The sequence below is a fragment of the Cervus elaphus genome, chromosome 12 (assembly GCF_910594005.1).
Source record: "Cervus elaphus chromosome 12, mCerEla1.1, whole genome shotgun sequence".
Lineage (NCBI taxonomy): Eukaryota > Metazoa > Chordata > Mammalia > Artiodactyla > Cervidae > Cervus > Cervus elaphus.
In genome coordinates this window covers 89,127,815-89,416,172 of record NC_057826.1, presented here as the reverse complement: position 1 = coordinate 89,416,172, position 288,358 = coordinate 89,127,815, and the positions used below count along the sequence as shown (strand labels likewise).

General features: G+C 40.2%; 2 protein-coding genes, 1 long non-coding RNA gene, 1 other non-coding gene and 1 pseudogene across 11 annotated transcripts; 3 read left to right on the top strand and 2 right to left on the bottom strand.

The window, feature by feature from the left end:
- Positions 1–52,390: 52,390 nt before the first annotated feature.
- Positions 52,391–114,520, top strand: TENT2 (terminal nucleotidyltransferase 2). 2 transcript variants are annotated; one of them, XM_043919947.1, is made up of 16 exons: positions 52,391–52,744; positions 52,984–53,052; positions 59,635–59,808; positions 59,936–60,025; positions 63,489–63,726; positions 79,431–79,545; positions 79,636–79,727; positions 81,824–81,902; positions 83,525–83,594; positions 86,442–86,518; positions 86,906–87,034; positions 92,462–92,505; positions 97,628–97,764; positions 110,491–110,582; positions 112,538–112,617; positions 114,404–114,520. In XM_043919947.1, the coding sequence occupies exons 3-16, from the start codon at positions 59,672–59,674 to the stop codon at positions 114,476–114,478; spliced, it is 1,455 nt and encodes a 484-aa protein (XP_043775882.1). In that variant the 5' UTR covers positions 52,391–52,744; positions 52,984–53,052; positions 59,635–59,671; the 3' UTR covers positions 114,479–114,520. The 2 variants fall into 2 exon arrangements, with proteins under 2 accessions (XP_043775882.1, XP_043775883.1); XM_043919948.1 differs by having other exon boundaries at positions 52,400–53,052; positions 81,836–81,902.
- A 4,092-nt stretch (positions 114,521–118,612) lies between these two features.
- CMYA5 (cardiomyopathy associated 5) lies at positions 118,613–225,342 on the top strand. The gene is made up of 13 exons (XM_043919945.1): positions 118,613–118,875; positions 164,559–174,798; positions 177,725–177,820; positions 179,204–179,437; positions 180,987–181,009; positions 185,690–185,808; positions 197,972–198,121; positions 200,686–200,832; positions 202,315–202,462; positions 214,449–214,582; positions 215,865–215,964; positions 219,252–219,425; positions 224,451–225,342. Exons 1-13 carry the CDS (start codon positions 118,727–118,729, stop codon positions 224,695–224,697), a joined length of 11,961 nt encoding a protein of 3,986 aa, XP_043775880.1. The 5' UTR covers positions 118,613–118,726; the 3' UTR covers positions 224,698–225,342.
- LOC122704870 lies at positions 147,346–149,033 on the bottom strand (annotated as a pseudogene). The gene has a single exon (XR_006343963.1). The product of XR_006343963.1 is annotated as a mortality factor 4-like protein 1 (transcript).
- On the bottom strand, positions 154,206–154,338 carry LOC122706027. The gene has a single exon (XR_006344284.1). It is a non-coding gene; the product is annotated as a small nucleolar RNA SNORA72 (small nucleolar RNA).
- A 36,992-nt stretch (positions 225,343–262,334) lies between the features above and the next one.
- Positions 262,335–273,424, top strand: LOC122704871. Of its 6 annotated transcripts, none has more exons than XR_006343966.1 (7): positions 262,335–262,759; positions 265,895–266,070; positions 269,509–269,594; positions 270,854–271,035; positions 271,625–271,785; positions 272,075–272,159; positions 272,761–273,424. It is a non-coding gene; the product is annotated as an uncharacterized LOC122704871 (long non-coding RNA). The 6 variants fall into 6 exon arrangements; XR_006343965.1 differs by having other exon boundaries at positions 262,335–262,809; XR_006343968.1 differs by lacking the exon at positions 265,895–266,070 and having other exon boundaries at positions 262,337–262,759.
- The last annotated feature ends 14,934 nt before the right edge of the window (positions 273,425–288,358 follow it).

Below are 288,358 nucleotides of genomic sequence, written 5' to 3'. Positions count from 1 at the left end.
GAGAAGGGAATGGCAACCCACTCCAGTGTTCTTGCCTGACAGAGGAGCCCGGAGGGTTACAGTCCACGAGGTCGCAAAGAGTCGGACACAACTGAGTGAGCACACGCACATGGGGTACCTATTACAGTTTTTAGCTGAACTTCCACAAAACATTTTTCCTTAAGGGGAAAGTCTCTCTTCCTTGTTCTTCTGCACTTCTCATTCAAGACTTCTCTGGAATGACAGAGCATCCCACAGTTTGGAGCCAGAGAGAAAGTGGTCCACCTCTACCCTTCACCCAGTATCTACTTTAGGGTGAACTCTGGGACTCTAGCTCCATGGAGCATTCCTCTAGTCCATGACATTCCCTTAACTGTCAGCGTCTCCGTGAGACCTGCCCCTCTAAAAAGGGGGTCAACACTCCTGGGTGTGAAGTGTATGGAATGAGAGTTTCTTCCTTTCTGCCTACTTAGGCAAACTCTTAGGTTTTTCCTATCATTTCTCCCATAGTTATTATATTTTCTACTTGAAGGAATTTAGTATCATCTATGAACCTGATACTCTGTCTTCCAGATTGTTTATACAAATTTCAAACAGGTTTTCCTCAGCACAGAGGCATCTCTACAACTCTGCAGTTTATGCTTTTCCACCTTAAGACATGCTTACTGATTCATATACTGTTAACTCATTTTAAACCTGGTCCCTATCCTTATTTTATTTTTAAAGTAGTGCCAATGCAATGTTGACCTCATCAAAATTTCTTCTTAGATAGTAGAAAATGTCTTTGCATTTAAGGATTTGGGGGAAACCTTATAATTATAAATCGTACCCACTAGTTTTCCCTTTGGCACAATAGTCTTTACTTCACTCAAGACCTCATAATATTTCTTTGTGAATTTCCCTTACAAGTTATGCTGCCTTTTCCACAGTAGATTGTTTATACATTTTTCATTGGTCCTATCATTTAATTACAGTTTCAACTGGTTTATCCAGAATGGTGTGATAGCATCTATAAGTTTCCACAGCTATGCCTGCAATTCTTCATTTAGATAGAATTCAGATAGGCAATCCATCAGTCCTTGGAAAAATTTGCCATAGCAGGGTACACAATTCTGCCAGCAGTTACACCATTTAACCCTTGATGTTCTTTAAGAGCTAAGTAGATCAAGCTCTGTTGATTCATCTCTTTTTGGTGTGTTAACTAGGTCTCAGGCACCTCAATATTTATTCATAAGAATAATACCACCTTGTATCTGTGCAGGGCTTTCTTCTTTTTCAATTATTTTCAACTTTTCAGTCGATCTAGTAGTACTAATCTCTGTGAATTCAAAATAAACAACTCTAAAAAATAAAGCCTCTTAATAAAAAAAAATTTTAAGTGGGGGTCTTGGGCATGTTTCCTCACTAAAGATGAAGGAGAAAAAAGAAAACCAATTCATTTATTCTTAGGACTGTCTGTTGCATTCATTACCACCCCGATTAAGAAATTTCCCTTATTTTCTACTTTACTTCTTCTGATTGACTTAAAGTTTCTTTTCTTGGTTTTGAGTTCCCTGATCAGTGCTTCTCCAATTCTTATTGATCATCATCTATAAATAATTATCAACTGATTTTCAAAGAAAGCTACTGTATAATAGCTTTTATTTATTGGACATGTACTAATGCCAGGCATTGTACTGCACATTTTATATTTTTTTAGTCCACCCACAACAACTCTAATGGGGTGGATATTCACCCCAGCTTTATAGAACAGAAGTTAAGTAGGAATTTATTTGTTATTTGCCTACAGTCCAACTGGATTTAAACACAAATCCACCTAATTCCAAACCTTTGCCCTTAACCACTATTCTCTTTTGCCATTTAATTAGAGCTAAATCAAGCGTTTCTAGAACTATTGCCAGATTAGATTGTTGACAATCTGCATTCCAGATTGGTTCTGCTGCAACCAACTATTTGGTCAAGGGCAGGTGACTTGTGGGAGCCTGTTTCTTTATTGGTTAAACGTTTTCGCGGATTACAAGACCTTTAATGTTCTATTATTCTATTTATGCAAATATTCATTAACCCTATGTGGTCATGGGTAGGCACCAAACAAAAGGAAAAAATGGTAAAATGTGACTCATAAATTTAAAGAGAACAGTTTGATATTATTCACAATAACTTGTCCACACAGGAGGATCATGGGTGTTCTATTATTTTACTTCACAGCTACCTCCCTAAAAAACCCAGAGGCACTTGTTAAGTGGTACATCCCCCACTTTTGAGTGTGATGGCAGTTGTATAGGCAAATGAATTTTATTCATTGCTATGAGTGATGGATATACACATTCATTGCTTGACTTGAAACTGCTATAATTGAAAGTTTGAATGTAACAGAGTGTTTATTCTCTTATTTAGATTGTATTCAGAGTGATCCAGTGAAGAAAATTAACATCAGGACTTAGTTTTTCCCCACATAATTTTTAGATTTCTCAGCTTCCCTTATTCTTTACATATAACTCAAACTTTTTCTTATTTCCACGTATAATGAGAACTTTCTATGGGGATTATTTAGCATGACTGCCCTCCTAACCACGCCCTCCCAATTCTGCAGAGTCTTTGCCACACAAATCTTTCTCCACTCCACAGAGTCTTTGCCACACAAATCTGCCCCGCCCTGCCCTGTCCAGCAAATTGAAATTTGCTGCCTATATTTCCATGACTCCTTGTGAGCTGGAACACAGGAGGTTTGAGGGTGGAAAGTGGGATATTTTCCCTTGCCTCCTACTGTATTTTTCCCGCCTCTCACTCATCACTCCTCAATCACATTTTCTGCCAGACTGGTCTTTTTTTCCCAGCTCCACTTCTCACTAGGTTCTGCAAACTCTACTTCCTGTCTTTGCTTCTTCATCCCCAGGGAGAAAATGGCTCATTCTCTGTGGCTGACTGCAGGTGCCTCACCATACTTTTTTCTTATCCTTGCCTATCTATCTTTGTTTTTTCGTTGTTGGTTTGTTTTTAATTTTCAAGTCTTTATTTTTAGGCCATGCCATGTGGGATCTTAGTTCCCTGACCAGGGGTCAAACCTGCACCCCTTGCATTGGGAGCATAGATTCTTAACCACCAGAAAATTCCATCCTTGCCTGTATATCTTTGAGTAGTCTTTTCGTTAAAGTCTCTTCATTTCAACTACCTAGTGTGATTTTATTTTATCCCTAGGACCCAAACTGATTCACCATCTCTCACCCAATACCCATTGATTTGGAATTTAAGCACTCCAATCTAAGGATGACATTGACTTCAGTGCATATGTATTGAACATCTCGATATGCTCAGGATTATATTTGCTATGAGGGGTACCAGAGTCATTGGTGATATGATTCTTGTCCTTGAGAAGTCTATAATCTAGTTAGAATGTCTGTGGTCAATATATTAAACAATTAACTTGTAATGCGGGACTTTAAATTTTAAATTAGGTAGGTCATAAGACTAGTCTGGAGACACAAGATAAAATTATCACAGGAAATGCTTACCCTCCCGATATGCCATACTTCTTGTACTTTTTAATTTTCTGCTTTGGAAACATTAACAATTTTTTTATTGGAGGGTAGTTGATTTACAATACTGTGCTGGTTTCTGCTATCACCAAGCTATGGCGTCGCCATGAATCAGTCGTAAGTATACACGTGTCCCCTCCCTCTTGCTCCTCCCTCTGAAGTCCCACCGTACCCCACCACTCTAGACTGTCACAGAGCCCTGGGTTGAGCTCAGAGTCAAATGCCCACTGGCTATCTATTTCACACGTGGTAATGTACGTGTTTTCTTGCTACTCTCAGCTCGTCTCACCCTCTCCTTCCCCTACGGTGTCCATAAGTCTGTTCTCTCTGTCTGCGTCTCCATTGCTGCCTTGAAAACAGGTTCATCAGTACTGTCTTTCTAGATTCCACACATGCATTAATGCACAATATCTGTCTTTCTCTTTCTGGCTTATTTCACTTTGCACAGTAGGCTCTAGGTTCATCCACCTCATTAGGGCATTTTATTAGACTGATAAAGGATATTATTCTGAATGAGAAAGTATTAGTAGAATTTTAACTAGCCATGGAATATTCATGCATGAAATATCCTGAGTAAGTGAAATGTGTTCAAAGGTACCTGCTGTATGAACACCGTGAGGGCCCAAGGTCCTTCTTGTGTACACAGGAGGAATTTGTTAGTCAGGTAAGAAAATGGTAGGGTATTTGCCACTGATCAGTTTGAAACCGTCCACTATTCCCATACACTAATTGAGTAAGAAATTGATCGACTGCAGCTGACTCTGAATTTCAGTGGGACTCCTCTGATAGGTCCAGAGGTCTACACTAAAACCCAGCTTTACTCATTAGTGTTATCTCCTGAGTTGGTTCAGAGAGAAGCCCCCAGAGGTGGGAGAATGGGAAAGGTATACACTGTACTTTGGTGTCTAATATGATTATTGCAATCCAATAAACAGGTTACTATTTTAAGAGCTTGAATGTCAAGAGTACAAACTTGATATTTCAACCACAGGTTGGGAAGGAAAAGAGTATGTGCAGAAAGGTGTTGAGTTTCTCTGTGTACAGACATCAGTGGGTTCTCTTATAATAGCAGGAAAGGATTTATCAGAATGTGGGCGCTTGTTTTCAAATTCAGTTAGAATTTGGTTAGGCAAGAGAGGAGAAAGGCTTGTAGGAGAGAGGAAAAAAACATAAGGTTGGGCAGAACAGTGGAAATGAACTAGGTATTACACATGGGACAATGAAAAAAAACCGTCCTGACTTGGCAGTCAGGTATACTTTGAGAAGCACAAAGTAATGTTGGACAAATGACATAGAGGCAGATCAGCTTCCTACGATCATGTTGATGAGAAGAGAACGGTGGAATTTCAAAGCATTATCAGCAGTGTGATTTTTTTTAAAAACCTTTATTGAAATATAGTTGATTTGCAATGTTGTATTAGATTCTGCTGTACAGTAAAATGATTCAGTTATACATTTATCTTCTTTTTCAGATTCTTTTCTCATAGAGGTTATTACAGAATATTGGGTAGAGTTCCCTGTGCTATACCCAGATATGCGATACTCTGTTCTCCAAATAGTAGTATGTACGTGCCCATCCCAGCAGCCATTCTAAAGAATCATGCTTGGTTAGAAACGCTATCATTTTCAACAATCAGGGCTTGCAGTGGATATGATCTCATAAGATTGCAGACCTGGAAGCCGCTTTTGACGTCCTGTGCGTGGGACAGGAGATGTAGGAAGCGAGGAGGTTCAGAAGTGCATTCTCAACTACCTTAAGGGTGGGGATAGATCCACTAATGAAGCCACGTACATGTGTAGCTACTGCAACAGGAGCCATTCAAGAGTGCTTCCCTTCCCAAAGCTGGAGGCAACATAGCAATGATTTCCTTTCCCTGCAGAGGAGCCTGCGCCCGCAAGGAGTGTGGGAAACCAGAAAAGTGCCTCCATTTACTGCCAGCCCATCCTGATAGATACTGGATAAAGGAAGGGTCGTAAACATACAGAAGTGATAATCAGTGGAGAAGAGAATTTCCACGTTTCAGCAACACTGTCTGATTGCTGCTGCCTTCTCCAGACTTTCCTTTGCTCTCTTTACTCTCAGTTCTCCCAATTTCAAACGAGGTACAGTAGCACTGAGGCTCATCCATCTTTAACAACGGCGGCATAAATGTCTTTTAAATTCTTGGTTCTGGAGTAGCAATCATCGGAGCACTTTGCTAATCAATGCCTGGTGAGTCTAATCTCTGGATATCAGACAATTAAATAAAAATGCCTGAAAACTGGGTGGTAAACTAGCAACACCAGTTACTGAAGTGACACGTAAATGTTTTTTCCTGTTAAGGTAACAGTATTCCCTGGTGGCTCAGACAGTAAAGAATCTGCCTGCAATGCAGGACATCTGTGTTCCATCCTTGGGTCAGGAAGATCCCCTGGAGAAGGGCGTGGCAACCCTCTCCAGTATTCATGCCTGGAGAATCTCATGGACAGAGGAGCCTGGTGGGCTACAGTCCATGGGATTGCAAACAGACATGACTGAGTGACTAACACTATGAGGTAACACTTATTATGACAGTGGCCTTGATTCCTTGAGTTAGCAGAACAAAGGACTGACACTCTATATGACAATTTCAGGCAGTGAAAAATTCCAGGTTTGCGCCGTTTCCTCCTATAAACCTGCGCTGCACACATCACATTGATGTGAAATCAGATGAGATAATTATGTGAAGGTGGTTTGTAAACTGAAGTTATAAAATGCTCAAGAAAACATTATTACTATCATTCAATGAATCATAGAAGAATGTATTGGAAGGTCACTCATAGGTCAATATTTTCAAATTTTAGAAAAACGTGCTTATTCGTTGGAACTAAATATATTTAGTTCAAAAATGAATTACATTTTTGAAATGTTATTTATTACAAGTTTGGTATACAGGTAACAATAATCTGAAGTGCCCACCAGAATGAAATACACGCATGAAAATAAAATTATTTATCTCTTTGTAACGCCTTAAAATACTGTGTTCTGAATATATACAGATGTGTTTAAAAGGATATTCACTGCGACACTAGTGTGGCAAAACAACCAACCAAACAAAACCAAGCTGGAAACAACCTGTGTCCATCATTATGGATTTGTTTGAATGAGTTAACGGACATTTGTATCGTGGAATGCCGAAGAAAAGAATGAAGTAGACTTTGTAAGTACTGACATGGAAAGATATCCAGGAGCTATTAATAAGAAACATAATGTGCAAAACAGTGTGTATTGTATGATTAGTATGTTTCAAGAGCTATATAACTGTCAAGGTATTACTGGGGAAAAAGTCTCTGTACAATAATACATGCTAGGAAACAGGAAACCATTCTGGCGGAATACCTGCTACTCCTCTGTTAATAATCGCTCTCCATATTCCAAGAGCTTGACTTTCTACAACAATTTCATAACGTTTGGACTTCTTTGATAATGAGCTTATTCTCTTTTCAAGAGCATAAACAGTCAAGGCTTTTAGAAATGAATAAAACACCTGTGCTTCAAACAAAACCTAAATATGTTGATGAGCAGGTATGATTGACTTTCAATCATATATTGAAAGAAATATTGAAGGTTTGAACTGCTAACACCAAATAGAGTTTAATTCCACTTGTTGAGACCAATTCACAATTATGGGGCTTTGAAAAAAAAAAAAGTCTCAAAATATTGATCTCACTGCTGGAAGGCACCAGGCAATAAGTTCAAAATAAGCTCCAAAGTCTCCATGAGTCTAAAACATCTTTTCCTGCTAACATAAGCTGAAACAAAGATGAGTTTTATCCTCTTGGAAGAGTTTTAGGTTTTGTTTGTGACCAATAAATCAAAGGCCCACATGTCTGTTGAATGCACTGTAAGCCCCAGAGAGAAACCAGCACAAACGGCTTGAACATAAGTTGAACAGGGTCAGCACAAAAGGATGCCCTGATAGTGACCAAAGTCAGCTTTGCAGTTTGCCATCAGGAGCAAAGCACCAAGAGTGTGAACTGCTTGCTAGGGGAGACATTTAAAAGATTCAGTCACTTCACATTACATTTCCTTCGTTTGTCCATTCCCACACCTGTTAAAATGCCTGGTTGATGGCTGAATATAGAGAAAACCATGATTGCTATTAAAATTTTTCTGGATATTTAGCAGTATGCAAAACAAATCTCATGCAGACACACAAAATAATAAAATCTCAGTCTGTGAAGCCTGTGTGGTTGCATGCCATTAAATAATTTTCCCATTATGGTTTTTAAACTGGGCAAGCCACCCACTTAAACACAAACATACTTTTGAAAAGCAAAATGATTTCACAGAAGTTATGGTTTCCTTTTACACATCAAAGCATGCACATGAGGGAAAAATTTCCTCAAGACTATTTGCAAAAATAGTTTGGTTCTAGATTGACCCTTCAAAATCTTCAAAACTAGTTATAAATGTAGTATAAGAGAGGAAATTGTTCTTTTGGTATCCTGTGAATGCTTCAGCTGGTTCAACAGACTTTCATTATAGGCAAAGATTCACAATATAAAATGTCTTTTGGAATTTGGAAGTTAGGTTCCATAAATTCACTGTCTCCTCTGCATTATCATATGAAAATGTAAATATAGGGGCATTAAATAATATCTCTTTCTAAAAGAATAAAGATTAAAATAGAAAATGAAAGCTCATATCCTCTAATAAGTATTTACCGCAAGTTCCTGGAAGCCTCCTAGGAAATCTGAGATCCAGGATCCATACTGCTTATAATAAAAAATATTGTAAACACCAAAATGTTTATAATTTAAACATATGAAATCACATCTAATCATCTTAGAATGGCATACATAAACTTCAAACTTTAATTTAAAATACAGTTACTTAAGAAACTAGTCAATAGATAGTATAAGCTTAAGTTTTGCTTTAATTCAAGCTAAATAAGTAACATTTTTAACAGCTAAAATTACATAAATTGGTGGATTTGAAAAGCTGAAGAAATCGACTGCTAGGTGAGTTACAACATAATATGGTAGAGCTATACTGGTTTTCAACTTATTTTAATTAAAGACTATTCAACATAATTACTTTGCTTTTATTCTTGCAAAAAACAGTTAACTGCTTACATTATGTTGCATAAATGTATTTGCTTCTACATGTATAATTGAGCTACAACACGGTACTCCTAGGTTCTGGTGTTTATATGTAAGCAAAACACTTTATACACTGTGTACAGTGACATTCACTTTATAGATTTACGATGAGGAATGACAGTGTGTAGAAAACAAAATAAAAAAGCAAGGATACATTTCTTGATTTTGAGTTGATTTCATGTAATTCTTAAAAACTTTGAGTCAAAAAGATTTTCGAATGAACAGTAAATGAACATGAATAGCCACATGGTTATTAGTGTTAGAAGAATGGGTTACAAATATGCCGTGATCCAAAGACTACAGTTCTTTAAAATAAACGCAGGTAAGTTACTCTATATTTTTTTACACTCAGTGTTTCAAATAAGAGAAATTTTATAAGAAAATTAGTGTTCATGTAACTCCAGAAATTTCTCTCATAATAAATTTTCCTGATCTGCCAAAAAAGGCATTTCACATAAAAGAAATCTATCTAAATGTTTTCCTCAAATACAGTTCAATGAACATTTGTTCTTTGTTGACTTGATTACACAAGTACACACATGAAGAAAAATATAGATCCTGTCCTGCTGAGCAGGGGTCATAAATGAGATACTCAAATAATCACAATGCAGAGTGATGAGTGCCGTTATAAATATATGTATTGTTGTAGGAGTAGCAGAGGAAGTAGTGAACTCCTGGGTTTTTAGGGATGAATAGGAGTACAACATGAAGATAAGGGGAGGAAAAGTGTACCTCCTACCATCTCTCACTGTTTAGTCACAAAAGAAAATATAATTATATAATAACTTTGGAAGGAACTAATAATAAATTTTAAAAAAATTTTAAGTACAAATGACCTTAGCATTAAAATCAATTATTGTAAGTCCTTTTGGTTCAACAAAAGAGACTTTTAAATCTGCATATTTGAAAGTTCTATCGAAAAAGTTGGTCAAAATAAAAAGGCACCTCTAACTTGTAGACAAGTGGAAGAGGGAAATAAAGACACAGACTCTGGTGTGAGAGTGCCAAGGGCTGATCCCAGGCTCTGCCTTTTACTTGCTGTGTTAGTAACGTGTGTGGCAAGTGACTTAACCGCACGGCCCTTCAGTTTGCTAAAACAGAGATGGTAATTACTGTAGCTGATGATTGGTTCAAAACCAACCTGCTATTCTATCTAAGGGGCTGAATTTTCCTTGATAAAAGTCCCAGGCAAGAACACCCAAGGCTTTCACCTTGGTCTCTGACCAATGATTCCAGATTTGTTAAGTTGAATCCTTTCAGCAGAAAACATGATCAATGAGTCAGCTGGGAAGGGAATCCACCTCTTCTCTGCTGGCTGCACAAATGCTGAAGGACTGTTTTATAAACTCTCTTGGTACTGAAGGGCAAGTTTCCCAATACGGGAAGTAAGCCTGAAGACACTTAAACTCTCACACACACACACCATATATATATATATATATTTTTTTTTTTTTCCTCCCCCAAGAGAGAAGGAAGATTAACTAAACCATTCTAAAGTCAGCTAATAAAGCATATCAAAATGAAACACTGCCATAAAGAAGCAAAGCTCAGCATTAGAATTCTGACAAACTTACCTAGCAGATAACAAAAGCAAAACGCCCAGTGAGATTTCCGGGCACTGGGTCCTGCTGCCCAGTCACTGACCTTGACGCATTAATAACACAGGGCTCAGTGGGACTACCATGCTACATCACTTTCTCTGCACACAATTTAATATGGACCACCAAGGGACCTCCCCGGTGATCCAATAGTTAAGAATCTGCCTTCTGATGCAGGGGACGAAGTTTGATCCCTGGTTGCGGATCTAACATCCCACAAGCCACAGGCAACTAAGCCCGCTTGAAGCAACTGGAGAAGCCGGTGTCCTGCAGCTACGGAGCCCGCATCCTCTAGGGTCCGTACTCCACAGCAAGAGGAAGAGTAGCCCCTTCTCACTGCAGCTAGAGGAAGCCTGCACGTAGCAATGGATACCCAGCACAGCCTATATACGTGTGTGTGTGTGTGTGTGTGTGTGTGTGTGCGCGTGTGTGTGTGTGTGAAGTGTGGTGGAGTAGCCAGGAGGCACCAGCAGACACTTGCAGGTGTAGCACAGAACACTGGGAGCCCCTTTCTGCTTCTTGAATCCTACTGTCAGAGTGAGAATGGGAGCTAAGAGTAACTGAGCACTTAAAATATGACACTCTTTCTGCTAAAACCTTTTTCCACATTGCCTCATTTAATCTCAGTCCCACATAGTAAGCACTATTATTATACCTATTTTACAGAGGAGGAAATTAAGGCACAAGCTTGTGCCAAGGCCATATAACTTTTAAGGTCCCATCATTTTTGAAAGGAGGATCTGGGGCTCATACCACGGTCGGTCTAACCCCAAAGGACACGCATACATTTTGCCCTCTACTACAGTTTTCTCCACTGTCTAACTCCAAAGGACACACACACATTTTGCCCTCTACTACAATATTCTCCAATCTCTGGAAGGAAAGAAAGAGTTTTCTGTTGTGAGGGAAGGACAAGATGTGAATAAGTTAAAAGCAAACACCACTGGTTTTAAGCAAACATATAAAAAAGATATATTTCTCTTTGGTTCCTGTCTGCTTCCATTTCTAAAACTTTCTCCTACATTGTTTTGTTTCTTTTCTGATTTGGAGTGCAAATTTAATACTATTGATTCTGTTATAAAATTTGGTATTGCAAAATAATATTTGATTTTCTAATCATGGTCACAGGTCTCTAATTTCCCATGTGTTTTATACCAGATTCCTTACTGCCCTACCCTCCTGTCGTCGGTGACAGACTCTGGTGCTGGTGAGCAGAGAAAGGAAATCTTTCTGCCGCCCCAAATGGGCCCTAACACCAGTCCCTTCTTTGCTTTTTCACTGCTCAGCCGCAGCCTTCTTGGCTCATCTCTAGAATTTCTTGAGAACATAACATTGATGTTGTGAGGGACTCTGTGCCAAGTGTATCAGGCTTTAGGCTTGTTTCTGATTACTGACAGGTAAATTTGAATGGATGAATTATCTAAAATACTGGCCTCTAAAGACTTTAAGTTACGGTGACAACCTACATGGTCTTGAGTTCATATCTGCATACAGCTTCTTGGAAACAGAATTCTTGGGTAAAAATAACTGCAGTGTATTCTGATTTTCAAACCAACATGTTTGATGATCAGGTAAAATTAGAACTTAAAGATCACTCAGTCCAAGGCTTGTAGAGATGAGGAAATGAAAACCCTGGGAAGTTAAGAACTATCCCAAAGTCACACAACTTATTAAAGTGTGTACCAAATTAGAAACCAGATCATCTTATCATAGCTCTTCTAGTAAACAAGCAACAAGACTGAAAGCAGTATGATGCGGAAGGACCACCTGCCTAGGAACAAGGAGAGCTGGGGTTAACTGATTCTTCCACTTCGTGACTTTAAACTAGTAAATTTTCTGGACCAATTTCTTCAACTATAAACCGATGGCTTTGGCCTAGAATTGTCCTACAAGATAGTCATTAGCTACAGGTGTGGTTACTGAGCACAAGTTCAAATTAAAATGATCTGTAAGTATAAATTATCTGTATAACTTCAAAGACTTAGTACTATAAAAATGTAAAATATCTCATCACATCACTTTTATATTAATTACATGTTGAAATAATATTTTTAATATTTGGGACTAAATGAGATGTATTACTAAAATTATTTTTGTCTGTTTCTTTTCCTTTTTAAAATGTAGTTACTAGGAAATTTAAAATTACCTATATGGTTTGCCTTATCTTTCTACTGGGCACACTACAATAGGAGATCTCTCAGATGGTTTTTAGATCAGGAGTCAGCACGCTTTTTTTTGTTTGCGAAAGGCCAAATAGTAAACACTTTAGGCTCTGGGGACTATATGGTTTCTTTCACAACTGTTCAAGTCCACCCCAGCAGATCTAAAGCAACCACAAGACAATACATGTTAGCTTGGCTATGTTTCAATAAAACTTTATACATACATACAAATGGGTGATTTATACAATCCAGACACCAAAAAACTTGGCTGTGTTTCAGTAAAATTGCTGTTAGAAAAACAAACAATGGGCCAGATGTGGTCCACGGATTTGCTGCCGTCTGCCATCCATAGTCTGTGAGTAGATCCTGTCTTTCTTCCACCCAACACTTCCTGAGAAGCTATTCTCTATGGAAGATAAAGATCCAGCCTCTGCCTCAGTCTAGAGGAGAGCCAGGAGCAGAAACACATAAGCCGTCGGATTCAGTGAGAACAATACTGTAATCAAGGGGGTTAGAGAAGGCTTCTTAGGAGCAACAATTGAGTGAGGGGCCTGAAGAATGAGAAAGGAGCTTCCTGATTTAAAGAAACAAACGGGCATCTCTAGGGAGAAGTGAAAATGTAAGGGGAAGAGTGTCTGTGTGTGTGTGTGTGTGTGTGTGTGTGTGTGTGAATGGGGGGTAAGGAGAGGTATTGTGGTGGACGAGGGAAGTGAGGTGGGAAAGAGGCCAGGGGCCAGATGGTGAACACTTCTGAGAGCATCCTAAGACGCTACGACAGTACGTATTCCACGGGAATTCTGAGGGCCGACGCTTTCCACCTTGGGGGCCAGCCCTGAGAGGAGCACCAGCCGTGGAGGGCAGCCAGGCTGGCGGGGGGGGCACGGAACCACAGAAGCAGCTGCAGAAGTGATGAGTGGACAATCTGAAGGTAATCAGATCAGTGTGTTTTGCATCAGAGAGCTGAAAACCTAGCTCAGTGCTGGCCATCCGTAGGGCCAAACAACCTTACCAGGTACTGTTGGCTGGCCTGAGGCTGAAGCAGAAATGAAAGGGAAAAGAAGGAAAGGAAAGGAAGGAAAGTAGTTGAAAGGAAGAGCGAGTGAGGTGAGAGCTGGGTCTCTGTGGAGATAATAAATAGCTAAAGACCTTAGAAGACCCGCCGAGGTGCTGAGGAGGAGGCTGCTAGGGGCTGCTAGGTTAGTGCGGAGCTTCTTGACCCAGACTGCATTAGAACCTCTTGTGTAATTGGAATTTATATATATATATGTATACACACACATACATAGCTATGTAAATACACATATCTATCTATATATATACTGATGCCTGGGCCCCACACCCAGAAATTCTGATTTAATTGGAATCAGGGGCCCAAGCATTAGGAATTTTAAAAAATGATTCCAGTCACAGCCAGGGTTAAAAGCCACTGGTTTGGCTGACTGGAAGCTAAACTGAGGCCCTGTGACTATTTGGTTGGTAAGAATGATGCTCAAGAGAATCCAGGCAAAGCAATACTGAGATTGAAACCTATTTTCATTTGTGGGAAAGCAATGTCAATTACTTGCTATCTGTGTATATGCTCAGTTATGCAGTCACGTCCGACTCTTTGTGACCCCTATGGACTGTAGCCTGCCAAGTTCCTCTGTTCATGGGACTTTCCAGGCAAGAATACTGAAGTGGTTTGCCATTTCCTTCTCCAGGAGATCTTCCCCACACAGGGATCGAAACTGCATATCTCATGTCTCTTGCATTGCAGGCAGATTCTTTACCACTGAGTCACCAGGGAAGCCCATTACATGCCATACTAATACCCAAATATTTATAGATAATTAGTACCGTTGTTTGACGTATATGCATGTAAGTTTTTTCTACATTTCCTGAAATAGCTGGAATCAGGTGGCTTCACCAGGCTGCTTTCGGGCCCAGATATTCTAGAGTACGTGCTCTCTTTTTTGTGGGATCACCGACTCTGAGAGACAGGTCTTCTGATGACCGTGATTGCTGTTTACTTCAGAAAGTGGAATGTTGCTATAAAGTGATCAATTAATGTAGCTGCAATCAGCAAATCATGAACTCTGGTTTAGGATTTTTTTTCTAGCAGAAGATAGAACAGCACAAAAATACTTAATCAGTGGTGTATAAATTCAACAGAAGTTAAAAATAGTATTTCACCTTTTTATAGAGGGAGAAATATAAACAGATATTTGCTTTTAAAGAATCAAAAACATGAAAGAGTTTCAAAGAACTCCATCTACCTGGTCACTTTACTTAAGATTCCCACTCTCTATCAGCCTGCCTTTATTTTTTCCACAGCACTTCACCTTTTAACATAGTATATAATTGTGACGCACTTTGTTTATTGTCCCCTCAATCCTCAGGAGGATTTACTCTCCATGAGGGCAAGGATTGTTGTCTGTTTTATTCAGCTATGTTCCTAGTAACCGGCCCCATCAGAGCTTCCCTGATGGCTCAGCTGGTAAAGAATCTGCCTGCAATGTGGGAGACCTGGGTTCAATCCCTGGTTTGGGAAGATCCCCTGGAGAAGGGAAAGGCTACTCACTCCAGTATTCTGGCCTGGAGAATTCCATGGACTGTATGGTCCCTGGGGTCGCAGAGTCGGACACAACTGAGCAACTTTCACTTTCACTTCCAGCCCTAGCAGGGGCTCAATAAATGCCTGTTAAAAAAAATCAAATGAGTGGCTTTCCAGGTAGCTCAGTGGTAGCGTCTGCCTGCCAATGCAGGAGACAGGAGCTCAATTCCTGCTCCGGAAAGATCCCACATGCCGCAGAGCAACCAAGTCCATAGGCCACACCTTCTGCAGCCCAAGCGCCCTAAAGCCCGTGCTCCACAAGAGAAGACACAATCAGAAGGTCTCGAAACGCAACTAGAGAGAGAGAAGCTCCCACTCGAGGCAGCCAGAGAAAGCCTGCCTGAGCAATGAGACCCAGCACAGCCACCAGTGAATAAAAACTAAAAATCAAACTAATTGCTTAAAAAGTCAGTTACTTTAACATATTGAAAATGTTTTTAGAACAAGAGAGGGAAGTGTCTGATATTGCTTTAAGAATGAGTTTCTTTAAGAAGCAAGTTAAAAAGAGATTTTGGAATTCCACTAAAGCCATTTGAAATGAGTTAATAATACGTACATGGCAGGTGAAGGTATGAAATCAATTATGAGGCTGGGAGAAATTGGATGGTATTAGCCAATAGTTATAGAATGACCTGTTGACTGAGAAAGGATCATACTAGGATTTTCTTTCAGGTGTGTGTGTGTGTAGGCTAGACCTCACTTGGTGGGGGACTCTTTGCAACCCCATGGTTACGTCCCCTGCATTTCCGGTTCTTTACCACTAGCGCCCCCTGGAGTATGTTAAACGTTGTCTGTCTCTCTCTCTCTCACTCTTGAGGCCCAAAAGATGAGGTCAGAAACAGGGCACGGAAGAGAAATTAACTGATTGTTTTCTTTCTGTAAGTTGTAAGCAAAACTTATAGATCTGGGAAGCGCGGTGGTTCAGTGGTAAAGAACCCACCTGCCAATGCAGGAGATGTGGGAGATGTGAGTTGGCAGGGAAAAAAAAGTCCATATGACATAGTATCCTTATTTCCCCTTGATAGCGCTGTCCCCATCTGTTTGCTGGGCATCTCTCTGTTCCCAACCCAGGTATCAAACCTGCATCTCTTAGGTCTCCTGCATTGGCAGGTGGGTCCTTTACCACTCGTGTCTCCTGGGAAGCCGGAAGAACAGGGTGCTTAGTTCTATTTATGTTAAGTGTTAATGAGAAAGTTTCTTACCTGTAGAAAGGTGTTAGAATCCCTTGACATTGTTACACATTGGCCTCTCTTTCTAAAAAAAACAATGATTGTCCATCATCATCATGGATTTTACATAATGCATTTCAGTAACTAAGTTTGGAGTAAAAAGGCAAAACTTGGTGGCAGTTACTCTTTCCTGTGAAAAATCCTCCAGTCTGGACCTTTGGCGGGTCTTTACGTCTCACCTGTTGATGGATGACTGAGATGTAGGTCCACTTCCACGCGGGAATCCAGTCTGGAGGTGTTCGTCGCCATACCCACTCAAGAAGCGGCGGCACCAGCATAGAGCATTGAGTTTAGTTCCATGTCCCACTTAAACGAGAGAGAGGACAGACTCAGGGGCTGTGGGAAGAGGAGGGAGAACAAGATAAAGAGGCAGGGGAGAGAGAGGACCAGCAGACGGGAGGAGTCAGCGCTATGAAGGGGAAACAGGAACACTATGTCACACAGACTTTTTTTTTTGCCATATCCCGAGACGTGCAGAATTTCTACAACCAGAAATCACGCTTGGGCCCCTGCATTGGAAGCCCAGTCTTAACCACTGGGCCACTGAAGAAGTCCCAACGCCACATAGACTTTTGTGTACACACATACACATCTGTGCATGTACATATATTGATCTCAGAGAGAAAGGGAGACTCTCAAAGGACGATGGATTTAGGGCTTCTAAAGTCATTTCTTTTCCCCCCAACTATAGATATAAATGGAAGTAACAACATCTAGTAATTGCAGAGTGAGCTGGTACACATTAAATCAAGGATAGAAATTTATCCATCCTCCCTTGCGTTACACTACTCAGGCATTAAAAAACATTACAGACCCTAGACCCTTTCAAGATTACACATACTTAGGAGATTTAAGAATGCATTCAGATATCATGGTGGCCTTGAATGGATCAAAGAAGATCAGATCAAAAGAATAAGATTAAAACCACATCTGAGATATTTAAGATGTGAAGGAAATAAGGGAATATGAGTAGGAAAAAGGAGATTCAAATTAAAATCGCACTAAAGTCTCCATGCCTGTGCATCCCTCCTTTTAGGGACTCTGCGATGCTCAATTTTTGGTGACCAGGTGGCCACATTTTGTACATTACCCTGCCTCCCACAGCCAGCCACAGAGGATGGTGCTGAAATGAGGCATCTGGTCTAAGGACAGCCGGCTCAGGGACTTGTCTGTCACCAAGAGCAAGTGAGCTCTGTGGCAGCAGATGTTTCTTATCTGTCTCTTCCACTGCTTTTACCCCAGCACCTAGAAGAGTGCCTAGCATATAGTAGGTGTTCCATAAATATTTAACGACTGAATGGATGTGGCTTGGTCCAAGGAGATGAGCTGTTTCAATTAAGAGTCCTTTCTTGTGGATCTGAAATTTGAGAAAAGACAGGAAGTAGTCAGGGCAAAGGGCGAAAGGATGCCGGGGATTTGAATTGTAGCCAGAATTCAGAGACAAGTTATCAGGAAACTGAAAACAGATGGAGCTGGGAAAAAAAGGACTACAGAAAATGTATAGGATGATGTGAAGACGGGACGAGAGACTGAGAATCTGCTCACTGTCCTGCACGTCTCCCTTGAGGCTTCCTCTGGGATCCCCACGCTAGCCCTGCAGAGTCTGAAAAACAACCCCAACCCCACCTATTCCCTTGAGTTAGCTTGAGTAATCTCTGTTCCTTCTAATTATAAAAACCATAGCTTAAACAGCAATGTTGTCTTTGATAGAGTAATGCTGTCCTGAGGCAAGCTTGTTGTAATTAGTAAGATGTATAAAGTGAAGTCAGTCCAGAGCTAAGTGTACTAGAAAGTAGTCATTCAAGCAACAACAATAAAATGTTAAATATTATTTAACAGGTTCAGGCATTGGGTAACATGAAAAGAGGTGATCCACCCTCTTTAGGGATCCACATTCTGGAAGAGGAAGAGAAGTACAGTAAAAACTCTGAAAACCTCAACATGGGGCAAAGGGGGCATGTGAAAGGGAGAGTGTTTGAAATAAGATGTGAAGAATAAGTAGAATGTTGCCAGCAGTTGGTGAGAAGATTCTGCAGAAACATAATTGTACTAGAGTCACTAGGAGGAGGAGGTGGGGGGCGGGGAGCCTGTTTGGCAGGAGAAATACATGTGCAAATGCATGGAGGCAGGGGAAAAAAGAAACAATTATGGAATTATGAACCTGCAAAGTGCCAGAAAGGACCAGCAGAAGATACAGGGCAGCAGGTAGGCAGGGCTGGGTGCAGAGGAATTGAGATTTTACTCCCCAGGGATGGAGCTTCCCAGGTGGCTCAAGTGGTGAAGAATCCGCCTGCCAATGCAGGAGGTGACGGTTTGAACTCTGGATAGGGACGATCCCCTGGAGAAGGAAATGACAACCCACTCCAGTATTCTTGCCTGAGAAGCACTGGAAAGGCGTGACCACATTTTCCCCAGAGAAATTTTGCCCTGTTGGTGGAGTGATTTCACTGGAGCTGGGGGAGAGGGCTGGTCTTTAGGGACGTGTGGGGCCGTGAGTAGAATGTTCCTGGTGGAATCCAAGGCAGAAGTGGTGGGAGTATAGGGGAAGAGTGGAGTGAGGGTAAAATCATCAAGACTTGATAAAGACAAGATGGATAAGTTGTGTAGACAGATAATAACAAATAAAGCTATGAAAAAAATCATTAACATTGGAAATAACTTAGCAGTCACTAAAGAGAATTTATGCACTCTTAATTACTTATCAGAACAGCACTGTGGGGGAGGTACTGCTGTTATCAAAGCTCTACTTTATAGAAAATAGAAAAAGAGTGAGTCTCAGAGAGCTCAAGGGGCTTGCCCAAGGTCACTTCTGTTTTAAGAGGTGGAGCCAGAGCTACAGCGTATTTTCTCTAATTTGAAGCTCATTCTTTCCCCTCAATGGGGCTGTCTCTGTGAGAGTCAGGTGAACAGATCAGAGAGCACAGAAAAAGATTTCTTTAGGTGGCTCCACTGTTGAAAAGACAACAACAGAAAAACAAACAAAAAAAATTACACTTCTAAGTATCTTTATGTAATTAAACTTATTTTCCATTTATTCATTACAATGCTGAAAGGACAAAAACATTCAGGCTTCAGAACCTGATTCTTTTCTTTTTTATATTGATTTGATGTTTAAATTCAAAGGTAAGAGTCTTCGTTTTTCTAATTCTCCTCTCTTTGAAGAAAAATTACATTTTCTAGTTTTGTGAGCAGGGCTATTTTTCTTGTTGGGATTTTATACTCTATCTCAAAAATGACAGGTAATGCATTTGATGATACTGACCTGAGTCTTTATATAACACTGCTCTATAAGGAATATGATATTCTTTAATAACATTATATTTACTAATTTTTATGATATCCCTGTCATTTCAACAAGCATCAGGAATTTTATTCCCTCCTTGCAAATAAATTTAGTGTTAAAAGTGGTTAAGTCTGTCCCCAAGAGTTTTACAAAATCAGTTCAGTTGAGTTCAGTCACTCAGTTGTGTCCGACTCTTTGCAACCCCATGGACTGCAGCACACCAGGCTTCCCTGTCCTTCACCATCTCCCGAGGCTTGCTCAAACTCATGTCCATTGAGTCGGTGATGCCATCCACCCATCTCAACCTCTGTCATCCCCTTCTCCTCCCACCTTCATTCTTTCCCAGCATCAGGGTCTTTTCTAATAAGTCGGCTCTTCGAATCAGGTGGCTAAAGTATTGTAGCTTCAGCTTCAGCGTCAGTCCTTCCAATGAATATTCAGGACTGATTTCCTTTAGGATTGACTGGTTGGATCTCGTTGCAGTCCAAGGGACTCTCTAGGGTCTTCTCCAACACCGCAGTTCAAAAGCATCAATTCTTTGGCACTCAGCCTTCTTTATGGTCCAACTCTCACATTCATACATGACTACTGGAAAAACCATAGCTTTGACAAGAGGGATCTTTGGTGTCAAAATAATGTCTCTGCTTTTTAACATGCTGTCTAGGAGAAAGCAATGGCAACCCACTCTAGTACCCTTGCCTGGAAAATCCCATGGACAGAGGAGCCTGGTTAGGATGCAGTCCATGGGGTCTCGAAGTGTCGAACACGACTGAGCGACTTCACTTTCACTTTTCACTTTCATGCATTGGAGAAGGAAATGGCAACCTACTCCAGTGTTCTTGCCTGGAGAATCCCAGGGACGGAGGAGCCTGGTGGGCTGCCGTTTATGGGGTTGCACAGAGTTGGACACGACTGAAGTGACTTAGCAGCAGCAGCTAGGTTGGTCTTAGCTTTTCTTCCAAGGAGCAAGCCTCTTTTAATTTCATGGCTGCAAGTCACCATCTGCAGTGATTTTGGAGCCCAAGAAAATAAAGTTTGTCACTGTTTCCATTGTTTCCCCATCTATTTGCCATGAAGTGATGGGACCAGATACCATGATCTTCACTTTTTGAACGTAGGGTTTTAAGCCAGCTTTTTCACTCTTCTCTTTTACCTTCATCAAGAGGCTCTTTAGTTCTTCTTCGCTTTCTGCCATAAGGGTGGTGTCATCTGCATAGCTGAGGTTTTTGATATTTCTCCCAGCAATCTTGATTCCAGCTTGTGCTTCATACAGCCTGGCATTTTGCATGATATACTCTTCATATAAGTTAAATAAGCAAGGTGACAAAATACAACTTTGACTACTCCTTTTTCTGTTTGGAACCAGTCCATTGTTCCATGTCCAATTCTAAGTTGCTTCCAGAAGCAGTTCTATTGCTTCTTGACCTGCATATAAATTTCCCAGGAGGCAGGTAAGGTGGTCTGATACTCCCATCTTTTGAAGAATTTTCCACAGCTGGTTGTGATCCACACAGTCAAAGGCTTTGGCGTAATCAATAAAGCAGAAGTAGATGTTTTTCTGGAACTCTCAATGCCATTCTCTTTTACTTTTAATCCACTGAACAACTCAGGTTCCAGCTGGGGAAAAAAAAATGTGTTATTGTTGCTTTTTCTCAGTTGAAGATTCACACCCATTTAGCCTGTATTGAATGTCTGCTATGGGTGGGGTACTATGTAAGTTATTTTCTTTAATCCTCAGTAAGTTTCTGGTCTTTTATCTACTTAAATAAAAATTAATGGCATTAATTTAGTACAAGAGAGATGCAGTAATTGATTTCTTTTTACATCTTGCGGGATGAAAGCAGAACTTTTTTCTCATTTTGTATTTAAAGTTATTAAAATAAATGCAAAAATTTTAAATTTATAACTAAAAATATTATTAATAAAACAAAATATTAATTATTGTCAATGGAAAAAACCTTTCTTATTTGTGTGTTTCAAAAAATTTGATAACTTCACAAAAAACTTCCTTTCATTTTCATGCCTTAATTATAACGCCTAAAATATACTCTACAGGGATGTTTTTGAGAGGCAATCACCCATTTTAAGTCGGTTTCTTCAGTTGCAAGGCCAGAAGAAACCACTAGGGGGCGAGCAAAGCTGTCGTTTCCCAAAGAACGTAAACTCACCGAACCAGGATAAGAGCAGGAGGTGACCCAAAGGTCACTGAATCCAAACTTCGTATTTTATGGACATGAAAATGGAGAATCGGTGATAAAACCTAATTTTCTCAAAACCACACAGCCATCTATAGATGGAAGCAGCTTAGAAGTCAAGCTTTCTTATTCCTATCCAGCCCATATTTCTTCCCCATAGCAGTCAGTTCTTCTATCAATATTTGGCAAACATTTACCATCAACTGATAAATCCCTTCATTAAGCCTTCCATCCTCTTAGCTCTTGTCTCCTACCCGGAAAAACCTGAGGACTTGGGCTAAGTTTCCTGAAACTTCTTTCTGTGAGAAGTGACACTAAGGACTGAAGTTGGAACTAGTAAGCAAAGTATGGACTCTCCTATTTTGTCATTATTCAGCAAGTAAATCGTTGTCATCGAACATACGTTCTGTGAATACTTTGGTTTGACATTGCTTTGATTTCTTAATCTATTTTGAATTTTGATGAATACTAAAACTCTTCACTTCTAAGTTTATACTCTAGAGAAGCTTATGCACATGTACACAGGAGATGTGAATCTTAAAATCCCAGAGCAGCATTGCTCATAAAAAGACAAAAAGACAAAAACGGAAAACAGTCCAAATACCCATCAGTAGTAGAATGGATAACTAGATTGTGGTCTACTCATACAAAGGAATACCACAGAGTAGCAAAACCGAATAAATTGCAGCTTTGTGTATCAACGGATGGTAAATTTCAAACAGAAAAGCAAATCATACACAACTATATATGTTAGGGTTTTTTTTTTTTTACATCAATTGGAAAAGAAGGCAAAGTTAGATGGTATATTGCTTAGGGATACACATATATGATAAAGCAAATAATAGAAACATGGAATAATTAGCCAAGTTTCAACATATGGTTACTCAGTGAACCAGGGAGAGGCAGAAAGGAAACTTCTAGGTATTGGTTATGTTCTATTCCTTAAGGTGGATAGTAGATACATAGCTCTTCATTTATTCTTCTTCTCTGAATAGCACATATACATATACACACTATTGTGGAGGTATGGTATATTTTACACTAAGATAGTTTAAACTGTAACAAGCTAAATTAAAAAAAATAATTTGGATATTCTATATTGCAGTTACAAAGATATATCTTAAAAACTGTTTTCTTTTTTATTTAGAATTAAGGCTTTCTTTTAACTTAAATCTCAGAACATATTGAGAATTAGTACATAGTACTAACATAGTACAAAATATTGCAATAAAGACCATGTTTTAAGAAATACACTTTTACTAAGGGTGGGAAGACTGAAAAATAGCTAGGTCTGATGTTGTTGGAAATAGCTGTATTTATATTGGGCCAACCCATTTGAAAAACCAAACTTTCTCTTTTCATTGATGGTTTTGGGAAATATGACATCGTATCAAGTGAGTGTTACACTGAAAAACCAAATCAGCTTCATGCTGTTTTCCTCTTGCTTTACATTTGATATTATAAAAGCTGAAGTTATCAAAGAGAGCAGCAGATACAATCTATTATCCAAGTTAATACTTCTTCAGCCATTTGGATAACTGAAATTTGTTCTTCTGAAATTGACATGGCCTTAAAATAAGCAACAACTATATATGTGTGTATCTTAGCAACTTAAAAAGGAAATTATTTTCTATTACCCTGTGTGTATCTACTGTTGTAGATTATTATATTATATGGATATCTAGTTATATCACTAAGCTCTGCAAAAGTCAAGTCAAGACCTCTTGGCTGAAGGGTGAATCAATTCTCTATGTTAGTTGCTAGACAGGAGATGGGAACTGAAGGAGTAGGCTCTAGGTTTGGGGTAATAGGCCAGGGAGACAGAACTCTCTTTCTCTTTCTAGACTTTAAATATTCTAGATGCCCATAAGCAAACTCTGGGAGATGGTGGAATGGCAGTTAAGTGTCTTATTACATAGTATTTTGTGACACTTTTATACTCATTGAAAGTAGACTATCTTGAAGAAGACCTGGGGACAGGGTACTTTTTTCCACTTTGTACACATGTGTGATGTGAGTGTGGAGTCCCAGAATTTGGACCAGTCTGTTGTTCCATGTCCGGTTCTAACTGTTGCTTCTTGACCTGCATATAGGTTTCACAGGAGGCAGGTGAGATGGTCTGGTCCTCCCATCTCTTTAAGAATTTCCCACAGTTTGTTGTGATCCACACAGTCAAAGGCTTTGGCATAGTCAATGAAGCAGAAATAGATATTTTTCTGGAATCATCCCACTTTTTTTATGATCCAATGGATGTTGGCAATTTGATTTCTGGTTCCTCTGCCTTTTCTAAACCCAGCTTGAATATTTCAAAGTTCTCAGTTCACGTACTGTTGAAGCCTAGTTTGGAGAATTTTGAGCATTGCTTTGCTATCATAGGTTTCCCCTGGGGCTCAGCTGGCAATGCAGGAGACCTGGGTTCCATCCCTGGGTTGGGAAGATCCCCTGGAGAAGGGAATGTCTACTCACTTCAATATTCTGGCCTGGAGAATTCCATGGACTGTATAGTCCGTGGGGTAGCAAAGAGTCAGACATGACTGAGTGACTTTCACTTCACTTGCTAACATGTGAAATGAGTGCAACTGTGCAGTAGTTTGAAAATTTTGGGCACTGCCTTTCTATGGGATTGGCATTGAAACTGACCTTTTCCAGTCCTGTGGCCACTGCTGAGTTTTCCAAATTTTCTGGACCATCTGTGAATGGCTGCAAAAAAAAAAAAAAGAGAGAGAGAAAGAGAGAGATTAATGCATCCCTTCCGAAGGCTGGCCCTTCCTGGAGATGTTTTGTAAGACCAATGGCTCTTTTTCCTTTACTTCCTCACTGCCTCTCCCTCCCTAGTCTGCCTTTTTTTTTTTTACTTTAGTTTCTCCTTGCTTCTCCCTCTGGTTCTTCTCCTCTCTGTGTGGTACCCATACCCCCACAAGATAGTTACTTTAAGACATTATTTTGCCATCTTCTGGGTCAGCTGGCTTTCCAGATAGTCATATTCCTTGCCTCATCTCTTGGAGGATTCATTGGCATGTCATGCAATGAGCAGAGTGAGCTTAGACTCGGTAGCAAGAAGGTTCCAGAGAGCCACTTGGAGAGCCTAGCATGTGATTGGGAAGAATCAGAAATTAGTACCTGTCCCACCAGTGAAAACTTTTGAGTGGAAAGAGACTTGGTAAAGGGGGCTGTGGTGGGAGGGTGAATTTTATGTGTTAGCTTGACTGGGCTGTGGGATGCCCAGACTTTTGGCCAAACATTGTTCTGGTTGTGTCTGTCTGGGAGGGTGTTTCTGGATAAGATGAACATTGGAACTGAAGACTCAGTAAACTGGATTACCCTCCTTAATGTGGGTGTGTCCCATCCAATCAGTTGAAGAAGAAATTCTGACAAGATCGAAAATCTGACCCTCCCACAAGTAAGGGAGGATTTCTTCTGGCTGACTGCCTTAGAGCTGATACATTTATTCCTGCCTTCAAACTGAGTTGAAACCTCAGTTCTTCCTGGGTCTCATCCTCCTAGTCTTCAGACTAGAATTACACCATCAGCTTTTCTGGGTCTCCAACTTGTTGCATGTAAGTCTGGGATTCATCACCCTTCATAATTGTGTAAGTCAATTCCTTATAATAAATGTCTTGTGTTAAATAGCTCCATGGGAGTTAAAAAAAAACAACAACAAAAAACAGTGGAGGTGAAACAGGAGGGAAGGGGGTAGGACACAATTTTTAAAATAATGACAAAACTTTTTAGAATTAACTAGATCCAAGATGGTGAAAGATTTGACTTCTAGAAGACCTTGAGCTTTGGTATACACTCATTGTAACACATAAGCAAAACACACACCCATGGGTGCTCTGACAGTTCCAAGTGAAAGTGTAGTCGCTCAGCCATATCCGACTCTTTAGGACCCCGTGGCCCGTAGCCTGCCAGGTTCCTCTGTCCACGGAATTCTCCAGGCAAGAATATTAGAGTGCGTAGACATTCGCTTCTCTAGGGGATCTTCCTGACCCAGGGGTCAAACCTGAGTCTCTTATGTCTTCTGCATTGACAGGCGGGTTCTTTACCGCTAGCGCCACCTGGGAAAACCTATGGATTGTGGTGGTTTAGTCTCCAGGTTGTGTCCAACTCTTGCGACCCCACGGTCTATAGCCCGTCAGGCTCCTCTGTCCATGGAATTCTCCAGGCAAGAATGCCAGACTGGGTTGCCATTTCCTTCTCCAGGGAATCTTCCCAACCCAGGAATCAAACCCGGGTCTCCTGCATTGCAGGCAGATGATTTACTAACTGAGCTATGAGGGAAGCCCCCTCATATTTAGAGAGAGTGTGTTTCTCTCGAAATAAGCCCAATTCTTACCTATCACCTTGAATCTCACTGAGTTCTTTCTGTGATGAGACATCAAGAACTTCATTAAATCCTGAGACCAGGCATGATCTCAGTTAAAAGACCACAGGTTCAAATTGTAGTCTGGGTTTTGGCTAGGTTTGAGTCCTGGCATGTGGGTTCAAGTCCCAGTTTGAGTTACATGTTTTCAAAGGGAACATTATATTTGAAAAGACTTAAGAAATGTCAAGTAATCACAATGTATGAACTTTTGTGGCTCCCCATTCAAATAAACCTTAAAAAAATATAGGAAAATTAGGAAAAGGTAAATACTGACTGGGCACTGCATGGTATTAAGAATTATTTTGTTGATTTTTAGTTGTAGTAATTTTGATTGTGTTTTTTATTTAAAAAATCTGTATCTCTTCGAGCTATATTATCAAAAAAGTGATTTACAGAAAAGTGATATGATACCTGGGATTTGCTCAAAAGAGTTCTAGGGTAGAAGGACAGGGATGCTGGTGGCTATGGGCATAGATAAGATAGAAATGACAGTGTGTTGATGATTGTGGAAATTGTATACATCAGTTCATTTTAAATCATTTCCTCATCTTTCATATGTGTTTTTAAATGTCTGTAATAAAGTTTTTAAAAATGTGAAAACAATTTTCTGTATATAGCTACATTTATCTTTCTCTCTCTCTCATACTGTTTCTGTTTCTTTGGAGAACATTGATTAATGCAATTAGAAATAAGGGTCTGAGGACTTCCCTGGCAGTCTAGTTGTTAAGACTGTGATTCCACCGGTTCGGGAATGAAGATTCTGCTTGCAGTGCAGTGTGGCCAAAATATAATAATAATCATCCTTTTAAAATGTACCAGCAGATCTTGTGTCTGGTGAGGTGCTTTAAAAAAAATTCACTTTGAAAGAAAAAGAAAGAAGAGTTTGAGGGGAGTAATAAAGAGGTTGCATGTGGTGTGGTTGTGGTTTAGTTGCTCAGTCGTGTCTGACTCTTGTAACCCCGTGGACCACCAGGTTCCTCTGTCCGTGGAATCTCCCACTCAAGAATACTGGAGTGGGTTGCCATTTCCTTCTCCAGGGGATCTTCCTGACCCAGGTATCGAACCAGCTGAGCCACCAGGGAAGCAGTGTATAGGTTACATCAAAAAGAACTGGATCTGGGTCATCTTAAAAGAGACTCCACCAGTCTTCCTAAGGCGGGGGTTGTGAGCCATCTAAAGCCTCAAGCTGAGATGCGGTGGTTGGAGTGGGAGGTGGTGATAAACCTGGTCATCAATCTGAAATAATTTTCTGTGAAAGCAAGCTGGAGATTTTAGGCCCTCCGTAGTAAGAACTCACAAAGTCAACTGCACCAGGCAGAGAACACTGCCTTTGTCCTGGAATCCACCTCCTCCATTAATTAGACCATAGAAGAGCCACAAAGAGCAGGCAGAAAGTGTAAAAGTCAGTGGATCTAGGAAGAACCCCCTCCCTCACCCAACCCTGCCCACTTTCACACAAATCCACCAAGCCCTTTCCCATTCAGGGCTTGTAAGCTTGGTTCAGGATGGAGGCGGCAAGGGTGGATAGGGAATAAAGTGAAACTTTGAATCCAATGGGACCATAATATTTTAATATTAGATGGTACTGAGCTGTTAAATACATGAACATGACCAGAAAAAAAAAAACAGAATCTCTGCCTCAGATTTCATCCAAGGTTGGAGAAGAATAATTTGACAGAGGAGGTTTGAAAGAGCAGGGGAAAAAATGAACAAAGTGACTTTCCTTTGCCCCTGACTGAGTCCAGCTCTTCACTTACCTAGTAACATGCAGTTATGCCAAAAAAAAAAAGACAGAAATTTTGGGCATGCCATTTTATAAGACTCCCTTATGACTACCATCACTATTTTATTCCTGAAAGTACAGTGGAAAACTAAGAGTTCCCTTCAGATTCAAGCCCCAGGGGATTCACTCTCCCTTTCATTCTTCCGATGACTGTGTAACAGGCCAGTGAACTCATTTCCTGAATCAATTGGATGATTCCGTTTCTCATCTCCAAAGTATAGCCTTAACATCCTTTAAGCAGATTGAATATTGTAGCTTTGTATGTATTGTTGTAATAATATATGCATCAAAATGACACTGAGACTTAATGAGCCAACAAGGTGTGTGATTAATTCAGGGTGGTGAGAGTCTGTTGAAAAGGAAGGGGTGGTTCCTGGCTGGAATCTAATTTTTTTTTTTTTTTAGTCAAGGAAAGATACTTGCTCATGAGATGCCGATCCTGAAAGTTTTAGGGCTAGAGCCTTCAAACACTGCCCCCTTTTCCAGGAAATAATACCTTCCCCCTTAAGTGTTCATAACAATTTCTCAATGTTTAGCAACTCACTGCTTTTTGCCAGTCAGCAAAGTTCTCTGCTAAATGTTGTCAGATCATCAACCCACAAGCTATAAACCACCTACCCACTAGCTCTGTTCTTGAACACTAATTTTCTTTTAATGCCTGTTTGTTTGCCCGGGAGGTGGGGGAATAGGGAGCTATTTTGATGATTTATAGCATCAGCTGGACCTCTAAGATTTGGTTTGTTTAAATATGGAGTCTGGTATTCAGAAATAACTTGAAAAGTTTTGCAAATAAATGAATACCTTTTTCTTGAAATTAAGCCAAAGGTATGATTTATCCTTTTGGTTTCTCCTTGTTTGCCTAAAAGTGGAAAATTAGAAAGCATCAAAATGGAGGACGACCTTGATTTAAATACTCAGAGTATAAAACCTGCTGCATTATCAGTAATCTGGTTTTCCAAAGCATCCGCTGCACTCTCAGGACCTAAAGAACGGGCAGAATTTTAGGACCACCAATCTCATCTTGCATTTTCCACATTATGGTCCTTTCAGATTTCCACATCCTATTTCTGTTCTTTCAAGAAAATCTTTCTTCTGCTCCTACTCTGCATTTTCAAGTCTCAGGGAAACATCCCTCTACACTTCTGCACATTGATAAAAAGCTAACATCTCCTGGTTACAGGTCCTTTTTTTTTCTTTCTCAAAATGGGAACAAGAGAACATTAGTGTTACCAGTAGTGACTAGAACCTCATCAAGTGCTCAGTGGCCGCTATCTCCAACATACTGGAAGCTCAAAGCCTGGATAGAGTATATAACTTTATCTCTTTGGGTCATATTATACTTTGTTGTGGCTCAGTTAGTAAAGAATCTGCCTGCAATGCAGGAGACCTGGGTTCAGTCCCTGGGTTGGGAAGATGCCCTAGAGAAGGGAATGGCTACCCACTCCTGTATTCTTGCCTGGAGAATTCCACGGACAGAGGAGCCTGGAGTGCTGCAGTTCATGGGGTCGCAAAAAGTCAGACACAACTGAACAACTAAGTACACACACACACACACACACACACACACACTCTTTGTCGTAATTCTAGCTCAGGAACTAAAGGAAGTCTTTCGGCTCACTTTCACTTCAGTTTAGACAAGTCATCTGTAACTTTTTTGGCCTAGCAGGTGACAATGAAGCTATTGATGAGCTTAAGAGGCAGGCAGATTTATGTGTGTTCTCCATCCTGAACCCCCCTCCCACCTCCAAAAACCACTACAATATTGTAAAGTAATTAGCCTCCAACTAATAAAAATATTGGGGGAAAAAAATTCTTGTAGTTTAATGCAAAGTGGAACATATGTTGAGTAAAATGGTTCCTATTTTCTAGGAGAAAATAAATACGTATCTTGGAGAAAAAAAAGAGGCAGGCAGAGAGAAAAATGAAAACACATCAAGAAATGAGATTAAGAGAGAGCAAGGTAAAGAGAGGCAAGTCCAGAGAAAGAGAAGAGCAAGAGAGGGAATGAAGAGAGAGATGGGAAAGGAGTTTAGGAGGAAGACTGGCACATTAAAAGTATCAGATATGAGATGTGTGACTAGAGATGACCCACGACCTCAGGTTAACTAATAAGAGGCATGCGTATTGTACCAACCTTTTGTACTTCCTTGTAACATAGAAATCACCAGAACATTTTATTTTCCTTGGTATATTTGATATTTTTGACCTCAATCATTTTGTTTTTGAAAGAGCAGGTGGTACCTACTCTAGGTTTTGAAGAAAATTATATTAAAATGGATAAAGTAGAGGTAGCATTTAGCTGAATGCCTGGTGTATTGTAAATGCTTGATGAAATGTTGGTGTCCCTTCCCTTTAAACAATAGGCAAAAGTTTTCTTGTGAAAGAAGAAGAGCATAAAGAAAAAGTAAAACTAAGGATGAACTCTATAAATAATTACATAACCTCTTTTATGTATGACTTCTAAACCCTTCCTCCATGACTTCTAACTCAGGCTGGCGGCGAACAGTTAGTATCAACTGATTTGTGTTTTTCTTCTTCTACTTCCTCTATTAGACGTGGTGTTTGTTTTGCTTTAAGAGTAGGGGAGAGTTATTTTCGGAGAACCTTTTAATGCTCTGCTGAGAAGAGTGGACTTTATTTCATGGGCAGAGGAGCCAATGGCATTTTTCAAGCTGGAGAGGAGGGTGACAGGCTTTTCACTTAGAAATACTCATCAGGTGTACGCATGGAGAGGAGTGAGGCTCTGGCTAGAAATCATTGATTCAGTCAACAAATATGTCCCAAGTGCCTGTTTTATGTCAGGTCCTAGGTCCCTGATCTCTGACTGTATAGTAGGGGAGGCTGACCCACAAATAACTAAGAAATATGTACTTAGGTAAATGTTATGAAGGAAAAGAATAGGTGCTACGGATGAAAGGAAATGCTTCTCTGAGGAAGTGATGTTTGTGCCTGGGGATAAATAAGATTAAGTCAGATGGAGGAGCAAGGACTCAAAGGAAGGCCATATTTGGGAAGGGAGGACTTCAGCCTGCCATGTGCTGAGAAGAACAATGAGGTGGGTGTAGGGGGAGCAATTAAAAGGTGGGCAAAATAGGGGGCCATTTATGAAGCAAGAGCCCTCAGAGGACTGGAGGGGCTAGATCTCAGGGCTGGAGCAGGACTAGCCTGGGCAGGAAGAGGTTGCCAATTGCTCTGGGGTAGGATGCAAGGGGAGGGCCTGGAAGCAGATGCTGAGTCCATGGAGGAAGGAAAGGATGGAGCAGAGCTTCCCTGTGATGCTCTTGGGTTCTCTGCGAGGTAGGAGAGGTGGTGGCCGAATGTCAGAGAAAGCTTGCAGAGAAGAGGGCTTGGGGAATGAGGGAGACAGGTGGGAGTAACTTCCTTGGAAAAGGAGAGGGGGGCCACAGTAGATGGGTCAAGTTCTGTTCTAGAAGCTCCTGTAATTCCTCTGAGGGAGGCCCCCTTTCCTCCTTTAATCATCACACGTGCCAAGGGACTTGGGAATGGCACATGGCAACCGTGAGGACCAGCATAGGAGAATTCTCCCATTACGCCTGTGCCTCCCACACAGAAGAAATAATGCATATGCAGGGCCACTTTCATCCAACCCTTAAATGAGACTCAATAATGAGACTGGCAAAGATAAAAAATCTGACAGCATTGAATGTGGGTGTCATGTGGGCAAAAAGGCACTCTCTTACTCTGCTGGGAGGAGAGTAAACTGGCTGAACTACTATGAAGAGTAAGTTTGCAATGTCTTGAAAAGTTTAAACAGCCATCAACTGTGTATATCCTAACAGCTAAATACAGTCCTAGAAGACTGTTTTTCAAGCTGAAGATGGAAAGCCAATAGTGGGTCCCGAAAGCAACTTAGTGACTCTCAGCAAGCAATGTAACAGAACATAGATTTTAAATGGGTATTTTTAGAGGTCATTATTCATAACAAGATTGAGTATGCTGTCTCATGAAACTTTGGTTTTCATTATACATAACTGGCCACAATGACACATAGTCTGGTCACAATAAGAAATTTCTCAAGACTTCTCTTGTGGTCCAGTGGTTAAGAATCTGCCTTGCAGTGGAGGGGATTTGGCTTCGATCCCTACTTTGGGGAACAAAGATCCCACACTCGGAGGAGAATGTAAGTCCATGCACATAACTGCTGAGCACATGTGCTCAGAGCCACGTGATGCAACGAAATAAAAAGATATTTTATAAAAAAGAAATTTCTCATTGTAAAATGGAGTCAAAATATGTGGCAACCCTGCTCTAGAGAGACTCTTGGTCTATTCATACAATGCAATATTGAGCTACATCTAAATATATCAATATACATAATTTTCAAAACAACACATTTCTGAGTATGGAAGTAGGATACCATTAATGAAAAACTGAAAATTACACCAAATAGGGTTGGTGGCTCCATGGACTATAACCTGCCAGGCTCCTATGCCCATGGAATTTTCCAGGCAAGAATACTGAACTAGGCTGCCATTTCCTACTCCAAGGGATCTTCCAGACCCAGGGATCGAACCTACACCTCTTGCGTCTCCTGCATTGGCAGGCGGATTCTTTACCACTAGTGCCACCTGGGAAGCCTCAAATATATGTGTGTATATAAAAGGATAAAAAGACTGAAAAGATATGCCATACAATCTCAAAATTATTGGAGATTAGAATCTGCTGCTGCTGCTTCTAAGTCGCTTCAGTCATGTCCAACTCTGTGCAACCCCATAGACGGCAGCCCACTAGGCTCCCCTGTCCCTGGGATTCTCCAGGCAAGAACATCTGGAGTGGGTTGCCATTTCCTTCTCCAATGCATGAAAGTGAAAAGTGAAAGTGAAGTCGCTCAGTCGTGTCCGACTCTTCAGGACCCCATGGACTGCAGCCTACCAGGCTCCTCCATCCACGGGATTTTCCAGGCAAGGGTACTGGAGTGGGGTACCATTGCCTTCAAGAGAATAGTAAAAGGATTGGGACTGGCATGGGAACAAAGAAGATTTGACTTCTATTATTTTTTGTTTGAAAATGTTTTTGAGGAAAATATGATAAGGTAATAATTGCCAATTTGGGGCAGTGAGTATACAGCTGTTTGTGTATTTTTGTTGTACTCATGATTTTAAAGATATATTTATACATTTATACTCTCCTAGTCAACAGATGAAGCTTACTTCCCCTCCCCTGGAGTTTGGTTTGGACTTGGTGACTAGCTTCCAACAAATAGATATGGTAGAAGTGATGGAATGTCACCTCCAAGATTAGGAGAGTGGTTGAGACAGAAAACTTCAGCTTCCATCTTGGGTTCTCTGTCTCTCTCAGATTTCCCATTCTAAGCAACCAGCTACCAAGTTTTATGAACAGTCTGATGTTCAGTTTCTCTCCATGTGGGAGAAACGGAAATCTCTTACCAACTGCCACGAGTGAACGTGGAAGCCGACTGTCAGCCCCTTCTCATGACTGCAGCCCTTTCCCACGACCTGACTCTGAGCTCATGAGAGACCCTGACCCAGAACCACACAGCTAAGCAGAAATAACATGAGATAATAAATGTTTATTGTTTAAGCTGAAAATTTTGGGGGTAATTTGTTATGTAGCAGTAGAAAAACTAATAAAAGTTTCCATTTTAAAATTTTTTCTCAAAAAAGGAAAAACACCTCCAAACAAATTTATGTCAATAAAGCTTTAAAATAAAAATAAAACAACAATAGTAGTGCCAGCCTCATAGGTTTACTGTGAAGATGAAATGAATCAACATACCTAAAACAATTAGAACAGTGCCTGTTCTAACACAGTGAACACATTATACATGTAGCTATTATAATTTTGACTATTGTGTGAGTAAAAGGGAACTTAAAGATGATCTAATTCAGTCCCTTTATTTTGCAAGTGAGGAAAATGTAAGTTTCTACTCACAGACCAATAAGTGGTAAAGCCAGAATTGAAACTCGGGTCTTTTGATAACAGAATGAGGGGCACAAATACTTTTTTAATTGTTAAAGATATTTTATAATGGACTCTTTTGATTACAAAGATCTTGTGGACTTCTTTGCCTATGACCTTATAGGATTCTAGAGCAGATATTTTCTTTGTATTTCTGTTTTTGAAGTTTATTATGGGTCAGTTTCATGCTTTTCTAGCGGTAATCAAAACTGGGATCTGAATTCATCTTTTCAAAGAGCAAGTCTTATTTCCACAGGATGCAATGATTTGTCTATTTGATTTCAGTAATACTCTTCTACTTGGTTCCCTATACTATGTTCAAAAGAGGAACATTTCAGTCAACTACTGAAAATTGGAAGTCATCTAATGAGATTCAGCAAATTCCAAAAAGGCTGAAGAAATACTCCTATTCTGATAAAACTAAACTGAAACCTAATATTGAGCAATTGTGATGCTTTAGTTTTGCCATTTGATTTTCATAATAATCCTATGAAACACACTGAGATTTTTCCTTCTCTTACAGGTGAAATAAAATAATCTCATGGAGTCAAAGTGACTTGCTCAGAGTGTTATAGATTAGAAGTGGCAGAGTCAAGCCTAGTATTTTGACTTTCCTAACTGAATGTCGTTTTCAAAACATCACTATAATTTCCACAGTAATTCTACGCCTCGGTCCATAGCCGTTAAAAATATCACCAAGGTGTGCAAGAATACATGTACCAGGGTTTTCATTGTAGCATTATTTATAACAGTGAAGACTTGAAGACAATCTAAATATTCAATATGCTATAGATGGTTATTTAAAAAAATTAACATATTCATCCTGTGGACGGGACAGTACGGAAGCAGCCGTCTAAAACAATGAGGTACATGCCACATACAATGACATGAAAAACAGACCAAAAAATTGTTTGAAAAAAGCAAGTTGCAGAACAAGATATGATTCATTTTTAAAATTATTTAATTTTTAAATTTTCTTTTAATTGGAGGATAATTACTGTACAGTATTGTGGTACTGTGCCATACAACAACATGAATTAGCTGTATATGATTCACTTTTATATAAGGAAAAAAACCTTACAGGTGAATATGTCTGTCCAAGTAAGAGGTCTGAGAACACACAAAAAAACTGTTAACAATTATAATCCTTCAGCAGAGGTTGTTAAGAATGTGGGAGGAAAAAAAGCACATGAATTCCAACTTACATTGCTTACATTTTTATGATGGTTATGTGTTCCTTTATACTTAAATGTTTTAGGTTGAATTACTAACAATTTTTAAGAAGTTATTCAACCTCTCAAATATTTACTGAATCCTTGCTATGTGTGTGTTCAGCACTCTGCCAGGGGTTAAAGAACTCACAAGGAAGTGATCTTGAGGAAGTTAGCATCTGGTTAGAGAGAAAAAGCAGAACTTAGAAAATGATACGAGACAGTTTATACTTAAAAGGAGAGGAAATGACCGATTAGTATAAGGAAGAGGCACACAGATTTCATTCTCCACTGGACGTTGTATACAAGGGAAGTTGCCTCAGGCCCCACATTTCCCTACTTGGGACCAAGTGCAACTCTGAGTATCACTAAAAATTAAAAATTTCTCACTACTATTGGGCTCATTAAACTGGAGTGATTTGCCCTTTACTCATCTATCATGTGTAGGTCTCAAAGAGACAATTTGATTGGCTTCTCTTTTGTCACTTGGCATCCACAGAAGTTGGGCCAGTAGACAACAGTTGGGTGAAGCCACATCAGAGGTACCTGGTATGTTTTATTGCTACCCCACAGAGGTCATTTCTGGCTCATATACCAGTTCTACTTCCAAGCCAAGTCAAATCATTATGGCTTGGGTGTCTGGGTTGGCTTTACTGACAAGGCATGAATTTGAGCCACAGAACTTAAAAGAATTGACTGTTGCCACTTTTCTTCGTGGCAAATACTATGGACTTCTCCTATAGTCTGTTTAGTGCGACAGGTAAAAGAGAGAATAACAGAGGTGTAGGAAGAGCATCTTTGAGTATAACCAGGTTCAGAGAGAGTTCAAGAGAAATTTGCATCTATTAGCTAGCTTTCTGGGGCAGGGCTGCTCTGAACAGTTGAACAGGTTGTCCCTGCAAAGGAGTGTCTGCTGGGGCAGTGAGAGAGCTGAAATACAGGCTGAACTCTGCTCACCAAGTACCATGCAGTGCTGGCTGTGTACAACCCTGTCATGTGATTGGATAAGTTTTTCCAACTAGCATAAAAGCACACTGTGGGCTGGCAGGGGCCTTATTCTTGGGATAATACTGTCTTGTAAACTATTAATAATAAACTGAAGGATCAGAACTAAGGGCCATTATGTAGGATAGGCAGGGAAGAAATTTCAGAGGAAATCTCAAGTAAATGTTTCCAACTTGACCCTGGTACATAGTAGGTACTCAATAAATATTTGTTAGATGAATAAATGGTGCTGGGATGAGTAGTGAGAAATATGGAAGAAATCTTTGAGCTTTTGTAATATATTAAAGATGCAGAACAATATATACTATATGGTATGATTTATGTAAAGGGCATAATAAAATAAAATTGATATATAAAAATTCTATTACTCAGCAGATCTACTTCTAGATATTACCTAGATAAATTTGTGTGCTTTGTACACCAGAAGGCTTGTTTAAGACTATGTTTGTAATAACAAAAACAGAAAATGCAAACAAAACAAAATCTCCCAAATTGGAAATAACCCGTGTCCATTAACAGAATAATGGATACACTGTATATTTGTAGAACAGAATTCCACACAATGGTGAAAATTAACAGTCAGTTGCCACACACTGATTTGTGAATGACAGATACCATGCTTGGAGCTATGGCAGCCATCCTGACATCACTAAACCAAAGCTAACAGCCGCCTTGTTGTTGTTGTTGTTCATTCATTAAGTTGTATCTGACTCTTTGCAGCCTCGTGGACTGCAGCACTGCTTCCCAATCCTTCACTGTCCCTTGGAGTTTGCTCAAACTCACGTCCACTGAGTCAGTGATGCTATCTAACTATCTCATCTGCTGTCCTCTTCTCCTTTTGCCCTCAATCTTTCCCAGCATCAGGGTCTTTTCCATGAATCAGCTCTTCCCATCACAAGGCCAAAGTATTGGAGTTTCAGCTTCAACATCAGTCCTTCCAATGAATATTCAGGGTTGATTTCCTTTAGGATTGACTGGTTTGATCCTGCTGTCCAAGGGACTCTCAAGAATCTTCTCCAGCACCACAATTTGAAAACATCAATTCTTTGGCATTCAGCCCTCTTTACGGTCCAACTTTCATATCTGTACATGACTACTGGAGAAACCATAGCTCTGATTATGTGGACCTTTTTTAACAAAGTGATGTCTCTGCTTTTGAATACACTGATTAGGTTTGTCATAGCTGTCCTTCCAAGGAGCAAGCATCTTTTGATTTCATGGCTGAAGTCGCCATCCACAAAGAAAATCTGTCACTGCTTCTACTTTTTCCCCTTCTGCTTGCCATGAAGTGATGGGACCAGATGCCTTGATCTTAGTTTTTTGAATGTTGAGGTTTAAGCCAGCTTTTTCACTCTCCTCTTTCACCTTCATCAAGAGGCTCTTTAGTCCCTTTTCACTTTCTGCCACTAGACTGGTATCATCTGCATATCTGAGGTTGTTGATATTTCTCCCAAAAATCTTGATTCCAGGTTGTGATTCATCCAGCCTGGCATTTAGCATGATGTACTCTGCATAGAAGTTAAATAAGCAAGGTGACAATACATAGCTTTGTCATACTCCTTTCCCAATTTTGAACCAGTCCATTGTTCCATGTCTGGCTCTAACTGTTGCTTCTTGTCCTGCGTACAGGTTTCTCAGGAGACATGTAAGGTGGTCTGGTATTCCCATTTCTTTAAGAATTTTCCACAGTTTATTGTGACCCACACAGTCAAAGGAGTTAGTGTTGCCAATGAAGCAAAAGTAGATGATTTTCTGGAATTCCTTTGCTTTCTCTATGATCCAACAAATGTTGGCAATTTGATTTCTGGTTCCTCTGCCTTTTCTAAACTCAGCTTGTACATCTGGGACTTCTTAATTCACATACTGCTGAAACCTAGTTTGAAGGATTTTGAGCATAACCTTACTAGCATGCAAAATGAGCACAATTGTATGGTAGTTTGAACATTCTTTGGCATTGCCTTTCTTTGGAATTGGAATGAAAACTGACCTTTTCCAGTCCTATGGCCACTGCTGTTTTCCAAATTTGCTGGCATATTGAGTGCAGCACTTTAACAGCATCATCTTTGAGGACTTGAAATAGCTCAGTTGGACTTTCATCACCTCCACTAGCTTTGTTTATAGTAATGCTTCCTATGGCCCACTTGACTTCACACTCCAGGATATCTGGCTCTAGGTGAATGACCATGCCATCGTGGTTATCCTAGTCATTAAGACCTTTTCTGTATAGTTCTTCTGTGTATTCTTGCCACCTTTTAAAAATCTCTTCTGCTTCTGTTAAGTCCTTGCCATTTCTGTCCTTTATTGTGCCCATCCTTGCATAAAATGTTCTTTTGATCTCTCCAATTTTCTTGAAGGGTTCTCTAGTCTTTCCCACTCTATTGTTTTCCTCTACTTCTTTGCATTGTTCATTTAAGAAGGCCTTCTTATCTCTCCTTGCTACTTCTGGAACTCAGCATTCAGTTGAGTGTATTTTTTCCTTTCTCCTTTGAATAGCTGCCTATCAAACTTGAATTAGCTTAGGTCATTGATTGTCAGGTTTTCTTATTATTTGTTGATGTAAACATTCTGAATACATGATAACTGGAGGATGTTTCAAGAATTATTAAGGGTGATTAATCAGGGAAACTTGCCAGTTTGCATTGTTGAAAATTTTTATTTTAAGAACATATTCATATATTGTTTGAATAAATTAAATTTTTAAAAAGTTTAAGTGCAAGTCTATTTACAGTAGCCAAGATATGAAAGGAATGTAAATGTCCATTGACAGATGAACAAATAAAGAAGATGTATATATACATAATATAATATCACTCAACCATTAAAAAGAATAAAATAATGCCATTTGCAGCAACATGGATAGACGTAGATAATCTTACTAAGTGAAGTAAGCCAGAGAAAGACAAATATCATGTAATAGCACTTAATATGTGGAATCTAAAAAAAAGATACAAATGAACTTAAATACAAAACAGAAATAGATCTACAGACATATGGTTATAAAAGGGGAAGGGAAGGAGGGATAAATTAGGAATTTGGGATTAATATATACACACTTCAATATATAAAATAGATAACAAACAAGGACCTACTGAATAACATAGCAAACTATATCCAATATTTTGTAATAATCCATAAAGGAAAAGAATCTGAAAAAGAATATGCAACTAAATTACTCTGTGGTACATCTAAAATAACACAATACTGTAAATCAGCTATACTTCAATTAAAAAAAAATTCAATGCAAGAAAGCCAAGAAATAGAGTGATATATAATAAATCACATGGGCCAGCTTCTCAACCTTTCTCAACCAAGTTTTTGTAATATTTACTTAACTTGGCTTCCAACCATCCACTCTCTCTTTACTTAGGATAAAGACTGAGCTCCTGAATGTGACTGATGATGCTCTTGCTTTCTCTGATTCACAGCTCTGTCTCACAAACCGTTCTCTCTTTTGCTAACAGAACTCTGGTTACACCAGCTTTATTTCAGTTTCACAAATGTTCCAGCTTCCCACCTTTTGGGCCTTTGACGTGTTTCTATTTCTTGAAATGCTCTTTCTTTTTCTCTTCCTCTCCGGACATGACTTGCACCTGCAGCTACCACTCCATTCTTTACTCATCTTGTCTGCCTTCTCTTCCCATTCTTTCTCCTTCTCACACAGGGTGAGAAGAAGGTCTTTTAGTAAAATAATACACCCAAGTTATACAATACTGTAATAAGATAGCAATATTTTCAGGGGAAAAAAAGTCATTTTAAAAACGTGTTTTGTGTGTTTCTTTTGTAGGTCCTTCACCCTAAAGACCCTGAAAGGCCTCAGTCAATTAAAATGAACGTTTCATAGGTCTCACAATTGCCCTCCTAGGACTGTACTAAGCGCTGGAATGTCCATTGACTTGACCTCTGATTAGATAGAGAGGATACTGGGATATGGCAGAAAGGAAGGTAAGGGAAGATGAGATGAGAGGAAAAAGGGACCCTGCCACACATCTGCTGCTGTGCCTATATGGAGATAATTTCATGGAAAAAAAATAATGTTCCCACCATCCTTTGGACACTGTGCTTCTGATTGGCTAGCTGGAGGACTTCTTTCTGGGGATAGACTACTCTTTCAGACAGTCTCAGAGCAAAAGCAGGGTCACGGGTCAGAATTCCATGCCATGCAGCATGTGGGATCTTAGTCTCTGACCAGGGATCGAACTCACATCCCCTGCATTGGAAGCACAGAGTCCCAACCTCTGGACTGCCAGGAAAGTCCTACAAGGTCAGATTCTTTGACAGCCTGAAGAAGTGAGGGAAAGAAGTGACTACTGGAACCCACAGATGGAGAAGGCTTGTGAAAAGAACTGCTCGAGACCTTCAGTTATGAACACAGTCAGCCTACAATGACACCACAGGAAGTCTGGGAGTAAACAACCCAACCTCTCTTTTCTCGCTTACTCTAATCTCCTAAGGCTCTGCATTGATCCAACTCAGTGGGAAGCCCAGTGGGCAAGGGAGCCAGGTAATAGAGTCCATATAGGTCAATGTCTCTGGTAGAAAGTGGGGTGAGATGAGTGGACTGGATATGCAGGTTCAATGGAAAATATCCAGCACAGTGCTGGCAGGTATGGTCATCCTCTCTTTGTAGGGAGGAAGCAAAGCAGGAAGTCGAATTATAATCACAGAGTTCTTAAGGAGTAAGAAATCACAGCAAGGAAAATTAGTTGGCTAATATAAAGTCTGATGGCCTCATACATACATTCCTGAGATTAGTGATCTTGCTGGCAGCTTAAATAGGTATATCAAGAGAATTGCTGCTCCGTAAGCACAGTCATGCAATAATCTTTCTATAATTTCTTTACTCTTCATTCCTAGGGTACATATCTTGATGCCTTTAGAAATCTTCAAGTCACAAATATTTCAATAGTATGTCCTCTTTTTGGATAAAACTTCGAGTTAGGAAACACTTCTTAGTTAGAATGATTCTCTTTTTCTATAAATCCAAACTAGCACAAAAAGTTGGCTTTCTGGTGGGATAATTTTCATAAAGAAACAATAATTTAAAAAATTAATTCACAAGTTTCCTCATTATCTACACATAAGAAGACAACAACAAAGTTAATTTTTTAGGTATATTCCAAGCCATCCTCAGTAGGCTCATTCAGTAGCCAGAAATTCTGTGAAACTAGAATTTCTGTGTATAGAATTCAAGTTCTTACCACAGAAGAATTACAAATCATTGCAAGACCAAGGATCTACTGAACTATTGATTATATTCATGATAAGAACTCCCTGAGGTTATGTTCATGTTACTTTGTCTGGATTTTGGATGTTTGTAAAGCTTTTAAATTTCACATTAATTTAGTATCTCTTACAATGGATAAGTTCTGACTTTTAAGAATTTTATTTTGTCATTATTTATAACATATATAGAAGTATTATCATTTATGATAATAAGTGAACACCCAGGTACCTGCCACTTAGTTTAAGAAATAGAATATTATCACTCTAAGTCCTCTTCTCGGCCCTTCCACTATTTCATCCTTGTCTTTCTTCCTTTTCCCCAAGGATATCTGCTACCCCTGAATTTTGTGTTTATCATGTCCTTGCTTTTCTTTATAGTTTTACTATATATGAATATATTACCAAATAACAAATTAGTTTCGCAGATTTTGAACTTTGTACAAATGGAATGTACTTTTTATTTTTCCTCAGCATACAGATTTCTGAAGTTCATCCATGTTGACATATATAGCTACAATTTATTTTCACTGCTGTATTCAGTTTATGGATAAACTGCAACTCACTTTCATGTCAACAGATATTTGAGTTAATTTTTTTTTCTGTTTGAAACAACATTGAGATTAAAATAATTGTATAGATTTCCTGGGTAAGAATTTCTTTAGGGTGTACACTCAGGAGAGGAATTGCTGGATTGCAAGATATATACCTCTTCAATTTTATTTGAAATGGCATAGTGTTGTCCAAAGTGTTTTTAAACAAAGTAGTTTTAAATACCAGAAGTATTTAAGATTTTTCATTGTTCTGCATCCTTGTCAATACTTGGCATTGGCATATTTTAAATTTTTTTGCCAAAGAAGTCATTTTACAGATGGCTGAACATAACTTCATATTTTTATCTTTATATAATTCATTTTTGAGTTAAATTTAACCTCAATTGAAAGGTATCTTTTCCTTCCTTGGATCACTTATATTTCTTATTTATCATTTAAAATAAATCTACTTTGTAGATGCTAAATAAACAGCTGGATGATATTCAGATTGATTTACTAAATAATATTGATTATTTATCAGAGTGGTACCATCTGGGTCATGCATTGGTACATTCTGATATATTCAGCATCCTTTCTATCCCTTTTCCCTCAGATCCACCCATCCAACCCCCAAGAACAACAAGTCGTGGTCTGGGGGAATCAAGCTTCTGTGATTTTGATGCTGAAATACCTAAAAGAGGTTGGCCTCTAAAGTTCATAACTGTAATTTTAATATCATAATACATAACTCTGTTACATGTTTGGAATTTGGAGCTACCTGTTGAATTCTGTGACTGCTAAAACTAAAATCTAAAAATTCAACAGATATTTCTTATAGACCTACTTTATTATTATTAATGCTGAAGTTCAACTTAGGGTTCTCTCCTTATGGTAGCAACCAAGTGTTTAGGTTGCAGGGTGAATCAGAAAGTACTTCTTATTCAGTGATCCTCAGTTTCACCTAAAGATATTCTGTTTCACCTAAAACAAAGGGTCTGGTAACTTTGTTTCAGGGCAGGTGGAGGTGGGAGGTAAGGAGTCCTGGCTATTAGTAGTAGTTAAGGCTAAATATGATGATACTCAGGAAAAGATGAAATGGACAAGAACCTGAGTTTAAACTGAACCATTTTTTAATAATTACCAAGAATCGAATCCTCATAACCAAAAGGCAGGCAGATAAAGAAACTAAGATGTGGAGATGTTTAAAATAACTTGGCCAAGAATCTCATGGGCCTGGAAAGATGCAGCTAATATGGAAGCAAAAGAAAGAAAGAAAGTGAAGTAGCTTAGTCGTGTCCAACTCTTTGCGACCCCATGGACTATAGCCCACCAGACTCCTCTGTCCATGGAATTTTCTCGGCAAGAATACTGGAGTGGGTTGCCATTTCCTTCTCCAGGGGATCTTCCGACCCAGGGATCGAACCCAGGTCTCCCACATTGTGGATAGAGGCTTTACCATCTGAGCCATCAGTGAATCCCATGGAAGCAAAACACATAGGCAAATAGGCATTTTGTTTTTGAAGAATACCAAGACTTTTGAGTTATTTTTCTTTTCTTATTTTAATTACATTTCTATTTTCTGTAAACCAGAAGCCCCACTCCAAAGCTTTATTCTTAGATTTCTGGCAGCTTGGACATCTACCCAGATGATTGGAATTTCAGTCATTTTTCTTTTCAAAGTACTTACTTGTAGGTGGCAGTGTTACTTTCAAATCCTACTTTGATTTTATTTTCCCCCAAGGAAGATTAGAAAAAGCCATCTGGTTAACATTTCCCTGAAAAATTCTCTGAGTGGAGCTTCCTAAGAAGAAACTGCAAGAGAAGAGAGTTGGTATAGAGCTAGCTGGAATGCAAGCAGAAAAATTTAGAAACTGAAGCATTACATTCTGATACCTATGAGAAATGATCAAACCAGTCAATCCTAAAGGAAATCAATCCTGAATACTCATTGGAAGGACTCATGCTGAAGCTGAAGCTCCAATACTTTGGCCAACTGATGCAAAGAGTTGACTCATTAGAAAAGACCCTGATGCTGGGAAAGATTGAAGGCAGGAGGAGAAGGGGATGACAGAGAACAGATGATTGGATGGCATCATGGACTCAATGGGCAAGAGTTTGAGCAAGCTCCAGGAGATGGTGAAGGACAGGGAAGCCTCGTGTGCTGCAGTCCATGGGGTCGCAAAGAGTCGGACATGACTGAGCAACTGAACAACAAAAACGAGAATTACCTTTTCGGACAATAAGTGCAGTTTAAAAATTAACTTATTTTTGGTTGCACTGGGTCTTTGTTGCTGCACGTGGGCTTTCTCTAGTTGTGGCGAGTGGGGGGCTACTCTTCATCGTGGTGCTTCTCGTTGCAGACTCTCCTCTTGTTGCAGAGGACAGGCTGTAGGCATGAGGGCTTTAGTCGTTGCAGCACACGGGCTCATCAGCTGTGGCTCACAGGCTCTGGAGCTTGGGCTCAGTAGTCGGGGTGCACAGGCTTAGTTGCCCCAAGGTGTGTGGTATCTTCCTGGAGCGGAGATCAAACCTGTGTCCCCAGCATTGGCAGGTGGATTCTTATCCACTGTACCACCAGAGAAGTCCAACAAACTCACTTCTCTTCTGGCCTGCATCTTTACTTTTCCTTTTGAGGAAAGACTCTTTCAAATGAAACCCTGTTTTTCAAGAACACTTTTTAAGCTTTTGTTTTGGCACTTAATCTTGTTCACATACTGCTTGTTTGGTCCCTTTTCTAATTAGCTGTCTATTTTATTCAGGTTTTCATTACTACCATCCTCTACCTCCCAAGTAGTGACATTCTTATTGTAACTATTTACCTAGAGGACAATGGGTGATCAACAAATATTTGTTGATTGAATGACTGATTAGACGAATAAACAAATGAGTTAGTGACTGAAACCCTCCCAGGAGGGAAAGAAACAAGATTAAGAGAGTAAATGTGAAACAAATCCTCAGTGATGAACTATGTAAAGAAGTGTTTGCAATATTGATTTTATTCTAGGGATTTTAACAAATCCCTAGAATTTGTTAACCTTTACATATCCTTGAAAAGTCTACATATCTACATAATTTCAGGGCTCAGGTTAGAAAAATCAGATGCTATTTTTAAAATTACTCTTGAGTCAATAAAAAAAATAGGACTTTTGTGGTTCTCATTGACTCATTTAACTATTATGCTATTGAATTATTTGGAAACTGAGATTTTTTTAGATCCTCATTGTCTAGTAAATTACTCTTCCATTCACAGAAATTCTTTTACTTTGAATCTCTTAGAATATTATTTTAGGTTGTTCAGTTCTTTTGTTTTCAAAATAGTGAAAGTTAAAGAGTGTGATATTAGTCTGGGCCATATTGAATCATATCTGCTAAACATTCATGATGATGAAAACAGACTTTGATTGGCATTTCATTCTTATTTTTGTCTTCATAAAATTAGCCTTTTAAAAGCCAACTTTCAGGTCATACACACTAGTTGTATTGTATCCCATCAATTTTAATTTTTTACTTCCTTCTTAATACATTTCTGTATTTTCTAAAATTTCTCCAATAAGCCTTCGTTATTTATATAATCTTTGAAAGCAGCAAATTCTGTTAACTCCTCTCCCCACTAAATTAACCTGTCCCCACTAAGTTTATTACTCTGAGCAAACTGCTACTCAAATTTATATTTTACTAGAGTAATTTCTGGAGGCATAAGAATGAATGGCAGTAATTTCAACTTGAAATTTCCAAGAGCTTGATCCAGGTGAATGAATGGCAAACTACATTCACCATGTAGAGTTTGCACTTGTCTTCTTTGGTTGTTCTGTCTATTCTCAGGCAATATCAAAGTTGAAATTACATGCTTATATATTCTAGATGATTTCGTGCACATGGATTTATTTCCTTTTTCTCCACTGTTTTCTTACATGTAAAATGAGGAGCATGGATAATTGCTAAGCTTCATTTTAGTTCTAGTTCTCTACAATCATCTGCAAAGGTTATTCTACAATGAATTTATTAGAGATAGAGTGATGGAGTAGTGTATTTTGAATTCCCAAGAATACTGTTCAGTAGTCAGTACATGTTCTCAAGTTGCACCCAAAAGAATGCACTTTGAACCTGTCCCCATGATCGCACTGGGTGGTGAGAAGTTGGTAAGTTTGAAGAGTTTTAATACTATACCAATCATCTAACTCTATCCTATATCTCTGGTTTCTGTCACTTCTTCCTAATCAGAAAGATATTTGTGTATCTCCATGTAGCATTACTTTAAGAAGAGGAACTTCCTAGGATTTCTTTCAACCTCTGCTTCTCCAACTATGGATCTCAGTTTACAACATGGACTCCATTAATGAAATCCTATCCAGTTACTTCATGACTTTCATGCACATCACCAGGGCAATTCAGGATGTCTCTGGCCCTGTTTTTAGAAGAGGCAGTGGCCTTTAGATGGATTATGAATTTTAAAATATTTATGCATTTTCTTTTCAAAGCCCTTTTCAACTCCTCTGAGGAGAGTCAACATAACTGGATAGCTAAGCAGTTAAAGATAACAGGCTTGGACACAAACAAACCTCAGTTTGTCTCCTAGATGTACTTTTCAACTACTGCCTGACCTTGGGCAAGGTACTTTACAATTTTGCCTCAGTTTTGTCATTTGTAATAGCAGGGATAATAATAGAACTCTCTTTGTAAACTTGTTTATGAGGAATAATTTCTTGCTCTACACAAAGCACTTGCACTCCATTTAGTTAAGCAATGTTTATTGAGCACTAACCATGTGCCAGGCATTGTGCCAAGTTTATGTCTAATTCAGGGCTATTCTCTTTCTTCCTTCAAATTTTCATCTAACTTCTACTGCTTTGTGTGCAAGCTCAGTTGCATCCAACTTTTTGTAACCCCATGGACCGTACCCCACCACACTCCTCTGCCCATGGGATTTTCCAGGCAAGAATTACTGGAGTGGGTTGCCATTTCTCCCTCCAGGGTCTACTCCTTTAGATCTTGACTTAAATGGCACTTTCTAGGGAAAGCTTCTGTGTTAGTTCAGGTCTTCTAAGAAGTGAATGTCAACACAGGATTAGACATGCAAGAGACTCACTAGAGGATCTCTGTGGAAGACAAAAGGGAGGAAGCAAGAGTAAGAAGAGGGAGCCTCAGGTTCCAGTGCACATTTGACATCTATTGAAGGAGAAGGAAGGAGAACTGGGTAGAAAAAGACTGCAGTACTCTTCTAAGAGAGTTCTGGCTAGGCAAACGAGGAGTTTTCAACTCAGAATTGCCCTTTAGAAGGGTCCTTTGTCCTACAGGAAGGCTGGCTCTAACACGACTGCAGTGTTCAGTCATTGGCTGGCCGCAGCTCAGGAGGGGCATAGACAGAAGATGCACTCAACTCCCAACTTTGGGGCAGAGCCAGGAAAGAAGGAAAGCAGAGAGGGACTTAGGGTGTTTTGGTGATGTGGTTTTTCGTGATTGTAAAGGCTTCCCAAGCAGCTCAGTGGTAAAGAACCTGCCTGCCAGTGTAAGAGACGCAGGAGACACAGGTTCCATCCCTGGGTCAAGAAGATATCTTGGAGGAGGAAATGGCAACCGACTCCAGTATTCTTGTCTGGGAGTTCTATATTATCCCTGTCATTACAAATGACAAAACTGAGGCAGAACTGTAAAGTCCCTTGCCCTGGTATTCTCACCAAATGTGATGGTAGATCCATAGAGTCAGCAGCTGCGGTTGTCAGTCAAGTATGCGTTCCCTACAGGAGATCTGAGTAATGCACATCCTTAACCATCATGCCCTCTGATTATTTGCTCTTATAGAAACATTTTCCTTTTCTTGGTTATTACTATTAAAGTTAAATTTTTGTTTTTTAAATTTGGAAAGGCTTTTCTTCTCTGAACTATACGCTACAGGAGAGTATGGACTGATGGACTGTGTTGTTTACGATGTTGTAGCCACGCGTTCCGGGAAACAAACTCACTCAGAAGGACAATGCAGATAGTGGAGTGCAGTTTATTACACCAGTGGGCCCGAGGCAAAGTCTCTTTAGTCAAGGACCCCGACCAGTTTTTGTGAAAACCTTATATACGTGTAGCCTGATGTTCGCAGCCTGGCCTAAGACAGAGTCCAACTCTGTCTGTTTCCTCCTTCACCTACTCCATCCCCAAGATGCCCCAGAGGAGATGGCATGTAATAGGTACAAAATACGACAGTCATCCCTATTTGTATCCGTTCTCTCTATTCTATTCCACATTACCATATCCACATGTAGAATGTAGGGAATACGCTACCCACAGGCCTGTACTATAATTAACAGGGCCTCTCTGAAAAATAAAAAATGACTTTCTCATCATCCCCAGGCGAAGGGCTGGGAGCAGTCAAAAGTACATCCTGGAAAGACATCTTGAAAACAAGATGTTGAAGTACTGATTGTGACTGATGGAAAACCATTAGTGACTGTTCCTGTAACCAGAGCCTTGAGGGAGTTGCTGAGAAAGGGCGTCACTAGCCAAAGGGCGTCACTAGCCGAAGGGCTAAACAAAGTCATGAAAGGCCTGAAGGTTTGACAGTGAGGACTGTGCATTGTATATCTTTATCCCCGATCTGAGATTGTAAAGAACAGATATCTCTAGAGCGAGAATAAGGAAGTAGAAGTTAACAATAAAGGGCACGCAAAGATTAACATTTGGGCTTTTGCCTGCGAATGGCATCAGCCCCCTGATCCCCACTTTATTTCCGAATCTTATTCTTCTTTATTCTTCTATGGCACTTCTCCCTCAGGTCGGTTCATTGTTGGGCTGGTCCCGACAGTAGAAGTTGTAGATGACCCCACATGACAGAATAGCTCATGATGCCAATCGCATGCCAAATATAAAATTGTGTTGTGTTGTGTTGTTGAGTTCAGTCGTGTCTGATTCTTTGTGACCCTATGGATTGTAGCTCTCCAGGCTCCTCTATCCATGGGATTTTGCAGGCAAGGATACTGGAGTGGGTTGCCATTTCCTCCTCCAGGGGATATTCCCAAACCAAGGATTGAACTCCTGTATTGGCAGGCGGATTCTTTCCTATTGAGGAACTTGGGAAGCAGTAACAATCACAAAACCCACATCATCAAAACACCCTAAATCCCTTTCTGCTGTCTTTCTTCCCTGACTCTGCCCCAAAGCTGGGGGATGGAGTGCATTTTCGTTTTTGCCTAGTCTTTTCATTTTCTTAAGTGTCTTGAAAAGAACTACTTAATTTTGATGAAGTTCATCATTTTTTTCTTTTAAGGATAGAGCTTTAGGCATCATACCGAAGAAATCTTTGTCTAGCCTAAGATCTCAAATATTTTTTCTTGCTTTCTTTCAAAAGTTTAAAGTTTATATCTATAATCCATTCGTGTTTTCACACACTATGAAATTTACTTATTTTTTATATGTATTTTTAAATTGAAAGATAATTGCTTCACAGGATTGTGTTGGTTTCTGCCAAACATTAACCTGAATCAGTCATAGGAAATTTACTTATTTATATTACATATGGATATCCAAATGTTCCAGCATCATTAGCTGAAAAGTCTTTCTTTTCACCACTGAATTTTCCTTGGACTTTGTTGAGAATCATTTGGCCATATAGATATATGTGACTTAAAAAACTTACTGTTTAGTTTCATTGACCTGTTTGTCTCCTTTACACCAATGCTATACTATCTGGGTTAATGTAGCTTTAAAACAAACATTGAAATCAGGTAGTGTAGTATAAATTTTACAATTTCGTTCTTTTCTTTTAAAGTTTTTTCAGTTATTCTAGCTCTTTTGAATTTTCATATACATTTTAGAATCATTTTGTCAATTACTTATGAGATCCTCTGGGGATTTTGATTTGGGTTGCATTGAAACTATAGATCAACTTGAGGAGAAACTGACACTTTTACTGTATTGAGTCTTCTAACCCATGAACGTGGTATCTTTATATGTGTCTTCTTAAATTTCTGTGTATTTTGTAGTTTTTAGTGTACAATTTGTATAAATAAACGTATATTTATCAAACTCATCCATAAGCATTGGTATCTTTCATTTCAATTTCAGATTGTTTGTTGCTAGTATAATAAAATCAGTTTACTTTTTGTACATTGATTTTTATATAATGCAATCTTGCTGATCTCATTTGTGTTCCAGTAGTTTCTTGTAGATTCTATAGAATTTTGACTGTGTATAATGTCAGTAGATAATGACTGTTTATAAAACCAGTTTTACTCCTTCCTTTAAGATTTGGATGCTTTTTATCTCTTCTCACCTTATTGCACAGGCTGGAAATTCCTCAGTACGGTATTGAAGAGGTAGTGAGTGCAGATATTCTTGCCTTTTTCTGATGTTAGGAAGAAAACAGTTCTTTCCCATGAAGAACTACTTTTTACAGATGCTTTCCATCAAGTTGTATGTATTCTCTTGTATTCCTAAGAATGGATATTGTTTTCCCAATGCTATTCTTGCATTTATTGAAATGATCATGTAGTTCTTCTTAGTCTTAGCTAATGCTGCATTATATTGTTTGATTTTCCATGTTAATTCAGCCTTGTATTCTTGTGATAAGTCTTCATCTGGACATAATGTATTGTCCTTTTTAAATATTGTGGGACAAAAATAGGTAGAATTCTGTTAAGAATTGTTGCATCTATGTTCATAAGGCTATTGGCCTGTGGTTTTCTTTTCTTGCAAAATCTTGAAACATCTTGAGTTTGGGTACCAGAATAATGCTATCCTTATAGAATAAGCTGGGAAGTATTTACCTCCTTCAGTATTTACCTCCTTTCCTGTAAGACTTTTGTAGAATTTGAATTATGTTTACTTTTAAAAGTAAATCATGTTAACGCTATAAAAAAGCTGTAGTGACTATATTACCATCAGATAGAGTACAACCAGAGCAAAGAATATTACCAAGAAAAAAGAGGGTGATTTATAAAGTGAAATCATTTAATAATGACAGGGTAATTTTCATATTAATTTCATTAAAGGTAAATTCACCTAAATAATAGAAAAATTCTAAATGTTTATGTAACTATTAGCAGAGCTTCACAACACATAAAGTAAAAACTAACAGAACAGCAAGGAGAACTAGAAAAATCCCTAATTACAGTCAAGGATTTCAGTGCCCCTCTCTTAATAAGTAATAAAATCAGTAGACAGAAAATCAGTATGTTCTAAAACCCCTGCTCCACCCCTACCCCAGGATTTAGATTTAAACATGTGGACTTACTAAGCAGCTTCAGTCATATCCGACTGTGCGACCCTATGGACTGTAGCCTGCCAGACTCCTTTGTCCACGGGTCTCTTCAAGCAAGAGTACTGGAGTGGGTTTCCATGCCCTCCTCCAGGGTACCTTCCTGACCCAGAAATCAAACCCTGATCTCTTAACGCTTCCTGCATTAGCAGGTAGGTTCTTTACAGCTAGTGCCACCTGGGAAGCCTAGTATCAGGCAAGTTGGTGTGATTGACATTTGTAGAACATTTCATCCAACAGCTACAGAATAAAGTTTTATTTTAAACGTACACAGAGCACTTACCAAGACAAACCAACCATACTGTGGGCCACAAGACAAGTTTCAATAAATTTAAAATGATTTAAATTATATGAAGTAAATTCTCTGATGATAATGGGATTAAATTAGAAATCAATAACATAGATACTCTAGAAAATCTGATACTTGGAGACTAAAGAACATACAAATAACCAAAGGATCAAAGAAAAAACTCATAGGGAAATTAGAAAGCATTCTGAAATGAAGTAAAATGAAAACACAATATATTAAAATGTGTGGGATGCAGCTAACAAAGTATTTTGAAGGAAACTTGTACTACTGAATTCCTGTATTACAAAGGAAGAAACATCTCAAATCAATCTCAAACTTCAGTTTCCAAGAAACTGGCAAATAATTTTAAAAACAACAACAAAAAAGAAAGGAAATAAACGTAACAGCAGAAATCAATGAAAAATAAAAACGGAGAAAACCTATGAAACCAAAAGCTGACTTTGAGATTTGAAATCAGTGAGGTTAATACGCCTCCTGCCAGGTCGATCAGGAAAAATAAAAAAGACACAAATCACTAATTTCAGGAACGAGGTCCTATGTATTTTAAAAGGACAATAAATACTGTTAACAGATTTATACGAATAAATCCGACAGCTTATATTTTCACAACTATTAAAGCTCACTCAAGAAGAAATACTACTTTTTGAATTAGTGAATGCTATATACTACGGACAGGGAGTAGAGTCTAGGCTTTATAAATTAAATAAGGGTCCCCAGGCAGCTCTCAACTCATTAACGGGAAAAAAAGAAATGAAGCTTGATCGGTGAAGAACGGAGAGGGAAAACTTGGTCAGGAGGCCAAGAAAAGCTTCTCTGGGGAAGAGTCACTCCGTGCAGACAGGAAGGACCGGTTAAAAAAAAAAAAAAATGCTTATCAGAATGTGAGCTTAGGGATGAAGTTCAGGACAACCCTCCGCCTTTCTCAGGGAAGTCCCAGCCCTTCTTAACGCGCTCGCAGCTACGCTCTTCCTCCCGCCCAACCGGGACGCCCGCAGCCGCGCGCCTGCACACTTGAGCGCCTGCGCATTCGAGCCAAAAGCGCGCAGGAGTGAGCGAGGCCGTTGCCGGAAGTATGACCTCCCGCTCCCGGATCGCTGTTTCCATCCGGGTCACGTCGGTCTTCCGGGTTTTTCCGATAGGGCTTTCTACGCCTCTTTTTTTCGGTTACTTTTTGGTCTTCCGTCTCTTGCCACCGCCCCCGATCTCCCACACCCTTGCCGGCCCTGCCTTTTCTTATGTCGCTCCTCCCTGCTGCCACGGCCGAGGCTTAGCGCTCAGCCCGGAGCCAGGCCTACCCATTCCGCGTGGGCACTACCTCCTTTGGCTCGGGAGGAAGCTAGGACCAAGCGCGTCAGGCCGTCACTCCTCCGGCCCTGGAGCTCCTGGGCTGGGGGTGCTGGCCGACCCTCCTGCGCAGTCCTTTCCCGAGGACACTTGTGAGTTAGCGGGTTTCAGAGAGGGAAGCCTCGGTGTAGGCCCGTTTGGGGGGCGCGGGGCGGGGCGCCGCGGCGCGCCGGAAACTTTTTAGAAAACTAGTGTTTCGTGTGGGAGGTTCCGGCGGTATCTCCTCAATTTCCCAGAGGTTTGGGCGGCCCCCGGACTGCTGACTTGCTGAAGAATCTTAGGAACTGTGACGTTCTTCACTCATTTGTCTTCCTCGCGTCCCGTCCTCAAGTCTAGGACCAGACGAGGAAGAGTGTCTCGGGACTCTGCATGGGGTTTCAAAGGGTGGTGAAGAGCTAAGGTAAATATCTGGATTAATACTTTGAAACTTAAGACTTTTCACTGAGTGGTTGTGAAATTGCCTCAGTTCTTCGAGTTACAAGAAAATGCACAGGTCAGGACTCTATCCGATTGTTGTTTACATCCTGTGTTTTGTTTTTGCCCCCTTCACCCTTTGTGGATAGGCTCTTCAACTCTGTAGGCCAGACCACGAAGGGGTTCATGTGTCTCCCAACTTCTGAATCGTCCACGTTCCCTGCCTTGTTTGATTCTCTCTCACCTCTTTGTCTAAAATAACAGTTGTTTATTTATATTGGTATACCAATAAGGGGAACAAAAAAGAAACTGAAACTGAAGCTTAATTGGCAACTTAACAGGTGTGTGGTTTTTTAACGGAAAGATCATAAGTGAATACTAAGTCTGTGTGTTTACACAGACTACAGACTTACAGTTAACATGCTGCTTTTGTAAATACGCTCGTATTGGATGCTTCATTACCACAAGGCTTTTAACATGGCATTGACAGCCTTGTACTAATACCCAATAATAGTAACATTACTTTAAATAGTAGAAAATGTCCTGTAACGGGCTCTGTGTGGAATAGGCACTGAAGAAATGTTCGTTTGCAATCTTGTGGCTCGATTATTTTTCAGCACTTGAATGCGATCTAATTCTTAATCAAATGGAACGTCTCTTTTCACAACCTATGGATGGTTTGACAGAGGGTGAGCAGGATTTAGGAGTTAGACTTTTTGCATTGTGAAGAAGAGTAATGAGTTTAGGGGATCAGAGGCATTTGAACAAAGTGGACAGGTAACTGCAGATTCCACTTTCTAGGAAATCTTGATGAAGGAGTTGATGTAATTTTGAGTGTTCTCTAATTCTTTGGAGGAGAGGTCAAGTTTAGGACAGAAATTCCAGTTTGTAAGTTGCAGGACCAAAGGTTATGTCACTAGTAGTTTGTAAACTACTCCATTACAGCTTTGTCTCATGTATGATTATTTACAAATAGACCTGTATAATTTCCCAGTAGGCTACCTTAGTCAAGAAGTAATCCTTAAGATTTTCTCTTTAATCTCTCCTTAAGGCAAGAACCAATGCAACAGTTTTAAAGCAGCTCAAAATTTATTCCATTTTATAGTCAAGTACAAATTGAGAAGTTGATAACTTTCAAACTAAGAAAAATAGGATACCAATAACATCTGGATTTTATTTATCATAAACTTTCTTATACCTGGTACTGTGGTTAATGTGGAGTAATTTTTTTTTCCTCTACTTGGTGAAAAAGCCTTTTATTCAGAATATAAGAATAAAATTTTGTGGAGGTCCCCTTAAATCCGGTGTGGTAGAAGTTTTGCTGGATTTTATTCTCAGAAACTCTGTTTTGTTTAAAAAATGATCCCTTATATTGTCTATTGTTTGTGTTGTTTTTTTTTGTGTGTGTGTGAAGTTGCCTGGTTGTGTCTGACTCTTTGTGATCCCGTGGACTGTAGCCTACCAGGCTCCTCCGTCCATGGAATTTTCTAGGCAAGAGTACTGGAGTGGGATGCCATTTCCTTCTCCAGGGGAATTTTCCTGACCCAGGGATCGAACCCAGGTCTCCTGCATTGCAGGCAGACGCTTTACCATCTAAGCCACCAGGGAAGCCCCATATTGTTTATAATAGGTTATTATTTTGGTATCATTTTTATCTTCATCAGAATTAGTGTTGGAATGTATTAAGGGAGTGGGGTTCCTTGTGGCTCAGGTGGGAAAGAATCTGCCTGCAATGCAGGAGACCCAGGTTCAATCCCTGGGCTGGGAAGATCCCCTAGAGAAAGGAATGGCAACCCACTCCAGTACTCTTGCCTGGAGAATCCCATGGACAGAGGAGCCTGGCTGGCTACAGTCCTTGGGGTGGGCTGCAAAGAGTCAGAGACGACTCTTTGTGTATCCCTTAATATTACTATCTGTGTGTGTCTGTTAATATTAAGAGAAATAGTAGAAAGGAATAGAAATCCGTGGGCTTTTGGTTTACTTCCTTATCTCTAGATGATTATGCAGGAGATTACAGGATGATTATTGGAGAGCATTGAATGTTGTTGGTTAAATTCCCTAGGAATGATTCTCCCTACTTGCAAGGTTGGCCTAAATAAGAGCTGGACTTGAAGGCCAAAATTCATCCTGAGGAGAACTGATAGATTCTTTGCTTTGGTGGTGCTCCAAAACCTTTAATGCTTATCTGGAATTTAGGATACACTGATTTAGGTAACTGCTCTAAAGTAAGTTTTTAAGTATGGAGTCATTCTCAGCTTTTAAGCTGTGGATAATTTGGTCATTAGCTTTGAAGAGTACTTCTGGGCCACAAGACATCTTTTGACTTATTCTGTAGTTTGAATCTGACCATATAATAGGATGTAAGCCCTTAAACTGGGCTGTTATGTCATTTTGGGTCTTAAGCATGAAGAAAAATACAAACATAGATATAAACAAAATGTCTGGAGTTGTACCTATGAACTGGTTTAAATAAACCTGAATATAGAGTGTTTTAATTCTAGTTTTTCTGAACACAAATTTCTTCTCTTGTTTGATCAGATCCATATTGTGTGTCTGTATTACAGTAAAATCAAGCACAGTTCTTTATAACGAATTGTATTTAATGTCATTTTCTCATGAATCCTATGAGATAGTAATTGTTTTCTGGGAAGCTGGATCAGAGAAGCAGAGTCAGGGAGGCCAAGAAAGAGTGTGAGCCCAAGTAAAGGGAGAAGGCGGCTTTAGTGGCAGCCTTAGATCTGGCATTCTGTTGTTATATTGAGAGTACTTTTAATAAAGAATGATGTGAAATCCTGCTTGGCTCAAGATATTGTCTCTGAGCAGCAAACATCAGGCTGGAGAAGGAAATGAAAACCCACTCCAGTACTCTTCCCTGGAAAATCCCATGGACAGAGGGGCCTGGGGGGCTGCAGTCCATGGGGTCACAGAGTTGGACATGACTGAGCGACTTCACTTTCACTTTTCACTTTGCTGCATTGGAGAAGGAAATGGCAACCCACTCCAGTGTTCTTGCCTGGAGAATCCCTGGGATGGAGGAGCCTGGTGGGCTGCTATCTATGGGGTTGCACAGAGTTAGACACGACTGAAGCGACTTAGCAGCAGCAGCAAACATCAGAGAGTATAGTTTAGCAAACATGAGAGGAATTTAAAAAAAAAAATCAATCTCCTGTAGCTAGAAAAAGGCCTTCTGAAGAAAGCTGACAAACTCTTGTTTTCTGGAGGTGGCACCTTGTCTCTGGTCCATGGTAGTCAGGCAGCTGGGATGGAATCTGATGGTGGCTCTTGTCCACAATCTCGTATGAACTTTGAACTGGTGAGTCTCACTCTGTGGCCAGCCTAGGAAATTTTAATCTTTCAGAACTGGAAAAGGAATAAAGTTTCTGTGAGTGGTTTATTTGTTTCTTCCAAGATCTTTCAACCCCCCCCCCCCCCCCCCCGCCGTTGTCTCCTATTCTAGTTTTTCAAGCCATCTGGTCTCAATCCCCAGAGGCAATTATTATTTCTTTTAGCAGTGTATATATTATTTTCCTCTGTTGTGCTAAAAAAAAAAAACACAACTTTTATAACTTGTTTTTTAGATTGACATCTATTGAAAATGAGAATTTAGCACTTTAATGTACCCTCTCTCATCATAAATTATGATGTATATAAACATGTAAATATGTAAAATATAGTATAATAATGTATGTAATTATAAATAAATACAGTGTAGTAAGTAATATATAAATATATTATAATTTTGGGCTTCTCAGGTGGTACTAGTGGTAAAGAACCTGCCTGCCAATGCAGGAGACATAAGAGATGTGGGTTCGATCCCTGGGTTTGGAAGATCCCTTGGAGGAGGGCATGGCAGCCCACTTCAGTATTCTTGCCCGGAGAATCGCATGGACAGAGGAGCCTGGCGGGCTGCAGTCCGTAGGGTCACAAAGAGTTGGACACAGACTGAAGCAACTTCACATGCATACATGTTACAGTTTCTGTTTAAATCAATATATGTTAAATGTTGATGTTATTGTAAGAACTAAGTAGGTAACTGACTGTATTTTCTTTTTTAGCTGACCTTTTGAGTGTGTTTTGTCTGTAGTTTTATTAATTTATTTTTAACTTCTTGCATTTCTTTTTAAGGCTTTATTTATTTATTGACTGTGGTAGGTCTTCAGTGCTGCACACAGGCTTTTTCTGGTCGCTGAGAGTGGGAGCTGCTCTTTATTGTTGTATTCGGGCTTCTCATTGCAGTGGCTTCCCATTGCAGAGCACGGCTCTAAGTGCACTGGCTTCAGAAGTTACCATGGGTAGGCTCAGTAATTGTGGCGCATGGGCTTAGTCGCTCCGAGACGCTGTGGGATCTTCCAGGGCCAGGGATTGAACTGACGTCCCTTGCATTGATTGCAAAGCGGGTTCTTAACCACTGAGCCACCAGGAAGCCCCAACTTGCTACTTTTCTGTTCCTACAATTAATCTTTCTGCTCTGTTGGCCAGACTCCTCTCTGGTCAAATATATAAGGTAATCGACCAGTTCATTTTTTTTCCACCTTGGATTCTTCTTGTAGCCCTCTATTTACATGTTCTATTTTAAGCTGTTTGGCTTCCCTTCACCACCATCCTGGGGAATTTACTGTCTCAGACCTGTGTGAAAACTCCCTTTTCCTAGATCCCAGATTTTCTTTTACTTTTTTCAATACCTTACATGTCCTGAAAGGGTTTTTATTCTCCTTTTGCACTGATAACGTAACTGGGTATAGAATTATAGCTTGAAAGCATTTCCTACAGAAGCCTTGAAGGCATTCACTTCTTTGTCTTGTTTCCGCTGTTGCTGTTGAGTGGTCCAAAGCCATTTTGATTCCCATCCCTTTGTGTGTTTCTTCTTTTTTTTTAATTGTATAGTTGACTTACACTGTTGTGTTAATCCCTGCTATACAGCAAAGTTACTGTTATATATATACATTCTCTTTTTTACATTCTTTTACATTATGATTTTTCTCAGAATATTGAATGTAGTTCCCTCCCTGTGCTTTACGGTAGGACCTTGTTACTTTTTCACCCCATCCCTTTGTTTATAACATTTTCTTTCTCTGTAATATTTATAAGCTTCTTTTACCTGGTATTCTGAAATTTCACTGTAATACGTGTTTATATATGTGTGTATATAGACGTGAGTGTGTGTGCATTTTGTGCTTTTTACTCATTGGATCCTTTCAGCCTAAGGCTTGGTGTTCTTCAGTTCTGAACATGTTCTTGTTTTATTTACTTGGTAATTCCCTTTTCTCTGTTTTCTGTTCTTTCTGGAACTTAAGTTGTATTGGATTTTGGACCACCTGGTTTGGTTCACTTATATTTTTTCTCTTACCGTCTTGCCTACTATCTGCCCTTACCAGTTTTTCTTTTTTGTTCATTCCTCAGTGTTCTTTTAGCTTTCTGTTGGATATTTCTGCTTTTAATTTTGTAATTTCTGAGAGCCCTTTCTGCTTTTAAACAACACATTCTTGTTTTACATATACAGTGGTGTTTTTCATTAATTATGAAATTAATGAGCTTTTTTTTCCTCATCTTTCATTTGTTCCAAGTGTTGTTTCTATTTATTACTAAGCCTTTAAAAAATTTTTAACTTCTGATGGTCCATGAATGTCATTTTTCTAGAAATCTAAATTGGAAGCTTCTGTGTGCATAGGTAGGCAGTTCCGTAGTAGACGTCACTGTAGGTTTCTAGCAAGCTTAACACTTTCTTGGTGAGCAACTGCTTCTGTGCTACATCTTCTTCTGTTACTATGTTATATGATTTCTCTTTCCATGATTTCATAGATGAATTTTTTAATTGCCTGAATTGGGAATAGAAGCTGGGAATGCTATTTTTACTTTGTAGACTTTACTTAATATTTGTTTTCAGTTTGTTTTTTTATCCCACTCTTCTCTGTGAATTTACAACCTTTTGGGGTCAGTCATTGCAAGGAATAACTATCTAGTCTCCTAGCTGGGGCAGTGAATGATTCTGATTGTTTTTTACATAGGTTTTCCCCATTCCTGCAGAACAAACTCTTTTATTGGTAGTTGTTTTTATAAGTTGTTTAGAATTTGAGGGGACTCTCAGAATTTTATAAATAGTTATTAGGTAATAAAATTCCATCCCTTGTTTGATCAGATCTGTAAGCTCTAAATCCTGGGACTTGGGTTGTCACATGAAGGCTTATACTTTTGGATAAATTAAAATGGGAATCAATGTAAGAAATTGTAGATTTCATTAAATACATCTCTTGGATGGTTTCTTTTTATTATCAAAGTATAATGGTGTTGACTTGATTTATAGGAGAGTTGTTGATAAATTTATTAGAGTAATTTGTCATAAAATTAGAAATTTGCATAGATTTTAGTGTCATTTGAATAATATGGTTAATCTAGATTTAAAATTTATCATTAGTAAGTATTTTGTTATGTATTTTGTGACTTAAGAGATCTATTTGAGAAAATAAATTTGCAAATGAAATTTGTAACTTGGTAACTTTATTAAATAGTAGATACTGGTTATCAAAAAGTTCAGTGTCTTACTAATAATTTGTCTTTAAAACTATTCTAGGTAGAAGAATACATGTTCTCTATTAGTGAACAAGAGCATGTTCCCAAACTCAATTTTGGGTCGCCCGCCTTTCACTCCAAACCATCAACAACATAATAACTTCTTCGCCCTGTCACCAAGTCTTTATTCACACCAGCAACTTATAGATGCACAATTCAGCTTTCACAATGCAGAGTAAGTGCAGTGTTATTTTAGCCCATATCATTTGTAAGTTTCAGTTTTTACTTGACACAGATCCTTTTTATATGAAACATTTGGAGTTAGAGGAAATGTCATCATGTTCTTTCTTTGTTTTTGGTAGCTTGTCTAGAGCTGTGTCATTACAGCAGTTGACATATGGAAATGTCAGTCCAATACAGACCTCAGCTTCCCCATTATTTCGAGGAAGGAAGTAAGTATTTCTTATTTTTTTTAAAAGAAAAATTTGCAATTTTGGGAACTGTTTAACAATGTATCTTGTATTAAGTTAAGTGGGCACTAACCTACATTTTGTTTCCTGGGGTCTGTCCTGTAACAGAATTTTAAAACTTCTAAGTATTTAAAAAAATTTTAAGGGTAACTATCTTCAGATAACTACTTTTAATTGAAATTTTTAACTAAAGCAGATAGGTTTCTGTATATTTGCTAGGGCTGCCATAACAGTACAACAGAGTGGGTGACTAAAATAACAGATTAATTTTCTTAAAGTTCTGGGGGCTAGAAGTCTGAGATCAGGGTGTTAGCAGGTTTGGTTTCCTCTGAGGCCTCCCTCTTTAGCTTATAGATGGCTGCCTTCTTTCCTAATATGGTCATCCTTCTCTGTTTTCTGTGTCCTAATTATTCTTCTGAGGATACTAGTTACATTGGATTAATAACTCCATTTTAATTTAATTACTTCTTTAAAGGCCCTGTGTCCAAATAGAGTCACATTTTGAAGTACTAGGGGTTAAGACTTAAGTGTGAATTTCGAGGACATAATTTAGCTTACAACTCTTTGTTTCTATTAAAGTTTAATGTTTAATTTATCTTACACAGGTCAGGTTCCACAATAAATATTATTATAGTGAAAGTTTCTATATGACATAAAGCTTTCTATAGAGAAGTCAGGAATCAATTCGCTTGAACCAATTTGATTAAAAGAAATTGATGTATCACAGGGTAATGATAGAATTTTAGGGGTGATTATTAAAATAAGACTTGGCAGTACTTGAAAGATACTGCTTTTTAAAGCCTGTATAAACATTCCATAACTTTTATGTACAATTAGAAATAACACTAGATAAGAATTACTGTTCACCCACTATGGCCTTCCCTCATAACTCAGTTGGTGAAGAATCCACCTGCAATGCAGGAGACCCCGGTTCCATTCCTGGTTCTGGAAGATCCTCTGGAGAAGGGATAGCCTACCCACTCCAGTTCTTGGGCTTTCTTTGTGATTCAGCGGGTAAAGAAGCCGCTTGCCATGCAGGAGACCTGGGTTTGATCCCTGGGTTGGGAAAATCCCCTGGAGAAGGGAAAGGCTACCCATTCCAGTATTCTGGCCTGGAGAATTCCATGGACTTTCCATGGGGTCGCAAAGAGTCGGACATGACTGAGCGACTTTCACTTCACTTTTGTGTTAGTTTCTGCCATACATCAACATGAGTTGGCAATCGGCATACAAATGGGTGAGCTCCCTATATCACAGAGCAAATTCCCACTGGCTGTCTATTTTATTCTTTACCCTGATAGCTAAATTGGTAAAGAATCTGCCTGCAATGTGAGAGACCTGGATTTGATCCCTGGGTTGGGAAGATTCCCTGGAGAAGGGAAAGGCTACCCACTCATATATTCTGGCCTAGAGAATTCCGTGGACTGTACAGTCGCAAAGAGTTGGACACAACTGAGCGACTTTCACTTTTTAGCTTCCCTGGCAGCTCAGTTGGTAATGAGGCTACCTGCAATGCAGGAGACTTGCGTTCTACTTCTGGGTCGGGAAGATCCCCTGGAGAAGGGAATGGCAACCCATTCCAGTATTCTTGCTTGGAGATTTCCATGAACAGAGGAGCCTGCCGAGCTACAGTCTTGAGGTTGCAAAGAGTCAAACACAACTGAGCAGCTAACACTTTCCCTTTCACTGTGTTCAGTTGAGTTCAGTCGCTCACTTGTGTCCAACTCTATGTGACCCCATGGACTGCAGCACGCCAGGCTTCCCTATCCATCACCAACTCCCGGAGACTATTCAGATTCATGTCCATCGCGTTGGTGATGCCATCCAACCATCTCATCCTCTGTCATCCCCTTGTCCTCCCGCCTTCAATCTTTCCCAGCATCAGGGTCTTTTCCAATGAGTCGGTTCTTCGCATCAGGTGGCCAGAGTATTGGAGTTTCAGCTTCAGCATCAGTTCTTCACTGTGTAGAGTAGGCATTGTTCTAAGGACTTTGCAAATAATGGTTTGACTAAGTTTCAGAACAATTTGTGAGGTAAATACTGTTTCCCCTCTTCTGTTGAGAAAGTTGAAGCACACAGAGGTAATGAATGGGTGGAAAACTGTATGATGATGCTTAAAATATTGACTTCATTTAAATTTTTGTGTTTTAGAAATTGTCTTGATAGCCCTATTTGTGAATCATGAATGAAAATAAATTCCATTAGTTCATAATTATATATATATATTTAAACTTAACATTGACATTCTCAATAGAAATATTCATTATGTAAAGCTCTGAATTTTGTTTAAAAATATTAAATGTATACTTATGTTTTTAGCACTTTATACCTTTACTGTGAGTAGGAATTCTAGTTATTTTGTTGGTCTTTCAAAGAGAGAGTAATTGATGTAATCCCGAAAGAATATTAAAATAAAAACCTTCAGGTGGCTATGACTCACAAAATTTTAGAGTTCAACAAAAGGATTGGATAATTTCCTGTGGTTTAAACAACTTAGTAATGTATCATTTAAGTAAATATCATTTTTCCCAACAAATAATTACTTTAAAATTATTTTCTCTTTTTTATTTTGAATATTTTTAAGGTTCCAGAAAAATTTGAAAAATAGTACAGGGAGCACCTGTATGTGGTTTTCCCAGATTCATCAGTTTTGATAAATTTGTTTTATTCTTCCTCTTTCCTTCCCTACCCCCAGTTTTTTCTGAACCATATGAAAGAAAGTTGGTGATATTGTTTCACTTTATCCCAAAGCACATCAGTGCATTTCTCCTAAGGACAAAGATATTCTTTTGTATAACTAAAAATACATCAATCATGACCAAGAATTTAACACGAATACAAGACTGTTATATTGTGTATAATACTGTTATATAGAAATATATATGTATATTTCATTTTCAGACTAGCTATCTAGTGTTTTTTTTGTCTTTTTTTTTCATTTATTTTTATTAGTTGGAGGTAGTTATCTAGTGTTTTTATAGTTTAAAAAAAAAAAACAAAACTCTCTTAATTTGGTCTTTCCTGCTGATAAACCAGAACATAGGTGGACTTCCAAGATCCCTTTTTTATGTACAGCACTCAGTTTACTTAATCTTATCCTCCTTATGTTAGAGTTTGGATCTTTTATTGTTAGTGATTCTATAAATAGAGATTTTTCCTACCAAGTTTTTGTTGCTGATATGAAATATTGTGGTGGTTCAAATGCAAGAGACTAACCTTGATGTATGTATTGGTTTGTTTTTTTAAAAATATGCATTATTATATACTTTTTCTAAAGGTGTCTCTTATACTGACAATGAATATTTTACAGTTCATTTAGAGCTAATAACATGGCCTTGCTGAAAAAGTCAGTATTTTCATCTGTTATTTCTATATTTTAAATCGTTTTCTATTTGTTATGAGAAAGTTGTATCTTTAATCACTAAGGTATGTTGCTTGTTTTCAGGAGATTAAGCGATGAAAAGAATCTTCCTCTTGATGGTAAACGGCAGCGTTTTCATTCACCCCACCAAGAGCCAACTATAGTTAACCACATAGTGCCTTTATCAGATGAAAGAAGATACTCAATGTCACCATTGTTTCACACACACTATGTACCAGATATAGTCAGATGTGTTCCACCTTTTCGAGAAATATCAATTTTAGAACCTAGAGAAATCACACTGCCTGAAGCCAAAGATAAGGTAATTTTAATATAGACTTTAGTTTTATCTTTTGAGAATTTAATATAAACAGTGTATTACAAGTATCAGAAGTATCTAATGTCTTGGATTAGGTAGAACATGCCCCTTTTCGGTACTATTTAAAGGATTATTCAACATAGTTTCCTATCTAAATTTGATTCTTTGATTTTTGTGAGCTGTTCTTCTATGGAAATGAAGCTTTCATATCAGGATATCAGATTTTCTCTGATTCATAAAAATCTGGGGTAAGAGCCTAAAAGAGTTGATTTCTTAGTTTAGAGAATTTTCTTGTTACCTATTCTCTTATAGTAAAACAAGCTTTCATATGGATACTGTAGTAAAGTATTAAAAAGCATCTTTTTCCTTGGTATATTTGTTTTTATCATGAGGTTTTTAATGTCAAGAATAGAGAACCCAGGAGTCAGTGAGAAAGTAATACTTTCTTATGTTACTGATATGATATGTGATATGATCAAGGAAGATTTATCAAAAACATTATTTGGAAAACAATGAAGCTATTTCAATAATACTTCTTGGAAAATGACATCAGCATTGGGGAATAATGAGTTAATACCAATATTAGAAGCATGTCTCTTCTGCCTCCCCATATTTAGTGAAACTCTTAAAACATTCTGGCTAATTTAGAAGAGTTTATAATGTAAGTATCTGCATTCTTGTGAACTGTCTGCAGCTTATCTTTGTTGTTTTTGCATTTTCAAAGCCGCTTTACCATCGAGAAATAACCACATTTGTAGGCTAAGGAGAATGGGCCTGGAGAGTGTAGAGACTTTGTTTTACTCATCTTTCGGTTCCTAGCAACCAGCATAGGTCTGAAACATAGTAAGCGTGCAGAAAATGTTGGGTTAAAAAGGGAATACTTGCTTCCTTCCTCGCTTGTGCCACTTTTTATTTGGCTATCATTCTTTTTTTTTCTTTAATTGAGATGCAATTTTATCATAAAATTCACACTCCTTCAAAGTGTATAATTCAGTGGCTTTTCTTATATTCAGAGGGCAGTGCATCCGTTACCAATATCTAATTCCAGTACATTTTCATCACCTATAAAAGACGCCTTGTACCCAGCAGCAGTTGCTTTCTCATCTCTGCCTGTCTCCCCCAGTCTCTGGCAACCAGTATGATTTATCTCTATGGATTTGCTTATTTTGAACATCTCATATAAATGGAATCATACAGTATGTGGTCTTGCTTCTTTTAGTTAGCATGTTTTCAAGATTCATCCTTGTCATAGCAGTTCTCAGTTCTTTATTCCTCTTTATAGCTGAATAAGAGGACACTTCCCTGGTAGCTCAGTTGATGAAGAATCTGCCTGCCAATGCAGGAGACCTGGTATTTGATCCCTGGGTAGGGAAGATCCCCTGGAGAAGGAAATGGCAACCCACTCCAGTATTCTTGTCTGGAAAATCCTGTGGACAGAGGAGCCTAGTGGACTACACAGCCCATGGGGTCACAAGAGTTGAACAGGACATAGCGACTTAAACCACCACCATAAAGGAATAATATTCCATTGTATAGATATACCATATTTTATTTATCAGTTGATGGGTTTGGAAGCTGTTTGCACTTTTTCACTATTCTGAATATTGTTGCTGTGAATATCTGTGTACAAGTTTTTGTACACAATGTTTTCATTTCTCTTGGGTCTATACCCAGGGGTGAAATGGCTGAGTTATGTGGTAGCGCTATGTATAACTTTCTGAGGACTTGCCAAAGTGTTTTCTAAAGTGGCTGAATCATTTTACATTTCTACCAGCAGTGTGTGAGTGATCCAATTTCTCTTCATCCTTGCCAAAACTTGTTATTGTTTGTCTTGATTATAACCATCCTAATGGGCATGAAATGGTATCTCATTGTGATTTTGGTTTGCATTTCCCTAATGACTAATGATGCTGATCATCTTTTCATTTGCGTGTTAGCCATTTTGTGTATCTTCTTTGGAGAATTGTCTATTCAGATCCTTTGTCTGTTTTAATTTTGTTTTTTTAATTGTTGAGTTGTAATAGTTCTTTATATGTTCTCAATACTGGACATGTATCAGATATATAATTTGCAAATATATTCTTGCATTCTGTGTTTTGTCTTTTTACTTTTTTGATGATGCACTTTGAAGCATAAAAGCTTTTCATGTTAATGAAATCCAATTTATTTGTTTTTCTTTGGTTTCTTGAGATTTTGGTCTTATATCTAAGAAACCATTGCCTGATCCAGGGTCACCAAAATTAATGCCTCTGTTATTCTAAGAGTTTTATAGTGTTAGCTCTTAGATTTAGGTCTTTGATCCATTGAATTAATTTTTATATATGATATTAAGGTAGGGAGGTCTAACTTCTTTTTTGCTCTTGGTCCAGTTGTCTCAAGACTATTTATAAGAATGGCTGTCATTCTTTATTCTTACTATGAAATGGGAAAAGCATTTAGGCGATACCAGTGGGAGGGAAGAGAAAGCAAACTGACTAATTGGAAGTTTTGGTACCCCATTTCTGCACCTCTCAGTCTTTGTCCTTCCTTTACCTTCTCATTTTAAAGAAACTTATGCAATATTATATTGTGAAAGCCTGCAGTAGAAATCAAATCAGGGCAATACTTTGAATGGAGATATAGCAATCTTTTACTCTATGTGGGTTTTTGATATATGTATATAGATAGGCCCATATTAAAATTTTTGTTTATTTTTAATTGAAGGATAATTACTTTACAGTGTTGTGTTGGTTTCTGCCATACATCAAAATTAATCAGCCATAGGCCCATTTTTTATGGACTATATTATGCATAAGTATTGAAGCTCTCAGTTTCCACTCCAGTATTCTTGCTTGGAGAATCCCGAGGACAGAGGAGCCTCGCGATCTACAGTCCATGGGGTCACAGAGAGTTTGAACACGACTAAGCAACTAACACACACATACACATTTGTAAATAATTAAATACTGGAACTGACTTCTAGTTCTGCATATGGATAAGGTTTATTAATATATTGAGTCTCAGTAAATTTAATAACATTAGTCAGGTTAAATCATCTAGTAAAATATGGTTCCATGTCAATAACCTTTTCTTTGCTTAGTAGCATAGAAAAAAATTCTCCTAAATCTTATGCTTTTGGCATAAGCACTTACCTCAAGGGATAGAGATTATTAATAGTATTCTATTGTTAAGCCAGTTTCTTTGAGTGCTACTCTTACTTGCCAGTTCTGGGAGAAAGAAGGCAAGTTCATTTCTGTGTTCATTCTTTTAAGTGAACACTTTTTAAGAAAACTAACATTTATTAATGTCTCTTCTCTTCCAGGCATTCTACATATGCTATGTCATTTAGTCTTTTCAACAACCCCATGACATGGATATTATCCTAATTTTACTGAGGCTCAGAAAGCTAAATAACTTGCTCAAGGTCACAGCTAGTAAGTGACACAACCAAGATTTGACCTTTGTCTCTAATAATATAAAGAGAAGGAACTTAAGATGCTTAAAATAAAGGGTAGGGAGATGACATTCTTAGAATTGACTATAAAAGTAGGTCATCTATGAGAGTAAAAGCTAATATTTACTGAGTGTCTTTCTTTGTCAACAGTTTGTATGGTTTATCTCTACTGGGTTTTAAAATGAGTGGGAGGTTCAATGAGAAGTAAAGTGGGGCAGCAGTTTGAGACCTTGGACGCACAGTGGAAGGCCGCTGAAGGTTTTTGAGTAGAGGACTAGCACAATTAGATTTGCATTTTGGGGAAGATAATTCTTGCAGTTTAGTGGAGTCTGGTTTGGAATAAGGAGGGCCTGGGAAGAGGTATAATTACCTTGAAGGCTGTTAATTGTTAAATTTTTTTCAGGTGAGAGATGCTGGAGCTTTCAGTTATGGTGGATGGTGGTGAAAAAGATGTGAGAGACCATGCATAAGGAAAATTGATACCTGTGTGGATTGATTGAATGTGGGGGGAGAGGGAGAGAGAGAGATCAGCAACTTTAATGATTCCATTCTGGACTGTTAACAGAGATGAGGAGCCCAGATTTTGAGTGTTCAAACTGATTGAGGAAGTAGTCAGGAGTTATGTTCCTCAGCGCTTGGAACTATGAGAAAATCTGCTGTAACATTTGTGTTCTTGAATGGCCTCATGTTCTGCAGATTGCATGCTAAGGCCATGGGGAAATAGGGCTTGGGAGTACACTATGCAAAGCCTAAACAGTTTTGGAACCAGAATGCTCTGAAGAACAATAATCAGTCCCTTAGAAGATGACCTGGATAGATCAGGTATGTGGCTTAGCGTGGTTGGGTGCTATTGCAAAGGATATTAAACAATATACGATACACAGTTGACATATGCTGCCCGTACAGGTCACTGAGACGAGGCAGTTAAGGTGGAGCTGTGCGTGAGTGAGTCAGCTGCTAGGGGAGACTCAAGGAATTACACCAGCGGAGAGCTCCGTGAGGGCGGGGGTATGTTTATACTTTGTGAGGGGGAGTCCGAGCTGCAGACACTTACTTTTAGTTGATTTAGATCTGTAAGGACTCCCTGCTTGTGAGCAGCCAAGCTAAGCGTTTTTGTTGTTTTTTGTATTTATTTTTTGGTAAAGGTTGCAATTCCACAATTTCCGCTCCACATACAAATCAGTCCAATTAATATATCAAATTGATACCATTGCCTTATTTATCAATCGTCTGTAAGCTAATTGGTATTGAAGAAAAACATGTTGTAGCTGAGCTGCCCATATATATTTCAGAAGCATGGTTGGGGCCCAAGATATAAAAGTGACAGTTGAACTCCTGAAGTAGATTAGATTCTGTATTTTTTTTTTTTAGTAATCAACAAAAATTTGTGAGTTCTGACTGTATGCTAAAATGTTGTGTTAGAGCATTTTTCTAAATATTCATGGTCTCTTTACCATGTACATAGTGAGAGGGACAACCATTAGAAATAATCATGCGAATTGCAGCTTTATATATAAGTGTTACAAAGGACAAGTGCAGAGTTATCTCCAGGATGGTGTGGAGGAGATAATATTTGAGCTGAGATCTGAAGGGTGAGTAGGAGTTAACTAGTGAAAGAATGTTGGGGGTGGAGAGAATGCTTTAGAGAGAAGGAACAGTGTGTTTGAAGGTTTACTGAGTGATAGAAAGGAGCATGCAGTCTGCAGAGAAATGCAAGAAGGCCAGATGGTGGCCAGAGTGATTGATTTAGGGGAAAATTGCTGAAGTGTGGTAGAAGTGGGGAAGCAGGCAGATCATGCAAGGACTTTTGTATATCATTTTAGTTTTCACCTAAGAACTTTGGTAAGCTATTCAGGGTCTTTTTTTCAGCAAGAAAGAGATGAGTTAAAAATTGTTTTGACTTCATTTTAAGCAGTTGCACAAGTGTGGAAGTAGGAAGTTATTATTGGATACTAGGTAAAAGGTAATTCCTTGAATTTGGAAGTGCTGATAGTTAAGATGAAGAAAAATTGATGGGTTTAAACTGTTGGGGAAAGTGAAGTTGATGGGATTTGATGATGCATTATTAGATTAGGTCATCTAAGCCTCTGTACCACTGAGGTTTTAGACCAACTTTCTTTGGTATGGAGGGACTATCCCCTGCATCTTAGGATGTTTTAGCCACATTTCTGACTTCACTCACTAGATGCCACTAATCCTTGGTTATGAGAACCAAAAATGTCTTCAGACATTAACAGATGTCTCCTGGGGGGCAAAAGTGCCTCTAGTTGAGAACCACTGGTTTAGATAGAGAAGATACTGAGGATTACTCCCAAGTTTCTGGCTTCTATAACTGGAGGCATGGTGGTACCATTCACTGAGACAGAAAAAAAGGCCAAGAGGAGCCAGATATAGGAGTATCTGTGTTTAATAGGAATTGGAGGGTGAGCAGGTATCTGATGAGTTCTGTGTGCATATTGTTTTAAACATACATTTGGAACATCAAATTAGGTATTTGGAGTTGATGGTTGAATGTATATAGATCTGGAACTCAAAGGAAAGGTATTGACCAGAAGTGTACATTTGGTGATCATTGGCATATAGATGATAACTGAAGCTAAGAGTATGGATATGATTGTCTAGGGAGAGAGGAGATCCAACACTCACTGAAATAGGTTGAGGAAAGAGTGGGACAACAAATGGAAACTAAGCATGTTTACAACTGTTTGGGGAAGTTTGGCTGTGAAGGGAGGAGCCAGAGATGGAAAGGTAGAACAAAGGAGTTTTTAAAAATTTTGTTTCTGAGGTGGAAGAAAGTTTAAGCACATGTAAATGTTTATTGGAAAAATTCAGTCAAGAGGGAAAAATTGACTACTGTGGGAAAAAAAGTACAATTATGAACAAGATTCCTTAGAAGGTGGAAAGGGCATGGGTCCTGCTTATATATGGAGACATTGACTTTAGGTAAGAGAATTTTTTGAAACTGGAGGATAGGAGGAGAGGATAGGTGCAGTTACAAGAAAGTTGGTAAATATGGTATGAAAGAGTTCCCATAGTTGAATGGCTCCTTCATATTTTCTCTTTGAATTACTGTGCAAGGTCATCTGAGAGTTGAGAGGATGCAGTGGGATGTATGCGGTTTAAGAACAGTGGAGATGGTTTGAGGTAGTGTTTACTACTTCAGGCTGACCAAAGAAGCAGAGTGGAGGTTTGACACAGTATTTGCTAGGTAGTTAGAGGGCTCATTTAACATTGGTGATAATGAATTTATTATTAACAATAATGAATCAGCTGCTTTAGTAAGTTCCAGGGGAATGTATTAAAAGTTTTGATTAGTTTGAAAATTAATTCTGTTTGAAACCTAAAAAATTAAGATTATGAAAATGAATAAGTTTTAAGTTTAAATTGTTTCTCCATTTTTAAGTCTTCTCTTTTTGAAGTCACTATATTAGCAGACAAAACTTTTAAGTAAAAAGTCTCAAATACTTTTCTGAATTGTAACTTTCATTTCATGGTATCTTTAGATGAAGATGTAGTTGCCTGGACAAAAAAAAAAATGGAAGTTTACAGTAATCAGAGTTGTCTGAGCTCCTGAATTCCATCTATTAAAAATGTTCTTCAGAAATTCTGGATAGTTTGAAGATACTATGTGAATTGAAGTAACTGATTCTGAATTTTGAGTTGAGACGAGGGTAGGCTGAGGTTTTCTTGGTACTGACTGTAAAGTAAAAACATAATTATGAATGAATTGTTCAAGATATTTTGTATAATGTTTAATTTTGGAAAGGAGGAAGTTTTATGGAGCCTCTTGGCACCCTAGGAGAAACATTTTGGGGACAGTTATCTTACAGATTTCTGAGGCTTTATCTTTAAAAATTTCAGTATTTAACCTTATTTAGAAACAACAAATTGAAAAGGGGGTAAAATATTTGTAAATTATTGGTTCACTGAATTGTAAGTAGTTGAAATATGTATTTGCCTGCATTGCTTATCAACTTTTTTCCAGCATTACTTAGATATGAGTGGCAAATGAAAATTGTAAATATTTAAAGTATACAACATGATGTTTTGATGTATGTATACACTGTGAAATGATTACCATAATCAAGATAATTAACATTCATTACCTCACACAATTTTTTTGTGTGTGATCAGAACACTTGAAATTTGCTTAGTGAATTCTCTAAGCAAATTTCAAGTGTTCTGTACATTGTTATTAACTATATTCACCATATTGTACTTTATGTCTCCATATCTAATTTATCTTATAACTAGAAGTTTATATCCTTTGATCAACATTTCCCCATTTTCCTTATCCTGCTCCCTTCCCTAATAAATACCATTCCACTCTCTGCTACCATGAATTTGACTTTTTTAGATTCCACATGTGAAATCATACAGTGTTTGTCTTTTTGTGTCTAGCTCATTTCATTTATCTTAATGTCTTCCAGATTCATCCATGTTGCAAATGGCAGAATTTCCATTTTTTTAAGGCCAAATATAATTTCATTGTGTATGTGTATACAGACGCCCCACATTTTCTTTGTCAGTGGACAGTTAAGTTTCCATGTCTTGGCTGCTGTGAATAATACTGCAGTGAACACGGGAGTGCAGATACCTTGTTGAGACAGATACTTTTTTCCTTTGGGTATGTACCAAGTCCTGGGATTGCTGGAACACATAGTAGTTCTATTTTTAATTTTTTGAGGAGGCACCATGCTGTTTTCTGATATGGTTGTTCTGATTTACATTCCTACCAATGGTGTATAAGGATTCCCTTTTCTCTGGATCCTTGCCAACACTTAACCTTTTGCATTTTGGTAATAGCCATCTTAACAAGTGTGAAGTGATATCTCATTGTGGTTTTGATTTGTATTTTCCTGATGCTTAGCAATGCTGCACATCTTTTCATGTACCTGTTGACCATTTGTATGTCTTCTTTAGAAAAATGTCTCTTTAGGTCTTTTGTCCATTTTTAAATTGGATCATTTGTATTTTTGTTAGAGTTGTGTGAGTTTCTTATGTATTTTGGATATTAACCCCTTTTCAGATACATAGTTTGGAAATATTTCCCCCCATTCTGTATGTCACTTTCTCTTTTCTTTCTCACTCTTTTAATTGTTATTTTACAGATATATTTTTGTTTTACATAGTTCCACTTACTGATTTTTGCTTTTGTTGCCTGTGTTTTTGGTATTAAAATCCAAAAAATCATTGTCAAGACCAAGATCATGGAGTTTTCCCCTTATCTTTTCTTACAGGAGTGTACTGTTTCAGGTTTTGAATTTAAGTCTTTAATTCATTTTAAATTGATTATTGTGTATGTTGTAAGATAAGGCTCCAGTTTCATCTTTTTGCATGTGGATATCCAGTTTTCTCAACACTGTTGAAGACTGTCCTTTTTCTGTTATGTAGTCTTGACACCCTTTAGTTAACCATATGTGTGTGGGTTTCTTTCTTGGACTCTCTATTATGTTCACTGGTCTGTGTTCATTTTTATGTCAGTACCATACTATTTAATGATTACTACAGCTTTGTAATAGAATTTGAAATCAGAAAGTGTCATGCCTCCAGCTTTGTTCTTTTTGCTCAAGATTGCTGTAGCTGTTCTGGGTCGTTGGCGGGTCCATATGCATTTTAGGATTGCTTTTTCTATTTCTGTGAGAAATGGCATTGGAATTTTGATAGAGATTGCATTGAATCTGTAGATTGCTATGGATACTATGGACATTTTAATAATTTTAAATCTTCTGATCCATGAATGGGTATCTGTCCGTTTATTTATAGTCTTTAATTTCTTTCATCAGCATTTTATAGTTTTCAGTGTACAGCTCTTTTACCTCAGTGGTTAAATTTATTCTTAGGGCTCTATCTTTATAATGTCTGTGTCAGTCACATTTTTAAAGCCACTGAGACGTAGATTCATGTAGAAAATTTAGACCAAGTCTCTATAATGTCTGTGTCAGTCACATTTTTAAAGCCACTGAGATGTAGATTCATGTAGAAAATTTAGACCAAGTCTCAGCCCAAGAGTTCTTCAAATGAAAGCTTGCTTTGTTTTCTCCATCCTCCTTTTATTAGGCAGTTTTCTCTTGACTAAGGTCAGGTAGTTGTATGTGCCTAAAAACAAGCAGGCTTCAGGGAGAAAAATCAGTTACTCAGACAGCCTAATCATTGTATTAGTTGATGGATTAGGAAGGCTCTAGTTTGTGGCCATACAAAAAGCATAGTGCTTTATTTAACATGCTAGTAAGGAGTGGGTTGTTTTCAGCGTGATGTTTTCCTGACTCTGTTTTATTTACTTTGAAGAGAAAAGGAATTCAGCATCAAGAATGAATTTAAACTTTTAATTCATATCTAGCTTTATTAATTAGTACCAGCTTTTCCTACAGTTTTAAGTGTAACAAAGAATGTGGCAATGAGAGAACCTGAGGAATTGTCAGTTTCTGTTGAAGTGTTTGTGACCTAATGGCCTGTTGTCTGTACAATATTTAACTTTATTTCTTCTGTCATTGCTATTTTGTGTTTGTTATTTGTAGGTGGCACTTAGGTTTAGCCAAAACCTGTTGCTCTTTTTCATGTATTATAAATGATCAAGTTTTGATACTCCCAGCTGAAAGGTTTATTCACTTTCTTTTACATGGGGACCCAGCTTCTAGGGACAGATGGAGAATCTACTGAGAATACCATGCAAAAGTTATACCTGAAGCTTTACCGGCTCATTTAAAAACTTCTCAGACTCTAAATCCATACCTAACTTGTCTTTAGTGGCTTGTGTTGGTCTCAGACAATGATAGCCTCGTTAGTAATTTGGTTTGAGTCTGAGTTTGAGGAGCTGCCCTGGCGGCCCAGATGGTAAAGCGTCTGCCTGCAACGTGGGAAACCTGGGTTCCATCCCTGGGTCAGGAAGATACTTGGAGAAGGAAATGGCAACCCACTCCAGTACTCTTGCCTGAAAAATTCCATGGATGGAAGGGCCTGGTAGGCTACAGTCCATGGGGTCGCAAAGAATCGGAGATGACTTGAGTGACTTCACTTTTTTTCTTTCTTTTTAGGATAGGTTATAATATTTTTTAGGAAAATTGAACTTTGATATTTGGAAGAAATATTTTAATATTTTAAATCTGTGTTAGGAAACTTAATTTCTTATGCAGTTTTGCAAAGATATAATTTTTATATACAGTGAGAAATATATCTTCTACAAGTAATTTTAAAGTAATAGATCTGGCAGGCAGCCTAAACTGTAGTATTACAGAGATTTAAGCAACTTTAAGAATAATTTGTTTTACAGATACTTTGTTGCAGTAGGTTTTTTTTAAACTAAGGAAAACAAGGACCATTTTACTTTTGAATGAAACAAAGGTTTTGAAATGCCATTATGCATAGTCAGCTTGTTATTACATATGTGATCTAAATGTTTTTCTGCTTGATTTTTAGCCAGGATTTCATATCAGACATTCTTATTTTTTTCCCAGTTATAAGGCCATTGAGCCATCTTTTGAAATGTTTCTATAAGTCTTATTTCAGCATATACGTTCATTTCTTTTTGTGTTTTTTTCTCATCTGGACTCTAAATATCTGTTCTAAGATACAGTAACATAATTTGACAGTGTGAATCCATAATGTGACTAGATAGGAAGGAAAATTTGTTCATATGAAAAATCTGTTAGATCTCCATTATAGGACTTGAGAGAGAAGTCTTCCCAGAACTGTAGAAAAGGGAGAGGAGCAAATATGTGGAATTTCCTATTTTCTACCTAATCATAAACTTTTCCATGTGTGAGTGTTTCCACATGAACATGGTCATTCCAATGAAAGAATTTTATTTTTTGGCTGTGCCCCGCAGCTTGGAGGAATCTTGGTTCCCTGACCAGGGATTGAGCCGAGCCCTGGGCCCAGCCATGCGGTGAAAGCACCAAGTTTTAACCACTTGATCTCCAGGGAATTCCCCCCAGATTTTTCTCTTTGTTATTCAACAGATGCAGAATATATATTCTGACCTATAGCAGTTTTGATCTGCCTAACTGATTCTCTAGATCAAGGAGTTGACACAATTTTTTTGATAAAAGGGCCAATTAATAAATTCTAGACATGTGAACTACGTGGGCCCTGTCTCCTTTTCTTTCATTTTTAAGCAGTTCTTTAAAAATGTAAGAATCAGTTTCAGTTGGTTAGTCCTGCAGAACAGACCAGAGGCAGTTTTTGGCCTCCAGGTCGTCAAGGTTTGCCAACCCTGCTCTAGGTAGATAAAATTTAATTATTCAAGTGCCATTTAAAATTTTAGATTAACCTATTTAACTGGAGACCTTTTGAAAATCTTTTTGTAAATATGAATGCCTTAAAAAAAAGCTTTTTATTATGGAGAGTATCAAATATATAAAAAAATAGAATGTAGTATTGTAAATCCTCATAAGACCAAGCTTTAATAGTTACCAACATTTGACCAATCTTATTTTGTCTATACCTCCCTCCCTTAGTAGCTTGAAGCAAATTCCAGGTATCATAGCATTTCATAGATATTTCAGTGTTCTCTTTTGCTATCTTTTTATCTGTCCTTTTCCCAGCGCTGTACTGTTTTGATTACTGTAGCTGTATGGTTAAGTTTAGAAGTGTCAGGTATGTTAAATCCTGTGACTTTTTTCTTTTATCTATTTATTTAGATGTTTTAATTTCTCTCAATATTTATAATTTTCAGGGTATATGTTTTATATATCTTTAATATATTCCTAGGTATTTCATGTTTTTACTGCTTTTGATAATTTTTAAAAATGTAAACTTCCAATTATTTTTTTCAGTTATGTATGCTTTATAGTCAGTTATCCTTTTAGGAAATTAATAATGAGAGAGAAAACCTTGGTTCTGCATATTATATTAAAATATTCATTAGTTTTGTGAACATGTCTTTCTGGTATGCTTCTTTATCTGTAGGAATGTTACTCTTTGCATTTTTCTTACAAAAACTTTGAGAATTGACTTGAATCCTTTTTAGGCATTATTTCTTCAAATATTTTTTCTGTCCTCCCATTATCACCTCTCTTTGAGATTCCAGTTCTTTTCTGTTACTTATGTTCAAGGAAGATGGCTTTAGGGAAGCACAGGTGGCTTGGTGGTAAAGAATCCACCTGCCAAACAGGTGATGCGGGTTTGATCCCTGGGTTAGGAAGATCCCCAGGAGAAGAAATGGCAGCCCACTCTAGTATTCTTGCCTGGGAAATCCCACGGACAGAAGAGCCTAGTGAGCTCTAGTCCATGGGGTCTCAAAGAGTCGGACACAACTCTCGTTGAGTATATAACTACAGTATACTACTTTTAGATGAGAGTTGGGTAAGCTAGCCTTTTGCCAGGTTTGTGGCTGGAGGAATCCTCTGCTGTTATGTAGTATTCAAAAATATGTCTTCTGAGACCTTTCCTCCTTTCCTTCTCTGCCTTTATCTAGATCAGGATTTTTTGCTTTTTGCAGCATTAGCACTTTTGGTCAGCTATCTTTGCTGCAGGGAGTTGTCCTGGGCATCGTAGCATATTCAGCGGCCTTCTGGGCCGCCCTGTGGTACCCACTCCCCCAGGTATGATGACTGATAACCAGAACTATTTCTCAGCATCGTCAGATGTCCTCTGGAGGGGCAGAATCTTTCTTGTTCTAGACTTTCCTTTACCCCAGTGCCTCTGTACTGCTTAGTTTAGATTTCTCTTCCTGGCAGTTTCTGCTTGGTATGTTGCTCTGTCTTAGAAGGGAATTTCAGTTAGTTTTCAGATTCCTGATGTTTGTGTGATTTTCTTGCATTTACTTATATGAGTTGTAGCCTGTGAAGCCCCTTCCGAGTTTCAGTTGCTATTTTACACTGAATTGAAACTGTCAATTTAAGGGAGGGAGTGGGAGGTAGTACTTCTAGGTAATTTGATTTCTGTTTGTTCTGGCTCCAGGGCTGTCCCAAATCCCTTTCCTCTTCTTGTTATGTTTCTGATACCATGTGGGTCTTGCTGCTGTTGGTGTTTGGCCCTAACCTGCAGTATTTTAGAATTCATGAGTAATATATGAGTATATGAGTAATATATAGTAATATATATTATATATATAGTAATATATATATAGTATATATAATATATATATAGTTATATATATAGTATATATATAATATATAGTAATATATGAGTAATATATATATATGAGTAATATATATTGCATAATAATATATGAGTAATATATAGTCAGTTGTGCTGTATTTTTTGGCCATTTTTATTTTGGATGGTTTGATCTGTTTGTTTCCTCATAGTTGCTTGGTCTATTTTTGTCAGTCTCTCAGTCGTGTCTGACTCTTTGCCATTCCCTTCTCCAGGGGATCTTAATGACCCAAGGATCAAACTGGGGTCTGTAGCGTTTTGGGGGGATGGTTATTCAGGGATATTAAAAAATTATGTCTCTTTCATTGCCAGGTTATCCTGACTGCCTCTGCTTTCTTAAAATGAGTGTTCTAAACATGATAACATATTTTAAGTGATGAGTGAGACTTGTGCCTGGTCATGGACTTGGAGAAAGGCCTAGAGAGGGAGAGGTTGAAAATGCAAAAGACAGGTCAAAAAACTGATGGCGTGTTTGTGCCCCAGAGGTGACCAAAAGGGGTGGATACAGAAGTATTTTTGATAGAGGGATTAGCTTTGGACTGAGAAACAGGACAGTTTGTCTGACAGGAGAGGTAGGGGGATGAGATTTCATTCACATAGTAGTTTGCAAGTTTGTAGTTGGAAGCTGAGGAATGTCACATTTGGTTTCTTCAATTTTCTTCGTAAACTTTAATGTGGCATTATCTGCTGAAGAAAGTGAGATAAGTATGGGGAACTTGAGGAAAGGTATAAACATTTTGGAATGCTGATGGTGAAAAATGGAAGCAATATCTAACCAGAGATATTGAAGTAATTGCTGAGAGATGCTATGGGTTAAATCTTATGTTAGTTTTTAAACTGTAAATTTGCAACATACCAATTTTGTGATTTTTTATTTTTTTTCCAGTTAGCAACTCACAAACAAGAGCAGAGAAGGTGGTTGTATATAGTGAACCTAAAATTAGGGTTTTGTTAGAGCATGACGGGGGTATAATGTTAAGGTATGATAAAAAAGAATGGTTCAAGGGATGCATTGTGGAGTATAGACTGGGTAGGGAAGGAAATCATGCTATTTCAGGTGCTGTTGGGTTGGGAGAAAGAGAGGATCCAAGAGAATCCAGGTCTGTGTGGTTCTCAAGAAGATGTGAGAATTGGACAGGAGATTGAAGCCTATCTTGTATACTGGAATTTAAAATGTCAAAGCTAGAGAAGTTCTGTTTTATTGTAATAATCATGTTATGTCTGTGTAACATTGATGAAAAATATTGGAGTAAAAGAAGTTGAAATGGTGGGAGTAAGTCATGATACTTACCCCACTGTAGGTAAGGAAGTCACCTGTGGTGATGGCAAGAGGTCAGTTGGAGGGGAAAGTATGAACTGGAAGGGGAGATAAACAGGGAGATCTGTCCGTAGGTGGCCACAAGAAAGCAGGGCTCAGGGCAGTGCTGTAAGAATAGCAAAGAGGGTGGTTTGCATGAGTGTAGACAACCAGGGACTTCTCTTCTGAAGTCTGTTTTACTTGGTATTCATGGTATGAATACCAGGGGCTGGATAACCTTTAAAGGGCCAGAAAGTAGATTATTGTAGACTTTGTTTCTGTTGCTTATTTTTGTTTTGTTTTGTTTTTATAACCCTTTAAAAATATAAAAACCATTCTTAGTTCATGTCCCATATAAAAACAGGCAGTAACTGAAGGTTATAGTATGATGACCTATGAATTATACTCATGAATTCTCTGATTTGTCAGTGATACTTTAATTTGTAAAAATTGTAAACTATTTCAGATACTAAGTAATTATTATTACTTGAATAGTGGTAGTTTTGTATGAGGAAGTGTTAAGGAGATAATATATATTTATTTTATCTGTGACTTGTCAGTGATACTTTGTAAAAATTGTTAATTATTTCAGATACTAAGTAATTATTATTACTTGAATAGTGGTAGTTTTATATTAGAAAGTGTTATGGAGATAATATGTATTTTATCTGACTTGTCAATGATAACTTTACTATGTAAAAATTGTTAACTATTTCAGATACTAAGTAATTATTACTTGAATAGTGGTGGTTTTGTATTAGTGAGTGTTAAGGAGATCATATACATTTTAAAATTACTGTCAGTAATTTTATACTTCTTAATATGGTGGTAACTTACATTTCTGAATGAAATTTTTACTTTTTTTGTGGTACATTTAAGTTGAGTCAGCAGATACTGGAGTTATTTGAAGCATGTCAGCAGCAAGTAAGTGATTTAAAGAAGAAAGAACTCTGTCGAACAGAACTTCAGAGAGAAATTCAACTGTTATTTCCACGTATGTTTCCCTGTTTTGCATGCTTTTTAATTATATGCATTCCTATTTTAATTTAAAATAACATCTTATAATTCTCTTCTGTTTCTCTAGAAAGCAGACTTTTTTTAGTTGGGTCGTCTTTAAATGGATTTGGTACTCGGAGCAGTGATGGTGACTTATGTCTAGTTGTTAAAGAGGAACCAGTAAGTAATGAAACATTTATTCTAAGTGTGTTTTTCATGTTAAGTCATTTAAGAAATTTCATATAAGAGTCATTGAGGGAGAAAACCCTGCTTTGTTTTAATTGCTGCTTTGAATTTTCTGTTTATAGTAATTCAAAGAAACTCAGGAAATGCTGCTGCTTCTATTTTTTTTTAAGGCATGTATACAATAAAAATAACAAATTATAACATTAATTTATTTCTAAATTGTTAAAGCGAGGCAGTTTCACTGTGTGTTTTTAAAGAGCTGTATCTTTATTTTGAAATGCCATTGGATTGTGTATGATACCAGGATGCAGCAAAGAGGAAGAGCTTGTCTTTTATCTGCTTGATTTATTTCCTTCCATTTGAATTCTCAGTGATTCTGTTTTTAATCTATATTATTTTTCCCTTGAAAGTACAATGGGATTTGGAGTTCTTATTTTGGGAATTAAAGAGAGATTTCTCTGAAATGTAAAATAAGACTATTGTGATTTAAAGTAATTATCTCTGATATTTTGACTTTGTTTCTTCATACTTAGCAACCAAATTTTATTTTTTATTATATTTATTTGAATTTCCTGTTAACTGATACTCTGAATTCTCAGTGATTCTGTTTTTAATCTGTATTATTTTTCCCTTGAAAGTACAATGGGATTTGGAGTTCTTATTTTGGGAATTAAAGAGAGATTTCTCTGAAATGTAAAATAAGACTATTGTGATTTAAAGTAATTATCTCTGATATTTTGACTTTGTTTCTTCATACTTAGCAACCAAATTTTATTTTTTATTATATTTATTTGAATTTCCTGTTAACTGATACTCTTGTATGGCCTTAGTTCCACAAAAATTCTTGTTTATTAAACTCACCTGAGCAGCCTCTTGAATATGCTTAAGTCTCTTCTGAATTACTGAAGATTAATTTCAGTGTAATTTTAATATGCCTTGTATTTCACCTCTTAAAAAATAAAAAAGCCTCTATTGAATGGTAATATTATTCCTGTTAGTCTAGTAACAAAAGTGACTTCTAGTTACTGCAAATCAGAGAGAGATTTATTCCAGGAAAGAAACTCCTGATACTTTCTAGGCTTTGATAGCATAAAAAGGAAAACTGAAAAAAAGAAAAGCTTCAGAAATAATAAACATAATGAAGAATACTAGAGTTTTAATTAAAACTTTTTCTCATGCAGTTAGATTATACTTTAGTTTAATTCAGTCACTCAGTCGTGTCCGACTCTTTGCGACCCCATGAACCGCAGCTCACCAGGCTTCCCTGTCCATCACCAACTCCCAGAATTTACCGAAACCCGTGTCCATTGAGTCAGTGATGCCATCCAACCATGTCATCCTCTGTCATCTGCTTCTCCTCCTGCCCTCAATCTTTCCCAGCATCATGGCCTTTTCAAATGAGTCAGCTCTCTTCATCAGGTGGCCAAAGTATCGAAGTTTCAGCTTCAGCATCAGTCCTTCCAATGAACACCCAGGACTGATATTTAGGATGGACTTGTTGGATCTCCTTGCAGTCCAAGGGACTGTCAAGAGTCTTCTCCAACACCACAGTCCAAAAGCATCAATTCTTCTGTGCCCAGCTTTCTTTATAGTCCAACTCTCACATCCATACATAACTACTGGAAAAACCATAGCTTTGACTAGACAGACCTTTAATCCTCCATTCTATTCACATGTCTGAATCATGCTTGTCACAACTTATAACGAAACACCATGGATTTGAACCTTATATTTAAGCAACTCACAATCTAGATAGGGAAATAAAACATGTTACAGAAAGTTAAAATTCTGTTTATTTTTCTTGCAGATTATTTTTTGTACATTTATGCTAAAGGAAAAAAATGACATATAGCTGTTAAAATATTTCTTTTAAAGTTGTGCTTTTAAGTTTAAAATCAGAAATTGATTTAGAAATATTAATGTTAAAGATAGCATAAAGGTTGACCTTTAAATAATTAATTTAATGTATATTGAAAAATAACTCCAATGAAAAGTATACTCTATATGTTTTCTTTTTGTTGAGATACATTAAGAAAATAAAACATTAAATTTAGAAAGATAATGAAAAAACTTTATTTTTAACTTTTCAGTGTTTTTTTCAGGTAAATCAGAAGACTGAAGCACGGCATATACTCACCTTAGTCCACAAACACTTCTGTACTAGACTTTGTAAGTGACATGACTCATGTTCATATGTCATTTGACATAACTATTTATTTAAAATGTCTCTCACTGTGTTTATTTTCTGATAAGAATTGTTTTATTTTCTGGTGAGATTAGGTATAATGCGGATTCTTTTTCCCAAGTGAATTTAACTTTTAATTAAAAGTAACCATTTATTTGCCAATTCTTTCTACTTGCAAGCTGTCCCACTGAAGGTAGTCAGGAATTCAGAGATATGTAAGTTTTAGTTTTTCCTCAAACAGCTGAACGCTGTTAGGAAAGTTAAAGCATGAATGTAAGTAACTGCAGTGCAGAGTATCTCAAAAGCCAAAAGATATACAAGTCTTACTTCTATGTGAGGAAGAGAGCATCTCATCTGTTTGCAATGACAGACAGCTTTACTTGTTTTAAAAATATGATCACTGAACCCAAAGCCCAAATATATCACTCCAACTGAAAGCAAAATTAGTGACTTAGGCCATTTTATTGTAAGATTTTACTCTTTGAATAAGCTGACAAAGCAGATTTTAATCCACAAGTTAAGCCATCTCAAATAATTTAAACTTCCACAGAATATTGTGGACATTTGAAGTCACACTAACTGTGTGATCTTGGATAGACTATTTGTCCATTTATTTAACAAATATTTCTTATGTGTTAGACTTTAAGGTGGAAAATACGAAGTCACTTAACAGGTTATTACCCTTGAACGACAACTGACAAAGAACAACAACTTTTATCAGTTGTAGGAAAGAAAGCAAGAGATTTATTTCAGTGGACTTGAATTTTGCATTTGTAAAATAAAGGAGAAATTCGTACCTTAAGTGGATTTTTAATAATTATTATTAAAATCATAAAATATAAAAAGTGAAAAGGACCTTAGAGGTCATGTAATTTCAAATGAAAGGTGGTTTTTTTTTGATGAGTGTTTTTAATAATGGAGTAGTCAGATTAAGGGGTAATCAGTGAGTTTGGTGACTTGCCTGAGGAGTATAGCTTGTTGGTGTCTGAGCCTTTACTACTTTTAACTCTTAATCTTATTTTTCATTATACCTCATTGAATTCCTGCACATAATTGTATTTGAAGCTTGATGTACTTTATAATTTTGGTGATAAAAGCATTATAATGAAAGTTTTAGTTTTAACATGTGGTATTTAAGTTTGGTGGAGTACAAAAATTTGATACATGTTTTTTTCATACTTACTTGAATTTTTCACTGTCCCATGTATTTTGTTGCCAGCATTTCTACATTTAACATTTTCTATAACTGTGATTCTGTGACTGCCATGGTATCTTCCACGTGCTGTAGCAGAATTTAGTTATCCCCCTGCTGCTGGCCTAGATATTTCTCCTATAATTCTCTGATGAAATTCTTTATAGGTGTTATTAGGTATTAGACCACATTTCTAAAAATAGCATATTAATATATAAAACCCTCTATATGGTATTGGAAGTTCTAGTCTTAGAAGAATTTAATAATGTTCTTTTGTCTTTGCTTTCTCTCTCAAAGAATGTATTTTCTTAAATTGTTTTAGCTAAGTAAAATACTACTTTTAAGAAATGTTCATTGGAATACTATTAATTTGAGAAACATTTACAGATACCCATTTTATCTTTTATCCTTCAGCTAGTTACATTGAGAGACCTCAGTTGATTCGAGCAAAAGTGCCAATTGTGAAGTTCAGGGATAAAGTCAGGTAAGTAGTTACTGAATTTTTTCAGTTGCTTTAGATAATTTTTAGCTATTCTCCTGAGGTAGATAATTAAGGAGGGTGTGCTGTTGCATAATAGCTTCATTAGTTTTTGGAAATGATTTGTTCTCTTAGACGATTTTTTTGAAATAATCTGAGCAGTTGTTCATGCTTAACTCTCTTAGCTATTCTGGTTGACATTTTGAATATTTGAGACTATACATAGCTGAAAGAATATAGTATTTTAGATTTTTAAATGATCTCTTCCTTTTGGAAATATAATATGCTCTGAGAACATATCTTAATTCATGAAATTTGATGCATGTTTATATCAAAAGAGGTTGTTACTAGTATAATTATATCTACATGTTCTACTATTAATAGTTTAGGTTCTGAATTTCTTATAGGCATTATTATTAGAATTTATATAGGTATATACACTTGATCCTCATTATTCATGGATCTCATATTTGTGAATTTGCCTACTTGATAAAATTTATTTTGTAACCCCCTGAATTAATACTTGTAACACTTGTATGGTTTTATAAACCTGCACAGAGTGGGCAAATTTTTAGTCACCTGATGTACATCTTCCCAAATGAGTTTAACAGTATGATACACTTGTCCTTTTGTTTCACCTCTCATATGCTGAACAGATTCCTTTTCACAGACTAATTAGTGTGTTTTTCACAGTTTTGTGCTTTTGTGCATAAATTTGCTGTTTAAAATGACCTCCTAGCATTGTGCTGAGGTGTTGTAGATGTTTTGTGCACAAAGCTGTGATGTGCCTTACTGGTGTGTTAGATGTGTTTTATTTAGGGATGAGTAGTGCTCTGCAATGACTTCACTTTTATTGAATGAACAGCATATTAAATGTCTTTAAATAGAAACTTACATAAAACAAAGTTACATATTGATCAGTTGATGAAAAGGTGACTGTAGGCATATTGATAAATAGGCTGATAAAGATGTGGCTGGGGGCTCCTGGAAACCTAACCTTTGTTTCCCATAGGAGCAGTGGCTCAGTAAATCACTCATTCAGTGTTTGTGATCACTGTGTAGAAAATAACTACTGCAGATAATCAAAATTGACTGAATATTTATATTTTTTCCTTTTTTTTTTTTTAAACAAATCTTTAGATAAGTGATGGCTCAAACTTTGCTCTTCCTTCATCCAAACATCCATCCAGTCTATAAAGATTTACTAAATTTCTCTCAAGTAACAGTGGAACATTTTTTTCCCCAATGGTGGAGTATTTTTAAAGCACAAAGATATAGGGAGATAAAACATATATGTAAACAAAACTGTTAGCTGATTATAATCATTTTTAAAAATGATTGCAGTTATAAACAATATAACAAACAGTAAATATAAATAAAACTATTAACTGATTATAATTGTTTTTAAAAATGGTTGTAGCTGTAATTCTATAAACAATTTTATTCTTTTTCAATTTAAGATTATCATACATGGTTTTTTCATTGTTAAATGTTCTTTATAAGCACCATTTTATCATCCTTCTATATATGCGTCATTAAGAAGAAGGAACAACTGCATTTTGATCATTCAGATATAACATGTTAATGTTTTGGTGTTAACCTTTCAGTCCCTTCTTTATGCATATGAATGCATAAGAGCTTTTAAAAGTAAAATTGAGCTCATACTTTATTACTTAGCAATATAGCATGAATGCTTGAATCATTGAATGTCTTCTGGTTTTATTTTCAATCAGTTTACAGTATTTCCCTGAGTGGATTTACTGTCATTAACTTAACCATTCCCTGTTTAAATAAGCATAAAATTATTTCCATGTTAAGGAGTACTTCAGTATTTCCAGAAGTAGAATTGAAGAAAGCACTGTGGATATTTTGTAAGCTCTGGATTCATATTTTTGGAAAGTTTTTAATTGCAGACTAGTTTCCATCTAAGTGTTTTTTTCCTCTTTAAGTTACACAGAGAGAGTGCAAACTAGTTTCAGTGTTAGATTTGTACAAGCACAATTAAAGAATGTAACTCTACTGTTACACCATAAGCTTCCCAAAGCCAAATACATCTGAAATTTTAATATCACTATCCACGTTTATTAACATGCATGAATAATCAAAAGATTATAGGATTTCTTTTCCCATAACAAAATCTGAAATGGTATATTTCAGATTTTACAGTTAAAAACTATAGAAAGAAATTTTATGCTTTTATTTAAGGCACTTTTCACAAAAAGACTCATTGTGCAAAAGTTTGACCTGATAGTATATGAGCCTGTTACTTACGCATTAAGTAGTCATTTTGAGTTTAGCCGTTCTTTACATATACCATTGTTATTGCTGTGTTTTCTAAATTGTGAATTGCATGATACCTTTGGTTTCAAAGAAGTGTCCCTTCTGTTAGGTGTTTGGCTCTTACTGTTTTTATTAGACATCAATAGCCAAATTTGTTATGATATTATAATTTAGTAACCCTTTTGGAGGGAAAATAAAGTGTAGACAGAGCTTTTATTTTTTGTCACCTGTACTTTATTTGGCTTTTCATTCCTATTGTTTTAAAGCAGATGTTGCTGTCATTCAAAATTGATTGAGAATTTATAACAGTGGGATAACTTGCCCAGAAGTATGTTTGGTTATACGGTTTTGTTTATCTGAAAAGTATTACAAAATGAAAACTTTTTTTGTTAAGAGTGATTGTAGCCTTACTGGTATAATACATATCTTTCAATATCAGATCATACTAAAAGTTGTCTTTGGGCCCATGACATTTTTGTATCATTGGATGAATGGATGCATATAAATTTAGTTACTAGGGAGTTAGTTTAATTTGTACTTGAGCTGAAATTTTTATTTTTTTTTTGAAAATAGTTGTGTGGAGTTCGACTTGAATGTAAACAATATTGTTGGAATAAGAAACACATTCCTTCTCAGAACTTATGCATACCGTAAGTTTTCTTGTGTTTATTTTCAGATAATTATTACCTTCTCTGTTTATCCTTTATTCCTTTATAAAGATGTGTGACACCTCTTTAATTATGTTTGTGTACAATATGTCTCACTTTCTTATATATGTAATGTGTTACTACACTGAAATCACATACCACCAGTTATATAACTCAGTAAAATGAATTTTGATAGTTTGTAATTTTAAAAAAGTAACTGAAGTATGTTTTATATAGAAATAAGACATATCTATGGTTAAGCAAAATGTTTAATAGCAGGAGGGATTGCCCTTTCTATCGGCATGGAGTTGGGAAATAATGTAAACTTTCAAAGAAACTTGAAAGAAGAAATGTCTTCTTACCATTTTTAAGTTTTAATTTTACTTTCAGTTGAAAATCGAGTTCGTCCGTTAGTACTGGTGATTAAGAAGTGGGCCAGTCACCATGATATAAATGACGCCAGTCGCGGTACTTTAAGCAGCTATAGTCTTGTACTGATGGTTTTGCACTATTTACAAAGTAAGTATTATGGGGTTTTTTTCTAATTTTTAAAATGGAAATGCAGTTAAACTTGATTTTGGTGTCTTTCCTGTTGATCTTATATTCAGATATCGTTTTAAAAAGTTTTTTTCTAAGGCACATTTCCTACTTTCCTGCTTTGAACAAGTGTTTTAGGTAATGTTACCCCTGGAAAACATTATAAAGAAGTTTCATTGTATTTTTAAATTTTGACAATTTCCTATATTTGCTTTAGCATGCAAAAAACTTTGACCACTGTATTGTGGACCCATTGTCTTAAGCCAGATGAATGTTTAGAGGCCTGTAAAAATAAACTCAAGCACCATTCATGATGTTCTTTTTATTTTTCACTTGAACCAGGAATTAAATTATTTTCCTTTTTCTCGAAATGATTTTCATGTTGGTTTAAAGGAGCTTTTATTTTCTATGGGCTGTCCTGGAGATTGGATGAAATACTTGATGTTAATTAATGTAAGACCATTTACCAGTATGTCTAGGCTGTGATGTGTTCTGGCTTAATGTTTCACAGTTTAGAAAGCAGTGTTGTAATATTTATGTTTATACCCTTTCACTCAGTGATTTCATATCTAGAAATTTATCCTCAGATAAATAATGAGGGATGTTTATATGAATTTATATAAGGCTATTTTCATGGTATTTGTTCAAATAATAAAAGATTAAAAATAATTTAAGATTATAAAAAACCCATTAATTTAATGGTTAAATTAATTATGATATATCCTAATGTTAAATTTATATGAACACTAAATTTATATGAACACTAAAATTTAATATGAATATTACATTTATATGAACACTAAAAATTTATATGAACACTAAAAATCATGTTTTAAAGTTATTGAAATAGAAGGAAACTCATGATATGCTGTCATGCACAATAAAATACCAATTTTATTCAAAAAATAGTTGCTATGAATGTGTATATATTCATATGTATACAAATATTGAAAAGGTATATGCCAGAAATTTGTCTGGCATATTTATAGACAGTAATATTTATTTTATTTTATTTTATTTTTTTATTATTTTATTTATAGACAGTAGTATTTATTTTCTTTATATATTACTGTAGTTATAGATATTTTTATTATATATAAAGTAAGTATATTTTTAGCTGAACAATGAAATCAAATGAATTTTTTTCAGATTCTGAGAGAGACTTAAAATAGTTTAAATGGGCCAAAATTTTGTGATTCAGTGATGATCAGAAAGGTTAGATATTCTTCCTCTGTTGTTAAAATATTTCAAGCTAATTATAATATTTTTGTTGCTGAACAGTCTTGGATATATACGAGTTTGATGATTGATTTGCCGCACCAAAGCGATGTTGGCTGTTTTAGATGCTACTTTACATATCACCAGTTATTTTTGTTCAATTTTATAGTTCAGTGTGAAACATTACCTTTGATGCTTTTGTAGTGAACTGTATTCTTTTGTGGATTGCAGTTTACTTTCATGACAAATAGAATTGGTTAGAAATAATTCTTTTATAAAATATGAAGAATAATATGGCTAACACTTACGTATTACCACCTAGTGTCTATTCATTTTTTAGTTTTAGTTGTGGTTTAAACATCAGATTTGACTAAAACATATAACATGCATGAACATTCACAATATGTGCCCTATCCCTCCATTCTTTTGGATTACATTAGAAATTTTAATTTGATTGCTTTTTTAGGAAATGTACTTTAATCACAGAGGCTCCATGGAGGTTTTGTAAGCAGTAATTCAGATATTAGTGGGACTTCCCTGGTGGTCCAGTGGTTAAGACGCCACACTTCTGCTGCGGAGGACCTGGGTTCCATAACTGATTGGGGAACTAAGATCCTTCATGCTGTACAACGTGACCAAAAAAGGACAAATTCAAATATTAGTGTTTTACCAGTGTAATAAAATCATGTTAAAACTTGGTTTAGATTTTGTTAAATGTATTTTGTTCTTGACAAAGTGGTCTTATTTACTAAGGTGATTAGTAATTTATGGCACTCGAATCAGCCATTTCTAGGTATTTGTTAAAAGACATCAGCTACCCAGACATACTGTGTAATTCTGTACTTTGGCAGATTTAACCCATTCCTCCCTAGAAGAAATTAGAGAGATTGAAATAAGTAATTGCTTTTCTTGTCATGCAAGACTCTTCAGGTGTATTGAGCAGTTTTAGCTCTGCCACAGTTAACTAATTTTTGTGATTTTGGCCAAGTAATTCTACCTTGCTGGCCTTAATATTCGTCTGTAACACTAACAGTTAGATTAGATGACCTTTAAGTTTCATTTAACTTTAAATGCTTTAATGTCTTTTCTGCCATGAACAGAGAAAGGAAACAGGTCCTCTCTATGTAGAAAGGTTGAAAAGGTTAATTAATGCATTTCCTAGCACAAATTTCAACAATTAGGACTGTAGCATGCCAGGCTCCTCTGTCCGTGGAATTTTCCAGGCAAGAATGCTGGAGTAGGTAGCCATTCCCTACTCTAGGGGATCTTCCCAGACCAGGGATAGAATCTGGATCTCCTGCATTGCAGGCAGATTCTTTATTGTCTGAGCCACCTGGGAAGCCCCAGTTACAAACTGCATATGCTTGAAAATGTGACTCCTGAAAGCATGAGGGGAAAACTCATTGAGAAGAGAGTTTACTAGCAATCTAATATTAAGAGTGTTTTGAGAGAACAGCATCGAAACATGTATATTATCAAGGGTGAAACAGATCACCAGCCCAGGTTGGATGCATGAGACAAGTGCTCGGGGCTGGTGCACTGGGAAGACCCAGAGGGATGATTTCATGTCAATGTATGGCAAAAACCACTACAATATTGTAAAGTTAATTAGCCTCCAACTAATTAGCCTCCAACTAATAAAAATAAATGGAAAAAAAAAAAGAAATAGGTGAGTCAACATTAAAAAAAAAAGTTAATAGTAAAGGCAAAAGTGTCAATTGGTTAGAAACAATAATATGAGTGAATGAATAGTCGTGGACTGTTTACCACGTTACCAGGTATAGATCTATCTTTAGGCATTTTTAAATTGTTCTTGCATTTTCAGAATTAGTGGTTGTTTAGTGTCGTTGAGGATCTGCTTTTTTTTTTTTTATTAGTGTAATCTTTGATGAATTAGCATGGAACGTGTGTGTGTATAAATTAGTGAAGGCCTGACAAGAAAGGTCTCATTCGAAATACAGGCAAAGTAAAATTGTATAGATTAAGTCTGTTCAAGGTATAATCTATTGGTCTTTTATTTTAATAATAAACTTGTCTTATTTTGCTTTTTAGAGAGCAAAATATTATGACTTCAAAATAGATGTCATAATAGATGTTACAGAGATTGTTCCAGAATCTGTATTGCTTTGGAATAAAATATTTGGAAAAACTACTAAATGTTTCAAGGTTACTATCAGGATAGCATTGATAAATAATTGCCAGAGTATATTAATTGCTTCTCTAATGACTAGTATTTTTAAATCTTTAAGGCAAGGGATTTATTGAATAATAACCCTGCCCTCAAAAATTTCCACATTGCTTAGTTCTAAAGACTCTTTATCTATTGAAAGACCCTATTCCAGTGTTTTGTGTTTATTTTTCTCTCCTGGCATTCTAGTTGTGATTCTGTCACAAGAATGCGATAATATTTTTTAAAAAGTTTCTACAGTCTTTTATTTACTGGGAGTGTTCAATGGGTATAGAGTTTAGATTTCTAGACTTAAAACTTAAACTAATTTCTAGTCAGAGTTTTCAATTTGTCATCTATGTTATAATGAAAATTATTAAAATTCTATTAAAATGTTAGACAAATACAGAGACTTTTAAGATTAAGTGACTGGGGCTTGAGTTTATTTGTAGGGTGTTCTAGAATTTGAGCATTTGAATGCCTTTAGGGAAAGAAGATATGTCCCTTAATTCCTGAGGGTGATTCTGGTAAGTAATGAGTGAGTTTTTTTCCCCTAATATTCTTAGTCATATATTGTGAACATTCCATACTATCATGGAAATTTATTCTAATTTTATTTTATTTATTATTTTGTTCTAATTTTCAACTTGGGAGTAAAGTGTGATACAGAAAAGATATTTAAATAAAGCATCCTACTTTGTACTATGTGGTAAAAATTTATACATTTATAATCATAGTTGGAGACCATATAAATTGATCATAATGGTTGATTTTGTGTTCATTAATGTATTCCAGTACTCATTTAAAAATTTTTGCTAAATAGATTAAAAGTGAATTAATGACTCTTTGTTGCTGAACTTATTTAACTACAGTTGATCCTTGAACAGCATAGGTTTGAATTGTGTGGGTCTACTTACAGATTTTTATATATATATATATATCAGTATTACATGATCTATAGTTGGTTGAATCTGTAGATTTAAAACCTCAGATATGGAGAGCCAACTATAAAGTTGCATGCAGATTTTCAGCTGTACAGGGGTTGGCACCCCTGACCCCTGAGTTATTCAAGGGTCAGCTGTCTATATAATGTATTTATAATTCTTAAGCACATAGTTTACTATGGAGTATTGTATTGGTCTTTAATCTTAAAGAAATCTTATAAATGTGTTATTTGTATCTTACCATATTCAAGACACTGTATTTTATAGTTGTTTCTTATATTGTAAGTATTAAGCACTTTGCCTTTCTTGTTGTTCCATCTACATTATAATGATGTGAAATTACAGTTAATGCATTTAATGAAGTTGGATTCGGGGAAAGCTGTTGAAGGGTGAAGAATGGCAGTTAAAAATACAGTGACATATGAAGATATTGATTCTTTTGTATAAAATTTTATTTTATAGCAGATTGGTACAGATCTCCTGATTTAGATTTCTAAACTTTGCTGAGGTTTTCTTTTTTAAAATATATAAATGAAGTTGAAGATTTTTTTTTCAATTGTTTTTTCCTCAGTATAGATCAGTTTTCTAAAACTATCTCAATTTTGATATTATTGTTAGAAGAAATTAAATAATAAAGGAACAATTACGATAGAGCTTTTATTCTTACGATGTAGTGCCATTGGACTGTACTTTCAAAGTTTTTTTTGATAGTTAGAACCATCTTAACAATGTCTGTTTAATATCTGTAGCACAATCCTTGTCTTGCTTATTTTGTGTGTGTGTCTAGTGTTGGACCAAATGTGTGTCCATTTATTGATGATCTATTTTTCTAAAATCATGTAAGGAACATTGGTTTACATAGAAGTATACATAACCTATTAATAGACCTTAAAATGTCAACTTTGATATATTTTGAATTTTAATTTTTAGGGATCAGAATTAATTTCACAAAATATGTGAAAACTGTTGAATTTTAGCATAAACCCATATAGTCTTATACCTGTGGGTAGCTGACAAATTAATTGCTTTGTAAAATGAATTACATGAATCACAGCAGCTTTAAACTTTTTCTTTTTATAGCCTTACCTGAACCCATCCTTCCATCCATCCAAAAAATTTACCCAGTAAGTGTTTCTTATAAATTATTATAATACCTGTTATGACAAGTGTATGTGGAACTATTATGTGCAATATTATTGTGAATAAAAATAGAAATAGTTACCTTCTAAGTTATGATAATATTTCTACATAGGCTGAGGTAAACATTGACCACTAGAATGTTAAAAATATTTCATATAATTTTTTGGAAGTCTCTGCTATTTTTTTTGATTATTGGCAGACAGTCTTGTCCTTTATGTTAATGATGGAACTTTTTGTATGACACTGATGATTATCGTTAATGGGAATGAAATATACTTAGTTGGTGAAGGCACATTTGGACTCAGACCAGTTTTTTTCATGTTACTTTAAAATGTAGTTTTAGAACATTTCTTTAGTAGCTCAGAAGTTTTACAGCCTAACATACGTGTAATTTGAAATCAGAGGAAAAAATTTCACCTAGAGCCAGACATCCTGGAATGTGAAGTTAGGTGAACCTTAGGAAGCATTGGTACAAATGAAGCAAGTTGAGATGTTGGAATTCCATCTGCACTAAGAAGTTGAACAATTGGATAACCTTTTAATGTTTCATTTGATCTTACCAAGTAACATTCTAAGAGGTAACATGTACACTGTCTTTGTATGTACATTATTAAGAATCCTGGTGAAGTTAATTAGAAACCCTCAAGAAATGAAGTGTGCCTACTAGAAAAAGTTTAATATATACTCAGTTTGAGTTTAGAGAAACCTTGGTAATGTACATATTAATAATCTATATGAATATTTTTGTTTCTTTTCTAGTTTTTATGTTCTTTTTTTTCCAGATTTCACTGTTCTTTCTTTATATAAGTCTTACCATTTCTGTTTTCCTCCATAGTCATTCTTGTTCCTGGTTTTTTTGGAAATATTTAAGCTGCTTGCATAGAATGTTTGACAAGCCTTTTAAAACCACATTTTTTACCTGTTAATTCATAAACTTTTAAGAAGAGTTTTCTGAACTTACTAGTCATGCTATATAGGAAACATAACATCCCTGTTGAGTGATCAAAGTTTTTCAAAGAACTTATTTTATATGTATGAGAAAATATAATAAATATATTGACATAGAACCTAAATTAAATGTAATATAATCTTTGTTGATTGAGAAGTGATGTTCTTGTTTTTGAACATCAGTTATTCTTGTAATGCTCACATGTGAGGTGCTGGATAATATAGGTTCACTGTAAATAGTCTTGCTGCAGTGGGGGCCTCTCAGTTCATGGTGGGTCGTCTATGAGAAGAGACCATTTAACAAGAAGAACCTTCTGGAATCTGTCTCATCTTCCGCCTTTTAAAAATAAATTTCTGCTATGAAGAGCTATTATAATGAATGTATAGTACAGCTGGGTATCAGTATTTATGCTTTTAAGTAGTATGACAAAGAAGACTTCAGAAAGTGTAGAAATGTAAACAATGTGAACTTTTGGACCTATTCTTGAATGTTTTCTTCCCTCTATAAAGTATTTTTTTTGTCATTTTCATGTTTCTTCAAAATTTAGAAAATATTAATTAAAAAGTTAGTGTAATATTTCAATTCAGTTGTGATATTGAATTAATGAAAGAAAAGGATAAAACAGACATCTTTATCTTTGAAAACTATATCACGATATATAGCATTATTGATTATTACTTCTTAATTATTGACCTAAAGCAACATCAGTGATAGAGGACAGAGTGTTTACTATTGAGTTAAAGAAATGAAGTTGAGAAGTTTAAATATATAAACTCAGATTAAGTGTGTGAAGGGATTTTTATTTTAATGTAAGCATTTTATGAGATTTACCTGCTACACTTATGCTAGGTAGATTTATCAAGACAACTTATATTTGTTTCCTTCCCTAGTGATATCTTCCTATTTTCAGAAACCAAAGTTAATTCCAAAGTAATACATTGAAAGTTGCCAGAGGTAACCATAGTGTGTTATTGTAGATGTGCAGTTAAAATAATGATGATGCCTGGCATATACTGAATAATTAATAAGTAGGTAATACTGTTGTTACTTTTCTTTCCATATGCATTGTATCATATAATTTGTATAACGCCCTGTGAATGCTAATATTTTCCTTGTATTATGGATGAAGGAGCTTGATGTTTGGAAAGCTAGTTAACGTTAAGTTCATGTAGGTAATGGAAGAACAGGTTTTATACCTAGGCCTGACTCCAGAACTCAGGCTCTTCACCACTTCATAATAGTACTTCTATTTTGTGTTAAATACTTTAACTCCTTTCAAAAGTTGGAAGATCTCATATCAGATGAAGTTTAAAGGCAATTTATTTATCAATCTTTAATATACATCACTAGATTAGTGATGATCTGCTTATAGTTAAATCTTGGTAGAACTTCAGTGTATCATTTAGTTCTCTCTATTCACTTATAACTCCACTTAAATGCTCTGTATCGGTTATCCTTTTCTTTGAGATCTTCCTTAACATTTCTTTCTAGGCTTTAATAATTCATATTCTTAGAAAATTGTGCAGCTTATATTTCTTTGCCTAGAGATGGAAAACAGTCATCTTTCATTTAAGCTATACCTTTAGAACAGTTACCAAGTAAACAAGTTAACCCAGTTTAATGTAGTCCAGAAAGTGCTTAATTGCCCACATTTTGGACTTCAAAGATTATGACACAGCCTCAAAAAGTGATGGGAGTCTGGCAAAAGGTGTTTTTGTTAGGCAGTTGTATGGACAGAAACAGTGAGACTTTTCAGATGTTTTTTGAGATTACTTATTTAAATTTTTCTTAACTTGGTATTGTGAAGAGAAATGGAAGATATGTGTCTTCAGCATTTAAATATCATTTGGAAAATGGTTTTAGGAATTAAGTCATTGCATATTTGGATATCAGAAGCCCAAAATAAGACAGAACCTTAGAAAATAGTATATTTTCTGTGTTAAAAAATTAAACCAATAAATATCAATAATCCAAAGGAGAAAAATGCTGTAAGAAACAGGTTTTGTATTGGTTAAATTGTTTTTCTGTGGATTTAGATTGTAGTTTTAAAGGCTGCTTTTATTTCTGTGGCTTTTGGATTACTCTTTCTGTGCTTTCTAATCTGTTAGCTTAAACTCTGCCCACCTTCATCCTGTCTGAAGTAACATACTCTATTTCAATACATAAATGCAATTGGGGAGCTCCTTTTAAAGAAATAACTTGGATGAAATTTTTCTTAAAGCAGAAAATCTTTCTGTACTATGAAGGATTACCAAAAATGGGGGTTACTTAAGGTTAAATAGAATTCCTTTTTACTCGTAGCTTCTTTTATTGGATCCTGATTTTTGTTTGTTTGTTTGTATTTCTCCTTTAGTTCTCCCTCAGTAGGTATGATATGACCCTTTTTACATATGATCTTGAAAAAGAACAGTGGCGCTAAGACAACACAGACCAGGGTCTTTCAGCATTTTAATACAATAGGCCTTATAACGCTACAGTTTTAATCTCACAGTTACTGATATATTTCTTTAAATTACTGAAAAACACAAATTTTAAAGGAGTTTTGGACAGTTTTAAACTTCAAGTAAGAAAATGGCTGCGTTGTTTCAGCATCATTTTGTAAATTGAATGTTTATTGTGCTGAGTGCTAGAAATCAAAATTAACAAGCTTTCAGAGCAGAAATTGTTAAACAGTGACCCACTTCTTTTTCCTGTCATTTGAACTTATACCTTTTTGTTTAATTTGCTGGAGAATATTATTTCAATTTTACGCTTTAAAGTCCTAAGCCCAGTTTTATGCTTAACAAGAGAGAATGTAAGAGTGAGACAAGTGAGAGACCTGTTCTCCCTTCTGCTGTTACAAATCAGTGCTTGTCTCCGACCCCCTAGTCTTTGGAATAAAGAAGATTTCTACTTGGGTCATGACGTGTAATATTACATCTGTTAGATGTGTAAGGCAAGTCCCACATTTAGGAATGCCATCTTTGTGAATTGTGGTTGGAGTAGGATATTTTCTTCTGGCAAAAAGATAATCACTTCTTGGTAGTTAAAATTATTGATAAAATTATAGATAATGGGGCAGGAGGAGAAGATGTTTCTATTTTCTTGCCCCTTGTTTTTACTGATGTATTTTGAGAATACCATTAAATAGGTGCACTACCCTATTTCTCCGTATTACTGGGGTTATTCCGATTTTACTAATTGAATTAATATCCATAAACCCAAGTTTGATCTGTTGGGTAGTTGAGAACCTTAAGTATAGTTGTCATTCCGATGTCTGGTTAACCAATTCATCTTTTTGTTTAATCGTTTTGTTTTTAAAACTTTCTACTTAGTGGCAAAGGAGAATATAGAAAACCTTTTTTGAGGGCACTGTGAAAATTATACCTGAAAAAGTATTTTCTAAGATAATGGATATGTATTACTTGAGAATTTCTATAGTTCAGTTTATTTTAGAGCCATAACTTTCTACTAATAAGGGAAAGATGAGATGTGAAAATGAATGGCATTCCATAGGCAGAAAGAATAAGTACTCACTGGTATTCTTTCTAATAGGTGACTTCTTTGGGCCTAGAATGCAAGCACATGATATCCTCCTTTATGAATATTGTACTAAAAATGAATAGCTCAATATTGCTTGCTGATTTGATTTTTCAAGTTCAGTTTGTGTTGAACATTATTTCTATTCCCTCTAAAATGCAACATACAAAAATGAAATACAAAAATGAAATAGAATTGTAAAAATTCTTAAAATCAGTGTCAGTACTATTTATATATTAAACTTCTATGACCTTTGCGAGATTTTAAGTGGCAGTTAGAAAAAGCTCTTACCTTGAGATATATTTGTAAAGAAATCTATATTTATTGGATGGAATCTTGATATGTACTGTAAGGTTTTATATATGAATTAAAAAACTTTTGCTCCCATGGAATTCATTTGGTTAACTGAGTGATATACCTCAGTTGAGGATTAGAATGTCTTAGTTTTTCAGGTTCTTTCTGGCTTAATCCATACATTGTTGAAATCTTTACTGGGAGAAAATCTTCAGATTTCCACATTGCCAATGTAAAGAAAATTCTCTCTTCTCCAGACAGCCTTATATTAAGATTTATAAGGTTTTTTTGGGGGGGTGTGTTTTTAAATGGCCTCACACATTTTTCCTTTTTCTTTTTGATAGGAATCTTTTAGTCCTTCTGTACAGTTGCACCTTGTACATCAAGCGCCATGTAATGTTCCTCCTTACCTCTCAAAGAATGAATCAAACCTTGGGGACCTCTTACTGGGCTTTCTGAAATATTATGCTACAGAATTTGAGTAAGTGAAACTTCAAATTGTGTATATTTGTTTGTGTATAAATGAATGCAACAAATTGGGTCAGAAAATGTATTTATCAATTTCATTGTTATAAACTAGTTCAGAAATGTGTAGTTTATAAAATGTAATACCTAGTGATATCCTGTTTCAAGCTAATAAAAAAAATAGTAAGCCTACTATTTGGAGAAGGCAATGGCACCCCACTCCAGTACTCTTGCCTGGAAAATCCCATGGACGGAGGAACCTGGTGGGCTGCAGTCCGTGGGGTCGCTAAGAGTTGAACATGACTGAGTGACTTCACTTTCACTTCTCACTTTCATGCATTGGAGAAGGAAATGGCAACCCACTCCAGTGTTGTTTTTTTTTTTCCATTTATTTTTATTAGTTGGAGGCTAATTACTTTACAATATTGTAGTGGTTTTTGCCATACATTGACATCAATCAGCCATGGATTTACCTGTGTTCCCCATCCCCATCACTCCAGTGTTCTTGCCTGGAGAATCCCAGGAACGGGGGAGTCTGGTGGGCTGCCGTCTGGGGGGTCGCACAGAGTCGAACACAACTGAAGTGACTTGGCGGCAGCAGCAGCAAGCCTACTGTTAGTTGATTTCAGTAGCGATCCCCTTTTATATTTAGCTGTCTCTTTACATAGTAAGACCGGAATAAATATGTCTGTCCTGTGTCAGGTCAGTCGCTCAGTCGTGTCCGACTCTTTGCGACCCTATGAACTGCAGCACGCCAGGCCTCCCTGTCCATCACCAACTCCTGGAGTCCATGCAAACCCATGTCCATTGTGTCGGTGATGCCATCCAACCATCTCATCCTCTGTCGTCCCCTTCTCCTCCTGCCCTCAATCTTTCCCAGCATCAGGGTCTTTTCCAATGAGTCAACTCTTTGCATCAGGTGGCCAAAGTATTGGAGTTTCAGCTTCAACATCAGTCCCTCCAGTGAACACCCAGGACTGATCTCCTTTAGGATGGACTGGTTGGATCTCCTTGCAAATGCTATATAATTTGGAATATATATTTTGTAGGAACTTAAAATTTGTAATAAAAAAAAAACAAGCTAAAACAAACTTGGAAAAAGATGTAGTTAATACTGGATATTTGGATAAATAGTTGTGTTTGTATGATATATACGTCAAAGAATACTTCTCATTTTTTTCTTTTTTGGTGAGAGTGATATGTAGACATGAAATAGTAAAGTGTGTAATCGGGCTGGCCATAACTGGAACTTCTTATGGGAGTTCTTAGTCCAGATAGAGTAGAATTAGGAGTTGTATGCACCTCTTCTGATCAGTTTGGGAAAGCTTGAAGGAGGGAATGAGAGAATTTAGGAGTGGTAAAACATGAGAGGAGGAGAGTACGATAACCGTAGGATACTGTTTTGGAAAGGTTTGGAGGGGGGAACAATAATGTAAGAGTAATAATTGCTATTACTTGGTGGGAAAAACTGTTCTAAGGAGATCATATGCATTATCTCATTGAGTTTACATGAGTTGGTGTTATTTTATGCCTGTTTTACCAATGGGACATATGGAGAGGTAAGGAAACGGGCCAAAAATCTCATAGGTAGTAAGGGGAATATTTCAGATAATTTTGAATGCAAAATTCACTCTCTTAACTATGATACTTTACTGAAATGGTGATACTATCTGCTGTCATACAGAAGTTTTGAAGAAACCTGACTCATATAAGATGAAACAGGGCCTGAAGAAGTATTATTTAAATTCCTTCAAATAAACTTCCATCTGTTTTGTTTACGTTTGTATCTCCATTACCTTGCCCAATGCCAGATGGTTGGTACTTGGAAAATACTTGTTATAGAATCATTTTGAAGGATAAAGATTATGGATGTAAGTCAAAGATCCTTAAGGTGACTTAAAAATTACTGAATTAGGTTAACAAAAGGAGTAAGAAAAGTGCTAAAGGAAAGTAGTTCAATAAGAATGAAGTTTTAATAATCCAGGTTAAAAATGATTAGGACCTGAATGTAAGTCTAGGCAGCAAAAATATAAAGGAAAGAGGAGCCTTTGTTTATATAGAGGTGAGGAAAGATTTAAGTCTACATGGGACATAAGAGACTATAAAGATCATTCTGGAGTTAAGATTTTTTTAAGATGTTGCAATGATAATAGCTAATGGTTCATGAATGTTTACCTAGTGCCCTGCATTATGCTGAATGATTCCCATGTATTATCTCATGTAATCCTCACAATAACCCCCTTTCAAGCTTTGGCAATTTGTGAACTTTGTCCTCTGATGATACAGTTAGATAATTGTATTCAGTTAGAGAACCAGGACTCAGATTCCAGTGACTCCAAAGCCACATACTTAATTGTTAGACTGCATCAGCATATCTGTGGTGTTATGTCAATTAGATATTGGGGGAGGTTTGTAGAGAGGGAAAGGATTCATAGAAGAAAGGTACTTTTCTGCCATGTTGAGTTTAGCATTAGAGCATCTAGGGAAATGCCTTGAAAATCAGCTGCTTTTCAAGTCAAATGACTGAAACAAAAGGATAGACGTTCAGGTTGGTGTGTTAGTTCACTTTGATCTTGCTGTGTGGCGTGACACGGCACTAGAATGCTGGTGCTTGGAGAGAGGTTTTGAACTTTTAGATACACTTGTTATGACGGTGCATGATTAGGTGACATATTTATCTCCTGTTTGATCATGTAGTGCATTGTTGTTTCATACCAGATGTTTTCAGAAATTTGACTATAGGGAGCATAGCCAAGAGTGTAGTCATGGTAATGAACTAGGTGCCTGTTTAGGAATTCTCACAGCCATTAGAAGGGTTTGTAAGGATTTCTTCTGAAGTTTGAGATACTCAGTTAAAAAATTCCCTTTACTGAAAGACAAAGAATTAAGTGCCTGTGACAGGATGCTAGAGTACATGGTATAAATGTTGCTGAGATTTTTATACAGCCATTTAAAAATTGCTAAGATTTTCTTACCTACTTCACTCATAGCTTTCTCCTTAAACTTTGCTGCTGAAAATTACAAAAATGAAGCCAAGTTTCTAGAAATGTACCCAGGAACGGGGAACTGACAGTATAGGAGAAAGGGGGTCAGGTGGCTCAGGGAATCTGGAAAAATACAGTCAGTTTAATCATTTTGTATGTTAGGGAAAAGAAAAGTGTAAGTTTTAAATATCTTATAGACTGATAGATACTGTAGATTCTAGGAACCTTAAAAAGCATCTGTTTTATAATTGCCTTTATTTTCTTGATGCCTAATCACGCATCATTACTGCTAGTCTGTCTATTGAATTAAAAATACATACTTATATACTTAAATACATACTTTTTTTAAAAAAAGGAAATAACAAAGGTCCAGTTTTTCTATCTCCTTTCTTATTCTTACTTATTCCTTATTTTATTTAATCAGTAAATCAATGAGTGCCTACTGTATACCAGGCTATTTTCTCTGCACTGGGGATATGGCAGTTAAAACTGTCTTCATGGAGTTTATGTAGAGAGAGTCATGGAGAGATAGACTATATATAAATAAAATGTATACTATGTTAGATGGCGGTAAGTGGAGAAAATTTTTTTTTAAAAGATTCTGATGTATTTAGTTGTTGCAGTTTTAATACGTGTATTGCCATTTAATACCTAGCATAGAGAGAGAATATTCTCACCAAAAAGGTGACCTTTGAAAAAAAGACCCAGTGGAGAGGAAGTTGTGAGTTACGTGTCTACATGGGAGAAGAACTTTCTAAACAGAAGGAAGAGCAACTGCAAAGACCCTGAGGTGGAGGTTTGCCCATGTTCAAGGAACAGCAAAGAGACCAGTGTGACTGGAAAAGACTGTAGAAGTTAAGGATGTCAGAGAGTTGAGGAAGTCCGTGTCATGTAGGGTCTTGTAGTGAATTTTGATAACTTTGAATTTTTCTCGCGAAGTGGGAAATCACTGGAGGGGTTTCACTAGAAAAATTAATGTGATCTGATTTAGTTTGCAACATGTTGCTGGATGAAAGCAGACTGAAGGGGGAGCTAGAGGCAGAAGCAAGGAGACGATTTAGGAAGGTATTGTGGTAATCTAAGAGAAACCATGTGACTTAGTTAAATAAAAGTGGCTGCAGTGGAAGTGGATGAGAAGTGGTCAGATTTTGCTTATGTTTTAATTTGCACCAGATTAATGTGACATAAGAGAAAGGGAAGAGCCAAGAATGACTTAAAAGTTTGAGACCTAAGCAACTGAAAGTATGGAGATGCCCCTAGGTGTGAAGCGAAAAGCAAGGGAGAAACATTGGTGATTTTTAATGTTTTAAGGTTGAGATACCCACAAAACATTCAAGTAGAGATTTTAAGTGAAAGTGAAGTTGCTCAGTTCCTCCATCCATAGGATTTTTCAGGCAGGAATACTGGAGTGGGCTGCCATTTTCTTCTCCAGGAGATCTTCCCAACCCAGCGATTGAACCCGGGTCTCCCACATTGTAGGCAGACGCTTTACCATCTGAGCCACCAGGGAAGTTTGAGATTTTAAGTAGAGAGTTGGATATGTAAGTCTAGAGTGCCAGAGACAAGTCACAGTTTTAGGGGTTTTTCATCTGGTAGATGGGATTTAAAAGCTAGAAAACTTTTTGAGAAGAGAGAAAAGGTCCAAAGACTAATAAACCCTTAGATACTCTGATGTCTTAGGTATACAAGGTTAAGAAGATACATGAATGTTTTAAGTGATGCAATGAAGAGAGAGAGATAATTTAGAAGGTATATATTCTGTGAAACAACTGGCCTAATTTCTCAAAAAGTCAAAGTCAGTTTAAAAAAAGTGGAGGGAACGTTTCCAGATTAAAGAGATGGAATAATCAAATACAATGGATGAAGCTTGATTGCAGTCTGATTGGGGTGGCAAAATTATAAAAGGCATTTGAGTTATATTAATGTCTTTTTTTTAATTTTTAAATTTTTTCATTTATTTTTATTAGTTGGAGGCTAATTACTTTACAGTATTGTAGTGGTTTTTGTCATACATTGACATGAATCAGCCATGGATTTACATGTATTCCCCATCCCGATCCCCCCTCCCACCTCCCTCTCTATCCGATCCCTCTGGGTCTTCCCAGTACACCAGGCCCGAGCACTTGTCTCATGCATCCCACCTGGGCTGGTGATCTGTTTCACCCTAGATAATATACATGTTTCGATGCTGTTCTCTTGAAACATCCCACCCTCACCTTCTCCCACAGAGTCCAAAAGTCTGTTCTGTACATCTGTGTCTCTTTTTCTGTTTTGCATATAGGGTTATCGTTACCATCTTTCTAAATTCCATATATATGTGTTAGTATACTGTATTGGTCTTTATCTTTCTGGCTTACTTCACTCTGTTTAATGGGCTCCAGTTTCATCCATCTCATTAGAACTGATGCAAATTAATTCTTTTTAATGGCTGAGTAATATTCCATGGTGTATATGTACCACAGCTTCCTTATCCATTCATCTGCGGATGGGCATCTAGGTTGCTTCCATGTCCTGGCTATTATAAACAGTGCTGTGATGAACATTGGGGTGCATGTGTCTCTTTCAGATCTGGTTTCCTCGGTGTGTATGCCCAGAAGTGGGATTGCTGGGTCATATAGCAGTTCTATTTCCAGTTTTTTAAGAAATCTCCACACTGTTCTCCATAGTGGCTGTGCTAGTTTGCATTCCCACCAACAGTGTAAGAGGGTTCCCTTTTCTCCACACCCTCTCCAGCATTTATTGCTTGTAGACTTTTGGATAGCAGCCATCCTGACTGGCGTGTAATGGTACCTCACTGTGGTTTTGATTTGCATTTCTCTGATGATGAGTGATGTTGAGCATCTTTTCATGTGTTTGTTAGCCATCTGTATGTCTTCTTTGGAGAAATGTCTGTTTAGTTCTTTGGCCCATTTTTTGATTGGGTTATATTAATGTCTTAATGCTGCTAATGTTACAAAGGAGAATGGCCTTATTCTTAGGTATATGCCAAAGGATTAAGAAATGAAGTTTCTCTCTGCTCGCACTTAATAAACGCTTTAGTTCAAAATATACACGTATAGGTACACACACAAGCAAATGTGGCAGAGTATTAACAACTGTTGAATTGCTTTTGAGTTTTATGTTTTTTTCATTTTTTTAAAATTTATTTATTTTTTATTGAAGGATAATTGCTTTACAGAATTTTGCCGTTTTCTGTTTTTTATTTTTTTTAATGTTTTATTTTGTATTCGGGTATAGCCAATTAACAAACAGTACTGTAATGGATTCAGGTGGATATGAAGTGTCTCAACGATAGATATACATGTATCGATTCTCCCCCAAACTTCCCTCCCATCCAGGCTGCCATGTAACATTGAGCTGAGTTCCATCTGCTATACAGTAGGTCCTTGTTGGTTATCCATTTTCTATATAGCAGTATGTACATGTTAACTCCCTAACTATCCCTTCCCCCATACTTTACCCCATGTACTTTTCATTTTTCCATTTGAAAAGTATCATAATACCGAGATGAACTAAAAATGAGATTAGGCATGAGAAGGAACTAACATGTAGTTCAGTTCAGTTGCTCAGTCATGTCCGACTCTGCGACCCCATGAACCACAGCATGCCAGGCCTCCCTGTCCATCACCAGCTCCTGGAGTCCGCCCAAACCCATGTCCATCGAGTTGGTGATGCCATCCAACCATCTCATCCTCTGTCGTCCCTTTCCCCTCCTGCCCTCAATCTTTCCCAGCATCAGGGTCTTTTCAAATGAGTCAGCTCTTCACATCATGTGGCCAAAGTATTGGAATTTCAGCTTCAACATCAGTTCCTCCAATGAACACCCAGGACTGATCTCCTTTAGGATGGACTGGTTGAATCTCCTTGCAGTCCAAGGGACTCTCAAGAGTCTTCTCCAACACCACAGTTCAAAAGCATCAATTTTTCGACACTCAGCTTTCTTTATAGTCCAACTCTCACATCCATACATGATCACTGGAAAAACTGTAGCCTTGACTAGATGGACCTGTTGGCAAAGTAATGTCTCTGTTTTTTAATATGCTGTCTAGGTTGGTCATCACTTTCCTTCCAAGGAGTAAGCGTCTTTTAATTTCATGGCTGCAGTCACCATCTGCAGTGATTTTGGAGCCCAGAAAAATAAAATCAGCCACTGTTTCCACTGTTTCCCCATCTATTTCCCATGAAGTGATGGGACCAGATGCCATGATGTTAGTTTTCTGAATGTTGAGCTTTAAGCCAACTTTTTCACTCTTCTCTTTCACCTTCATTAAGAGGCTCTTTAGTTCTTTTTCACTTTCTGTCATAAGGGTAGTGTCATCTACATATCTGAGGTTATTGATATTTCTCCCAGAAATCTTGATTCCAGCTTGTGCTTCTTCCATCCCAGCATTTCTCATGATGTACTCTGCATATAAGTTAAATAAGCAGGGTGACAATATACAGCCTTGACATACTCCTTTTCCTATTTGGAACCAGTCTGTTGTTCCATGTCCAATTCTAACTGTTGCTTTCTGACCTGCATACAGATTTCTCAAGAGGCAGGTCAGGTGGTCTGGTATTCCCATCTCTTGAAGAATTTTCCACAGTTTATTGTGATCCACACAGTCAAAGGCTTTGCCATAGTCAATAAAGCAGAAATAGATGTTTTTCTGGAACTCTCTTGCTTTTTCTATGATCCAGCGGATGTTGGCAGTTTGATCTCTGGTTCCTCTGCCTTTTCTAAATCCATCTTGAACATCTGGAATTTCACGGTTCATGTATTGCTGAAGCCTGGCTTAGAGAATTTTAAGCATTACTTTACTAGCGTGTGAGATAAGTCCAATTGTGTGGTAGTTTGAGCATTCTTTGGCATTGCCTTTCTTTGGGATTGGAATGAAAACTGACCTTTTCCAGTCCTGTGGCCACTGCTGAGTTTTCCAAATTTGCTGGCATTTTGAGTGCAGCATTTTCACAGCATCATCTTTCAGGATTTGAAATATCTCAACTGGAGATCTGTCACCTCCACTAGCTTTGTTCGTAGCGATGCTTTCTAAGGCCCACTTGACTTCACATTCCAGGATGTCTGGCTCTAGGTGAGTGATCACACCATTGTGATTAACTGGGTCGTGAAGATCTTTTCTGTACTGTTCTTCTGTGTATTCTTGCCACCTCTTCTTAATATCTTCTGCTTCTGTTAGGTCCCTAACATTTCTGTCCTCTATTGTGCCTGTCTTTTTCATGAAATGTTCCCTTGGTATCTCTAATTTTCTTGAAGAGATCTCTAGTCTTTTCCATTCTATTGTTTTCCTCTATTTCTTTGCATTGATCACTGAGGAAGGCTTTCTTATCTCTTCTTGCCATTCTTTGGAACTCTGCATTCAAATGGGTATATCTTTCCTTTTCTTCTTTGCTTTTCGTTTCCCTTCTCACAGCTATTTGTAAGGCCTCCTCAGACAACCATTTTGGTTTTTTTGCATTTCTTTTTCTTGGGGATGGTCTTGATTCCTGTCTGCTGTGCAGTGTCATGAACCTCCATCCATAGTTCATCAGGCACTCTGTCTATCAGATCTAGTCCCTTAAATCTATTTCTCACTTCCACTGTATAGTCATAAGGGATTTGATTTAGGTCATACCTGAATGGTCTAGTGGTTTTCTCCAATTTCTTCAATTTCAGTCTGAATTTGGCAATAAGGAGTTCATAATATGTAGTGTAGTAGTCTAAAAAGGAAGACTCATTAAGAAAGGAGGGAAGCCAATAGAATGTTATGTTTCGGAATCGAAGGAGGAAAAACTATTTTAAGGAGAAGGGAGTGATTATTTGTGTCGCATTTTTGATTGATCAAGTACAAAATGAGAACTAAAAGCTGACCATTGAAGCATTGGTCAGTATGGAGGCTACTGGACCCTTGACAGGAGCAGTCTTAGTGGAACAGTATGGACAAAAAGCCTTATTGGTGTGAGCTAAAGAGAGAAAGGGAGGGGAGGATCTAGATACAGGTAGTGTAGCTAATTCTGTAGGGGGATTTACATACTTGTAAAGGGGGCAGAAACTGTAGGGTAGAAATTAAAGGACTAAGTGGAGTTGAGTATTTGTGTTTAGAAAGGAGAAATAACCCATGTTGATGGTAAAGTTGGTGATACCAGAAAAGTTGTAAATTTTTTTAAATGGTTTTGTTTGTTTGTTTATGAATGCGCTGGGTCTTGGTTGCTCTGTGTGGGCTTTCTCTTGTGAGTGGGGGCTACTCTGGGCTGTGGTGCTCAGACTTCAGGTGCAGGCTGCAGGCGTTGCAGCACCTGGCCTCCGTAGTCGTGGTACGAGGGCTTAGTTGCTCCACAGCGTGTGGGGTCTTCCTAGGCCAGGGCTCACCCTCGTGTCCCCTGCATTGGCAGGTGGGTTCTTACCCGCTGTGCCACCAGGGAAGTCTAAGTTGAAGTAAATTGTTGAACAGTCTTCTTGTTTGAATAGAGAAGAATTGGAATCTACACCACAAATGGAATAGAAGGACTGACAATTCATTATAATAATGGAAAAAATATATACAGACAAGTGTGGATTGATGTGGTGGGAACTAGTGGATACTGTCTTTTGACTGTTTTGCTGTTTTAGTGAAATGAAGAATGGACGTCAGCTGGGAATGAGTGTGAGGGAGGAGATTTGAGAAGTGAGGACAAGGTATGGATTGCTATGTAGAAGACTAAGGGAGTGAGTTAGCTATGGAAATATAGTATGGCTGCTGGGTAGCAGCGTTTAAGATTCCTTTGAGCTAAGTCATCATGAATTTAAAGTGATCATAAACTGAAAGGTCAACATGGTTGCATATTTTTTTTCTCCAGTCGTGATGTGCTCCTCAGGAAAGGATTGGAATAAACAAAGATTTAATTATGGTTGTTCAGTGCTGCAAAAGCAGGTAGGAGAGTTGAGGGAGGTGCAAGGAAGGGACTTTAATAGTTGACCATGGTCAGGGTATATTCAGTCTTAAAAATGTGGGCACAGTGTTGTCTGCAGGACGTCTTGGTGGTAGTTTACAATAGTTAGTCTTTTGGTCTGGGGCTTAATAGTGCTGGAGAAAAAGACAGGAAAAGAAACAGTACTGAAGCCCGGCCCGGGAGGGTGCTCTAGCATTTGAAGAAGATTGAAAAAGACAAAGTCTTGATACCAGCATTTAAAGGGTCAGGCAGAAGAAAAGCCAGTCAAAACAGAACTCTAGGATTCAAGTTTTTTCTGTGTACAGGATTTGAAATCCCTAACAAAGTGTTTGTTTGCTTCTCAGCCCTTAGTAATTACTAAGACCAAAAAAAAATACCATTTTTTCACTTAATTTGACTAGTTTTAGCATATATGCAGCCATGTGGTATCAGACCCATCATTTTATCTTTGCTGTACTTGAATTTTTCTTTGTAATGTTGTTGAATACTACATTTCCAATTTAATCAGTTGTGTCAAAATACTTTGTCACAAAAAAATGAGTACCAGTCCATTACCATTACTGATGAAAAAAGCCAGTATCTTTCCAACAAAAAGTCAGAAATCTGTTTTATATTCAAAAGATTATTATTATCAAGTCTGTTTTAGATTAAATTAAGTCCCATATCTGTTGTTTTTTTTCTGAAACATAACTCTTTTATAGATTGTGTTATTTTATACTTTAATTATTGAGTGACAATAACAGATTTTCATATGACAAGGAAGTTACAGTAGAGAAATATGGTATGACAAAAGGCTTAGTTTAGAGCCTGTTTTAAAGAAGGAAATGTGTAGGAAAAATATTTCTAAATTACTGTTTGAATTCTACATTGAGATTCATCTATAACATTAAAAATTGTATAAAAGTTATGTATCATGTTTTATGATTTGAAATATTTAATAATTTAGACATATTTAAAAGTTCTTTTAAAATGCAGTAGTTTGAATCAAGTCTAAATAGTAGTGATTCATATATTATATTTTTTCCCCTCTGTGAAGTACTTCAGATGATACAGTCATTTAAATAATAATTTGGGCTGATTATAGGTTAAAGATTAAACAATATCTGGTTAGGGATGAAAAAGTGAATAAGAATTTGTCACATTTGTTTCTGTGATCCAGTTTAGAAATTCAGGGTTGAGTTTAATAGAAATAAGGCGAGTCCTTTGATTTACGGAAGTAAAAGTTTTAGTTTAAGAGCAGGATGCAGTGTTTCAATGTTTTAAACTTGTCTGAGAGGAAAAAATCAGTCCACCTCTTTTTTTTTTTTCACCTCTTTTTCTTTAACATAATGTTTCCAATGTTAATTCTACTGCAGATTCACCTGTCCTGTAAGTTGACATTTGAAACAAGGAGTCTCAGAAAAAAGTTCATTTTTAGTAGTGAAAGTTGTCTTACATGGTATAAAGTGAAGTAGCACAGAGTGTAATTCTGCTGTAGTCTTGTTTAGTTTGGCAGTGTGGTTATAGAACTCTCCCCTTTACGTTGTTGTCTTTAAGAAGATTTTGGAAACACACTTGGACCGGTAGAGCAGTACTTCTTTTCTGTCTGAAGTCCACACTAATGGAGCTGCTGTACATTTAAGGACCTAAAACATCTTACTGTAACCAATACTAAGTATTTCTTTTTGACAGCCCACTTACTTTTAAAAAGCATAAATTCTGACATATATTTTTAAAGAACTTAAAGCTGTCTTTGCAAGCTACTCCTAAACTGTACTCTTAATAAGAAAAAATAGTCATACTTTGAGGATCATTTTCAATTATGAAACTTCACAAGATGGAGTGTTTTCTTGCATGTTTAACATAGAAATTGGTCAGTTTTCCAGAAACAGGCCATGTTGGATCCACGGTTATATCCTTATGGATTCTCTAATAAATAGAGGAAGAGTAGGATGAGTGTTGCATTTGGAACATCCCAAACTATCGTCTTCCTCCTACTGGAATGATGGAAAAAGCTGAACACAACCGAAAAAAAACAGTTTCCCCCAGACTCATTTTCTCTTGAATACAAGCCTGAGTAGTTATATGTTTTTAAAATGTTTTTTTAAAAAAGGAAAGTTATACAAAATTATTATAAATTTAAAAAACAACAACAGTGTAAGGTTAGGCCTTACTAAAGACTGGACAGTCGACCTTCAGGCATGCTGATAAAATTGTTTTGCTTGACTAAAACTTCACTATAAACAGCTACATCTGATAATCAGCAATAACAGTATGTTTTCATAGAGTATTTTTTTTCTAAAATTTTTACCATAAATCATATCAGTAGAGGTACACCTGAGCAGAAACGACTTAATGACACTAAAAAACAACACAAGAAGATTACTTCTCTTAACAAATAAAAAATTCATACTGGGGTTTAACAAGAAACAGTTTTTTGCTTACTTTTCAGATTATTTTTCATATTACTTCATTTATTCAAAAAATATTTATTGAATACCTAGTTGATACTAAGCAACTAAGTGAACAGTAAAAAAAACAAAACAAAAATAGCTCAGCATCTTGGAGCTTTCATCTAGTTAGAGGAGACACGATAAATAATATAAATAAGCAAATGATTAGAAATCTAAGTGTCATGGAGACAAAAGAAGTAGAGAAGGGGAAATGAGACTTAAGGTGCAGAGAGCAGAAGCAAATTCCAGTTCTCTGAGAAAATCATAGTACACGCCTCACTATTGATGCAATAAAAATAGTAAAAGGGAAGGTAACATAGTTAGTATGGTTAATGTTTTTCTTTTCTTTAAAGTTGTAGTATAATTGCTTTACGATGTGTTAGTTTCTGCTGTACAACATGAATGTTTTTCTTTTTACAGCTGGAATAGTCAGATGATTTCAGTTCGTGAAGCCAAAGCCATTCCCAGGCCTGATGGTATTGAATGGAGAAGTAAATACATCTGTGTAGAAGGTAGTTTTCCCATAACTACTTTCTATTCACCATCCAGCTCATCTAGTACTGACCGAACCACTTGAATAATTTCAGCTTATATTTCATGTAAAAGTAATACATTTATGTCCTAAAGTGGTTTATACATTTTTTAATCATAAGATTTTAATTTTTAAAACATGATTTAATAAATTTAGGTGTTAAATGTTTCTAGTCGGTAAGATTTGAGCAGTCTACATGCATCCCTCATGCTGTAGTTGGCTGAAATTTAGTTTCATGAGTTATAAGTGGAAGGAAATACTTTCTTCATGTGATGATTCTTTGAAATGAAATTAGTTTTTTTATGCTTAAATATTGACAGTTGATACAAGCTTGAGCTTGATTTTATGACTATAAATTGATTTTCCATTTAAAATTAAATGCTGTGAGATATTCTATTCTCTAAAATTAATTTACATGTAGTTGAATATTTGTTCAGGTTGGTGCAAACTGACTTCAAGAGGCAATATTGTTTTCACAGATGCCAGGTTGATGACATTTGTAAATATTGAGATAAAAAGGAATTAAAGGGTTGAAATTTGGCATTTGTAGGAAAACATCAAATTTAAAATATTTTAATCTTGAATTATAATGCAACATTTTAAGAGTATAAATGTGAACTTGAATCCCCTGCTTTGGTGTTTGGTTTGCTAAATTGCAGTGTGTTTATATTATTTTAGTTACTTGGTTCTTGTGAATATTATATGTGGTTTTAAAGTGCTATACACTGTGTGATTTGATAGTTTGGCATCTGGCATTATCTGTTCTAAGAAGTACAGTGATAATAAACTCTTTTTTGAAATAGCCTTTCCGAGCAATTAAAAAAAGGAATTTTAAAAATTATGGACCTGATTAGATTATATGACATACCTAAAGTTAACCTCTCCATCAGATTCACACTTTTCTGAGGTCTTCCCCTCATTCTAACAACTTTATTCTCTTTCTGTTTAGTCCCTCCTTTCAACTTTATAGCATACATAGATCTTCTCTTTGAAAAATACTCTTGACTTGATCCTACTGATTCAAAGTAGATCCTGCTGAATCTTTCTGTACTTTTTTTCCTCTTTTTAGTGCTAAAATTCTTAAACTCTAGTTTTAACCTACTGCTAGCTTTATTTCAGCCCCCATTTCACTCCTAATGCCTTTAGTTATCCTCCCTTTCTCACTTTTATCTTCAGTTTCCTTGTTTGCTTAAATAGAATCAGCTTGTATCTGTATAGGAACCCCTCTCTCATTTTGTGGGTGAAGGATGAGTAGAGTAAGGATGGAGACACAGAAGGTACTGTTGGAAACACACACAGAATTTCTGCTTCTGTTCTCTCGTCTTGGCCACTTGCTGTCCTGGTTTTCTCTCTTTCACTACCGGCAAGTCACCGTTCTCACTGCGTCTTTTTCAAGCCATTTAGTCACACCATAATTCTCTGCACTGTCTGCCGTCCTCCCTGGTACTAAACCTCTACTTTCAAAGGCATTGACCTTTTTCGTACTAGACAAATCAGTGCTCTTTTAAGTTAAATTTAAAATTACCTCTCTGTGATATTTGACACTGACTGTATCTCTTGGTATAGTGCTTTTATTCTTTTTGATAACTCTTTATTCTTTACTTATATTTATTCTTTTCACGGTAGGTTCCTGACTTGCTAATTCTTCAGAAATCTTACCTACTTTTGTGATTTAGATTTAATATTTTTGTGGTTTAGACTGAATACCTGTGCTGGTTACTTCATTTTAGACATCTCACTTCAATTGTATCTACTTTGATAGTTCATAGCTATTATAAAACTGTTTTCTGTAAGCATAAATCTAAGAAGATACAGTTGCTATTATGTAGGTCAGAAACAGTAAAAATATTGGCAGTTTCATGGAATTCAATCAAATAAAAAACTGAAGTTCTCATTTTAATAATATCTTGTTTATATGTGCATTTAACATTGTAGAACCTTTTGATGGAACAAATACAGCAAGAGCTGTGCATGAAAAACAGAAGTTTGATATGATCAAGGATCAGTTTTTAAAGGTAAATAATGCATCAGATTAACTCTAGAAACATTAGTGCACTAGTGTGCTTTGAAAATTAAAAAAAACAAGTATGTAATAGGAAAGAATAGCTCTGGTTCCTGTGATATGGAGCAATCAATGGGAGCACAGTAGGGACTTTATTACTTGAATTTAGAAATACTTTGCCTCCACAGAGATCAGACTCTGCTTTTACTCACATGGCCTTCACTTTGTGGAAATAAGCATTTACACAGTGAGCTTATTATTAAGTTCCCAAAATGAATGAATAAAATTTAAAGGACTCCTTTCTCTCCTTAAAATGTCAGAGAACCTGTAGCTTTAGAAGACAGCCATGTCTGTTCCATGTTTTTCTTCTGTATACCCAATTGTAACAAGGAACTAGAGCTCCATTTTATCTTTCTTTATATTCTAAGAAGTTAAACAAAATGTGTGTGTGTTTGTGTGCACACACATTTTATATATATAAACTTCAGTCATATATATGTAGACTGTAGTTTATTCCTTAGCTCCCTAGTCCGCAGTATGAATTTATTCATCAATGATTTTGCTAAAATTCACTCCTAGCTTCAAGTAATTCAACAGTACAGAGTAGAAACACATTGATAGAAATATGTACTTTGAGACATATAAGAGAGAGTGCTTCACAGAAGAAAGACATCAAGGAATTTTAAAGGTTTAGTTTTTTTTTTTATCAACACATCCAAGTAGATTTTATTTTGATGATTAAAAATGCAGGTGTATCATATTACAAGCTGTCCTTCAAATAGGCCCTCTCAGTTTGTCAACCAGAGTAGAAAATTTTAAATGAAATGTAATTCTGCAGGGGAAACCAAGTATCCAAAAGGGAATATTTTGTCTATCAGATTAAATTGAGAACTCAAAAATAACATCTCTACATTGTCATTCATTAATGAGTGTGCCTGCATGCATGCTAAGTTGCTTCAGTCGTTTCTGACTCTGCAGCCCTGTAGACCATGGTCTGCCAGGCTGCTCTGTCCATGGATTCTCTGGGCAAGAATACTATGGTAGATTGCCATGCCCTCCTCCAGGGGATCTTCCTGATCCAGGGTTGAGCCTGCATCTCTTAAGTCTCTTGTTTTGGCGGGCGGGTTCTTTACCACTAGCGCCACGTGTCTTTACTTGGTGACTGTTTAGGTATAAAACCAATATTTTTAGTCAGTTGAACAACTGAAGTAAGAGCAGACTCAAAGATTGCAGCCACAGCTTTTGGTAGTGGGCCTGATTGTTAGCTTATAAACAAGAATTTCATTTTCCTTCTTTTTTTTCTTCTTAAAAATTCTATTCACTCTTCTAGATCCATTGTATAAAATGCTTTATTTATTCTCTTTTATAAATACAATTTTTAATTGACAGAGCTTTCTAGATACAAAATAAGTCAATCAAATAATTGAAGTAGTCTTTCCCTGCTCTCTCAAACCCAAAGGTTTTATATTACTTTCATATTTTACATGACATCTAAATCTGTGAATAAATGTTAATATTGTCAGTTGCTTGTTTTTTGTACTACCTGTGTGTGCATTTCTTTATAAATGAATTTGAACTATACAGATGTAAAGTTTTTAAATAACATTTTGTTTCAGATGACAGAAGCAATAGTTTTACTCTTGTTAAAAACTTGGGAGATTAAAAGCAAACACAAAAAAAGTCACCGCAAATTTTACTGCCCAGGGAAATCACTGTTAACATTCTAATAACTCCCCTTTTCAGTCCTTTGTTTCACATATATTTTAGGTTTTAAGAATGATTTTTTCTTTCTCTTCCAGTCATGGCACAGATTGAAAAACAGAAAAGATTTGAACAGTATACTACCTTTAAGAGCTGCTATCCTGAAAAGATAACTGGCCTCTATTTCTTAATAAAGAACAGTAGTTACATCATAATACGTTTTGTCTACCTTCATCGTGGTTTCTTTTTAATTGTTCTTGTTTTCATGTTTTATTCTTAAGAAGACATACTTATATAAAGAGTGCGTATTTTATTATGACATTTCCTAATAAAACCCTTTGATTTAAAGATGTATTTTTGAAAATGTTTACATTGTTGATTAGTAACATTATGGCATAAATTTTCAGGAGATCAGATAAAATATTTTTGGGGGAATTATCTGAACAAATAAAAGGTTTTTGCTATAACTTTAATTAATTGTACCACATGTTAACACTGAAGAGACATGTGGGCTTCTGGAAAGGGTCTGATTCCTACATCCTTAAAGTAGAACCTTCAATAGATGGTTTGTTGCCTAAGTCTGTTCTAGTGAAGTGAAGGTTTGAGTCAGTTATTCAGTTACTTGAAGCAAAATGACATCTTTGATCTCATTGAAAGAGCTATAGAAGCAGGCAATACTGGACAGTTGCCCTAAGCCCTCACTTGACTGATGAGGAAAGATGGAGACTCTGGTTGTGTACGTAATAGCATTTCATTAGTACCTCACATGCCTTTGGTGGACTCAAGATTGCTTTAAATTTTGTGTTGAGCAGCAGTACATTTTGCACTAGTAATATGAGCACTAACTCTGTTGTACAACAGTTAGGGAATTGTTTTGAAGAATCGGTTCAGTGTAGACATTTCGAAAAGATTAAGTTCTCTGCTTTATGATAGCTTAGTGCAATATGCCCTTTTGCTTTACTTCCCATTTTCTTGCTTTTATTTTTCCTGTGATATGAAGCAACAGAAACTGAAAGATCAAAATTGAGATTATATCCTATTGATAGATTCAGAGTTTTATCTGTGTGTAATTATAGGATTGTAATCTAAACTGGAAGTTGTCAATAGTAAGCCACTATAAAATGTTCTAGATAAGACATAAAATTATAATAAATAAAAGCATAGCATTTGTAAAGGTTTCTTTTTTAGTGTTTCTTTTCCACAAGAAGAAATAGTGGTGGCTGCTAAAAAAGCTACAGTGTTCATTAAGGTTGTTTTTGGTGTAAATATTTGTAAATTGGTCAGTGCCTGTAAATTTAAATACAAATAATCTTAAAAAACAGTTCTAACTTTTTCAAAAGGACTGTGTACAACTTTTTTTAGACCTGCTGTGGCACAGTTTGTTACCTCTAATGTATTTGGATTTTTTGCAGACCAATTCAAATGCTAAGACTTGCTTTTTGACTTGTAAAAGGTGCATATTTTCATTTTTTTCTTTAAGTTTAAAGTTTTGTATTATCAAATGGAATAAAGTTTATATATGAAAATTGTTGACATGGTTTTTTGGGGGGGGTTGTTTGTTTTTTTTCTGTGGAGGTCTTTACTTCTGAGATGAGATTGAGGGTGTAGTTCTCACGTGAACTGAGCTGAATCTGGTTATTGTGTGTAATTATTTAGATTATGCAGAGAATCTTGGAATCAAGTTCATTCTTGGTTAAGCCAACTAGCCACATCAGCACCTACTTCTCTGGCATCTTTAGGAACGAAGCTTCCCACACAGATGAACTTTTCAGTTTACTAGTGATTAATGCTTTTGAAGTAATTAAGCTTTATATACTATTTTTTTTTCTGGAAATTTCTCTTAAATGTATCTTATACTGTGCAACTCTTCTTTATGAGAATGTGTTGAATTTAATTAATATTCTCGTAGTGACTCCAGGTAATAATTATGAACGATAAATAATAGCCGTAGTACTCCATAATCCTGTGCGGCTCTCAGGGGTCTAGGGCATTCTCCCGCTACAGAGTTACGTTTCCTGTAAGACCCCAGAATTTATCACGGACATCTTTACTGCCACTGTTTTCTCAGCTTTCAGTGACCACTGGGGGTTCAGCTGTATTGCTATAACAAATAGATCAAAATGTTAATAAATTTATATGCAATTGTACATCAATACAAACTGGGTATTGTAAATCAATACCCAGTTGTAAGTCAAAGCTAAGATTATGCACTTGTGACAGCTAAATATGTCAGATAAGTGGTATGTCAATATAAGAAGTTTTTAGGCTTTTAAATTGTTTTCAATATGAATTACTTATTTGTGTTGTGAATAATACATTCTTTTATATTTTTATTTTGATCTGGCCATTTCTGTTTATTTGCATTGTTAAGAAAGTAGTGTTAGAAAGTTTAAAACTTACAGTTTGTACTGCAGTTCTAAATTTTGGATTGGTTTGAGCTAGGGTCTTCACAAATCTTGTTGACTGTAGTTAGTGTTCCTAAGAAATTTTGAATTAAATAGAGGGAATACACAATGACTACCTGTGGTTTTGATTAGTATTTAATAGATTCCCATAGCGGTAATTGGTTTCTTTTTGTCCTAGTGAGCAGACATTTGGGATTACTAATGCAAAAGCCTAGCTCCTGTAAGAGAAGGCATATTTCTGATGTTAAACCTTATTTAGTGAACCCTGGAAGACTGGACTCTGCTGTCTTCCCTCACATGCCCCTAGCTGATGCTTCTGAACTGCATCTCAACTAGCTGCAGGTCTTTGCTCACAGACCTAATGCACACACACAAGCTCATGTTACTGGGGAATACTGCCTAATTTACATGTATCATATTTAACAACTCTATGAATAGAGTTTGCTGTAATTAAAAATCAGTGTTAGCTCTTCTAGCCATAAAATCATCCTCATGAAAAATATGTATTGTAAAGATAGCTCTACTTGTACATAGCTGGTCTTGGTCCTGTTCTCCTCAGTGCAGGGGACATTGATTAAGCACCTGCTGCTGCTGCTAAGTCTTGTCAGTCGTGTCCGACTCTGTGCGACCCCATAGACGGCAGCCCACCAGGCTCCGCTGTCCCTGGGATTCTCCAGGCAAGAACACTGGAGTGGGTTGCCATTTCCTTCTCCAGTGCATGAAAGTGAAAAGTGACAGTGAAGTCGCTCAGTTGTGTCCGACTCTTCCCAACCGTAGCCTACCAGGCTCCTCCGTCCATAGGTGTCCAGGCAAGAGTACTGGAGTGGGGTGCCATTGCCTTCTCCGATTAAGCACCTAATATGTGCTAAATATTTTGCTAAGCTTCCATGCTTGTAAGAAATGGGGAGAGTGGGACAAAGATGAGTAACTTACGGTCTAGTGGGGGAAAGAGACAAACAATTTGAATATAGGATAATGTGGGAACTTAAGGCAGTAGTATTGAACTTAAGCTGGGGATTCCAGAGAAGGGTACAGTCTTGGATGATGAGCATACAGGTAAAATAAAGGCGGGAAGAAAGTTTCAGGGGAGAGGAATTTGTAAATAAAGATAGGGTGTTATGACTTGATATATGTTAGAACTCCTGACTTCTAAAGAAGAGAGGAGGCAGCTATGATGTGAGTTAGCGTTTATCTTCCCTAGGAGCTTGGGCTTTCGTCCTAGAGCAGTGGAAAGCCACTGAAGTCTCTTAAGCATAGGCATGGCATGATCTGGGCCTTTGGGTTGAATTTCAGACAAAACAGACTTTGGCTAACGTAGGGGGAATTATTCCTCTTCATAGTTTAAGATTTGTGGAGATAAAAGTTTCCTAGTTGAATAATCCAGGGGGTCACTGACAAAGAGAACACACAGTTTATTGATTTGCAAATGTAAAAGGAGACTGGGGTTCAAAACTGGGCTTTTGAAATGGGCCGACTTTGTCTTCCATTCGGTCGATCTGCTAGCAAGGAGGCCTTGAGCAAGTTAGGTAGGCATCCGAGCTCTTCGGAGCCAAACCAGCATCGCAGTTAAACCTACCGCAGCAGAGCTAGCGGGGGCATAATGACTAGTGGTAAGGGCTCTGCTCTGTAAGAGAATAGTTGTTAGGCTGGGTAAGTGCCCACTGAGTAGCTCAGCTCGGCCCCAAACGTAAAGCCTACCGAACCCACTCCAGAGCAGAGGGCAGGGGCCGGGTGCCGCGAGAGCCCGCGCCCCTCGGAGCGGTGCCCGCCGACTTCCCAAAGGCCCGCCAGGAAGCTGCCTGGACTGGGGCCGGGAGGGCCGGGGAAGAGAGAAGCCGAGCCCGGGCCCGGCAGCTCGGTGGCGAAACCTCTTGACGCCTTCTATTTAAAGTCGCGGGGCCCACCCGCCCCCGGGAGGGAACCCGAGCCGCCGCGCCGGGCCGGAGGCGCCGTCAGAGGGAGAACAGCAGGCGCGGCGCGGGCGGCTCCGGCTCCAGCTCCGGCCCGGCAGGCGCGATGGAGAGCAGCGACGGCAGCCACGCCGCGGAGAGCACCCTCGGCTCCGACGAAGAGGAGACCCTGGCGCCGGAGGCCGAGGAGCAGTCGGGGGGCGAGGAGGACGAGACGGCCGTGGAGTCGGAGTCGGAGTCGGAGCCGGACGCCAGGTACGCGGGCCCTCGCTCGGGCCCGGGGCGCGGCCGCCGGGGGCGGGCAGGCAAGGCGCGGGCCGACGCCGCACCCTCCCGCCCCTCCTAGGCGCCCGCATTCGCTTCCCTCGAGCTAAGCGCGCCTTCTCGGGGAGCGCTGCCTTCTGAGGAGCTTGAAGGGGCTCGCTGTCAGCCGGAGTGACAGGCTCGCCTGCAGCGCCGACTTCATCCCTCCCCACCCCCTCCTCCTCCGTTGCCAAACCCTCACCCCAGCCGCTCCTTGGGACGTGCAGCACTTGTTTATTCCCGGGATTTACCTGGGACCTGCCTCACTGCACAGTTGTGCAGAAACGGTTGCATTTGTCCCAAAGCCTAGGAACAATCTTTAAAGCCTGGGCTAGAGGCGAAGAGAGTGTGGGGTGGGGGGCAGGCGGAGACTTTTCTGGAAACTTCGAATGACTGGAGCTCTCCTGCATGTCTAGTGCTAAGTTGCTAGAAGATAACTTCGTTTTGGTACAAACGCCCATATATTCTCTGGAGAAAAGAAGTTTGAATTTTTGTCACCCCTGCTATTAAAATACTGTTGTTGTTGTTTGATTTTTTTTGGTCTCAAACATTTCAGCACACGTGAATACAATTAGGAGATACTATATACAGATATAAGTCTCCCTCTAGATCCATCTCCCTGCCTTCTTTCTTGTAGCCTCTAAAATGAGAATAGTAGGAATCATCTCTTCTTGATTTGAATCTGGTTTTATTCTTCCTTGTTCTCTTTGAGTATGGGGTTTTACTGTTTGTTTTTCGTTTTAGGGTTTTCATTTGTTAGATTTTTGGTTCATTAGTCGTGTCCCTTCCTAAATCTGTTATTTCAGTAAATGGTTTGGTAGGTGACAGGTGGCTGTGCCTCACTGCAGAGAGCCCATGTCCCCCAGCGGTAGAAGTGCCCCCAACGGAGACCAGCAGCGCAGGAGCGGAAATCGCCCACAGAATGGCCGCTGAGGGTGAACTGTCGTGTCAGATAAGTCTGGAATGTCGGTCGCATGTTTACCAAGTAGGGAGCAGGCCCAATCCGTGCCCTCAAAGACTTTCTGGAAGAAGTTAGGGAACAATATGGGGACCGTGAGACGATGTGCTAGATACATGAGAGGTGGGAAGGACAGCCAGCCCACGGTGCTGTGGAAGGTCTGTGACTGCCTGCCAAAGTGTAGGCATGAGTGGGCCCTGGGGAATGGGCCAGAGGTGCAGGAAGGAGCAGCTGAAGAGAAGGCATCTGTGGGAGATTGGAGCAGGAGGGACGTGTGGTTCCTGGGCAGTACTGGGAAGGAACGTTTGCCAGTCCTAGCCTTGATAGCCCTTTTCCCTTACTGGTGTCCAGGATCCCCCATCCTTGCCCAACCAAAATTTGTGCGCAGAGAATCTGAAAACTTGTTTACTCTCAAATGTGAGCCGCTGGGACTTCCCTGGTGGTCCAGTGGTTAAGACTCCACTGCAGGGGGGTGCAGGTTTGATCCCTGGTCAGGGAACAAGATCCCACATGCCATGTGATGCACACCGCCCCCGCCCCCCCCAAATAATTAAAATGTGAGCAGCTGACAGCAGTTCAGAGTACCACTTTGGGGTTGCGTTGCCTTTTGACAGAGGTTAGGATCTTCAGGTAAAGAGTTGATTTATCTGCAGTAATTACTGCTTCAGCCTGGTGTGACTACAGATGGTAAGGTGGATACCAGGCCAAACAGAATGAGTCGAGTGGAGGGAAGCATGAGGGAAGAGGTAGGTGATGGTGGAGGTCTTGAAAACCATCCCATTTTAAATTTTTTGGATTTGATGACTTAAGTAACAAGAAATCAGTAAACTTCTGAACAGGGTTTAGGAGAACTGAGTGGTATTATTGAGAAATGAGACTGACTGGCAGATTGAAAAGTTGGGTTAGGGGAGCACTCAGATCAGAGAAGCAGAAGCAGAGAAAGGAAATGTGTAGGGGTTACTCCACAGTGGGGGTGAGGGGTAAGGAAGTGGCAGCTGTAGCTCCTTTTAGGAGGGAGATGTCGGGCAGGAGGAACTCCTGGGAATTGGGAGTCCCTAAATTTCTTCTGCCTCAAAGTGTGATCAAAACCCAAAGCATTTTGGTGGGCGTGAGTTTGCAAATATGGCCTAAAGTCCTTCTTTCTTCTGAGACTAGAACTGAGAGCTTGGAGTATTCTCTAATTTATGGCAAGAATAAGGAGACAGTCTTCCTCTCAGCTCCTCCATCAAAGTTTTAGAATTAAGCGAGGGCTCCCTCACTCTTTATCAGGCTAGGTGCTAGGTGTTTACATATGTTTTCTCATTTTATCTTACCTATTTTAAAAAATGTTTTATTTTAATTAATTAAAATAAGCCACCTATTTGGCTGTGCTAGGTCTTAGTTGTGGTCTGTGGGACCTTTTACTTGTGGCTTTTAGTTGTGGCATGTGAACTCTTAGTTACGGCATTTGGGATCTAGTTCCCTGACCAGCAATTGAACACCAGCCCCCTGCACTCGGACCATAGGGTGCCAGCCCCTGGACCACCAAGGAAGTCCCTGTTTTCTCATTTTAAGCCCTCCCAGCCACACTGTGAGGTAACCGTCCTGTTACCTGTGAGAAAACCGAGGCTTTACATAGTTACTGAGGTATAAGGCAGGAGAATGCTGGGACTGTTTACTGTCAGCCACTGTTGGACTTCACCACCTTCCTTCTTTTGGAGGAGAGACAGTCCTTGCAATAAGGAAACTTGAATGGCTCCAACTAGCTTTTACATGAAAGGTTATTAGAGGAAAAGGAAAGATCTCTTTTGGAATATCAGTGGAAGTTTTTCTCTTCTGGAATGGAAACATTGTTTGCATTTCTTTAAGCGGCGATCAGAACTATTTGCAGAAGATGAATTGCAAGCAGATTTATTTAAATTGAGAGTTACATGAAAGTAACTGAATGGAAATAGCTTAAATAATAACAGAATGATTGATTATGGCATCTCTTTGATGTGGAATTGTTAAGCCATTTTTAAAATGTTACTTATGGAAAGTTCTAACATTATGGCAAGCACGTATATTGAATTTGAAAAAAATTTTGTATAATTTAGAATCTCACTATAAAGTAAATTATGTATTAGAAAAAGGCTTAAAGGGTTAATAAAGGTTAACATAATAAATAGCGTAATAAAGGTTATGGTAACTTACTAACCTTAAGGTTAAAAAAAGTTAGTAGTGGTTGTCTCTGAGTGATGAGATAATGTCAACTCAACTTTTGTTTTTATCTGTATTTTTTGTTGTTTCTCTAATGAACAGATAGTGCACTTTATTATCAGAAAAAAAACTTCACTTTTTAAAATTCAAAAGATACAAAGCATCATCTGCTTGTGTATCTTTTCTTTGTCCTTTCAGGAATAATATATAGAATTATCTATAGCCACCTTTGAATCCTGGCGGGGGGAAATCACCTTTAATTTTTAAAGTACAAAAAAGATAACCATTACACACACTAGTACTTATACTGGATCAGAGAGTTATCTTTCTGATGTATCATTCAGTGATACGAATATTGTTTGGCAGGGAGAAGCCTGAGTGGAAACTCTGTTTTGCCATTCCATCATGGGCAAATTCTCTATCCTCTCTGAGCTCCGTATTTCTCATCTGTGAAACAGGGTAATTTTACAGATGTATGCAAAGGGGGTAATTAGTGATAATTCCTAATTCATAAAGTTGTCATAGGATTAAATAAACTATATGGGCATGTGTAAGAGTGCTTTGCCTTTAGTAGGTTCCCAGTGAGTTGTAGTTTCTTGCATCCCTTCAGAGGAATCATTGGCAGTAAAGCTACCTTCTCTCCACCATTCATCAATGAGGGGAGAAAGATATCTCTATTTTCAACATGAGAAATGGTCCTATTCCACTTGGCTTTCCTGTGTTCATTCATTCACTAAACATTCATGGAATGCCTGCTTATAGCCATGGACCATGATGGGGATACAAACATTACTAAAATTCCATTACTGTCCTCAAGAATAGTCATAGTCTAGGTGGAGAAACAGATGAACATAATTAACATCATTAACTGTTAAATAAAATTTAAAGAAGGAAAGGTCTGTTTGAAATACCTCAGAGTAGGTGGGAAGTCCTTGGGTCTGTCTTGCCTACAGGGATCGGGGAAGGCTTCATCCTGGGCCTTTGTAGCAGCATCTTCAATCATAATGAAGTGCCCAGAGGGCTCATTGATTGTCAGTATGAGAAAAAGATTTTCATATTGCTAAAACTTCATACAAAATTTTTATGTTAAAAGCATCTCTATAAAACCTGCAGGATTTGAGAGCTAGGAGAGGCTATAGAAACATCTTTCCCCAACCAACCCTTTTACACTCAGAAACTGAGTGTCAGGGGATATTTGTTGGAAGTCACATAACTTTTTAGCTGCAGAATTAGGACTAGATCCAGGTGTCTGGACTTCAATGTTCATTTGTTGATTCATTCAACGACTATGTATTGAACTCCTACTGTGTGCCAGGCACTTACCAGGCACAACAGATACAGTAGTGAGCAAAATGAACCAAATAAGTCCCTGCCCTCCTGGGGGTGGCTTTCCAGGTTGGGGAAACAAATAAACAAATATGTAGTATGTCAGGTGGCATTAAGCGATAGGAGGACAAATACAGCAGAGAAGGGTTATGCTATTTTGGATCAGGCGGTGAAGAAAGCCTCTGTGAGGAGGTGACGTTTGAGTAGAGACTGAAGAATGAGTATTCTGGTCAAAGAGGAGAGCTGGTGCGAGGCGCTGGGGCAAGAATGCTTGTGGCTTGTTTGAGGAACACAGGGCGGTCAGGTTGCTGGGGCAGATATACTTGGGGAGAGTAATGGGAAATGGGTCTAAAAGGTGGTGGGGCTGCAAATCATGTAGGACTTTGTAGGCCGTGGTAAGGTCTTCACATTTTGTTCTGAGTAAAATAGGAAGCTGGGTTCTGCCTACCATACCACTCACTCAGAGTTCAGAAAAGAAAAACATAGTGAGGACATTATCCCATTAAATAGTAAGCATCTCTATATATTCATATACTCACTGAATACCTGCTGTGTGCCAAACGCTATACTAAATGTTCGAAGTTTATGGTCTCCAGTGTGGAGGGAGATATGTAAATAGACATTCATGATTTTTGTATTTTTGTGACTGTAGTCTGACAAAGCCTGGCTTTTGGTCTTTCTCACTGATCGCTGGGGCTTCACTGGTGGCTCAGACGGTAAAGAAACCGCCTGCAATGCAGGAGACCCAGGTTTGATCCCTGGGTCAGGAAGATCCCCTGGAGAAGGGGATGGCAACCTACTCCAGTATTCTAGCCTGGGAAGTCTCATGGACAGAGGAACCTAGCATGCTACACTGCATGGGGTCGCAAAGAATTGGACACGACTAAGTGACTAACTCTTTCACAAATCACTTGGACATTTTTCAGAATTTTTGTTTTGGATCTTTTCTGTCGGTCAATTTTATTTCTGTATTTAAGCACAGAGGATTTTTGCTGAAACAGTACCTAAAACGTAAAAATTACCTTCATTTGCAGCTTAGCCAGTGGCTGTTTAAAAAGGTCAGCAAAAAAAAAAAAAAAGGTCAGCAAAGCTGACAGAATTAAAATTATTAGTGACATTTATGTTGAATTAATCATTGTAAGAAACAAACCAATTGGAAGGTGAGGCAAGTTTGTAAATGGTTTTTGTTATCAGTGTGGAGCACTCTATGGCCATGTATCTATTTATATGATGTCTCCCACTGCTGTGCTTACCTAGGTGTTTTGACAAGGGTGTTATTTGAGACAGCCCTCTTTTGAGGTCAGTGGAAAGGGCTGAGACAGGACGGGTGACTGCTTAGGATGCCAGAGACTGAGGGAGGAGAGAAGATAAAACAGAGGCTCTTGGAGCCAGGAATTGAAGAGCTATTTAAGTGTTGGCTGCACGGGTGTTACATGCCCTTGGTGAGACTTTGACTCAATATGGGGGACTACAGAAAGAGCTGGATGTGTCTTTTCCTTTGAAACAGCAAACCTACTAAAATGTAGCACATTAACTGATAGAATTTTCCCGAAAAAAATAAAAGGTGTCTTATATTCCTGGCATATTCCGAACCTAGACTCAATGAAAGCCTTGACTCATTTCAGATAGTTAACCAAATCCGTCTTCCTTCCTACTCCAAAACTTAGAGAATCCAATATTTCTATTGGATAATAAAATCACTATAATGTGAACCACATGTGTAATTTAAAATTTTGATTTTAAATTTATATTAAAAAGTAAAAAGAAAAAGGTGAAATTAATTTTAATATTTATTTAACTCAATATCCAAAGTATTATTTCAACATGTAATCAATATAAAAACTATTAATGGGATATTTTATTTTTTATATGCAAAGTCTTAAAATGTGTGTTTTACATTTATAGCACATCTCAGTTCTTGCCCCTCCAACTCCCCCACCCCCAGAGCGACATTTCAAGTGATCAGGAGCTGCAGGTGGCTAGTGGATGCCATACTGGACAAGAATGAGTCGGATAATACCTAGAAACCCACTAACTTCACTGGGAACCCAGAGAACTGTTCCTTGATGACAAATTCTATATGCTTGGCCTTGTGGTAGGCATGAGGGACCTAAGTGATTGGGTGGCACAATTCCTTCCAAAGAAGCTCACAGCCTGGTGAGGAGAAGCAATTAATTCCAACACAGTGGCATAAGCACTACACTAAGGACATTAACAAATGAATAGAGAAAAGACATCTATTCTTCTTAAAGTGACATGTAGAAAGATTCTGCCCAGGTGATACTGAAGCTAGGCGGGAAGATATTCCAGACACAATGTGTGATTACATATCCTTTAGTTCCTGGTTCCGGCTCTTGTGCTAATTCCTCCTCTGTCTCAGCTTTCTTTTTTTCATCCAGAATCACTCAGGATCTTCAGGACTGGGAATGTTTGTTGAATTAATGAGTTAACATTATGAATAAATGAGTAAATGGATGAGTAGGAGAATGCAAGTCATCCAGACTCCCTCAAGAAGCACATTTAGGTGGGCTGTTGAACCTGTTAGATTAGGTAGACTTTCATTACTTGCTGACCATTCATTTTTCAATTGACAACGGCCAGGGACTCTGGAAACACAATAGCTTGGAGGGGACAGTGATAAGTACCAAGGATTGTTCAATTAGGATGTCTGCGGTTATCATTTCCCCCTTCTGTGACTTGTTGGGAAGCCTCCCCTAGACTAACCCTTGAGCCGGATCATAGATGGACGGATAAGAATAGGCTTTACTCTTTGCCCAGAGAAAAGTCCTCTATTAAGGCAACTGAAATGTACTCAGTTCCAAAATTCCACGTCCTGGTCTGATAAAGTCTAAGATATATGGGAACATTAATTGATGCTGCCAAACGCTAAACACTCAAAGCCCTCTCATGGAGCCACTACTGTATTTTCTTAGTTTGGGTAAACTTCTTTTTACAAAAAAAAAAAAAAAAAAAATCCACAGCTAAGCAGAAAGTTTCATTGATCACAAATTTCTTCTTATTGGCTGAGTTCACTAAGGCACTTAAAATTGTTGAGTTGTAAATGAAATCAATTTCCTCCTGTTATGAATTTGTAAAATTGACATTTATTAAGCGGAATATACAGTGCTGGATGATGAGCAGCAGTTCAGCAAAAAAAACTGCAAGAGAAATCAAACTAGAGGAGGAAGTGCATGGCATACCTCAAGGGACCACATGGGGAGGTCAAGGTAGAGATAGAGGCAGAATCCGAGGTCCATGCCTTTGTGGTTTGGGTAGAATGGTTTGGGTTCTTGGGCTAAGGTTGGAGCTGTGAATTTAAACCAAAATGAATGGGATTTTGGTTAACTTCACAGGGGTCTTTTCTAAGGTGTGCATAAGGAGCAGGCCCTGGAAGGAGGGGGTGATGATTGATCACAAGAACTGTTGGGAAAGTAATATCAGAAATTTACTCTGAGGACTGTCTCCAGGGCATGTTCTTGCATGAGGAGGTTCTTACCAGTTTAAGGCCCCTTCAGGCCACTTGGAACAAAATGGATGCAGGAGCAGCAATGCCACAGTGTAGCTTTGCCAAATTTGAGGCACCTTGAATTTCAGAAATGTATTTACTGTAAGAAAAGGCTTATTCATTCAACAAATAATTTTTGAGGGCCTATTGTGTGCTAAACAAAGTAAATTAGACCTGGAATGGTTTTGGAGAAGACTCTTGAGAGTCCCTTAGACGGCAAGGAGATCAAACCAATCGATCCTAAAGGAAATAAACACTGAATATTGATTGGAGGGACTGATGCTAAAGCTGAAACTCCAATACTTCGGCCACCTGATGTGAAGAACTGGCTCATTGGAAAAGACCCTGATGCTGGGGAAGATTAAAGCCAGGAGAAGTAGGGGATGACTTAGGATGAGATGGTTGGATGGCATCACTGACTCAATGGACATGAATCTGAGAAAACTCAGATCTGAGCAAACTCAGGGAGGTAGTGAAGCTCCAGGAAGCCTGGTGAGCTGCAGTCCATGGGGTACAGAGAGTCAGACCTGACTTGGTGACTGAACAACAACAATGACAACAACTGGAAGAGTGAAGAAAACAGAGTTCCTAACCTTTAGAATTTGGTCTCTGGAGAGGGCAGACATTAAACAAATACTTTCACAAGTGAATGTGTTGGTAAAATGAATTGGGCCTGGAGCGCAGAGGCAGGATTCTGATAGGATACTGGTCCTTCAAGTCCTAGTCTCTGAAGCCTCCCTGCTCATTGCCCTGGGAGTTTTCTGTCAGGCTCCAAGTCATCTTGAGAAGACAGCAACTTCTCTATCTGCCTATAGCAGAAGGTGTCATTGCCCTGTGGTCCAAATACTGCAGGAAAGCCTGGCTGCTGCTGATACTTATGCTAGACAGGACTTTAGCACCATTTCCCTGACCTGTTTATGCTTCTGATGAGTGAACAAGAGACCCAGAGAAGGAAGGGAAACCAACATCAACTCAAGGAATAGATAGTCTGTTCCATGCATGGTCACTTGTTAGTGTGGGTTATTTCCACAGTAGCTCTGTGATAGAGGTATTGTTTTCACCCCCATTTGATGGACGAGAAAAGGGAAACTGAGAAATTTTGAGTAATTTACCTAACGTCAGATGGCTAATAAGTATACTAGGATTATGACCCTAGTCTATTGGCAGAGCCAGTGCTGGAACTCTTATGAGTTCAGTGCTTATCTCAAGACTGTACACACATCTGTTTGTATTCGCCAATTTCTTTTTTTGTTAGTGTATAAATTTACTTTTTAAAAATATTTATTTCAATTTATTTCTCCTTTTAAAAGCAAAGCACGAAAGTCCCAGATAATCTATGTAGTAGCTACTCCTAACTAGCACCTCAGCTATATTAAGTTTCCTAATATGTAATAGGGAGAGTAGGTCTTACGTTTAAAAATAGATGTTAGGCAATCCTGTGTGCTTGAATTTTCATAAGGTCAGACATAGCAACACCAAAATAACTTTGCTGCATGCTCTATGGGATCATATGATAAATGTTTAATAGATGTTTACTTATGATATCTATAAAATTCAGATTCTTTGTTTAAAAGACAGAATTTGTATTTGATTTAGCATGATACACTCTGAAATTTTCATATCTAGTATTTTTTTTTTTCAAGACAGAATGAGGAGAGAGAGTGAGACAACAGTCTGTTTTCTTAGAGTTTTGGGATCTCCATGAGGGACTTCAGTAACTTGTCTCTTCTTCCAGCACCATTTTGGGCATAACCCAGATTACAATGCAAAAACACTTGATATGGTTGAAAAGACCTGGTTTACATTCTGGCTCTGCCATTTATCAACCATGTGACTTGGGGCAAGATAACCTCTCTTGGAACCCCGTAGCTTCCAAGGCCTATCTGACCTGCTTGCTTCTGGCTCATCTTGTACCCTTCCTCTACGTTCACTGCATTCCAGCCACGCTGGCTTCTTTCTGAACCGCCTGTGTGCTGTCCTCAGCCTGGTCCTGCATCCTGGAACTTGCTGTTTTCTCTTCCTGGGACCCTTCTTCCCCAAATCCACATCAGCGCAAATGCCCCTTTCTTAAAGAGGCAGCACGCTAGATAGCCTGCCTAGCGGGCTGTCTTCACATCTTTTGCCATCCCGTCGTTCACTATTTCACATTCCTCTTCATGGCACCTATCACTGTCTGAGTGGTATCTTTTTGTGTATTTGTTGGGTTTTGCCACCACTAGAGTGGAAGCTACATGAGGGCAGGGGTCTTGCTTCTCTTCTCTGCTGCTTTTCCAGCATCTAGAGCAAAGTGTCAGGCACACAGCAGGTGCTTAAGAAATGGTGTTAGGCGAGTGGTTTGCACAACAAAATGTTTTACTCCAGGATCTCAGGTTTCCTCCTCTCAGATGGATACCCTGTAGGTGTCGAGCATCTTGTTCTTAGGTGCCAAAACTGGGGCATGGAGAAGGAGAAATGAGAGTGGGCTCTGAATTTGGAAAATGAAAGTCAATAGGAGAGGTTAATGGTGTAGAAATGCAAATGTGTTTGAGAAAGTTGATAGCATCTATTTTAGGTTGAATTCCCTTCGGGACAAATCCCTTCACTTGTAGACTCTAAGAGATCTCCTGGGAGGAGAGGGGGCCAGGAAGGGGAAGTGAGTGCTTAGAAGAGGAGTGAGCGGGCGCTGAATGTGGACTGGCACTGTGGCTGTGCCCCGTCTGTCCTGCTCAGAGGAGAGAGCTGACGGCATGGCTGCAGAAGGCAGCTTCCTCCAGACTCGAGGCCTCAGATCACCTGCGGCCCTGAGAGGGGGTGATACTCTTATTCCCTTGAGTCCTTAGAGATTCCAGGATACAAGAGAGGCATGGGGATGGGGAGAAAGCGTACACAAAGTTAGCAGTGTTGATATCTGAACTAAAATTGCCTGATAGCCAGATGTGTAGTTCAGTTGGCCTAAAACTGTGCAACTCACATTGGGGCTTGAACCTGTGGGTCGGGACTCAAGCCCAGACAAAACTCAGATTGGGATTTGAACCCCTGTCTTTCGCTGAGATCACACACTTGGTCTCCGGACTTGCTGAAGTTCAGGTGCATTGTCTCAGTACAGAAGGAATTCATCGAGACACAAAGTGATAGGTAAGAAGTAGATTCATTTAGAGATACACAGTCCATAGACAGAATGCAGTGCATCTCAAAGGTGAGATATGGGGCGGTTGGTTTTTTGGGGTTGGATAATTTCATAGGCTAATGAGTGGGAGGATTATTCTAGCTATCTGGGAGAAGGGGTGGAGATTTCCAGGATTTGGGCCACCATCCACTCTTTGGCCTTTTATGGTCAGCCTTGAAACTGCCATGGCATTGATGAGTGTGTCATTTAATGTGTTAATGTATTACAATGAGCATATAATGAGGCTCAAGATCTACTGGGAGTCGAATCTTTCTCCATCTTGGACCTAGTTGGGTATAACCAGTTTATGTTGCATCCTCAAGGGCTATGTCATTCTTTTAAAGATTGTGCCCTGCCCTCTTCTCTCCTGTTTCAGGCTGACAGAATCAGGACTCTTGTTTTATTTACATATTTGATGCTTTGAAGGAAAATCCTCATGGAATCCCTGGATAGCAACCTAGATTGTTGACAGGGAGATGCAGGACCAAGGCAGAGGACTGCCAGCATCAGTCAGGGCCTTATCATCTGAATAACTTACAATATTCAACAATCTACTTTATCTTGGTGGAAAATGGCAAGAAATGGCAGCCACTTCTTAAGGTGATTCTGTTTCTCTTTGCTCCAGTTCCTACTTGCCGCTCAGCCTGCTAAAATTTCCACTTGTCAATCCCCTAAATTGCCGTGGAACTGAGTTTGCATAGTTTAAGAATTTAAAATCATGAATTCAGAAACCCAAGCTTTAGTAACAATACTGCCACTGAACAAGTGCCTTACGTAAGCAGAGCCTTAAGTAAGTGATTTTCTCTAGGTGAGGGTGCTGCCTTGGGTTCCAGAGTCTGTCAGTCAAGGTTTTCAGTTGCAATAGAAATTACCTATGACAGATTTAAGGAGAAAATGGTTTTATTCGAAGAGTATTGGTAGCTCACAGAATCATAAGAACTATGGAAAAGTAGGTTTAGGTATTCAGGAACGACCTATAAAGCATGCCTTAAAACTGATCCAGTGAACTATATAACATAATTACAAAAAAGACAAATAATCCAGCTTAAAAATGGGCAAAGGATCTGAATCAACAGTTCTCCAAGGAAGATATACAAATAAGCACATGGAAAGATGCTCACCATCATTAGCTATCAGGGAAATACAAATCAGAACCACAGTAAGGTACTACTTCATACCTGCTTGAGTGACTGTAGTCAAAAAGATAAATAATAACAAGTGTTGATGAGAATATGGAAAAATCAGAATCCCCATATGCAAAATGCATAATGCAACATGGTGCAACTGCTTTGGAAAACAATCTGGCAGTTCCTTAAACAGTTACACGTAGAGTTACCATATGACCCAGCAATTCCACTTCTAGATACATATGAAGTGTTCTCATATGTCCACATAAAAACTTGTACATAAGTGCTCCTAGCAGCAGATTCATAATGGTCAAAAAGTGCAAATACCTGAAATGCTCATCAACTATTGAATGAATAAAGAAAATGTGGTATATTCATCAATGGAATGTTATTCAACCATAAAAAGGAATAAAATACTGAGTTTTGATAAAACATGGAACATGAACTTTGAAAACAGTATGCTGTGTGAAAGGAGGCAGACACAAAGGATCACAGATTGTATAATTCCATTTATGTGAAATGTCCAGAATAGGCAAATCTTTGGAGACAGAAAGTAGGTTAGAGGTTCCGTAGAGGGAGATCAGGGAGGAATTATAGGATGATACTTAAGGGATGCGGGGTTAATTTTAAGGTAATGTAAATGTTTAAACTTGATTGTGGTTATGGTTGCACAACTCTGTGAATATACTAAAAGCCAATGAATTACACACTTTAAGTGGGTGAATTGTATGGTACGTGAGTTTTATCACAATAAAGCTGTTGTTTGTTTTAAAAGAGTTTTCTGGTAAGGAAGCAGTTGTCATTACTGTTGGGCACCAGATGTCATGGTTTATACTGTTGCTGCTTCCATCCCAGCAGCTCCATATGGCCCCAGCTCTCACCTCTGCATTTCTTTTTTCTTGGGGATGGTCTTGATCCCTGTCTCCTGTACAATGTCACGAACCTCCGTCCATAATTCATCAGGCACTCTATCAGACCTAGTCCCTTAAATCTATTTCTCACTTCCCACTGTATAATCGTAAGGGATTTGATTTAGGTCATATCTGAATGATCTGGTGGTTTTCTCTACTTTCCTCAATTTAAGTCTGAATTTGGCAATAAGGAGTTCATGATCTGAGCCACAGTCAGCTCTCGGTCTTGATTTTGCTGACTGTATAGAATCCATCCTAAGGGAAATCAGTCCTGAATATTCGTTGGAAGGACTGATGCTGAAGCTGAAACTCCAGTACTTTAGCCACCTGTTGCGAAGAGCTGACTCATTTGAAAAGACCCTGATGCTGGGAAAGATTGAGGGCAGGAGGAGAAGGGGATGACAGAGGATGAGATGGTTGGATGGCATCACCGATTCAATGGACATGAGTTTGAATAAACTCCAGGAGTTGGTGATGGACAAGGAAGCCTGGCATGCTGTAGTCCATGGGGTCGCAAAGAGTCGGACACGACTGAACGACTGAACTGAACTGAACTGACCTTTTTCCATTCAGTATCAGCTGAATCTGACTACCCCTGTTTATTCTAGCTTTAAACTTTTCCATTTTATGATAAAAACAAACGTGTCTATCATTTAGGCCTTAGCATGGCCTATGTTGCTACCTTGGCATCTCTACTTTGGGGTCTCAAAGCCCTATTAAAATCTGTTAACTATCTGTTTACTATTATCAGAAAATTAATTACCTTCTAATTAATTTAGAAGGACTGACTTCTAGGTGTCCTCGTCTGGACAGTTGTGTTCCAACTCACAAGATGGGCTACTCTGATCCTGGTCAGGGGGAGAAATGAGACTCAAGTAATGTCAGATTCTCTTTTCTGGTAATTTAGAAATGGAGACGCAGATTCTGTTTAGCTAGTTTTTGAAGAGAAGGGTTTGAAGACAGGTCTCAACTTTTTTGGAGGTCTATTTGATGTTATTTTGATCTTTTAAATATTTTGTCATAGAATATTGGTTGTTATGTTTTTGAAGATTATTAGTTTATTTTTCTGTTAGTCAAAAAGAAAGATTTTAAATGTACGTTTGTAAGCTGTCCAAGAAGAACATTAGCTAAAATTGCTAAGCATAATTTGGTGTCTGGGATGGTATGCAGAAAAAAAAAAAGATATTTAATGCTAAATAAATAAAGCTATCTGTTGGGGCAGGGAGCCACAGTATAGTAGTCCATTCTTGTACACAGGGGATATTTTCCATGACCCACAGTGGTTCCCTGAAATCACAGATAGTACTGAACCCTATTACATGCTATGTTTTTTTCTGTATACACATATGTACATTAAAGTTTAATTTATAAATTAGGCACAGTAAGAGATTAACAATAATAACACAAACAGAACAGTTACAACAACATACTGTAATAAGTTGTGTGAATGTGATCTCTTTCTCAAAATACCTTTTTTAAAAACAAGCGTATTCCCTTATTTGGCTGTGTCAGGCTGTGTTGTGGCCTGAGGGATCTCCGTAGCGCCCGGCAGGATCTTTCGCTGGGGCTCCTGGACTCTCTGGGGGTGGCAATCTCAAAGTGTCTTACTGCATTACATTCACTCTTCTTGTGGTCCTGTGAGATGGTAAAGTGCCTGTGACGTGAGACAAAGGGATGTAGATGCTCTGACACTGTGATGGAGGCTACTCTAGACCCGACACTATGTCAGAAGGAGCATCGTCGGCTTTGGGTGGTCCTGGGTCATGGAGCTGGGGTGATGTTGGCGGTTGGGCATCAGGAGCAAATGATGTCTGCGTGGGGTGGGATGGAGCAGGGTGCTGCAAAATTTGATCATGCTGCTCTGAATGGTATGCAGTTGGAAACTCAATTCTGAAATTTTCCTTTTGATATTTTTGGACCACCAGTGACTGTGGGTAGCTGAAACATAGAAAGGGAGACTGTGGATGAGGAAGGACTTCTGTATAGAGGATGGATTTTGAGGCGACCCTTTACAGAGAGGAAGGCTAGGTCTCTGAATACAGGATCACCCCAATGAGTTTCTAAAACCTTAAAACAATCCACCCAAAATAGAGCACCCACAAAGAATGACTGACTCAGAATTCTGTGAGTACACCTTATTGTCTCCAATATGTGCTTCCCTGGTGGTTCAGATATTAAAGAATCTACCTGCAATGCAGGAGACCCGGGTTCAATCCCTGGGTTGGGAAGCTCCCCTGGAGAAGGGAATGGCTACCCACTCCAATATTCTTGCCTGGCGAATTCCACGGACAGAGGAGCCTGGTGGGGCTACAGTCCATGGGGTCGCAAAGAGTCAGATACAACTGAGCGACTTCACTTGGACTTCACTTTCACAGGTTGTCGTCTACTTATCTGTCAGAGAGCGAAAGCTGTTTGAGCGTGTTTGTTACCCATGAGGGCTCCGTCCTTCATCAAGGCAGGCTAGGCCAACAGCCAGCAGGGAGATCGTGTCAGTTTTCCCCTCCCTGTCTCTTTGTTCTCTGGAATCTAGAGATGGGAAGAGCGAGAAGCAATGAAACACGTTTTCAGAAAGCCAGGAGCCTCTGCTTTTGTTTTTGGTGTGTCTCCTAATCTCCTCGGGGAAGAGCTGTTTGTAACAAGGAATTAAGAACTCCAAGATTACCCTGTAGACCCTGGACCTGCTGTGCCGTTTGGTGGTAGCTGTGTTGAGCCAGACGGAAGCAGCTGTGCTGACGGGGAGGGAGACACACACACAGAGACAGAGACACGAGGAGTTCCCTTGGTTCCTGCTGGCTGTCCTGTCTCCTCTTCCCTGTGAGGCCTGGACACCTCTCCTGCCTGCCCTGCGACTTCATGACACGCCTCTGTTTCCTAAAGATAAACCCCTTCTATTTAAGCTAGCTTGAGGGCGTTTGCTTCTTAACCTGATAGTCCCTCACCTCTTAGCACTTCTAACAGCCTTGTCCCCCTACAGACTTTGGCTACACATGTGCTCTTCCTCAGGGCTAGTCGGAAAAACGTGTAAAGGTGGAGTCATGACCCACAGTCCCAGAAATACTCTTTTCTCGCCATCAGGACTCCTTTGAGTATTGATAGCCATACTACTGAAACCCAAAGCTGTCATTGGCGTATCATGACCACCAGCATGTTTTTTTAAAACCCATCTCAGATCTAAAGGCAATAATCCTTCCTATCCACATGTCTTCCCATTGCCAGTATTTTAAGGTCTACTGAACACAGAGTTATATACCTGAAGAGAGGTTTGTGATGAACTAACACCAACTTTAGCATATACCATTCAGGTACTGGGAGAAGGAAATGGCAACCCACTCCAGTATTCTTGCCTGGAGAATCCTGTGGACAGAGGAGCCTGGTGGGCTGCTGTCTGTGGGGTCACACAGAGTCAGACACAACTGAAGCGACTTAGCAGCAGCAGCAATAGCATTCAGGGACTGATACAAAAAGTTCTTGAACGATCTCGGTTTGACCTCAAGCATCAGAGACTCAGTTTCTCTGTGTCTGCCCTGGAGTTGTTAATGCCCGAGCACGCATAGTTCTCCGGAATATACTGCTGAGAACCACTTGACCTCTTTGAGCTTCAGACTCTACACAATGTAAATGTGTGTGGGGATGGGGTAAATGAGAATATAAACGCACAGGGAAATCACACGGGCCTGGAACAGAGCAGAGCGTGAACAAGTGTCAGTTCCCCTTCCCTCCCTTCAGTATAAGTTGTCAGGACCTCTTGGCTTGAGTATTCTCTTGGGTTGGTACTGCCATCTCTAGCAATGCTAGTCCCCAGAGAGCACTCCTTACCCCACACCTTAGTTAGGGTGCACGCCCAGATGCACAAATAACTCTCCTTGACTTGTGCTTTGTTTAAATTTTGAGGTAAAACCAGGAGTGAACGTCAACCTGAACTGCACCTGTCTCACCAGGGTCTTTTCTCAATTTCCCTAATCAGGTTATGAGAAAATGTCAAAGCTTTCTTGTTCGTATTTGGATACATGTCAAGGTCACATTAACATATTCTAGTCCTAAAGCCCCACTGCAATAAGTGTCAGCTTTGGACCAGAAGAGGTCTTGGGGTGACGTCCCCACAGTCACCGAGACGCACAGTTGGCCCAGCTCTTTCAGCATAACTTTGTGAATGGCTTTTCTCCAAAGTCAGGTTTGGGTGTGATCAGAGAAGTAGCATTCTGGCACTAAAAAGGATTTCCTTTTACATTTCTGTTTTGTTTAGGGGCTGGGTGGGATCTGCCTTAGGTCTTGTACACGCTTCTAGGTCTTGACTGACTCGGAGACCGAGTAGCGATTGAGTGATGCAGGGGAGGATAATTAGAAAGCGCGTCAGTTTTGCTTAGTTACACTTTCCAGAGGTAATCATTAACGAGCTGCTGTCTGTCTGTCTTAATTTTAGCCTTATTCAGAAATCAAAGTAAATGTGCAGCTCCTCGAAGTTCGGATTTCACAAGGTTAATTCAACATTGGAAAGGGAAAGGGAGAAAACAAACGTATGGAACATCTGTTTTTGCCTGGTGTGGTCTAATGCATTTTACACATAGCATTTCAACACAGCTGCCTTATGAAGTGCGTGTTAGTCTCGCTGTTACCATGATGACCTTAAGGCTCAGGGAAGGACAGGGAAGTCACTTGCCCCGGCTCTCACAGCTCGTAAGTGGGGAGGCCACGATTTAAGCCCAGGTCTGTCTGCTGAGGTGAAAAGCGTTCTTTCCACGATTGCCCAGTACAGTCCCTGCCCCATGTGTGTGGCACTGTGGTGTATTCTGTGATAATGCGGTGTGGCTTCTGTCTCAAGAAACCTATTGTCAAGTGGAAGTATTACATGGGAATACTAACGTACTAATTCAAAGTGGCAGTAAATAACACCGCAGTAGAATCATCAGAGAAGTACTCTGTGAGCAGAGAACTCCAAGAAATCTCAAGTATTATATTTCATCTAAGAGGGAGCTTGCTAACAGCCAGCTCAGTCACATTTTGATTTTCTAAAAACAACCCTCAGGACGGGATTCACATGGTCCACAGTGTTGATAGGGATGCAAATTAATAAACCTTTCTGGAGGGAACACCGGCAATGTGTATAAAAAGTCTGAAAAAATAACTGGTTTTGATCCTCAAATTCTACTTCCTGAGGTGTTAACACTAAGGAAACAAATGTGCAGAAGGGGCTGTCATAAGAGTGTTTGTTGTAGCTTCTTTTGTAATGGCAGAGACTCGGAAACAGTCCAAATGTTCAACGACATGGTGTTGGATAAAGTATTATATCCTGTGGTGGAATGCTAGCTTAACCATTAACTAGGAGGCTCCATGACAGTGGTTCTCAAAGTGTGGTCCATTTCAGAGCGTCCTCAAGGTCAAACTTGTTCTCCATGTAATCCTAAGACGTTTGCATTTCCACTTTAATTCTCTTGTGAGAATGTAGAATATATATCAACAGGAATCGTATTCAATTTTTCCCTCTGGAATTTGAGAGACTTCCTTTTATGGGGTTGGTTTTGTTTTTTTTTAATTGGAGGATAATTGAGTTACAGTGTTGTGTAGGTTCCTGCCATACATGGACATGAGTCAGCCACAGGTGTACACAGTCCCCTCCCTCCTGAAACTCCCTCCCACCTCCTACCCTGCCCCACTGCTCGGGGTCATCACAGAGCGCCAGGGTGGACTCCTCTGATATACCGCACCTTCCCCCTAGTTATCTGGTTTACACGTGGTAGTGTATATACGTCAATGCTACTCTCAGTTCGTCCCACCCTCTCTGCCCCCCGGCATCCACAAGTTCATTCTCTGTGTCTTCATCTCTATTCCTGTCTTGCAAATAGATTCATCAGTACCATTTTTCTAGATTCCACATATATATGTGTGTTAATATAGGATATTTGTTTTTCTGACTTACTTCACTCTGTATATGGTGTTGGTCTTACCGTCCACATTTTGGTGTATGTGAAAGGCTCCTTGTGTCTTCCTCATGGTGGTGTTTGAGCCTGATGACGAGACTGTCAGACAGGTCTTCACCTCCCAGTTCTCATCAGGCTGCTGCTGGCGTGTTTTCCACTTTCTAGGAACCAGGTACCCTACCGCCAACCTAATATGACAGAGTTTATTAAAGTGTAATAACCACTAAAAGGAGAAGAGTGTAAGAATGTAGAATGCCCAGATAATTGCTTGGAAACTTGAAAAGGAGAGACACAAAGTTTAGTTATCAATGTAGATTTTATGAGCAGATTTCATAAACTGTGTTCTTGAGAGCTGAATCTTTCAGATTGCAGTTCTCCAGTGTTGAGGCTGCATTGGAGAGGGAAATTAAAAATGCATTTTTAAAACAGGTAAAGCATCCCACACAGCCTTTATAGATCATTGATTTGAGAATAAAGAAAAATGGAGATTGAAAAATTTTCTAAACATTTTCTTTGTGCACGAAAGAACAGACTCCCTAATACCACACTTGCAGAAACTAGCAGAAAGTGTCTAAAGATTTGTCCTTCACTGTAATGTCATGATTAATTTTCCGTGAGGAATTATTGGCAGCATTAGTTTGGGGGCTAGGTCAGAAGTCCACGGAGGAGCCCTCGGGAGTTAAATAGGAGGTGTGTGGTTGTCGCTGAGTCAGAGTGTTCTGGTCTGGCTGCTCTCCCTCCTCCCTCTTGTGCTCCTCTGATTCCCTGGGGGCTCAGCTGGTAAAGAGTCCGCCTGCAATGTGGGAGAGCTGGATTTGATCCCTGGGTTGGGAAGATCCCCTGGAGAAGAGATAGGTTACCCACCCCAGTATTCTGGCCTGGAGAATCCCATGGACTGTGTAGACCATGGGGTCGCAGAGGCGGACACGACTGAGCGACTTTCACTACTGGCAGCACACAGTATTGTTTATGACGGTCTGCCTTGGGTGGTAGGCACCCTCCATAAGCTTCTGGGAGTGTCGCTCTGTGAGATTCATCCACACAGCTCCAGGACAGCCAGCCCACTGGCTGCAAAGCCTCTCTGCTGACACGGGCAGAAGTCTTCTCCCCTGGAATCTCCAGAGCTCGGAGGATTTTTACCTAGTCCTGCTCATCTCACTTCAGTTCAGTTCAGTCACTCAGTCGTGTCTGACTCTTTGTGACCCCATGGACTGCATCATGCCAGGCTTCCTTGTCCATCAGCAACTCCCAGAGCTTGCTCAAACTCATGTCCATTGAGTCGGTGATGCCATCCAACCATCTCATTCTCTGTTGTCCCCTTCTCCTCCTGCCTTCAGTCTTTCCCAGTGTCAGAGTCTCTCCCAATAAGTCAGTTCTTTGCATCAGGTGGCCAAAGTATTGGAGCTTCAGCTTCAGCATCAGTCCTTCCGATGAATATTCAGGGTTGATTTCCTTTAGGATGGACTGGTTTGATCTCCTTGCAGTCCAAGGGACTCTCAAGAGTCTTCTCCAGCACCACAGTTCAAAAGCATCAATTCTTTGGTGCTCAGCTTTCTTTATAGTCCAACTCTCACATCCACACATGACTACTGGAAAATCCATAGCTTTAACTAGACGGACCTTTGTCAGCAAAGGTCACTAACATCTGCTGGAGTGAGGCTTTTGTGTATTTTATTACTGTTACTTCCTTTTAAGAAAACAACAGAGAAAAGAAAAATATTGCCATTAAATTCTAGGCCTGTGGACAAACCCTCATTTCATTTAATAGAGGAGCTGAATTTTAGTTTTACATGTATTACTTTTATTTTCAAGGCCACAATCTAATGGTTCTTGCTCTGTTGCAAACTTAAGAAAAATTTCAGAAGGATCACTAAGGAAATGAGGAAACGTGACCAGCTTTTCCTACTTATTGGACCAATTAGCTGTCATCCTCTCTGCTTTTATGGAGTTATAATTGTAGTAAAAAAAAAAAAAAAAAGTCTGCCGAACAGCAGGGGAGAAGTCTGTCCTGACTCACTGGTTTATTTTAAAAAGATCTCAGCCTGACATATTCTGTTCAGATGAAGTGCTCTGTCTCTTAGTAACCACCACTCAACCCTCACAGGAATCTGTCAGCAGTGGCTGGTGGGGCACAGTTTCTGTTCTGTGCTAATACTCAGTAGCTGTTGAAGAATTCTAGTGCTAAAGAGCTAAACCTGTGTTTAACCCCTCAGCTGGGAATCCCAGAATATGGAATGTTCTTAACCTCCATGGTTTTTCCTTTATATCCTCAGCCAAGGTTAGTGTTGCCTGTAGTTGATTATTTATTTTCTGTTTCACTCTTAGGTCTGCCTATACCAGTGGTTCTCAACTAGTGTCATTCTGAAGACATTTTTGGTTGTTGAAATTAGAGGTGGGATGCTATTGGCATCTAGTAGGTAGAGGCCAGGGATACCGCTACACATCCTCAGCACACAGGCTAGCCCCCCAACACATGTACCCCAAAAATGTCAATGGTGCCACTAAGGAACTCCCACCATTGAGGAGTTCCCAAGACCACAAATAATTGACTTGCCCACGTTTTGCTCTGAAGTAGGCACTAAGCTGTGAACTAGCCCTGTCACACCATAGGTCATTTATTTTGGTTCTCTAGACCTGGCATCTTTTGCCCTTTGTTTTCTAAAATAATGGAGAATTTAGTGGATGAGTTTTTATATTTCTCTTTGGGGGATTCAAATGAATGTCTGCCTGTAGTTTGTTCAGTTGAGACATAACCCCCAGCTCTTGGCCAGACTCTGGCTGGGTAGATCCTCCTTATGTTTTTATAAATTGATTCAGTTCAGTTCAGTTCAGTCGCTCAGTCGTGTCCGACTCTTTGCGACCCCATGAATCGCAGCACGCCAGGCCTCCCTGTCCATCACCAACTCCCGGAGTTTACTCAAACTCATGCCCATTGAGTTGGTGATGCCATCCAGCCGTCTCATCCTCTGTTGTCCCCTTCTCTTCCTGCCCCCAATCCCTCCCAGCATCAGGGTCTTTTCCAATGAGTCAACTCTTCGCATGAGGTGGCCAAAGTACTGGAGTTTCAGCTTCAGCATCAGTCCTTCCAATGAATACCCAGGACTGATCTCCTTTAGGATGGACTGGTTGGATCTCCTTGCACTCCAAGGGACTCTCAATTGATTACTCACTCCAAAATTCAGATTACTCCGTTAACTCTGGGCAGATAAGTGACTTCTATAATTTCATTGTTCTGATGGGTCCTGTAACACCTCCCAGTAGCAGATAGACATTCTATTACTCTTCTAAGATTCCTATTACTTTGCACAGTATGAGTACCTGTTAGAATTTAAAAGTGAAATTTCCGTTATTTATTTTACTAGGCTCAGTTTTTGTTTTATCTGCAAAATGTTACTGATTAAGTGCATTATCTCTGGTTATAGGACTGGAATAGGGGTTTTGTGGTAGTTATGGGAGACTTTTTGTCTATCAATGTTAGATTAATTTTTAATGATGAGAGTATTTTCATTTACTTGTGTAATAAAAATTAACTTTATATTTCTGTATATCTCAAAAAATATTTTCTATGCCAAGTAGTACAGATGTTTAATGTTGGAGTGAAGTGTTTAATGATGACCGAGAGGTGTAGTTAGGGTTTAGATAAGAGGTATTAGATAAGATAGCTCTGGCTGCTGTAACAAACCAGATCTCAGTGACTTAGTGTGATAAAAGTTCCTCCTGAGCTCAATTAAAAGTGCACTGCAGGTATTCCTGGTTAGGCAGCTCTCCTCCAAGTAGTGACTCGGGGACTGAGGCACCTTAGCTCTTATAGCTCTGATTTCTTCAGTATGTGGCTTTTAAGGTTGCCATGCTTCAAGCTGTGCATGGGAAAAACTGCAGAGGATCACTCCTGGGAGATCTTAGCAATCCTGCTTAGAAATGGCCTACGTTACTAGGGCTTACTTTCCATTGACTAGAACTCCATGACTTGGCTGCCACCAGCCACAGCTACCTCAAGGGAGGCTGGAAAATGGGGACTTCTCTGTAAGCCCCTCAAGAGCAGTAGAAAGTTAGCCATCTCTCATAGTGAGCAAAGAAACAACTTTTTGTATGCCAACAGAAAATGGAATCTATTAGAAGAACTTTAAAGAGCTCACAGGTAGACTGGAGAACCCGGCAGGAGCCAAGAGAGTGCTGGGTGGAGTCCAGGGAACAAGAAAGACTGAGTATCTGGCCCAGGTGCCATTCTAGTCACTCTGCTTAAGATTCAAATTCCTGCTTGAGGAAGGGTAGGAGGATAAATGAACCTTAACCAGCCTGAGTAGCTGCCCATCTCTGAGTTGCTAGAAGATGGCAGGGCTGACAGTCCATTGGAGTGAAATTGAAACTCTGTGGACTCTAAACTCAAGTGAACTGACTCCTGCATACTTTTCTGACCTCATCTCTCCTTCTGCTTGCTATACTCCAATACATTCCCATTTTTACTGTTCATGTTTGACAAGCGATCGCATCTTAGCAACTTTAATGCTGTTGTTTGCTCTGCTCTTTCTCCTACAGTTAATATTTGCATGCTCACTGCCTTCAAATCTCTGCTCAAATATCTCTTTCATTGTGAGGTCATCCTTGACCACCTTCTATATGTAATATAGCATTCCAAATCATAACCATTGCCCTCTATCCCATTTATCCTGTTTTATTTTCTTCATAGCATTTATCACCACCTAACATTTGTTCATTCTCTGTCTTCCCCTCTGATAAAATCTAAGCAACCTGAGATAGAGACTTTGTTTTGTTTACATGCTGAAAATCAAGACACTTGGTAAGCATCCAAGCAAGCACTAGAATCCAGGTTTCCTTCTTCCTGTTAACTGGTGGCAGCAGAATTAGTCTCAGAGCTAACATGGCCCTAAACCAGAGTAACCTGAGGTATTTAAGAATACCAGCTAGTATCTTTTTGCATTGTTGTTGTTGCTTAGTTGCTAAATTGTGTCCAACTCTTTGCAACCCCATGAACTGCAGCACACCAGGCTTCCCTGTCCTTCACTAGCTCCCAGAGTTTGCTCAAACTCATATTCATTATGTCAATGATGCCAGTCAACCATCTCATCTTCGGTCACCCTCTTCTGTTGCCCTCCATCTTTCCCAGCATCAGAGTCTTTTCTAACAAGTCAGCTCTTCACATCAGGTGGCCAAAATACTGGAGCTTCAGCTTCAGCATCAGTCCTTCCAATGAATATTCAGGACTGATTTCCTTTAGGATTGGCTGGTTTGATCTCCTTGCTGTCCAAGGGACTCTCGAGAGTCTTCTCCAACACCACAGTCCGAACGCATCAATTCTTCATTGCTCAGCCTTCTTTATGGTCCAACTCTCACATCTGTACATGACTACTGTTTTTTTTTCCTCTTTTTTGCATAATCTGAGTCATATTGTCAATCTTTATTCTTTCCATCTATGGACTTTTTTTTTTTGCCATGGCTGTACCATTATTTATCATTGACCATGGATAGCACATTTAAAAAATTTATCTGTGTTGCTTATAAAGCGTTGTGTCAACTATTATAGTTACAAAGTTCTTAAAGCTTGTTCTTATAAAGAGACACATGCCTGTGTGCTTGTGAAGGGGATGGCTGTGCCGTCAGGGTATTGTGTTGCTGAGTTCTGACTGGCGAATTTCTCTGTCTGATAGGTCCCCACATCAGTTTATGGTGAATACTGACAAGCATATAGGTTAGCTGTCATATCTGTTCTTGCTGTCCAGTGATGTCCTTTGGGCTTTACCAACTGCAGTACATGTGTTCATTTATTTATATTGGACTTTGGCAAGTATAATTACCTCTTTTCCCTGCCTAAGATCTGAAACAAGTGGTAAGTAATCAAAGGAATAGCAGAGAGAGATCAAAACATCAACTTTATTACTGATAAAGCTAATGTCAAAGAATGTGGCTTAGGTGTAGGACACCGATGTGCTTTCTAATACCAAATCTCAGAAATGAATGGATTTATATACCTAGTCATCATCTCTGAAAAGGTACAGGCTTCTCCACATAAGAACCTACCTTGTGTATTTAATAGTAGAATTTACAGAGTAGAATTGGGGAAGAGACAGAGGGAAGCTAGCTAGGAAGGAGTGTTACACTAATAGATGTCCTTCCATATGGAAAGGAACACCTGGAATGAGAAATTAGTGTCCCAGCTAATAAGTTGAAATAAATTGCTATCATATATTTTAAGATATTTTACAGATTGAAAGACTCCTTTAAAGAAGCTGAAAAGATGTGACTAGAGTTTACTCATACACACTTGTGTAGATGAAGCAGGAAAACAGTCACACGCTGAGTGTTCTCAGGCTACGCTGGGGAATGCTGATGTTGTCTAGTGGTGCTCGTATAAAGGTGAGGACTGAGGCAAGCACCTCACTTGCGTTACTGTTGAGCTTCCTCTAGTGGCAACATTGAAATCATCTTAGATTTCAAGAGAGCAAAATAAGAAAATGTTAACTTACAGTTCTGCTGTAAATCTATAGCTCAGACCAAATGGGTTCATCCAAAGTGACTGTAAAGATCTTTTAAAATTTGCACCAAATGGTTGTCTTGCTGTAAAAAAAAAAAAAAAAAAAAAATCGTGTCTAACATAGCAATTAGTACATAATTGTAGCTCAATAAATAGTTGGATGAATGAATCTTGACCTTGGGCTTCAATGTGAAATCAGTTGAAAGTGAACGTTTCATAGTTTTGAAATTATCTAAAACAGAAATTTCATGGGTATAGATGAGTGGAAACTAGAAATGAAACAGAAAGAAATATGAGCTTTTTAAAGTTACTTTCCATTAAACCTAATTGGCTGGTGTAACCAAAGTGCCCTGATTTCTCTGTAAAACAGACTGATGCCTAAGGCAAGTTAACCATCCCTCATAGCAGACTCCTATCTAATAATTCCCATTATTTAAAATTTTTTTCTTTATTGTTAGTTGGAGGATAATTGCTTTACAACATTGTGTTGGTTTCTGCTATACGACAATGCAAATCAGCTATAAGTATATACATATATATCTCCTTCCTCTTGAGCCTCCTAATACCCATCATTTTGAGTTGCATTTTTACTAAGGATCAGCTGTGATTATTCCAAAGGTTTTATCGTGGTTTCAGTTGTTATTCACTTCAGTTGCTCAGTCGTGTCTGATTCTTTGCGACCCCATGGACTGCAGCACCAGGCTTCCCTGTCCATCTCCAACTCCTGGAGTTTACTCAAACTCACGTCCATTGAGTCAGATGCCATCCAACCACCTCATCCTCTGTCATCCCCTTCTCCTCCTGCCTTCTTTCCCAACATCAAGTTCTTTTCAAATGAGTCAGCTCTTCACATCAGGTGGCCAAAGTATTGGAGTTTCAGCTTCAACATCAGTCCTTCCAATGAACATTCAGGACTGATCTCCTTTAGGATTGACTGGTTGGATCTCCTTGCAGTCCAAGGGACTCTCAAGAGTCTCCTCCAACACCACAGTTCAAAAACATCAATTCTTTGGTGCTCAGCTTTCTTTATAGTCCAAATCTTACATCCGTACATGGCTACTGGAAAAACCATAGCTTTGACTATACGGACCTTTGTTGGCAAAATAATGTCTCTGCTTTTTAATATGCTGCCTAGGTTGGTCATAAATTTTCTTCCAAGGAGCAAGCATCTTTTAATTTCATGTCTGCAGTCACCATCTGCAGTGATTTTGGAGCCCCAAAAAATAAAGTCTGACACTGTTTCCCCATCTATTTGCTATGAAGTGATGAGACCAGATGCCATGATCTTAGTTTTCTGAATATTGAGTTTTAAGTGAACTTTCTCACTCTCCTCTTTCACTTTCATCAAGATGCTCTTTAGTTCTTCTTCACTTTCTGCCATAAGGGTAGTGTCATCTGCATATCTGAGGTTATTGATGTTTCTTCCAGCAATCTTGATGCCAGCTAGTACTTCATCCAGCCTAGCATTTCTCATGATGTACTCTGCGTGTAAGTTAAATAAGCAGGGTGACAATATACAGCCTTGACATACTCCTTCCCTGATTTGGAACCAGTCTGTTGTTCATGTCCAGTTCTAACTGTTGCTTCCTGACCTGCATATAGATTTCTCAAGAGACAGGTCAGGTGGTCTGGTATTCCCATCTCTTTCAGAATTTTCCACAGTTTATTGTGATCCACACAGTCATAGGCTTTGGCATAGTCAATAAAGCAGGAATAGATGTTTTTCTGGAACTCTCTTGCTTTTTGGATGATCCAACAGATGTTGGCAATTTGACCTCTGGTTCCTCTGCCTTTTCTAAATCCAGCTTGAACATCTGGAAGTTTACAGTTCACATACTGTTGGAGCCTAGCTTGAAGAATGTTTTGAAAAGACTTCACAGCAGGAGAGCTCCTGAAAGAATTTCTAAATGATATGATCCCTGCTCACAGGTAGTTTACAGCCTTGTAGAGTAGCTAAGATATATGAAAAATAACTCTAATGTATGATGGTAAATGTCATAGAAGAAGATTACATGAGGATTCTAGAATTTCAGAGGAAGAAAATTACTTTTGTCCTGAAGAACCATTGACAGCTACATGGAGAGGCTGATGTATGAACTGCTCTCTGAAGGCTGTAAAATTAGAAGCAGAGATGATTCATTGCAAGTGAAGAGAAGGATGTAAGCAAAGCATGTGGGGTAAGGCCAGTGTTTGGCTGGAGCACAGGATTCATGAAGGGGAAGATTGGAAGGTAAAGCTAGGAAGATGACGGTGCTTCAGATAGTATGGGGCCCTAAATTACAGTCATAAAATTTCTGGTCACTGGGAGAATAAAATACTTATTCTTCTCATCCACAGTGAACTTGAGTGGTCTTTATTATATCACAAAATGAACACTTTATATTCAGTTCAGTTCCGTTCAATTCAGTCGCTCAGTCGTGTCCAACTCTTTGCGATCCCATGAATCACAGCACGCCAGGCCTCTGTCCATCACCAACTCCCAGAGTTTACTCAAACTCATGCTCTTCGAGTTGGTGATGCCATCCAGCCATCTCATCCTCTGCCATCCTCTTCTCCTCCTGCCCCCAATCCCTCCCAGCATCAGGGTCTTTTCCAATGAGTCAACTCTTCGCATGAGGTGGCAAAAGTATTGAAGTTTCAGCTTCAGCATCAGTCCTTCCAATGAACACCCAGGACTGATCTCCAGGGCATGATAAGCTGTATAATAATTTTTTCATGCATGGTTTAGTGATTTTTTTGAAGTCTCTAATGGCTTATAAGCTACTTTTAACCTGTACTATTTTATATTACTTTTGTTCAGCAATGCATAGGTTAATTTTCTGCTAAGAACATGGTTATTCAGTTAATTCTTTTTTTTGTTTGTTTGGTTTTTTTTTTTGAAATTTAAAGAAAAAATTTATTGAAGATCTGAAAAACAATTTCTAAAAGATTAACTTTTCCAGAAAACTGTAGCTACACAATGCATTGCGTCTATCATGTTAAAACGTGCATTAGACACAAATACAAAAACCATGAAACAAGCCACCGTTCTTCAACAATCTGAGCAAAGATAAAATGCCTAAGGAACAACATGGATGGATGACTCGCAAAGGATGGGCTCTTTACTTTAAGCACCATAAAAAAAAAGGGGGGAGCACAAATGGATGAGTGTTCAGTTATATACACTGAATTGAACCTTTGGCACTAGGAATCAGAGCATTCTGTCATATAGCATTAACACATATTATAAAAGTGCGTAGTGTCAAAGGAATAGAAACCACCAGCGTTCAAAAGCAGCTTTGTCAACGAAGCAATAAAACACTCTACAGTATGTCTCTCTGTTGTCCATCACTGAATACACTGGTAGCAACTTTGAAATGAAAAAAAGGAAAAAAAAGGAGCTGTAACTCCTATTATTTTCTCTGTTTAAAATCAAACAGAAAACAAACATCAATTTTGTTATACATGAACATTTCCAAAGTACATTGTTTGTACAAGAGAAGGACTAAGAAACAAAAAGGTGTTTACAGAGATCAAACATGGGTGGGTGCACGCACCTCACACGGCTTTCCGATGGTACTCTGGGGGAGCCACTTCATAATCACTGGCACTAAATAAAGTTGCAGAGTTCTTTGCCAGGTATTTTAGGAAATCATGAAGATAATTCAGTAATAAAGCAAGGCTCTTCTCATCCAGAGGTGTATACGCCAACATTGCTCCAATTCGTACAAACAGTCTCAGGAGATGTGGCGCCCCGTACACCTGGGACATGGGTGCATCAGGGTGGTCCGCAAGGATCTCAGCGTACTGCGGCCTCTCAAATTTGTAGAGCAGTTGAGTGCCCAACATCACATTGAAGTATTCCTTTATCCCGGCCACAACCTCATTGACTGCATACTCCTTATTATCTGTGTTTCCTCGCGATTTCTTTTAATTTGCATAATCCTCTAGGATGGAATCCACGTTCTTCTTGGTGGGAAGATAGAAGAGCTGCTTTTGCCGGGTAATTAAGTCCCAGTCATCAACAAGCCATGGCTTCAGTTCTTCAGGAATCTTGACTTTAACTTCAACTCTGCTCATAAATGTTTCCTCATTTTCAACAGTAGGATCTACTCGAGCCCTTTTCTTGCGAGGAGGCTGAGGTGTTTCACTAGTGCTGCCACCATCTCCATTTCCAGGTGTCTTTTGTTTGTTCTTTTTCGTCTTCACTTCAATATTTTTTTGTTGTAGCCCAGCAGTCTTCTTTCCAGGGGCAGCCCCTCGCATCTTCCCCTCTGCATACTGCTCCTGATTGGCTTTTTGAAGTTCTCTCTGTTTTTGTAAATTGGTATCCACGTACTTGAGTACTCTGCTTTCTGGAACCCATTCATCCCAATTTTTATTCCAGCCACTGTAATGGATGAAGTATTTGACCTGTTTATCCTTTATGGCAACTTTTACACACTTTGCTTCATACAGAAGAGGCCCATGAAAGCACAGCACTCTCTCACCCTCCTGGAATTTAGGCTTCGGGTCCTGCTTCGGCGCCATTTATAAAAGATTCACCGCTGCCGCCTCCTCCTTCTCCCACCACCCCTGACTCTCAGTTAATTCTTAGTGAAATATTAATTGTAGAATTAGTGATTATGCTTTTAAGACTTCTTGGTTCTTTTTTCGGGACCCACATACAATGCTAACAGATCATATTATAAGATCACAAACCTGCTTAGCATTTTAGGATTTTAAAAGCGTGTTTTCAAAGTTTGCAACATAAGCAAGATCATATATGACTTCATTGCTGTGTTATAATAATTGATACTAAATGCATTTTAGCAGATTTAGTAGGAGAAGATCCTATCTATTACTTTCTTTTGTTTGATACACTTCTTGTGAGTATACTATGAGTGCTGCGCTTGAGAGAAGAACAAGACATCATAAAAATCCAAGGTATTGTTCATAGTTATATTCCTATAAGGAACGTTAATGTCACTTTAACTGGTGGTCAGAGGAAGGGACTACCTGTTCCTAAAATACAAATCTTTAGTCTAAGAAAAATAAAATATAAAAGTTATAAATCTCAGCCTTCAAATAAAAATAGTTTGAGGACCTGTTTCTCTTCTTCAGAAGTGTAGTTTTTATTTCTTTTCATGAAAAATGAAAGTGCCAATTCAAAACAAAGATGATGATAAAATAAGGGAAATTATTATTTTGATAGCTCCTCTTTGATAACCATTTTCCTCTTTAAAAGTTTCAGTTTGGATATACATGTATGACCTTTCTTTGGTTCCCTCACTTGTAAAATGAGAAACAGTATAAAACTACAAGGCTTTTTCCATTCATGATTGATTATTAATTTTCAAAAAGTTACTAGTTGTAGTTTCAGCTAAAGTGAAACTGCTTAAACAGGAAACAAGGACTTTTTGACATGGTCATATTTCAGGACCTTATCCTCATTTTGAAACTTCAAAAGTTAGATTTTTCCAGCACATTTAATAAAATTCATCTTTTGAGAAATAATTTATATTTATACAACTCAAAATAATTTAGAAAGCATAATGTCAATTAAGCAGTGGGATATAAGAGTATTATTGGCAAGCATACCAAAACACTATTAAGGAATTATCACATTCCATCCTTACTATACAAAGGGGCACGAACATATACATACTACTATGCCACACAATGCAAATATAGGGTTTATTAAGGGAAATTTTAGAAATGAAGAAGTAGCATAGCACACAATTCCTTCAAGTTCTTATCTCACAGAGTCATACTTATTAGGGCATAGCTGGACTTTTATGGAAAGGAAAGGGCTCATGGAGGGGGATTGTACTTATTTAATGCTTAAGTTATTTGTAGGAACATGGATATAAAAGGCAAGATTGAGAACTCTTGTCAGAGAACTGTAAACAGTAGAGTGGAAATCCTAGAACTTAAAAATACAACAAACCATATACAAAGAAATAAAAACAGAGAATTAGGCAAAATGAAGTGACAGAGAATATGTTCTGAATGAAGGAATAAGGTAAAACCCCAGAAGAATAACTAAGTGGAATGGAGATAAGCAATATGTCTTACAAACAGTTCAAAGTAATGATCATAATGATGTTAAAAGAACTTGGGAGAAGAATGGATGAACACAGTGAGTAATCAGAAGCTTCTAAGAGTTAGAAAATATAAAGAAAAAACAAACACAGTTGAAGAATATAATAAATGAAATAAAAATACACTAGAGCTAATCAACAGTAGATCAGATGATACAGAGGAACAGATCAGCAAACTGGAAGACAGAGTAGTGGAAATCACTCAACCTGAACAGTAAAAAGAATTTTAAAATATAGGGACAGTTTAAGAGACCTCTAGGGCAATATCAAGCATACTAACATTCACATTGTAGGAGCCACAGAAGAAGAGAAAGGGTCAGAGAACATAATAGTTGAAAACTTCCCTAACCAAGGAAAAGAAACACATCCATGTCCAAGAAGCAAAGAGAGTCCCAATCAAGATCACCCTAAAGAGGACTACACTAAGACACTTTATAATTAAAAAGGCAAAAATTAAAGAGAGAATACTAAAAGCAGCAAGGGAAAATCAACGTTACATACAAGGGAACTTTCATAAAGCTCTCAGATCACTTTCAGCAGAAACTCTGCGGGCCAGAAGGAATGGCATGATATATTTAAAGTATTGAAAGGAAAAGCATTAAATATGTGTGCTGGGGGAAGAGGAGTAAAAATGTAAGATTGACAAAATGTGATTGAAATTAAGAGATCAACATCTTAAAAAAATCATATATCCTCAATAAAATTTTAGTAAACAAATTCAGCCATACTTTAAAAGGATCATACACCATGATCAAGAGGGATTTATCCCAGAGATGCAAGAATGGTTCAGTAGCCAAAAATCAATCCATGTGATACACCACATTCACAAATTGAAGAATAAAAATCACGTAGATGCAAAAAAAGCTTTTGACAAAATTCAACATACATTTACAATTTAAAAAAACCCTCTCAGAAAATTGGGTATAGCAAGAACATACCTCAACATAATAAAGGCTACATATGACAAGCCCACAACTCACATCATCCTCAACAGTGAAAAACTGAAAGTATTTTCCTTAATATCAGGAAGAATGCAGAGATACCCATTCTCACCACTTTTATTCAACATAGTATTCAAAGTCCTAGCTACTGCAATCAAATTAGGAAAAAGAAAAAGAATTCAAATTGGAAAGAAAGAAGTACAACTGCCACTGTTTGCAGACGATGTAATGCTGTACATGGAAAACCCTCAAGATGCCACCAAAAATCTAGTAGAACTCATCAGTGAATAAAATTGCAGGATACAAAACTAATATTCAGAAATATATTGCTTTTCCATACACGAACAATGAACCATCAGAAAGAAAACAATCCCACTTACAATTGCATCAAAAAATAAAATACCTAGGAATAAATCTAACTAAGAATGTGAAATACCTGTACTCAGAAAACTATAATGTACTGATGAAAGAAATTGAAGACAACACAGATGGGAAAGATACACCATGCTTATGAATTGAAAGAATTAATATTATTAAAATGACCATACTACCCAAAGCAACCTACAATGTAATTCCTATCAATATTCAATGTAATTCCTCTCAAAATACCAAAGGCATTTTTCACAGAACTAGAAAAAATAGTTCTAAAACTTGTGTGGAACCATGAATAGCCAAAACAATCTTGAGAAAGAAGAACAAAGCTGGAGATATCACATGCCCTAGTTTCAAACTCTACTACAAAGCTATAGAAATCAAAGCAATATGTTAGTGGCACAAAAACAGACACACAGATCAGTGGAATAAAACTGGGAGCCCAGAAATAAACTCATATGGTCATTTACTCTATGATGCAAGAAGCAAGAATATACAACAAGCAAAAGACAGCCTCTTTAATAAATAATGTTGGGAAAATGACAGCTACATGCAAAAAAAAATCATATTGGACTACTTCCTCACACCATGTATAAAAATAAATGGATTAAAGCATTAGATGTAAGATCTGAAACCATATGTCTTCTAAAAGAAAACATAGGCAGTATGCTCCTTTGACTTCCCAGGTGACAATAGTGGTAAATAATCTGCCTGCCAATGCAGAAGACGTAAGAGATGTGGGTTTGGTCCCTGGGTCGGGAAGATCCCTTGGGGGAGGGCGTGGCAACTCACTCCAGTATTCATGCCTGGAGAATCTCATGGACAGAGAAGCCTGGCAGGCTGTGGCCTATAGGGTCGCAAAGAGTTGGGCATGACTGAAGTGACTTAGCATGCACGCATGCTCTTTGACATTGACCTTAGCAATACTTTTTTGGTATGTCTGCTAAGGCAAAGGAAACACAAACAAAAATAAGCAAATGCAAAAACAAAAATAAACTAAAGCAAAAATGCATCAAACTAAAAATCACAAGGGAACTGTCAACAAAATGAAAAGACCACCTACTGAATGAGAGAGGATATTATGATATATTTGATAAGAGGTTAATTCCCAAAATAGATAAAGAATGCACACAACTCCACATCAAAAAAACAAACAGACTGTACAACTAGCTTAAAAAGTAGGCAGAGGGGGACTTCCCTGGTAGCCCACTGGTTAAGACTCTGCTTCCACTGCGGAAGGCATGGGTTCAGTTCGCATGTTGCATAGCATGAACAAAAAAATGTTGGCAGAGATTCTGAACAGGCATTTTTCCAAAGAAGACGTCTCAGATGGTCAGTAGGCTCATAAAAGATGTTCACCATGACACATCATCAGGGAAATGCAAATCAAAAACATAGTGCAGTATCACTTCACAACTATCCGAATGGCCAGTATCAAAAAGACAACAAATAAGTGTTGGTGAGGTTGTGGAGGAAAGAGAACCCCTGTGCACTGTTGGTGGGAATGTAAATTGGTACAGTCACAATGGAAAACAGTGTGGAGGGCCCTCAAAAAATTAAAAATAGAATCATCATACAATCCAGCAGTTCTATCCCACAAATCCAGCAGTATTTATCTGAAAAAAAAAACAAACACACCAGTTCAAAAAGATATCTGCACCCCTATGTTCATTACAGCTTTATTTACAATAGCTGAGATATGAAAGCAACCTATATGCCCATTAATAGATGAACAAATAAAGAAGATGTGGTATATGTGGTATACATAATGGAATATTACCCAGGCATAAAAAGAATGAAATCTTGCCATTTGCAACAACATGGATTGACCTAAAGGGTATTATGCTAAATGAAATAAGTCAGACGGAGAAAGACAAGTACTGTATAGTTTCACTTATATGTGGAATCGCAAAACAAAACACATGAACAAACAAGACAAAGACAAAAGTTATAGATACAGGGAACAAAGAGCAGACGCAAATCAGAATTGAAAAAATGGACACAATTTTAGATCTCACAAAAACTTAAGAGATCCTGAGAGGATACTATAAACAAATTTAATCCAGTGATTTTCAAAATTTAGGTTAAATATGTCAATTCTCAGAAAAATGCAGCATATCAAAACTGACACCAAAGAAATTCCATGTAGTCATATAACTATTAAATAAATTGCTAATTAAAACTTTACCGTAGAAAAGACTACAGATTCAGATGACTTCATCAGTAAAGTCTGCCGAACACTCAAGAGAGAAATAACATAATCTTCCATGAACTCTTCCAGAGAATAGTGAGAGAACACTTCACAATTGGTTCTTTGAGGCAGCACAATATGTTTTGGGGGTGGGGGGCGGCGGTTATCCTCAGCCTTTATAAAACCAGACACAGGGAAAGAACTAGATCTGGGGACACACATGTGGTCCTAACATAGCAAAAGTTTAGCCTGTTCTGATTATTACAAGAGGCAGCACAATCTTGATTTAAAAAAAGACCTGACAAGCACATTGTAAGGAAGGAGATTACAGACCAGTTATTCATGAACACAGGAGCAAAGTTCTTAATAAAATCCAGCTTTTTAATATGAAAAGTATGATACTTCACAACCATATTGAAGTAATTTCAGGAGTTCAGGGTTGCTTTGACATCTGGAAATCAATCATTGTGATTCACTACATTAACAGAGTAATAAATATGGTCATTTTTATAGTTGTTTTAAAGTTGTATAATATAACATTCATTCATTATGAAAAATCTCTGTTAACAAATAAGAACAGAGGAAATTAGATAAAGTTTATCCTCAAAAAGAGGAAGGAATCTTTGGTACTCAGCTCAGGTATCAATCTGTTCTTGCCTGGATCTAACTCAGATCTGTTGAACCTTCTCCTTGCTCAACTCTGGAAGAAGGAAGGATGTGAGCTCCCCAGGTCATTAAGATGTATTTCTCCTCACTGTCTTAGATAAATCTGCATGGGAAGCTGAGTAATAATCAGAAGGTTGTTTTGTGAGAATCAGAGGAGATTGAATAAGATCATGTTCATAGCCAATACTGTTAATTATAGAACATTGATATATATATATATATATATATATATATATATATATATATATATATATATACCTTTGCATAGATGAGAACACTTACGTTCTTGAGTAACAAACACTTCTGAACTCTACGGGAGCCATTGATCTCCTGTTAAGAGAATAGTTTCTTCACGCTGAGTGTAATTTGAATACTTGACTATGACTTTACAATACTAATATAGTTATTCTCTGATCCTGTTGGCTCTGTTATCCTTCTGTTCCTTTGTTCCCATCCAGTAATCCAGACATCCCAAAAAACTTTGGGTTTCTCGGTGAGCCAAACTGATTTATTCATAAGTATGCTTTTTCATATTCTGTGACATTTTCCTGGAATGACCTTCCCATCCTCACAGTACCACCTCTCCTCATCCGTTTGGCAAGCTCCTATGTCTTCTTAAAATTCCAATACAAGTATCTTTCCTCTCTGGTCTTTCGTTCCTTATGTTCTCATTGTATCTTGCCTATCTTCTGTAGGTGAACTAACGCCACTCTATTAAAATGTCTAGTTCTGTCTCCCTGTTAGATCCTGAATTTCCTGAAAGACGGTTCTGTGTTTTTATGTATTTCTATTATTTAGACTCAATAAAATAGAATTTTCTTACTTTGCTAGCATGTGAAATGAGTGTAATTATGCAGTAGTTTGAACACTCTTTGGCCTTGCCCTTCTTTGAGTTTGGTATGAAACCTGACCTTTTCCAGTCCTGTGGCCACTGCTGCATTTTCCAAATTTGCTGGCATATCAAGTGCAGCTCTTTAACAGCCTCATCTTTTAGAATTTGAAATAGTTCATCAGGAATCCCATCACCTCCAATTAGGATTTCAAATGCTAAAAGATGAGGCTATTAAAGTGCTACACTCAGTTCAGTTCAGTTTAGTTGCTCAGTCGTGTCGGGCTCTTTGCGATCCCAGGGACTACAGCACACCAGGCCTCCCTGTCCATCACTACCTCCCAGAGCTTACTCAAACTCATGTCCATTGAGTCTGTGATGCCATCCAGCCATCTCATCCTCTGTCGTCCCCTTCTCCTCCCACTTTTAATCTTTCCCAGCATCAGGGTATTTTCCAATGAGTCAGTTCTTTGCATCAGATGGCCAAAGTATTGGAGTTTCAGCTTCAACGTCAGTCCTTCCAATGAATATTCAGGACTGATCTCCTTTAGGATGGACTGGCTGGATCTCCTTGCAGTCCAAGGGACTCTCAGTAGTCTTCTCTAACACCACAGTTCAAAGGCATCAATTCTTTGGCCCTCAGCTTTCTTTATAGTCCAACTGTCACATCCATACATGACCACTGGAAAAACCATAGCCTTGACTAGATGGACCTTTGTTGGCAAAGTAATGTCTGCTTTTTAGTATGCTGTCTAGGTTGGTCATAACGTTCCTTCCAAGGAGTAAGCCTCTTTTAATTTCATGGCTGTAGTCACCATCTGCAGTGATTTTGGAGCCCCCCAAAATAATGTCTGCCACTGTTTCCACTGTTTCCCCATCTATTTGAACTGATGGGACCGGATGCCATGATGTTAGTTTTCTGAATGTTGAGCTTTAAGCCAACTTTTTCACTCTCCTCTTTCACTTTCATCAAGAGGCTCTTTAGTTCTTCACTTTCTGCCATAAGGGTAGTATCATCTGCATATCTGAGGTTATTGATATTTCTCCAGGCAATCTTGATTCCAGCTTGTGCTTCTTCCAGCCCAGCGTTTCTCATGATGTACTCTGCGTGTAAGTTAAATAAGCAGGGTGACAAAATACAGCCTTGACATACACCTTTTCCTATTTGGAACCAGTCTGTTGTTCCATGTCCAGTTCTAACTGTTGCTTCCTGACCTGCATACAGGTTTCTCAAGAGGCAGGTCAGGCGGTCTGGTATTCTCATCTCTTTCAGAATTATCCACAGTTTATTGTGATCCACACAGTCATAGGCTTTGGCATAGTCAATAAAGCAGAAGTAGATGTTTTTCTGGAACTCTCTTGCGTTTTTTGATGATCCAGCGGATGTTGGAAATTTGATCTCTGGTTCCTCTGTCTTTTCTAAAACCAGCTTGAACACCTGGAAGTTCACAGTTCACTTATTATTGAGGCCTGACTTGGAGAATTTTGAGCATTACCTTGCTAGCATGTGAGATGAGTCCAATTGTGTGGTAGTTTGAGAATTCTTTGGCATTGCCTTTCTTAGGGATTGGAATGAAAGCTGACCTTTTTCAGTCCTGTGGCCACTGCTGAGTTTTCCAAATTTGCTGGCATCTTGAGTGCAGCACTTTCACAGCATCATCTTTCAGGATTTGAAATAGCTCAACTGGAATTCCATCACCTCCATTAGCTTTGTTTGTAGTGATGCTTCCTAAGGCCCACTTGACTTCACATTCCAGGATGTCTGGCTATAGGTGAGTGATCACACCATTGTGATTGTATGAGTCATGAAGATCTTTTTTGTACAGTCCTTCTGTGTATTCTTGCCATCTCTTCTTAACATCTTCTGCTTCTGTTAGGTCCATGCTATTTCCATCCTTTATTGAACCCATCTTTGCATGAAATGTTCCCTTGGTATCTCTAATTTTTTGATGAGATCTCTAGTCTTTCCCATTCTACTATTTTCCTCTATTTCTTTGCATTGATCACTGAGGAAGGCTTTCTTATCTCTCCTAGGTATTCTTAGGAACTCTGCATTCAAATGGGTATAACTTTCCTTTTTTCCTTTGCTTTTCACTTCTCTTCTTGTCACAGCTATTTGTAAGGCTTCCTCAGACAGCCATTTTTCTTTTTTGCATTTCTTTTTCTTGGGGATGGTCTTGATCCCTGTCTCCTGTACAATGTCACGAACCTCTGTCCATAGTTCATCAGGCTCTCTGTCTATCAGATCTAGTCCCTTAAATCTATTAGTCACTTCCACTGTATAATTGTAAGGGATTTGATTTAGGTCATACCTGAATGGTCTAGTGGTACACTAGTGGCTAATGGTCTAGTGGCTACACTCACTGCCCCCAGCCCTACTTTCTTCAATTTAAGTCTGAATTTGGCAATAAGGAGTTCATGATCTGAGCCCCAGTCAGCTCCCGGTCTTGTTTTTGCTGACTGTATAGAGCTTCTCCATCTTTGGCTACAAAGAATATAATCAGTCTCATTTTGGTGTTGACCATCTGGTGATGTCCATGTGTAGAGTCTTCTCTTGTGTTGTTGGAAGAGGGTGTTTGCTATGACCAGTGTGTTCTCTTGGCAAAACTCTATTTGCCTTTGCCCTGCTTCATTCTGTACTCTAAGGCCAAATTTGCCTGTTACTCCAGGTGTTTCATGACTTCCTACTTTTGCATTCCAGTCCCCTATAATGAAGATATCTTTTTTGGGTGTTAGTTCTAAAAGGTCTTGTAGGTCTTCATAGAACTGTTCAACTTCAGCTTCTTCAGGATTACTGGTTGGACATAGACTTGGATTACCATGATATTGAATGGTTTGCCTTGGAAACAAACAGAGATCATTCTGTTGTTTTTGAGATTGTATCCAAGTACTGCATTTCAGACTCTTTTGTTGACCATGGTGGCTACTCCATTTCTTCGAAGGGATTCTTGCCCACAGTAGTGGATATAATGGCCACCTGAATTAAATTCACCCATTCCAGTCCGTTTTAGTTCGCCGATTCCTAGAATGTCGACATTCACTCTTGCCATCTCTTGTTTGACCACTTCCAATTTGTCTTGATTCATGTACCTAACATTCCAGGTTCCTATGCAATATTGCTCTTTATAGCATCGGACCTTGCTTCCATCACCAGTCACATCCACAACTGGGTATTGTTTTTGCTTTGGCTCCATCCCTTCATTCTTTCTGGAGTTATTTCTCCACTGATCTCCAGTAGCATATTGGGCACCTACCAACCTGGGGAGTTCATCTTTCAGTGTCCTGTCTTTTTGCCTTTTCATACTGTTCATGGGGTTCTCAAGGCAAGAATATTGAAGTGGTTTGTCATTCCCTTCTCCAGTGGACCACGTTTTGTCAGCATTCTCCACCATGACCCATCTTGGGTGGCCCTACACTGCATGGCTCATAGTTTCATTGAGTTAGACAAGGCTGTGGTCCATGTGATTAGATTGGTTAGTTTTCTGTGATTGTGGTTTTCAGTCTGTCTGCCCTCTGGTGGAGAAGGATAAGAGGCTTATGGAAGTTTCCTGATGGGAGAGACTGACTGAGGGGGAAACTCATTCTTGTTCTGATGGGCAGGGCCATGCTCAGTAAATCTTTAATCCAATTTTCTGTTGATGGGTGGAGCTGTGTTCCCTCCCTGCTATTTACCTGGGGCCAAACTATGGTGGAGGTAATGAAGATAATGGCGACCTCCTTCAAAAGATCCCATGCATGTACTGCTACAGTCCGTGCCCCCAACCCTGCAGCAGGCCACCACCGACCCACACCTCAGCTGGAGACTCCTGGACACTCACAGGCAAGTCTGGGTCAGTCTCTTGTGGGGTCACTGCTCCTTTCCCCTGGGTCCTGGTGCACAAGGTTCTGTTTCCCAGTCCTGTGTTAAGTTCTGGCAGCTCTATGGTGGGGTTAATGGCGACCTCCTCCAAGAGGGCTTATGCCATACCCAAGTCTGCTGCACCCAGAGCCCCTGTCCCTGCGGCAGCCCACTGCTGACCGTACCTCCACAGGAGACGCTCAAACACAGTTCTGTCTCAATCTCTGTGGGGTCCCTGGGTCCTGGTGTGCACAAGGTTTGAGCCCTTTTAGCGTCTCTGGCGGGAATGGGGTTTGATTCTAAACACAAATTCGACTCTCCTAACGTCTTGCTGGGGTTTCTCTGACCTTGGGCCTGGGGTGTCTCCTCTCGGCCACTCGCCGCTCCAGCACCACGCAGCCACCGCTGCACCACCACACTCAACGTGCCAGCAAATCTGGAAACTCAGCAGTGTCCACAGGACATGAAAAGGTCAGTTTTCATTCCAATCCCAAAGAAGGGCAAGGCCAAAGAATGTTCAAACTGCTGCACAATTGCACTCATCTCACATGCTAGCAAAGTAATACTCAAAATTCTCCAAGCTAGGTTTCAACAGTACATGAACCAAGAACTCCTAGATGTTCAAGCTGAATTTAGAAAAGGCACAGGAATCAGAGGGCCAATTGCCAACATCCACTGGATCATAGAAAAAGCAAGAGAATTCCAGAAAAACATCTACTTCTGCTTCATTGACTACACTAAAGCCTTTGACTGTGGATCACAACAAACTGGAAAATTCTTCAAGAGATGGGAATACCAGACCACCTTACCTGCCTCCTGCGAAACCTATATTCAGATCAAGAAGTAACAGTTAGAACTGGATATGGAAAAATGAACTGGTTCAAAATCGGGAAAGGAGTACATCAAGGCTGTATATTACCACTCTGCTTATTTAACTTATATGGAGAATACATCATGTGAAATGCTGGGCTGGATGTAGCACAAACTGGAATCAAGATTGTCGGGAGAAATATCAATAACCTCAGATTGCAGATGACACCACTCTTATTGCAGAAAGCGAAAAGGAACTAAAGAACCTCTTGATGAAGCTGAAAGAGGAGAGTGGAAAAGCTGGCTTAAAACTCAACATTCGAAAAATGAAGATCATGGCATCTGGTCTCATCATTTCATGGCAAATAGAAGGGGCAACAATGGAAACAGTGATAGACTTTATTTTCTTGGGCTCCAAAATCCCTGTAGATGGTGGCTGCAGCCATGAATGAAATGAAAAGATGCTTTCTCCTTGGAAAAAAAGCTGTGACAGACCTAGACAGTGTATTAGAAAGCAGAGACATTACTTTGCCGACAAAGGTCTGTATAGTCAAAGGTATGGTTTTTTCAGTAGTCATGTATGGATGTGGGAGTTGGACCGTAAAGAAGGCTGAGCAACAAAGAATTGATGCTTTTGAAGTATGGTGTTGGAGAAGACTCTTGAGAGTCCCTTGGACTGCAAGGAGATCCAACCAGTCCATCCTAAAGGAAATCAACCCTGAATATTCATTGAAAGGATTGCTGCTGAAGCTGAAGCTCCAGTACTTTGGCCACCTGATGTGAAGAGCCAACTCATTAGAAAAGACCCTGATGCTGGAAAAGACTGAAAGCAGGAGGAGAAGGGGACGACAGAGGATGAGATGGTTGGATGGCATCACCAACTCAACGGATACAGGGTTGAGCAAGCTGCAGGAGATGGTGAAGGACAGGGAAGCCTGGCATGCTGCAGTCCATGGGGTCACAAAGAACTGGCCATGACTGAGCGACTGAACAACAAAATAAAATTTTATTAAGTGAAGAAATAAAGCAGTGAATGAATAAGTAAATGAGTGAATCCACCTCAGTAGGCCTCTCTCTCTTTTTTTTTTCTTATCTGTTTTTTATGATCACCATTTGGGTATTCTGCTAAGCAGTCATGAATTCATTCTAGCTAGTAATGAAAACTTCTCTGATTGAGTACATTGAATTTATGATCAATAATTAACTTTAAATTGAATTTATAATTGCTTTGGTAATACTACTATAATCATGGGCATTTGAAATGCTGACTTTTCAGTTGCATGTCATAACCTTAATTTTTAATTTCTTCCCATTTCTGTTAAGTTAAACAGAAGGGAGAAGGGGTAGAAGGAGTTGAAAATTTTGAGGAAGAAGTTTAATTAGGTGTGTAAAAGGACCTGAAAAAACATTTGAAAATAAGATTCAGTTTAGAACCAAGATAGGGTATCAGTTGCTAATTAAGTTCACTAGTTTAATACCCAGCAAATAAGTGAGAACAGAGAACCAGGGAAATGGAGAAGTCAGTTCTTCCCACTGCATTCCAGCCTTTTTTACTAACTGCATGTGTAGACAATGAAATTGTTTTCAGCACACTGGGCTAAATGGCTGTGGCCACTTGCTACTGAAGACCAGCATCCCGTGTTCTTGCTGTGTCCAGACTGCCCCTGGATGTGGGTGAGGATTCAGAAGATCAGGATCTGAGCGGTCCAGGAGCCCTTTGCAGCTGACTGCTGGGCAGGTCTGAAGTTTAAGAAAGGAGACATGAATGTATGTGCAAAGATTTCTGGTCTTGGCTTCCAGCATAGCCTAGCAAACTAAAAAGGGTTCAGAGTAAGCAAAAAAGGCATGTACTAGTTAAGTTTCATAGCTTAGTTTAGGCCAGTGATTTGCAACTCTGGATGCATAATGGAGTCACTTGGAAGCTTTTAAAACTTCCTGTGTTTAAAGACTCTGAGTATTCACTGGGATGACTGATTGCTGAAGCTCCAATACTTTGGCCACCTGATGTGAAAGGCCGACTCATTGGAAAAGACCCTGATGTTGGAAAGATTGAAGGCAGGAGGAGAAGTGGGCAACAGAGGATGAGATGGTGGATGGCATCATCGACACAATGGATATGGGTTTGAGCAAACCATAGGAGATAGTGAAGCCTGGCTTGCTGCAGTCCATGGGGTTGCAAAGAGTCAGACACAACTTAGCGACTGAAGAACAATATAATTAAGCCAGAGTCTCTGTGGGAAGGGGTTTAGGGTGACATCAGTATTTTTAAAATCTCTCTACATATAATTCTAAAATGTATCCAGAATTATTAATAAGAACTGCTAATGTAAGCAGTGACTGATGATAAATTATTGGTAAGAAACCTAAATTTAATCATGTGTGTTTTTTTGAAGTGGTTTAATTTAATACTTATGTGTAGTGGTTTTTGAGCATAGTTTTTTTGTTGTTGTAGAAAAATTGTGTTTAAGCCAGTTAGTAGTTTTCTATTTATCTAAATCTTTAACTTAAAGGAAATATAACTGCTGAATTGGTCAGGCTGCTGAATTGGTCAGGGATGGTACACTGGATGTTTTAACACTAAGCCTTGAAGAGGAGACAGAATTTAAATACACAGGAAAGCTAGTTTTAGGTGGGGGAGGATTGTAGATGGAGGACTGGCATGAGCATGAAGAGGTGGGGTGGTGTAAGAAAATTCCAGAGGAGAGTGCTGTGAAGTCTGAGACAGGCCCAGTGGCAATTCAAAGGGGCGGCCAAAGCCAGCTATCTCTTGAGGGTTAGTCCAAGGAGACCATCTCTCCAAACCAGTTGAATATGACCATGCCTAGGCTCCTTTGATGGAGAAAGAAATGGCAATCCACTCCAGTATTCTTGCCTGGGAAATCCTGTGGACAGAGGAGCCTGGAGGGCTGCAGTCCATAGGGTCGCAGAGTCAGACATGACTGAAGCGACCTAGCAGGCTCCTTTGACCCAAGGATTGTATGGAAGACCTGATACTTTGGCCACCTGATATGAAGAGCTGACTCATTGGAAAAGACCCTGATGCTGGGAAGGATTGAAGGCAGGAGGAGAAGGGGACAACCGAGGTTGAGATGGTTGGGTGGCATCACTGACTCAATGGACATGAGTTTGAGCAAGCTCCGGGAGTTGGTGATGGGCAGGGAAGCCCAGAGTACTGCAGTCCATTGGGGTCACAAAGAGTTGGATATGACTGAGCAACTGAATTGAACTGAACTACATGCAAGGCACATCTCGTGTGTGTTAGTGAATTAAATCCTTATAGCAATCCCATAAGGTATATTCTATTGTGACCCCTGGTTTACAGATGAATTGGGTACAGTAGGCTGCTGTTTTTCTGTGATGTATCTGTATTCACTATTTTTCCTCATGGCTCTGACTCAGAGTTCCTATGATATACTGGACAGTGAGTTATCTAGTTAAAACAGAAATGTATCAGGTAGGCTTAGGGTGGAAGTGGATACTTGTAAAGGAGGTCAGCTAGAGATCAGAGAGTTAAGTATCTTGAATTAATTTTTCTACAGGTATGAGGCATTTACTGACATTTTTGAGCAGGAAGTGGCATGATGACAACTTTTAGTAAAACTGGTCTGAAAAGATAGGCAGGATGAATTGAGGGTGTGAGGAGGGTAGGAGGTAAATGTGATATCAGCTGACCAGTTAGGAAGCTAATGAGATAGTCCATGGCAGAGTGATGTGATAAAAAGCTGGGTCACAGTAGTGATAATAGTAACACGGAGCTACAGATAGAAGAGCCATTATGAAGGTCCTGGTGACTGTAGTCATATCGATAATAGTAAGTCTGAAGGGCTGGAGTCACAGGAGGCTCACTCTCTGATAGGGTGGTAGGGGAAGGTGGTGAATTTATTTTTATTTATTTTTAAATGTTTGTATTTATTTGTTTATTTGGCTGCACGGGGTCTTAGTTGTGGCATTCAGGATCTTTAGTTGCAGCATGTGGGATCTAGGTCTCTGACCAGGGATCGAACCCCAGGCCCCCTGCGTTGGGAGCATGGAATCTTAACCACTGGACCACTGGGGTGAGTCCCAAAGGTGGTGAATTTAGCATTAGCTTTTTTTTTACTTTGCAGAATATTGATTTCATTCCAGTCTGGGATGTGTTACTGTATTTGGTATCCTGACTTCAATTCTTAAACTTTGTGTGTGTCTCGGTTTTTGGTATGGATGGCATTATTTATCTGTATATTTTAACTTCACATTAATCCTTTATCTAGTAAAAATAGGATCTTTACTTATTATTTAATGTGTAATTAAGATGTTATTAATATATGTAAATATATATAATATATGTAAATTATTATCAATATATGTAAATTTAATTATCATTTACTGTAGGTTATCAGACCAGGATGAAGAGGGCAAGACCGAGAAGAAGTGTATCATATCTGACCCTTCCTTTTCCATGGTAACTGTTCAACGGGAAGATAGTGGTATCACCTGGGAGACCAGTTCAAGTAGGCCTTCCACTCCTTGGGCCTCGGAGGGAAGTCAGACATCTGGTGTGTGTAGTCTGGAAGGGTCGGCTCTGAATTCTCCTCCAGGGAATGTTTCCTTTATCGTGGATGAAGTTAAAAAAGTTCGGAAAAGAAAGCCTAAGTCAAAGCATGGCTCACCATCTCTGCGTCGGAAAAGCAACAAAAAGAGAAATTCTTTGGAATCCCAAGATGTTCCAGCAAACAAAACAAGTACTCCTTTAATTTCAGAAAGTCAGGAACTAACCACCCAAAAAGAGAGGTCACCTACTGGCACTGATGATAAGATGAGAAAAAAGAAGAGCACCTCAAGTACACCTCCCATTACGGGGGCAATATACAAAGAACACAAGCCCTTAGTGTTAAGGCCAGTCTACATAGGAACCGTACAGTATAAAATCAAGATGTTCAATTCTGTTAAAGAAGAATTAATTCCGCTGCAGTTTTATGGAACATTGCCAAAGGGTTATGTCATTAAAGAAATCCATTATAGGAAGGGGAAAGAGGCATCCATTAGTCTAGAGCCAGAGTCAGGCGATCGTGATCTTAGAAAAGTAGTTTCCAAAACAGGCAAATCAGTAGCCCAAAGCATAGAAGATGTTAAAGTAAAAGAGCTTGCTCCACCCTGGAGAGATGTGTTCTCCAAAGGATCAAAGTCCCTGACCTCCTTATTCAGTCATGAAGATCAGAAGAAAACTTACGATGATTTTCCCTTAAGGGCTGCGTCTGCCGCCCAGCCCACACCTTCCTCTCATACAAGTCATGCCATAGCAGAACGGGAATCACAGCTCAGAGCTCCTCGGGTAGTGCCACAACTGCCGGCTGATGAAGCAAAGCCCCGTGAAATGAAGCCTTCCTCTCTTACACCCGATACATCTGTAGCCACAGTCCTGGAAACTGCAAAGGAAGAATCTGAGGCTGATTCACAAGAAACAGTGATTGCAGAGCCTGACTCTTCAGTCTCGCCGCCTGCACTGGATGAAGTGAAGACGGAAGACATGTCTTCGATTGACCATTCCATTTCACTAGAGGCAGAGAAGGGTTCTCTGGAATCAGGTGCACCAGGTCTGACAGCCTCTATCCAGGAAGATTTCAGCCCTGAGAGAGAAGAGCTGGATCTGACTTCACAGGAAAGGGCAGAACCAGTCGCTGACCAGCTGACCCCTCCTCATCTCAGCATCAAAGCAGAGAAGGAAGAAACAGTGCCCGAGCCATCCATTTCTCTTTCTGAACCTCTAGTGTTAGAGGAACCAGAGAAGGAAGAAATAGAAATGCCTCTACCAATGGCTGCTACCCCTGAACCTGAAGATTCTAGCTTAGTGGAAGAAGAAGAGATCATAGAACTCGATTACCCAGAAAGTCCATCAGTTTCTGAAGAGCCCTTCCCACCACGCTTGGCCCCTGAAGTGGAGGAAAAAGAGGAGAACTTTCTGCCATTACTGACAACTTCAACACCTGAACATGTCACCTTGTCTGAGGAAGAAAGAGAGGAAAATGAGTCTGTTTCTACTGATTCTGCTTTTGTGTCAGAGTATTCAGCCCCACAGGATTACTATGAACTAGAGAAGCAAGAAGCTGAGCCAGTTTCTTCACCTCATGTGAAAGCTGTATCTGAACATGCAGTTTTGTCAGAAGAAGAGAGTGATAAATTTGAGCCTTCTTCCCCAACTTCAGCTTCTATATCTGTCTCACCATCCACAACTGAGAAGACTCTTGAAAGCCAGTCCCCACTGTTTTCAGCAGTTACACCAGAACCCATGATCCAGTCCGGAGAAGAGGCCTCAGAAAGTGGGCGTTACACGCCGGATTCCACATCTACTTCTGAATATTCAGTTCCCTCTCAGGCAACAGAAGAGTCACCAAAGAAAACAGTAGACCTTAAGTCCCCATTAAAGTCACGAGGTGTTTTTGAGCCCCTGATTCTGTCAGAAGAAGAGAATGAAGACCCTGGGATGTGTTCCCCAGTGGTCCCCTCTCTATCTGAACGTTCTCTCTCACCACACACAACTGAGGGGGCTTCTGAATGCCAGGCCCCACCGCTTTCAGCCGTGACATCTGAACACGCCGTCCTGTCAGAAGAAGAGAACCTAGGAAGTGAGGGTGTCACACCAGATTCAGCACTGACCTTCCAAAATGCAGTCCCACCCAATGTAACACAGGAATCCCCAAAGAACATAATTGACGATGTCTCCCTGCTGAAATCAGAGGGTGTTTCTGAGCACAAGACTGTGTTAGAAGAAGAGAAGGAAGACACCGGATTCTATACCCCAGAGGTGGCCTCGTTACCTGAATGCTCCCTCCCACCGTCCACAACTGAGGGGACTCCTGAATGCCTGGCCCCACGACTTCCAGCTACCCCACCTGATCACGTGGTCCTCTCGGAAGAAGAGACAATAGGAATGGAGCGGTACACACCCTCTTCCATCTCTGCTTTTGAACTTTCAGTACCACCATACGCAACACCAGAATCACAGGAGGAAGAAATTGTCCACACGTCCCCTTTAAATCTAAAAGGTTCCTCCTCCCCCATGATTTTCTCAGAAGAAGAGCAAGAAGACATTGGGCCTTTTTCTCCAGACTCGGCTTTTGTGTCAGAATTCTCATTTCCATCCTATGCAACGACAGGGAAGAGAGAATTTGAGTGTGATTCTCCAATATGTTTAACATCACCATCTGAACACACTATTTTGTCAGATGAAGACACAGAGGAAACTGAACTTTTTTCTCCAGACTCAGCGTCACAAGCTTCCATCCCACCATATAGGATCCCAGAAATGAACAGAAAGGAAGTTGAGCCTGATTCACTGTTAACTGCAATGGCTGCATCAGGATATTCCCGCGTCTCAGAAGCAGATGAGGAAGAAATTGCACCAACAACGGCTACACCCGTACCTGAGCATCTACGTTCACCACAGAAGCAAGGAGCTGAACCTTTGATGTCTGCGCCTGAAGACTTGAGTCAGCTCCCCTCAACAAGTGAAGCAGAGGAAGCAGAAATTAAGCCAGATGCTCAAACAACATCAACATCTGTATCTGAATATCTCATTCTGGCACAGAAGCAGAGAACTCGAACGTATTTAGAACCTGAGCCTGAAGTCTTGGTTCCACCGTGTTTAACCAGTGATTCAGAGAGGGGAGAAACCAAGTCTGGTTCATCGCCAGCCGCAACACCCGCACAGTCACCCACAGGAAAGGAGGAAACCAAACCCGCTTTGCCTGCATCTCAGTGTTCAGGGTCACCTGATTCAGTACATGCAGTTAAGAAAGAACAGGAACCCAAGACATCCCTCACTCCAGAATCTGCAGATGAACAGATGGCTTTGTTAAAAGTCGAAAGTAAGGAAGAAATTGTGCCTGATTCTCAAGAAGCTATAGCACATGTATTGAGGGATCAAGAAATGGAGCCTCAGCCTCCAAACGTCCCAGAGTCTGGGATGAAAGATTCAGTTCTGCCTGACTTGGCAGATGAGCCAAAGAAGGATATCAAACCCAATTTAGCTCCAACTGTGACATCTGAACTAGAACAGAGAAGGTTGTCAGAGAATGAGCCTGAAGTAATGAAGCCATATTCACCTCTAAAGGAAACATCTTTATCTAGACCTGAGATTTCATCAGTGGTAAAAACAGAAGTGAAACTTGATTCTAAAGTAACTGGTACACCTAGAGTGCTACATTCAACTTCACCAGGAGTGGAACAGGAAGTTGAGCATGGACCACCTGTACCAGAATTTTCAGCTTTGTCAGAAGAAATAAAGAAAGAAATTGAACCCAGTTCTTCAATAACCACAACATCTGAGACAAAGCATGATTCAAACTTAACCAAATTAGCAAAAGAAGAAATCCTAACAGACTTACCTCTTACCACCCCTATAGAACATCCAGTCTTAACAAAAGTAGAAAAGAGTGAATTAGGAAGTGTCTTACCACCTATAGATGAGCATTCACTTTTTAAAGAAGACAAGGTAGCAATCAAAGCTAGTCCTCCTCCCACTGAAACTGCTGCATCACAATATCCAGCTTGGTCCAAAGTCGAGAAAGAAATTAAATTTGATTTACCTGAAAGCATATCCTCTATATCAGAGCATTCTGTTTTGTCAAAGGTAGAGACTGAAGACATTAAACCTGGGTTGGCAATAACCAAAACTTTGTCTTCTCAGCATTCAGACGTAGCAAAGGAAGCAAGGGTGGAAGACAAACAAGATCTTTCATTTTCTACAGTTCTCGACTCTGAATATTTGGATTTATCACAGAAAAAAAATTCCGTGTCTGCCTCAGAGGTGTCAGGACCTGAACATGTGCCTTCACTCAGCCTAGGTGGTGAGATAAAGAAAACAGAAACTGAAGTTCCTTCCTCACAGAACATGTCACCTGCACCCAAATATATAGTTCCAAAAGGCAAAGATGAGGTGACAGCAAGTTCTCCTCCTGAGTTGGAACATTTAACATCAGAAGATTTAGCTTCAACATTCTTAACCTTCAGTGGTGATAAGAGGGAACAGGCAGCAGAGACACCCTCGGTAATTCAGGGAGATTTCCGGTCAGAAAAACCAGGTCTTGCTCTGGCACAGCTGTGTTTGGAACCTGAGGAGAGAGACAAGCCACGTCCAGTGTCAGAATTACCTGATACTGGAAATGCTGGCTCAGAATTCACTGGTGATTTAAGTAGGCAAAGTGGATCCATACAGACAGAACATATAAAATCTCCCCTACCTGAAACAGAGAGTTCTGTCTTAGCAAAGGGCCTACCCGAGCTCAGGAGCGGAGGAGAAGGGAAAGAGGAAAACAGGGAACTTCATGTGTCAACTACAGTTCCTGAAATTTCAGAGGTTTCTTCATACCTTAGGGAGGAACCTCAGATTCAAGAAATGAAATCTGTCTCTGCTAAGGTAGTTAGCTTAGGCTCAAGGGAAGCATTTACCTCTGGACTTGAAGGAGACAGCCCAGAAGAACTTCAGTCATACACTTTATCCTCAAAAGGATTATCAGAAGAGCTGAACCATTCAGCTGAATTTAAAAAAGAAGAAAAACAAGAAATAAGCCCATTACTGCCAACAGGAAATTTGAAGGCACAAGTGACAGAAGATACTGTAACTAAGCTAAATGAAACTGACCAACCAAATTCATTTCATGTACTGCAGACTGTAACAGAGCCATCAAAGATCACTTCTTCTGACCTCTTTGTGCAACAGAAGCCTGAAGAAGCACTTGATTCAGATCAAGCCACTACATTACCTGACATGAGCAGGTCTTTTGCAGATAAACAAGACCTGGGTATTAAACAAGGTTTGTTTATGAAAGAAAATTTGCATTTGGAAGAATCAAAATTATTTATGACAACTGAACCTACAGATGTTAAAGAAACACACATGCAACAGGCCCTTATTTCTCCAAAGGATGAAAACTGGATGCTGAAAGAGCCAGAAAGAGACTTGGTAAGTCATCATGAAGAAAGAGTCATGGGATCTGTGCAGCTGGATTCGTCTGGTACCAGTGATCTGATGACAGAGCAGCTCAAGCCTGCTCCGCCAGAGAAAGCCCACACGCCTGAAATCAGAAAGCAAATTCTGCCACCTTCTGCAGAAGAACCTCACTTAGTATTCCAAGAACCAGTGTCTACTCTCGATACCTCCTGTGATAATGTAGAGACCTTCGCAACTGAAACTTACTCTTCTGAAGACATAAAGTGGGCCCCCAAACCAAAATCTTTAGTTCCAGCTGGAAATGTGGACAGAAGTGAGGCAGAAGGGAAGCAGACCCTTTCTTCTGTGGGGGGTGAAAGTTTGGTAGTGGAGAAAGCAAACACAGAAATTTCCAGGCCTTGCAAAGAAGACAGCCAGGAAGAAATCAAAACACCTTATGAAGGAGGCCTCCAGAAACCAGTGTCTGGCCCACCAATGGAACAAGTCAAATCAGAAACTCCTCCCTCTCTTGTCAAAGCTGCCCGTGTCTTGGCCGAAGAGGTAGAACCTGCACTGGGCGTTGAAAAAGAAGCACATGGTCGTATATCCCCTTTGCCTGGAGAGAAGCCATTAGAAGAACCCAGCGTGGTTCAGCCAAAGGTTGCAGATGATGCTAATGAGAGAGGGAGACCACCATCCGAAGTGAAAGCACCCACACAAGTGAAACCACTCTCCTCAACCCAAGAAAACGAAGAGCCTCAGCCCCTAGAGTCCCCTGAGGTCATACAAAAGCCGCCCAAGCAGCAGAAGGCGGTGGAGCCAAGCATCTCTGAGGAAAAGGGAAAGAAAGGAATCTCATCTTTCACATCATGGGTGTCCAGTTTCTTTTTTAGGTCAAGTACTCTAGATAACAAAGTTGCTGAAAAAGAAGATTTAGAAGCTCAGCCCAGCCCATCTGAAGAGAAAACAGTGACTGTGATAGATTCTGAAAGTCCTGCTCCAGCTGACGTTCATGGAACTGAGAAGCCAGTGGATCATCTAGTCCCAGAGGCCAAACCTGAAACTGCTTCAGAATCTGCAGATTCTTTAGTTAAATCTGGTGAACATCAAGATTTTAAAGAAAAACCCACATTGTTATCAAATGTAGAAGTTTCGCCACAGCCAAAATCCAACTTTGAGGCATCTAGTGACGATTATGGGAAGAAAGAAGTCCCAGACTATTCAGAAGAAATGGACCTGACTTCAGTAGTTACTTCTGCTGATGGCGAGGGACATCTTAGAATTCAGTCTTATTCTCCCATGGGTGAGAAATCCATTATGGAAGAAGCCAAAAATGCTATTCCTCTTCATGTCACTGATAGTAAAAGACCCCAGAAGCCAGAAATCTCCCCTAGATCTAAATGGACTATTACTATTCTTAAAGAAGAGCCAAGAAGTGATCAAAAAGAAAAACCACTCTTTTTAGTTGATGCAACAGATAAGGTGCCACAACAGCCAGAATCAGCTTCATCTAGCTTTGCAAGTAAAAATATCACAGAGGAATCAGAGACGCTGGAGTCAATAATTTTGCCAGGAGAAGAACCTAAAGGCAGTTTAATTGATCTTGGTGAAGACAGACTAGGGAAAGAGATGCCAAAACCTGTTTCCTTGAAAATTTCTGAAGAGGAAATAAAACTCAGATCTGTTAGCCCAGCTGAGGAGAAAGGTAACTTGGGAATGAGATCATATTCCTTGGCAGAAAAGAAGGTGCTGGCAGAAAAACAAGAGACAACAGCCCCATTAGAACATAGAGATATTAATGAAATAGAGAAGGCAAAAATTATACACGGGCCTAGCCCTGTTAAATTGGAAGAACCAAAAGCTGCTACTGTGCTGCAGCAAGTCTATCAAAATGAAGACCACCAAGAAAGATACAAAATTATTGAGGAGGAGAAAAGAGAAGAAAAAGAAGAGCGGTCACAAACATTTTCAGAAGGAAGCGAGCAGCAGGAAATTCAGCCATGTTCCATAAGTATAGCCGGGCATCAGCCTGAAGAGTCAGATATCTCTTTCCGTCTTACTTTGGGTGAAACCCAACCATTTTCATTAGTTAAAACTACAGAAGCTGCTGAAACATCAGAAATCACGATCTCAGAGGCTTACTCTGAAATCAGGGAAACAAAGGCAGTAGGAAGTCAACCACATCCATTAGAAGAACGTGAAGTTTTGGTGGAGAAAACCAAGGCCTTTCTTCCGGTGGATCTTCCTTATCATGATGAAATAAATGAGCCCTCTTTACCTAAGGAAGGAAACCTGGTACTGGAAAAGTCAAGCGTTGATGTCGTGACTCACAGTGAAGAAAAGGGGCAGGGCCTAGAGTCAGAGCTGCCAAAAGGTGGCTCAGCAGGTACCACAAAGGAAAGTACACAAGGCTCTCCATCTAAAGACTCTGAAAGGATTTTAGATCGTCCTTTTGGTGAAACAAAGAGCTTAGAAACACCTTCCTATCTGTGGTCATCTGTGGAACCACAAACACTTGCTTCAGGAGCATCTCCAGAAGTTAGTCCAGAGAAGAAACAAGAACTGCCATGGTCAGAAGTGACTCCAGATAGGCCTGAGGTCCATACTGCTCAAACCTCTAAAGATCAAACATCTGAAATGTTTGAACAGCCTGTTCTTGTTTCAAAACACCACTTGGAGGCTGTAGAAGATTCCCATGTATATGAACCACGCCCTTCAGCAAGCAGTAACTATGCTCAATTTATAACTAATGCATCAACAGTCAGTGCTGATGAGATGGTTTCTAAGGAGCCTGAAGACACAAGCGTAAGAGATGAAGAATTTACAGTGACCAGTAAGCCAGCTGGACTTTCTGAAGAGCAAAAGAGTGCCTTCAGTATCATTTCTGAAGGTTGTGAGATACTGAATATTCATGCTCCTGCATTTATTTCTTCAGTCGATCAGGAAGAAAGTGAACAAATGCAAGATAAGTTAGAATATTTGGAAGAGAAGATCTCATTTAAGCCTATACTCCTCCATGATGAGAGTGAGGCAGTTGCTTGCCATAAAACATTACAGAGTAAGTTAGAAGATTCTGATATAAAAGTTATACCATTGAAAGAAGACCAACAAAAGGAAATTCATACAGCCAAAGAGGAGATATCCACAGATTCAGAAACTGGTGATTTAGCCTTTAATCAGCCCACAAGTCCCAATGAAGAGGATTACTTTGAAAAATATACATTGATTGATTATAACATCTCCCCTGACCCAGAAAAACAGAGAGCTCCATGGAAATTAAATGTAGAGGCAGAACTATCAAAGGAAGTTCCAGAAGAAACTGTCTCTTTCCCAGAATGTCCAGAGGAAGGTGCCCTAGAACATGAATATGACTTGGTGAAATTAGATGAAAGTTTTTATGGACTCGAAAAGGACTACAGCAAATTATCTGACCCAGAGACCCAAAAGTCTTTGGTTATCCAAAAATTAACAGACAGAGATGCTCCAAAGAGCACAGAAAGAGACCTGGACTCAAAGTCACCTGGGATGCCTTTGTTTGATGAAGAGGAAGGAGTTTTGTCACGAACCCAGATATTTCCTACCACTGCAAAAGCCATCGATCCTGAACTTCTGGAGGAGCCACCTGCACTTGCGTTTTTATACAAAGATCTATATGAAGAAGCAGTTGGAGAGAGAAAGAAAGAAGGGGAGACAGCTTCTGAAGGTGACAGTGTGAATTCTGAAGCTTCATTTCCAAGCAGAAATTCTGACACCGATGATGGAACAGGAATATATTTTGAGAAGTACATACTCAAAGATGACATTCTCCATGACACATCTGTAACTGAAAAGGACCAAGGCCAAGGTCTTGAAGAAGAGCCAATTGGTAAGGATGACTCATACCAACCAATAACTGCAGAAGGGGAAATTTGGGGCAAGTTTGCAACTATTGGCAGGGAGGAGAGTCTGGAAGAGAAACAGAAAGCAGCTTACAGGGAAGGAGAATCAGTAGGCCACATGGAGACCCTTGACAATGTAGCTATGCAGAGGAAAGCTCCCATCACCGAGGAAGTCAGAGTGGTTACCCAGAGGATAAGCTATGCGGTTCCATTTGAAGACACCCATCATGTCCTGGAGAGAGTAGATGAAACAAGCAGTCAGACTAATGAAGCAGCAAATGCAAATCCAGAGGTCAGTCTGAATGTGCCAGTGCAGGTGTCCTTCCCAGAGGAAGAGTCTGCATCTGCTGCAGCTTGCATTCAAGAAACACTGCAAGAAGAACCTCAAATAACGGTTCCCCCTGAGCCGAGGGAAGACTGGGTTCGCAGTAGCCCTGTTCAGGATGAGTATGAATTTGCTGAATCCCTGAATTATGAAGTGGTTACTCAAGACACTCTATCAGAAGACCTGTATTCAGAGTCCACCCCTGAAGATGTGTTATCTCAAGGAAAAGAATCCTTTGAACATGTCAGTGAAAATGAACTTGTGACTGAGGTGGAACAAAGAAAGTCTGCTGAACAGAAAGAGTTGGGCATAGAGATAGCAGAACAAGACCAGTTACTATCAGAGTTGGTAACCGAGAAGGAACAAAAGGAAATGAAAACATCTCAGATTGACACATATTGCTACACATGCAAAAGCCCAATTTCTGCTGTTGACAAGATGCTTGGCACTCACCAGGACCATGAGATTTCAACACTTGATACAGCTATAAGTGCTGTAAAGGTAAATAGATTTTAAAGTGTATAAGTGTGTAATCATACATAGACAATTAATCTGTTTTCTCATTTTCTCTATTTAGAAAATGACCAATATTTGATACATTCATCTTTAAGCATAATAGTCTGAAAAAAAAAAAACCTAAGAATATTTCCCTAGTTATTTAGTTAACATTACTTTGACAAACATTTATTGGGTACATAATATGTGCCAGTTTTTTTTCTAAATTCTGTGTATACCAGGATAAATAACTGGCATCCCCAGTTAACTGTCTTTGAGGTCTCTTATTTTATAAAAGTAGCCCTTAACATTATCCAAAAAAGAAATAATTTTAAATACAAAAATACATGTTAGAGTATCAAACACAATTTATTTCCTATTATTTACAATATGATCCTTTAAAAATACACATTTTTTAAAAAAAGAAAAAAATACACATTTATATCATATTAAACAATTTTATTGCAAGTTTTATAAAATGCTCAAGACAGTAAGACATTTAAAATTTTGATTTTCTCCACATTTCTTCTTTATTTATAAAACTGATGTTAGAAATGGAAAGTTTTTGCATTCCTTCTGGCTCTGTCTATAGACTCCCAATGTTAGAAAGTTAGTCACAACACCTATCCTTATAAATATCTTACTTCTTAGAAATACTATTGGAAATCAAATACTTAGTCTTTAAGATTCTCACCTACCTTTCAGTAGCCTTCTAACTGGAATCTCCGCTCTTATTTCATCAACCTATTCTCCATACAGTAGCAGAATGATCTAAAATTGCAAGTAATAGCCAGAACTGAGCACTTACTATGGGCCAGGCAATGTATTAAGTTCTTTATATACAAGATATCTTTAAATTCTCACAAAAGCCCCGTCCTTGTCTTTGATTTGCAGGTAACAAAATGGGCTCAGAGAGTTTAAGTCCAAGGTCATAGAAGACAGAACTAGGATTGGTACCCAGATCTGTCTGAAGCCAGAGCTCATGCTTTTGATGTGCATCCGTGTTACTCTGCTCAGGGCCTTCATAACGGCAGTGGTTTTCAATGTGATCATTCAGTTAGGTCACTGATAATTGTCAGATTCATTTTGATTCAGTAGGATAACACATTTGAATCTTGGATTTTTTTTTTTTTTTTTCTGGAAAAGTAATCCTCAACTTGTATGATACTGGTTCTATTTTTCCAGTGTGAAATTTTGTTGAAACTTTACCTAGTCAAGTTTGGAGGTAGGCCGTGGTTCAATTTCTTTTTGGACTCTCAGGCATTCAGGTGCATCAGCACCAATGAAATATGCCCTGGTCTTTGATGACCCTTGGTTTTGTTAACTAACAGCTACTGGGTACTGTCAGTAGAAAGAAGACTTTTTTTCAGCCTTCTTAATTATGTTCTGTTTATCTCTGTGAGTTTTAGAAATTAAAAAAATAATTCTGTCTAAATACTGTCAATTTAAAACAAATTTCAGAAGCAGAGAGATATGATATCTTCTGCTTTAAAACCATTTTAAAGTTCTTTTTATTTTTTTCCGAACCTTCTCCAAAGAGTATGAACAGAAAGTGGAAAACAAATTGACTAAGCCAGAGACTTGCTTCATTCATTAAATGGACTGTGAAGATTGAATTGGTTGGCACTTTTTAAAAATTAAAAATAAATTTAAGAAGTTGTCACTTGAGAATTCTCTAGCATTTTGTGAGTGGCCATCTGTGATTTTTCAGGAACTAATGCCTGCATTTGTAGATTATCCAGGTCCTGGCTTCTCCCTCCACTCCATCCCCATTGTGGTGGATTATCTTTTATCTGTCATTTTTTTCTTCCATCACTCTCTTCCTTCCCTCTTCCTCTCTCCCTTCCTGTTCCATGTTAAGAACTGTGCTCATCATAGGGAATAAAAACAAAAATAAAGGAACCTGGACTTGTAGCTCCCCCAAATAACACAGCATCATGGGAATGCAGTGTTCTGAGCGAGAAACCCTCTCGGAGTGAGTGAAATGGTGGAGGGGGACTGGAGAGATGGGGATGGTGTCTTGAGAAGGTGCAGCGTGGCGAGCCTAAATAGGATAGAGTTCTTCTAGCAAATCAGGGCAGGGAGGACATTCTAGAGACAGGGATTGCCTTCTAAAAAGGCACATAGGTGAGAGAATCCTGGAGCCCTGTGGAGAAGAGGCGGGGGCGTGAGCAGGAAGCAGAGAACCAGATCCTGAAGGGACTTCCCACAGTGTAATCTCTCCATCATTCTGTGGATAGTGAATCAGGCAGGTGGAAGCTCTTTTATTCTGTGTTGTTAAGTTTTGCAGGATAGAGTACAGCTAACTTTACAACTAATGATGGAAGCTCTTTTTTCTGTGTTGTTAAGCTTTGTAGGACAGATTACAGCTAACTTCATAACTAATAAGTACTGTTGAGGGTCCTTAGAATCTTACGATCTCTTTAGTAGATAGTTTTCATTGTTTGATATGCTAGATTTCAGGCCTGGTGCCTTCTCAGGGTCATGTGAGGCAAGCACACCCGAAACTATTCGTGCAAATGTGAGGAGGTTTCTCAGATACGTTGGACCCGTTCAGAAAAAAGTCTGCTATCCAAGAAGAAAGGCAATGTATAAAAATTGAGGCCTTACTAAGGGGAAAGAATTCAGTTCATAGTTTACTAAAACAAGTATGCTTTGAGTTCACCAGCTGACCAAGAAGTCCTTCCTCTTGCACAGGAAAATAAACTGTTCATTGCTCTCACTCATAAGCCTCCTAATGGTTTATCAGACATTACCTATCTGGTCAATTTAGATGGAGCAGCAAAGAAAATTTAAAAGTTGATTTGTTTGTGAACATGATACAGCGTTATCTCTACCAAACATACTCAATTTATAAGGAAATTGGAACTCTCTGCTTGAAGTTCTTTTCTCAAATGTCATATATTAAGGATAGCTTCATTATTTTCTTCAGGTTCAATTAGCAGACTTTCTAGAAGATTTGCAAGAAAAATCCTTGAGGATTGAAGCCTTTGTTAGCGAGATAGAATCCTTTTTTAATACCATTGAGGTAAGTTACCTTTTCCTTTTTACTTTATCCCGATGTGCTTACAACATCACAAGTAAACAAACTAAAAGGACCTGAACTGGGGTTTGTGTGTGCATTTCTGGTTTGCCATTGTTGGTTTTGTTCCATTAAAAGTAGTCCTTAAATCTTCCTTCTGTGTTATCAGTGAGATTACTTCCTGTCTAAGGATATATGATGTTCCCTTAAAAACACATACACACACACACATAGGGTACTAACTATGATAGGGCAAACACTTTACATGCTTTGTCCAGTTTGATCCTTACAGTAACCATAAGAAATGGGAGTCATTATTGCTCCCATTTTAGAGATAAGAAACTGAGATTTAGAGTTAAGTATATTACCCAAGGTCATAGTAAGTTGGTAGCCAAGATTGGAACTTACTTGCTCTACCATCCTGCCTTTCACTGGGTTAGCTCTGCAGAGATGCTCTAAAGCGTTGCCCAGTATTCCATGCTAAGGACAGATGAGTGTCTAGGTACCAGTATCACGGTACCGCTGTCTTTGATGAGTTCATGCCGACCCTGCTCTCTCTGCAGTGAAGAAAGGGGATAGGAACGCTCCTTTGATATATGAACGCAGCCCAGACGTCCTTACTGATCAGTCGGGATTGACAGGCTTCTGTGGGAGGCTGGAGCGCAGTTGCCCCGTCACTCCTCATTCTAGCTTACTTGTGAAAGGTCTGCTTAACTCCTGTTGTAAATCAGTTAACCCCGGCTGATTATTTTTAGTGCTGTTGCTGCCCAACCTTCCTGCCACCAAAGTGTTCCTTTTAGACAGTAAATAATAAGATTACCTTATCACTGGCCCCCTAGTCAGGAAAATGCTGTGGATGGAGGAGCCTGGCAGGCTAAGTCCTTGGGGTCGCAAAGAGTCGGACACGACTGAGCGGCTGTCACACACGCTCGTCAGGACAGCTAAGCTTGAGTGGTCCAGATGGGCCGTTAGTTTCTCCGACTCTGGCAGAAGGTACCCTTCCCTGGAGAGCGTCTGTGAATGTGGCACCCTGTCCAGCATCCTCGCTGTTCCATCCTTCACACTCTGATTTCAGTAGAGTGGGAAAGATGGTGCTGGACCCTCTTGGCTACCTGATCTCCATTCATCGTGACGCCAGGTTTTGTCCTGTGGGAATGCAGGTGGGCAAGAATCCCTACAGATATTTTTGTGTGTGTTTCATTAACTAAAGCCTTCCCGATAGTCTTCTTACAGTGACTTCTTTTGCACAGCTAACTATGGCAAAGGAGGTTGATGGGCTGAAAATTCAGAATGCCAAAGATTAATTCTTTAAAAGGCTAGTATTTCTCGTAAAAAATACATATACTTCTTGTTTCACTCAGAATTGGTTTTTTGTTTTTATTTTTTTAGGAAAACTGTAGTAAAAATGAGAAACGGCTAGAAGAACAGAATGAGGAAATGATGAAGAAGGTTTTAGCACAGTACGATGAGAAAGCCCAGAGCTTTGAGGAAGTAAAGAAAAAGAAGATGGAGTTCCTGCATGACCAGATGGTCCATTTTCTGCAGAGCATGGACACTGCCAAGGACACCCTGGAGACCATCGTGAGAGAAGCCGAGGAGCTTGACGAGACCGTTTTCTTGACTGTAAGCACCATTTCAAACAGATCCAGACACCTTGAACCCAGTCTGGCCCAAGTCTATTTTTAAAAATTCAACTTTTGAAAAAAAAAAAAAAAATTCAACTTTTGTTATTTCCTGAGATCATATATATCCCTCTGGGGAGTTTCTATAATTCTCATTTAAAAAGTATTAGGGCATGCCAGATGCCCATGGAAAAGGCCCATCCAATCCTTAAAGCCATAACACCCAAATCCAGCAAAAGGGCACATGGAAGCCAGCCCACAGCATCATCTGTCCGTTCTGTCACAATGGATTGGTCGCCTTCTAAGAGGGAGGGAAGGCAGCCTGGAAACTTTATTTGTGCTATGCTGCCTGTGGGTGCTGGCCTGACCTTGCAGTGCCTGTCCCCGCTCCACTCCCTAATCTGAAATGACCTCTCGACCGTTCCCTCTGAGCCTCGCCAAGTGGAGAGTAACATTTTGGTACACTTTGAGCATGTAAAAGGACGATATACTATGATAACCTCTTTTAGGTATCATGTTAATCTTTTTACAAGGGTCTTCCTGGGGACCAGATTCCTTAATTCAAACGAGGACCCTGGCACAGGGAACCCCTTGAGTGCCCCTCAGATTTCACCCAGAGGCAGCTCTTCGCTCTTCCGATTCCCTAAACTGGCAGTATGATGCTGGTTCCCCTCAGAGCCGGGGTTAACCAGGAGTGATGGCGATGTTTTCCTCGAGGGCAATTCCAGACCCAGTTGTCAACTCCCAGAAAGCACCTTTCTATGATGAGCTGTCAAAGCTCTTCTGTCCTCCCAGCCCTTTAGTGAAGACGAGATAGAGCAAGGCAAAACTGGGCAGAAAATTTGGGTGGGATGGACGTGGCATCCTCAGAGGAGGGTGAAAATCATTCAGTTTTGCATTATGCTTAATTAAGGCAAAGCTTTAGTATTTTAAAATTAAGTACCTCATGTGAAGTATAACAGTAATAAAGTGCTTTGTGTTCCCTAAGAACCTTACCTGGGTTTGATAAGAATATTTTCTTCTCTCTAGAAGAACAAGTTGTGAAAAAGAAAGCATGTTTTTCCTACTTGTAGAAGTGATAGATATCCATTTTAGAAAATTTGGAAAATATAGAAAAGCACAGAGAAGGTATCATCTAGAGAGAACTACTGGTTACATTTTGCTCTCTCCCTCTCATACACTGAACACATTTAAGTCACTTTTCTTGCTTCAGAGAATTCAGTTCTGGAAACTAATCCATTTGTTAATAGAGAGAAGCAGAGCAGAGGCAACTGTCGCCACTTTGCCGATGGTGGAGGGTAGACCCAAAGCCCCCTCCATCCGAGACCCCGCTCCCCCCACTTCTGAGCACTGATTCCTTTGTTGCCTGGGATGAAGCCCCCCAAGGGAAACAGCCTCAAAGGTAGCTGAGGAGTGTAGTGGTTTTTAGATGTACGTAATCATAACGCTCTAGGTTGGTTTTTCTTTATGGTTGTTAATTAGTTTCTCTCTCTCTCTCCCCCCCGCCCCTCCCCCTCTCTCAATCTCTCTCTGTCTCATTCCTCCGTAAGTCGTTTGAGGAAATCAATGAAAGGTATAGAAAATGTGGCACAATGTAGTGGTGACTGAGAATAGCATGACTGTATGCTTTATTTTTAATATTTTGGTGCTTTATAGAAAATGAGCTGCCAGTTAAAAAAGACATACATTTAGTGAGCTCCTGGATTTGCACTTTTAGCTACAGTGCTTTTAAAAGCTAAATGAAAGCTTTTGAAAGAAAACTGCATGTGCTTTAGTTAAATAACAATTATCATAATGTAGATTTTTAACTGCTTCCTTAAGATGTAATCTGTATTTCCAACCTAATCTAGATTAGGCTATCTTTGCCATCACTGCGTACAGAACATTTTGTAGATGCTTCGACTTATTGGTTATGTATGAGTATTTGAAAGGATCATTCATATCTGCCTTGAGCAATTTGATGACTTATGTAATCTTTAATGGAATGTTCTCTCATTTTCTCTTCAAAAGACAGGCTTGCATTTATCTTCTCTTTCTGTTCAGCTCACCTAAATGAATCTTCTTTCGATTTTTGTTTCGTGTTTGTTGTTGTTTTTAACACTCAATGTAGAAGTTCTTCATTCATTTAAAAGGCAAAACACTCGACAAGAAATCAGGAAGTGTTGTTTATAAAAACACATAACAGCAGATCTTTGTTTATCTTCTGAGCATCTGATAATGAGATGCTCATACTGATCTGACTCATTTTCCTTACTGCCCCATAGCCAGGCTTGAGGTCTTTCCTACAGGCTGAGCCTAATGTTTTTTTGAATCATTTTTACCCTTTTAATGTAAATTTCTAAAATTGTGAATATCATCTTCAGTTTGCTTCATTCAGTCTCAAATTGTAAAATAGCATAAAGTAAAAAATCAGGAATTTGTGATATATTAAAATATAGAGAAATGGTTTTCAGTTGGAAACCTGATTTTTTAGATGAGAACCGCACAGATGAATCCTGTTTACCTGTTAAGGAAATCTATTTAACAGAATATTGCCAATATGTAAACATTTCTTCCATAATTTAATCATAATTAGTATGAATAAAGATATGGGCAAAGAAATAGACAATGAAAAAATGAATAACAAATGTATAATGAAACTAAAACTTCCCCCTTAAAATTTATGTTTCATGTCTACATTAAACTATATTTACAGCTTCTGGGGTAAAAAAAGAATATCGCCAAAATGCTTTAAGAAAACAAGTTGTATATTAATATTGGCAATAATCAATAAGGGTTTTTGTTACAGTGGCTCTGTTATAAATAGAATTATTCAGGGAGCTTTAAAAAATGCTGATGACTGAGTCTTACCTCCTGAGATTCTGGCTTAACTGCTGTGTGGTGTGGCCAGGGCATTTTTAAGGCTTGCTAGGTGATTTCAGTGCACAGGCAGCATTGAGGACCTCTGGTTTATCACAGCCTGTCCTCTGGCCCAGTGGTGCCACAGACCGGCTGAGCCTGAATTACCTGTGTGGTTTGTTAAACCAAAGCTCCTGCAGATCCACTGCAGGTGTATCCAGGTGGGACCAGCTCCCACACAAGAGCCAGAGGCACACTGCGCGGGTCTGAAAACGGATACCCAGGCCTTGCTCCCAGCTTTCTTTTCTTTTCTTTTTTTAATTACACACTTCTTCTAAGTATTATTGACATTTATTTTTACCCCCCAAAGTATATGGATTTAGAATGCCACTCTGTATGCACTGGACTGCATACTGGTGTTTTTGCTTATTTATTATATTTCATCCGCTTGTGGAAGATACTAATCAGCAAGAAAATTTAGTGAGTGAAAATTTGCAAATGTGTTTGCCTTTCAAAATGCTATAGTTTCACATTTTTTACTTTTCTAAACATTAGAATATTAACTTACTAATATGAGTTGACATGCATTTAATTCTAAATACCATTTCTTTGGTTTTGTGCTTGAACTTGTTCATCTGTGTGTCTTTTTAATTAATTTTGATCTCATTGTCCAATTGGCAATGAATTAATCTTTGCTAAAGCTGCATGTTGCCAAAAAGAAAGTATACTTGGGATAACCATTATTTTTCTGTAAAGAAAAAAGATAACAAAATTCGGGATTTGATGAAGAAATATGAGCAATTAAAGAAAATCTTGTTAAATGTGCACACATGTGATGAAGATTGATTTTTTCCACAGAAATGAAACCTTTCAGTTTCTCATGACAACTTCTACCTTAAAGTCTCAATGCTATTGGTGTCCCTGTCTATGAGAAATGCTAATTTTCTAGTTTCTTCCCCTTGCTGCTTTTTCTCCCTCTCATCGTATTATATATCTAAAGGCAATGCTTGCATATTAAATAATTTTTCACAACACCAAAAATGCTTAAATTAAAGAATGCCATCAAGCATATTTAGACTCAAAATTTGCATATTCTGAAAAACACATTTGCTTAGAAAATGCTGTTCTGTTAAGAGGACGCATGTTTTTTCTCGGTTTTGCCCTTTTGTGTTATAATAATGGAAGGGAGTCTCAACCATTTGTAGGACTTGCTCATAAAAAGACATTGGCTTGCCCTTACACACACTGATAAATTTTAACAGATCAGTGCATGAGGGAAAATTCAAACATTTTACGTGTTTTATCCATAGCTATAGCTTCTGTGCTACGAAGTGTCCTCCACTTAGTCAGTGACATGTATTGAGAGGGCTTAGTATATGCACTCGTAACCCCTCTTGGTTCATTTTGAGTCTATCATTTCCGCCCTCTGCATCCCTAAGGCCTTAATTAAGGTCCACGTTGCCTTCCCTCATCTAGAGCATCCCGGGGCCTCCAAGCTGGCTTCACCACCGCTCCGGGTGCTGGAGAGCTTCCCTCAGACTCATGCCAGGGTGTTCTTCCAAAATTCCCTCGTGTAAAAACTTCCATGACTCTCCCTGCCTCAAAGGACAAAATAGAAACTCTTGGTGGACGTGAAAGACTTCCCAGTCAAGTCACAAATCACCTTTCTAGTTCATCTCTAATTGTCTCCATTTCCCAGTTCTCAAGGTCCATGGTCCCCTGTGGCCCTTGAGTGTGTCTTACTCTTTTATAGCCCCAGGCCTTCATTTATCGGAGAAGGCAATGGCACCCACTCTAGTACTCTTGCCTGAAAAAGCCCGTGGACGGAGGAGCCTGGTAGGATGCAGTCCATGGGTCGCGACAAGTCAGATACGACTGAGCGACTTCACTTTCACTTTTCACTTTCATGCATTGGAGAAGGAAATGGCAACCCACTCCAGTGTTCTTGCCTGGAGAATCCTAGGGATGGGGAAGCCTGGTGGGCTGCCGTCTATGGGGTCGCACAGAGTCGGACACGACTGAAGCGACTTAGCAGCAGCAGCAGCTTTCATTTATGCTGTTCTCTCAGCAACACTCATACTCTTTTTGTTGCCTAGGAAACTCCTAAAGATCCTTTAAGACTCACCAAAAGTTACCTCCTCTTTAGGAAGCCCCTAATGGAGCATCTCCCTCAAATCAGAAGATAGTGAATTTTATTATTCCTAATACTTGTAAGCATAGTGAGCACTCTAAATATTTCAGTTGTATTTTATCATCTTTTCCTCTCCTACTGATAACTTTTCCAGACCTAAGATCCTGATATTTATAGACAGCCTACTATGTGCCAAGAAACATAATTCTGTAGTGAAACCAGCAACGTCCTTTTTTAGCATGTAGATTATATTCAGGTGAAGTAGACAGGCAAAAACAAATAGGTTGTAATGAGTCTGAGGAAGCAACACAACAGAGTTAAGTAATGGAGGCAGCAGCAGGACTGGCCTCTCTGAGGGGCTGGCATTCTGACAGAGATCTAAATTAAGTGAGGCAGGAGCCACACAGGTGTCTAGGAGAAGAAAGTTCCAGTAGCAAGTGAAAAGGCTTAGAGTTGGGTGTGTGCTGCCCAAACCCCAAAGTCCTTGGCGTTCCTAGTGGTTGATTTGATTTCTGGAAGGTATTTTCTGTCCTCCTGAGTAAGGTACACAGAGGAGAAATCCTCACCAAATTTTAGGCCCTCATGCTAAAGATAAATGCTTTTGCAGTCCTTCCTTCCCCTGTTTCCCTCTTCAGAATCAACCCTTTTTTTAAGTCCATATTTCACCTGGATGCCAATGCTGAGAGCTGGTATTTGTTGGCATCCCTCTTAATAGCGTCTTGAATATAAAGAAAGTTAACAATTTATATACTGTGGCTTATTTAGTCTTTCGAGAATAGATAGACTTTATACTCCTTTGTTGTTGTACCCACAGCAGTGCCTGGCACTTAGTAGATGCGCATATTTTCTTGAAAGACTAAATGGCTAGATGTATAGTATTGAGAGTTGAAAACAGCAAAGACATCACAAAGTATGTGACTTTCCAGATGGGCTCTGAACCTTTTTTATCTTTAGGGAATAAAAACAATCATTCAAGTGTAATCATTTTTAGGACTAACTTTATAGAGGCAAAATTAAGACTGTATAATTCAATGGAATCTGTTCAATTTAAGGATATAGGAATGGAGTTTCTAATATTACCAGTTGCACTAAAGAATCCTATGAATAGATTTTAGACAGATCTTTCCAGATTTTGAAACATTTTAAATCCTTTTTGGCTACAATGCCTCACAAAAACCACCACCACCAATACCAACAACAATTTCGTTTTGAATAATTGTTCTTAGCTTTCATTATGTATATGTTAATAATGTCTGCACTTATACAGAATTATTTTTCCAACAGGCTGCTTTCTGCAATGGAGAACACTGCTTCTTTAGAGAAAATGCCTGCTGCGTTTTCACTGTTTGAACATTATGATGATAGCTCGGCAAGAAGTGACCAGATGTTAAAACAAGTGGCTGGTAGGAACTTCAATATATTAATTACCTCAGTGAAATTTGGCAGTTATTTCTTGTTTGTTTTGTGAAGTTTTTGAAGCTAAGGAATTATAGCTGGAAAAGGAAAAATCTTTCTTGTAAGAATTTAAAGCTAGATTCTGAAATAAAGTGTGAGACTAGCATACCATTTCAGTTATAAACGGCATTTCCATTTGAAGCTTTGTGACTGTGCTGGAATACTGAGGAGGTGGAAGGACATAGCAGTGGAATCGAAGGGTCTTCTCTCTTCTTTCTCTTGAAAGAAGATTTCTCTCTCTTAGAGATTATTTGCTTCACGCCAGCAGCCAGGTATAGAAGGAAAGAGAAATCAAGTATTTTCATATATGTTGTACAGGTATTTCTTTTGGAGTGACTTTCCCCTCTTCAGTTGAGTTCTTTTTCCTTTTTTCAAACTAAACAGATTAACGTAGAGAACTAACAGCTCAGCATCATGCTCTGTAGCCAGGAGCCTCCTCCTACTCAGCTGTCAAAAGCTTCCTGCCGACTCTTCAAAATATTTTTTAATGTGCTATTTTAACAAACAAGACAATGAAATTTATTTAGATTTTTTTTCAAAGCTGCTGTGTTTCAGTGAAGTAACCAAGTTTCACTTACTGTAAAATGTACTTAGACGCCCTCTTTAAAAGATGCTATAATCTTGCAAAGCAAACCATAAAGACAATTTCTGTTTTCAAATTGAGAATTAACTTTTATTCCTATAGGGAGAGTTTTAATTTAGTAACTAGTAAAAGCCTACTGTGTCTTTAAAAAAATTGAAAAACAAAAAAGCTCCCCAGCCCCCAACACTACATAAAATGAAAAATTCAGTTATTTGTCCTAATAGATTTTCTTTAGGTATATCTCAGAACAAAGGGGTATTTTCTTATGTCTTTAAGAAGCATTTGAATGGAGCCAAGATTGCAAACCAAGAAATTCTGGTCAACAGAGTAGCTCTTTTATTTTTTTTATTTTTATTTTTTTAGCTCTTTTATTTTTAAGGGATTCTTTATATGCTATTGTTCATTTAGAAGGACATTCTTTTGAATATCTGATGGGCAGTGAGGGGACATTTTGTACGTTTCAGAGGTCACAAAGTGTTAATGCTGCATTCACAAACAGTACATGCGGCAATCCCAGTAGTTCCAAGCTGTTAAAGGGAGACTGGTCTCTGAGAAATGAATGCCACCCATTGGGCCTCTGCTTCACAGAGTAAGGGAAGGCGGTGACTTTTTTTTTTTTTTTTCCTTTTTTTTTTATTAGTTGGAGGCTAATTACTTCACAACATTTCAGTGGGTTTTGTCATACATTGATATGAATCAGCCATAGAGTTACACGTATTCCCCATCCCGATCCCCCCTCCCACCTCCCTGATGGCGGTGACTTTTATAATGAGAAACAGAGCAGCCCCTGACATTTCTTCCCTGCTTGCCGATGCCTGGCAAGGTTGAGACTGTTTCTAATTAGACTGTCCTCTAATCTCACCACTCTAGGAGACAGGTTTTATTGTTATTCCCATCTGACAGGTGAGGAAATAGAGGGAACAGAGAATTATTTCTCATATTGCTCTAGACACACAGATATTGGGGATGTGTGTGGTGGGGGTGTTTGGCCTCAGAGTCTCTGCACTTGAACCACTGGTCTGCACCAGTGAGGCTGAGTGTATTGCTGTGAAAGGGGGGATAACCACAGATTTGTGATACCCAAGGCTTCTTGACTCTGCTCCTAAGAACTTAAAAAAAAATATTCTGGTAAAATATGTGTAAAATAAAATTGACCATTTGAACCACGTTGAAGCCACAGTTGTACAACCATTACCACTAATCCAGCTCCAGAATTCTTTTCATTTTGCAAAACTGGAACTGTGTATCTGTTAAATAACAGTTCCGCAGTCCTCCCACCCACACCGCCAGCCTCTGGCAACCACCATTCTACTTCCTGTCTCTATGGATTTAACTACTCTGAGTGTCTCATATAAATGGAATTCTGCAATACTTGTCTTTTTTGTGACTGGCTTATTTCACTGAGCATAATGTCCTCTAAGTTCATCCGTATTGTACCATGTGTCAAAATGTCCTACCTTATTAAAGCTGAATAAATCCCATTGTATGTCCATACTGCCTTTTTCTCATCCATTCACTTGTTGATATACTTCTGAGTTCCTTTCCCCTTTTGGCTACTGCAGATAATGCTGTTCTCCTGGGGACTTTCTTGAAAGCTCAGTTGAGTGGGAATCTGTACTGAAGTGCAGGCTGATCTGATGCTGAGCTCATTGAGCATGACAGCTCGTTATGGGCATACTCTGTCAGGCAGAGGGAATCCATGGGGGTGATGCCTTTGCCCAGTTCCTTAACCTATGTCTAAGAAGCCTTAAAATCATTTCGCATTTTTTGGCATCACTCCTACTCAAGTTTATTACTCTATAAGTATAAATAGTGTTAATAATGTGTAAAGCCTGAGCCTCTGATGTTCTTGTGCCACATAGGAATTGTAAATCTAGCACTGTTAGTACATTACATACATGGACTATTCATACTCCCTTTTGAATTTTAGAATAGTTTAAATAATAAAAGTGGTTCTTGTTTTGAAATAAGATGTTTTAGTTTCAATGTTTTTAAAGGAGTAGATTAGGTACAAAATTATTTCTAGCCTACATGCATTGCTTAATTCCCTACAACTGCCTATTCCTTAAAATTTGTTGATTTGGGAGGGGGGCTCAGTTATCAATTTAAAGTTTGCTAAAGTACCTGATACGAGATTTCTGAAAAGATGTTACCATTTTAAAAAGCACGTAAGAGGAGCCAAGATGGCGGAGGAGTAAGACGGGGAGACCACTTTCTCTCCTACAAATTCATCAAAAGAATAACTGAATGCAGAGCAAACTTCACAAAACAACTTCTGATCGCTAGCTGAGGTCATCAGGCGCCCAGAAAAGCAGACCATTGTCTTCGAAAGGAGGTAGGACAAAATATAAAAGATAAAAAGTGAGACAAAAGAGCTAAGGACGGAGACCCCTCCCGGGAAGGGAGTCTTAGGCGGCCTTGCTTGGGCTAGGGTCCGGGCCTGAGTGCCCTGAGGACAATCGGAGGGAGCTTCTGTGAGGTGCCAACTTGAACTGTGGGAGACCAAAAGAGAGAGAGAAAATTAACCGGCCGGAACACACTGCCGGCCGATCGCAGAACAAAGGGACGGGGAAAGTCCCGAGAAGAGCTCGCAGGCTGCAGACCGGCCCAGCCCCGCCGGAGGCAGGAGGCAGGGGGGAGGGGAAGGTCGCGGCGAGACACAGGGCGCAGGCACCCGACGGCGCGGGCGGGGACTGGGGCTGGGGACGCGGAGGGCGGAAGGCGCGCGCGCCGGACTGGCGCCGGCGGAAACTGAGACTGGGTCCGCGGAAGGGAGTGGGCGCGCCACACCTGGGTAGAGTGCGCCCACCAAGCCCCTGGCTGCCTGGACCGCTCTGACGGGGAAGGCACAGAGAGCAGGCGCAGCTTTTCCTTCCGCGCTTTTGTCTAACACCCGAGGGCTGGAACCTCGCGCAGCGCGGGGCGCGCTCCATATAGAACAGCCGGGAGCCTGAGCAGCGCAGACGGAGAAAGCAGCGTCAGCCCCTCCAGGCAGCGCCAGCCCGCCCCCGCAGGGCCAGCCCCTCCCCGCAGCCTCAGCCCCGCCCCGCAGCGCCAGCCCCTCCCCGCAGCGTCAGCCCCTCCCAGCAGAGCAACGGAACTAGCTACCTGAATGAGTCCACCTCCGCCCGCCTGTGTCAGGGCGGAAATGAGGCTCTGAAGAGACCGGCAAACAGAAGCCAAATAAACAAAGGGAACCGCTTCAGAAGGGACTGGTGCAACAGATTAAAATCTCTGTAGAAAACACCGACTTCACCGGAAGGGCCCTGTAGATATCGAGAAGTGCAAGCTGGAACGAGGAGCTATCTGAAACTGAGCCGAACCCACACTGACCGCAACAGCTCCAGAGAAATTCCTAGACATATTTTTACTTTTTTTTTTTTCTAAGTAAGGAAAAAAAAATTTTTTTTTTCTTTTTATATTTTTTCTTTTTTCTCTTTTATTTTCCTTTAAAATTCCCTATTACTCCCCCATTACTCCTTAACTTTCATTTTCATAGATTTTTACGATTTTTTTAATTAGGGGAAAAAAAATTTTTTTTTTCTTTTCTTTTTCTTTTTTTTTTTCTCTTTTTTCTTCTTTTTTTTTTCTTTCCTTTTTCTCTTCTATTTTCTATTTTTCTTTTTCTCTTATTTCTTTTAAAGTCCTCTAGTACTCCTCTACTACTCTTCATTTTCATCTTCACTACACTATAACCTTACAAAAAAAAAAAAAAGAGAAGCCCTATCTTTAAACCGAAGATTATTCTCTCCCAATCTTGACTCTCTGTTTTCTACCTCAGAACACCTCTATTTCCTCCTTTCCCCTTCTCTTCCCAATCCAATTCTGTGAATCCTTGTAGGTGTCTGAGATACGAGAACACTCTGGGAACAGACAGCTGCGTAGATCTGTCTCTCTCCTCTTGAGCCCCCCTTTTTCTCCTCCTACTCATCTCTATCTCCCTCCTCCCTTTTCTCCTGTTCATGTAACTCTGTGAACCTCTCTGGGTGTCCCTAACGGGGGAGAATCTTTTTGCCATTAACCTAGAAGTTTAATTATCAGTGCTGTATAGTTGGAGAAGTCCTGAGACTACAGGAAGAATAAAACTGAAATCCAGAGGCAGGAAACTTAAGCCCAAAACCTGAGAACACCAGAAAACTCCTGACTACATGGAACTTTAAGTAATAAGTGACCGTCCAGAAGCCTCCATACCTACACTGAAACCAACCACCACCCAAAAGCCAATAAGTTTTAGAGCAAGACATACCACGCAAATTCTCCAGCAACACAGGAACATAGCCCTGAATGTCAACATACAGGCTGCCTCCCATCTCAAAACTCATTACTGGGCACTCCATTGCTCTCCAAAGAGAAGAAATCAAGTTCCACGCACCAGTACACTGACGCAAGCTTCCGTAACCAGGAAACCTTGACAAGCCAAACGTCCAACCCCACCCACTGGGTAAATCCTCCACAATAAAAAGGAACCACAGACCTCCAGAATACAGAAAGTCCACTCCAGACACAGCAATCTAAACAAGATGAAAAGGCAAAGAAATACCCAACAGGTAAAGGAACATGAAAAATGCCCACCAAGTCAAACAAAAGAGGAGGAGATAGGGAATCTACCTGAAAAAGAATTTAGAATAATGATAATAAAAATGATCCAAAATCTTGAAAACAAAATGGAGTTACAGATAAATAGCCTGGAAACAAAGATTGAAAAGATACAAGAATTGTTTAATAAAGACCTAGAAGAAATAAAAAAGAGTCAATTAAAAATGAACAATGCAATGAATGAGATCAAAAACACTTTGGAGGGAACCAAGAGTAGAATAACGGAGGCAGAAGATAGGATAAGTGAGGTAGAAGATAAAATGGTGGAAATAAATGAAGCAGAGAGGAAAAAAGAAAAAAGGATCAAAAGAAATGAGGACAACCTCAGGGACCTCTGGGACAATGTGAAACGCCCCAACATTCGAATCATAGGAGTCCCAGAAGAAGAAGACAAAAAGAAAGGCCATGAGAAAATACTCGAGGAGATAATAGCTGAAAACTTCCCTAAAATGGGGAAGGAAATAGCCACCCAAGTCCAAGAAACCCAGAGTTCCAAACAGGATAAACCCAAGGCGAAACACCCCAAGACACATATTAATCAAACTAACAAAGATCAAACACAAAGAACAAATATTAAAAGCAGCAAGGGAAAAACAACAAATAACACACAAAGGGATTCCCATAAGGATAACAGCTGATCTATCAATAGAAACCCTCCAGGCCAGAAGGGAATGGCAGGACGTCCTGAAAGTAATGAAAGAGAATAACCTACAACCTAGATTACTGTATCCAGCAAGGATCTCATTCAGATATGAAGGAGAATTCAAAAGCTTTACAGATAAGCAAAAGCTGAGAGAATTCAGCACCACCAAACCAGCTCTTCAACAAATGCTAAAGGATCTTCTCTAGACAGGAAATGCAGAAAGGTTGTATAAACGTGAACCCAAAACAACAAAGTAAATGGCAACGGGACCACACCTATCAATAATTACCTTAAATGTAAATGGGTTGAATGCCCCAACCAAAAGACAAAGATTGGCTGAATGGATACAAAAACAAGACCCCTATATATGCTGTCTACAAGAGACCCACCTCAAAACAAGAGACACATACAGACTGAAAGTGAAGGGCTGGAAAAAAATATTTCATGCAAACGGAGACCAAAAGAAAGCAGGAGTCGCAATACTCATATCAGATAAAATAGACTTTCAAATAAAAGCTGTGAAAAGAGACAAAGAAGGACACTACATAATGATCAAAGGATCAATCCAAGAAGAAGATATAACAATTATAAATATATATGCACCCAACATAGGAGCACCGCAATATGTACGGCAAACACTAACGAGTATGAAAGAGGAAATTAATAGTAACACAATAATAGTGGGAGACTTTAATACCCCACTCACAACTATGGCTAGATCAACTAAACAGAAAATTAACAAGGAAACACAAACTTTAAATGACACAATGGACCAGCTAGACCTAATTGATATCTATAGGACATTTCACCCCAAAACAATCAACTTCACCTTTTTCTCAAGTGCACACGGAACCTTCTCCAGAATAGATCACATCATGGGCCATAAATCTAGTCTTGGAAAATTCAAAAAAATTGAAATCATTCCAGTCATCTTTTCTGACCACAGTGCAGTAAGATTAGATCTCAATTACAGGAAAAAAATTGTTAAAAATTCAAACACATGGAGGCTAAATAACACGCTTCTGAATAACCAACAAATCATAGAAGAAATAAAAAAAGAAATCAAAATATGTATAGAAATGAATGAAAATGAAAACACAACAACCCAAAACCTATGGGACACTGTAAAAGCAGTGCTAAGGGGAAGGTTCATAGCATTACAGGCTTACATCAAGAAACAAGAAAAAAGCCAAATAAATAACCTAACTCTACACCTAAAGCAATTAGAGAAGGAAGAAATGAAGAACCACAGGGTTAGCAGAAGGAAAGAAATCTTAAAAATTAAGGCAGAAATAAATGCAATAGAAACTAAAGAGACCATAGCAAAAATCAACAAAGCTAAAAGCTGGTTTTTTGAAAAAATAAACAAAATTGACAAACCATTAGCAAGACTCATTAAGAAACAAAGAGAGAAGAACCAAATTAACAAAATTAGAAATGAAAATGGAGAGATCACAACAGACAACACTGAAATACAAAGGATCATAAGAGACTACTACCAGCAGCTCTATGCCAATAAAATGGACAACTTGGATGAAATGGACAAATTCTTAGAAAAGTATAACTTTCCAAAACTGAACCAGGAAGAAATAGAAGATCTTAACAGACCCATCACAAGCAAGGAAATCGAAACTGTAATCAAAAATCTTCCAGCAAACAAAAGCCCAGGACCAGATGGCTTCACAGCTGAATTCTACCAAAAATTTAGAGAAGAGCTAACACCTATCTTACTCAAACTCTTCCAGAAAATTGCAGAAGAAGGTAAACTTCCAAACTCATTCTATGAGGCTACCATCACCCTAATTCCAAAACCAGACAAAGATGCCACAAAAAAAGAAAACTACAGGCCAATATCACTGATGAACATAGATGCAAAAATCCTTAACAAAATTCTAGCAAACAGAATCCAACAACATATTAAAAAAATCATACACCACGACCAAGTGGGCTTTATCCCAGGAATGCAAGGATTCTTCAATATCCGCAAATCAATCAATGTAATACACCACATTAACAAATTGAAAGATAAAAACCACATGATTATCTCAATAGATGCAGAGAAAGCCTTTGACAAAATTCAACACTCATTTATGATTAAAACTCTCCAAAAAGCAGGAATAGAAGGAACATACCTCAACATAATAAAAGCTATATATGACAAACCCACAGCAAGCATCACCCTCAATGGTGAAAAATTGAAAGCATTTCCCCTGAAATCAGGAACAAGACAAGGGTGCCCACTCTCACCACTACTATTCAACATAGTGTTGGAAGTTTTGGCCACAGCAATCAGAGCAGAAAAAGAAGTAAAAGGAATCCAGATAGGAAAAGAAGAAGTGAAACTCTCACTGTTTGCAGATGACATGATCCTCTACATAGAAAACCCTAAAGACTCTACCAGAAAACTACTAGAACTAATCAATGAATATAGTAAAGTTGCAGGATATAAAATTAACACACAGAAATCCCTTGCATTCCTATATACTAACAATGAGAAAACAGAAAGAGAAATTAAGGAAACAATACCATTCACCATTGCAACAAAAAGAATAAAATACTTAGGAGTATATCTACCTAAAGAAACAAAAGACCTATACATAGAAAACTATAAAACACTGATGAAAGAAATCAAAGAGGACACAAACAGATGGAGAAACACACCGTGTTCATGGATTGGAAGAATCAATATTGTCAAAATGGCTATTCTACCCAAAGCAATCTATAGATTCAATGCAATCCCTATCAAGCTACCAACGGTATTTTTCACAGAACTAGACCAAAGAATTTCACAATTTGTATGGAAATACAAAAAACCTCGAATAGCCAAAGTAATCTTGAGAAAGAAGAATGGAACTGGAGGAATCAACCTGCCTGACTTCAGACTCTACTACAAAGCCACAGTCATCAAGACAGTGTGGTACTGGCACAAAGACAGAAATATAGATCAATGGAACAGAATAGAAAGCCCAGAGATAAATCCACGAACCTATGGACACCTTATCTTTGACAAAGGAGGCAAGGATATACAATGGAAAAAAGACAACCTCTTTAACAAGTGGTGCTGGGAAAACTGGTCAACCACTTGTAAAAGAATGAAACTAGAACACTTTCTAACACCATACACAAAAATAAACTCAAAATGGATTAAAAATCTAAATGTCAGACCAGAAACTATAAAACTCCTAGAGGAGAACATAGGCAAAACACTCTCCGACATAAATCACAGCAAGATCCTCTATGACCCACCTCCCAGAATATTGGAAATAAAAGCAAAACTAAACAAATTGGATCTAATGAAACTTAAAAGCTTTTGCACTACAAAGGAAACTATAAGTAAGGTGAAAAGACAGCCGTCAGATTGGGAGAAAATAATAGCAAATGAAGAAACAGACAAAGGATTAATCTCAAAAATATACAAGCAACTCCTGCAGCTCAATTCCAGAAAAATAAATGACCCAATCAAAAAATGGGCCAAAGAACTAAACAGACATTTCTCCAAAGAAGACATACAGATGGCTAACAAACACATGAAAAGATGCTCAACATCACTCATTATTAGAGAAATGCAAATCAAAACCACAATGAGGTACCATTACACGCCAGTCAGGATGGCTGCTATCCAAAAGTCTACAAGCAATAAATGCTGGAGAGGGTGTGGAGAAAAGGGAACCCTCTTACACTGTTGGTGGGAATGCAAACTAGTACAGCCACTATGGAAAACAGTGTGGAGATTCCTTAAAAAACTGGAAATAGAACTGCCATATGACCCAGCAATCCCACTTCTGGGCATACACACTGAGGAAACTAGATCTGAAAGAGACACGTGCACCCCAATGTTCATCGCAGCACTGTTTATAATAGCCAGGACATGGAAGCAACCTAGATGCCCATCAGCAGATGAATGGATAAGGAAGCTGTGGTACATATACACCATGGAATATTACTCAGCCGTCAAAAAGAATTCATTTGAATCAGTCCTAATGAGATGGATGAAACTGGAGCCCATTATACAGAGTGAAGTAAGCCAGAAAGATAAAGAACATTACAGCATACTAACACATATATATGGAATTTAGAAAGATGGTAATGATAACCCTATATGCAAAACAGAAAAAGAGACACAGAAATACAGAACAGACTTTTGAACTCTGTGGGAGAAGGTGAGGATGGGATGTTTCAAAAGAACAGCATGTATACTATCTATGGTGAAACAGATCACCAGCCCAGATGGGATGCATGAGACAAGTGCTCGGGCCTGGTGCACTGGGAAGACCCAGAGGAATCGGGTGGAGAGGGAGGTGGGAGGGGGGTTCGGGATGGGGAATAAGTGTAAATCTATGGCTGATTCATATCAATGTATGACAAAATCCACTGAAATGTTGTGAAGTAATTAGCCTCCAACTAATAAAAAAATTAAAAAAAAAAAAAAAAAAAGCACGTAAAGCTCAAAGTATAATTCATAGAGGAAAAGGGAGCATTTTCATTGTTTGTTCTTCAAAACGTTCTCCAGCACTACTTCAAAGATGATAGACAGTAGTCAATCTGCTTGGCTCTTCCATAAACCAGGGCAACATGAAAATTTACTGAACTACATTTACCTGGTGGACCCCTTTAGAGTGTGATCCTGATTTTCTGCTGGAAAGACGAACAGAAAAGTCGCAGATAGTGTAAGAGCCTCTGATGCACTGTCAGCCCTTGTGGAGGTGCTCTGACGGGTGGGCTTCCTGCCTGCTCACGCAGCCTCCTGGCATGCCTCACGCCTGTGGTCCCTCTTTTTTTACCAGATGAAGGGCTCTACTTCAGCCCCATCGTCAGGGGCTTCCTGCCTTCTCCCCTCCATTTTCTGTGCTCCTGCAAAGGCCATGTTGCTTTCTGAATGTTAACCCTGGTTATGTGTCAAGTACTTTGCTAAGCACTTGATATGTATTATCTTGCTTTTTACAACAATCCTGGGAGGAAGTAGTATTATTGTTGTTTTCCTGTTTTAAAGATGGAGGAACTGAAGCTGAAGTAACACAGCTTACAAGTAGGGGATCTGGCATTTAACCTTAGGCCAGTCTCTCCCCTCCAAAGCTCATGAACTTGCCCATTCTCTTGTCTTCCTTCTCATTTTTCATAACTGTGTATTTCGTCAGCTCCTTATCTCTGTATTGAATCTTTTCAATGTGTCTCTTTTTGTTCCAATTCTCTAAATTTAGAACCATTTATTTCTTCTAATTTCCACTTTCCTGTTGAACTAACCTTTGTTTTCTTTCCCTTCATTGTTGACTTTTAATAAAGTAATCACATAAAATTTAGCCTATATTATTTAGCAAGCTCATCTCTCAGGAAATTGTTGACTGGAAAATAATAACCACAAAAATAAAATTTAAAACAGTTCATCTGTTCAACTATGGGAATAACCTTTTCCTCTATTTGGTAAACTATATTCAATGCTTTTATATCTCAAAAATTTTGGAGAAGAATTTCATAGGAGCTTAATTTATGGCATTGTATGTACATGAATGTTCAATATGCATAACTATAAACTTTTTAAATCTCTAGTAAAACACTTGAGAATATTGTTGCCTTTAAAACGCAGAACAATTTATACTATCTAGGATTTATACTAGATATCTAAATCTTATATTTGAATCAGTTAATAGGGTGCTTTTCCCTCATGTAATTTTTACATTTTTTTAAGAATTAAAAAAAATTGTAGGTATAGTCATGTTGGATATGGGAAAATGGGGTAGTAGTTTCAGAAAGTGTATTTTGATATTTTATTCATGCAAGTCTTTTGCAGCCTTGATAATAAAGCAACTATAGCTAAAAAGGGTTTCCTCGATCTCTATTTGAATATAGATTCTATATTGACATAGAAGGATATGATGTTGGTTACTAGCAATGCAAACTCAAGGTTTTGTTTTGAAGGAAAACCAAATCATTTGGTGCATCCTCTAACTTGTATAAGTTTATTACTCAAAGTACAGGACTGCAGAAGAATATTATCAAGTGATCCCATTGGGAGGTCCATTTTTTTTTTTAATTTCTATGTGTATCATAGTAAATGTATGCATGCAGAGAAGACATTTTGGAGAGAGTTACACATAACTATAATAACAGTGGTTGCTTCCAAGGGATATCCTTGAATTTGGGGGGCTGTTGAGAACAAGATAGCCCTCCCATTTTTCCTCCATGTACTTCTGTATTGCTTGTGTTATTATCAATAAGCACAGGTGACTTTTGTAAAAAGAAAAAGAAATCAATAAAACAGCATTAGTTGTAATAAATCTTGCTTATATTCCAGTTCCACAACCTCCTAGATTAGAACCTCAGGAACCAAATTCTGCCACTAGCACAACAATTGCTGTTTACTGGAGCATGAACAAAGAAGACGTCATTGACTCATTCCAGGTTTACTGCATGGAGGAGCCACAAGATGACCGAGAAGTAACCGGTAGGATTACTAACACGTATTCAGATGCATATGTACATTTCTACATCTTAATGTGTACTATTTAAACATATGCCTATTATGACTCTTTCTGCAAAGCATTTGTAGCCACTTATAAAAGCAACAATGAACCAACAATTATATAATGAAATGACATATAAGCAAAAGTTGGAAATCAGGACCAAAGAAAACAAGAATGCATAAATATCATCTTGATGATGAATACTTTAACATGAATAAAGTTCATGAATGAATACTTTTCAACATGAATATTTTAACTGAAATTCAAATTTGGCTTTGAGTTCTCAGGTTAACAAGAGCAATTGAGTGATTCTCATTTTCAGGCATGAGGTAACATACCAAAGTGTTGAAAACAAAGTTTCGATCAGAACTGAAGTCTAAAACACAAGCATAAAGTGTCGCACTTTGCAGAGGAGAAATGAGCTGTATGTAGGACATGGGCCTCCACAGTAATTTTAGTGCAGTTGCAGCATTGGATATCATGGTTGGCATTTTCTCAGATCCCCCTTTGATAAAAGTTGCAAACAAACTATAAAGGTAAATTCAGAGTTCACACTTCTCAAGGCATGAAAAGACTGTATGGTATAGTCTTCTGGTGTCCCAAATTAACGTGAAGATAGAGGTAAAAGTGCTTGGGAGGGTGAATGGATCGCATGTCTTACAGCTGAGCCTTTTGTAAACATCTCTCTGTTCAGTAAGACCTCTCATTAGTCCTAGAAGCCAAGCACTTTGATGGATCAGAGTTGGGAGTGCTGGCATTCTCTGTTGCTTGTTTAAGGTAGACCCATATTTCTGGAAATCAGATGAGCATGTGACAAGATTGCCATGGCATAGGAACCAATTTGTAATAAGGAATGAATTATAACTTATTTCACTGTTAATCAATATTTAAGACTTTTGGGATGTCATGTGATACTTAGAAAAAGTAAGAAAGCAACCATAGGCATATTGTAAAGTTGGCTAAATTTGTCTGTAAGAACTCATATCTTATTGGGAACCTATTACCATATACCTGTCACAGCACAAGAAAAGTGCTCTTAAAAAAAAAAAAAGAAAGAAAGAAAGAAAAGTGCTCTTATTCCCATTTGCAATTAAGAAAACAGATGTGAGATTAAATAATTTGCCCAAGACCACAAAAATTACTTGGGACCAGGACAGGTTTTAAATAAAGATCTTTCAGACTTCAAAGCTTATGTTTCTATTTGCTTGACTCTGTGGTTGTTTTGTTATACCACACTTCACCTCCCTGTATATCCAGGTATATCAGAGAACCTCATGGCTCTCCAAGACTCCTCTGAACAGCTCTTTACTTCCTGGAGCACTTTATAAAGTGCTCCACCTCCCCAACTTCCCTATCATCTCCCAAACACATACCTGTCCCGTGTCTCATTTCTCTGATGCCTTGAACTCTGCTGATGCCAGTTCAGTAATCTGATGGTCTAGACTGTGATGCTATGCTGTGTGTAATAGGTCCCCAGTGACATATATTATATGCTTTGTTAAAAGGCGTACCAGGCTAAATGACTTAGTCTAAAAGGATAATTCTATTGAGAACCACAGGTTCTAGGCTATGGGGGAAATGTTTTTCAGTGTATATATGTCTTTATGACATTATTCAAGCCAAAATGTACAATCCAGGGAAATATATCTCACTGGTAAAGAGAGATGCAATTGAAGAAGCCTGCTGAATTGAAGATTTCCTAAATTTACTTTAAAAGGGAATAATCTGGGTTTATTAACTGGAGGGATTTTGAAGATATGACATCCTAGAGTAATAAGAGAGGATACTTGGAATCACCAGAGGCTAATTTAGAAAAGAAAATCGTTCTTTTAAAAGGAAAGAAATTTCAGTAAGAATAATCAGATTGGCCCAAGGGGCAGGTGTTCAGAATGTTATTGAGTAATATTTACTACTAAAATACTGAAAGTAAAATAAGTAATTTTAGGAAATATCTTGATTGAACAAAGTTATTTCTTAGAATAGTTTATGCTCTGTCAACAGTGTTTAAGTATTTCTATCAATTATGGAAACCTCTAGTTGAAAGAATTCTGGAATTCATGATAAGGAATCAAGATTTGAAACTTTGAAAATCATACTGAATGGTTTACTAATCTATAAAGATGCTTTTTAACATTGTACATTTAGGAAACATGGGATTGTCCTTATTTTATTACGTACTCTTTTAAAATATTGCCATTGCTTCTTAAGACTTTTCTTGAGAGTGGATTACTGAGATTAACATAAATTCCATGCAATTTTAGTATTTGCTATTAAAACAAGTTACTTTAATTGTGGTATATGAAACTCAGAATCTTACTAATGTGCTATTATGTTCTGGTAAGTGTTCACAAGTAATACTATGTCATTCTCTTTTGGAATGTTATTGCTTGAATGTTCTTAAATGCTATCTACCACATAGTGATGTCTGTAAGTTTATCAGTTTGTATTTCCCACTGAAATACGTGTAGTTGAATTTTTCCAATAGCTATAGCTTTCAGTTAACTTAGGAAGATACCTTAGAGTTTATGATTGTGTTTTATGCTAGATTTGGTAGAAGAATACAGAGTGACCGTGAAAGAAAGCTACTGTGTTTTTGAAGATTTAGAACCTGACCGATGCTATCAAGTGTGGGTAATGGCTGTGAATTTCACAGGATGTAGCCTGCCCAGCGAAAGGGCAATCTTTAGAACAGGTAAGGAGATGGCAGGGGCTTCCCAGGTGGCTCAGTGGTAAAGAATCTCCCTGCCAATGCAGGAGACACGGGTTCGAACCTTGGGTTGGGAAGATCCCCTGGAGAAGGAAGTGGCAATCCACTCCCGTATTCTTGCCTGGAGAATTCCATGGACGGAGGAGCCTGGCAGACTATAGTCCAAGGGGGTCACAGAGGCGGACGTGACTCACCAACTAAACAACAGTAAACAAGGACAACAAAAAGGAGATGTTAAGGGGGTGTTAAGAGGCAATACTCAGTTCTTTACAGACTATTAAGATCAACCAATAAGCATTTGTTAAGCACGTGTTGCATGCTGGGTGTTGTATAGTGCTGGGTTTACAACAGTGAATAAGACTGGGCTCCTCATCTCAAGAAGCTCATACTCAAGTGGGGGAGATACAAAACAAAAAATCATAGAAAATGTGTGGTAAGGGCCGTGATCCAGAACACTCTAGAAGGATATCCAAGACTGGCTGGGGCAGGGACAGGATCAGGAATGGCTTCCTAGAACTTATGCCTGAATGTAATCATTAAAGGACCAGTAGGAAGTAATATGTTAAAGGAGTGTATTCCATCTGAAGAAGACATATGAGACAGGTGTCAAGGTAAGAAAGAGTAGGGAGTGTGCAGGATACAAGAATTTTGGTATTATTTCTTTGACTTAAAAACAAGGAGAAGAGGACATGAGTTAAGAAAGGCTAGTACATAGAGTTCATACTTGCTAAGGTAAGAAGCTCAGGCTCTCATATGGGTGCTAGGAGCCCCCAAAAGATTTTTCAGCAATGGTATTCAGCTGGAAATGCATTCCCATGATGGAATCTTTTCACAGGGGCTTAAGCAGCTGTGTCAGAAGCCAAGTTTGCATTGTATTTAAGATAATTGTAACTGCCTTAGGGGGAGAAATGACTTACTCCCTCTGTTTTATCCTTTCTTTTTGCCTTTTTTTTTCAATTTATTTTTTTTATTTATTTATTTTTTATTAGTTGGAGGCTAATTACTTCACAACATTTCAGTGGGTTTTGTCATACATTGATACGAATCAGCCATAGAGTTACACGTGTTCCCCATCCCGATCCCCCCTCCCACCTTCTTTTTGCCTTTTAAAACAACTTATTGAGTACCTATTGATGGCAAGATCATGGCAGCTAACTTTTGTGTAAAGGAAGGGACAAAAATCTTCATATTATTTGCTTGTATATGTATGAAGAAACCCTGGTAGGATTTATAGAAGAATTTACAGAAAGCTACTATCAGAAGCTGTCTGGGGATGGGTGAAAACTGGGCAGTTTGAAAGGCAAAGATGGGAGGGAGACCTTTCACTATGTATATTTTTATACTTTTGGGTTTTCAACTCAGGACATATTTAAAAAAAAAAAATTTAAAATCATCCCCAAGCCCAGCGACCAGGGAAGCAGAATTGCCATAGACAGCTCCACAACTGCCCTGGCTCTCTCCCCGCAGCCCCCTCCACCCCTGTGATCCGCGCTGAGGACTGTACTGTGTGTTGGAACTCAGCCACCATCCGATGGCGGCCCGCCAGCCCGGAGGCCACCGAGACCTACACGTTGGAGTACTGCAGACAGCACGCTCCCGAGGGCGAGGGCCTCAGGTAAGGACCCCTCTCCGTGGGAAGAGCCTGGTGTGCCGGAAGCCCAGCGCAGGGCTCTCGACCAGCCTCTAAGTTTATGGTCACAGAGGGAGAAACGCTTCCTAAAACCCTGCTGTGCTAATGAAGCTGTTGACTTGACTTGCAACTCTGTCACTGTTCATCAATGAACTCTAAGTTTGTAATAAAGCACACGCTACAATGCAGAATGGTGACTCCCTTATAAGAAAAATGTATGTGAATTTTAATAAGATAGAACATTCTTTGAAGTATATTTAACTTGAATCATTAGACAGGATATATGCATATGTTCTGTGCTTTTTTAGTAGTCATACAGAATAGGTACCACCTAACTCAGGAAACTAACAGTGAGCTTGTATATAATGTAAATTTGAATGTCTCCATAATATATTGGTAATAAAAAGGAGCTAATTACATTTACATTATCACAGACATACTTGCCTCTTCAAGAGCATGAAAAATCCAGTGATTTTTTCCAGGAAAAAAGAAATGTAAAGTTCTCTCAATAAAAATTATGAAGCTAAAATTTATTAATAAAAGTCTGTATATCCAGTGGGTCTTTGGTAAATGTTAATTTATTTACTGAGGTGGTGTTTTTTTTTTTTTTTTTTTAATTCTTCTTTTTTCTTTTTTTTTTTTTTGAGGTGGTGTTTTCTTAACCTCCAATCTGTGGCAATAGGGAATGATGTTCCATGATGAATATTTAGATGATTATTATTGATATCCATATTTTGCTAGAGACATTTAAAAATCAGTAATTTTCTGAGGTAAATTATTTTGGCAGGATATGGAACTTGGAAATAATGGTATGAAATCAGACAGCTTTTTAATAAAGTGTGTTATTTAAGCTCTTGATTGTCTTCCTGATCAAGCCACAGCTGTTTATTTAGCTATGATGTGAGGTTTCATTCAACTGAGCAATAATTATCATTTCTTTCAAATATGTGAAGATAAGCTTCACAAAATAATGATCAAAGGATGAAGTAACGTTGAGTGGAGTGTATAAGGGTGAGATGTAGGCATTTCAGCCGAAGTGAGAACACAGTAAACATACAAGAAACAAACGTCTCTGTTAATGTGCCAGTTGCTGGAAGGCAGGACTCAATGATTAGCAAATAGCTGAGTGGTTAACTCAGAGAGAGAAACCCACACACAGAGAGACAGAGACAGAGAGACTTAGGAAGAGAAAGAAAGAATAGAGGAAGGAAGGCAGAGTGAGACAAAGACAGAAACACACAGAGAGGTTATTACTGGCTTCTATTAAGCATTTACTATATACCAAGTCACTGTCCTAAATGCCTTATGTATGTTGCTTTATTTAATCCTTACATACACTCCGAGAGCTAACAGATGCTTTGAGAGCCTAGCAGTTAGCGAGTGGCAATCAGGACTCAAATCTTGTTTTGTTAGTTTTCAGAGTCCAAGCTGCTAACCACTGTTGAATGTCACTCATGAGAGTCCTGGACATTCTCTGCATAAAAACTTTTGATGCTGTGAGAGCATTTGATCAGAAGTGCCTGAGTCCCCGGGCAATCTCTCCCATCATTCTCCATCATCAGTGAGGAAACCCAGTTCTTTCCAAGGCAAGACCAGACCATGAAGGAGTGCTTTGGAGTGACTCATCCCTGTTATAGCATTGGGACTCAGCTGGCATTTGCATAAATAATACCAGCACAGTTGGATTCTTAAATCGGCAGAAGTCTGGAAACCCTGAGACCTGGTAGCTGTTTCACCGAGGGAACTGTGATGTCATCTCTTAAGTGTGGCTACAGGGAGCAGGGAAAGGGGAGAAGGAAGGAGAATGGCATCACCGAGGGCCTTCGACTTGTCAGGCTATGTGCTAAGTCTCATCTAACTCTCTTGACAATTCTAGGAGGGAGGTCATGACTTCCATTAAATGAGACTCAGGGAGGTTAAATAATTTGGCCAAGGTATTAAATGATGGAGTGAGAGTTCAGAGTCAGGATGCAAATCAGGTTCATCTTATTCTTTCTACTACTTCTGAAACTTGTGTCATTATACAGACTGAGTTAACATACCTTAACAGCCCAACAACTTGGAGTTATTGTATACCCTTGGTTTCTTTTGTCATATGAAAAACATAGATGTAAAGAGAGAACCCCTTTAGTTCATGGTTTTCCTTTCTCTGGTCATTCTGAGGCTCTCAAAAAAAGTTGATTTAATATCAATGATGAAGAATGCATTCCAAACAAATCCTTCATCAAAGCTAGAGAAATCAATGACAGTTTCATTTCTAGGGAAAAAATAGCCTTCCATCAGTTTCATTAAGACAAAAGTTGAGCTTATTAAAACATGACTTGTCATTCATTTATGCCTTTGACACTTTGCCAGTGGGTTCTCTTAGTTTTTCTTGCCAAAGGAGAACATCTGAGAGACTGGATAAGCACAAGTTTATAGAAGTTATGAACCAATACAAGAATCCTTTGTTATTGAATGGACCTAGTCCAACAAGTTTAGAAGTGAAGGGAAATTCCACATTCTGAGCCTTGTTGATAGTTTGGGGCTATGTTGGAGATGGAGCTCTTTTCCCGTTAGGTGTTAAAAGACCCCTCAGTGCCAGGAGGTGGAATGGTATGTTCAATCCACAGCTCAAAGATGACTCTCCAGGCTCTTTGGATACCTGATGCATCTCACAATAGGTTGTTTTTAAGGCAAGCACAATTTTGTTGGCCACAAATCACTACCCTGTTCGTTTGATAAGTCTATCGCTGACACACCACATCAGAGTGATCCCTCACAAATACAAGAAGCCTCAGCGCTTTATATCTCTGGTTGGCATCAACAAACTATGAAATAATTCATCCTTAATTTCAGAGGCCCAGGGCTGCAAAACTCATTTGTATCTCTTTTGGTTCTCCAATTTAAGAGTTCAAGAGGGAAAGAAAATTCGACTCTTTTGGAGTGGTCATGTGTCTTGTGTCTTTGACCATCTGGTGGTTAAAACCAACTTTGAAACATTCCTTACAATGTTTGATGGTTCAAACTCTATTAAACATTAGCTATTTAGCAGTCATCTATATTGCCAATCTCTAGGATGTCAGCTGTAGACAGCTAGTCAGACAGTAGAACTGATAAACAAAGAATCTCAACATTTTATCACCCCTAGCTAACAAAGCAAACCGTCCCTAGTTTTCCATTTTATTAGAACCACATTCTTCACTTTGGTTTTCTGCATAGCAGTGCATAATTAAAGTTATTTTGTGTCTTGGAAAGAACAGCAAGCCAAGGATTGTCTGATCCCACTCACTTGTTGGCTCCATAAAGGGATTATTATGTAAAGTTGCAGCCTCAGTGCTTGGGACAGTATCTGGCATATTGTAGCTACTCAGTACGCATGTGTTACCTGAATGGGTATATATCATTAGCACTGAATACATAATAATAACAACAACAATAAAATTTAGGTCAGTTTTGAGGATGTTATTCAAAATAAGAAAAAAAAAAAGTGAATTGTGCCAACAGAATAAAGAAGAATGGTGAATGAGTTAATTTCAGTGAATGGATACTTAATTAGGAGATAGGACTAGTCTAACTTGGAAGATTGGAAACCTTTTCATGGACCACTTATAGGGAAGGACACTTATGATCTTATTTATCCATTGGTTATATAACCCTTGCATACATTCTAGATTCTATGCAAAACCCCTATGCTAAATCAGATGTAGAAATAAAACACATACAAAAAAACCCATAAAAAACTGGGTAAGAACAGGAAACTTTCTGTGCAGCTCTTCATTACAGGTCTATTTAATGAGTGAATGAGAAGGTGAATGATGGCATTAGCCCATCTCCTTTTGCCCTTGCCAACTCCAAGTCATCTCACTGACTGGAATCTCTAGCAAAGAAAAGATGGAGAACTAAACAGAACTAAAAACTAAATGAATTTAGATCTTTCTCACCCTCACACCTCTGAAAAGACAGACAGCCTTAAAAGCTCTTGTCTGGAGTAGGAAGAGAAATTGAAATGAAGAGGGGAAAAAAGGATGACTAATATGAAATTGCACATACGCACACGGGGGGCATTGATTACCCTTTAGATTAGGGAGTCTAATTTTGGTTGCCAGAACAGAAACACATCCATCTTCAGACTGGCGTTCACTCTCCCAGAATGATGACCTCTAGAAATTCCAGTTTAAGACCAAAGATGCTGGTTGACCCCTTAGAGGAGGTGTTTAAACGCAGTGAGCCTGTTGTGCTCCCGAGCTTCCTGACGTGGTGTCTGAAACAGCCGAGCAGTTGTCCCCCTGCCATCATCCTCACAGAAAACACATTTGCATATTTTGGTGTGTGGGCACTGTGGCTCCAGCCCAGCAGTCGGCCCCTGTTGGGCTCCGGGGTGGGCGGGAGTGACAATCCCTGGCTTGTGTGTGGGGGCTGAGGGAGCTCCTACTCACCCTTTCCTGTTTTTCTTTGAATGCTCTCCTCAGGTTGGGTGGGCTCAAAACACTTTCAAAAATTTTCCACCGCTCGGCTGTTTCCTCAGCTGTTCTGTCTCTCCTGTGTGGACAGAAGTCAGCAGCACTGTGGGTGGAGGAGGGAAAACTGAGAGAAATATAGTACAGGGATTAGCCGTGTGGGCTGTGCAGAAAGAAGCTGTGTGCTGAGGGACAAATCTGTGAGACTCAATACGCCGCCGAGGCGGTTGGGAGCACACTTCCTGCTCCCCGGCCCCGGCCAAGGCGGTGGGTGGAGAGACCCTCCCGGGTCGCCCTCCCTGGGAGCCCCCTCAGGGTGGGCTGGGCTCGGGGTGCTGGGCCTGTGAGCTCCTGTTTCTCCTGCTTCCAGCTTTTGGGGTCACACGTGGTGGGGCAGGAACAGGATTTTCTGTCAGAGCTGGGTGATCTAGCTGGGGATACCTGCCACTTTGTCCCTATAGAAGTAAGGGTGAATTTCCTCATGAACTCCATGCCTGGTTAGGAGATGAAGAATCCCAGCATTTGAAAAAGAAAACAAAACACGTTTTTCACTCAGCTTTCAGCTGGACAGGTGATGACTGACCACACAGTCTAGGGCAAGTGATTGGACCTACTGCACCGTCTGTGGGTAAAGGAGACAGTCATTCCTCCCCCATGCTTGCCTCATAGGATGACAGGAGCACCACTGACATGATTGGGCCAAAATTCACTGAATAATTAAGAGGTAATAGGATAACCTACCCCCCCGCCCCCCACCTCCACCTCCACAGAAATTCTTGGCATTCAGCTTTTTCTAAATGAAATCTTTCTTCCCAAATGAATCTGATTTAACTTTGATCATTTAAAATTCTATACACCTCCTGGTTGTATAGTAAAACCTCAGTCAATGGAAAACCAACCTCTTCTTTTACTTTTAACTTACGATCTGTCAGTTTTCAAAATGATTCCAGTTGTTCACAATGAAAGACTCAGTCATACTAAAGCCACTAAAAACAACCCTCTAAGGGCAAGAGCCAGGTAATGCAGGGGTAAGGAGATTGTATCACAAAGCACAGGTTAAGAACAATACCTCAATGGAACATGCAATTTAAATATGAACTTCCTGGCAGCTGAAGTGAAAACAGAAGAGAGAGCAAGAGGGAGAAAGAAAGAGATTACATAACTCATCTGTTTTAAAAAAGGAAGCACAACACTTAACTAAGAGAGACAATTCTATTTCTTGACATTCAGTTATAAGATGAATTTTTCATGTAGATCTTTATATAAGGGCTATTGAACAAGATAATAGTGATTGTCTTTAAGAGCAGTTTTACAAAAGATGCAAAAGCATTCCCTATGTAACCATTTTTTAAACGGGCTCTGAAAGCATGATTTAAATCGCCATTCTGTGCAGGTAGTTCTATGGGACCTCGGGTAATTGTCCACCTGTGTGACCTTGGCATGGTAAAGGAAAGCTTGGAGAATCCAGAAGAATGAATAGATGTGACTAGGTTCTTGGGATTCTCTGCCTGAAATGTAAATGGTATCATTCAAACTTTGGAGGGTAACTAACTATAGAGAAAACTAAACTCTAGGGTCCTTCTGCTGGAAAGATCTCTTTGATTGACTCTCTTTGATTTTGTGAGAGATTCTAATTATAGGAAAGCCTAAGTTCCATGGGTCACCAGGATTCTGCCCTCAGGTTATGTTTCTACACTATTATGAACTAATAGTGATGTTTAGTTAACACTGAGTCTTATAATAAGACCCAGTTATCAAGTGAAAAAAAAGGCCTGTTGAAAAATATTTATTATGTTAAAAAAAAGTCAGCATATAAAGAATTTCCTTAATCCTGATTTAACCAAAAATTTTCATCTTAAACAAAAAATTCCGTGTTTATGGATAATTAAGATTTTATAAATGGCTTCCAACAGCTGAAACTGTTTAGTTAGTTCTTCTTGTATTTCATGTTGCTTATGTTCTCGTAGATTTTTCTTCTTATTCCTGTTTCTCCTTCCCACCCCTTCTCACCCTGTGCTGTCTTACAATTATGTTTTTCAAACCTAACAGATCATTAAAAACACAACAACAGCAACAGCTGGGCTACTCGTTAGAGTTTAGATTCACAGGCGCCTCTTAAGGATTCCTGTTCAGAAGGTCTAATATGCCCGGGCAGGTATGGGAAACACGACTTTACTGGCTGGTCCCCATAGAGCCCAGCCATGTGCTCTCTCCACAGTTCACAGTAAATGCTGTTGATTGACTGGCTGAGTGTTGGTGGTGCCAACCGTAAGAGCCCACTGTGTTTTTAAAAAGCAGTTCGTACTTAGCCATCTGTTTGCCCTGCAGTGACAGCACCATCCGCAGGCTGCTTCCAGGAGTCACGGCACTGCGTTTCCCCATGGTGTTTGTACACATGCCGCCCCCGCTTCCTGGAGGAAATATGTTCAGGTCCAGGTATCGGACATGGCAGCCCAGCGGATCACCACTCCCCGTGGTGACCAGCCCTCAGCTTACCTTGGGCACATGTACACCTTCCATCCAACACAAATTGCTGAATTATAAAATTCCTAGAGAAGTTACTTTATAGAATTCAAACTAATGTGCCTTTTGCAAACACATTTAACCAGCTTCTGAACTTGTAATATAGCTCTGAAAGTAAATTGTTTAATTTCAGATAGATAATACGTAAATATGGTACAAATTCAAAAGATACAAAAAAGAATACAGTGAAAATTGTCTCCTTTCTATCTATACTTCATTTACTCATCTCTCCCCACCCCAGAGGCAATTACTGTTATCTGATGCATATTTATCTTTTTAGATAGTCTGTGCATATATAGCAGCTATATTTTTTCAACAAATGGTAGCATACTATATGTATTTCTTCCACCTTCTTTCTTTTTTTTTTATTATTTTTTTAAATTTTATTATTATTATTGTTTTTTGTTTTTTTTCCACCTTATTTTTCTTATTTAAAAATATTTCTTGGTATCTCATGGCAATATGAATGGAACTGCATCAGTTTAAAAAAAATGTCATTGTATTCTAAGAATATAATCAATTTATTTGACTAATTGAGAGGCACTTAAGTTGTTTCCATTGTCACAAAGAGTATGGCAGAAAGAACCTTGGGCATATATCATTTAATACATGTGCAAGTATATCTGCAGGGTAAATTCCTAGAAGTATCATGATTGGTTAGAAAGTAAGAACATTTTGAGTTTTGATAGATATTACCAAATTGTCTCCATAGACGCTGTAGCTGTTTACACTTTGGCAAGCAGCATGTAAAAGTGTTTGGTTCTCCATACTTTTGCCTATACGGGGTGTGATAAAACTTGATCTCTCACAGTTTGTGAAGTAGAAAATGGAATCTTATTATAGTTTAATTGTGCATTTCTGTTATTGGGTTGAACATCTTTTTGTATGTTTCAGAGCTATGTACTTCATTTTCTATGAACTTTTCATTTCCTTTACCCATTTTTTTCCTATTAGAGTGTAGTATTTTTTCTTATTGATTTGTAGGAGTTCTTTGATTTTTAAAGGACATCAGTCTTCATCTGTGATACAAGCTGCAATTAAAATTTTTTTTGCCATACATATTTTTTTAAATGTTAATACTAGTTAATACACACTTTCAAGAGGAAGTATGGAGTAGGGAATCCAACTTTATTTTTTCTAGTATGGCTATCCAGCTTTGCCAGCATTTTCCTTTCTGATTTGAAATAGTTCCATTATTATGTATTTAAGAACTTATGTGTTCAGTGCTATTCCCAACCTTTATAAACTGTTCCACTGACCCATCTATTTATGCCCTGGTACCATGCACTCTTTATTATTATAACTTTATAATTTTAGAAGTCATGTAGATTAGGTTGCCCTTTCATGACTGCTTTTTTTTTGCTAGTTTATTTCTCATACGACCTTTAGAGTCAGACTGTGTAGTCCCCTCTACTCCTCTGCCCCTGATAATTCGGTATTTGTAGAGATCATGTTAAGTTGACAGGTTAATTTAGGGAGCACTGAAATTTTTATGATTGTTGCATTTTCCTTTCCAAGAACTCATCTGCCTTTCCTTTTAGTCAAGTCTTTAGTGGACTTTCCTTCATTATCATTTTCAAAAATAGTTTTCATATAAATCCTACACACTTTTACTATGTTTGCCACTATTCTAAATAAGGTCTTTATTTTGCTTTATCTTCTATCTAGTTGTTATTGTATATGAAAGATTTCGATTTTTTTTTATTAGATTCACATCTAGCTATCTCACTAAATTCTGAGTTTTTCAATTGTGTTTCTTCGGTTTGCTAGATAGTAGTCATATTATCCGCAAGTGATAACAATTTTACCTCCTACTCCTCAATTTTTTTTAACCTCATGTCTCTCTCTGATTTAATACGAATGCTTTTAGTATTTTCTCATAAGCATTAAGTCCCTAATGGTTTTCTACTTCATAAAGATCCTTTTCAGTTCTCATGTGAAATATTCCTTGCCCCATCGTCTGTGGTTAGTCGTGGCAAACTTTTCAGTCATCCCCTGCAAAAACTAAAGAGTGAAAGGGCTCAAACTAGAGAAGCCTTTGTTACATTGGGCAAACATTGGCCTTCTGGGGTCTTCCACTCATTTCCATCAGAAATAGCAAAAGACGGACCAGTCTCTTTAACATGGCAGCCCTTCAGACGTCTGAGGAGACAGTAGGTCTCCTTTGACTATTTCTCTCTGCCTTACAACACTGGAATTTAACAATATTCACATTCCCAGAACCTCTAATATAAAGCCTTCCCTTCCTACTGTACTATGGTGCTTGTAGAGAGGATCCCACACTTATGACCCAGAGTGAAACACTTTGAGTCATATTTCTTATTGTGTTTTGGATTTTATTATTGGCTCTGAACTTCTACAATCATCAGATTGGTCACATTGTTGATAAGACTGAAATCTCTTCTTACCTAAGCACCAATAACTCCCTGGGATTCCATGTGCTGTTTAATCAATTACCTCGATTTGGATATTCTGTGAATTTGAATTCTACTCCAGACTATGCAAAGCTCATTATAACCATGTGGATTCAGTTGCAATTATGACAAGTTTTTGGTTTTGAAATAAAAATATCATAATCTATGGAGAAGTGCCACCCTTCAGATTTCAAATTGCAAAATTTGTGAAGTTTTCATTTGCCTCAACAGTAGGGACAGCTGACATGAAGACTTTTGTGGCATTCAAGTGAGGTCAGACAGAATAAATAGACATAGGGTTGAACCATTTGTATCTGAGCTTTTTTGCCTTCTTCTTGGTGTTTGAGCATATGATAGCAACTTATAAGCAATAAAACCCTACTATATTTCATGTTACTTTCATTTTCATGCCTGGTGCTTTTATAGATTCAGTGAGGGCATGGTGTGTATTTGTCATATCTACATGACCTGTTTGCACAGTGATCCCATATATTGGACTCTGTACGATGTAGGCTTTTGTTCTTTAAATGACTAATAAGACATAGAATGTAATTGACTCTCTCTCTCTCTCTCTCTCTATATATATATATATACACACACACACACACATATATAATTTCCTCCTTTATAGGCTTCATAAAATTTAAGAGCAAAACTTAACCCCAGAACAGTATCCTTGGCATTTAACAACTGCATTGTCACAAAATGAAACCTGTATGTTCTATCCAATTTCTAGAGATGAAATTTCCTCACCTAGTCCTGTCAAGCAGGGGCAGGACCTGAGCATATGACAAGTGATCAGTAAATATTTATTTAATGAGTAGATGAAGTCTGAAATTCAGTTCAGATCTGAGTGTGCTTATTGTGACCATAAGCTTGATATAATTAATGTACACTGAAAACATATCTTCAGTCATCAGTTCAAACAAGATCAGCAATACATTTACCCCAGAATAATGATCTAGATACTAGTTTAGAATTGTATTTTCAGTCATAGAACCTGGTGTTTTGTTAATTAGTTGAAGCATAATTAGTTGTCAGTGGACATGTGGCTCAATTTCATCCATCCATTTTCCCCTGCATCTAAAGAGAGTACCCTCCAAGGGCCTGGTCAGGTGGTAGGTTCTGAAATAACAATCAATAAGGTTTGGGGAATTTACAGGGACCTTTTTCAGGAGCAAGTACTAAATAGCAAATACATAAATAGACCTAGGCTTCTCCCCTCTGTGGCCCCTACTGCTGAGAAACACATGGAGTTTCCCTGCTTTTAGACACAGGGCTGCTCTGGTCGGGGAGGGACCATTACTCTGTACAGATTTTCTGCTTTGAAAAAGTCTAAATTAATTTGTTTTCTGGATCAATGATACTTTTTCCTTTTCATGGTCCTTCATGGTATTCTCTAAGGTAGGTATTGAGAATGAAATAAATCAGCAGAAGGAGGAATAACCTGAAAAAGAAAATAAATCTGAGAATGAACAGTGGCCACTCTTTGATTCTAATGATTTTGTGGAACATTCATTAATAACAAAATAAACCCAAAGAAAATAAAAACAAACAAAGCAAACAGTTAAAAAAAAAAAACTCTCTCCCTCTGAGAATGGATTTGAAGGCAATTGTACTATTGTTTTCTATGTCTAGTATCTAATGCACATCCAAGAGGGACAGGATTCTGATTCTGTAGCACTCAGATTAGAACTTTTATCAGCAAGGAGCCTAACTTGTCCAAAGTTTCCCCAAATGGAGGCTAAAAGAAGAGCTTGTATAACAAACTTGTATACTTTGTTTGTATAAATGCCCTAGGATATGATAATCACGCAGATTAAAGAGAATGGAAAAAAGGCACAAAAATTATTCCAGCTCATTTCAAGTTCAGAACTCCATCTTCAAATCCAGCAAGTCCATTTAGCTTAAATGGTTGGGATGTTACGGTGTACTTGCCGGGTCTAGTGCCATTCCAATACCATGACCAGTACTTTTCTTTCATTGTAAATGGGAGGTTTAGGAACAACAACTTTGGGGATTTTATTTGGCAATTAGAATTCTCCTTTTTTGCCAGGATTAAGTTTGCTCTAAAGGATGTTGTCATCTTTAGAGATCCTCAGTTTCATTAACTTGGGTAGCTTTAACATGATGGCTATGTACAAAATCATCACTTTAAGTTTTCCACTATTCAGGATCTGTTAATGAGATGGTGTTTTTTTCCATTATAGATTAGTTTAACATCATCTTAATCCACAAGTGCCCTCTTGGCCAGAATTTCATAAAGAAAACAATGTAAGCTTGGAGACTCATTAACCACAAAATTAGTCTATTTTCTGAATTAAAAAAAAAAAAGTTTCGTTGGCTCTATTCCAAAGAGCATTCTGGAAGGCATAATATTAGACAAAAGTTGACCAAGGTAGAAATGCTTTGATAAAGTAAACTTACTGGAAGTGGCCATTTTATAGAATCTGACTTGCTAACTCCATGGTCATAAAAAGGGAAAAATAAATGATTTGTTAATAAAAGGTGTTCATGCACTGCAGGACTGAAATATGATGTATTGTTTAGCATGTAGCATTATATTTAAAATTATTATTTTCCTTTCACGTTTAGATCTTTCTCTGGAATTAAAGGACTTCAGCTGAAAGTTAATCTCCAACCCAATGACAATTACTTTTTCTACGTGAGAGCCATCAATGCATTTGGGACTAGTGAGCAGAGTGAAGCTGCCCTCATTTCCACCAGAGGTACTTCTTTTGCACACAGAGAACTGCTTCCAAGTATTCCCATTCCTTCCCACCCACCACCCAGAGAAGACATCCTAGAGGGCCACTTCTGCTGGCAATGCTAGGTTTTTGGCATAAGGACCCAGGGTTGGCCAAAGGTCAAGGTGTTTCTTCTATTTTTCTGGTTTAAGACATTCTCAACCTTGGCTACCCATTAGCTATCAGTCAGGTGCTTAAAAAGTTAAAAAAAAAAAAAGATGCTGGGGGTCCACTCCCAAAGATCCTGATCTAATTTACTGAGATATGGGCTCTGACATGTTTTAAATCTCCTTAGATGATTCTTGTTTGGCTTACAATCTGCTATAGATGATGGGTATGTTTTGAGTCTGTGAGTGTGTGTGTGTGTGTTGGGAAGAGTGGGATGAAGATATTCTTGATACATGACACTGTGAACTCCATGAATAATCTTCCAGTCTTATTCTTCTAATTATTTTCCATGTCTAGCTCATGATTGGTGCCAATTTATGTTTGTTGAATGCATGAATGTATGAGTAACTCAAGAAAATGATAACTGTTCAAGGGCCTTTTGGGGAAAATACCCTGATGATGCCAATAAAAAATACTGGGCTGTTCCCAATTATTGTGAAAAGAAATGAGGAATGGAAAGGTGATCATTTTTTTTATCTTATCCTAGACCCAAAGATTGAGGCAGAAACTTGAGGGTGGCCCATTAAGTGACTTGCTTAACCAGCAAAAAGTTGTGCATGAGCCATGTGTGTTGTTTGATGTGGTTAGGGACAGAGTGATGTTTGTAAAGAGAGAAAACAGGGGGACTGTCTGTCCAGAAGTGTGTTCCCTGCAGTCCCAGTGTGGTGCCTGTACCTTCCACTGTTAGAAGCACTTCTGGAGGTTACACCAGTGCGTCCTCAGACTTGAACGCACACATCGATCTCCCGAGGAGCTTGTTAAAATAGAGATTGTAATTCAGGAACCTGTCAGAAGGCCTGAGATTCTGCCTTTCTAACTAGTTTCCAGGTGAGGTAGGTGTTGGGTGGGGAGCATACTTCGTATAAGAGTAGGCACTAGATTTGGGCTGAGGGGGGTTTCACACATCTGTGATACCAGGTAAGGTGACAAGTCACTAGCTCATGAGTCCTGATCACAGGTGGAATTTTGCCATGGACCTGAAAACACCCTGGGAGGGATTTTTATGTCAGAAGCAAGGAGAGACTAAGATCTGAAAGGTGGGGCGTGGCCAGGGAGGTTGTGGTAATGTTATAATCCTGTTTTCTGATTGCAATAGGAACCAGATTTCTCTTGTTGAGGGAAACAGCTCATCCTGCTCTGCAGATTTCCTCAAATGGGACAGTGATCAGCTTCGCTGAGAGGAGACGGCTGACAGAGTGAGTAGAAGGAGAAGGCACGAGAGGCCTCATGTGGCCTCACCCGCCACATCCTTGGTTTGGTGCACATGCTATGTGACAGCAAGCACGAATTGCAGAGTTCGGTTGTGGTTCGTTACTAAGGGGAAAGTGATGGAGGTAGTTCAAACATGGAGCAAGTGTCAATATTTTTATTGGAAATACAAGCACAGATGGTTTTGTTTAACACATAGGCTGTTTTAAGGCATTATCTCTGGTTCAGTGAAAAAAGAGCCTGGGTTCATTCTTCTATTATTTTCAACAGCAAATCAGATTTTGTATCAATCCACTTGAAAAGGAATAGAGGAGAATGACATTTTGTTGAGTTTCTGGACCTGGCCACATGCAGGACTTTCAGGATCTTGCCCCCTCTCCCCCAGAGGCTCCCATAAAAGGAAAGTGAAAGTGTTAGTCATTCAGTCCTGTCTGACTCTTTGCAACCCCATGCATTCTAGCCCCCCAGGCTCCTCTATCCATGGGATTCTCCAGGCAAGAACACTAAGAGTGGGTTGCCATTTCCTTCTCTAGGGCTGACCCAGGGCTCAAACCCGGGTCTCCTGATTGCAGGCAAATTCTTTACAGTCTGAGCCACCAGGAAGCCCCAATAAAAGGAAGCAGCAAAGTCAAAAGAAGCCAGAAGCTGAGGGCACAGCATGGAGCATGCTCTGCAGTTTGTCTGCAGTCACTCATGGTTATTTTGAGGGTCCAAATGGAAGAAAGTGAAAGACTTTTGAAAATCATAACCCATGTGAAACACGCTCCTGTAGGCACTAATGTGCCTGGGGTGGACTGCCAGCAAGCTCTCCCTACCGCCCTGAGCCCACCAACGGCGACTCGCATTGTTTCCTTCTTAGGCTGCTATTCACCTGTCTGTGGCTCAGCTCAGGTCTTACCTGCTCCTGGAAACGGCCAAGCCTTCTCTGGGCTCAGGCGCCCTTTGATCATGCCTACAAAAAGGTCTGAGCACCTTGGAATCGTTCATCAGCTACTCCATCTTGACTGGTCCTCAAGCAGCCCTGTCTTCCGCATCTTTGAACCCCCAGAATCTATCCTAGGGTCCAGAACAGTGGAAGTGCTAAACATGTACCAATGAGTGAGTTCAGGGGGAGAAAAAGATTTAAGAAATACACTGAGCTTTTCTGTCTCTTTTGGATTTCTCAAAAAATCAAAGAGAAAAGTATATTGGAGGTTGGTTCATAGATGACTGATGAGAATAATTGTTCAGTTCAGTTGCTAAGTTGTGTCTGATTCTTTGTGATCCCATGGACTGCAGCACGCCAGGCTTCCCGGTCCATCACCAACTCCTGGAGCTTCCTCAAACTCATGTCCATTGAGTCTGTGATGCCATCCAACCATCTCATCCTCTGTCGTCCCCTTCTCCTGCCACCTTCAATCTTTCCCAGCATCAGGATCTTTTCCAATGAGTCAGTTCTTCATGTCAGTTAGCCAAAGTATTGGAGTTTCAGCTACAGCATCAGTTCTTCCATGAATATTCAGGGCTGATTTCCTTTAGGATTGACTGGTTGGATCTCCTTCAGTCCAAGGGACTCTCAAGAGTCTTCTCCAACACCACAGTTCAGAAGCATCAATTCTTTGGTGCTCAGCTTTCTTTTTAGTCCAACTCTCACATCCATACATGACTACTGGAAGAACCATAGCTTTGACTAGATGGACCTCTGTTGGCAAAGTAATGTCTCTGCTTTTTAATATGCTGTCTAGATTGGTCATAGCTTTTCTTCCAAGAAGCAAGTGTCTTTTAATTTCATGGCTGCTAATAATAATAGATAATATCTGTAATGTATTTGATAGAATTTTGTTAATTATTAATCTGAAAATTAGCTCATGCATATCAAGCAACCAGGTTTTGCTCCAGAGAGCAAGCGCCCATCAGTAGCCACCTCTCTGAAATGAGGTTGTTGGGTAAAGACACGAGAAAGTGAAATATATTCCCTTGTGTAATCATTTTCTCACCTGTTATAGGGGCACGGGAGATGGTGCTGACTGAATATTAATGCTGCTTAAATTAAAAATGCTTCCTTGCTGTCTGAGTCATTTCAAAGCAAAATTGAGCAATTCATGCAAACAAGGTCACCCATCAGCGGTTGAAAGTGCTTTGGTTCACTTCACCATGCCTGTTACAAAAATAGCTGAGGTGAGACAAAATGAGACCTTTCAACAACCTCTTAGGCATACCTACTTCCATCTAAAGAGGCCCCAGTCCCCAAGACTGTTGACCGCAAGCCTCTCCAGAGCACGAACACCACACCCACTTTACCTGCATTACCCTCTGCTCAGGCCTCCCCAGACACTAGCTGCCCAGGAGCAGCATCTGGTTTGGTCTATGTGCCCAGTAAGGTCCTCAGACACGGGGACTCATGGTTAAAGGTTTTAGAGACTCCATTTTGTGTGCGTGCAAGTTTTGGGGAAAAAAACTTTCCAAGTCATACTCTCTTAGAATTCTCCCCTTCCCCCATTTATATTTCCTCACTCCCTTTGAACGCGGTGCATGCTGTCACTTTAGTCGTGTCCGACTCTTTGTGACCCTATGGACTGTAGCCCACCAGGCTCCCCTGTCCATGGGATTCTTCAGGCAAGAACACTGCAGTGGGTAGCCATTCCCTTCTCCAGGGGATCTTTCTGACCCAGGGATTGAACCCGGGTCTGCTATGTCTCCTACACTGGCAGGTGGGTTCTTTGCCACTAGGGCCACGGATTGGTGCCATTTCTTTTTATCCTATGCGTGTGTGTTCATTCATTCAGTCATGTCTGATTCTTTGCAACCCTATGGACCACAGCCCACCAGGCTCTTCTGTCCATGGAATTTCCAAGAGAAGAATACAGAGTGGGTTGCCATTTCCTTCTCCAGGGGTTCTTCCCGACCCAGGGATCAAACCCGAGTCTCCTGCATTTCCTGTGTTGGCGGATGAGTTCTTTACCAGTGAACCACCTGGGAAGCCCTCTTCTTTTTTTTTGGAAGCCCTCTTCTTTTTATCCTACCATTATTATATTTTCTAGTTCCCAGTTCCTCTAAGAGATGCTATGTGTAATATATGTGTGTTGTGTGTGGCAGTAGAAATATGTTAAAAGCATGTTGAATGTTGGGGGAATTCTGTGGCCCTCAGGTCAAGGTCAGGGACAGCATGAACAATGTCTTTAGTTGAATTCCAGCAGTTTCCAAGGACAGAATCCTGCTTAAACTGCGGGTGCGTTTATGAATGTCGATGTCTATGAAATAAAGGTTGCCAACTCCTGATCAACTTTGCCTGCAGAATCCCATCAGTGCTGGGTGAGGAGCTGCCTGCCTGTGGCCAGCACTACTGGGAAACCACCGTCACAGACTGCCCAGCTTACCGACTTGGCATCTGCTCCAGCTCAGCTGTGCAGGCTGGTACCCTGGGACAAGGAGAGACCTCGTGGTACATGCACTGCTCTGGGCCACAGAGGTAAGCTGGGGCCTGCCCCTCTTCACTTAATCCAAGTGTCATCAGTCGATGTCTAGGCCGAGGGCTTCTGAGGGGCCTCGTAAGTAGCCTCTCACTTCCCTGCCCAAGTTCTGAGCCAACTGAGAAAGAAAAGAGTCAAGTATTGAGTTGGCCCAAAAGTTCATTCAGGTTTTTCTGTAAACAAACTTCTGGGCCAACTGATACATGGAGACTCAACTATTACTCTGATTACTGAGGAAGCCAGTTTTAGAGAATGTGGTTCATATGTGAGAGCAAAACTGTTTCTTATCTCGAATCCTCTTTAATAGACTTAAACCCACCCAAAGCCTTGGCCAGGCCAGCTTCCCATACTGCAGGACAGAGTAGGTTCCTGGAAAAGGGAGTGTGTCCCCTCAGGAAGCTCATAATGAAAAGTCAGGAAAGTGGGTGTGTGGCCAGGTTTTCCTTCAAAAACCACCCCAGGGTGGGGAGAGGCCATAAGGGCAATGCTGAAAGGGCTCCCTCCACGGAGGAGTCAACAGAACTAAGGAAAAAGTGGATCCCAGCACCCCATCCCCACCACCGCCACTGGTCTATACTAGGGGTTGGCAAACTACAACCCACCGGCCAAATGTGACCTGCTGATCTCTTTGTAAATAAAGTTTTACTGGAACACAACCAAGTTCATTTGTTTACATATTGCCTATGGTAGCTTTCGTGCTAGTGGCAGAGTTGTCTAGTTATAACAGATGCCAAATGGCCCCCAAAGCCCAAGATATTTACCGTCTGGCCCTTTACAGACAAAGTTGACTAACCTGTGGTCTATATTATTAGTGTGACTGACCTGGGGTTCTTGGACTCTCTTTTGTTGTTGTTGTTTTTTAAAATCTTTATTTGTTGTTTTTGTTTTATGTTTTTGTTTTTTGACCATGAGGCATGTGGGATCTCCGCTCCCTGACCAGGGATCAGACCCACACCCTCTGCATTGGAAGGTGGAGTGGTAACTCCTGGACTACCCAGGAAGTCCCCTTAGACTCTTTAATCAATTTCCATTGATAAGAATCTAGATGACGAATTCAGGCAAGGCTTTATTGGACTTGTGCTGCAGCAGGAGCGAGCAAAGACAAGGAACGGGTCCCCTTGCTCCCTCCCTGAGGAGGGGTGAACTGGCCCCTTAAATGGAATGAGGGTAAAGGTGGATTGGTGGGTCAGGCTGGAGCAGTGGCTTAGGGGGTCTGCCCACCCCCTTGGCGGTGCCAAGTGCGTGTATCATGTACAGTACCCTGCTTTTGCTCCCAGCACCTCAGAAGTGGCAGTTGAGTTGGGGCCTTTTGTATCTTGTTCATAATTTGCCCCAACTGGGCATACATGTGGTTAATTTTAGTTTCTTTGTATTCTGTTGCTCAAGGAGACATCTGTCCAGGTGCAAGTGCTGCAGTAAACGGCCCCAGGTTGTAGACTGTCTCATTAGTATTGTCTAATTGGTTGATATGAAAAAGACACAAACCTGCGTTAGTCTCAGAGAGATAAGGCAAGCATGCTGTGAACTGAACATGTGCACAAGACGGTCTAATAACAGAGCATGAGACTGGAGCCAGGAACCTAATTGGAGTCCTGGCTCCATTCCTGACTGTGTCCTATTGACTACTCACCAGAAGTTGGTTAATCCTGTGAGCAGATCTGTCTTGGTTAATCTGTGCCTCATTTGTCTTGTCAGGGGACAGTGACGCCTAGTCTGCTCCATTTGGGGGTTGTGAGGGTCACATGAAGTCAGGTACAAGGAAGAGCTTTGAAACTGTAAAGACTCAAATGTGAGGCATTATTCAAATGGAATGCTTAAAAAGGAAGCAGTGCTTGCAAGTTCCCAGAAAAAGGCCCACAGATTGGATTTTGCATATTTGTCGCTGCACATCTCTCCCTGTATCCTACTTGACAGAGTTTGATTCCCTGACAAGGTTCATAAGGACACCATCTCCAAGAGCTGTTCAAAGTCACATTCCATCAAATCAGAGCAATTATGATTAATTGATGTTCAGTGCTGTGTGATCCTTGAGGACCCATCCTCCGCCCAGAGTTGAAAAATCATTCAAACCCAGAGTTTATGATCGGTAGACTTAAGAGATGGAACTAAGTATTGATTTCATGAAGATTTCCTTAGACAATTGAACCCTTATGAACCTAAAGGCAAGTCTCCAATAACAAAGTTCTAGACTCCAGAGAACAGAATTAATTTCATTCAGCAGCTTCAACAGCTCTGGTCTTTGGCTCTTGTTGCCCAGGGTAGGTTCTGTAGATTCTGGGGGAAGGGATGTGCCTGCCTGTGTGATCACAGCACAGAGGGGTCAGGTCTTAAGAGCCTCATTCCATGGTCCAAACAGAGCACCCTGCCTTCAGGTCACTGAGAGTGCTGCTATAGTAGACCCTCCTGTGTTTTTCCATTTTTCTGGCTTCATGATTTAAATGAAGCAATATTACTCCTGATTCTACTTGCATCTACTGTAAGATGTCCCAGTGGGATAGGAGAAATGAAGAGTCTAAGGAGAAAGAATCAGTTGCATTTCTTCCTGTCTGTCCCTAACTTACTCCTCTAGTTCAAGGCTTCACTTCCTTTTCCCATTTCACCCACAGCCCCCAGGCCTGTGCTCTTTTTCTAGTCTCTAACCACTCCAAGCCATTCTAAGTGTCACCACTGGCAAATATTTCTAAAACATCATTTGCATCATGTCCCTTCCTTTTCTGCTAAAAAAAATCTACAAACATATACCGTGGTGTCAGCACTCTGGGACCACAGTGAAGGCGGGAAGCCCGGAAGAAGGTAACCAGGCTGGGGGATGGGAGTCCTGAGGGCAGTAGCCACCGGGGTGGAAAGGAGTCTGGGCTCATTCTGCGCCAGCAGGGAGATGCACCAGGGTGGGCCTCACAGGTAGGGACCCTCACCCAGGTAGTTCCAGGGTCAGGCAGATGTCAAGAACCAGGCTTCCGAATGACCCCTGTCTGAACAGGAACTAGCAGTCCAAAGGATCAGGAGGGAGTCAGGCCACAGACAGACAGGCCTTCTTTCAGGCCGGAGTGCAGCTTGGAGAATGAAGCGATGTGCTCAGTGGGAAATGGGGCAGAAGCAGGACAGGGCGAATTCCAGGCCCTGCAGAACTGGTGGCTCCAAGGCTTCATGGAATGTCCTTCCCTCCGTGACCTACATGGTAGCCACTTGCTCAGGACTGACTGGAGCTGGGGCTGTGGGTCTTCCCAGCAGGTTAGGGAAGTAGCTCAGACGGACATTCAGAACCCTCTTGACCAGTCCTGTCCACACACCTTCTGAAAAACTAGAAAAACGGTAGATGTGGCTATTGAGCACTTGGAATATGGTTAGCAAGACTGATGAACAGAATTTTGAATTTTACTTCATGCTAATGTAAGTGGCCACATGTGCCTCTTGGCTACTATATTAGACAGGGCAGGCCAATACAGAGCCTGGCCTCTGACTTACCCATCCAGGTAATACCCTCAAAGTCATTCACACGTCCCCTCCTAACTGGTCAAGCAGATGACATACAGGTTTATTCTGCCACCTCGTTATTGCCTCTGCTGCCCCCACAGCTTGGATCACCTCGCCCTTTTCTCCATCCTGTCCTGACCTTTCTTTGGCTGAATGTGCACCCATCTGCTCCCCAAGCCAGCTACACTGCTATTCCCCATCATTGCCACCCACAGCCTCTGTGCTTTACAGGTTCTAAAATTTCATAGTGTTCGGCCATATTTCACATTGGCAAGGCACTGAAAAGGTCCTTTATCATTGTGGAAGTCTCACTTACCTTTTATCCCCATAAACCTCTGCCCTTTTGAATGAACTTCGTTCCGCAAGGAAGTTGCCAACTTGCCATTCCCTGCGCTCAAGCTTCTAGGTGTTTAAGAGAGACGCAGCAAGTCTTCAAGGTCCTTCTCTGCCTCACCAGAGGTAGGCAGGTTCTATGGCCCCAGTCTGTCCAGTGTCACTCTCCCCCTCAGACCTGTCATATCCACAGACCACACACCTGTCCCCCAGTTCTTCTCTTCTCCTGCTTTCAGGGCCCCACCCTCTGTTTCTAAGATCGCCAGGAGGAAGCTCCCATCTTATGGTACTCTTTTGCACAGAGCAGTCTCACTTTTTCTGTTCAGCAATTTCTCCCTCCAACCTGTCCTTGAACCTTTCCTTTCACAACCAAACCAGGTCCATGAAATGTGTCAGAAAACGCTTTCCCCATCTGTGCCCGGAGCTGGAGTCTGAGCCCCAGCCTGTGCTAAAGTCATAAACAGTTTTTCCTTCTAGTTCAGTAGAGTATGGGTTTCCTCGAAGGCAAGGACAGTATGCTGTGGTCCTTCATATCCCCCAGAGGTGCAGAGGTCTAACAAACTGTAGAACATACACATACGCCATTGAAAACATGGTGAACTGAATGTATTTGAACTGAAAAGAGAAATCAAAGGTAACCCCCCTTGGCTGTAAGGCTGCAGAAAACATGGAGAAGATGAAAAGGAAAGTTGGTTTGGGGCAGGGGAATTGTACAAAGGATGAAGTTGGACAGAAATAACGACATATTTTGTAAACTTCATTAAGGCCCTTATATAAGTTACTTACAAATTTTTTAAACAGTAAAATTAATGCATTTTATGGAAGGCGAACCTGCAGTACTTTTTAAAATACATGGCAGCCTCAAAGGAGTTTTATTCAAAAGAATGACACACCATGAATGCGGTAGTTAAAACATGTGGGCAGCTGGGAAAGAATTAAAATGTGGAGAAAAATCACAAGGGAGGCATATGTTGGTTATTCTGGGCCTGCCTCCTAATGTAGAAGTAGCAAAATTATTAAAAACGCTCGTCTGTTGGGAAGAGCTATGCATTTTAGCATCTAGGAGGGATCTGGCTAAGGTATTTGGGGCAATGTTACTGCAGCTTCTTATTGTGAACTGAGATCAATAACTGCAAAACTGGTTGTCTCCAGATGATTTTCTTTATCATAGTCCTTCAAGATATCCAGTTTTCAATTCCCATTCTGTTCCATTTCAGATACACATTTTTCTACAGTGGCATTGTGAGCGATGTCCACGTGACTGAGTGTCCTGCCAGAGTGGGCATCCTGATGGACTACACCACCCAGAGGCTGCTGTTTATAAATGCTGAGACTGGACAGATGCTCTTCATCATCAGGCACAGATTTAACGAGGGCGTCCACCCTGCCTTCGCCCTGGAGAAACCTGGAAAATGTACTTTGCACCTGGGGATAGAGCCCCCCGATTCTGCAAGGCAGAAGTGATCGTTGGCTTTCAAGAGTTTCCAAGAGCGAAATTTAAATTTTGGAGGAGGGGGTGCTCTGTTGTTCTCTCCTGTGGGTGCTAGACAGCATTCACAACATTTGAATACAGCATTCAAAAAACACTTGCACGAAGGATAGCTCCATGCACAGTGATCAACACGTGAGCCAAACCACCAAGAAAACCTTGAATTTCTAGAGTGTCGTGTGAGTAGAAGATGGAAAAAGCAACCTCTACCCTTCAGTTTACATATGTTTGAGTTCTTCCCTAAGTGAAAAGGATTTATACCTGACTTGGGAATCAAAATAGCGAAATGGACTTCCACCTATGTCGCTGGTGAAAGAAATCCTCAGAGGGACAGGTCTGTGTCCCTTCCTGAGTGACGGGAAGGTTGTGCTGGTAATTCCTCTCCTCCAACAAGAAACAACTACTTTTTCCATAAGAGAAATGTCATCTACTTCACTAAAGAATGCTGAGTCCTAATCAGTAGCGAACATATTTTAACCATTCTAAGCTGATAATGAACTCTTTTGTAACCATTATATACTGTAGAACACGAGTCTCTTTTCCCTGAAATTTTAAATGTAGAAAAATGCTAGATGTTAGAGATTTCCTTTTTGTTAAATAAATGGTTAGAGTATATAAAACAAAACATGTTACGTGAACTTACTACATGTGACTTGCGAGCCTGGCATCTCTGGATGGGACAAGCTACGGATAAAGCGTCACCAAACTGCCCTGGGTGGGACTACCACTCATTTTCATGTGAGAATTTACACATGTAAGCTTTAAAATCTAAACATTTTCAGCCTATAGTTACAGACAACTACCAGAAACTGAGAATCTCTTTTTGCTAAAAATAAAATGGTTGGTCATTTTAAGATATATTGAAATCTCTCAAAATCTTCCTAAAATATGTATGTGTAGAGTTGATAAATATAAAATGCATGTTGAGATGAAATTGCTCTTGTTCTCCACAAGACAAATACTTTGATTGTACTTGAATATTTTTTTTAACATTACGAATTCAATTGTTTTCTTATATCAAGAAATAATGTCCTACTTTTGGTACATACCCTAAAATCTATTGTTTAATAGCTGGAAAAGTGAAACTGGGTGTGTAACCGCATTAACAGAGAGACTTCAAAGCCTTCCTCATCCTGCTTTGAAATTAGGGCAACTGCAGGCAAGAAGGATAGTGAGTGAAAACAAGTAGTCAGTGCTGCTTTGTGGGAAACACTTACTTCCTTTTTTACAAGCCTTAAAATGATAATCAGATTCTGACTAATCAGCAATTCATGGTCATTATTACTTTTTTGGGTGAAAATATAGTGTAATTAATAACAAAAGGAGCAGCAACCACGTGGATTTCAGAATTTGACTCAGTTTGGATTCCTCCAAAAGTAGACCAAAGAGATAAAGATTTAGTGCAAGTTATTTACATAGGAGATAATTCTAGGAAACATAGGAGGCAATTCTAGGAAGCACAGGAGAGGAAGTGGGGAAAGTGGGAAAGGAAGAGGCAAGAGCGTCTAGAGGACATGTTTTACGAGTAGGTTATTACAGTGTGGACACCAGGGGCTTGCCGTGTTGGGGGCACCCTCGGAAACCACTCGGAACACGCCAGAGGCTAACGTGTAAGCACTCCTGTCCAAGCCAGTTGGATGAGCATTACCCCTGGAGACCTCGGGGGACATTAAATTCCCTTCCCTACCTTTCCAGGTTGTGTTCCTTGAAAGCTCTGTGGTCATAAGAAACCCCTCAAAGGACACAAGAAACACAGGTGCCTGATACAGCCAACAGCAGGCCGCCCACCCTCTAACGCAGCTGCGGGCGCACTCAGGCGAGCCGCGGGGAGGCGGGCCGGACGCCAGCAGCGTCCGCCGTCAAGGCGGAAGCAGCTCCGGGGATTACGGCGGAAGTCGTGTAGTAATGGGAGGAACTGGGTTCAAATCGTGACTCAGCCCTTCTACGTCATGACTCTGGGCAACTCAGATGCTTTGGTGATGCCTTTTTCTCAGGATAATTGTAAACGTAAGGTTAAATAAGCACGCGAAACAGCCCAGTATTTTTAGCTTACAACGTCCTGACGAGGATGCCCAAGAGACCCTCTGTGGCGACCTTCCACCGCACCCCTGGTAAGTGGGCCCCTATATCTCTGACCCCGTAGCAAGGGGATGCTGGCAGGGAGGACAGTGGCCTTGGGAGCTCATGGTTTAGCTGCCTTTGTCTGTTAAGCGACAGGCGGTGGTTCTAGGGGACTGGTCCCGTGCAGACAAGTAGAGTGAAGCTAATGCTGTTTCCCCCACGCCCTCCTCCTTGGCCCTTACTCTCTGAGCTGCTTTTGCATTCTTGTCTTTCCTCTTCACACAACACAGATCCTCAGCGAGAGAAAAGGAAGACAGCGAATTTCTGTCCAGATTTCTCCTCTGGAAATCCGCTGATGGTCAATGTATAGCTCATGCATTATCTCTTAATGCTCATCAGGTCATTGCACAATAAAAATTTCCATTTTATGGATGAGGAAACCAGTCTCAGAGCAGTTAACTAACTTGTTCATAGCCACAGCTGGCAGGGAATAGAGCATGGATTTAGATATAGCTTGCATCCGAAGCTAGAAGAATAAAATGATTATATTTTGTTTCATTTTTAATCAGGTCATTTTTCTACATATACGTTGTACATGAAAATTACGTGCCTATGCATACTCATATGCACACCACACATACACATATGAATATACATATATGCACACATATATTCATTCATACATCCACTTTCTCTTCCCTCCTGTACTGACTTCCTTCCCAAGCCTCTCTTTTGTTATCGGTGCTGTCCTACTCCCAGCAGACATAGGATACTTTAATTCTTTCTTCAATACCATTGACCTTATTTAGGATTCAGAGGTATGTATAATATTCTATTTGTGAGAAAAAAAAGCATGAAACCACATAGATGAAAACACAGTGTTGCCTCTAACAGGTACAGTGGAAAAAAGATTCAAAAGTGGGGATGAACCCTGTGGTCCTTCTCTGTCTCTTTGCACCTGGCAACTCTGGCTGGATATATTCTTTGTCAAAATTAGAAGTGTTTATCTGTTGGAGCAAACCAGAATATGTTCCTGTTGTTTTTATAGAAGTGCTTCCCTAGCGTCCAACAGAATTGTACTTCATCACACTCACTCACAAAACTGTGCTTTCAGTGCTGAAAACCAACACTCTCCCATCAGAAGCATCTTTCAGGCCTCAGGATGGCCTGTATCTGAGGTCCCTTCTCAGCCTTGCTGTGTTCATTACCCTTGAATCATCTCAGCTGTTTAATTGCTGAAAGAACTCACAGGACTCAGTTTATGCTCATGGAAGAGCTTTATCACAGGCAGAGTAAGGTCTAGCTGCACAGAGGAAGGGTCAGCACTGAAGGGGTCCTCCTATACATCAAGTGCACGTGTCCTTGTCCACCTGTGCATGGATGCACAGCACGCACATGCCTCCAGGCCTCAAAACACCACTGTCAGTGTGTGTGTGAAGCACCTGGGTAGCAGGAAGCCCAAGTTTTGTTTCAGGGGGTTTGGTGTGGGGGAGGGGGGCTCTCATACTGAGCTGGTCATGTACTTTCTAGCTGTGAAACTACCCCTAATTGTTGAAACGTACCTCCCTGCCCCCTACAGGCTCTACCAAAGCCAGTACCTAAGATAAATATCCAGTGATTATCCCTAAATGATGCTGACAGACTGATACAACTTGCTCCAAAAGAACTGATGAATCCATGGTTACAGAATATCACTTCTTTTTAGTTAATAGATTTCCATGGCATTAGGCAAGGATCAGTAACTGTGTGGATACACAGGTGGTCAGTGAAGATGAGTGGGAATGAACCCATGCTAGGCAATTACTGTCCTGAATTCCAGAGCCCAACTGCTGGGGGTGTTCCACAAATAATAGTAATGAGAGCTGAGTGCCTCTCCTGCCCCATGTCCCTGATTCGGTGACTGCTAGGCAGTGATCAAGGGCTCATCCTTGAGCTGAATGAAGTTGGACGTGCTTTCCAGCCCCCTCCACAGTGGGCAGGGGTGTTGGCAGGGAAACGTATTTTCTGTACTTCTCACGTTAGAAGAATGGCATCTCTCACTTTGCTTTACTACCCCCAGAGTATGTGTGGTTGTGCTCCGCTTTTATGTGCCCCTGTTTTGGTCTTAACTCCCTGTCAATATTGAGTTCGTTTTCTCTAATCAGTATCAGTAACTTCAGGTGCCTAAATAGTATATGCGCTGTGAGAATTGCTTGAGAATAGCTGGAGGGTTGAAAATGTTTAACCTGGAACAAAGACAAACTAAGGAAGGAAATAGTTCTTCAAAGACTTGCTGCTGTTTGTTCCATAAGTCATGTCCAACTCTTTTGTTACTCCACAGACTGTAGCCCATCAGGCTCCTCTGTCCATGGGATTTTACAAGGAAGAATACTGGAGTGGGTTGCCATTTCCTTCTCCAGTGGATCTTCCCAACCCAAGGGTTGAATCTTTGCCTCCTTCATCTCCTGCTTGGCAGGTGGATTCTTTACCACTGCACCACCTAGGAAGTCAGAGACTTACAGGGCTGTTTTATGGAAGGAATTAGGCTCATTTTGAGTTTTACACCAGGACCAGTGGGTAGAAGTCCCAGGGTTGAGGAATTTGGTTCAAGAGAAGGGAGAATACCCAATCAGTAACAGCTGGCTGAGAGACATACTGCTTAGCAGGTAATGAGCACTCAGAGTCAGGCTGAAAGATCAAGCATCTGAAATTTTAAAGAGCATATTCTTGCTTTCAGTTCCAGATCCATGGCCATGGTTTTTAAGCTATATTCCTGGGGTGCTGGGATTCCCAGGGGCATGAGGACAACATGGGATCCAGTAGGAAAGCCAAGTGGGCGTAAATTCAAACCCCTACCCCTTTCCATCACAGTGGCTCAGTTTGGATCTGGATTCCATGTAACAGTTTATTTAATAAACAGGTTTCTATGGTGAGATAAAGTTTAAAAAGTAGCTAACTGCTGAGATTAAAGTCTGAACTCTCTGATGCTGAATTCTCTTCCAGTTCAGTTTGGTTCAGTTACTCGGTTGTATCTGACTCTTTCTGACCCCATGAATTGCAGCACGCCAGGCCTCCCTGTTCATCATCAACTCCCAGAGTTTACTCAAACTCATGTCCATCAAGTCGGTGATGACATCCAGACATCTCATCCTCTGTCATCCCCTTCTCCTCTTGCCCCAATCCCTCCCAGCATCAGGGTCTTTCCAGTGAGTCAACTCTTCGCATGAGGTGGCCAAAGTATTGGAGTTTCAGCTTCAGCATCAGTCCTTCCAATGAACACCCAGGACCTGAAGGATCTCCTTTAGGATGGACTGGTTGGATCTCCTTGCAGTCCAAGATACTCTCAAGAATCCTCTCCAACACCACAGTTCAAAGCATCAATTCTTCGGTGCTCAGCTTTCTTCACAGTCCAACTCTCACATCCATACATGACCACTGGAAAAACCATAGCCTTGACTAGACGGACCTTTGTTGACAAAGTAATGTCTCTGCTTTTTAATATGCTATCTAGGTTGGTCATAACTTTCCTTTCAAGGAGTGTCTTTTAATTTCATGGCTGCAATCACCATCTGCATTGATTTTGGAGCCTCCAAAAGTAAAATCTGACACTGTTTCCACTGTTTCCCCATCTATTTCCTATAAAGTGATGGGACCAGATGCCATGATCTTAGTTTTCTGAATGTTGAGCTTTAAGCCAACTTTTTTACTCTCCTCTTTCACTTTCATCAAAAGGCTTTTTAGTTCCTCTTCACTTTCTGCCGTAAGGGTAGTGTCATCTGCATATCTGAGGTTATTGATATTTCTGCTGGCAGTCTTGATTTCAGCTTGTGCTTCATCCAGCCCAGCATTTCTCATGATGTACTCTGCATATAAGTTTAATAAGCAGGGTGACAGTATACAGCCTTAATGTACTCCTTTTCCTATTTGGAACCAGTCTGTTATTCCATGTCCAGTTCTAACTGTTGCTTCCTGACCTGCATATAGGTTTCTCAGGCAGGTCAGGTGGCCTGGTATTCTCATCTCTTTCAGAATTTTCCACAGTTTGTTGTGATCCACACAGTCAAAGGCTTTGGCATAGTCAATAGAACAGAAATAGATGTTTTTCTGGAACTCTCTTGCTTTTTCAATGATCCAGTGAATGTTGGCAATTTGATCTCTGGCTCCTCTGCCTTTTTAAAATCCATCTTGAACATCTGGAAGTTCACGGTTCATGTATAGCTGAAGCCTGGCTTGGAGAATTTTGAGCATTACTTTACTAGCATGTGAGATGAGTGCAATTGTGTGGTAGTTTGAGCATTCTTTGGGATTGCCTTTCTTCAGGATTGAAATGAAAACTGATCTTTTCCAGTCCTGTGGCCACTGCTGAGTTTTCCAAATTTGCTGGCATATTGAGCACAGCACTTTAGGGGCCCCAGAGTCCCTAAATCTTTAATTTTCTCCAAGTCCCTTGTCCTTTACTATCCAAATACTGATGTCATATTGATTGTAAGAAATTTTGATTCTGATTCTAAATTTCCAAGAATTTCTCCAAATGATTGCTTTCTCCTTGTTGACATCTCTGCCCTCCAAATTCCCCTCCACCACCTCTAGCCACCTCTTCTTCAGGCGTCCCTGGTCCCATTTGACTTTCACTATCCAGAACATTGACACAATCTCCATTGATTCCTTAAGGCAATGCTAACACAAGACTGACACTGGTAACAGTTAACATAGCTTTTGTTGAAGACTTGGAGCTAATAAGGGAGATTTCTTCTTAGATAATGATGCAAAGTAAAACTGATTGTGAAGCATCCCATGTTGCCAGGAAGCCCCCGTCTGAACTCCTTTAGCCTGGCTTTCCAGACATACTGAACAGACAAACCTGTCCATTCCATTTTGCTCTTAAAGTTTCTAGCTTCTGTTCAAGCTTTGTTTTCTTGGATCAGCCAGTGGAACTAGAAAACATAAAACTAAAAAACACTTATCTTACCAATATAGACATCTTTTATAATAAACTGAGAACAAAACTGTGTCCTCCTGTCTCAGCCTCTTCTATCCTGCCCAGACTCTAGGCCTTTCTTTGCAGAACTAAAAGGCCCATTAAAAGCAATTCCCTAAGCCAAAGAATACTTCCCAAGATGAATTTGGCCATTACTTCTTAGAATGGTTTTAGAATCCCCTTAGTATCTTCCCTTTCATGGATTTCTGTACAGCTAGCTAGTGATGGAAAATCATTTTTCCTTTTTCAAGCTAACCCAAGTTCCCAGACTTCATGTTGGGCTGTCTCGACACCACAAAGAGTCTTACTGCATGCTCAGCACTTTAAGGAGCAGTTGGCAGTCATCAAATCAGTCAAAATCCTTGCTTTTAAGGAGCTTATATTTTAATGGACAGTAAATACATACATGCACCCCTGGTGGCTCAGACAGTAAAGAATCCGCCTGTAATGCAGGAGACCTGGGTTTGATCCCTGGGTCAGAAAGATTCCCTGGAGAAGAGAATGGCTATCCACTCAGGTTTTTTGCCTGGAGAATTCCATGGACAGAGGAGCCTGGAGGGCTATAGTTCACGGGGTTGCAAAGAGTCAGACATGACTGAGTGACTAACACACTCACATACATGCATACTATGTCAGTGGGGATTAAGAACTAGGAAGGAAAATAAATCCAGGTAAAAGAATGAGAGTAATACGAGGCAGGGACTGCTCTGTATTGTAGGTATGATAGAACAGTGTCTCTAATCAGATGATATTTGAATAAAGACCTAAATAAGGGCTTCCCAGGTGGCACTAGTGGTAAAGAACCCGCCTTACAATGCAGGAGACATAAGAGACACAGGTTCTATCCCTGGATTGGGAAGATGCCCTGGAGTAGGAAATGGCAACCCACTCCAGTATTCTTGCCTGGAGAATCCCATGGACAAAGCCTAGCGGTCTAGGGCGCAGGTCGTGTGGATACCTGCAGTGGAAGATTATTGACCACAGAAGAACAGGCGTATAGAGGTCTTGATGCAGCACATGGGGGTGTGTTAAAGACCAATAAGGAGGCCACGGGACTGGAGTGGAATCCGCAATGAGAGAATGCTACGGATTCTCTGGGGGCCAGTTCATAATGGCCTTAAAGGCCAAGTAAGGACTTCAGGTTATACTCGGGGTGAATTAACAAGAAGTAAGGCATTAGGAGTCAGGCAATGGCAGTCTCAGCGAATTGGCTTTTCACGTGTTTGGGTATTCTGTGTGTGAGCATTAAACAGGATGTTTCATAAAGGCCCCCTGGGCTGGCCTTTGCCAGCTCTCAGCTCCTGCAGAGAGGACCTGATGTAGGTGGGAGAGAAGAAAAAGTGTTCCTTGTCTCTCTGTTGACTCTGTTCAGGAACCCTGTGGCCCTGTTCACTCCCTGCTTCTAGGGGAGCAGCACTGCTGACTGGTTGCCTTTAGGACCAGCCTTGTACAGAAATGTGGGGGAAACTGCTATTGTACCTGGGTTGGCTTGTGTTGAATTGAGTCTATTTAGAAGCCCCAGTACTTTGGCCACCTGATGCAAAGAGCCAACTGATTGGAAAAGACCCTGATGCTGGGAAAGACTGAGGGCAGGAGGAGAAAGGGGTGACAGAGGATGAGATGGTTGGATGGCATCCCCAACTCAATGGTATGAGTTTGAGCCAACTCCAGGAGATGGTGAAGGACGGAATCCCGGTGTGCTGTAGTTCATGGGGTCGCAAAGAGAAAAGCAAAAACAAACAACCTTTGATAAGTTGGCAGTCAGCAAAGTTGGGAGAAATACAAGCACATTTGAAGGAGTATTTTATATTTTTCAACTCCACGAATTTGCAGTTATCGGGAAGATGAGACCATGATGTCATTGGGGCACTATGTGGCCAAACAGGGCCTCAGACAGGCCGAGGGGTGTATGTTTATGTGCTAAGTGTGCTCATGTGTGCATCGTTATGTTGTGTATATTTCATATCTGTGTGTGTGTGTGTTCGAGTGCATGGGTATGTGTGTATAAAGGGGGAAGGGTGGTTTTTCTGAGTTAGCATTGTCATTACAACTCAGGGCTGGTTTTCCCACGGAAGACTTAGGAAGTGGATTGGTCAGAGCTTTAAAGGTTGTCAGGCCCATAGAGATTCACCCCCATTAATCAAGCCCACAGAAGACTCATTAATAATTTAGAATGTCAATCACTTAATCTATAGTGAAACATTAAATTGCCGAAGGGGCTGGAGAGCACACACCTCTGGTCAGAAGACTCCCTCTCCAGGCCTCTGAGCTCTAGGACCTGCAGGCCCCCCCACAGTCAGTGTTGGCTGCTTATACTCCTCTCAGGTCCCACGTGCTCAGGAGAGCTGACAGATTTCCACATGGGAAGCTCTGTGTGAGTTTAAGGATCGGTTGGTGATCAAGGCAGGTTATGTGGAAGACCTTAGTGGCCAGCATTATTAAACTGCCATGGCTAGCCATGGGCCCAAATATTTGGGTTTGCTACTCTAAGTACTTTCTCCTGGCATCAGCCCTGAGGATTTTTCCCTGAGAAAATCCTTGTCCCTTGGGGGTTTTATTTATTCAGTACAAATTTTTACACTCACAATTAAAAGAAAAAAAAAACTTAAGACCCTTTTCCAGGCTGTGTTTTTTTCCTTCACTTAGTGAATGATTAGGTGTCTAGGCCCAGTTCCTTCTGTTTTTGATCTGAAAAATAGCATGTCTGTTATGATGACCCCTGCAGATGATAGAACATCATCTATTATGTAAAGATATTACCAATTTAATAGAAGGAAACCACACTTGTAAGTTCTTATGTGACATCTCATTGTCTCTCCCATGGACTGACTGCATGTGGGGGGAGGAGGAGGATGCTTTTATTCAAGGATTTGTTGTAATTGATGAGAGTGGGTTAGAACCAGATTATCATGTAGATCTCGGTTGAGAGAAACTGGGCTCTGCTGCTTCGTAGCTGTGTGATTTGGGGCAAATTGCTCAGTCTCGTTTAGAGTTCTCATTGTAAGGAAGTCATCAGTTCAGTTCAGTCGCTCAGTTGTGTCTGACTCTGCGACCCCATGGACTGCAGCACACCAGGCCTCCCTGTCCATCACCAGCTCCCAGAGCTTACTCAGACTCATGTCCATCGAGTCTCCAGCCAACCATCTCATCCTCTGTCGTCCCCTTCTCTCCCACCTTCAAGTACTAGTTATTATGTCATAAGATTGTTCATTTATTCATTTGAAGACTAGCTATGATGCCAGCCTCTGCCATAGGTATTAGGGATCCAGCAGTGAACATAACATACAAATAGCCCTGCCCACAGAAGGTTTACATTCTAGTGAGAAGAACAATACACAGTAAAGGACATAAGTGAACTGTTGAGTATCAAAAGTGATTAATGCTATTGAAAAGAATGAAGCAGAGAAGGGTTGTTGTGACCTGTAAATGAACGAATTAATGTGTGTAAAATTCTTAGCAGAGTGCTGGCCATATGACAAAAGCAAACATTTTAGCCATTATTAATTCAGCTATACTGCAGGGACTTCTTACAACCAGAGAGCCTAGTGTACCCCTCAGAAAAGCACGATGTCCTCACACGCCCCTTGGTATGTTGTTATACTATCCATGGCCATTGTATCTCCAATGAAAGCTTAGTATTTTCCTGTTTTTACTCATTGCAAATATTCAGGGAAAGTATTTAGAACAACAGATAATTATTCTTCATTTCACCACTCATAGGGAAGCAGTATTAACATTCAGTGTGTGTCCTCCCAAATGCTTTGCTTCTTTCCTTTGGGTACACATACACACAAGCACACATGTGCACTTTTTAAAATGTAAATAAAATCACTATTACATAATCTGCTTTTGTTACTTAAGGCTATGTCATGAATATCTTCTCACATCAACAGATTCACATCACTATTTTAATGTCCCAATGCAGTCCACTGGAAAGACAGATTGTAGACTACTCAACCCGTTCATTATTGAGAGATATTCAACTGACTTCCAACTTTTCATTTCTAAAAGTTTGGCATTAAAGACATCACCAAATGGTCAACACCAAAATCAGATCGATTATATTCTTTGCAGCCAAAGATGGAGAAGCTCTATACAGTCAGCAAAAACAAGACCGGGAGCTGACTGTGGCTCAGATCATGAACTCCTTATTGCCAAATTCAGACTTAAATTGAAGAAAGTAGGGAAAACCACTAGACCATTCAGGTATGACCTAAATCAAATCCCTTATGACTATACAGTGGAAGTGAGAAATAGATTTAAGGGACTAGATCTGATAGACACAGTGCCTGATGAACTGTGGACGGAGGTTCATGACATTGTACAGGAGACAGGGATCAAGACCATTCCCAAGAAAAAGAAATGCAAAAAAGCAAAATGGCTGTCTGAGGAGGCCTTACACATAGCTGTGGAAAGAAGAGAAGTGAAAATAAAGGAGAAAAGGAAAGATATTCCCATTTGAATGCAGAATTCCAAAGAATAGCAAGGAGAGATAAGAAAGCCTTCCTCAGCGATCAATGCGAAGAAATAGAGGAAAACAATAGAATGGGAAAGACTAGAGATCTCTTCAAGAAAATTAGAGATACCAAGGGAACATTTCATGCAAAGATGGACTCAATAAAGGACAGAAATGGAATGTTCCTAACAGAAGCAGAAGATATTAAGAGGTGGCAAGAATACACATAAGAACTATACAAAAAAGATCTTCATGACCCAGATAATCATGATGGGGTGATCACTCACCTAGAGCCAGACATCCTGGAATGCGAAGTCAAGTGGGCCTTAGGAAGCATCACTATGAACAAAGCTAGTGGATGTGATGGAATTCCAGTTGGGCTATTTCAAATCCTAAAAGATGATGCTGTGAAAGTGCTGCACTCAATATGCCAGCAAATTTGGAAAACTCAGCAGTGGCCACAGAACTGGAAAAGGTCAGTTTTCATTCTAATCCCAAAGAAAGGCAATGCCAAAGAATGCTCAAACTACCACACAATTGCACTCATCTCACATGTTAGCAAAGTAATGCTCAAAATTCTCCAAGCCAGGCTTCAGCAGTACGTGAACCATGAACTTGCAGATGTTCAAGCTGGATTTAAAAAAGGCAGAGGAACCAGAGATCAAATTGCCAACATCCACTGGATCATAGAAAAAGTAAGAGAGTTCCAGAAAAACATCTATTTCTGTTTTATTGACTATGCCAAAGCTTTTGACTGTGTGAATCACAACAAATTGTGGAAAATTCTGAAAGAGATGAGAATACCAGACCACTTGACCTGCCTCTTGAGAAATCTGTATGCAGATCAAAAAGCAACAGTTAGAACTGGACATGGAATAACAGACTGGTTCCAAATAGGAAAAGGAGTACGTCAAGGCTGTATATTGTCACTCTGCTTATTTAACTTATATGCAGAGTACATCATGAGAAATGCTGGACTGAATGAAGCACAAGCTGAAATCAAGATTGCTGGGAGAAACATCAATAACCTCAGATATGCAGATGACACCACCGTTATGGCAGAAAGTGAAGAAGAACTAAAGAGCCTCTTGATGAAAGTGAAAGAGGAGAGTGAAAAAGTTGGCTTAAAGCTCAGCATTCAGAAAACTAAGATCATGGCATCTGGTCCCGTCACTTCATGACAAATAGATGGGGAAACAGTGCAAACAGTGTCAGACTTTATTTTGGGGGGGCTCCGAAATCACTGCAGATGGTGACTGCAGCCATGAAATAAAAAGACGCTTACTCCTTGGAAGAAAAGTTATGATCAACCTAGACAGCATATTAAAAAGCAGAGACATTACTTTGCCAACAAAGGTCTGTCTAGTCAAGGCAGTGGTTTTTCCAGTGGTCATGTATGGATGTGAGAGTTGGACTATAAAGAAAGCTGAGCACTGAAAAATTGATGCTTTTGTTGGAGGAAATTCTTGAGAATCCCTTGGACTGCAAGGAAATCCAACCAGTCTATCCTAAAGGAGATCAGTCCTGAATGTTCATTGGAAGGACTGATGTTGAAACTGAAACTTCAGAACTCTGGCCACCTGATGCGAAGAGCTGACTCATTTGAAAAGACCCTGATGCTGGGAAAGATTGAAGGTAGGAGGAGAAGGGGATGACAGAGGATGAGATGGTTGGATGGCATCACCGACTCAATGGACATGAGTTTGAGTAAGCTCCCGGAGTTGGTGATGGACAAGGAGGCCTGGCGTGCTGCAGTCCATAGGGTTGCAAAGAGTCAGACACGACTGAGCAACTGAACTGAACTGAAGTGAACTGAAAGGAACAAACTTCACTCTTTGGCCTAGAATTTTTCTTGAATTTGTCATGGAAAATTGTGTATTGTTTCCATATTTACCATGAACTTGAACCAGTTTTCTTTAAATCTTGTTGGGAAAACCTAACAGAAACTCCTTGATAGTGCAAGCTTGGCACCCAGTTTTATTTAAACTCGATAAAATATATTATATTTAATTGTTCAATTCAAATATAGATTTTTTTTTTAACATCTACCATATCAAGATACCGTACTGATTCCTGCTGGGAACCAAGATGAGAAAGACACAATCTCTACCTTTAAAGAGGCCTCAGCAGAACCCAAGGATTTAATCAGCATATAGACTGAAGAATCATGGGGTACAGAGCCGAGAGTGAACATATCTGTTTGTTATGACCAAATGATACTGGTTTTATGTCACTAGTGTGTTGAATAAGCAAAACTCTGGAGATATAGTCATAAAAGACATTTTATTTTTGTCTCCTTGTAACTTTTTATGTTTATTCAGTGAAAGGAAGTGAAAGTGTAGGCAGAGGAACTTGGGAGGACTTAGGTGGGCTTTCTTAGAAGAAATGTCTGTGCTGAGACCTGATGGCTGAATAAGAGTTGGCCAGATGGAGGGGAGTGGGTTATGGAGGCAGGAGGTGGCAGAGAAGAGCATTTCTGACATAGAGCAAAGGTGAGGAGGTGACACATAGCCTGATGGATGAGAGGGGCTCAGAGGTCACTATAGCTGTTATGTGTAAGAGGGGTGGGCGAGTGGGGAAGAAGTGGCCATTGAAGTGACTCTAGGGTACGGGTGTGGAGGGCTCCTGCAGTGGAGAGATTCTTTCCTGAATGCTCTAGGTTTTAGCTTAGGGCTTCGTAGAATTTGGGCAGTAAATAAATATTGTTGAAAGTGAAGTCAGAAAATCATGTAGATTTTGGTTCTCCTTTAACACAGTTTCCCTTCTCACCCTTCAGAATCTCTGTGTCAGCTTCCTGCTTCTCTCCACTGGGAAACTGGAGGCCTCTCTCCGTATAGTACTTGGATTGTAAGTCAGAGGGAGAAAAACAGAAGATCCAAATGGAGTCTGAGTTTCCTCAATGACTGGACATGAGCGAAGGAGCTGAAGCCTCAGGGTCAAAAATTATCATCCAGATGGTGTGAGTAAACCTTACTCGTCCAAAACACAAGCTGCTTGAAAGGTCATTTTCTTAAGAAAACCTGTTGATCCATGGTATTCTTCAGGAAATCATCTCTGTTGAAATTTATAATGCTTTTCACCTTTTCTTCTTTCAGTGAATTAAACTATAACAAAGCTTATTTCTTGATTTGCATTTCTCCTTAATTATTCTGAGCTAAGTTCTACCCTGCAGAGCTCCAGAAAATGGATAAAATATGCATTTGAGTGTTGAACAGCAGGGGCAGACACCTACACACCAAACCCTGGCTGTGTGGGACGCTGCCTTTCTCCCCAAGTCATTTCAGGTCAGAAACACCTCTGCTCCCAAAGAATAGCATTTAGGGGCCCCCACACAAAGTCTTTGTGTGCACCTTATAATGTGAAAATCAGGGAGCCATGCACTGCTCTGCATCCTCCCAAGAATAAGCTCAGGGCTACTTTTTCACCTCTATAAGCATAGAAATGAGTCCCCAGTTATTCAATGCAATGGGAAACCCTATGGATTACCTGTATGGGGCTTGAAGTTCAAAAATCAGAAAATGATTTTGCTCTTTCCCCATTCAATGAACAGAACTTTCTTTTTAAAAAGAATGCTAATTCATATCACTATGAGACTTTTGGAAACTGTGGAAAATGATGACTAAAATAAACAGTATCCACATTCCCACAGACCCAGACTCAGTTAGTATGTTCTGTGACTTTGGGCCTTTGGCCTTCTGCCTTCCTTGTGTGTGGATGCAATGCCTAGAGTTATCACAGGCATCTTGCAACCTTGAGGATGAAATTCACATGCTGAGCATGAAGGAGCATAAAGATGGGAGCCCAGATCCTTGGTGACATTGTTGAGACAACATTTCTGGTCTCTAGTGTCTACTTCTAACCTTTGTGTGGCTTGAGTTGTGCAGGAGATGCAGGTTCAGTTTCTGGGTTGGGAAGATCCCCTGGAGAAGGAAATAGCAACCCACTCCAGTGTTCTTGCCTGAAAAATCCCATGGACAGAGGAGCCTGGTGGGCTACAGCCCAAAGGGTCACAAAGAGACAAGACTGAATGACTGAACACATATGTGTGTGTGTATAAATGCACACATATATAGCCTTGATATATATTTATATATTTATATATATATATATACACATAATCAGTTTTTTATGTATGGTGCACAGTAGAAATCAAAATGTAGGTTTTCCCTCATGGGAAAAAAGTTGGTCCAATCCCATTTCATGAATCCCTTTCCCATTGTCACCTTTTTAAGCCTAAGTGATTTCAAATTGTTTTTTGTTGTTACCAGCAGCCAGCGAATCCCATCTGATGTATGTGTATGAGTATGTATGCACATATTTTCCTTCATATCCTTAAATATTGGTTACAAATATAGTTTTTAATATGTGCTGAATATTTCATTATAATGATATAGCATCATCTATTTAACTAATACTCTGATGCTGGACATTTGTTTACAGCTTTTGGTTACTATGAATGATTCTAAAGTGAGTATCCTTGTCCATAAATATCTGCACGTACATCTCATTATTTCTTTCAGTAAGTTCCTAGAAATATTTAACTCAAAAATTATGAGTTAAAAAGTACAAATTACTGAAGCCTTTTGATAGATACTGCCGAACCAACAGAGTGAAACCCAACCTGAAAACATGTGGAGAATCTGCTTTTAGAGTCTGTAATCCTGCAGTAGATAAGCTGATAATACCACCTTTAAAATACAAATATATTTATTTAACTTTTTTCTAATTGACTTCCTTGCTTTTTTTTTTCCTATTGTTTACCTTCCTAATGATAATAGAACTCAGAAAATTGAAAATTACTTGCCCTAAATGTGAGATGGGCTGTGTAGGGCTACAAAAAAAATTTCAGCATAGAAGCCTGCCTATTTATTTCTAGTACTTGAAGCTGAGAATGCAAGCAGTAGAGTCAGGTAGTTCTTACATTCATCACAGCATCCCTGCTGTCTCTTTTCGTTCATAGAGTCCTTTCTTCCTTTATTTTGCTGTTGCCATTTTCTTTTCTTTTTTTTTTGTAGGCTAGAGAAAATCCAGGAATGACATGGAAATGATATGGTGTTTTGGAGGACTTGATTGGTGGAGGGAAGGGAGGGTGGTGGGAGGAAACTGCTCCTGAATACACAATTCTTCATGTTTTGTTTTTATAGCAAGTATGGAAATGGAGGAGAGGAGAGGTAGCACCAGGGGAGGTGGAGCTTGCACCCCAGAGGGCCTAAGAAAGACTTAAAAAGACTGCAGACTAATCGTAGTCCTCAGACTAAGCAGATGGTGCCAAAGGTGTCACCATGGCTATCGCTGCGGTTTCACAGAAGAGACCCTTCTGAGGTAGAGAAGGGCACCCTCAGTTGCCACGGTCATGCAGGGTTCAGTGGGAAGGCTCTGACTTACCTTTACAAAGTGGGGGTTTATTCTTCCAAACAATCAAAACTGTGACCCCTCTGGTTCAGGAACAGGATCTTTGTGAAATCAAACTATGGCCAGATGTCAACAATCTTTGAATAAACATCTCCATTTTTATGCTTCTGTACTTCTATTATGTTGTTGTTGCTATTATTTGATTGTGTTTATTTTCTTCATAATGTTCCTTTAGAAAGTCTTTGATTTTTGTGTTGGTCAAAGAAATTGGAAGAAAAAAATAGTTTCAGACTATTATAGACTGAATTGCATTCACAAAAAGGTACGTTAATGTCCTAAACCTGGTGCCCGTGAACATGAGCTTATTTGGGAGTGGAGTCTTGGCTGATGTCAACTGGAGTAGGGTGAGCTCTAAGTCCAGTGAGTGGAGAGATTTAGAGACAGAGGTTCGTTCAGAGGAAAGATGCCCACTTGAAGATGCAACACGGGGTGGAGTGGTGCGTCTAAAAGTCAAGATGTGCCAAGGATTGCTGGCAACCAGCAGCCACAAGGCGCTCAGAAGAGGCAAGGAGAAAATCTCCTCTAGAGCTTTAGGAGGGAGCATGGCCCTCCTAAAGCTGACACCTTGGTTTCAGATTTCTGGCTTCTAGACTGTGAGAGAATGAATTTCTGCTGTCTTACGGTTGCCCAGCATGTGGGAATTTGCTATGGCAGCCCTAGGACCCTGATCACAGGACATGGGGCTTTGAGCACCCCCGCTGTGGTGACTGACCCAGGAGATCTGAACAAATATGTGGGTGGAGCAAAGACAGAACTGCGCGTGGCTGCAGAACGGCTCTAGCCCGTGGTGTTCCCTACAGCGTGACTCACCCAGTCACGTACGGGGATTCAGCGGTGCTGAGACCTTCCAAGACACATTACTTAGATATAGCTGGACTTTAACTTTTTAAAAATTGTGGCAAGGAGCGCATAACATGCACTTAGAGTTGTAACCTCTGTAAATGTGTGGTTTAGGGATAAGCATATAGCAGTCTCCCCACTTATCTGTGGTTTCGCTTTCTGCAGTTTCAGTTAACCTTGGCCAATTGTGGTCTGAAAAGGTTAAACAGAAAATTCAAGAAATAAGCAATTCATATGTTTTAAATTTGCATGCTATTCTGCAGAGTGTGATGAAATCTCATGCCGTCCTACACCATCCCTCCTGTGGCAACCATCCGATGGACTGTAAAGGTAACACTCACTTTACTTACTAATGGCACAAAGTGCAGAGGTAGTGATCTGGCAATTCAAATATTTTTTTACTGTGCCTAATATATAATTAAACGTTATCATAGGTATGATTATATAGGGAAAAGCATAGTAGCTTCAGGCATCGACTGGGAATCTTGGACTGTATCCCCCTCAGAAATTGGATACTAACTGTATTCACTTTGCTGTGGTTCCCTGAACATTTTTAGGGTAAAAAGATAAACACTTTCAGATTGACATACAGTTTTTCTCACTCTTCGCTCCCTAAACACTGATTATAAGCCTGAGTCTTAGTAATGATTCTCTTTCTCAAGGGTACAGAGTTTACATTGAATCAAGCAGGTGAACATGAGGTTCTGGATTTTGAAACTATAAAGAGGTCATCTCTTAGCAACGAATCTTAAAGCTAATGTCATGCTTCATTTAAAATTGTTAAATCGGCTTTGGTCAGTCAATGTTAGGTTTAAAAAATAAGAGGGAGTACGAGGAATGTTCTTGCTCCATTATGATAAATGTTGTGACTGCTCAAGGATGTTGCTGTGGACGATGGGATGTAGAATTCAGTCCATCTGGCACAGTGCCTGCCGCTTTCCAGAATGAGGAGAAAGTTGACAATTGGAAGAACAAAGGCTTTGTGGAGGAAGTGTCATCAGAGCTGACGTTCGGGAACAAGTCCAAGGTTGTCACAGGCAACCCTGGGTTAGTTATTGCGGAAAGGCCAGAGGGGATCACTGGACCAAAGGTGAAGAGGACAGGAGGCACTCTGGAGGAAGGCAGTGTGTAAGCTACCCCAAAACTGGGAGGGGTCTTCCAGTCTGTCCTGAGCTTAATCCCAGTCTGCATAGAAAGCCTCATCACCAAGGCAGGTGTGTGGTGATTGGAGGTTCCTCTTGGTCCCCTGGCTTTAAACTTGCCCATCATTGAGTCTGACCTTTCTGGGATGAACCAGCTCAGGTTGGAGAAGGGGTGCATCCCAATTCTTTCCAACTGCTAAGCCACCTGAGCCAATGGCTTCAAGTTCTTGACATCGAGGCTCCTCACACGGGAGCCTGTTGGGAGTGGGGAGCACAGACACAAGCCCCCTCTTCCACCCTCCCCTCTGCTAGGACATTTCCGCGGGTGAGGCTCATCTCCTAGGTGTGACACTGGTCGATGGAGCAGTAATGACCCATCTAGACTGGGGGGCAGCTGGGCTGAGGTTCTATTAATGATCACTTGCCCCAGGGAAAGGCCAAGACAGTCAGGTCAAGCATCTTCTCCTTACACAGAACACTCCCACCCTGTTGGCCCAGTATGACTTCTTTTGGTGTCAGGAATGGATACTAATTGATCCCATTGAAAGAAGATTGGGGGCGGGGGCAGGGAAATCCCTGTTTCTATAGTCAGGACAGTGCCTCAATAACAAAACCCTGGAAAGCTCCATAGCTTATAAACCAAGGTTGATTTCTTGTTTTTGCTGTATGTCTACGGTGGGTTGGCTGTGGTTCTGTCCCATTTTATCTTTACTCTGGGACCGGGCTGATGCAGTAGGCTATTTCCTGCTGGGGAGGAGTCCAGTGAACCATCCATTCGCTCTTTACACTTCTGCTTGGAAGTCATGTAAGGCCCCTATGCTGTAACTCCACTGGCCAAAGCCAGTCGGGTGGCCAAGCCTGCTGTCAGGAGTACAGTGAAAGAATGATCCTCCCCCAGGGAGAAGAATGGGGTATTTGTGGGAAATAATATAAACTACCACCCCTGGTCACCGAGGGAGTTATTTATCAATTTTATTGTAAAATTACCACCTTAACTTACACATACTGATGGGATCTGTATTTGACATCTTAAGAACCAGTGGGAGAATTTGAGTGCTAAGTCCCACTGCCTGGATGGTTGAAGGTTTCTCAGGTTGGGTGAGCAGTTGAGCAACAACAGATGCAAAGTACAGGATGTGATTTAGGTTTAAGGAACAGGGTGGGAGGTAAGCATGGGGAAGAACGTGGAGTCTGGATGTGGAGGACCATAGGCACTAGGGGGTTAGAATTATTCCTTAGGCAGTGAAGTTGCTTGGAAGATTTTAGAGTGTTGAAAAGCCTCCTCTTCCTAGAAAGATGTCCCAAGGCATTATTAAGGATTAATTGAAGACTGGGTACCAGTTAGAAACCATCATTAGAAGAGTAATGATGATTTTAGAGCTTTTGAAGAAAAAAGAGATATGGGTATTTAAAATCCAGAGCTTGATTTCAGTTTCAGCCTTTATTATTTGTTTGTTTTAATTGAAGTATAGTTGTTTACAATGTTGTGATAATGTCTGCTGTACAGCAAAGTGATTCATTAGTAAATGAATTTTACATTCTTTAGTAAATTTTACATTCTTTAGTAAATTTTACATTCTTTAGTAAAAATATTCTCTTCCATTATGGGTTATCATCAGTTCAGTTCAGTTGCTCAGTCATGTCTGATTCTTTGTAACCCTGTAGACTGCTGCACGCCAGGCCTCCCTGTCCATCACCAACTCCCAGAGTTTACTCAGACTCATGTCCATTGAGTCGGTGATGCCATCCAGCCATCTCATCCTGTCATCCCCTTCTCCTCCTGCCTTCAGTCTTTCCCAACATCAGGGTCTTTTCTAATGAGTCAGTTCTTCACATCAGGTGGCCAAAAGATTGGAGTTTCAGCTTCAACATCAGTCCTTCCAACGAATATTAAGGACTGATTTCATTAAGGATTGACTGGTTTGATCTCCTTGCAGTCCAAGGGACTCTCAAGAGTCTTCTTTAACACCACAGTTCAAAAGCATCAGTTCTTTGGTGCTCAGCTTTCTTTATGGTCCAACTCTCACATCCATACATGACTACTGGAAAGACCATAGCTTTGACTAGACGGACCTTATGGATTATCATAAGATATTCACTATAGTTCCTTGGGCTATACAGTAGGATCTTGTTTATACTTTCCATATATAATCACTTACATTTGCTAACTTAACCTCCTACACCATCCCTCCCCCAACCCCTTGGCAACTACAAGTCTGTTCTCTTTGTCCTTGATTCTGTTTCTATTTCATAGACAGGTTCATTTGTGTCATATTTTAGATTCCACATGTAAGTAAATCATATGGTATTTGTATTTCTCTTTCTGACTTACTTCACTTAGTACAATAATTTCTAGTTGCATCCATGTTGCTGTAAATGGCATTATTTTATTCTTTTTTTGGCTGAGTAGTATTCCATTGTAAATACGTATCATAGCTTCTTTATCCATTCATCTGTCAATGGACATTTAGATTGTTTCCATGTCTTGACTATTGTGAATAATGCTGCTATGAACATAGAGGTGCATGTATGTTTTTGTATCTAGTTTTGTCTGGATATATGCTCAAGAGTGGGATAGCTGGATCATATGGTGAGCCCACATATGGTGATTCTATTTTTATTTTTCTGAGGAACCGTCATACTATTTTCCATAGTGGCTGCACCAACTTACATTTCCATCAACAGTGTAGGAAGGTTCCCTTTGCTCCATACCCTCTCCAACGTTTGTTATTTGTAGACATTTTGGTGATGACCATTCTGATTGGTGTGAGGTAGTACTTCACTGTTGTTTTGGTTTGCATTTATCTAACAATTAGCAATGTTAAGCATCTTTTCATGAGCCTCTTGGCCATCTGTATTTCTTCTTTGGAGAAATGTCTGTCTAGGTTTTTTGCCCATTTTTTGATTGTGTTCGGTTTTTTGTTGTTGAATTATATGACAAACATGTTGGCCTTTCAAATATCTGCCTTTGAAATATTATAGCTGTATGATTCTGGAGAAGTTTCTCTGCCTCTCTAACCTCAGTTTCCTCCATGTAAGGTGCATGGTTTGCTGTAGGGACTAAACAAATTGACATGCAAAATGCTTAGCGAAAAGCAGCACACCTTGAAAACCCTTCATATGGAAAAGCAGGGCTTTAGAATCAGTAGAATTTGGTAGTTGGTGAGGATGAGGGAGGATATGATGAAAGTATCAAGATTTCTCAGCTAGGGCGTAGTAGTGCCATTCATCTACCCAGAAGCTGGTGCTGGTTAAGGGAGAGGAAACACTGAATCTGAGATCCCAGGAGGACATCTGTGGGGAAGGTTCCTAGCTGGTGCTTAGAAATCTGAGGTCGGCCAGGAGATCTGACTTCTACACCGAGTCATTTGCTGATTGTGTGGACAGATGATTTCTGGGGCTTCACTGCAGAAAACACTGAATTTTATACATTTGAGCATACCTGTATACTCCCAAGAGCTAGGGGAAGAGACTGTTGTCCAGGATGAAGATTGCTTAGGACGTGGTTTTCAAACTTGAGTGGATCCGAATGATTGGAGGGCTTCCCAAAGCCCAGAGCTTCTGGGGACTTCCCTAGTGGTCCAGTGGTTAATACTCCACACTGCCAATGCAGGGGGCGCAGGTTCAATCCCTGATCGTGGAACTAAGATCCCACATGCCACATGGCCAAAAGATTAAAAAAATAAATAAGGCCCAGAGTTGCTGGTTTAGTTAGGTCAAGGGTGGGTCCTGAGAAGAAGCATTTTCAAGTTCCCAGGCAGTGCTGCTGCTGACCAGGACACTTCAGGGTCTGCTGCCTTAGGCTATTGGCTCCAAAGGGAAGTGCCTCCCCTCTGCCCGAGAGACCTTCACCATCTGTTGTCTTGGTTCAGACACTTCCCTAATCAGTGAACTCTTGTTTTAACTGAGGGCTACTTCTTTCCAAAGAATGGTTTCCTTCCAAAGATGCTGAGAAAAGAAATCTCTGGTGTTTTCATTTCCAAGCAGAGAAATGTCTCAGGGAGAGGAGGTGTCTGGAATCAAGCAATGGAAGCATCACAGTCAAAAAAGCTACAGGCAGGAGCTGACGTGTGTGGGGAAGACAGGGGCTCAGGGCTGCTGCTGCAGAAATGACGTCCAGGTTCACAGGCGTGGTGTTGTATGCAAGAAACACAAAGCCAGCAGCTTCATGCCGGCTGAGGGTCAATGGAATGGACTTGAGTGCACAGATACTGACCTAAGATGAGTATCTTGAAATATCATAGCACTATTACTGATGTCAGCGTGGAAAGGATGCCTAGTCAATAAATGGTACTGGGCCATTTAGCTATCTATGGGGGAAAAGTTAGATACTACAGATTTCTTATTTATTCTTGCTATAAATAAAAACAATAGCCTATTTAACCATGATAGAACTACCAAAATCAGAAAATTAGTACTGATACATTCAGTTCAGTTCAGTTCAGTTCAATCGCTCAGTCATGTCTGACTCTTTGTGACCCCATGAATCGCAGCAGGCCAGGCCTCCCTGTCCATCACAAACTCCCAGAGTTTACTCAAACTCAAGTTCATCGAGTTGGTGATGCCATCCAGCCATCTCATTCTCTGTTGTCCCCTTCTCCTCTTGTCCCCAATCCCTCCCAGCATCAGGGTCTTTTCAAATGAGTCAACTCTTTGCATGAGGTGGCCAAAGTATTGGAGTTTCAGCTTCAGCATCAGTCCTTCCAATGAACACCCAGGACTGATCTCCTTTAGGAGGACTGGTTGGATCTCCTTGCAGTCCAAGGGACTCTCAAGAGTCTTCTCCAACACTACAGTTCAAAAGCATCAATTTTTCGGCGCTCAGCTTTCTTCACAGTCCAACTCTCACATCCATACATTACTATCATCTAATTCTCAGACTCCCATTTGAGTTTCGTTAATTGTCCCCCCAAATGCCCTTTATAGCCAGAGTATACAGTTCTGAATCACAGGTTGCAATTATTTATGTCTCTTTAGTTTTCATCAGTCTGGAATAATTCCTCTGCCTTTTCTTGACTTTCATAATCTTGACTCTTTTGAAAATTATAGGCAAGTGATTTTGTAGATTAGTCTTCAGTTTGGCTTTCCTTGATGTAACCTTATGATTTGATTTGGGTTGGGGCTTTTTTTTGTAGGAACAGTGCAGAAGTACTGCTGTATTCTTCTGAGGCATAAGATATTAGGCAGAAAAAAAAATCCTATAAACTACCTACCAAATGATTTCTGCCATAAGTATGATGTCATATGCATATCTGAGGTTATTGATATTTCTCCCGGCAATCTTGATTCCAGCTTGTGCTTCATTTAGTCCAGTATTTCTCACGATGTACTCTGCATATAAGTTTAATAAGCAGGGTGACAATATACAGCCTTAATGTACTCCTTTCCTGATTTGGAACCAGTCTGTTGTTCCATGTCCAGTTCTAACTGTTGCTTCTTGACCTGCATACAGATTTCTCAGGAGACAGCTCAGATGGTCTGGTATTCCCATCTCTTTCAGAATTTTCCAGTTTGTTGTGATCCACACAGTGAAAGACTTTGGCATAGTCAATAAAGCAGAAGTAGATGTTTTTTGGAACTCTCTCACTTTTTCGATCATCCAGTGGATGTTGGCAATTTGATCTCTGGCTCCTCTGCCTTTTCTAAATCCAGCTTGAACATCTGGAAGTTCACGGTTCACATATTGTTGAAGCCTGGCTGGGAGAATTTTGAGCAATACTTGGCTAGTGTGTGAGATGAGTGCAATTGTGCGGTAGTTTGAGCATTCTTAGGCATTGCCTTTCTTTGGGATTGGAATGAAAATGGACCTTTTCCAGTCCTGTGGCCACTGCTGAGTTTTCCAAATTTGCTGGCATCTTGAGTGCAGCACTTTCACAGCATCATCTTTTGGGATTTGAAATAGCTCACCTGGAATTCCATCACCTCCACTAGCTTTGTTCCTAGTGATGCTTCCTAAGGCCCACTTGACTTCACATTCCAGGATGTCTGGCTCTAGGTGAGTGATCACACCATCGTGATTATCTGGGTCGTGAAGATCTTTTTTGTACTGTTCTTCTGTGTATTCTTGCCACCTCCTCTTAATATCTTCTGCTTCTGTTAGGTCCATACCATTTCTGTCCTTTATTGAGTCCATCTTTGCATGAAATGATCCCTTGATATCTCTAATTTCTTGACGAGGTCTCTAGTCTTTCCCATTCTATTGTTTTCCTCTTTTTCTTTGCACTGATCACTGAGGAAAGCTTTCTTATCTCTCCTTGCTATTCTTTGGAACTCTGTATTCAAATGGGTATAATTTTCCTTTTCTCCTTTACTTTTCACTTCTCTTCTTTTCACAGCTATTTGTAAGGCCTCCTCAGACAGCCATTTTGCCTTTTTCCATTTCTTTTTCTTGAGGATGGTCTGATAACTGCCTCCTGTACAATGTCACAAACCAGAGCCTCTTGATGAAAGTGAAAGAGGAGAGTGAAAAAGTTGGGTTAAAACTCAACATTCAGGAATCTAAGATCCTGGCATCTGGTCCCACACTTCATGGCAAGTAGATGGGGAAACAGTGGAAACAGTGACAGACTTTATTTTTGGGGGATCCAAAATTACTGCAGATGGTGACTGCAGCCATGAAATTAAAAGATGCTTGCTCCTTGGAAGAAAAGTTATGACCAACCTAGACAGCATATTAAAAAGCAGAGACATTACTTTGCCAACAAAGGTCCCTCTAGTCACACTTTTTTTAACTGGCTTTTCCAGTAGTCAGGTATGGATGTGAGAGTTGGACTATAAAGAAAGCTGAGTGCCGAAGAATTGATGCTTTTGAACTGTGGTGTTGGAGAAGACTCTTGAGAGTCCCTTGGACAGCAAGGAGATCCAACCAGTCCATCCTAAAGGAAATCAGTCCTGAATATTCATTGGAAGGACTGATGCTGAAACTGAAACTCTAATCCTTTGGCCACCTGATGTGAAGAACTGACTCATTTGAAAAGACCCTGATGCTGGGAAAGATTGAAGGCAGGAGAAGGGGACGACAGAGGATGAGATGGTTGGATGGCATCACTGACTTGATGGACATGAGTTTGCATAAACTCTGGGAGTTGGTGATGGACAGGGAAGCCTGGTGTGCTGCAGTCCATGGGGTTGCAAAGAGTCAGACATGACTGAGCGACTGAACTGAACTGACCAAATGATTATTCCATTTTAAAGAAAACCTAAAAAAAAAAAAAAAAAAGAAAACCTACAAAAGTAAATAACATTATTTAAAGATATATATATATCTCTTGTGATACTATAAAGAAAATTAAGGGAATGATGAACACAAATTTAAGACTCAGAATAACAATAAACATCTGGGAAAGAGGGAAGGGGGTGTGACAGAAGTTTATAAGGACTTCATCTATTATTTTATTCTTTATGCCTTACATATATACATGAAATATTTCATAAATTTAAGAAAAACTTATTTCAGACTCTCCTTTTTCTGATTTTGTAGTGGGCTAATGGAAATTTCTTCTGATGTTTGAGCTAGGGTTTGGAAACTATGTCCTAGCTCGCAATGATGGTGCAGATTGGCAGTCTTTAGATATATACCTGTTGCCCAGCCTAATTTTTAATAGTGCTTTCAAAAGTGTTCCAGTTTGGAGGAGAAATTTTATTAAGTGCTGCCTACATGTCTATAGCACCCTCATTTTCAAGAGTTCAGAGAACTTGAAAAACTGTCTCCTCCTCTCAGATCTCACCCGTTTTATAGATGATGGGAAAGCATACCTGGAAATATCAATGACTGAACTTGGTCCTGCGGTTGGACAGTCCTAAAGCTGAACAGGGCAAAGATCTGGAGCGACTGGGTCACAGGAGCAGCGCTTATATTTCTATATAGGCAAGTCCATGTGGGAAGCCAAATTATTGGAAGACTGATTAGAAAGTACGCAATAAGATCAATCAGAGTCAGTTGGAGTTAGTGCTGTCAGAGTTTTACAAACTAATCAAACCGTATATAATCTTTGTCTCTCTAAACTGAGAAGTCTTGATTTTTCTCTTTTGCCTTTATAGATACTTCCGTTAATTATTTAGTGGGGTTTTTGTCTCATTGTTTCAATGCCTAATGTGCTTTCGTTGGCACATACATATGCTTGGCACAGAGTAGGCATGATCAAGACTAGCTTCTCTTCCCTTTATTGTTACCGTCATTATTACTACTAGTGTCATCATCATTATTGAACACATACTCTGGTTTCCAAAATCCTCATTAAATATACAAAACCATCCACTCTGATTTTGACCCCAGCAACTGAACCAGGTTAATTTTAAATAGACCTACAATGGCTCCTAGGTTCCATATTGACTAGTGTGGTATATGTACTGCAGTGCATGTACTGAGGTGTCTCACTGTGGTTTTAAATTGTATTTTCTTATGATGTTGTGGGCATCCCAGGTGGTGCTAGTGGTGAAGAACCTGCCTGCCAATGCAGGAGGTATAAGAGATGTAGTCTCAGTCCCTGGGTCGAGACGATGCCCTGGAGGAGGGCATGGCAACTCACTCCAGCACTCTTGCCTAGAGAATCCCATGGTCAGAGGAGCCTGGTGGCAGAGAGTTGGATATGACTGAAGTGACTCAGCATGCACGTGTGATGTTGTACACTTTCTGGGACATCATAGAAAATTCAGATCTTATTTTATAAGTATAATTTAAATTCATTCTCCCTAAATATATAACTGAACACTTTTTCTCCTTGATTTTTTAAAAATTTATTTGGTTACACTGGGTCTTACTTGCAGCATGTGGAATCTTTGCTTGTGGCATCTAGTTCCTTGACCAGGGACTGAAACTGGGGCTCCTTGCATTGCGACCATGGAGTCTTAGCCACTGGACTGCTAGGGAAGTCCCTCTCCATGATATTTTATCAAGGTTCTTGTCAGGTAACCTCTCATTGACAGACTGTTCTGTGCTTTGTCCTGATCAGATTATCATTTAATAACCTGAAAAGATTTCTGAAAACTGGAGGTTTCCTGAGTGTTTCTTACTCTTCATTTAATTTTAAAATTTAAATGAGTGTTCCCTAGAAACTTTATTGTGGTTCCTTCTCTATTGAAAGATCAATTGACTTATCCCTAGCCTTTGTTTTCTGTTTTAAACCAGTGCTGTATTCATGACAATATTTTACCAATCTCTAACCATATCCCTAAAAATACAGTTTCTAGGAGTGCTCTATGTGTGTGTGTGTGTGTATGTGTGTATGATTATGTCCAAAGTTTGGGAAAATGCAGATTATGAACTTCGTGACATCAGGCTTATGTTTCCACCTCCTTGCTTGATGAAACCAATGAAATTTTGGTTCAAGTTTCAGCCAAATTCTACTCTGAGTGATGTGATGACTATAAGTGGGGAAACTCCTTTCTGCTCTCTTATTGCATTTCAGCATTTTAGAGGAAAAGGAAGAGTGGTTGACAGACAGAGTTGTTAAAAGCTGAAAAAGTCATTGAATGCCAAATAATTCAAACTCCAAATGAGAGAGTTCAAAAATGTCAAACCAGCACTAATTAAGGGGAAAGTCAAAAGGAGGAAGGAAGTCTCCCTGTCCAGAAGAAAGGGCCACTTAGTCTATATTGCTTCCCCCTCTCTTCCTTTTTCAAATTAGGGATGAGGAAGGTGACAAACTCTAGAGAAGATAGATGGAGAGAGAACAGAAGAAACTCTGGCTGGGTGAGCTCTGCAAAGGCGGAGGGTGAGGGGCCCCACCTCTTGCTTAGAAGGATCTGAGAACTGGGTGAAGAGCTGCCAACAACAGGAATATGAATTAAGAAGGGTGACCTTACAGAAATAGAAAAAATGACCTCTCTCTGAGATCTGTAGGGAAAAGATGAGCATGTTAACTAGTTAGGGGAAAGTGTCACTTCATATTGGAGTGTGAAAAGACTTTAGAGGTCATGGAAACCAAACCCTGGATTTTATAGATGCACCAACAGCTGAGAACAATGAGGCGTTGGAATCCAAACAAATCCACCACAGTATAATACTTTGCATTTGAACTAATAAAAACTAATCCCCCCCAATCTTCAAAGAAGTTGTGTTAATATAATCCTAGAAGATACACTCGTGTTTACCTTGGGGCTTTTTGTGCACTTAGCACCATCACACCCTGATTAGAGAGGGATCAGATTAACTGAATTGCCTCAGAGCTACAGCTTGTTCCATGAGATGACTACAAATTTTATTTTTAAGTATTTGGATAGATATGTCAGCATCATATTTGGTGCCTAAGCAATAGTTCCATATGTTTTGATTATTTCAATACAAATGGTATTTGAGCAATGCTGTGGTTCACGTTCAGTGCTGTACTCTTGGTGGCTGAGGGGATCGGGGTCAAGGAAGATGAGGGGCTTGTCCCCACCACCCTCATACCCAGCCTCGACCTGGCTCAGTCTAGCCTCCAGTGGGTCTTCCTGCCTCCTGTCTGGTCCATCCCAACCCATCTCTGTGCCAGTCTTCAGAATGACTTTTCAAAGATGCAAATTTGATCATATAACTCTTGGAGCAACTCATGGGCCACAGGTTAGATTCTAAACTCCTTCATCTCCAGGTCTTCCCTAACCTTGTCCCCTTACTTGTTCCCCTCCTAACACTGCGCACTCATGTTTTCATTTTTCTTAGCTCCTCAGGCCGGCTTCAGGTGGCTATCCCTTTGCTAGCAGTCCTTCTCCATTGTTGAAGATTCAGAGCAACACTTACCTTGCTCTCGGTTAAAATAAACTATCCCTCTGATAGTGTCTCACTCCTTCCTGAACATACGTTATCATAACACCTATGATCTCTCAATGCACTTATTTGCATACATATTTATTTAGAGAAAGTACACATTAAGAATCATCTAAGGAGTTTCTTTACAATGAAAAATTTTCTTGTCTTCACCTTCACAGATTCTAACTCTAGTTAGGAGGTCATCGGAGGGGTTCATGTGCATCTCTGAGCCTAAGGAGAGTCTCTTCTAAATCAGGTGACTCTTTACCTGCCTGAAGCATCATTTTTCCAAGGGCAGAGGACTCTGCTGATTTGTTCCACCTGCTTCTCCCCAATCACTGACTCACAAGAGTATCAGCTTGAGAGGCCCCCCCACCCCCTTCCTCCCCTCCCACTCTCTTGGGGGTAAAATATGCAAAACTCATTTATATTCCTGCAAGTAGGTGAGAATAATCTGGGCCATCACCATTCAATAATGGAAGCTTTGTGCAAAGTAGTGACAGGTGAGAGGAATGATTTCATTTTTCACTTTGACAATTGGGTGAAGCAGATTCCTGGCAGTTCTGCAAAGGTTTTATGCCCACATAGTTACCCAAGGGATCTGCTTAGCAACCAAGAGATGCTGCAAGGAGAGAAAAGCAGAGTCTTTTCTCAGTGACATCTTGTAACTGAGATGGTGAAGCACAAAGAAAGAGGGGGCAACTCTGGCCTAGGGTTCCCGCTTGTTCTCTGGTCTCCAGAGAGACCTGCCCTGAATGTCCTGGTCCCTGTGTCCTCTTCAGAGCCCAGGCAGAGCTCACTGTGCAGGGGGCATCATCCCCCATGGTGCTTGGCCGTGCTTCTCTGGGTTTCTTCTTTGTGGAGTGATTTTATTTGACCCTAAAATTCAACCTATTGGTTGAAGGTTTTGAGAGGGTTCAATATAGCAGGTTCGATCCCTGGGTCAGGAAGATGCCCTGAGGAGAGTATGGCAACCACGCCAGTATCCTTGCCTGGAGAATCCCATGGATAGAGGAACCTGGCAGGCTGCAGTCCTTAGGGTCTCACAGAGTCGGACATGACTTAGCACACTTGCAGTATAGCCCTCCTCTTCGTGCTTGGGTTTTGAGTTGAGAAATAAGACAAAAAAGTAGGCAAAAGAAAAAAAAATATGACCAGTTCACTGATAAAGTTGACAGTAGAGAATGGGGCTTACATCTGCAGGCAATGGGCTTCCTAATATCGAATCCTCGAGCTTAACTGAATCCTCCAAACGACAACCACTCCAGCCTTCCTCCCGTGAGCTGGGGCGATCTAGAGGATGTGCTCTGGGCTGGTAGGTGGGCTTCCTGAAGGAAGGGGATTGGCAGGGGCTGGGCAAGTTCAGGTCTTTTCTAAACCCACTCATCTGGTTAGGGTTACGGTGACTTCCTTGGCCTCCCTGGATGGAGGGCGTCAGGGGCAGGGAGGAGCCACAGTGGCGCTCGCCTTCACATGGCAGCAAGCATCAGACACAGTTACAGGCACTCCTACAGCCCAGGCATGTTTACTGCTAAAGATTTGGGAAATACAAAAGAGTATAAAGAATAAAATAAAAATCAGCAGTAATCCCAGAAATACACTGTATTTCTTCTATTTTAAGACATGTATTTCTCACTTTCTAATGTTCCTTAAATTGGGATGTATTTTATGCATGATATATGTTTAGTGTCCCATTATCATATCTTCCTAAAAGACTTTTGTTAAGCCTCTGGTGTCTTATTCAGCTGTTAATATCTTAGAAATGAGGAAATATGGCAAATTTCAAGTGGTTTTCAAAGATAAGGATTATGCTAGAGCGTCTTCCCATGGCAGTAGGTAGTGAGAATCTGATGTATAATGACTACAAAATAGTCCATCATCTGAATGTACTAGGATGTATTTAACTAATCTCTGCCTCTTGGCATTTAAGTTGTGGGGTTTTTCGTTTGCTTTGTCATTTTAGGATTATAGATAATGCTGTGATAGACTTCCTTGTGCCCAAGTCCTTGCTCCAGATATAATTTTTTACGCTTCAAGGGCTGGTCCTCAAATTCAGGATAGTAGTTTTTTTAAAAGCATTTATTTCCTGTGCCCAGATTGTCCTTCAAAAAGGTTATCCCACTTAGCCTCCATCAGTGTTGTCACAGCGCTCCTCTTCCAGCATAGCCAGTAGCACTATTATAGGTCACCGGCATCGGGTGGGTGGTGTTTTTCTAATTTGAAGATTGTCAGTCCTCAGTGCTTTATCCTGTCACTCTTTTTCCTTCCTCTTTCCCTCCCAGTCCAGCCCAGAGTCTCCTGGGAGAAGCAGAGAAGCACAGGGGGTAAGGACAAGCACATGTAGGCGCCCCATTGCCACAGACCTCTGCTGCCACACCCCACCTACTGCAGGATGGGTTAGGCTCAGTGTTTGGGGGGAGGGGCACCCCTGAATGGCCACAGGCCTTCCAGCTCCTTTGCCCTCTGTCTGTAGTCACAGCTCCGGGGGCAGGGTGGCACCACAGCCAAGCACTGCCCAAGGTGCTGGCAGGCCTGGAGCAGGCTGCCTGCGGCTCCTCCCTGCACCTCCTCCTCTCCTCTCTACCCCGGGGCTCAGGGCTGGAGGAAATTGGTGCCTCCTCTGGAGGCCAGGAAGAACCGCTGATGTGTGGAGGTTTCCATCTAACCAGAGGCAGCAAGGGAAGCCCGTGGCCTGGTTTTGATGCCAGGCAACACGTTTTAATGAACATCCACTGTGAGGAGGGCAGTATTAAGTGCTGTAGGAAAGACAAGGTTTTATTTCTGTAGAGAACTGTTTATGGCACCAGTTCCATGGATCCCCGCACCCTTCCAACCCATCTGCTCACTTCTTGGGTACCGGCAGGAGACTTTTCTGGGTACAGAACTACAGAAAGAAGCAGATTGGACTGTGGCAAATGCAAACCTAGCATGTTTCCTGCAAGGGGGACCTTTCTCAGCTCTTGGTTCCCCAGAGAATAATGTACCCAACAAAGTGATATCCTATGAACATCCCTCAGTGGGATGATTTTTATACAGGTTAAGTAGAGAATTTCTCAGCCTTAATTTGGGCCTAAATATACCAAGTTGGGGCTTATCTGGTAGCTCAGCTGGTAAGAATCCGCCTGCAATGCAGGAGACCCCAGTTCAATTCCTAGGTTGGGAAGATCCCCTGGAGAAGGGATAGGCTACCCACTGTAGTATTCTTGGGTTTCCCTTGGTGGCTTAGATGGTAAAGAATTGCCTGCAATGCAGGAGACCTGGGTTCAATCCCTGGGTTGGGAAGATCCCTTGGAGGACGATATGGCAACCCATTCCAGTGTTCTTGTCTGGAGAATCCCCATGGACAATGGAACCCGGCAGGCTATAGTCCATGGAGTCATAAAGAGTTGGACACGAGTGACCGACTAAACATATAGCACACAGCACATGTCCAAGTCACACTGTATTCTTTATCTGCTTCCTCACTGAGGTACAGATTCTCTCATTTGATACTCAAAGATAACTCTGGGCTGTTCAGTTCAGTTCAGTTGCTCAGTCGTGTCCAACTCTGCGACCCCATGGACTGCAGAATGCCAGGACAGGTGCATCCCTGTCCATCACCAACTCCCAGAGTTTACTCAAACTCACGTCCATTGAATCGGTGATGCCATCCAACCATCTCATCCACTGTTGTCCCCTTCTCCTCCCGCCTTCAATCTTTCCCAGCATCGGGGTCTTTTCCAATGAGTCAGCTCTTCATATCAAGTGGCCAAAGTATTGGAGTTTCAGCTTCATCATCAGTCCTTCCAATGAATATCAGGACTGATTTCCTTTAGGATGGACTGGTTGGATCTCCTTGCAGTCCAAGGGACTCTCAAGAGTCTTCTCCAACACCACAGTTCAAAAGCATCAATTCTTCGGCACTCAGCTTTCTTTATAGTCCAACTCTCATATCTATACATGGCTCCTGGAAAAACCATAGCCTTGACTAGATGGACGTTTGTTGGCAAAGTAATGTCTCTGCTTTTTAATATGCTGTCTAGGTTGGTCATAACTTTTCATCCAAGGAGTAAGTGTCTTTTAATTTCATGACTAGGCTGTAGGTCAAGCTTTTTAGAATGGAATTTGGTTGGGCTTTCCTGGTAGGATGGCTCATCAGATCTGGCAGGCTGAATTCCTCCAAACTGTGACAGTTTATGCTTAGACACTTTGTAGAATTGAGGGGCTCATAGGCTCCCTGAACCATGTGGTCTGCTTTGGGGTAGCTCACCAGTAACAGAGACTGTGGAGCCTTCTCAAGGGGCACCACCGTGATGGTGGGTGTGGACAGGCGAGAAGGGCAGTTGGGACGGCCAGTCTCTGTCAGGGAAAGTGGGAGTCACCAAACAGGTGGGTGCAGAGATTACAGAGTATGTAGGACTGGGGCAGACCCTGTCTCGGGAAAGCAGTGCCCCTGGGGGGCTCTTCCAAGGGGATTCAAAGGAGATTTGGAGTCACATCACATAGTGTTGGTATCTCATCGATCCGTAGGGCTCTCAGAGTTGAGCCAGGCATCCCGGGCACCCTAATCTCTGCTAGTCTCCTCAGAATGGCAGGCTGTTCCCCAGGACAGTGCAGGAGTGGGGAAGTGTTGAGTCAGACACACAGATCGTAGCCAGGCCCCCCAAATCCCCAAAGCATAGGAGAGGCAGAAATGGAGGCCATAGGAGCCAGTTTCCATCTGTACGGTGAAATTTACCGCCTGGGACAGGATGGACTTTAAGTCTTAGAGCTCTACAGCTGGTTGAGGAGAGGGTCTTTGTCAAACAGCCCCGATCTGGGGTGGTTTTCCTGTCAAGAGAACGTGGTGGAGCCTGTACGGCCAGCAGGAGGGAAGGTGATCTCTAAACTGTCTGTGTGTGTGTGGTCTCCCCACTATTAATACTCCTGGGACTACACTTTCTTCTGACCTTTTGAAAAACAAATCATGCAAGATACGTACATACATAAATATACACGTATATAAGAATAGAAAGGCTTTGATCCTTCTCAAGATTTAATTCAAAAACAAGGAAGACTAAAATATTAAGTTGGGCTTAAAAATCAAACATAATAAGCATAAAGTTATGTCAAAATAGGTTTAAAAACAAGCACTTTGAAATTTCAAAGTAAATAAAATTTATTGGGTTGTCTAAAAAGTTCATAAGATCATACAGAAAAACCTGGGTGAACTTTTTGGCCAACCCAATAAATTAGGCTTAAAAGTGAAAGAAATAAAAGTCTCCAAGTTCAAAAAATAAGATTTAAGAAAGTTTGTGTCTAGGAAATTGGAAGAAAAGTCACAATTCCAACAAAAGAATATTAAGGATTTTTTTAATCCAAAAGAGACACTCCAACTAGATGAGATTTAAAATAAGACAAATGGCTGAACTCCAACAGGGGATTAAAAACATAAAAAATGAAGTGATACATGATTAAAATAAAACCCAAAAGCCATGAGGTGAGAAGTTAAAATATGTTAGTAAGTGAAGTTAATGATAACATGGGATTTATAAACAACATGTAAAATAAAACTATACGTATGTAGGATAGAGTGAAAATAGAGTTTTAAAATTTAGAGTTGGGCGAGAGACAGAAGGGGGTGAGGAGAACATAGGTCAGGCAGCTTCCTGTGGACACAGCTCCTCCCTGTAAATGGCTTCCGCTTCAAAAAGCACCATTTATTTTGGGGGGTGAAGAGCCAGGGGGCAGGTAGTCAAAACTCCTTTCCTCCTTGTTCTGACGCTGCCCCGCAGTCCTGGTTTGTCTGACCCCACTCCTTAGTCACCTCACCCTCTCTGTACAAGAGGCCCTGAAGGAAAGTCACGCTCCAGACCCATGGCATCCGTTAGGGTTAACAGCCCTCCGTCTTCCTGGGCCCCCCACCGTCAGCCCCACTCTTAGGAAAAGGACACAGAAATGGGTGAAGAGAAAGCATCAATTGAGGGTACAGTGTCTAGAACTGTGAACTGTTACTAACACCTCCTTTTGATGTCCTCTGCCTCAGAACATAAATACCAGTGGCAGGAAGTTCATCTTCTGTAAAGTTGCTAAAACCACCCCATATGTAATTATATATTCTTACTGTATTGGCTCGAAATTGCGTAGAATAAAGTGTAACCTAAAGCAAAACCAAAAATAGGCACTTGGTTTCCTTTGCCAGATTTCCTTGAAAAATGTAAATGCGTGAGAGTTTAAAATTAGGTAAGCAGCTGACGAGTATTTGTTGAGGATCCTGTGTTTGGAGGCCGTGAGGCCCGACCTCCTGGCTTTGCTGTGCCTCGGAAGAGCGCAAGGCCTGACCTGGGCTGGTCGTCCTGCCTGTTCCTCCTGGGTCTCTTCTTGGCCCACTACCAAGACACCCAGGTGTTTTCTTTCTTTTTGCCTCCTCTCTTTGGAAAGATATCATTTCTGCAAATAAGTGAGCATTTAGTAAAAGTGCTGCGCTCTGCTTTCCTGCCTCCACTGACTTCCTCCTGCCTCAGAGCCCGCTGCTGGTCTGAGCACACTGCCCGAGCCACGAAACACCCTCTGTGAGAGCTGGGATCACAGTTTACGATTAATTTTAGACTTCCGTGTTTCTGTTTATGACTATATAACCTGCTTTCTCCCAGCCTGCTGATAACAGAGGAGTCCTATGAACCATTATCACTCAGTAACAACCTGATAAATGCAAGTCATCTGTATTTCAGGGGGCAGTTGGTGGTGGTGCCTGGGGGGACCAGGGAGCAAGAGAAGATCAAGAGAGGAGGACAGGGTGAAAGGCCGCCTAGCACCACTGACCTCGTCTAAAGACTCCCTACACACACACACACACACACACACACACACACACACACACACACACACACACACACACACACACACACACACACACACACACACACACACACACACACACACACACACTGAATCCCCTAAACTGTGTCACATGTCTAAATATTTAACTTTACATTTAAATTCACTTGTAAGTGAAATAAGTTAAAAAATTCAGTTCCTCAGTTGCACTAGCCACATTTCAAGACCTCCTAAGCCAGATGTGACTGGTGGCCACTCTAGAGAACAATGCAGATACAGAACGTTTCCATCATCACACAGAGCAAAGGCAACGATACTGTGGGTCTACATAGAACACTACTCAGTAGCCTGGCATCACAGGGCTTTCTGGTGGGAGTTAGTCATACACAGTACTAATAGAAACTCAGCTTTGATGCCCTCCCTTACCTTCACCTATGCTGAAAGAGGGAACCAGGCTGGAGCAAAGACAGAAGATATACAATTTCAAGAAATGAAATTGTTTTTCTTACGTGAAAGTTTCAGAAAGAACAGATGGCACTTTGTGAAAAAATAAGAATCTGGGATCAAAGAGAAGGAAAGAGCCAGGCATGAGCTGCAGGGCTGCTGTGGCTTTTCCCTGACCATCCCGGCCAACTCAATAGGATCATTGTTATTTCTGTGAGAAACATAAATGTTCTTAGTTTCAAGATTTGGGTTGCAGAGAGAACTCAGGCTCTTATATTCAGTTGAAAAGAAGATGCTTTTGCTTTTACCCAAATTTCTTATAGTTTCCCATCTTGCCTGCTTGCTGGCTGTTTTGTGTATGAAGCAGAACAGATAAGCTTTGACCTTGGAGCTGCTCCGTGGGATTTTCTGCAGATGGTTCTCAATAATAAGGTGTGTGCTCATTTGTTTCTAGGTTCTTTTATTTCAAAATAAAAGTGCAGCCAAATTGACCCATGGGGAGAAAACAGACTAGGCAGAAAATAGCATCTCTTGAGATTTCTTAGTCTAACACTTTCTGATTCCACCCATGAAATTGTCCCACCAGGATGCTGGCAATAACAGAGCAGGCCAAGCCAAGGGGAGGTCAAGCGGAGACCTTGGTTCTGGGCAGGCACATGTGAGGGCCAGGAAAGTCAGCTGAGGCTGAGTGGCAAGGGCCATGGGTTTCGAGTGAGAGCCAGAGTCCTGGAGGTCAGCGAGAGGGCAAGCCCAGCTGTTCCAGCTGGCACCTCAGACCTGGGCACGGGCTATTCTGCACCAGCCTGGAGGAGTGGCCTTGAGCCCGAGGCGTTATCTGAGCGGGGCTCCTGACCCTGATCGAGGCTGACAAAGAGGTGGAATCCTGGCCTAGGAGAGCTGAGAGGCCTCTTGGGGTCCTCCTCCAGTCTGCCCCTAGAGACCCTGAAGGTGGGCAGCACCCTGGGTGCAGCTGAAGCACGGAGCCCGGAGACTTGCACATACCGCCTAAAGTTTGGTCCCCTGGATCTGATCTCAGAAAGTCTGAGAAACACTCATCTCTCCATCCGGTGGTTTTCGGGCGGATCCCCTGACGTCTCTCCATGCTTCTCCGGAGCTACAGAGGATGCAGTCGAATGAGGGGGAAGGACTGAACGGCTGAAACTCAAGCCCTCGTCACCTACTACAGTGCTTATCCAACTCTTCGGTATGAAGTGCTGTTCGTGCATCACTCCTTATAATCACTCTGTGAAGTAGGTAGGGATGAGAAGACCAAGGCTTGGCAGATTAGCAGCTTGTTCAAGGTCCCAGCACTTTTAGATGACAGAGCTGGAATGCGAATGACGAAACTCGTCATCGTCTTGGGACCCCAAGCTTGAAGAAGGTCTATTTGAAATTATGTATTATTGAGTGTCTTGTAATATTTAGTCTATAAAGGTGTGGCAACACATGTCTAGTCTTTTAAAAAAAAAAATTTGTTTATTTACTTTTGGTTGTTCTGGGTCTTCACTGCTTCACAGGCTTTTGTCTAGTTGCGGTGAGCAGGGGCTACTCCAGTTGCTGTGGTGGGCTTCTCACTGCGGTGGCTCTAGGGAACACGGGCTTCAGGAGCTGCGGCTCCCAGGCTCTAGGGCACAGGCTCCATAGTGATGGCACACGGGCTTCGTAGCTCCAGGCAGGGCACGTGGGGTCTTCCTAAATCAGGGAGCAAACCCTGGTCCCCTGCGTTGGCATGTGGATTCTTAACCACTGAATCACCAGGGAAGCCCTGATCCCTACCTTCTCTACAAAAAGAATCCAAGGCCCAGAGAGGTGACCTTGTCATCACAAGGTCACAAAATGGGGACACAGAGTTTGGTGATCTGGCCTGAACAAGGCCGGTGGCTTCCCTGAGGGGCCAGCTCTGGACTCAGCTCTGTCCCACCCAGCAGTGTGCCCTGAGCCAGCAGTGTGTGTGACCTTTCCACCTGCGGACTGGAGGGCTGCCACCTGACGTCCCGAGGCTGGCCTACAGCATCTGCCAAGAAAGAGCTGTGGCTGCTGAGGGGGGCTGGATCAAGTACTAGGGACATTTAGCCTCCGGGGAAAGCAAAGGTCACGGTTTATTCATCTCCTTACGAGGACCATGGCTCTTGTTTGCCCACCCTCTGTCCCTACTATTGCAGTGGAATCTGATCCTCTGTCATTCTCTTCTGATTAATGTCCATGTGTCTTGGGGCTTCCTGAAAGGGTGAAATATTTTCTTCTCAAGGTGGCTGTATTTCAGATGCTGGTGACTTATTTCTTCTTCCCTGGGGCTGGTTCATCAATCACTTGGAGATGTTTTGCAAGCGAACAGCAAATGCATTTCTCAGAGCAGCAGCCTCCACCCTGATCCCCAAGCCAAAGTCAGGCAATCAGGAAAGGGCTTGGGAAGTAGCCAGCCCCTGTCTTCCAAAGCCCACCATCTGGGAAGTGAATGAGCTGCCTGCTGCTCTCCCTGGGGAGTGGACACAGCGCAGGAGGCCTGCTTCTGGAATGTTTGGGTGTCTGTTTGCTTACCATCCCTCTGGGGGGAAGAAGAACGGTTTTCAAAGCTGCACACTCTTTGCTTGGGGAGTCCAGCTGAGCCTCCAAGTTAATTTATTTGACTAAGTGTCCAAGAAAGACCTGGTGTTTTTTCCAGGGCTTCTGTCAAAACTCTTTCCATGCTGAGAAATCAATTTTCCTCAGTTGGCTGAAATGGCTTTACAACATGTACATTTGAGAGGCCTTCATTCTGTGAGATATTCTTGAATGATGTGCCTCTAGACACAGGCTCTCTCTTGGAGAGACTTAAGTTAGATAGGGTCATGACCTCGTTTATGGCTGCCTTGTCCTCTCAGGTTTCTAAAGAGGGTGCTTCAACTAGGTAGCCTCTCACACCCCTTTTTGCCTCCTAGCACATGGATTGCACACACCTTCTGCTTGCATTTTTCAAAGTGGTAATATCCCTGATATGTCTCAGCAGAAAGTCCCATACTAAGCAAACCTGCCCAAGGAAATCTGCTATTTACATGGAGTCCCCACTGCAGTACCACCTGTCCATAGGAAAGCCTGGGAAGGCAGATGCATAGATAAAATGAGGGCGGGAGAACAGGGTGAATTTTGAAGGCATCAGCTGTAGGGGAGGCAAACTTTGGCCTTTACCCTCTTAGGGTTCTTTTTGACTGGGCCTACGAACTAAATGGACATAAGGCAGATCAACAGGAGAACAACATACACATTTATTTAACACGAATTTTATGTGACCTGGGAGCCCTCATAAAGAAATGAAGACCCCAAAAGGTGAAACCTACTTGCTTTTACATTAGGTTAAACAAAGAGAGGCAGTTATAAAGTGAAACTATATAAGTTATGTGGGGAGGTGAATGGAAGATAAGAATTTTTTTTTTATCAAGATCTTTTTGTGTAGAATTCACTCCATCTCAGCTTATCCTTGGTGACACGAATGTTACTTCCTTCTGGTGTAGGGAAGACATCTTTCTATAATTTTTTTAAAATTTTATTGAAATGTAGTTGATTTACAACAGAATGTTAGTCTCAGGTATGGAGCCAAGTGATTCAGATATTTGTTTCAGGTTCTTTTCCCTTACAGTTTATTACAAAATGTTGAGCAGAATTCCTGTGCTGTACAGTAGGCCCTTGTGGGTTATCTGCTTTATATATTGTTGTTGTTCAGTCGCTCAGTTGTGTCCAACTCTTTGTGACCCCATGGACTGCAGCAGGCCAGGCTTTCCTGTCCTTTACCATCTCCCAGAGCTTGCTCAAACCCATGTCCATTGAGTCCGTGAGGCCATCCAACCATCTCTTCCTCTGTCGTCCCCTTCTCCTCCTGCCTTCTATCTTTCCCAGCATCAGGGTCTTTTCCAGTCAGTTGACTCTTTGCATCATGTGGCCGAAGTATTGGAGCTTCAGCTTCAGCATCAGTTCTTCCAGTGAATAGTAGTGTGTATATATATGTTGATCCCGAGTTCCTAATTTATCCCTCCCCACCTTTTCCCTTTTGGTAACCATAAGTTTGTTTTCTATGAGGAAGACATCTTTCATGTGGGAATTCCATCTCCTGCTTTTAAGAAAAAGAAGGACAGGCAGTGTCCTTCTTGTAGTTTTTCAAGTGCCTTTACCTTGAAATAGTTAATTTGCCAAAGTGGCCTGTTTGAGGTGGGCATGTTCTGAGCCCCTTTCCAATCTGGCGTGAAGGGAGGCAGTGTAGGGGATGGTTAAGAGTGTTAGACTTCTGACCAACCTGGGTTGGAATCCTGGCTCTGTCACTAACCAGCTGTGTCTCTGTGAGCAAGTTCTTTTCCTCTCTTTTTGGCAGCTTCCTCTGAACATAGAACTTACTTCATGGAGTTGTTGGAATGAAATGAGCTCATGGATATAAAATGTCTCGCACTGTGCCTGGCGCATAGTATGTGTTCAATAAATGTCAGCTGTTATTATTCACTCCTTCTTGGGAAATACCAGCGACCCCCAGCTCAGCGTGGGGATTTGGCGGTAAGGTTTGGATTCATGCCTGTCTGCTTTCTCAACCACTTGGGCAGCCATGCTTCCCTGGGAAGTTGGTGAGTAGAGTGGGTTCCTCCAGCCTGCCACGAGACCTTGGGGTCAGCTTCCTCCAAGCAAGGAGGCTGGAGGGCAAGTGGTTTATTCAGAGCGGACGTGCTCCTCCGTCTCCTGCCAGCTCGGTCATTTCAGAAGGGCTTTCCTCCGTCTCCTGCCACCTCAGTCATTTCAGAAGGGCTTTTTCAGTTAAGTAAAGAAAGGAGAGACCAATTACATTCAGCTCTGCCTTATGGAGAGAAGACTTGCTGGTATCTTCACAAGCTCTGCCCTTCCCAGAGCCTTCCTCCCAGCCCTCCCCCAGACCCCAAGGCAGAACACATGGATCTCTTTTTCAATCTCCTCAAAAGAAGGATGAATGACTCTCAGATAAGTACATAAATGGCAAGAATAATTAAATCCGGCAGTGTTTGAAGCCGAGCCCTGGCCTAATATTGTCCTTCTACCCCCACGGGTCTCTGCTTCCTGGCCCATGCAGAGTCCTTGAGCAGAAAGAAATAAATGCTTCTGGCGGGAGGTGAGGTGCAGTCAACCATGTTTATGAGCTGCAGGGAACGTTCCCCAGCCAGCGCCTCCAGGGCCGTCCTTTGGGTTGAGGCAGCTATCTAATAAAAGACCATTTTCGTAATCAGTGTTCAGTGAAAACTGTTTTCATTTATAGAAACAGTGAAGCCACCTGCTATTTAAAGACCACCCCCCCCCCCCCCAGCCTTTCTTCTTCACCCCAGGGAGGAATCTTCCAGCTCACTCCCTCAGCCAGCTGTGTCTTGTCAAAATTCCAATCTCCTCCCTCAGAACCATAAATCTCTCTGACTGTCCATCCCATGAGCCTTGCCTTCTTATCCTCAAGTCTGGAGTCTGGGATTATGGCCACACCTACAAAAATAGGTTCACCCAAAGCAGTCAGTTGGGGGGGCACTCAGGGCACCCTAGCGAGTGAGGAGTACATGGACGGTGCAGCTCCTTCTGAGTCTCCACTCGCTGATTCACTCCCTGCCTGATCCCACACATCTCCGCTGAGTCAGGCACTGGCAAGCGAGAGGGCGGAGCGGAGCGAGGAAGGGAAGAAGGCGCTGCTGCAGAGATGGGAGCACGGGCACCCCGAGGAAGGGCCTTGGAGCCAACAGGAGGAAGAACACAAAACAGAGAGAGGCCAAAGCTCCCTTAGCTCGCCGGCTTGGGGAATGGGGCCTTTGGGTTAGTGGAAGTTTCTAGTTATGTGTGAACACAGTCTTTCTGTCTTAACCCTTAATTTAGAAAAGCTTTTTACTTAATGTTAGTTCACTTTCTTATCCCCATTGCAGACAGGGAATATGGGATCGGACGGCATCTGAAGGGGCAGCAGTCTGGACGTGAACTCTGACTGCAGGCCGGAGAGTCTGTGGAAGGAAGCACCCCAGCCTGGGTGGTGAACTACACATAGAACCCTGTGTTTACCCTGAAAGTGGGAGCTCTGCTGTAAACTTGCTTTTTCATGCTTTTGACTCTCTTGCTCATGGATTGCTGGGAATTTTTGTGTTCAAGTTTAACTACTAGTACACTCAAGGAGAAGGGGGTGGCGGAGGATGAGATGGTCAGATAGCATCACCAACTCAAAGGACATGAATTTGCACAGACTCCAGGAGATCGTGGAGGACAAAGGAGCCTGGCGGGCTGCAGTCCGAGGTGTTGCAGAGTTGGACACGACTTAGCAATTGAACAACAACACTCCTATTCATCCTTCGAATCTCAACTTGAAGGTCACTTCCTCTGTAAAGGCTTTCTAATTACTCCTTCCTCTTTCCCTGGGCCCTCCCCATTACTCCCTCTTTGCTGAGCATACTGTGTTTAAATACTTTGTTAATAAGAGATACAATGGGCAGGAAATTGAGGAAGAGTTTTATCTATGTATGACCCTGCTTGTTAAGGAGCTGAACTCCAAGTCTTTGCTTTGATTTTAGAATAGTAATAAACTAATTACATGTGAATTCCCAGAAGGCAGAAAATCCCAGCTCCTGGCCAGAAACAAGGGAGCGAAGGAAGGAGAAATTCTATAAACAGATAAAAGGAGAGGGAAAGAAATCATTTATAAGCTTGGTGATTTTTATCTTAATTCTGAGACTTATTCCATGTCTGTTTCCCTCTGATCTGTAAAAACAGAGTGCCTCCTACAGTGTTTCTGAGATCTGAAACAACTCAAAGAGATGATATTTCTCTTTCTATAAACCAATCCACTCTCTGAATGCCCTGTAGGGGATTGGGTGGGGCATGAGTTTAGGGAGGAGATCAGTCGTCTGTTACTAAGATCCAAATAGATACAGTACGAGATCTGTGGAGGTTGACTCTCAGGACAGGTTGGAGACCACCCGAGAGGTAGACGGTCAGCTGCACTCACCATTTTCCAAGTCTCTGTTCTGTGGGCCTTGATAGAGAGTCAGCACTGCAGCCCTGTTGGGCCGCGACGTGGGTCTGAGAACAGAAGATCAGGAGCAAAGCAGAAAGGCAGGATGCTGTGTGGTGACCCGGGCCCGGCTGTGCCACGTCCCTGGGCAAGGAGACAGTTGCCTGGCCACGGGCCCCAGAGGGCTGGGGATGGGGCAGGCAGTGCTGTTGGGGATTAGCTCCATCTGCCCTGAGCTCAATGGAAACCCCGCATCCTTCTCCTCCTGGTGCTGGCCCCCCGCAGGTCCTGGCAGCCTCATGTCCATCTGGCCATGATATCAAGTCTAATTTACATGAGGGGCCTGGCGATCCTCTTAACCGCCCTCTGAGAAAGTCTGCTATGCTTTGCTTAGTTGCTCAGTCGAATCCAACTTTTTGTGACCCCATGGACTGTAGCCTGCAAGGCTCCTCTGTCCATGGGCTTTCCCAGGCAAGAATACTGGAGATCTTCCCAACCCAGGGATTGAACCCAGGTCTCCTGCATTCCAGGTGGATTCTTTACTAGCTGACCCACCAGAGAAGCACTTTAAGAAGGCCTACATGTTGCTTGAAACCAACCAGCCCACAGCCCTCTTACACTGTGGGTTTTACAGACGAGGGAATGCACAGTGAAGTTCCATCTCAGAGGTAGTGACGCTGTGCGCTCAGATCCCCAAAGTGGATGGGGTGTCTGCCACCCCAGCAGACAAGCTGCCCACTGTGAGTGTGCGCAGAGTTCCACCCAGGGGATGAAGCAGGACACGCACGGCGGGTTCCCTCGGCGTGTCCTGCCTCCTCTGGCTCCCGGAAGGCAGGGCCTGTCCTTACTTCCCTGTTCTCAACATCCAGCACAGAATCTGCCAAAGGGCAGGTGCTCAACAGATGCTCCCTGAAGGAATATAATAAGTCTATTTTCAGAATTCCATTATGACTGGATCATGGCTGGCCCATTGTCTCTTTTCTCCTTTACAGGGATGAGCTCATGGAATGTTCCCCAGTCCCCAGCAGCTCACCGGCTGAAGGAGGAAACAGAGCTGGACTCCGTCTTAGGCCAGGCTGTGAGCATTAGGCTACACGCATGTTCACCCTCCCAATGGACTCTGAGCTTTGCACCCGGTGTCTATAGAAGTGGCATACCAATGGGAAACCAGACCCTCAGGACTTGTACTTGGGCTCTCCGTTGCCTAAAAGAATATGCTAATTATCTCTGTAAATTCCTATATGTTTATCGGGTTATGACCACAGGCCTATTGATAAATGTCCACTGTTTATCTAGTCTTATGACACATGAATCATGGGTTGACTTTGATCGTATCTCTCTTTTACCTTGTCCAGACTAGTTTCAAGGAATTTGGGGAGGTGGGTTTGAGCAAGTACACTTAGGGTATATAAGGTTTTCACAAAAACTGGTCGGGGTCCTTGGCTAAGAGGAGACTCTGCCTTGGGCCCGCCACTATCTGCAATGTCCTTCTGAGTGAGTTTGTTTCCTGGCATGCGTGGCTACAACACGGTTACTCAGCTAACACCACCTCGCTGAGAAGGTGGGCTGCTCCCATGCCGGGTCCACTGGACCTCCTTCAATTCACTCCTTCCTCCCTCCTCCTTGGCTTCCTCCCTCCCTCCCTCTTTCCCTTCTGGCAGAGTGACCAACTGTTTTGTTTGCACAAGTCTGAAGTATTTCCCAGGACACAGGACTTACTATGCTAAAATCAGAAAAGTCCCAGCAAACCTGGGCAGGTTGGTCATTTGACCCTCCCTTTCCCTTCCAGAAGCATGTAATGGACTGATTCTGGGAAAGCACAGGCCCAGGCTGAGTTGCGATGTGTTGACTGGTTTGGCGGGGTAAAAGAGCTAATTACAGAGCCGCACCCCCTTTGCTCTGGAATGAGGAGACATTAATGACATTTCTACTACCTTCTCATCAGCCTCTTCCTCCCATCTGTATCCTGTATTCCTCTTCTCTACGTCTAAAACATTTCACTTCCTTTCTTATCACACCCCCAGTCTTGATTTCTATCACATCTGTGATATAGAGCCCAAATGAAGCTAGAGTTGGGGGTCTAGTGCCTTTTGGCCTAGGATTCCAAAGTTTGAGGTCCGTATTTACCCCACTGGGCAGCTCTTGAACAAGCTCAGGTCTCCCAACCCCTCTTCACATCCACTGTTCAGATTCTAGGGGAAGGACCTTGGATATTTAGTGGGGATGTACTCACAGCCTGCTTCTTGGTCAGTTTTGAAATGGGGTAACTTCTGTTCTCTCTGATTTTTCTGGTCTTAGTGACTGACTCACTGCCCTGGGAATCTTTGTTTCTCACAGAGGTTGCTGAGACCAAGGGTGATGACAAGTGTGAATGAATCGGAGCCTGTCCCCTGTCCCCTCAGATTCACGTTGGACCAGGCTGTGTGAACACACACCCACTGCACATGTAGTTGGCTCTCCTGATGCCTCAGCTCCTTGTTAGCCTGGCCGTCCAGCGGGGAGTGCTGGAGGGCTCAGTGGTGAGTCCATTCGTTTCCGTACATCAGTCTGTTTCCTGATGAATCCAGGCCACTTGCATGCATGCATGCTAAGTCGCTTCAGTTGTTGTCTGACTCTGTGCAACCCCATGGACTGTAGCCTGTGAGGCTACAGTCTGTCCAGGCTCCTCTGTTCCTGGGATTCTCCTGGCAAGAATACCAGAGTGGGTTGTCATACCCTCCTCCAGGGGATTTTCCCGACCCAGGGATCAAACTTGTATCTCTTACATCTTCTACGTTGGCAGGCATGTTCTTTACCACTAGTGCCATCTAGGAAGCCCAGGGCACTTGGGTTTCTCTAATTTGATTGGGTACATTATTTCTCTCCAGCACTGAATTAGAGGGTAATTGAAACTGATGACTTGCAAGTTAGGGTTTTTATTCTATTCCTTTAAAAGTAATGTTTTTATTTATTTAAATGGATTTATTTTTTTAATTAATTTATTTATTTTAATTGGAAGCTAATTACTTTACAATATTGTGGTGGTTTTCGCCATGCATGTTTTTAAAAAGTTTCATCTTGTCCTACGTCTGCCCTCCACTCACACCTTAACAACATATTCTTTTCCAGCTCGTATACTAGAGATGCCTTGGCATGAGCCTAGGGTAGAAGTCTTCATCTGGCTGCAGTGGAAAGAGATGCTCATGAATCTACTTCAGGAGGGCAGGTGGCCTTGTCTCTGGCCCACCAGCTTTGACAGCTGCATTATCACTTCCCTTGTGGCTCAGATGGTAAAGAATCCGCCTGCAATGTGGGAGACCTGGGTTTGATCCCTGGGTTGGGAGGACCCCTTGGAGAAGGGAACAGCTACCCACTGCAGTATTCTGGCCTGGAGAATTCCATGGATTGTATAGTCCATGGGGTCACAAAGAGTCAGACACGACTGAGCAACTTTCCCTCTCACTTATCACAGCCCACTGAGCTGCCTTAAGAAAGCCTGCACTAGAGGAGGTGGAGGCTGGTACCCCGTTTGCCTGCAGGCCCCTCAGGAGCCTGTTCTCATCTGCTTTATGATGACAGGTACAGAAGTGACAATAATGATGAAGACGAGAAGGAGGAAGATGTGATCTGAGTGTCTGACCAAGTAACACCATGCACTGATTTGGTAACTGAAACCATTTCACTGGGAACATGCAATTAACATCCTGGATTGATTGGTAGCAGCTGTTTAAACTGAGTGGCGAAGGATTCTGGAGTTGTGTCCAGGGTCACTTGCAGACAATGGGATGACCAGTTAGTGATGTCAGGTGTAGCCACAAAAGGGCGTGAGGAGGAGAATTTCCTATGCTCCTCATCCATGGGGTTTCAACCAGGCTTTGTCTGTCTCTCCCCATTCATGGCAGCTGAGTCACCTTAGCTCTTTCAGTTTGTATTGGGATGTTTATGGGGGTCCCAGACCTGGTTGGTCCCCCTCCACTGCTCTCCTCCTGGACTCGGGGTGCTCCGTTGTGTTTGTTGACTGCCTTAGAGCTAATACTTCGGGAGGGCTAGGAAAGCGATTTTTCTTAGAGTAAACCTTGCGTCCCAGCCCCCACCTTTCCCCTGCTTCCTGAGGGGCACAGTTGGTCTTTCAGTGAAGGGGCTGATGTCATGATGATTTCAAGTGATTTGGCCCAAAGACAACACCTACTCCCTGAACAATATCCATGAAAACTTACCACAGTTACTCGAGTGAGTCACATTTTCCCTGTGAATGTGATTTGCAGATGTCAGAATGAAGTCCCACCAGGACCGCCTTCTGAAATGGAACTTCCAGAAACAGCAGACAGACTGCTGATCAGCAATCCCAGAAAAAGAAAAGCCGCCCATAGACCAGCCAGGCCTCTGATCACACGAATGAATGCTACGTTTCCAAAGAAACTGAAATCAGCATGGAAAATTTCTCTTACAGAAAGATTCGAGCTCCTGGTATACCTGGTTACCTAATGAAAAGGAATCATTCCCCCTCCCCGCAAACAATGTTCACCAATACTGGCTCATGTGATTTTCATAATGACCCGAGGTTGTGGGCTGTGGATACAGGCTATGAAAACGTTCTTCCGCATTTTCTTGTTGGGCATAGAGACGCCCATGTGACCTTGCATCTCAGTGCATGTGGCTAGTGAATGATGGAGGCAAGCCTGGACCTTCTGGTCACTCCTGGGCAGTGTTCTGTCACCCCATCCTGCCTTTACAAACTGGAGGGAGGCCACCTAAGTAGCAATCCATTTATTTTTCTTTCAGAGAGAAATGTATCTTTAAAAAAAATAACAATAAAGATCAAAAAATTCATCTAAATCAACATGAAGAGGTATTTTGGTTATATTTTATAATAATTCAAAGATATTTTTAAAATGTAAGAAAACTGAGGGGGCAGAGGAAAGTAGAGACACAAAGAAATAAGAAGACACACACCCAGCTTGCCATGCATGGCCATGATTTACGTGAAATCACAGCTCCATTGTGTGGCTTTTAAGGATGTAGAGATGTGATTTGTCATTAAGTCCTTTAGTCATGCTCAAACTCTGCGACCCCATGGACTGTAGCCCACCAGGCTCCTCTGTCCACGGAATTTCCCAGGCAAGAATACTGGAGTGGCTTGCCATGCCCTTCTCCAGGGGATCTTCCCCACCCAGGGACTGAACCCACAGCTTCTGGTTGGCAGGCAGATTTTTTTACTACTGATTATCCTGGGAGGCAAAAGGTGTGATTAGGGTTTCACAAATATAAGCAGAAATATTGTCAGTACTTCTCCTGGGACCTGGTGACATTGAGGATAGAATTTGGGCCCAGAACCAGAGGTCTCTTAACCCGGGCCAAAGACAAGGGAGATAAATTCTTTCAGTGGTGTCATGTTGAACTTCCAGATCTAAGCTATTGCCCTGGCTTCCACTCTCTCTTTATAATGATGAGCAGGAAGAATACAAAGGGTAAGAGAAAGCTTGGGAAGAGAAAGCAAAGCCCCAGCCTTTTAACAACAGCTGAGAGTCACCTGGGAAGCTCAAAACCCACAGTGCCTGGCCCCGCCGCAAACTACCTGAGTCAGAGCCCGGCGGCTGGACCCGGGTATCAGTACTGCAGGCCCCGCCAGAGCGAGAAGCCCAGTGTCCCAGACGCATCCCCGAAGGGCTGACTTAGGGACTCAGGGAAGATGCACCAAATAACTGAAATGAGATGAGGGATGGCCATGCAAAACCTTCTCGCAGGTAAGAGACTGAGAACAAAAGCTGGGGTGACTCGAGAGGGCAGAGCACGGGGCAGGGCCTGCCGTGGTTGAGATGCCACGAGAAGGCAACGGGCACGCTCTGGCAGACCTTCCGTGGGGCTTCGCTGCAGAGTTTGATGTAACAACATTTCCCCTCTTTTGCCTTAATTAATTTTTATTCCCAATGAACTATTTTGAGCCCTGGGAGAAGGGTCTGAAACCCCCAGGGCATGTGGTCTTGGGCCTCTCTGCCTTACACAGTGGCGGGGTGCGGGGAATTCGCAGGTAGGGAACGTGTACTCTGTCTTGTTTAAATGCTTAGAACTATTTTTTTATTGATATATAATTAGTATAACACTGTGTTAGTTTGGGGTGTACAATATAATGATTTGACACACATATCTATTGTGAACGTGTAATATTTGTCTTTTTCTGTCTGACTTATTTCACTTAGCATAATGCCCTCAGGGTCCACTTGCATTGTTGCAAATGGTTGCCATTTTTGAAAGTTGTTTTTTAGTTTTTTTAAAAACTGAAGTGTAATTGAGGTGTAATATGTTACAGGTGTACAATATAGTGATTCACAAGTTTTAAAGGCTATATTGGCTATATTCCCTGTGTTGTATAGTATATCCTTGTAGCTTATTTTATACTTAATAGTTTGTCTTTATTTTTTTTTTAATAGTTTGTATTTCTTAATCCCATACCCCTATGTTGCCCCTCCCTACTTCCCTCTCCCCAGTGGTAATTACTAGTTTGCTGTCTGTATCTGTGAGTCTGCTGCTTTTTTATGTTCACTGGTTGTTATATTTTTAGACTCTACATATAAGTTATATCATACAATGCTTGTCTTCAACATATTTTTCTTAGTATAATACCTTCTAAGTCCATCAATGTTGCTGCAGGTGGCAAAATTTTGTTCTTTTCTCTGGCTGAGTAATATTCCATTATGTATATATACCACATCTTCATTATCCATTCATCTGTTGATGGACATTTAGGTTGCTTCTGTATCTTGGCAATTGTAAAATAATGCTGCTGTGAACATTGGGTTGCATATATCTTTCCGAATTGGTGTTTTTGTTTTGGGGGGATGTATACATAGGAGTGGAGTTGCTAGGTCATGTGGTAGTTCTATGTCTAGCTTTTTTAGAAACCTTCATACTGTCTTCCACAGAGACTGCACCGAGTTAGATTCCCACCAACAGTGCATAAGGGCTCCCTGCTCTCCACACCCTCACCAACATTTCTTATTTGTGTTCTTTTTGATGAGACCCATTCTAACAGGTGTAAAGGGATATTCCTTGTGTTTTTGATTTGCATTTTCCTGATATCAACAGTGGTGAGCATCTTTCCATGTGCCTATTGGCCATCTGCATCTCCTTGGAAAAAATTCGGTTTGGTTCTTCTGCTCGTTTTAAAATCAGGTTGTATGATTCTTTTTAATGTTGAGTTGTATGAGCTGTTTATATATGCTGGATGTATCCTATGTGTGCTATTTATGTATCCTTTATTGGTCATATCTTTTAAATATTTTCTCCTTTTCAATAGGTCATCTTTATTTTATTGATGGTTTCCTTTGCTGTGCAAAATCTTTTAAGTTTAATTAGGTCACATTTGTTTATTTTTGCTTTTACTTCCTTTGTTAAGGAGCCACTTTAAAAAATATACTGCTACAATTTGTGTCAGAGTATTCTGCCTATGTTTTTCTTTAGGAGTTTTATGATATCCAGTCCTACATTTAGGTATTTAATTAATTTTGAGGTTTTTTTTAAGGTGTTGGAGAATTTATAATTTCATTATTTTATATGTAGCTATCCAGTTAACCTAGATAGCATATTAAAAAGCAGAGACCTTACTTTGCCAACAAAGGTCTGTCTAGTCAAGGCTATGGTTTTTCCAGTGGTCGTGTATGGATGTGAGAGTTGGACTGTGAAGAAAGCTGAGCACAGAAAAATGATGCTTTTGAACTGTGGTGTTAGAGAAGACTCTTGAGAGTCCCTTGGACTGCAAGGAGATCCAACCAGTCCATCCTGAAGGAGACAAGTCCTGGGTGTTCATTGGAAGGACTGATGCTGAAGCTGAAACTCCAATATTTTGGCCACCTCATACGAAGAGTTGACTCATTTGAAAAGACCCTGATGCTGGGAGGGATGGGTGCAGGAGGAGAAGGGGACGACAGAGGATGAGATGGCTGGATGGCATCACCAACTCGATGGGCATGAATTTGAGTAAACTCTGGGAGTTTGTGATGGACAGGGAGGCCTGGCCTGCTGCGATTCATGGGGTCACAAAGAGTTGGACACGACTGAGCGACTGAACTGACTGAACTGATCCAGTTTTCCTAGCACCACTTATTTTTTTTTTTCACTTATTTTTTTTAACTTTTTATTTGTTATTGAGATATAGCCAATTAACAATGTTGTGATAGTTTCAAGTGAACAGCAAAGGGACTCAGTAATACAAATGCATGTGTCTGTTCTCCTCCAAACTCCCCTCCCATCCAGGTTGCCACATAACATTGAGCAGAGTTTCATGTGCTATACAACAGGTCCTTGTTGGTTATCCATTTAAAATATAGCAGAGTGTGCATGTCCATCCCAAACTCCCTAACTATCCCTTTGTGCCATCCTTACCCCTGGGAACCAGAAATTCATTCTCTAAATCTGTGAGTCTCTTTCTGTTTTGTAAGTAAATTCACCTGTATCATTTCTTTTTTAGATTCCACATATTAAAGACATCATATTATATTTCTCCTTCTCTGATTTCACTAAGTATGACAGTCTCTAGATCCATCCATGTTGCTGCAAATGGTATTAATTTTTTTTGTTCTTTTTAATGGCTGAGTAATATTCCATTGTATACATGTACCACATCTTCTTTATCCATCCCTCTGTTGATGGCCATTTTCGTTGCTTCCATGTACTGGCTATTGTTAACAGAGCTACAGTGAACACTGGGGTGCATGTATCATTTTGGATCATGTTATTCTCAAATAGATGCCCAGGAGTGGGATCACAGGATCATAGGGTAGCCCTAGTTTTAGTTTTTTAAGGAACTTCCATGCTGTTCTCCCTTTCATGCAGAGATGGGCACAATAAAGGACAGAAATGGTATGGACCTAACAGAAGCAGAAGATATTAAGAAGCAGCAGCAATAATACACAGAAGAACTATACAAAGAAGATCTTAATGACCTAGATAACAACAATGGTGTGATTACTCACCTAGAGCCAGGCATCCTAGAATGCAAAGTCAAGTGGGCCTTACAAAGAGCATCACTATGAAGAAAGCTAGTGGAGATGATGGAATTCCAGATGAGCTCTTTCAAATCCTAAAAGATGATGCTGTGAAAGTGCTGCACTCAAGATGCCAGCAAATTTGGAAAACTCAGCAGTGGCCACAGGACTGGAAAAGGTCCGTTTTCATTCCAATCCCAAAGAAAGGCAATGCCAAAGAATGTACAAACTACCACACAATTGCATTCATCTTACATGCTAGCAAAGTAATGGTTGAAATTCTCCAAGCCAGACTTCAACAGAACGTGAACTGTGAACTTCCAGATGTTCAAACTGTATTTAGCAAAGGCAGAGGAACCAGAGATCAAATTGCCAACATCTGTTGGATCATAGAAAAAGCAAGAGAGTTCCAGAAAAACATCTATTTCTGCTTTATTGACTACACCAAAGCCTTTGACTGTGTGGATCACAACAAACTGTGAAAAATTCTGAAAGAGATGAGAATACCAGACCACCTGACCTGCCTCCTGAGAAATCTGTATATAGGTCAAGAAGTAACAATAGAACTGGACATGGAGCAACAGACTGGTTCCAAATCAGGAAAGGAGTACGTCAAGGCTGTATATTGTCATCCTGCTTATTTAACTTACATGCAGAGTTCAGTTCAGTTCAGTCGCTCAGTCGTGTCTGACTGTTTGCGACCCCATGGATTGCAGCACAGCAGTCCTCCCTGTCCATCACCAACTCCCAGAGCTCACTCAAACTCATGTCCATTGAGTCGGTGATGCCATCCAACCATCTTTATCCTCTGTCATCCCCTTCTCTTCTTACCTTCAATCTTTCCCAGCATCAGGGTCTTTACAAATGAGCCAGTTCTTCACATCAGGTGGCCAAAGGATTGGAGTTTCAGCTTCAGCTTCAGTTCTTCCAATGAATATTCAGGACTTATTTCCTTTAGGATGGACTGGTTGGGTCTCCTTGCAGTCCAAGGGACTCTCAAGAGTCTTCTCGAGCACCACAGTTGAAGAGCATCAATTCTTCGACACTCAGCTTTCTTTGTAGTCCAACTCTCACATCCATACATGACTACTGGAAAAACCAAAGCTTTGAGTAGATGGACCTTTGTTGGCAAAGTAATATTCTGCTTTTTAATATTCTGTCTAGGTTGGTCACAGCATTTCTTTCCAGGAGCAAGGGTCTTTTAGTTTCATGACTGCAGTCACTATCTGCAGTGATTTTGGAGCCCCAAAAATAAAGTCTCCTACTGACTCCACTGTCTCCACTGTCTCCCCATCTATTTGCCATGAAGTGATGGGACTGGATGCCATGATCTTAGTTTTCTGAATGTTGAGTTTTAAGCCAACTTTTTCACTCTCCTCTTTCACTTTCATCAAGAGGCTCTTTAGTTCTTCATTTTCTGCCATAAGGGTGGTGTCATCTGCATATCTGAAGTTATTGATATTTCTCCCGGCAATCTTGATTTTGGCCTGTGTTTCATCTAGCCCAGCAGTTCTCATGATGTACTCTGCATATAAGTTAAATAAGCAGGGTGAGAACCCCGTGAATAGTATATGCAGTTTTTACTTTAATTTCTCTAATAATTTGTGATGCTGAGCACCTTTTCATGTGCCTCTTGGCCATATGCATGTCTTTTTTTGAGAAATGTCTATTTAGGTCTTTAGGTCTATTTTTTAATTAGGTTGTTTTGATGCTGTTAAATGTCATAAGCTGTTTGTTAATTTTGGAGACTAATTCTTTGTCAGTCACATCGTTTGCAAATATTTTCTCCTCATCTGAGCACCACTTACTGAAGAAACTGTCTTTTTTTCCACTGTATATTCTTGCCTCCTTTGTCACAGATTAATTGACCATAAATGCATAGGTTTATTTCTGGGCTCTCTATTCCCATTGGTCCACGTGTCTGTTTTTGTGCCAGTATTGTGCTGTTTTGACTACTGTAGCTTTGTAGTGTAGTCTGATGACAAAGTGTGATTTTTCCAGCTCTATTCTTTCTCAAAGTTGTTTTGGCTATTCAGGGTCTTTGTGTTTCCATACAATGTTTAAAATTATTTTTTTTTTAGTTCTGTGAAAAATGCTATTGGTATTTTGATAGTGATTTCACTGAATGTAGATTGCCTTGTGTAGTATAGTCACTTTAATAATGTTAATTCTTCCAACCCGAGAACATGGTGTATCTTTCCATCTGTCTGTGTCGTTGTCAGTGTCCTTTATCCGCATCTTATAGTTTTGTGAGCACAGGTCTTTTGTCTCCTTAGGTAGGTTTATTTCTAAGTATTTTATTCTTTTTGATGGAATGGTAAATGTGATTGTTTCCTTAATTTCTCTTCCTGATAGTTTGTTGTTAGTATAAAAATGCAACAGACTTCCGTATATTAATTTTGTATCCTGCAACTTTACTGAACTCACTGATGAGCTCTAGTGGTTTTCTGGTATGTCATGTGCAAAGAAAGTGTGAAAGAAAGTGAAGTCGCTCAGTCGTGTCCAACTCTTCGCAACCCCATGGATGTAGCCTGCATCAGGCTCCTCTGTCCAAGGGATTTTCTAGGCAAGGGTACTGGAATGGGTTGCCATTTCCTTCTCCAGGGGATCTTCCCAACCCAGGGATCGAACCCAAATCTCCCGCATTGTAGACAGACGCTTTACCACCTGAGTCATCAGGGAAGTCCTAACAGTGACAGTTTTACTTCTTCCTTTCCAATTTGGATTTCTTTTACTTCTTTTTCTAATCTGATTGCTATGGTTAGGACTTCCAAAACTATGTTAAACAAAAGTGACAAGGATGGGCATCCCTGTCTTGTTCCTGATCTTAGAAGGTATGCTTTCAGCTTTTCACCACATACTTGTGGGTTTGTTATACATAGTCTTTACTATGTCCCCTCTAAGCTCAACTCTGGAGAGTTTTTTAATCATAAATGGTGACTAATTTTGTCAAAGTTTTTTTCTGAATCTATGGAGATGACTATATGGTTTTTCTTTTTTAATTTGTTACTATGGTATATCACATTAATTTCCTGATACTGAAAAAATCCTTACTTTCTGGGGTAAATCCCACTTGATCATGGGATCCTTTTAATGTATGTATTATAATGTATATGATGGGATCCTTTTAATGTATCATGATCCTTTTAATGTATTATTGGATTTGGTTTGCCAATATTTTGTTGGGAATTTTTTCATCATGTTTATCAGTGATACTGGCTTGTGTTTTTCTCTTTTAGTGATATCTTTGTCTGGATTTAGTATCAGGGCGATGCTGGCCTCATAGAATGAGTTCAGAAGAGAACACACATTCTTACACAGAATCCCTACAGCTGCTCTCTTCTTAAGGACAGGACAGACACACAGAAAGCCTCACTAACCACCACTAGAGGTCTCCTACCAGGACAAACAGAAAGTTGGCCACAGTGTCTCAGCGAAGGACCCAGACTATATGGGATAAGTTTCCAAACTCCTTCTGAGATGGAATCAGGATGAGGAATTTCCCCTTTGTAAGTGATCTTAATGAAGCTGTGAGACGTCATTTTAGATCAATGTCAGGATCACAGCCCTTGGTATTGCTGCCCTCTTCCAGGAATCCTAGGCATCATTGGCCTCTCTACTGTCTGTTACAGAGAAGGTACTCAGCTTTGCATCCTGTACAATATGCCGCTTAGCTCCTACCCGGCATAATGGAAATGGCGTGCATGTTGATAGAATGAGCCATTAGAATGCACTGGTGCTGTGGGGGCTTCATGGACTAGATTCCCTGACTCTCCCAGGAGAGCAGATCCCGCCTCCTGTTGCTGAAGGGTAAACAGAAATGCTGTCTGTGAACACAGGATCAGGGCGAGCATTTCTACTCTTCCGAGCTCCTTCAGAATGAGGACTGAGAAGAAGAGAATTGACTAGAGATGGTCTAGAGGTCTTAAGATGGTGAGACTTGGAGGCAGGAGGCCTGAGGGCAAAAGGGGGTCAAATGGCCTGATCTCACCCCTCCGGGCAGGGCCAATATTTTGGGGAGGCAGTTGAGGGAGCAGAGCCCCAGGTGTCACTGCTTCCCAGAAAACACAGCTTGTGATCAAGTAAGGTTTTATGATGCCAAAGTCCTTCTGGGAGGCCCAGACCACTCTGACATTGGGTGTGCAAAGGGATTCATGAACTAAATTTTTCAGTTGGTGAGAAAGCTTTTGTTTCCTTCTCAACAGTAGGGCTGTGTAAGCTCCCAGAGCCCCTCTGGAGCCTTGAAAGACTTGCCACATTCTGAACACAGCATCCTGCCCATACCCTTAGGAGACAATTATTTGGGAGTTTACATCTCCATTGCTGTCTTGCTTTTTTTTTGCCTGTAGCATATAAAAGTTTCCAATCTGTGTCTCCTGTGCACTGATGCTCTGGATGAATCACATTCTGAGGTAGAGCTTGGAGCCCAGCCGTGTCTGAAATGATGGTGAGAGGATGCAGATATGTTGGTCAGAGCAATTTCAGAGGGAGGTCAGGGCCTGAGAGGTTTTGGCTGTGGTTCTGGTGGTTAGGTTGGAATCAGTTGGACAAATGGATTCATGCTGGCTGAGTGGGCCCACTCAGACAAGGGGAAATAAAAGACTACTACTTTAATCAAGGCTAAGTTGCATCTTCCAGCCAGGCAGCTGCCGTCAGGGCCTGGGAATGTCTGTTCTGGGATGCTAAGGCCCAGCCCGCCTCTGTCAGCCGGGACTCTGCACCTGCACCAGCCAGGAACAGTGGTCAGAGATGGAGGCTGGGGGGAGGAAATCTAGGTCAGCCTCCATTGCCTTTGAAGATTCTAGGTCTGTGATCTGAAATGTGTCAATACTTCTCATTTGGTCCGGATAACTACCAGACCCCGAGTTTATGAATGTAGGCAGCGAGTCAAGTGGCTGTGAAGAAACCTATGGTTGGTCCAAGATTAAGGTGCACTTGGATTGACTGCCACCATCTTCCAGGCTAGAGGACGGGCCCCACCTTTCATCAGGGGCGGCAGTGTGCTCACTGCCCTGCCATCTCCTCCTCCTCCTGGCCATTCTGGAAAGGGGGGACTTGGTCTGAAGTTTCCTGGGTGTTTCTTTGATGGAAACACTCGGACCCTTGAGAATCAATAATATCCATTCCTTTTGGCAGGGGCAGTCAGGGAGGGCAAACTGACCCCTGTGTTTAAGAAGAGGTAGTTTGGATTTCCCTGGTGGTCCAGTGGTTAAGGCTCCATGCTCCCACTGCAGGATGAACTTAAGAGCCCACAAGTCGTGTGGTGTGGCAAAACAAAAAAGTAGCATTTAGGCCAAATTTTCTCAAATCTGGCTGCACCTTAGACTTATCAGGAGGCATGCCTGGATTCTACACAGATATTTCTCATTTAATTGCTTAGCATGAGACTCGGTCATCAACAGTGCTCATAAAGCTTCTCAGGGGATACTAATGTGAGACCAGGTTTGGGAACCCCAGGTTTCAAGTTCTCAGCTGAAGCAAAATCTGAAGGTGTGGGGATGTAGCCTGTCTCTGTGATGATAAACGCCCAGAGAGCAAGAACGCCCAGAGAGCTCCCCTGTTTTGGCCTCTCCTCCCTTGGAGTTTAATAGAACACAGTACACAGTGGGTTCTCAGTAAGCATTTACATATGAATTCTTGGATGCATAGGCAAAATGGTAACATTCCTTTAAAAAACCTCATCCACTTGAGGCAGTGACTACTATTTTAAACATGCCGCAACCAGAGGCCCTTGCAGGGAAGTCTGGGCCAGCTGGACCTGCCCACCACAGTTACACTCAGCACCATTCTAACCACTTAAGAAATGTCTGGATGGAAAAACTTCCCAGACAATGGAAAGCAGAAAGTGTCTAGGGTATTCTTTTCTCTCTTCTTTTTTTTTGGAGGGGAAAGGGTGGGGGGGCAGTGTCAAGTCTCTGATAATGAAAACATAGATTATTTGCTTCTGTAACCCGCTGGGGAGGATTATCTCATTATCTAGTTTTCCTTTGAGAAGTTAGACAATAGTGTCTAGCTTGTCTGAATACCTCTGGAAGGATCCTCTGCCATCATGCCCCGAGACACCATTAAGATCCAGTGTATCAGCTCTGGGTCTGGGCACTTCACTCTGATAAGGAAGGAAACTAAGAAAATCATGAGACAGTAGAGAGTTGAGCAGGAAGACAAGGTCAAGAGAGGGTGACAAAGGCATTTAGAATAAAAGCTTCCTCTGCAGGTGTTTTTGCTACATGGCACTATCCTCGATGGATTATATTTTTTAAATTGACCTGAAAGCATACAGGAGCATTTCAGATTTTAAAAAGTAGTAAATACAAGAAGGAGGGATTTTCTATCGATAATTAAGAGACTAGATGGAGTTTTACAACTAAGTGCTTAAAATACCATGAACAGGGGATTTCTTGCCTTCCTTTCCATTTGCTCCTTTCTCTCCTTTTCTTCCTCTCTTCCTTCCCATAAACACCGACCAAACTAAGAATAAAACTCCTAGCCTTCACATCCCCTCGAAGAGGTCCTGCGCGAGTAGGGAAGATTAGAAAGGCGGTTCTGATGAACACGGAACGCGGGACATGATGTGGGAAGGAGCGGGGAGAGGAGGGGCTGTGCTCCCCAAAGGGAGGAGAAGGTCCGCAAATGAACCCAGCGCTGGTTCTCAGCCTGAAAGAACACCGAAGTCCCTCCCATCCAGATCCTCGTGGGCCCCGTAACCAGCCGGTGTTTGTCTGGCCTTTCTTAAATGTCTGCAGTCAGCTCCAGCATCCTTGAGACAAGCAACAGACAAAGTCTGTGTTGGTTTTACAGGAGGGTTATGAGAGAAAATTGGCAACCTGTCTGCACCAAAAAAGGTAATTTAACAGCTCCTTGAACTGAAGTGTCCAAGGCTTATGTCTGGTTTCAATCAAGGCAGGATGCAGGGGCTCAAATAGGACCATCCGGAGTCTTCCTCCTTCTCCCGCTCTCAAGCCTGCCTCCCTCAGGCTCAGCGTCACTGGCAGACAGGAACAGCGACCCCCATTAACTCCGATCAGCCCGGCACTCAGAAAGAAGAGAGCATCTCTTTTCTACTGGTCTTGTAGGAAAGACTTCCCTTGTGGCTCAGCTGGTAAAGAATCCGCCTGCAATGCAGGAGACCTGGGTTCAATCCCTGGGTTGAGAAGATCCCCTGGAGAAGAGAAAGGCTACCCACTCCAGTATTCTGGCCTGGAGAATTCCATGGACTGTATAGTCCATGGGGTCACAAAGAGTCAGACATGACTGAGAGACTTTCACTTTTCACTTTCTCTAGGAAAGACACTCTCTTTATCCCAGCTTGAGTCAGGGCTGATTCCCAAGCTAAGAAGGAAGGAATAATGAAGGATAACTCCAGGGTTTTGGACGAGGGGAAACTGGGAAAGATTAATACATGCATCAAAATTAAGATAATCACAGGTTGGAGAAGGAAATGGCAACCCGCTCCAGTGTTCTTGCCTGGAGAATCCCAGGGACGGGGGAGCCTGGTGGGCTGCCGTCTATGGGGTTGCAGAGTCGGACACGACTGAAGCGACGCAGCAGCAGCATACTTAAGTGGTAAAAAAGCGTTACTAGTAGAAACCAAAAAAGGTTTGGCTACAAATTGTATTCTTGGTAATGTTTCTAAATGCATTCTGTTAATGTTAAAATTTCTAACATACACATTTCTTATGTGTAAGTTTTTTAAGAAAATTGTCTTATTCAAGTATTACTGCTTGCTGCCTTTCATATAATTCCATATTACTTGTTAAAAATAAAGTTATTTCTAGGAAAACTAAAAAAAAAAAAAGATAATCACAGGGAACTATATCCAATCTTCTGGGATAAACCATAATGGAAGAGAACATATATGTGTAAAACTGCGTTACTTTGCTTACAGCAGAGATTGACACAACATTGTATATCATTGTCTATACCATGCTTCCATAAAAGGAGAAAAACTAATCAGAAAGAGCACTGGTTTTGGAAAAAGAAATCGGAGAGGAAAAACTGGGTTCAGACAAGTCAGGAAGTGGTCGGGTGCTAATGAATGGCGGGTGGTTAGAAACATGAGGGTGGGGGTTTTGTGGAGAAGCTGGACTTGGAGACGAGGAGTTGGGTCATTCTACAGAGAGGGGAGCCAGAGCTACAGAACTGGCCGTGGTTCGTAGGGAGAGAGTGTGACACCTGGTGAGGGCTCTGTCCAGGGGGCTTGTGAGCTCTCCACATTCTGCAAATGAAAATTTCTGTTATCATCAGGATTGCGTGTGAGACAGGAGGAAAGCAAGAAACCAATGATGAGGAAAAGAGTGTAGAGAGAGGCTTCATATACTATAGGTCATAATAATCGTCATTAGTCAGGATTTTTTAATTGATGTAATTTTTTAATTGATTTTTTAAGTGATGTTAATTTACACTGTTGTTAGTTTCAGGTGTAAAGCAAAGGAAGCAGAGACTAGCTCTAACCTATTCCCACACATATATAGATAGATAGATAGATATATTCCCACATATATATATGTGTGTGTATATTCTGTTTTCAGATTCTTTTTCCTTGTAGGTTATTATAAAATATTGAGTTCCCTGTACCGTACAGTAGGTCCTTGTTGGTTATCTATTTTATATATATTAATGTGTAGGATTTTTTACAAGTGACAGGAAACTCAATTCAAATTGGTTTAATAATAATAAAACAGTATATTGACTCATGTAACAGGTAAGTCCAGGGTAGCTGAGGTTCAGATGCAATCAGGCATCAGTCCATGATTTATGGACTTGTTTTTACTCTTTTACCTTATTCTTCCCTCTGTTGGCCCAGAAGCCTTCTCCTTATGAAGACAAAACAGCTGCCAGGAACACCATTCTATCTTTTCCATCAGGAAGAGCAATTCTCCTACAGACAGTTTCAGTGAAATTCTCTGAATGAGTCTGACTCTGGTGTAGCCCATTATATGCCCATTTCTAAGTCAGTGAGCTGCCAGGCTCTGATGTTTAGCGTTAAATCAACACCCGTCTCAAGTTACGACTAGAGGCATCCAAACCACTAGACTGAGAATGAGGGACGAAGGGTTCCCTGAAGGAGGGCTGGGGTTCTTTTCCCAAAAGGAGGTGGAATGGATACAGCAAAAACAATGACTCTCCACCGAATAAACCACGGGAAGACTGTCAGGGCGGGTGGTAGTCACCAGGGTCCGAAGACCCAGAGGTTGAAGATGGGAAGTGAATGGGCACGGTATGGTTTAGACATGTGGCTGAATCATTTGTTTCTTTAAAAGGTCAGAAACACGGGAGGAGAACAAATTTTAGGGGGTGAAGGGATAAGTGGAAGTAGAAATGCCATAGAGGCAGGGATCTTATATTTTAAAGACCTTGATCTGGGAAAGGAAGCAGAGACTAGCTCTAACCCATTGCCACAACTGGGCCAGGCGCTGTGTAGGTGCGAGGAGGGCGGAAATGGACCATTCCCAGGCTGTGTCCTCAGAAGCTCACAGCTTGAAAAGGAAGAGAGAACTGTGCATGAGCAGGGTGTGCAGAGAAGGGACACCCGATGACTCCGAAGCTGAAGACAGGGCAGGCGCACCGGTGCGAGCCTGATGTTAGATCAGAGTTATCTGCAGCAGAGGAGGATGAGCTCTCTCCCAGGCACTGGGGAAGGCTTTTCACACGAGATGTAGTGGGATGAATGGGAGTTTGCTTCAGGAAGCAAAATGAGAAAGGAGTGCTAAACAAAAGCAAAGATTTCTTAAGAGGCTCGTGGGTGTATAGTAAGAACTGGGGGGTGGGGAAGGGCAAGTGATGAGGCCCTGTGTGGTGTGCCAGAGGTGGGGGCTTTGTTGGAGGTGGTGGGCGGGGTACAGAGACTGTGCAGTCAGGGCAAGGGATGCTTGATTAGCGTGTCAGGAAAGCTCTCTGCAGTCAGTCCGGGGAATGAGCTTCGTGGAGACAGGCCAGTTCAGGGGGTGTGTGGCAGTGACAGAGGTTAGCGCAAGGACAGGGAAGGGAGGACAGAGTGGAAGATCCCTGGGAGCAGGACCTCACAGAACCAGTGATGGCAGGATGAGGGAGCAGGTAACAGGGGAGCGCTGAGCGCAGGCGATGGGCGGTGACTGGAGGAAAGGAACCCTGGAGGGGAAGGCCGCAGAGGTGCGGGGGGGGGGGGGGGTAATGGAGGAGGGGGTTCCCCAGAGAGCCATGGGGAAGGGGGTGGGCGGGACACACGCAGAGACCGAGCCAGGCTGAGCAGCGGGGTGGGGAGGAGGCATGGAGAATGCGGATAAGAACCCCGAGTGTTAATGAGGAGGGCGGACCAGTTGGAGGGTTTTCATTTTCTTAGTTAAGAAAGGGGACTCACCTGTTGGGAGTGTGTGGGTTTCAGATTTTCCCTGTGGGGAAAAATGGGGAGAGTGAAGCACCAACCCATCACTGAGTCATGCCAACTCCACCCGCACGGGCCCTCCCCTCCTCTCCGGCCCTTTGCCCCAGCTGGGGCCTCATTGACGACACCAGTGGTTCGCGGGGCGGCAGTGGGAGTGCTTGTCAGATCTCCCACCCCAGGAGCAGCCTCAGCGTCACCCACCCCAGCATCGCATTCAGGAGCTCCGGGGTGAGGCCCGGGCACATGTGTTTGCAGAACACTTCACACCAGAGACTCTGAAATGCTACACCCCACCCATCTCCCACACATGGTTGAGAATGACTGAGTTAATGGGACTGAGTCCCAGAGTCTGCGATGGGCGGGAGAACTGGAGTGGAATCCTGTGCAGAAACCAGGTGGGCGTCTAATGACAGGAGGACGAGGAGCACCAGCAAATGGGATTCGGGGAGCACGGCGTCTCCTGTTATTACATTCAGCCACACCGATGTCAGTGACTACCAGGAGACTCAGGAGGTCTGTAAA

Excerpts from the sequence above, each read along its gene's own strand:
- TENT2 (XM_043919947.1), top strand. The coding sequence starts at position 59,672 with ATGTTCCCAAACTCAATTTTGGGTCGCCCGCCTTTCACTCCAAACCAT. Across the intron at positions 97,765-110,490 it reads TATTATGCTACAGAATTTGA|CTGGAATAGTCAGATGATTT; the intron begins GTAAGTGAAACT and ends TTCTTTTTACAG. Across the intron at positions 110,583-112,537 it reads TAAATACATCTGTGTAGAAG|AACCTTTTGATGGAACAAAT; the intron begins GTAGTTTTCCCA and ends TTAACATTGTAG.
- CMYA5 (XM_043919945.1), top strand. The coding sequence starts at position 118,727 with ATGGAGAGCAGCGACGGCAGCCACGCCGCGGAGAGCACCCTCGGCTCC. Across the intron at positions 181,010-185,689 it reads TTTGAGGAAATCAATGAAAG|GCTGCTTTCTGCAATGGAGA; the intron begins GTATAGAAAATG and ends TTTTTCCAACAG. Across the intron at positions 219,426-224,450 it reads CACTGCTCTGGGCCACAGAG|ATACACATTTTTCTACAGTG; the intron begins GTAAGCTGGGGC and ends GTTCCATTTCAG.